The sequence below is a fragment of the Mauremys reevesii genome, linkage group 2, assembly GCF_016161935.1.
Source record: "Mauremys reevesii isolate NIE-2019 linkage group 2, ASM1616193v1, whole genome shotgun sequence".
In the NCBI taxonomy this organism is placed as follows: Eukaryota; Metazoa; Chordata; order Testudines; family Geoemydidae; genus Mauremys; species Mauremys reevesii.
In genome coordinates, this window is record NC_052624.1 from 251165768 (window position 1) to 251454125 (window position 288358).

Genomic DNA, 288358 nt, shown 5'->3' on the forward strand with positions numbered 1-288358 from the left:
GCTAAAACCATCCTCAGAGGAAACTAAATCTTCCCCCTTCATGCCTTTCTGACCGTGCAGCAGTGAAGATGCAGGGTCACACCCCCCGCCTCCCACCCCAGATTTCTGCCTTCCATTTAGCAACAGCTAAATGTTCTGAGGGGACCCACTCAGAGGGGCTGCTGCAGCCTGACCCACAGAGAAGTGGGGGTGAGCGAGGCCTCAGGCTGCCTCTGGCCAGGACACCCAGCACCAAGGAGGCAGCAGCTCCCCCTGGTGGCAGCATTCTCCATGTGTCTGTGCTGCACAGGGAGGGAGGCAGCAGCAGGGTAGCTGGCTACCCCCCAGCTACTTGGAGCTGCTCTCTTTCCCTACCGCTGGTGAGACAAATGCAGCGTGCCTGATCTCAGAGCAGAAGCCGCTCTCCCATTCCTACAGTAGGGGGTCTGCCTGGCGGAAACTGCTCTCCTCACACTGCAGTGGGGCATGCACTGCCTTCCCTTTAGCAATAGGTTCTATGGTGAGTCAGGAGGTGGAGATGCTGCTCCCTTCCCCACACAGGACTGGCCCGAGCCACTTGGCATTGCTGTTCCTCCCTCCATGAATGTTCTTCTGTGCCTTCCCCAGGGGGATCCGTCCCCCAGTTTGAAAATGTCTGTGCTAGAGCCAGATGCAATGAATGGGGTGGTCACATCCCCCCGCCCCCCGAACCTTTAAATTCACCCCACCCACACTATCAACAGTTACATATTGTCTCTGTGCTAGTGCAACAATCAAACTGGAACGTTCACCTTCAAAGGCAAACAACTTGCAACTACTGTGCCAGCCATACTGTAAGTGCTGAAACAATCACTTTCAGTGTTAGTTGTCTGCAGAAGATAAGATACTGAAGTGAGTCCCTGTTATAGCAAAAATAGTGCATCTTGCTTGGCCAAGTGGGGATTTTTAGTCCTGGCTCCAAAGCGTGAAAGGAGCTAGCCTGCTGCAGTGGAGATGTGAGATGACGGAAAACCTCTACCCACCCTGCCTGCTTGGCTTCCTCTGTCCAAACTCAAACTAAATCTTCTTAAGGGTCTGAAAACATCCCCTCCCACCCCACTTCAGGCCAGGACTAGAACAGAACACCATGTGAGAGGCTGTTTTTGTGCTACAATTGCCAGCTGTGGCTGAAAGGGAAGTGCCCAGGGATATTTGAGAAGGCTTTTCTCCTAAAATTTCCAGTCCAGTTTGTAGACTTCAGAGATTTGGATCATCAAGATCCACCGCTGATCTACTAGAATAGCCGTACAAACCCCAGCCATGTTCACCCAGCTCCACTGGTGAGAGCCCTTCCACAGCCATTTGCCATTTTCAGAGGATTATTGCTGCACATTTGGTATTGTCTAATATTTTGAATGTTATTTGTTAATCCATCAGTTTATTTAATCGCACCCTACAACAGGGACAGCTGGGAAAGTAATGGACTGGCTGATTGTTAAATTAGTCTGAAGGAATCATAATACCAGAAGAGCTTAAATGCTACTGAATCTCCATCTGCCCCCTTTCCTTTACACATTCACCAGTGTGATACCGTGGTGACACAGACCCTGCCTCTCTTTGGCCAATGACCTGGTCCCAACCACTATCCTTTGTGCAGAGGGGCCATCTTATAGGAACATTTCTTCCGAGCATGCTTTTTTTGAAGCTGGCCCTTTAAATATGACAGAGCCACATGGCTGCAACCCTAATGTGGCCATTTTGCACCTGGCAGCTGTTTGCTGTCTCTGTCTCTCCCAGCTGATAAGCACTCTCTGGTCCTTGTGTTTCCTCCTTCCTTTTCAGTTCCTGAGGAGATGGTACAAATACTCCTAGCGTTTCTTCTCTCTTTTACAAAACTGCTCTTTGGATGTTTCATCTAGTGCTGTGGCACAGGCAGGGACATTGGACCCAAAATGTTTCAAATAGTGCATCTGGGGCATGTGGGGAATAATTTCAGTCTAAAAATAGTCTTAAGGGGGACTTGGAGATGCACAGACTACACTAGCCCTATGCATTCAGATGAATTCCACCCTAAATGCATTATCAGGAAATCCCAATTCTAATGCCCCTTCCCTATATAGTATTTAAATTCTGGAACATCATAAAAACGTTACTTAAACTTAAGTTCCACTGAGTACAGATTGTGAAAAGAGCCACTCCATATCTCATTTCTCTATATACATGTCAGGCTTAAGAAAGGTATTGGATTAAGAAATAGTTCAACCTTGCTGCAAAGACCATTTTAATTAAGGTTATTTATTCTGTTTATCTGTGCAAACTCTATGCTTTTCCCAACAGGAAATTTCCAAGCCCAGTCATCCCAGCTGGGTCCAAATGTAGAGGCATAGTGTTTAATCCTCTTTGGAGGATGCTGGTTTCACAGCAGGACTGCAGGAGGCAGGCAGGTTTTAACTCTGCATCCTATATGTTGTAAAACCAATAGAGCCTGGAAATTCTTGTTCATTGCTTCCTCTCACATGTGTAGAAAGCTCTCAGCCTCTGAAATCACATATCCGTGACTAAGACCCAAATTGAGGGATACAACTGAAATGGGCCAGAAGGAAGCTTGCAACGATGCAGAGACATGTGTAGTTTCCTCTAGGCCCAGCTTCACAGATTGTCATTTCGGATGTCAATAACTCATAGTAACAAACAGAGAGGTGAAGTCAGTCTTGTGAGAGAGGGAGGTATGTTTGAATTTAAAATGACTAACATTTCATTTCTGTCAACCAGGTAAGGTGGGGGAGGGTAAGTTTTTGTGGCAGGGGATTTTTTTAAAACACTGATCATAGGTCACCTTATCATATTTCTTCCAGTTTGTCAGTAAGAAACAGTGCTGCCAATGGCAGTGCAATATTGATTCTGTACTTTGAACTAGTGCTAGTTCCAACTGGAATGGACAGGCACTTCTGAAAAGTGAAGACAGAGACAGTATTAGGAAAAGAATTCATAGTGAATCTGGGCACTGAGGTTTTTTCTCTAAGTCTTACGGCTAACTCGCTCAATTTTCTTCAGGAGCAATACAATAGCACTTCCCAGAAAACTAGCTGCAGCAGAATATTTATTAGTAGGCAGGAACATTTAGGGGTTTCAATAGGGAAATTTCTTTGTGAACCTTGGTATTCACCATACACAGATGTTCATAAAGATTGTTCAAGGTTACGTATTTATATAAGAAAAACAATTCAGAGTTCGGTGCACTCAGTAATTCCAGTATGAAAAAGCACCATGTCACAAAACAGTTTACAATACAAAATTCTTCAAAAATCTAACATTTAAAAAACAATATTTGTTCAACAGTAATAATACAGTAAAAAATTCTTATTTCCCTTCAAACAATACTGCTCATATGTTTGGCACTGAAAAAGAAACTGTCACAAATGTATCTTTTTTAACCACACAATGCTGTTTTATGTGTGTTTGTATAACAAGGAAAAAGAGTTGCTAAATTTATCATTTTGCCAGATGCATTTTAAACTGTTTTCTCATAAAAACATCCGTAAGATGCAGTGGCACAGTGTGCAAAATGGATCCATATTCCTCTCAGAAATTGTGTTAAATATTGGGATTGGCCGATCCCAAACTCCTGGATCTGAGCACCCCCCAAACTTTAAAGGAATGTGGATCTAAACTTCATAATTGGTCCCATCTGGGTAATAGGCTGAACCTAAACCCTAGCTCAATCCAAACACCCTGACTAGGATTCAGACCCAGAATTAGCAGTTCAGGCTCATTCGTATTTAAATGATACAGTTTTTAAGTCAGTTACCCACATCAGCATGAAAAAAGGACTACGCTAGGCTAAGCTAAGGTAGTAACCCATTGATTTTGTTTTGATGTAGCCAATAAAGTATGAGGGGAAAGTCATCGCAAAAGTGACTGATCAGTCTGTCCTGTGGGGGTAAAGGCCTGAGTGATCTAGTCATGACATTGTGCTTGAAAAATTGAGACAGTTGAGCACTCCTCACTGCTATTGCATCACCAGTGTCACATGGGGAGGGAGGCATAAATCTATGGGGAAGACTTCCGAGTCTTGCCCTCATGCAGACCTGGCCACAGGCATGTAGCACTGGGAGCAGCACAGAATGTGTGATCAAAAAAGCTTGAAGCTGAGAGATAAATACACAAAAATAGACTTTTCAGGAAAAGTCTGTGTGAGTTTTAAATTAACCCCTACTAAAAATAAGGATGCAGGTTTTGTACATGATGTAAACCAATTGCATCGTTATAATGACTGTCTGCAGCTGCACAAAGGAAAAGTGAACAGGAACATGCATTTCTTAGTTCTGTTTCTATGAACAACAACAAAAGTCAGTTTAAATAGTTTGTACATCTTACAACAAAGATGCCGTTTCTAAAACACATTACCACACATTAGTACAGTCTTTAAAAAAATGCAAACTAATGCTGCTAAGACTTCCATAAAACTGCATGTCATATATACAGAAGAAAATGTCTGACATACTGGAAAGGATAGTCAATAAAGAAATAAAACATAATGCAGGTACATTAGCAGAATAAGAAAAGTTTACTCCTTTCACATTAAAAATTCCAGAAATGTCTTAAACATTTATAAAATAGCAAACAGTGATCATGCTTAGAAACACAGACTATATACACTAGTGCCTATCAAACCTTTTAATTTAATTGGCTGTTTACCGATTTCATTTCAGAGGTTTCGTTTAACCACTGACCCTGAACATTTCTAATACACACCTATGAATAATACCCAGGGCCCATATCCAGAAGCCTTTCCACTGGCAAAGCTCCCACTAATGTCACTTTCATTGAGTTTTGTCTGTGTAAGAACTGAGTAAAGTCTCACAATGCAGCCAAATGAGTTTGCAGCAGAAACAAAAAAGGTGACCCACAACATTCTGATATGAATATACATAAGAGACCAATGATTTCAGACAGCTGTAATAAAACACTGCAGATTGCGCTAGTTTAATTAATATTTGTCCTTTCGGAATTTAATATTCCTTCCTTGGGTTACATCAATTAGTTTACAAAGGGTTAATTCAAGGGGTATTTCAATTTTCCAACCTATGGGATGAAGATGCAAGTGGTTGACTTGTGGAAAGCCAACTGACTCTGTGTGTGTGTGTGTGTGTGTGTGTGTGTGTGTGTGTGTGTGTGTGTGTGTGTGTGTGTGTGTGTGTGTGTAAAATATGTATAGTCTGAATACACAATTGGGCCATACATTTTTACCCTACATCAAGATGTAGACCTGTATGTTCATAACTGGTAATGTTATTAAACTGACCAGGCTCAAGTGTTTTTGCCAAAGTATAATATTGATCACCCCTTTAAAGTTACAGTTAAATAGAACTGAATCTGCAGAACCATAAAAGGGAAAACTGCAAAACCCAGAGAGTGAATGGAGGAATTAACAAGTGCCAATACAAGAAACAAGTCAAACCAATCACCAAGTTCAACCCTATGTAGCAAACATGGTGCAGAGAAAAACAAACAAACAAAAAAGCCAACAAGCCCCAAACAAAAACAATCCCTAGATCAATTTAAAACTCCATTTTTACCACACAGAACCCACTTCAGTTACTCAGGCAAAGCTACCACTGAGATCAATGGAAGTTTTGCTGGAGTAAGAACTAAAAATAAAAACAGCCAGACTGGATCCAGTAAAATGGATTTCACTGTTTCAAAATAGCTATGAGAAAAACACCACAATAAACAGAAATGTTAATAAAGAAATTAAATAATAAAATAAAAAGAACACAATCATCTCAAGCATTAAAATGGCCACCATGAGACGCAAAATAGTTCATCAGCCTCTTTAGATCTTTATCAGCTTGAACCTCTGTTGTTGTTTTTTTCCCTCCAAACGCTTTGCAAATCAGGGTTTGGCTGCAGTGGAAATGCTAATAGTTTAATTGCAGAGGATACATGAGAAAATAAAAAAATATACTCTCTCAACAAATGATTGTGTAGGGCTCCACTAATTGTCACACAGCAGGTATCCAAGTTGTAGGGCAAATACAGGTTTAGCAGTAAAGTGGATTTTTCTCAGACAGTTTTGCTAATCATCATCATCTGCTCCTTCAGTGTTCAAGGTGGCCATCAAGCCAATCAAGTGACCATGGCATGGCTCTTTGGGCAGATGGGATGAGAATTCTCTGAAGTGCACAACGTTGTCTAACTCTGCCCTTGTTGAAATAACTAGTAAAACTCCATCAACTTCAACAGGTACAGAGCTAGGCCAATGGAGAGTACTCTTGAAAATGCCATCCACACTCGTCACTTCAGTGTTCTTATCGGGGGAGAACAGCCAAGAAAAGCTCTTTAATATGTAGCGTTGAGATTGTGTCAGAGTATGTGTTAGCACTGAATCATTACTGAAGGCTCTGAAGGCCCAGTCACGATCAGAGCTCTCTAGTGCTAGATCCTGACACTAGAGCTATACAACTAACTGATTTTTTTTTTTTTGGGTTTGGTGTCTGAACTGAAAGAAAAAAAATTGGTTTGCGTCAAACAAGCTGTTTTGTTTTGGCTTTGAGGGTTTTTTTTTTTTTTTTTTTTTTAAAGATTAATGAAATTGTAGTGTCAAAACGAAAAGTCATTTTACACTGAAAAATCCAAATGTTTTGTTTTAAAAATGTCAAACAAAACATTTAGATTTTTTTCAGAATTTTGTTTGTGTTTTTTGACTGAAACAGTTTGGCACAAATCGATGAAATGTTTCAGTCAACCCAAATCTGCATTTTTCAGTGGGAAAAGTTTCTGATGAAAAATATTGTCTAGCTCTAGCTGACACGTAGGAAGACACTGTCGCTACCTTGAAGAAATCAATACTCTGTAAGCCATGGGGATGGCTAATAAAACTGATTAGCTTCAGTTTGCAGCAGATTAATAGAAATAAAATAATTTAACCCACAAATTGTCTCAAATGATTAGAGTTTTGTTCAATATTTAATAACAATAAATATTGTGGTTTGGTGAGCAGCACACAACAACACAAGCTCCCAAATCTGGGCCTGCCCAACAAAAGTCGACCCATAGAGATGCAGCAGTACCAGCACTTCCAGATGTCAAAGGCATAAGCTAGTGCCTCATATTCACGGATTGGGAGGGGAAGAGTTGTCAAATGGATAATGATAATTAAGTACTGTATGTAGGTGAGAACCCAAACCCAGTGACTTGACTCAGCCTAATATAGCCTAATACTCTGAGTGCCTGTGCTGAGGAAGCTTTTGTTGGGATTACATTGGGGTAGACAGGAAATATCCATTTACCTCACAGTTAATGAACACAACTAAAAGGTGGGCAAAATTTTACCTCAGAATATGGAACTAACCAACTGAATTGAAAAATTCTCCAATGTAAAGCTTTGTTGAGGGACACAGAATTCTCACTTTTTGATTTTCCTGGGTTTTTCAGTCTGTACCACGCAGGGAGAAATTCACCCTGGGGCAAATGCTAGACCTTAACTGGGACTGAAGTGATGCAAAGGTTCTGCATGGCCTTTAATCCAGGAGTGAATGTCACCTGTAGTGAATTCAAACCTTGATCTCTGGACAAAGGCACAATTAATATATGTTCATTTTTCTGATCTTTTCATAGTGTTACTATATATATATATATATATATATATATATATATATATATATATATATATATATATATATATATATATATATATATATATATATATATATGAGATCACATTTGTGTTGTTCATTGTGTATTAAACATTTTAGGAGGGATTTCTTAATCCCTACTGTACAATTAAATAATGCTACATTCTGGGGCAGGACTGAAGGAATTTAATATGTGCATTCCCAAAGAAATGCATCAAATCTATATGGATATTACTTTGCTTCATAGACTAACATAATTAAAGGTGGGCAGAGCAGGATCTGAAAAGTTTGTGCATCTTATACCTCTAAAATGTGGCACCAGCCTCAGCTCCAAAACGATCTCCACCTAAAACCATACAGATTCTTAGAAACCCACCACCACCAGCCAAAGTCACACTGACAGGAGAGATACAGTGAGATAGTCATATGTATTATAGTCAGATACAGTCTCATAGGGTGGGAGTGGTGGAAAGACATAGATCCACCTTTCAAAATGACCCGAATACATATATAACATCTCCTGCAGTGTTCTTTTGCAGGCCCTTCTTCACTTTTTTTCTTATGTTTTTAAAAACAGCTGTTTACTTAAAGTACAATATGTCTCTGAAAATTTTCTGTAAAATAGGCATCATGGGGTTCTATGCCTATTGCTTCATATGTATCAAATGTTATCAATTTACAAGTAAAGATTTTTTTCAAGGCCAGCTTGAAAACTAAAGCTGGTCTTCAAAAGTCAAGCTGAGTTCTTTCCTTCTTGTGTATCATGATGGCGAACAAAGTTCTGCAGGCCAAATTATGCCCTCAGTTACACCTGTGAAATGCCATTATCTTCCAGTTATGCCCTTAGTGACATCTGCTAATCTGGCTGGAGTTCTAGTTGGAGCACAGTAAACAATTCTGTTGATGATGCACATGAAGGCACAAAATCCACCTGCCTCTCCTCCTCAAGTGGATTCTGAGGCAAAAAGTATTAAAAACTTATTTATGTCACTGCAGTCAGTAGCTCTCACCAGACACGGGGAGCAGATCTGCTGAGTTAGAAGGTGCCATTTTTTACGTAGTAATATCTAGGGTTAGAAGGATTTGATTTAAAAATATATATATTTCTATTGATAAGGAAAATTTACAGATAGGCAAAGTAAGAAAAATGCTGCTTGAGACCTTATTAGAATTTGATTTAAGGATATGTACTTTGTCAACATCACATGTCAAAAATAGACAATTTGTGTTTTTAACAGTTATAAAGCTTTAACATTTTGACTGTCAACATCTGCTGTCATTAAATAATTATTGCCTGATCACCCATATTGTCTGATTCCACACACACCCTCCCCCCACCATTTCCCACAACTGTGAAAATTTCAAGAGATAAATAAACATAGGAAAAAAACCTTAAAAATAAGCACTGATCAGTAACAATTATATTAAAAAATTCAAAATTCTGCCAAGCCTAGTCGAATTTCAGTGCGAGACCACACTTTGGGCCTGATTCTCCACTGCTTTGCATCTTGGGTAGCCATTTACAGCTGTGCAAAGTGAATGGAGAACTATACAATTCTGATCTGGCAGCAGTGTACACTCAGTTTGCGCAGGTGTAAATGACAACACAATATTCAAGGCAGGGCCTTTTGTCTTTAAAACAGCTAGTAAACAACACAAAAATATACCAAAAATGTGCTAATGCACCATGGGGAAAATAATAGAGAAGCAGAACTAATTATCTCACTCTTCTCACAAGCACCTGCTGTGATCCTGTAGCTTGTTGGAAATATACTTGGTTTTGGTGGTAGAGACAATAAGGTTCCAACCTACTGTTCTACCTTTGTCCCTCCACCCTTGAGTGTTGTTTGTCCAGTGTTTGCAAAGCTTCTTTATGCTTTTAGAATTATATAGTGTCCTTAGCGTCTACAAAAACCAATTTCCCCTTCTTTAAATATGTTAAATAATGTATAAATGTACAGTAAAACACAGAGCAAAGAAAGATCCAGGATACTTAGGGTTAGAAGGGACCACAAAGGTCATCTAGTTTAATCCCCGACAAAGATACAGGATTTGTTGTGGCTAAACCATCCACAACAGGTGGCTACCCAGCCTGCTTTTGAAAACCTCCACTGAAGAAGCTTCCACAACCTCCTGAGATGTCTGTTCCATTGCCCTACTGTTCTTACACTTAGGAAGTTTTTCCTGAGATTTAATCTAAATCTGCTATTCTGTAGTTTGAAGCCCTACTTAGCAAACAATGGGTAAAATATTACTTCCAGCAGGTCTTGCACCTGTCACCTGATACTTCATCTTGCAGCCAAAAGACCAACCCACCACAGGTACCAACTGAATCAGCAGAGTTATGTAGAAAAGGTGGTTTGTAACAGTGATTCATTAGAAAAATGACCCTATCTTCAAGGTCATACTTCCAACAGCACAGGGTGTAACTACACCCTACTTTTGTGTTAGTACACCAGGCTGCAATATGAAACATCTAGCAATTATGACTGGCTGGTGGCCTCTGCTACTGATGTTTCCCTTACCTTGTCTGGGCTGCTCTGCTCATGTTGCTGTGCTTTTTCCTGAGTTCACAAAATAAGCATTGGTTTAGAAAAAGGGACACATCTCAGAGCTTATAAAGTTAGCTTTGAATGTTCAGGTTTACCTCATCGAGTCATAGACTTTAAAGGTCAGAAGGGCCCATTGTGATCATCTAGTGGGATGTCCTGCACATTGCAGGCCACAGAACTTCATCAAGTACCACATTAGCAAGTACAGATATACTGAGAAAGGTGTGGGGAACAGTTATATTTTTAGATCATCATAGTATAATTGTCTCCAGGTGCACATCTTATAGATTTCAAGGTGCACTTACACATCTTCCATTTAAAGTAGTTTTATACATAGTTTCCTGTTGTTCTAAAACAACGATAACGTTTAAGATATTTAAACATGAGAGAGTGTCGAGGTCAAATGGTATAACAGAAAACAACGAAACATGAGGCAACTCAACAATGATGGTGAGAAATGTTCAAAAGTCATAAGCTTAGTAGGAAGTATACTACAACTTTACCTGAAGGTCTCAGAGGACCTCCAAATCCTTTGGGTTCATGGGGATTCAGATGTTGGAAGAGGGTTGTGCTTCATTTCCCTCAAACCCAGAGTGCTCAAAAGAGCATGCTAGCTGGCTTTATAGGGGCTCTGTTTCAAGTTCCCAATTTCAGAGCTCAGTAAAGTGAATACTGAACGGCTTTACAGCTTGGCTGCTATAGCTTCTGTGCACCAGTTAGTCTACACAGATGACTGGTACTCTCCTTCAAGGGCAGGCCCCCAGCAAGGAACTAACATCACTTCTGTTCACTAGGAATTCCATGTAAATAGAGCTCTAATTTATGTACTTTTACAGTTGCCAGGTGTACATGCTAGACACAAAACACTATACATTTTTGGATGCCAGATCAGTCAAGTTTACCTAGCAAACATACACAAGTATTATTGAAAATATATCTACAAAGTTACCGTAAATGATATCAAGCAGCCTGTACTGTCTACAGTCTGAGATTCAGATATTTTAATTCATTCCCTTAAAAATGGCTACGCTGCTGTGACATTTTGTTTTGGTCATTCTTTTTTTGAGAGATCACTGAAGGTAATAATAACAATTAGCAAGACAATAAAAAAAATGATGCATACCAGTACTATGTTTGTTTTGTTAGCCAATAAACTGCAGATATTCATTTAACAAATTCAATTATCGATTATTTTAAAAATATCTGCAATTTTTACTTGCAGAGTAAGAAAGGAACAGTAAATATTTTGAAACAAAATAAATTGTGAAAGGCAGGCAGAAATAAGGAATAATCTTCATGCATTTTGTAAATGTTTATACAATAACCATATCTCCAGTTATTTATGTCCTCTGCAGCTGTGGGTTACATTCCTAGTCTTTCAGTGGAAAGAATTACAACTCCACTGGCCTGGGGTCATATCACAGGTTGCATTTTCAAGCACATAGTTTAAAGTACTAATACACAAATTGATTCTGTCAAAAAACAGCCAAACACCAAATTGAGGAACTAGGTTCTGGGCCAAAGGATTCTCATAATACAAAAAAAAAAGAGATGGAACGCAGCTGCTTAAAAAAGGCAAAATTTTAATAGTTTCAGTCACATGCAACTGCTTTCACTGTATTAGAAACAAAATTAATTGTAGGAGCTATCCACTTTGCATACTTTACTTCAGCTTTAATAAATGTCAGTTTTTCTAGCTTGTCTGCTTTTGATCCAAAAGCCTGCAATGATACCTGGAATTGGAATTTTTCAATGTGTATTCAGATTTCTAAGAAAATTTATATTCCAATTTATTTTTCTTACATAGTGGATGTGATGAAGTGACCCAAAGAAGGGCTTTGATACAGTGGCACTGTTTGCTTATATTTGATGAAGGAGCAGATCCTCAGTGGGTGTAAATCAGTGTAGACCCATTCACCTTAATGCAGCAATTTACAACAACCAAGGATCTAGCCATATTTGTCCAAATGAAAACTGACCCTCCAGGCAATAAGGAGAGAACTGACCTTTGACTCAGTATGAGGAGAGCTCTGCAGATTTCTTCTAGGGCCAAGGCCTCTCTGAGGTCTATTTCTGACAAACACAGAAAATTATCTTGAAGAGCACAAGTGCTTTAAAGGTTCTGTTTTGTGCATAGTATCTCCAATGGGGTGTGGATAAGACAGGGATGGGAAATAGGCAAAAACCATTTCAGCCAACCAGGAAATTTCACTGTAGTATTTCCAGTGACTATGCTAAAAGCTAAAAAAAAAAAGTTATGTATTGAACCTGCACTTGTGTGTGCCTCTGTCTGTCTGTCTCTCACACACAACTCTGTCTAGTCTTTTAGCTCATTTAGCAGGAGAATGACATCAATGGCATTTCTGTAACCACTTTAAATTGAAATTGATTCTGGATAAGCCCTTTAGGTCATCTGAGACAGAAATGGGCCCGATGACCTTTTATTCAGGATTGCTTTGCCACTTATAGCAAATTTGAAAGAACTTATTAACTATGTTAACTATAATTAATTTTCACTGTGCTCCATATGTTAAGCATGACAGAGAAAAATGGTATTGAAAATTAAGTCAAGGATCTTTTTCCTTCCTACATTACTGGATATATGTTCTCCTAGCTAGTGATCAGCAAAAACTTGTTAATATATTCTACTGCTTTTTCCTGATAGCTAATCAGCATTTAACTAGATTGCAGCAGCAGATCTAACCTACTTTATTCAGTTTATTTTAAATTAAGGCTAGTTGGGGTTTAGTGTCTACAAGGTCACTTAACTGAATATCACCCTTGCCCCCATACAATGATTATACTATAGCAGTCTCACAAGTTCCTGATATTGGGCAGTGACTGCAGTGATATATCACCTACCATATCACAAAGCAGACTCAACAAATGACAGGTTATCTCAAACTCAGTCAGCATAGTACCTCGCGTTGCTAAGCTTTTTTGCCAAAGCAGTGCTTGCAAATTCCTTACGAGATCCCAAACGTACACAGTGCTTGGAATATAGTGACCCTGACCAAATGAAATAATTTTGCAGCAGCAAGTTTCAGAAATCCTTTTGCATCCACGCGAAAAGATAAACATTCAACAGTTTTCTCTTACATCTAATTTTTTTAAAACATTTATATATTATTAAGCGTACCATGTCCTTGTTTCAGTACAGATCTTTCAACCCCACTAAAGTAAATGAAATATGAATTCTACAATTCTAGCTTTAAAACAGTTTGTGATAGTAGCTCTCCAACCTTTAGAAGCAGACACAGGAACCACATTATCTATGTGTCGAGAGAGAGAGAGAGAAAAAAAAAGTCCAGTCTATACAAGAACATTCATAACAGTGGACATGTCTCAGCGTCAGCTGCTTAAGGTTGCACAATGTTATTTCTTAGCTCAACTCCCAGTCTCCTGCGTAGAAACTACTTTATTACAAATCTGAAAATTTCTCATTCAACGCACATCTCCCTTAAATTTGTGTTCAATACTCAGTTTGTAATATACACAACTACACTTACTAATTCGAAATGGCAACAGGTGACATTCACCTGTTTTTTTGTTTTAATCAGGATTATAAATTGTGTTTGATTTCCAGATAAACCATGTTAAATCAATCAGCATAAGCCTGTTAAAAAACAGCTGATCATTTCCCCCTCTTCTCAATGCACCTTAAAAACTTTCACAGTATTGAAACAACGTGGCATTGTAGGGAGACTGAAGTAGGCTAGAACTTGCTAATTTATTGTATTAACACTTCTTACTCATCCTGTCTTGTAGTTTCACTTGTGCCTGCTGGATAAAAAAAGACTGTACAAATCAAATACTGCACCTGTTGTAACACTTTGCACTTCAACCACTATTGTGCTTCAGATGCTGTGAGTGAATTTTCAGCTATTAAAGCAGCATTCTAAACTCTGGCAATAATGTGTTGCTGAAGGTTTCTTCCTTCTTGTTTACTTTTGAGAACAGAAAATTGAACAAAATAAAATCTTCTAAACAAGTTAACACCACAATGTCCATTTAAAACAGTATTCTGTCTGTGTTCTGGACAAACTATTAAGAGCATTCAGCATTCTTATAATTAATCCACAACAAATGAAGCTAAAAGATGCCACAAAAGAAGGCATAATTGGTCATATAGAGGCAACACCACCATGAATGTTGTTTGGCAAAGAAACAAAACAAAAAGCAGATACACAATTCATCCAAAGAACTGTTTTAGAATTGCCCTGCACTGCTAGGATCACACTGAAGGAGACGGACTATGGATGGATCACTCTTGGCCCCTCGGATGAACTCTTCCAGAGAGAGTTTGCCTAATAAAAAAAAATCATAAATGTTTGTTTAGCATTATAAAATGCACTAATCAATCACAGCACATATGAAATGCTTTAACACTATGGATACATACGGAAATTTACAAATTAGCACTACAAGGAAAGCATGGGAAAACCGTTAGGCCTTGCAGCCTGCCTGAAAGTAGCAAAATCTAGGCTCTGGTGGATCAGTATTGTGGGGAGAGACTTTCAGATTTGAAGAACCCTCTCTGAGGGCAGGTCTACACTACAGAGTTACGTCAACTTAAGTTATGCAACTCCAGCTATGTGAATAACGTAGCTGGAGTCAACATAGCTTAGGTCGACTTATTGCAGTGTCTACACCACGCTGGGCTGATGGGAGAAACTCTCCCGTCGACTTACCTTAGGCTTCTAGTTCCGGTGGAGTACTAGAGTCAACAGGAGAGTGATCTGCTGTTGATTTAGTGGGTCTTCACTAGACCCTCTAAATCAACTTACAGTGGATCGATTGCCGCAGCGCTGATCCATGGTAAGTGTAGACATGCTTGGAGAATGCTCCCTCCATTTAAATGTGAGGGCTGGTGGCACAAGTGCTTTGGTTCCTTGCAATAGACCCAGAATCACAGGAGGAGACAGGCAGGCTCTAAAAGCTATGGACTTGCTCTGAGTACATACAAGTACCTTTTCCAAATGTATGTTTGAATTAAGGACCCATATCCATCTATTCACCTGGGGTTTCTTTAGAGTGCCCATTACAGTAGTATCTAGGTCCTGAACAGGCAATTTTTAACTGCAGGCTTTATCACTATAGGGCAACCTCTATCTGAGAAGCTTGTGTGCAAAAGACAGGATAGAAAAACTTCCACTGGAATGGAGGAGGGGTCGGCAACCTCTGGCACACGGCTCGCCAGGGTAAGCACATTCGCCGTCCCAGGCCAATGGGGGCTGCGGGAAGCGGTGCGGGCTACCACCCCCATTGGCCTGGGATGGTGAACCGCGGCCAGTGGGAGCCGCGATTGGCCGAACCTGTCGATGCGGCAGGTAAACAAACTGGCCCGGCCCGCCAGGGTGCTTACCCTGGTGAGCCACGTGCCAGAGGTTGCTGACCCCTGGAATGGAGAATTGGTCTGAATTCAACAAGATGAAATTCAGTAAAGACAAATACAAAGGGCTTCACTTAGGAAAGAAAAAATCAAATGCACACCTACAAAATGGGGAATAACTGGCTAGGTGATAGTACTGCTGAAAAGGATCTGGGGGTTATAGGGATCACAAATTGAATATGAGATATGTGACACAATTGCTAATAAGGCTGATATTCTGGAGGTGTATTAACAGGAGTGTCATATGTAAGACACATAATTGTCCTGCTCTTCTCAGCACTGCTGAGGCTTCAGCTGGAGTACTGTGTCCAATTCTGGGTGCCACTATTTGGGAAAGTTGTGGACAAACTGGAGAGAGTCCAGAGGAGAGCAACAAAAATGGTAAAAGGTTTAGAAAACCTTACTTATGAGGAAAGGTTAAGAAAACTAGGCATGGTTAATCTTGAGAAAAGGACACTTGAGAGGGGGACCTGATAAGTCTTCAAATACATTAAGGGCTGTTATAAAGAGGACGGTGATCAATTGTTCTCCATGTGTCTCCTCAAGGTAGGACAAGCAGTAATGGGCTTGATCTGCAGCAAGGGAGATTTAGGTTAGATATTAGGAAAAACTTTTTAACTATAAAGATAGTTATGCTCTGGAATAGGCTTCCAAGAGAGGTTGTGGAATCCCCATCATTGGAGGTTTTTAAGAACAGGTTGGAGAAACACCTGTCAAGAATGGTCTGGGTTTACTTTATCCAGCACAGGGGACTGGGCTTGATGACTACTTGACGTCCCTTCGAGCCCCACATTTGAATGATTCTATGACATTCTGGCCCCCCCAAAAATTAATCTGTTTCTGCAAAATCAAAATTTTCTATGGGAAAAATCTTGATTTTGCTGAAAATCTGACTTTCCATTGGGAAAAATTGAAATAAAATATTTCAGAGTGGGTCGAGTTGACCAGAATCAGATATTTCATTTTGTTGAACTGACCCAAAGTGGTTTGTTTTGTTCAATAAAACATTGCACTGCATTTCCCTCTCAGCACATTGCCTTATGGGATTTGTAGTTTGGTCCCCCATTCTCTCCTACTGTGTGAGCTCCCTGGAGAAATACCTCTCCCATAATACAATGTGGATTTGCCTCTCGCCTGAACTCCCATGAGGTAATATGCCACAATGGGAAATGCAATTTACTGCTGAACTGACTTCAAACAAAGCATTTCAATTGGGGAGTATCAAAAAGTTTCATTTGGACTGAAAATGTCAAAAAGAAACATTTCTACATTTCCAAATCAAAACATTTCAATATTTTTGTTCCCCCCACATTTTTTTTCTTCAAAATTTCAATTTCTTGCCTTGATTTGGGATGAAAACAAATGTTGAAATGTTGGAATTCCCTGTGGGACAAATATTCTCAATTTTGCTCAGCTCTAATTTGCATCTTCTCCAAAGGACATTGCCCACGCTGCTCTGCAAACCAGATGGGCCTCTACTCTCCCATGGCAGGGTATGAGTAACTCCCATTGCAGCCACAGAGTATTACTTGTATCCTACCACCAGAGTGCAGGGACCCAGGACAGCACTTGCTGAATGACTTGCCATATACCTTTGACATTGTGGTTCTACCTTGTTGCTGGGTTTCCCCCGTCTTCTCTAGAAAAGCCACAATCCTGCAAAGGTTTAGGCATGTGCTTAATAGAAGACCTTACTCATGGTGCACATAGATAAGCACATATCTGAGTCTTTGCTGGACTGGGCCTGTCACATTAGGTTCTTTGGGGCAGGCACTGTCTACTGCTATATGTTTGCACAGTGCCTAGCACAATGGGTCTCCAATCCCAACTGCTGCACTGAAGTGTGACCACAATACTAATAAATCATAATAAGTAATGAAGACCAAATTTATCTGCTCAACAGGGAGTACAGTAGAACCTCAGAGTTACAAACTGACTGGTCAACCACATACCGGAAGTACACAATCAGGCAGCAGCAGAGACCAAAAAAACCCCAAACCCCTCACCAGATACACTACAGTATTGTGCTAAATGCAAACTACTAAAAAAATAAAGGGAAAGTTTTAAAAAAAGATTTGTCAAGGTAAGGAAACTGTTTCTGTGACTTTTTCATTTTAATTCAAATGGTTAAAAGCAGCATTTTCCTTCTGCATAGGAAAGTTTCAAAGCTGTATTAAATTAATGTTCAGTTGTAAACTTTTGGGGAAAAAAACCATAACGTTTTGTTCAGAGTTATGAACAACCTCCATTCCCGAGGTGTTTGCAACTCTGAGGTTCTACTATACTACCATTTTCCCCAAAACAATGATATTCCTAACACACTTGATCAAAGCTCCTAATTCAACAGTCTTCCAGAGCCAGCTAGCCTGTTAGACAGGGAACTTTAAAGGAGACTAAAGGGAGATAGTGGCTTAGTTCCCACCAAACTTCCTTAGGCTCCTTTGAATACCCCAGCCCTAGTCTGTCTATTAGAGTGGCAAGGCGCAGTGGTCTAAGGAGCCAGGCACACCTGGGTTCTAAACCCATGTCTCACACTGAAAGTCTCCACAATGACAAGCACCTGTACAAAAGCCTACAATAGAGGGTCTCCCATCTGAAAAACAGTGACAATATTTACTCTAAATTAATCTGCTAACTTTACAAAGTTTTGTGGGGAGCCATATTCAGTGTCTGTAAAGTGCTGTGAAGATGAAAAAAGTAATACTGTCTAAGCCTGATGTACTTTTTTTTTTAAAGAACCACTTAAACTTAGCTGTTTAAGATCTAACACAAAGATTAAAAAAAAAAAACACAACCCACTTCAAATCCAACCACAGACCAAATGTACAGCACACCTCTCTCCATTAAATGTTGGGTACATGACTTCCCTTTTGCAAACACTTCTCCAAATTTAATTAAACGAAAAATCAGAACATAGGTTTCTAAGCAACAATTCTGCAGCATCAAGTCCCCTTTAAAAAGTCTGACCAATTTTAGAACTATTTCACTTCAGTTTAATGAGGTTACATTTCCATAGCTATGGTATTCTGTTAATTTCCTTTCTTTAAAACAAAACTAAACCCTGAAATTCTGAAATCTGAAACATAAGATAAGGCTGTCAGTTTTCACACAGCCTCTTGGTTAGCTGTATAATTAGTGGAGATGAATTAAATCTTTTTTCCCCCTCCTTGCAAGATGGATGTTGCAGAACTGCCTGAAAGCTGTAGATGTCTGCTAAGCAAGACTGTACAGAAGAAAGTAAACATTAGTATTATCTTTACAATAAGGCAATGACATGAGTTAAATAGAAAAGACTCTAGAAGAGACACTTTTCCAATAAGTAATGGCTTTTCATTCTTTATTGCTTTATAATGATTTTTTTTTACTCAGCTGCTAACAACATACAGAGGGTTATTTTAGCACAAAGGGACTGTGTATACTGATGTGAGAGAGATCCCCAAGAGATTTCATACCTTGGAGTCTTCACTTTCCTTCACCTTGTACAATTATTTACACCAATGCAGAGTGTGTGTTTTGCTGTGCTGGTTCTCCAGCATAACGAAGATGGTTTGAAGGCTGTTTCTATACTACTGTAGCTGCCAGTGGCTCAACAAGGCTCAGATGCAGCCTAGCCCTGCAGGCACCTAGGTTCTGCCTGGCAGGCACACACAAAGCTGCCCAAGTCCTGACACTGCCTCACAGCGCATACCAAAGCTCCAGCAGGATTCTCAAACTAGGTGTCTCCCCCACCTATTTTGCTTGTAGGACCTGATCCTGTTCTTACAGCATGCCTACCAGCTTGAGCCTTGGGTGAAAGATAGCTGGGGGTGAGCAGGCAGGGAATTGGTCATGTGTCCAGAACACCCAATAGCCCAGAGCACTCACCTGGGATGTGGGAAACCCTCTGCCTGACTTGAACTCACAGCACCCACATTCCAGGAGGGCTTGAAAGGAGCAGGCTCTTGGTACTCAGGGGCAGGGCCATCCCTAGCTATTTTGGGCCCCTACGCAGTCCCTCCACGGGGGGGAGGGGGAGGGCTGATTTGGGGGACAGGGGGAACCGCTCCCCAGCATTCACTGGCAGCGCAGCTGGGGCCGGGTCACTGCACTTCCCGCTACTGGTGAGTGCAGACCCAGCCCTGCTGCAGTCCTCAGGGGAGTGGGGGCAGGGCTGAGGAGGAGCAGGGCCGGGGCTTTGGGGAAGGGGTGGAGTGGGGGCGAGGCTGGGGAGAGAAGAGGTGGGGTGAGGGTGGAAAAGGGACAGGGCTTTGGGGAAGGGGTGGAGTGGGGGCGAGGCTGGGGAGAGAAGAGGTGGGGTGAGGGTGGAAAAGGGACAGGGCTTTGGGGAAGGGGTGGAATGGGGGCGGAGCAGGGGCGGGCAGAGACGGGGCTGGGGCTGGAGCAGTACGCAGCTGCGCAGGGTGCTCTATGCAGCGGTGTCCTTTGCGTATGGGTAGGGACGGCCCTGCTCAGGGGGATCGCTCTAACCCTCCTGGATTAAGTGTTCTACAAATAATTAAACATTGATTGGGCCAGAGAAAAAGATAGCAAGAGACTGACTCTATAGTCCAGTGGTTAGGGGCTCACCTGGGATGTGGGAGTGTCCTCTTCAAGTGCCTGCTCCACTGACTATTTAATTATTTATACCAAGCAAAACAGCTTCAACAAGAGAGACAGTGCAAGACCTGCCCTAGAATACCCCACAGCCTGGTGGTTAGGGCCCTCGCATGGAGACCTGAGTTCACGTCCCTGCTCCAAAGAGTCTGAGTCTCCCACATCCTAGGTGCATGCCCTGGCTAAGGGCTATAACTGAGTGGGTTTCTTTCTGTCTGTGTGTTTTCACAAGAAAGGGCTGACCTGGTTTAGGCATCTAACTCCAGGAGAGCTTTTTATGGCTGAGAATCCTGAGCAGAGATAGGCATCTTCCTCCAGCTCATCAGTCTGGTGCCTAGAGTGCCCGATCTTTGCCCAAAGCCCCACCCCTTTCTTCTGCATTTCACTCCTGGGTAGTTTAGGCAGCACCCTGCTCAGCTTGCTGGCTTCAGAAGATCCCTCTCTTATGTGCCTAACTTTCCCCATGTGCTATATGGGAGCCTGGGCACCTAATCTGAGGCTGAGGTTTCCACTAGGCAGCCTAGAAGTTAGGGGTTACAACATCTAAGTCCCTTTGTGATCTAGCCCTTCATGTTTTCATCTTCAAGGCATTTTATAAACATTAACTAATAAACCCTCCTCAAACCTTCTGTGAGTTAGGTAAATGGAGAAACTGTAGCAGACAGGTTAAAGGGCCAGTTCTGCTTTCAGTTGCACTGGTAGAATCCAGAGCACTGAAGTCAGCAGAGCTCGAGCATAATCAAGTCCTAAGTGACTTCCCCAAGGCCATAGAAGGAGTCACTGCTTTAAATTCTAGCCCACAAAAGCTTATGCGCAAATAAATTTGTTAGTCTCTAAGGTGCCACAAGGACTCCTTGTTGTTTTTGCTGATACAGACTAACACGGCTACCCCTCTGAAACTACTGACTGTCGACATCAGAGTGATCTCTCTCTACTTCCTCAATCAGTCTTGCTCTTCGATGGAAAGCCAGCTGTCAGTAACTGCAGAGTAGAGAGTGTTAAAGGGAAATGCCTAAGATTCCTACCATCTCGATTGGTGTCCATCTGACGGAAGATTTTCTCTGTCCTTTTCTCTGGTGTTGACTCATCTTCTGGCATCTTCATTACTGAAGAAACCATCTTATAGATTGCCTAAGTGAGGTGATAGAAGCAAAGTGTTGATAATAGATCTGATCTGAATAGAATGGGGCAATTATTAGATGCTGAGAACAACAAACATAGCATCACATAAACCTCAGCCTGGATTCTCACCACAGATTCCTAGTGAGAGTGACAATGCACAGATCTATACATACATTTGCTCTTTTACACTGGAGACTTTCTGATAAATAACCTTGTTTCCTTATCTAGTTGCTGTTCAATATAGTTCTGGCTTTGGATGGAGGTTGTATTTTTCCCTATTACAATATACTTCAGAACAATTTATCATACTTACAGCACATTACTACAAATCAAAATACATTAGATCAATAAACTAATGAATGGATGGTTCCAAATATAACATGATGCACACTGTGTCACTCAGGAAACTCTTTAATCTTTTTGCACATCCCTTCCCCAACCTCCCACTCCATTCCCATTCCCCATTATTTACTTTGCCCCAATTCTGCTTCCTTCCTCACTCTTTTGTAATTTTGTCTGTTTATACCGTAACTTTTCCAAGGGAGAGGGATCCATCTTATTGCATGCCTGTAAAGTGCATAGCATATTACAAAAAATAAGATATTTTACCGCACCAAGTTTTATATGTGCGTACACTGACTTAGATATAACAACCTTATCTGGGTCATTCCACAGAGAAGAAAAATCCTGGTGCCACATCAAAATTGTACTGTATCCAACATATTTTATGTATTTACTCTTCTATTTGTGATATATTATGTTCCTCTGCTATTCCTGCTATTAAGAGAGATAGATTAGAGAATTTTAATCTTGTGACAAAAAGAGCCATATTTTCTAAAATGGCTCCCTGAATTGTGCCTGCAAAATGTGGACACACCGAGTGTGCATGCAAACCCTGTATTTGCACATGCAAATTGGAATTTTTGCATGCAAAACAGGTAATTGTGCACCTAAGTCCCTATTTGCACATGCACAAATACATGTTTTCCAGATACCACAGGTGCACATGCAAAATTTGTAGCAGCCATTTTATAAATTGGCCCAAGTCATCAACACTTTGGTTATTTCCTCTCCCCCTCTGATTGTTTTTCATCCTGGGTGTAGGCCCAAGATCTCTTAATTTAATTCCACTTTCTAGCTTGCCATCTGCCCCTTCATGAAGGCCCTTTGCACTGGAGGTTTTAACCATCAAGTCAAAGCGGACTCAAGGGAACTGCTTCTGGAGCACAGCAACACAGCTTCATCACCTGGAGGATACTGTTAAGTAATGCAAGACACTTCCTTCTCTGAATGATGAACGTCCTGCTTGCCCAGCATTCACAACTACTTCCCTTTTGTCAACAAAACCTGCTCACCTTTCAGAGCTCATAAGTTCTAAATAACAAACAGAATTACACCTTGAGAAAGACATTTGTTTAATTAAATATTCATCTGTTTGATGAATGCGATAAAAAATCTGTCCCCTAGATTATGTCACTAACATTATGGCAACAGATTGTGCTGGGGGACCTCTAATAGTTCCTTGACTCAAGTTATAAAAATGATGGTAGGATCAGAAAAGGATGTTTCGATATTAATTGACAACTGAATAGGGAAAGTGATGAGCACCTGATTCATTCATTATTGCTTTGAGCAGGGGGTTGGACTGGATGACCTCCTGAGGTCCCTTCCAACCCTGATATTCTATGATTATCATCATGATGTATATTGAAAGTGCCCAGCGGCGCAAATGAGGATTGGAGTCTCACACTGCAGGATAATGTCTAAACAAAGGCCGGCACAGTGCCTATCCCAGAGAGGTTACAATGTAATAGACACAAGAACAGAGAATGAGGGGATAACACACAAGCAAATTAACATGGTGATGGCAGGAATGGGGAGTGAAGAAGAAAAGGAAGGAAGGACACTCAGAGCTTACACCTGCCTAGCTCCGGTTTGCAGAGATCACAGCAGCACTGATCCTTAGAAATCTGTCATTCATTAAATAGCTAAACTTTTATTTAGTGGAGAGGTTAGTGCATCCCAGCATGTTAGAGCACCATATAGCATAAAGAGAAAGTGTGGGGCAAAATTACATTAGCTGGGCTCGCAGTCACGGTTACACTCCTAGTAACCATAGTAAGAAAATGCAGATTTTTAGAACAAAATTGTTTAAAGATGTCCTCATCCTACAGGGTCCCTTTAACAGAAGAGTGTTAAAAGAATAATACATGAGATGTTCTAGGAGAGCCCGAGCATGATGGGAATAATAAAATGCTCCTTTCGTGCTGAAAATGATGTCTCTGCTCAAATCTTTATGGCCTTACTCAGTTGTTCAGTGGGAAGTTTCCCTATGTAATGGCCAAGTGAAAACTAGTTAAGAAACTCAGGATTTGCCCCTGTATTAACTGAGTGTAATTATACTGTCGTTTTAAATGAGAAAGCTCTCAAAAGGAAGCAGGTTTATGTAATAACGTGAAAACGTTCAGATAGTCCCTAATTTGGGACCAAATGCTGCTCAAACTTCTACATGGGCATGCAAGGGTGCAAGAGCCTTGTTCACTCCCTGTGCCTCCGGCATGGGACAGAGCATAACGGGAGTCCTTGGGCTCTTGGAACCATCACTGGTATTAATCACTGCTGATTGCTGACTATACACAACCTCCGACTGTGCAGACTGCCCCTCACAGGCGCACAGCACTGGTTAGGACAGCTAAAGTTGGCATAACCCTGGAGTAAAGAAAATCACGATGGGGACCAAACCGAGTCCTGCGAGAAGCAGGCGCAGCTCTCTCGGAGGCCCAGGGGACATAGACCAGGTATATATTTTATGACTTCAGACATTTTAAAAGCCAGAAGGGACCATCATAATCATCTAGTCTGACCTCCTACATAACACAGCCCACAGACCTTCCCCCAGTAATCCCTACCTCAGGCATGCGGGGGTGGTTTGTGTGGGAGGGGAGAGCCGGGGTGGGGGGAGGGGGAAGTACACCAGTTTTATCTTACTCTGCTGTTGGCTGGTTTTCCTGCTGAACTCTCTCTCCCTCAGCTTTCCACATTTGCTGAGTGACAAATGGGTGCAAATTTCACTGCTTTGCCACTTACCCACCTGTTTATGACCAATTGACACCCAGCATGTAACTGGCGCCATCCTTTATTCCACTGCTGAATTTGGCACAGTAACTTCCATGGGGGCTGCACCTGCTCCCTGCATTTGACAAAGTGTCTGAGAGCCAGTGATGGGGGTAGTGATGACAGCATGAATTTCTAGGGACTGGTTTTAACTGTACTAGAATCAAACAGAATGCTATTCTTTCTTTTTGACTTTCGTGCTGTTTTAGTACAGGGCATCTAATGAAGGGAACAAGGGCCTGATCCCCCACACACTGAAGTCCCATTGAGAGTTTTGCTACTGCCTTTAAAGTAGGGTGACCAGACATCCCGATAAAAACAGGATCATCCCGATATTTAAGTGTTTGTCCTGCATCCCGACCCAACCAATCTTTGGTCAGGACGCATTTTGCTCCGATATTTGCTTCGCCAGCAGCACTCGGCTTTTTTTTTTCCCCTCTCTCCTGCTCAGCCGGCACGAGCTGGCCTCCCCCGCCGGATCTGGAAGGGGTTACTACTGGATGCTCGGCCGGAAGTGACGCCGTGGCCGGTGGGGAGCCGCCGGTTCCCCCACCTCGCTCGTAGGACTTTGCCAAGAGCCTTGCACGCCATGGGGTGGGGGGGGGGGCGCAGGGCGGGGCCGTCTGGCCTCCAGCGGCTCCTGGACACGACGTGGGGCCATAGCAGAGCCCCACGGTAATGTCACCAGCTCCCGAGGGTGTGAGGCCGCGGCATAGCCCCGGGGCGGTGAATCGCGGGGAGCTCTGGGGGGCAGACCCCAGAGAAGCCCTGTGGTAACCACGTGTCCGCTTTGTGGCAGGGATGGCTCTGGACAGGCTGCCTGAGGGCCAGGCGCTGGGCTGAGCCGACGAAGGCAGAACAGAGAGAGGCCTTGGGCCAAGCTGCTAGGACAGATGCGGGGGAGGCCGAAGGAAACTAGACGTCCAGCCACTGCCTGTGACCCCGAAGAACCCCCAGCTGTGCAGCTCGGGGGGGGGGTTTGCTACTCCTGGGGTGGGACATTTGGCAGGGGAGGCAGAAGGCTCCGCTTGAGGGTACTCAGAAGAGACGTTTGAGATTTTTTTCTCTCCTGCTCCGCCGGCAGCACTCGCCTTTTTTTTTTTTTTTTTTTTTTGCGACCCTCCCACCATCCTGATATTTTCTTCCTCTCATCTGGTCACTCTACTTTACAGGAAGACACCTCCAGACCAGTTTCTCCCTGGCTTACAGATCAGTTAGCTCACTAAGGGCTTGTCTTCCCTGCCAGCTAAATCTGTGCTACTGCAATTGATGGTGTCGATTTAGTGGGTCTGGTGAAGACATGATAAGTCAATGGCAGAGTGCTCTCCCGTCAACTTCAGTACTCCCCCTCCCTGAGAGGTGGAAGCTATGTCAACAGGAGACGCTCTCCCATTGACATAGCGCAGTGTAGACACTGCAGTAATCCGATCTAAGCTACGTCAACTTAAGTTACATAACTTAAGGGAACAAAACTAATTAGATAAAACTAATTTATCTCAATAGTACAGACCAGGCTTAAGAGGGATGGCCAAAGCCACTTCTGTTTTTCTTGTGTGACAGCTGAAAGTGCTACACTTGTCCCTTGGATAAGTATTGGGAAGATGCCCTGGCAGCTCCACAGGATCAGGTTGCGTTGAAGTTTTACACTTATGGCAAAGTTTAAATCTCTTCACTTAAACCCTTAATTTTACTCAGGTCCTCACCAAACATGTACTATTTCAGCAAGGGGGCAGACTCAAACTCTTTAGCTGGATTTCAGCTGTAGCTTGAATGGAGTTGTTTGTACGGTGGGTGGACGTATGCTGGAAGTGAAAAGGAGTTTGTTATCCAGGCGAGGAGTCTGAGAGAGCATATGGCATTGCAACGTTTGGGTGGTAAAGCACTGTGACCCCGGAGGGAAACTGGGATGGAAGGAATCTTTCCACAAAGCTTTGTGGATGCTCCATGCCTGCTCCTGCGCCCAAGAGGCTACAGTAGCCAATAAATTTGCTGTGATCCTCCTCTAGTGTGGGCAAAAGTTACTCCAGCCATCAGCTCCTCCCCTCAACCCAGCCACAACATGCTGCCAACCTGCCATGCAGGGCCCCAGATGGGGTCTTCCAGATCATGCCACCACCTTGGGGGAAATTCAATCCAAAATTCCTTTGGGGATGTCAGCGACTGACAAAAGTCATGACACTCAAAATTAAGCATCAAACTCCATCCTTACAGCAAAAATGAATTGCTGCAGCTTAATCTGAGAGAGCTAAAGGACTGGAGTTCTCACTCCCCACACGTATAGATTAAAACACAGCATTTTCCAAATATACTTTAGAAATAATTGTCTGGTTTAATAACTCCATAGCTGTGGCTAGTTCCAGAGTCTCTCACAACAGGCCTTAATTGAGGCGCATGGAGGCTCTTTGTACAGGGGTGAATTTCACCCTGTGTGAGTCACTTGCTATGTGTTGCAGGCAGCATGCTATAAATAGGGTTCAACATGAGAAAAGAGCTTTGCCAGCCAACCCATCAGCCTGAAGGGTATATGGAGTTCTACAGGCTGACCTGCACTGTCAGTGGTGTTCACCCCTTGGTGGATGGCCTGCACAAAGGCTCCTCAAGGCATGGGAGCCCCACAGTGCCCCTAAAACAGGGCTGAATTGGAGTAACATGGGATTTCTGTGTCTAGTGGGAACCAAGATCGTGGTATCCACGGTGGCTCTGAATAGGCTGAAACATATGGAAACACTGGAGCACAGGCTTGGGGCAGGGCCATGAGATCCAGCAGCCAGGAACCTCCTCATGGGGTGGTGGAAGCGGCTTCTATTGCAGCACCTAGGCTAGAGTAGCTGCTGTGCAGGGGCTGCAGTAGTGATTTTATTCCCTCTCCAATCCTGCACAGCTCCCCACAGAGCCTGCTAAGTTAGGTATTTGCATGGCTGGGGAAAGGAAAATGTGACCCCAAGACAACTGGCAATTGGCTGGAGATGCTATTTCCAAAAGACTTAGGAATTTATCACATCCAGACATAGGCACTGACTCCATGGGTGGTCTGGGGCTGGAGCACCCACAGGAAAAAAATAGTGGGTGCTCAGCACCCACCAGTCCCCCGCCAATCAGCTGTTTGGTGGGCCACACTGATCAGCTCCTTCCCCTCTCTCCCAGCACCTCCCACCTGCTGATGATCAGCTGCTTGGCAGAGGAGCGGGGGGCCGGAAGAGGTGGGGTGGAGCCTTGGGGGAAGGGGCGGAGTGAGGGCGGGGCTTCGAGGACCAGCAGGGGTGCAGCACCCTCCGGGAAAGCTGAAAGTCGACGCCTGTGCAATTGAACACACACTGTAACTAAAATTATACCCTTTTCTTTCCCTGTGCACAGATCTGCCCAGTGTCTCTTCAGTTTCAGCTCTGCTGCTGCTATTGGTAAACGCCTTCTCACAGAGCGTGCGCAAGAGCAGGCACGTGAGCTTCCCTTCTCCCCACCCAAGCACTGCACTGTGACCGGACTGATGTCATACAATAATACCACCTGGCACTTTTCATCAGTACAGCACGTCACATTCCAGGCTATGATGCTATTTACACCCACACTAGCTCGAGGAGTGCTCGTGCGAGTATGTGTACATGGGCAGGGGGTCACACCCCCTTACCTTGTAGTGCACACGTTGCCTAGTAGCCAGGTGTTGCAGCAGCTAAGTCCCTCTGTGGATCTGTGCCCAAGTGCTCTAAAGCACACAAAGTCAGCAGACTGACAAAAAGAGAAACAAAATGTATTTCATCTCCTTGATTTCACTTAAAGGAATCCCTGGGGCTCCTGGTAAGAACGGGAGGCGGGGGGATTTCCAATTAAATGATTTTCACATTGATGGTGTCCTTTTATGCATTAGCGTGATGCGTTGTCCTATGCAGAAAATCAGCCTAAAATATAATAAATCCTACTGTATCAATATGCAAATGTATCATAGATCAGAGACTTGTAATAGGTTCCTGAGGGATATATCAACGATGCAAGCATAGCTCTTTTTTTCTTCTTCCAACAAAGAGAAGGATCTTGATGACTTATGTCCGAGTGGAACACATTTGATACAGTGTCCTCTATTCCCACAATTAAAAAACAACCAAACAGCCCCCCCCCCCCGCACACACAACCTTGTTGAATTACAGCTCAGATTGTTAAAGAACATTTCTTATCAACTCAACCACTAAAAATTAATCTCCAGTAAGACAACAAAACATCCACATCAATCTCAGTTTCACATGCCTTTGCCAGTCAAACACACTCACGGAGCCCTCCCCATCAAGCCTCAGCCCTCTGAAATATACAGATGAGAAGTGCTATAGAAGTATTATTATTAACGATGAGGTATGCAGCAAACTAGGGAAATGTGATCTAGATTAAATTACTATTAGGTGGGTGCACAGCGGTAGAAAGATCACACTCAAAGAGTAGTTATCAATGGTTTGCTTTCAGATTGGGAGGATGTATCTAGTGGGGTCCTGCAATGGGTTGTTCTAGGTCCGGTACTTTTAAACATTTTCATTAATGACTGGGATAATGGAGTGGAGAGCATACTGATAACATTTGCAGATGACAAATCTGGGAGGGCTTGCAAGCACTTTGGGGACAGGATTAGAATTCAAAAGAATTCGACAAATTGGAGAATTGGTCTGAAATCAACAAAATGAAATTTAGTAGAGACAGGTGCAAAGTACTTCACTTTGGAAAGAAAAATCAAATGTACAACTACAAAATGGGGAATAACTGGCTATGTAGCAGTAGTGCTGAAAAGGATCTGGGGGTTATGGTGGATTGGAAAATTAAATAATGTGATGCAGTTGCAAAAAAAGCTAATATCACTCTGGGGTGCATTAACAGGAGTGTCGTATGTAAGACACGGGAGATAAATGTCCTGCTCTATTCAGCACTGCTCTATCGAACTTGGGTGCAGGGGGCTGGACTAGATGACCTTTCAAGGTCCTTCAGCCCTACATTTCTATGGTTCTATGAATTGGGACGGACAGGGAGACACTTGCAGGCAAAGTTGCCTGACAAACAGAACTTATAGCTGCATTATGTAGCAGGCAGCTTCTCTATTTGGGAAGTTCCCTTTAGTCTGCAACAGGGGAGCAGTCGCTGAACAAAACTTACCAGGTTTCTTAGATTGAGATTCTCACTGACAAACCTTAGAAAGTCCCTCAACATTTTGGCAGGAGGGGGAGAGTTGGAAGCATAGAGACAGGTAGAATGAGGAGCTGTCAAGGTCTATGAGCAGGGGAACCAGAGCAGTATGGCAAGGGTGCCAATCAAGGTTGGTCCTAGACCAAATGGCACCCCAGGCGAGGAGCATCTTCAGCACCCACCCCACTCCATGTGTTAAGCTTTTGAATACCTACTTTTTTATTGCATGTATAACCCATTTCACAACTTTGATACATGATTTGCATATATGATTTATCCCTGTCATATAAGAAGATAAATTTGCATGCCAGAATATGCAAATCTATTTATTCATGCCGTATATAAGCAAATATGAAATACCTAAAACGTGTTATTTCTAACATTCTATTTTTCCTTTTGTTGCTGATAACAAAAACAGCACCCTGAACCTGGCATCCCCCAAGCCCAGCACCCCAGGCAGTCGTCTGGATCGCCTTCCCTATATCTGGCCCTGCTGCCAATACTGAATGGTTGTTGAATACATTAATTAATGGAATTTGTCCCTAAAAATCCAGTGCTTTGTTGGCCTACGTGATGAAAAACAACACAGGTGGAAGGAAGAGGTATCATATTTTTAATGCATTTAATTTTTTTCCTCCAGTGATGTGATGATGTGTCTTGCAGCAAAATGTGTTTTGTGAAATTTCAAGTCTGCGTGTTGCTATTATAGAAGGAGTCTGAAAAAAAAAAGAGAGGGAAAGAGGAGAGGAGTTTGGCTGTACACATTTCAAAAGAGGTCTGACACTGTATTCAATTCTCTCTGGTTTTAAAGCTAGGGCTGGTTGGAGTCTGACACTGATTCTTGAGTGGTCATCTTGAGCACCTTCTAACCTATTTGTCAGTTTTTATTTGATTTGCGGATTTTTGTGTTTTGTTATTTTGCCCTGAGAGCCACGTTTTTTTTTCAAATGCAGTACAGTGGCCCATGGGGGTTGGAGGGAGTGTGCAGTCTCAGGTATGCATCAAATAACTATTGTAGTACATGCTCCGCACACACGAGGTGGCAAACAACTAGCCCAATTCTCCATCTAGTAGTTAGTGCATCAGTTTTCTTTAATGAGCTGTACAGTCGTTCACACTGATATGAGTGAAGAGACACTCTCCATCCTTCCATTTTTGAAGTATAAATGGATAAAATCTGATTTCAGTTTCATCCCTTCAGTGCCCCTTGATTTCAGTGGGGTTTTATGGGTGTAAATGAGACCAGAATTTGGTGCTTACACGACTAGAGAGGAGCCAAAGTCAGTTAGTATCTAAGCAATCTGATTAGCAGATCTGTGGCAACTGAAAAAATAGTAGTTTCCTTCATAGGAAAACTACAAATGTTGTGAACTCCATTCTCCATATTTTTAAATCTATTTTAGGGTTTTATATTGCTGGCCATCACCAAAGTGTCTGCAATCCTTCCTTGTCTAATAGTTAGGCCCCGAGTGTGCTTTATGGTGGTTCATGAGCTTTTTCAATTTTCAGGGATAAAAAATCCATTTGGGTGAGGGACAATTTTTATTTGTTTTGACTTTTTTGTTTGTTTGTTTTGCAGGGGAAAATTTGTGAGGGGTGCAATATCTTCTCACTGGAATATTTCGTATAGTTTATTATGGCACACAGGCCAGGTTATGTGTGTGTCTCTGAAAGAAGAAAAGTGATTGCCTTGGCTAAGGAAAGCGTGTTTTATTGGCCCAATGAAGTGTAATGCCCCAGCCCACTTTCAAAATGATCTTAGCAGCTATAGAGTCAACTTCAGAAGAAGTGACACATTGGTCAGCTGGTGAAAATGACTATAAATGGGTGCCAATTCTATACTGAGGGGATGTAAAGAGAGGTGAAACCAGTCAATAATTCATAAGAAGCTGCAAAATAAAGCAGTGTCCCTGCATACACTTTTATACCCTCCTGTTATCTGCTTTTCCTGCTACAACCCTGTCTTTCTGTCCCCTCATCTGAATTTCTGCCATTATTCATATTTCTTCTGAATGTCCCCTGTAAGCAGATGCAACTTCACTGATGGTGTTGTTGTTGTACCATTTATACCAGTCTGAATTTGGCACACAGTTGTTAAAATATTCATTCATGCCCCTCAGAGTTAGCAACATGAAGTCCTGTTTAACTTTCAAACAAGCACACAAAATACAAAAAAAAAAAAAAGATGACGAAGGTGGCTGCAACTGAGTCAAGTATATGGTCTGATGTATATGGAATAGAACGAGTGCCATCACTGGTTACTGTTGGGAGGATGTTCAAAGACAGACTAATAAAAAGGAGCAGGATGGCATGCATTATAATGGTTCTACCATATGGAATTAGCCATCATAAATTGTAATTTGTATGCATTCCAGTCCCTCTATTTCTATCAGATCTTTAAATATGAATAGTATCGTATCTAGTTAGTACTTCAATATCTCCAGTGACGAGGAGGCAGGCGCTTCCCTAGCAGAGGTGGATTGCACAGATTAAAACTATGCAAGTGTACTATAACAAAGAAAAAAATGAAGCTTTCAATGAATTTGTTGTGCCCTCAAGGGGAAAGACACATTAGAGAAAGATGAAAATGGGGAAGAACTCATAAGTGCAACATTAGATAATATACCTGAAGCCATGCATGGAATCATAAGAGAGGGCTTGTCTACACTGGAAAATTATATTAACTAACACAATGTAAAGCTCTCAGGCCATGTCTGGACTAGGAAAAGAGCTTTCAAACATTTTAGCTATTTCTTCATACAATATGATTTTAAAGAGGACTTTGCTCTTAGACAGACAGGGCCAGTCCCGTTTAAAAATGCGTTAGCTGGTCTTGGTCATCCCAGGGCTCCGCACTAGGGTGACCCACTAGCAGCTGACATGATGATAAATATGACAGTCCTTGTCTACATGGAGTTCTTTGTAATATATATCATCATGTTAGTTATCGTGTTCAAACTCAAGGTAATTTCCCAGCATAGGGAAGCCCACAAAGAAGCCGCATGGTTACTCAGTAAAGCTTCAAGTAGCTATAAACATCTCCTTTTCTACTTCAATTGGTATTCCACCTTTGCCAAATTTAACAGTACCTTTTTATGTTCAAGCAAATATATAGTAGACTAAAAATGTGGGAGAAGATATCACAATAACCATTTGCGCACCCAACATTCACAGTACTGCCCCCACAATTTAATAAGAGTGAAAGAGAAAACGTAAAACCCTCCTGAACAGTACATACCTGCACTATCTCCAGCATTTCTGACTTACTGATGTATCCATTTCCATCCAGATCATACATGCTGAATGCCCACTTCAGCTTTTGCTCCAGTTTACCTCTAGATGTTACACTCAAGGCTATGATAAATTCTCTAAAGTCTATTGTTCCATCGCCGTTAGCATCGAAAGTGCGGAACACGTGTTCCGCAAATTTAGAAGCGTCCCCATAAGGAAAAAAGTTCCCATATATTTTCTTAAACTCCTCCATAGATAAATGTCCACTTGGACAGTCTCTCAAGAAGCCTTTGTACCACTCCTGGATCTCATGTTCTGTAAAGTCTGTACTTTCTAGCAAATCTTGCATGACCTCAGGACGTAGTTTGCTGTTCTGTTTTCCCATCTTGGTGTCAAAAATTTTTATCTGAGGAGGAAAAAAAAACAAATTAATTTTGTTTTTCATTGGGGGTGGGGGGAGGGAGACAGAAGAACAAGGATTTGAATTTTCTGACACTTGTTGACTTCAGTTCACTTACTCTAAACTTTTTGCCAATGTCAATAAATGTATTTTCGATACTCCTTTGTAGCCAGGAATAAGAGCTATCCGATAATTGTAAATTTATTTAGCTAGGGTCCTTTCAAAATCTTGTATGGGGAAAAAAGTGATCTGCTAACCACCTCATTTACAATATTTTAAAGTCATTTCCCTTACAATAATCATGAAGAAATATTCCTGAACACAACTCATATGTGCAGTTTTTCAATTAAATCACGGTTATATTTTGTTAAAGGCAAATTGCTATGTACTGTATTGTGCTATAGGTGCAGTAAGGATTAATGGCCTTTGGTTTTTAAATACCATTTCAGAGCCTGATCACGATACTCTAAAGGACAGTATCATTAATTTTACTGGTAGCTTAAAAAAGCACATCTCCACCTCATTTTCATGGTTAAAAGTGCTTCTCCTGATAATTGCTGTGCATTTATGTGCAGATTCCCCAGCTCTTACTAAGTTCCAGCCCGTGACTGAATTGTGGAAAGCCATTCTTTACAAACAAAAATTAACCCAAATGATCGGATTCATTATGCAAATGAAAGCCATGAAACATGATTTATGAAAATGTAACTTAAATGGGTCATGGCTGTTTGTGATTTAATCTGTAAAAGCCTTCAACATTGTTATGCCCGTGGTAGATTCACTATTTCATAGGGTAGAACTTGTGAAAAATATCTGTAATGGCTAATGAACTTCTAACAAAATATCTCTGCAGGTTCACGATACAAATTTCTTCTTCACTATTTAAAATGCATAACAATAGTCGGTGGGAAATGTAATGTTTGGGGGAATTTATATCCTGCCTCTCCCCCTTCTTCCCTGGAAAGAGGAGGTGAAAATCTAGGGCCTGTCCTCATTGGTGCTGAGCATTTCCTGTGTGCTGCTGAGCATCTGCAACTCCCATTGAAATCATCAGGAGATATTTTTCAGGATCGGGCCCTTAAAATCTAATGCTTATAGACCTGAACAACAAAACCAAACTGGCCTTTATAAGAGAAAATGTCTGTGAAGTACTTTGAAGTTGGAAAATACCATTTTAATGGTAAATATTGCTACCACCTTTTCCTCACTCACCCTTGTCAAGTGATGCATTATAAAGCCCTGACAGGATCCAAGGCCTGAATTCCTTGGAGATGGTGCAAAGGCTGTTGATTTATGGGCCAGATCTGATATTCATGAGGTCAGTGGAAGGACTCTCGGTGATTTCAAATGGACGTTGGATTGGGTTCATAATGAACAACCTGGGAGTTTTCAGAGTGAAGGGATTACATTAAAGCAACCAGACATTTTCAGGCTGGCAATCTTGGAGTTTAGACCAGGAAAAATGACACATGCAGGTTCTGGGAGCAGCATGGAAGATCAAACTGCCAGGTGAAATGATGTAGGTCACTATAAAGCAGCATTGCTTTAATTAAAAAACAAAACCCAAAACCCCTTTCTTGGTTTGGCACCGGGGCTTGCCATTATTACACAATTCTGTAGGTTGTGCTACTTTCAGGGCATAAAACTGGAGATGTAAGTGCTATTCTCATCTGAGCTATGAGGACACTATGCGAGAAAGCTGCAGGAAAGGATGTGTTAGCATTTATAACCATTATAATCCCTAGTTTGTGATGTTTAATATCCCAGCCATTTGACTGAAACTTGCAATGAACATTTTCAGTCCAAAAGCTTTATCAAATCAAATGTTAATAAATGGAGAGAGCGGCACCTCATTCTGGGGTTACAGAAGTGCAAACATTAGTCTTTTATAAATTTATATTAAGATGCATGTGAAATATACTTGCACCAGACAATAAAAACACAGCATAAAATAGCGCACACACACAAAAAGTTATAACCGTAATTACTGAGCATCATGATTAGAGCAACTAGCATTCTTCTGCAGGGCCGGATTTTGCAGTAGGCACAGTAGGCATGTGCCTAGGGACACCAGCATTCTAGGGGTGCCAAAAAATTCAAATTTTGCCATGCCTGGGTCCCAGCAGGAGGCGGGGCTTGCTGAGAGGGGAAGGGCCCCACGCAACCCTGCTGGAGGGCTCCTTGCTCAGCCTGGCGGACAGTCATCTCCAGCGGGGCTGGTGAGTGTGGCGGGTGGGGGAAGGGCAGAGCTTGGGAAAGTGGGTTTGTGGGGGGGGCTCTGGACAGTGAGGGGGTGGGGGGCACTGGGCAGTGGGGTTGGGGGAGGTCTGTATATGTTGGGGTGCGGGGTCAGTGTGGAGCACTTGGCTGTGCAGGGGGTGCTGGGCAGTGGGGTGTCTAAAAGTTAAAAGCGGCAGGGTACCCCCGCTGCCCATGGTGGTTCGGCGCTCCTGGCCATGGTGGGGGCACCTTGCAGCTCCTGGCTGTGGTGGGCGCAGGGGTTGGGGGGCTCTGAGCCCCTGCATCTAGGGGTGCCCAACATGTAAACCTGGCCCTGTTCTTCTGGCCTTCTGGGGGAGACATGCTAAGCAAATTTACTTGCTGAATGTTATTACAGAAGAGCTAATGGGATGAAATCCATAGCTGGTGTGAGAGAGAGGACAATGCTGTTGAACTCCATGAGGTTCCATCTGATTATGCTTGTAGTGCATGTGGACCAATATGTTCCTTGCGCCAAAAATGCTCCCCTAAATAGGCCACCCTCCAGAAATTAGTCATAGTGGGATGAATCATCCCTGTTTTATCCACAGGTGATACAAATCCCTTTGCAGTCTGAGTAGAGAATCCACACTTGGAGATCCTTACAATTACTTATCTATTGTTGCCTAGCTCTTCATAATGGCTATGTCTAGCTCAGCTTAGATTAAGGCTAGAGTCACTGAGCTAAAACAATTTTTACTACAAGCAGCAAAAACAAAAATGTGGACCTGGTTGTAAATATTTCTCCATCCCTTCCCCCAAGTGTAGGGACTGTAAAATCTTAGCTTTAAATAATAAAACATTGCAAGGAATTAATGAACTAAGATCACTGTGACATTTGTGGGAGCAAAGTAAAATAGCTCATATATTGAAAAATAAATGCCAAGAAGACATAAAAAAAGTTAAGAGTACTGAAAATTATTTTTCATAACATTTCTGCACCAATAGTAATTCCTTCATCAGATACAGTGGTGAATGGCATGGTATAAATAAAGAGTCTTTCGAATGGGACAGCATAATATACTTGTGATGATATCAACATACTATAAAAGTCTATGGAGATGATGTTGCAAGGTCTTGACGGGGTCCCCAGCATGCAACCTGGACTGTGAGACTGCTGAGCCCTGTCCCACCAACCTGGGCTGCCTCTCACACTGTGATGCTGTTGGCAAGCTACAAATCTCTGGCAGGAACTGCACTTACACAGCCATCCACAGGCAGGGACACACCCACCTGAGTTACATGAATGCTTCTCCCAGCCACTCATGAACCAACAAGAGAGAGGCTCCAGCCAATTCCTCCCCCGCAGCTCCCCAGAACTGTACCAGCTTGCCCGGGTCAGAAGCCTGAGCAGTGTAAGTTTATTACTCAGTCCGCCCCTCCCTTGATGTGGAGAGGACAAACACTAGCCTTTGTAAACTGAGCTGAGATTTCCTGTCAGTGCTCATGGGCCATTATAAGGATGTTCCTTCCCTCTGCACCCCATATTCTTCACAATGATATTATTAAGATATGATTATGACATAGTTATGATGTATTTTATGCAAAATAAGTCATGTGAGATGTCATTGGAAAGATTATGATTTGATGAATAAGATTATCATATTTGTATGCATGTAACATTTTTGTATCTGAAGTTATGAACATTAACTATTGTGATGGAGCAAGGGCAGGTGGCTATAGAAAAGTAGTGGGAGATAGATACATTAGCCCCAGGTTAAACAAATCCCTGGTACCAGGATAAGTAAATGGCAGCTGCTCCAGGTCAATTAAGACACCTGGGGCCAATTAAGAGCTTTCCAGAAGGCAGGGAAGATGCTATGTTGATTGGGACATCTGAAGCCAATCAGAGGCTGGCTGAAACTAGTTAAGCCTCCCAGTTAGTCAGGTGGGTGTGCATGTCAGGAGCTGTGATAAGTTGCGCTGTTGGAGAGACTGAGCTGTACACACACAGATCAGGCACAAGGAAGGAGACCCTGAGGTAAGGGTGAAGTGGAGCCTGAGGAAGTGGGGGCTGCTGTGGGGAAGTAGCCCAGGGAATTGTATGTGTGCTGTTCCTAAAAGGTCAGGTACCATAGCTGATACTATTAGGGTCCCTGGGCTGGAGCCTGGAGTAGAGGGTGGCCCTAGCCTCCCCTCCTTTGCCCCCCGATTAATCACTGAGCCTAGGAGACAACAGAGACTGTGCAAGGGAGGATAGATTCTCCTCACCTCCCTTGTTGACTTATGATGAAAATGGCTCAGTAGACTGTGACCCTTGTCTCTTGAGGGAGAAGGGTTAAGGGGAGGGTCACAGTGAGCCTCTGAGGCTAGCGAAATCCATCAGAAAATGCAGGACCCATGGAGACAAGGACAGAACTTTGTCACACTATGTATCTGTATTTCACACGTAGTTACACCTGGGAAACGCCCACTAAACAAGATGTTTTCATTCTAGACCAGAGGTGGGCAAACTACAGCCCGTGGGCTGGATCCAGCCTGCCAGTCATTTTAATTTGGACTTGAGCTCCAACTGGGGAGTGGGGTCTGGAGCTTGCTCCACTCTGGCGCTCCAGATGGGGAGCAGGGTCAGGGGCCACTCCTAGCAGCTCCTGAAAGCAGCGTCATGTCTCCCCTCCGGCTCCTATGCATAGAGGCAGCTAGGAGGCTCCGCTCCATCTGCTGCCCCTGCCCCAAGCGCCGCCTCCGCAGCTCCCATTGGCCAGGAATTTCGTGAACACTTATGACCTGCCATACAATTTCTATATCCAGATGTGGCCCTTGGACTGAAAAGTTTGCCCGTCCCTGGCTTACACTGTACAGTTCCCTGTGCAGAGCAAGATGATATAGTTTTGGATTTATACTCCAGAGAGGATGCATGCCTGAGAAGCTGGTAGTTGCCCTAGCTGTCGCCTTCTCATGCAGGGGCTGGTCAAAGTGCCTGCATGTAACTGCAGCTGGATGTGTCCCTAACTGTATGTATGCTGGTGAAAGTGCAGGCTGAAGCCTGGAGGGCTTTGCAGTTGGTCACAGCAGTACAGTGTAAGAGGGAGCCCAGGCCGGTAGGTCAGGTGGGCTCAGTGGTACTCCAGTTCCAGGCGGCACCCCAGGGGGAACCCGTCACACCTTCCTTTTTCTGCTGCTATCATTCTAATGAGTGCAGAGGAGAGCTATGACCTCCTTAATTTGGGAGAGGGTAGTTTAAAACTGGAGGAAAGGATAAGGTTGAAAGGAAGAGAAGGGAGAATATAATGATGGGTGGGCTGCTACAAGACTAAAGAGGAAAGATGGGGTGCAGGCAGAATGGAGACAGGCTCAGTGGGCACTCAGCACCTGACAAGGGAGACATAACTGCCTGCAAAGTTTGAAAGGCGTGAAGAGCCAGTTCTGAGACAGGAACTCCTCAGAGTGTTCAAAGTGGCAATAACAAGGCAAATCATGAGAAAATACAGACTTGATGATTAAGCACATATTTGGAACAGTGAGTACTATTAGATTGTGGAAAACCTTCCCAAGAGTTTGAGCCCCATTTCCCAAGCTATTTAAAACCAGAATTAACAAAACAATTAAGAATATACCTTAGGGAACAATCCTGCACTGACAGTGGGATGAACAAGAGAACCGAGTGGGGTTTTACAGCTTTAATTTCTACAATGCTATGAATACAGGATTTACATGTTGAGAGTTTCTGGTATATGAAGATGGAAAGTTTCAGCAACATGGTGCTAACTGTGAAGAATATTTCCCCACTGTATCCGAGCTGAAGGCATCTTATACAGAGGCCAGCAGAAATCATGGGATAGAACCACCTGAGCAAAACAACTTGACCTTGGTATCAGCTCAAAATCTTGTGGAAAATAATCATGAATCACTTCCCTCTTTATTATTGTTTGCCTTCAGAAACAGCTAACTCATGGTCTCTTAGGTACAGTCTGATCTGTGTCCAAGGAAAATCCACTAAGGGACAAGTTCTGTCTTTGGCTTATCCAAGTTATATAATTTGAGAGCCTCATTGAGAGAAGCAACTGGTAGGAATACTGCCATCTGCTAACCAATTGAATGAGGCCCTGACAATCCCTGAAATGGACCAAAGCTTAAGAGACAAAACAACATGTCATGCTGCAGCAACATAACCATTAAGGGAGGCTGCTATCTACCATCTCAAGCAAGCAGCATTCAAGTCAGTTTCCTAAACCCGTGTATATTGGCTTGTCTATAAACAGATTGTTTTATTCAATATACGTGGTTCTCCACTCATTTGCACCTCTACTCCCTTTCTCCACAGTAATTAGTGATGACTACAGAAGCCAAGAGTTACAACAATGGACACATGAAAAATGGAATCACATAAGAAATCTGTAACTCAGACTATCTGTGAAGTTGGATGTGGCTCTCTATTTCTCTCAAGTCTTGCAAGTGAGGAGACATTCATATAAATTAGTGAAAATCCTATGAAGCCACCTAATCCATCCTTCTGTCACTGCAGCATGGGACTCTGGTCTTTGCAATATAGTTTAGAATACTTGTTCTTCCCAAATTTCCCCCCCCCCCCCCTCATATATTGCTTCTGGTAATAGCCCCATTTATCGCCCTATATACTTCCTGTCCTTTGGATCTCGCTTCATAGAAGGAGGGTATTCGCTCAGTTCTGGCCTGACTCATCCCGACAGGATAGGGCTTGGCAACAGGGGGGCTCAGTGTGGGCAACCCTCCTCCCTCCCACACATGTGGAGAATGAGACGTGTCTGTGGCTTTCCCACCATCAGCTTCTTGTTTTTGGAAGAGAAGGCCTGTCTTAGGCCTGATGGGCCCCTGGCCTTATGTTTGACAGCTTCATGACACAGGTAGCAGCTGGTGCAGGAGAGAGAAGTGAAGATGTTTAGCCCCTTCGCTGTTTGACTGCCTTGTTTAGCTTGCCTACCCAGGTATAGTGGGGAAGCACAGCCTCCTTCTGGTATCACTTTCCAGTGATCCCATTGCCAGGCATGGCAGTAAGTGTGGGTGGAATTCTCTGACCCTACTCCAGGGGATTGGTTGGAACTGGGCATTCACGGCCCAGGTCTGTAAGAACAATGCACAGCAGGTTATGGCACTCTGCCTGGGCTCCATAGCCATGGAGCCACAGGGTCAGGCTTTGTCTCTTGCTGTCAATACCTTTCAGGTGTAGGTGTGTGTGTGTGTGTTACACCCATCTCTCCCCTCCCCCAACTGCTGTCATTGCTCAGTGAAATGCTACATATTTACTACCTCTACTCTTCCTTCATATAGCATGTCAGGTCTCCAGTCCCTGCTCCATCACATACATGCATATCTCTCTTCCTGTGTCCTGCAAGGGATTTTAGGAGGAATGGAAGGTGAATATTTACCTAAGCCAGCCTATTAATGTACACGCTCCTGTAAGGCATGTTTTCCTTGTGGCATCAGTTATTCCTTTAGACTTTCATATGTTTTGATGCTAGCCATGCTTTAGAATAATCAGCCGTCTCTCTTCAAAGAAGCATCTAGCTAACATAACACATTTTCTTCCCATCTGCGTATTTTGTTTCCCTCTGTACCCCCATCACTGATGGCTGGAAGATTGGTGTTGCCATGGCCAGATAATTAATGCAACTCCAACAGTAAATATGACAGTATGTGGGCAATGTGCTGTGTGTCAGCTTGTAAATCACACAAATGTGTCACATGAGGCACCAGTTGCCAAGATAAGAACCAGTGTTCAGTAATTACCGCAGTGCACAGTCACAGAAAGCTGTGTAAATATTCACTAGTATCTCCACAACAGGTTACTCCTGAGCATTTTTCTTCCTCAGCCTCTCTCAAATGTCTCCATTTTTTTTTCTTTGTCATTCACAACCTCATGACCTTTTCCAGCTGCCCTCTCCTCTTTCAGGTGTAGGTGAACTAAAGATATGTCTGCACTGCAATAAGACACCAGGGACTGGAAAATGTCAACTGATGGGTTCGCAGGGCTCAGGCTGTGGGGCTATAAAATTGCAGTGTAGACGTTGGGTCCAGGCTGGAGCCTGAACTCTGGGACTCCCAGAGCCCAGGCTCCAGCCCAAGCCCGAATACCCACACTGCAATTCTATAACCCCGCCAGCCGGAGTCACCTGACACAAGCCAGCTGCAGGTGTTTTCTTGCAGTCGTAGACTCACCATAAGTGAACAAACTGCAAGTGAATACCACACAAACTCCCAGCCTTGGTGGGCCAAACTATATTCTCAGTTCAAGGGATTTAACTTCTTCAATCAATTCATTGGCATCAATAGAATTACTCAGACTTTACCCCTGTACAATTAAGAGCAAAATCTGGTTGGGTCAAGCTTCTTCCGCACCCCCGTCCCCCGGTGCCACAGTTCAAATCTTGTGATTTGTTTCCTTACTACTATTTCTATTTTGCATTCATATTGTTTGTTTAACTATTGCAGCAGTACTCATAAGTGCTGGGCAACAGGCTGCTTTAAAAAAAAAATCAACATTTCTGCAGCATTTCTTCTGAAGGGAAAACCAACTTATTCAAAACTACCCAGGCTTTGCAAACAGCAGGGGGGAAAAAGATACAGAAATAAGATTTGGGCCTAGCCTCCCGGATTATAACCCTTTAAACTGTCAAACTGCAAACTCTGTAAAATTCATAGGAAGGATGCATTTAAAAACAAAAACCACATTCTTTTTGAGACTATGCACAAGTAATTTCAGCAAATAGAACTGTAATATAACAAAAGGAGTGCACCACATAAGAAGTATAATATGCAGAAATATGCTAGATAAAACTAAATTGTATAATGACCAGAAAGTAAAAACAGTGCATGAAGGAGGAGCAAAAAGAACAGAAGAAAAGGAAGGAGATCTGCAATCAGGAGCATTATTAAACACTTATACTTTATTTATTAACATAAGATACAGCCCTCATATACTATCAAATTGTTCATTGCTATTTAGTAATCTATTATAATTCCCTTTTACAAAGCTAGTTTAGTGAATACCCTTTGGTCTTTCATGGTAGCCTTGTAGTCTTAGCCAATGTCCTAATGTTTTTGTTGCTAAGGGTTTTATGCGATCATATTTACCATATTACACATAAGAATCCTTCCCAAATACAGGGTGCCCTCAATTGCTACTTAGACAACACGATGATATGCTCTTCCTTTATATCATATAAACCCCGCAAAAGCTAAAGACACAAATCCAAAATTTATAGCTATGTCCTGTGAGAGAGGTTGTGCAGCTGCTGGTCCTATTTGGGCTGCCCAAGTTAATGTGTTAGGAGCTTAGAGACTCTTATGGATATCAAACATCAAAAGCATAGTCAGTCCCTTTAGATTTATTCTGGCACAGAAGGGCTGCAACTGCAACCGTGTTGTCTCCTGTTTCTCTTTTTGTCATAATTCCTTTGTATTGTCTCAAAGATTGGGGGGGGGGGGAGTGGTATGGAGATGCAGTGCTCCTGTCAATAATTGATAATTTCAGGATAGTCTGCATCAATGGTTAAATGGATAACCACCTATTGTCTGTCATGTTATGAGCAGCTGTGCTCTTTGTTCCACTCTGGAATCTTTTAGAGACAGACAAATGGCAGTTATGTGTCAGGAGCTGGACTGCAATAGGAATGCCCTCACGCATTCCCCCTACTGTACTGGCTTCAGTTTAATCAGAGATGCCAGAATGACAGTCTCCTGATTCCATTGAGTTTCACGTAAGGCTGATGGTTTGCACCAGAAATATGACCAAGCATGAATATTTATAGCACTGAAAGGATGGGGACAAGTCCATATTATGTCAATTCATGCTTTGCAGAGCTGCGTGTTATACTGTGACTCCACTTAATTCATGGCCCATTCCAAATACCTGTATTTAGGAGGTCATAGCTTGGTCATAAAAACACTGCCCAGGTGATATTAGCATCTATCTATCGATCAACTGTTCGTTCATTAATCCCACCTTAGTATCAGACAGCATGCAAAACCTCAGATATTTAGGATGCAATCCAGCCAGGTACACATGGGGAGGGTGGATCCGATCCTGTCCCTCCAGTTATTTTGGCTTTTGGAGGTGTGCGGTTTTCACTCTATTAACATTTAAGAAAAACATGTTGGTTAAGCATTTATTACCCAGATCACTTACTCACTGCTGAGTGGGAAGAGCTTCAGAAACACAGCACAGCTCAGACATAATATTTTCCTCTCTTTGCCCTGCTCTACACTACGGGGGGAATAACGTAGCTGAAGTTGACGTACTTAGATTGACTTACCATGGTGTCTTCACTACAATGAGTCGACTGCTGCCGCTCTCCCGTCGACTCTACCTGCGCCTCTCACGACGCTGGAGTACAGGAGTCAATGGGAGAGTGCTCAGGGGTCGATTTATCACATCTAGACTAGACGCAATAAATTGATCCCCGCTAGATCGATCGCTGCCCGCCGATCCGGCGAGTAGTATAGAGATACCCTAAGATAAAATGAAAGCCAAAGGAAAATAAAAAAACATAGAAAGCCCATGTTGCTAAAATTGGAGGTTAATTCACAAAAAAGAGTCCAGCTGGTTTCCCTAGACCTACCACTTGGGCATGTTATTTCATATCATCTTTCCTTCTTTGTCAAGAGTATACTGAAGTCAAAATAATGCCAGTCTTCATACTGCTTTTTGTTCTTTAATTATTTCAGAACAACAACTCTAAAAAACAAGAATTTACCATAGGCTTTATTAATAAATGTAGTAAAATATTCATTTAACTTATCAGAACCATCCATGGCCTTTAAAGCAACTAACTCCTTGTCCCAGAAGGCTTCAGATGAGTCCTGTAGGAATGGAATATGTTTTTCTACCTTTTGTGGAGCTGCATTTTGGAAAACAGCAATTTTATAAAATATTTGCTGCTTCCTAATAATTATGGACCAAAATGGGAATAAAAAGTTTTTTCCAGCCTCTATTGCATTCAACTGTTTCACTGAGCATAGGGTATACCTAGTATTCATCAACACTGGTGTTAAGTTAACAGCCAGGGAGCTGGCAAAATCTCTCAGCTGGTTCCAGCTGGGGTGACTTTATCTAGCAGCATTCTTTCAGAAGGAGGCCATATATTAAGAAAATGACAGACATTTTCTGCAGTGAACCTGGCTTCTATTATGAGAGTAACTTGGGAGCCTGAAGTTTTTGTTCAAAAAACTCGGTGAGGGCCAGATTTTTCAAAAAGACAATAGGTGCCTAATTGGAGCCAAAGTAAGGGCCAGAGTTTAATGAGAAATCAGCACCCAACATGCGGCGATCCTCTGAAAATCTCACCATTTATTTTGGTGTCTAACTGGGAGCTGAGCATATTTCAAAGTCTGGCCCTAGCAGCATGTCTGTTTTGGTTTTGTTCTAATATTCAGACATCTAATGATATTAAAACTATTTCCCTTCTCCTGAAACAGCTCTTTTGTACAAGGAGCTCACTGATGGCAACAAAAACCACCCAAGTGCACAAAAACATTCCAGTCACTGGATGCATTTAGCAACAACTTGATCAGGCCTCTAATCTGGCCTGCATCTAGTTCAGTGCTCTTTGTAACCATATATGTAGTACACTTCTTGAATAGTGGTGGAGACTGAAACGGAATGTGCACCAGAAGCTGCCCGGCCCTAAGTAATATGAGAAGCCAATATTCCAGTGTGAATTCATGATCTTTCTTCTGTCTAAATAAACAGCATGTGACTCTCACAAAGAGCAACATTTGTGCTTAGATTATCCCTTAAAAAAATTGTTAACAGATGCTCTCTCATCCCATAGCTGTGAATTAGTGTTGAAAAGTTACAACAAAACCATGATGTTGTAAAAACTGGTGCAATGGATTCTGACAAGGGTCCAGGGTAATGTAAAATATTCAATAATAAAACAAGAATTTTAAAATTTTCATAAAGCAATGTTTATAAAATACAGAAATACTGCACATAACACATGCATAATGAAACACTATTTCCAAGAAGTCTTAGCATCTTGAACTTACAAGTTGAGGATGTCGTATCACTGGATCCTCAACAATCAAGCTGATTGAAAATTTTGGATGGATCCAGTTTCCAATCAGAAAAATCAAAACATTTTGCAGGGATGAGTCAATTTTGACAAAAGTTTTCCCAAATGTTGAAATGAATAATTTCAACTTTTATTTCACTCTGACAATGTCAAAATGTTTTGGTTTTGACTTTATCATTTCTATTTATTTTGTTTCAACTTTTATATCATCAAAACAAAACAGTTTCACATTATTGAAATGATTCAATGGTTCCAAATCAAATTTGGAGGGAATTTCTGTTCTGCAGGAGATTTTGAAAAAATTGACTTTGTGCTGTGATTCCAACTGAAGACAAATTTCAAAACATTAGAGAAACAAAATTCCAACAAAAATCCAGTTCCAGACCAGCTCTCTACTCAACAATAAAGCCTACTTCTTTCTATTATGAGTTAGTGTAATATTACATAACATATATATCATATCATCAATAAAGTAAAGTAATATCTAAAGTCTCTAGCCTCTTCTAGTAGAGTCAAAAGTCAAGTCCAGCCATTCTGATTGTACATACAGAACTGCCAGATCATGACACGGAATTCACATGTGAAATCCAAACTCTACTGAGAGTCTGTGGGAAAATATCCTTCCAGTAACTTGTGGCACAGCCTACAGCTTCTAATAATCTACTCTAGAAAGAGCAGCTGTTCAGCCATTCATATAAATATTGGAATCACCAAACTGTATTTGCAATTAGTGACCATTATCTATAATTTTACTCCACAAAAATATTAAAGTCAACCAATATTAAAAGAGAATATTTGTTATATCTCTACTACAAATTGTCACTTTTGTACAGTAACTGCTGAAATGGAAGATAAACCTATTTATAAAATTAAATTTTATACTACTGTCAAAATTAATTTACTCAAATGACATTCAGAATTGTGTATTTATCTTGATACCTCATTGTCATAATGGAATATATGGATAAAATGTGTGTGATATAATATAATAGAAATTGGTTTAACACAATATACTGTATGTCATATTCTGCCTGAATACTCTTGTCTTTTGAGATATATTCTATGTAAAGTTTACACAGAGCACATAATTCACACTATGAATTCTAGTACACATAGAAGACTTCAGAAGAACATCAGCCTTTATTGCCTTCTACATCAGATTTAACTGATTGAGACAATAGCTGATTTTTCCCCTGCTAGCTTGTTTCAGTAGGTCACAGCTTTCTAAGCGAGGTACAGTAATTAGTTTTCTTATAATGAAATAGAAGACTCATTCCTGAAAAATGCAAACACAAGATTTTTAAAAAGTAAAGTTTTTTAAAATTAAGTAGCAACATTTATCTATTAATTTTGAAAATAATGATTGCATCCTGTTCTGATTTCACATGCAAGGAGAGGCACAGACATGTCTTTTATCCAACTGCTAATATGTGCATGGGCACTAGGACCATACCCGATATGCAGTGATATTTACCTGTATGAACTGAGGTTTGGACAACATTCTGCGAGTCAATACACTGATTCTTGCAAAAGGAATTTAACTACATTTTTACAAATTACGTGCTGTGACACTCTCTCTCTCTCTGTATGCAGTGGCTTCTCTCTTTTTTACTTTTTATCATTAGATAATGTAACACTGACACACAACACAAGTATCGGCAGCAGGACCTCTTGTGCTTTAATGCATTAGCGTCTACTGCATGAGCTAAAAGACACATCTCTGTTATACAGGGCTGTAGTAGGCTCATCAATCTCTAGCTAGCCTAGCCACCACTAGAGGGGGATAGTGAGCCATTCCGAGCAAGCAGGGGTTAGGTGCAGAGGAGCACGTCCCCAAGCTTCAGTGACTTCTCAGTTGAATTGCCTGAAATCCCTGTACGGGAGACCACTTGTAACACTGACCCACATGGGGCATTGTCAGCGGGGACCAAACCTGGGACCTCTTGAGCTTAGAGATGCATCTTTTAGCTCATGTATTGTTAGCCAACACTGTAGCAGGCTCATCAACCACAAGCTGGCCTAACCACCACTAGAGGGGACACAGTGCCAGACCAAGCAAGCAGGGGTTACAATAAGGTACTAACAGAATTCACCATTCTAAGCAGAGGGACTAGCTGCTCACACAGATTAGTATTGTTTTACCTAACAGTATAAAGGTAAAAGGAAACTTTCTAACAGCATCCATTCATAATTTAGATTGTTATAAAACACATTAGGGGTGATGTTTCAGTCAAGAAACATTTACATAGTTCTAGCCAAGAGACAAGATAGATGAGATAATAGCTTTTATTGGACCAACTTCTGTTGATGAAAGGGACAAAACTTTCAGGCTACACGGAGCTCTTCAGGTTTGGGAAAGAAAAGCGGAATGTCTAAGCTAAGTACAAGTTGTGAGAGATTGTTAAGCATAGGGGGCAATGCCTGTTGTAGGAGGCCACTTAAAATCATCTTTCAATACTCGCCCAACACCTTCAAAAGGCAAGCGTGGGAACTTAAATTCATAACGCTGCTAGACACTAACAACTGTGGACTTAGCAGGGACACTGGTTTCACGGCTCATTATAATGATTTGTAACACATGCCTTCCTGCTAACCCTTAAGAGCCCACCTCAAACCCCTTGTCCATAACAGTCTGATCCTTACTGCCCATTCCATTTCAACTGGCCTCCTACAACATGTGACCCCTTCTGCTTAAGAATCTGTCGCAGCTTGTATTTACCTCGGACACTCTTCTTCCTTCCCCAGACCTGAAGAGCTCTGGGTAGCTCAAAAGTGTGTCCCTCCTACCAACAGAAGTTGGTCCAATAAAAGATATTACCTCACCCACCTTGTCTGTCTGTCATGTCCTGGGACCAGCACAACTACAGCAATACTGTAAACCATAGCCACAGCTGCTCAAATAGCATAGTGATGGCCACAGCTAAAAACCTAGATTGAGTATCTGATGTTTGCTCAGTCTTCACTGAATATTATTTCTTCCTCTTAACCTACCAGGATGCACTCATTTTCATTTGATGAGTTAACATCATTTCAGTGTTCATTATTACTGACCACTGAGGAAATGAACAGAAATGCATCAGATAACTGTTTTCAGACCAACCAGCCATTTTTTCTCATGTAAGTACAAACAATTTTTATTGGTGGTGAAAGTTTAAGCGGGAGAGCCAGAAAATGTTCTGACCCTTATTTCCAGGATTTAGGTTTAGAAATGCCAGGATGTATTCAACATGGCATAACAAAAGTCATGTTTCATAACTCCTTAGCAGTCCTAAATAAATAAAAATGCTACCTCTGGTTATATTTTCTGTGCCTGTTTACTTTTTGCCTCCTTCCTGTGCTCCATGTAGCAGCTTCCCTGAGATTTCAGTTTGCCATTCTCCCATTCTCCCCTATCTTTTCACTTCCCAGACACTTTATTTCATTCTGTACTTTTATTAAACTCAATACTGCAGTGCTAACCCTGTTATTTCTTTCATTCTTTAGTCTCTTGACTTCTGTTTTTGCTCTGTTTTCCCTCTCTTTCTTTCTCTAATCCTTTAGACCTAACCTCTTTTTCATATTATCTTTGGCCATGTCCCTTTTACTTTTTTCTTCTTCTCATTTTTGCTTTATTTTCTAACTCAGAATCTCAGTCTATGGTCTGTGAAGCACCATTTCTCTGTGGTGCCAGTTCTGGTCATGCAAACAATGAAATATTTGGAGATCCAAAGAACAGGATATTAGAAATATTGAAGGGGAGGTCTTCTGTGGTAGCATCTCTCTTTTATGAAATGGTCTGCAGAAGAAATTAGTGGGTGAACTCATGCTTGAGAAGTCTTCTCTTTCCTCCCAACCACCTCCCTCTCAGTAATTTCTCATCTCGCTTCTTCCCTGCTGCCTTTGTCTTGCTATTAGATGTACTGCTGCCTAGCTGGCAGCAGAAACAGTTCCCTATGCTGGCTTTCACAGCATTATCAGTAGGGTTGCATGAAAGAATCATCCATCAGTGATCTGGTCTGTTTGCACTGGAAACCACAAGCTGCAAAGCTGGAATATGGTTGGTGGGTGGGTGGGTGTGTGTGTGTTCATTTCATGAGTTACAGGCTGGTGAACACTTCAGATACATTCATCAAATGTACATAATCATAATCTGACCTCCACCTGACCTCACTTCCTCCCTCCTCCTTTCTTGCGCTCTGTGCTACTCACACTCCTCTTTCTTTACTGGTCTCAATCTTCTTGTACTTTCAACTCCGTGTCTTCAGCAATGTAGCCCCCTACATTTGGAACCATCTCTCATTCTTGCCAGATACCCCTTAAAAGCCTACTTTTTAAGCAACTCTTCCTTGTAATTCTCACTTTCTCCTTACTGTCCTCTACCTGAACATCTCTCACTGTGTCTGGTGTCTGTGCCTTACATTGTAAGATCTTTGGGCAGAAAATGTTTCTTAACCCATGGGCCTGGTTCTTCACTGTGTTACACCAATTGCCAATGTAACTATTGAAATCAGTGGAGTAACACCAGTGTGGAACTGGCATAACACACCGGAAAACTGGCCCAGTATTTGTAAAGTGCCATGTAAATTTACATCACTTTATAAATGACTTGCTGAATATTAAAAAATGATACAATAGAACTGTTCAACAGAACTCATCTGATGCTTTATGCCCTAACATTCTGATGACTTCCATGAAAAGTCACATAAATCAGCAAGAAACACAGGATTGCCAAAGGAATCCAGCAGGAGAGAGAAAGATATCCATAACAATTTCAAAAGAAAAGTGGACTTCTGGTTTTTTATGTGCTTTTTCTTTATTAAAAAGCATTATTAATCAGGAAGTTACTCATGAGACTAATCACTTCTAAAGAATGGGGTTCTAGGAAAAATACACAAGGCTTATTGTACCATACATTAAGAAGCAATATACCCTTTGCACATCAGTTATACACCACAGTCCATTATTTTGCTAGTTTAAAATGGGGAATGTATCTACACTTTTTCACACTGTTCCCTCACTATTAGTTTAGAGGATGTTCATTTTTCAACCCTTTACCTATAGGCATTCAATTTGATCTCTGTATAGGTTAAAGATTTGACCAATCTGCATCACCCCTCATCATATAACATGCACGATTTACACTCATGCGATGTTCAATCATTCATGCTCAGATGAAAAGTTGTTTCAATTAACTGCTAGTGATTTGTGAAATCAACTGTCACTAAATCTTGCTTGAGAAAGGTGAGTTAATGTGAAACTTTTGCTCTCCCCTCCTCATGGTCCAGTATTATGTGAAATCTTAAATGTTTATCCAAAAAAATAAGCCTCAACATAAACATCAGAATGGATGTTTGCAATTGTGTTTGATCATTGCTCCTATAAAAATATTGTACAAATTACAATGCCTTATTCAGAACAGCACTTGATACTACCATTTCCTATTTGTGTTAAAATTTCCCACCGAGTATTACAACCAAATTAGACTGTAACATCTATTCCTCATTCTATACCATCAGTCTGCATGAGGTATGTTCTGCTGCACTTTGTTTATGTGCAGGCTAAAATAATTAAACAACTCCACAGTTTTTAAACTTACTACGTATTAGCTATAAACAGCTGGCAGCTCCCAGAACCTTGTATGAATGAAGTCTCCTCCTCTGAAGGGCCCTGAGTGCAGGTGAAAGGATGGCATTGTGGCTAAGCACTGGATTGGGACTCAGGAGATGTGGATTCTTTTCCTGGATCTGCCACAGAAGTCCTGTGTGATCCTGGGCAAGCTACTTAATCTCTCTTGATTAAAGTTCCCCACCTACAAAGTGTGGATAATTCTTTTTCCTTCCATTCTTATTTAGATCCAGTTATTTAGACTGTAAGCTCTTCACGACAGGACAGGACTATGCACCCAGCACAATATGGTCACTATTTTGGTGGAGTCTCTGGGTACAATTATAATTCAAATAATAATCATGACAAAACACCGTATAATGATACAGAGTTATCACTAATGACTCATTCAGGCAGGAGGATTTTTGTTAGTGCCAGAAAGGATGAGACAGTAACTGCTACCAACAGTGCAACTGCACTAGTGCAAGCAATGATGTTAGTAGAGTGCCCTTGTGTTTACCATTTTTTCAACACAATGGGGAAAATGGCTGAGCCCTGCCCACACCCACTGGTGGATGCTGCTTACACAGAGGTACGTTTATAGGAAGTCAATGGGAGTTGTGGGTACTCAGTACCTCCCAAGATTTAGTGAAATAATTTAGGAAGATGTAGCTAATCAAGTGTGATCAGCTACCACAGAACTTATAGATGGAAGAGATTCATTAAGTCTGTGGCAGAGCAGAGTACAATGAAGGGGGAGGAGAGCAGAGAACTGCTGCATGTACTACTGTGGGAGCAAATCTGGGAGTTTCAACAGCCACTGAAGCTCATTCTGCAGCTAACTCAGCTCAGCTCACCACTCTCTGCAGGGCTTCACTTTTTGTTAAGTCTGAAGATGCTTCTTGAGTCCCCAGTGTTGCCAACACTCATCGTTTTACTGCACGTCTTGCAATAGATGGTGTTCTTCAACAAGCCCCAGCCGCTGTAGTCAGATTGTTAGCTGAGAATTTCAACCTTCATTTAAAAAAATTAAGTTTCTCGCTCTCATAGTTGCAAAAAATAGATTGAAAATGTTGCTTGTCAAGTCTAAAAAACCAGATGTATTATTTTTGAAAATGTTTAAGCCAATCATATGATTCTAAATGCTTGGAGCTGGCTATGCTGCTCACAACAGCTGGCAAACTTTTCCAGTACCTGAAATCAATATATTAAACTTTGGAAGAGAGCAGAGAACTTTGGTTGTAATTGCAGAGGGGCGTGGGAGGGAGCAGTAGGCCTTGCTTTTGGCAGCAAACTTTTCCACAGGCAGCTTCATCAAATGAGCATTCCCACTTTCCAAAAGAGACTCAAAAGTTCTGACTGTGACAGCTGCCTCTGTGCTGAAAGGAGTAGAGACATCGAGAATTGCTTGATTAATTATTCAGAAACTTCCAAAGAGGCAAATTATGGGCAAGTTATTTATAGGTCCCTCTGATGCTGCACTTGAAGCAGCTAAGGCCAAAGTTCAGCTAAAAGTAATGGACTTAAAATGATGCGATCCCCTCTAATCTGAGTTTTGTGCACCAAAGAAACCTAATGCACTTTGTAAATGCCTGCCAAATGACAGAGAACCTGAGTACATAAGAGGGTTGGATACATGTGTGAGCCTCTTGATATGTGCAGAAATTCGTAAACAGGCCTTTTTTATTAGTGATCCAAAAATTGTGCACCACAATTCAGTAGCACTGAGACAATTTTCAATACAGAAGGGACAATGTGACCATTGTCTCATACTACGTATGGCTTCTATACCCGCTTTCCAATTGTCTAATGTGTTCCGGAAGGAACCGGGAAGGAAGCCCATGGCTTCTATAATGGTTCTGAACTTGGACATCTAACTACTGAAGTTTGACTCAATTTGGAGGTGTCTTACTATTTCCAGCAGCTTGGCAGCTAAAAGGTTTGAGATGTTTCTTTACACACATATTTAAGTGAAAGATTCCTCCTCTACCTCACACGGGAGGCAGCCAGAATTTGGACACTTATGCTAGATGCCCCAAAGTTTGTGGGGCCATGGCTTTATGTTTCTTCCACACCAAATGGCAGGCCCAAAAGCAGAGCACCTAATGCATCTCAAAACAGTACGAGTTACTCCTCAGTATTAGAGGCATTTTTAAAATGTGTCAATTTCTCAGTATTTGACAGTCTTCACATTATCCAGTTTTATTACTACAGTGTGTCTATCTTCATTATCAAAATCCTTTGAAGCACAGACTTATGTTTGTCACTGGAAACAACTGGCGCTTCCACAGGGTTAAACAGCCCACAATTATTACAAATTAATTTGTTTCCCGGAAGACTGGTGGTATTCCAAGAGACAGAAGCCCCAATATTTGATAACTGGACTGGAGAAAGTACACCTCTACCCCGATATAACGTGACCCAATAGAACACAAATTCAGATATAACGCGGTAAAGCCGTGCTCGGGGGGGGGGGGGGCTGCACACTCCGGCAGATCAAAGCAAGTTCGATAATAACGTGGTTTCACCTATAACGCGGTAAGATTTTTTGGCTCCCGATGACAGCATTATATCAAGGTAGAGGTGTACAAAAAAAATACTATAGGGAAAAGTCCTACATTAGTAAGTGGCTGGACTAAATGACCCATTTGGGCTTTTCCATCTCTAATTTCTATGATTCACTCTATATGCACATACTACATTACTGACACACATTAATGACCATGGATTTTAAAAGATTAGGTTGTTTTAAATTTGTGTAATACCCTCCTTTATTACATGTACACATATACTTTACACAAGGCCATATGCAGACCAGTTTTTCCAACAGTGTTTCCAAATCTAATCTTCTGTTTTAAGCAAAGCAAAGAAACAAAACACAAAACAAAGCAAAACTAAAATAATCACGTTATGCAATATTTGCTTTGAAAATAAATCCATACAAAAGAAAAATACTTGTTCTTTTTTCCTCCAGAAGTATATCTCAATGGATTACGACTCCTGCTTCCAGAACATGATCAGAGTTGAACTCACATAGCTTTGAAAGATCTGAATCAGGAAGTCTTGCACATACAGTAGTCAGTCATTTAGGCTGCTGCAATACATTCCAAAATCATTTGCAAAATCAAAATCAGCTGATAACTCCCAAAATAAAAGCCGATTAAAATGACAGAAAAATATATGGAAAGTGTTAGTGCAAAATGAAGAGAGATGCTAAGGGCTAGATCCATAAAGTAATTTAGTCACCTAATTCCAAACTTTAAATCCTCAAAACCACAGCTCAGCTGCTGCCTAATCCTGCAGGTGCCTAAAGTTCCTTATCACCTATGTTATCACAAGTGAAGTCCTCTCAGCACCTAAACTTCTGCTGATGGGCATGCACAGAGCCACCTCAGGCCAGGTGCTGCCAAGCTGCTCAGTGACTAAGCCCCAGAGGGATCATCAAACTAGGTGTTGCTGTGCCAACCTCACTGGTGGGGCCCAATCCAGTAGACAGTCTCTGAGGCTGCCTAAGAGCACAGCTACCAGACAGGTACCACACAAAACAGAGCCGAGGAGGTAGTTCCCCCTCTTACCTAATATTCCAGGAGTTCAAGCATTCTGCAGGGATGTGGGAGACCCAGCTTCAAATCCCCACCTTGTCTGGATCTCAGCAGGAATTTAAACAGAGATCTCTCAGGGGAGCACCCTAATCCAGCTATTGGTAGCTCTCAATAGCTCCTTTTAAAACTGTTCTAAACTGTACTAAAATACTTAGTGGCAAATGCATCTTTTAACTCCAAGGAGCGAAGAGCACTGGAGGGACTGTCAGTTATAGAAAAGATTTTGCAAGTGTGTTTTGTGTGAGTATATTCTGTTCAAAGCAAGGTTAGGAACTCTACCTGTTTATAGTTACGCAATCTTTCACATTCTGAGGAGAAGATGACTGGTGATCTACTGAGGTGTGTAGCTTCAAAGAACAAGAATTACCGGTAAATAAGAATTTGTCTTCTCCCAAAAAGACCCATCTAATTGAGGTCCCACTCTTGGAAACTTACTAAAAAAGCTCAAGGGATAGGTCAAAAAGAAAGCAAAACTGAAAAACCGCCTGATGCTATAGAAGTAAAGAAAAAACAAGAAATGAAAGGCTAATAGAATTCAAAAAATGAAAGCAGAGAACCTTAGTTCTGGTACTTCCTAACTTTTGAGTGCATGACTCAAATCTTAATGTTAAATTCTTTAAAGTAATAACATGCATAGATAGCATCGAGTGTATGGGGAAGGTGGAGTACTTTCACGAGGTGAGAAAACAGCATCCTGAATAGAACAACATTCTGAAGTGCAAGAGACTTTGAATAGTGAGAAATAGGTTCTGGATTCCTGACTAGATGCCAAAACTAAGCAATAATGCTTTACATAGGTGTGAGGATAAATCCATGTGGCTTCTCTGCAAATCTCCTGACTAGGGGCAGATCTGAGGTTAGCAGCCAAAGCTGCTTTGAACAGAATTTACTGAGCTTTTACATGACCTTCAAGCTGCAGGCCTGTTGCAGTGAGAGGCAATCAGATATCCATTGAGGGTTATACTGTGACTTAACAATATGCCTGGAGTAACAGGCAGCACATGTTCTGTTCCATGGGCAGTGCAACTATTTCCTGGTTCTCTTCCTTGCCCCATGCAGACACGATCTGTTATTGGTCTATGCCAGTAGCAGATTATTTCCCCCTCTTCACTAGGTCTGCTGTGCAGGATGGCACTAAAGCAGGTAAAAAGTTGGCATTTCTATTCTGCGGGAACTGTTGAAATTCTGAAAAACATTTTGTTCCGAAACAGAACTAAAAGAAGCATTTCAAAATTTCACATGGAAGGAAAAAAAAATGTTGTTTAGAAAATCACCTTGTTTCATTTAAAAAATTGAAATGAATCTGACTCTGGGGGTATGTCTAACACTGCAATTAGAAACCCGCGGCTCGGCTGTGCCAACTGACTCGGGTTCATGGGGCTCGGGGTAAGGGGCTGTTTAATATGGTGTAGATGTTTGGGCTTGGGCTGGAGTCTGGGCTCTAGGACCCTGTGAGGTGGGAGGGTCCCAGAGCTCAGGCTGCAGCCTGAGACTGAATGTCTGCACGGCAATTAAACAGTCCCTTAGCCTGAGCCCAAGTCAGCTATCGTGGACCAGTCGTGGGTGTCTAATTGCAGTATAGACACACTTATAGCCAGCGGTGAGCTGGAGCGGGGTCGCACCGGTTGCGGGAACCGGTTATTAAATTTAGAAGTCCTTTTAGAACCGGTTGTCCTGCGCGGGACAACCAGTTCTAAAAGGGTTTCTAAAATTTAAAAACCGCAGCAGGTAACCCGGGGAGGGGGACACACAGGGGAACCGCTCCCTGCCCCAGCTCACCTCCGCTCCGCCTTCGCCTCCCTGGGCCTAGGCACGATGCCGCCGCTTGCTTCTCAGCCCTCCCAGGCTTCCTGCATGAACAGCTGATTTGCAGGAAGTGGGGGAGCTGCAAGCTCGGCCTGACCCACTGCTCCAGGCGCTGCGCGGCGGCGTGGCCTGGCTCCAGCCAAGCAGCACGGCTGTAGCGCCGCCAGCCACCTCCAGGCAGCACGGTAAGGGGGCAGGGAGCAGGGCGGGGGTTGGGGCGGTCAGAGAGCAGGGAACGGGGGGTTAAATGGGGGCAAGGGTCCCAGGGGAGCAGTCAGGAAGGAGAAGGGGGTTGGATGGGGTGGTGTGGGGCAGTCAGGGGCAGGGGTTCCAGGGGCGGTCAGGGGACAGGGAGAAGAGGTGGTTGGATGGGGCAGGGGTCCCGGGGGGCCATCAAGAACGAGGAGGGGTTGGATAGGGCAGTCAGCGGACAGGGAAGGGGGGTGCATGGGGCAGGAGTCCCGGAGGATGGGGGTGGGCCACGACCCCCTTGTGGGGTGAGGAGGGAACCGGTTGTTAAGATTATGGCAGCTCATCACTGCTTATAGCCCAAGTGGCAAGGCTTGCAGCTCAGCCAAAAACTGAATTTGGGTTAACTGAAACATTATGTGAATTCATGTCAAGTTCAAACAAACAGTTTTGGCCAAGGGGAAAAAAAATTCTGAAAAAACAGTGGCAATTTTTAAATAAAACTTTGATTTTTTTTATTTAAAAAAATCTTTTCGTTTAGAATTTTCCCTTAAAAAAAGGTAAAAACATCAAATGAGGTTTGATTTTTTAACTTTCAATTTGCTGAAAATAATTTAAAAAATAGTTTCCAGTTGACCCGAAACTCCCCCCCCAATTCGGCCACCAAACCAAGAGACCAGTTATTCACATATCCCCTCCCAAGAGTCCCCAGGGTTTCCCCACTCCTCAGCAAAAACCCTGGAAGCTCTGAGGTCCCTGGCCGTAGGGCAGGCCACAAGATGGAGCCATAGACTCTGGAAGTCTTGGGGTCCCCAGCAGCCCACCAGGTGAGCTGGCAAGAAACCAAGTTGTCAGAATGTTGTTGAACCAACTGGAATTTTCCAATGAAAACCATGCGCTAGCCCAGCCAACCAGCTCTGGGACCACAGTTTTGGGGCATGATTCTGTAGTATCATCGAATCAATATAAAACATAGAATAAAGTCACTAGAGCCTGAAGCTCACGCACTTCATGAGCTGAACATGCAGCCACTAGGAAAATGACCCTTCTAAGATGCTTCTGGATGAAATCAAGAGTGCGAAACTAGTGAACAGTTCTACTAATACAAGTAGATAGGGCCACACTGAGAGGAGGTTTCCCCTACATTACATAAAGGATACATACAAAAGAAGCCTTTGCAGTACCGATGTATTACAACTTCAAGAGCTAGATATTGTTATCAACCAAATAAGGAGAAAAAATATATCAGGTCATTGATTCTGTTATCATCCACAGAGACCTGAAGATTAAACCCATACATGATTAAATGAAGCAGATCCAAGCTAGCCACTTCCCTTCCCTCTATTGTTGTAAAGCTTGCTGTCTGCCTGGCTACTGCTCTTCCCACTCAGAGGTGGCTGCATTTCAGTGATGTTGTATGCACTATAAGAGTTTGCAAAATGCTTTAATCTGCAAGTTGATACATACAGAGCACAACGCTCGTCATGGAATTTGCCACAGAATCCAGCCTTTACCAGGGAGTTGTGTGTTAGAACAAAGCTTTAATTACTTAAAAAAACAAAAACATTTCTAGCCTTCATGTTTGTGAAGAGAAATCTTCCGGAGAGGAACTGAATGCAAACCAACACAGTGTTTCCAGATGTGTGACTTGCCTGATCTCAATGGGGTGTTATCTGTGAAGCCTACTGATAACAGTTACTGAGGAAGTAACTTCACTCCTGATTATTTCAGCAGACCTGAAAATTGTTGCCCAGACCTGAAGAAGAGCTCTGTGTAAGCTGGCAAGCTTGTCACTTTCACCAACAGAAGTTGGTCTAAGATATTACCTCACCCACCTAGTGTCTCTAATATCCTGGGACCAACGTATCTACACCACCACTGCATATTTCAGCAGAAACATTCAGCTAATCTGCTCATCCATCTGGCTGGCTGCAGTATCAGACAGTGGGGATGTGGCAGGCCGCTGGTTAGAGCAAGGATTGCTGAGACAGGGAAAAGGAAGTTCAAGCCCTCCACAACTACCATCATCTTCTCCCCTGCCCAAAAATGGGGAGAGCAAGAGTGCCAAAAAACAAAATCACTTCAACCTTGGGCAGTCCAAAACCCAAATCAGCTCCTATGCCTTGTCCCAGATGTTCTTGATTCAGCTGTCAAAACCTCTGGCTCCTCCCTTCTCTCTCAACAATCTCCAAATGCAACCACTATAAAAATATGTAATGCTTTGAACACTGAGAATATAGGGGTAATATGAGCTGTTTGGGGCAGGAGCGGGGCCTTCCCGTAAGTTTGTAAGATACCTAGTGAATTATAGGCACCACCAGAAATGCAAAATAGCGAACTATAACAATGGAATTACTCCAGATTTACAGTGGACTCGATTAATAGAATTTGCCACACTGCGTTTAATATAAGAATAAATAAACCAATGGTGGTGTTTGAGCAGGGAGTTAAAAGAAACAGCCCGAATTAAACAGAAGCTTCGAGATGTGTGAACCATTTACTGAAAAAGAATGATGCAACTTTACTAAGTAACTTTGTCCTTCTACTCTCTCCCCGCTCCCTTCCTTTTGTTTGGTTAGATGCCCCTCATTTGTCTAGTTCAGTCTGATGTTAGATTGTAAAGTCTCTGGTGTAAGGTCCATATCTCACCTTATTTCTATTAAGTGCCTAACCACTTATGGGTCCTCAAAAATAAATAACAATTAGTAATGTTCATTTTGAATTCAGTAAAACCCTCCGTTTGAGTGCATGTGAAGCTGCTGCAGGATTTTCAGTTTGCTACAGGGCTTCCTGCATAATACACAGGGCTATGGCTTATAATATGAAAACTCTCATTAGAGGAAACATGCCAGTTATCTGCAATGGGACGCTTTTCTCTCGTTTTGTCCTAAGGAGTTCCCAGATTATTTCTCCATTTGGCTCTCCCTTTCTGTCATTTTGAATTGTGTCTATGAGTAACTACTCTGTCAAAACAACCATCTGCTACATTTGATCATTTATGGGTTTTGTCTGGCTTGATCTTCGGGTCACTACCATCTGATTTTTGTAGCCTCAATGACCTGATTTATCTTTTTTTTTGGTTGGCTATTCTACTATTGCACTGAATGCTTTAATATGCTGGTATTGTAGAGTCTTTTTGAGTGCACATTCTTTATATAAGGCAGGTATCCTATTTTGCTTCTCTTGCTATGTGTGCACTTTCTCTATTCGTTCTTCAGTGTAATAATTGTATAGTGGTGGTGCAGAAGTTACATAATCTTTAAAAAGGGCAAAATAAATTATTTTTACCAAACCTTTCAGTAACACTTTTCAATAGGATTTCTTTACTCGGGAATCCATAGCCAATTAAGAACCTTTTGTGATTCCTTTTGGGGCGGGAAGGCACTGTTATTTACCCTATTCTATAAAATGTATACATTAATATTAATCACACCACCATAACCTGCTCTGTCAAACAGTCTAGCCACTATCATAAATTATATAGCATTTTAACACCAAAGGACTAGACCAGGCAACAGAACAATTAAACCATAAACAGACAAAGGGTACATCTACACTTCGAGCTGGAGTGGTAATTTCCACTAAACAGTAGAAGTGTAACTGCAGCAGCATGGGCGGCAGTACAGGCGATCTGCCCTAGAACCCCACCTGGGACCCTACTCAAGGCAACTAGCCCATCCTGTTGCTAGCCATGGTACTGTGGCTACGCTTCAGTTTTTAGCATGCTATCTTGATCAACGCTAACCCATGTTTGCCTGCCTGAACTGGAAATTACTCCTCACGCTCAAAGTGTAGATGTACTAAGAGAGAGCAACTGGCAGCCCAATGCCAAGGGAATAATGGGCTACTGGAGGAGAGTCGAGGAACACCAGACTGGAGTAACTGTCATTGGAAGAGAAAATGAGAGAGGCCTGAATCTGATCTCACTTCCATCAGTGCAATGGAAATGTCAATGGAAAAAACTTATTTATACAAGGGTCAGTGAGCTGAGAACCAGGCCCTTATGGCCTACTAGTCTGCTCCTTGTTTTCATAAGTCTAAATCTAGAATAACTCATGGACATGAGATTTAATTACGAGATTAAAATTTGAATTTGGTCATAAGACTTTAAATGGCATTTAAAATGACAAAAATTCATTCTCAGGACTTGTAACATTCACTTGACCACAGCAAGTCGGAATCTTTTTCTTTCCCCCTGGCAAGTGCCGTTAATGGCTGCAGAATCAAAACCAATGTAATGTCTAAGCTAAAACAAAATTTCTAGCCCTTATGATTGCAAAGAGAACCTCCCACATGTGACCCAAGTTAACACAGCACCATCTTCCCAGGTATGCCAGCAGACAGATCCAGTGCTCCTGCCGCCACAGCCAAATGAAAGCTCTTTTCACTTCTGCTGGGAACCCTGTGACAGCATCAAGAGAAATTTCCCAGTCAGAGGAGGTGAGCACAGGAGCTAGTCCCTCAGGAGGAGGGCACAAAAAAGCAAGAGAAAGGGAAATTAGCAGAGAACCCACCACCACTTTCTCAGTAGCTAGGTGGCTCTGGGTCAGAAAGAGAAAGGACACAGACAGTTACTAAAACGTTACATAGAAAGCTGACTGACAATGTGACAATTAAATATAGCACACGACTGGCTTATTTTATTGCATTGCAGGGAACAATGCAACATAGTTATTTTCATACTCACTCAGGAGTGGGCTTAGTCCTCAGGTTAGCAGGGTGGCAGGTAACATTTTCAAGACCGGTCCACATTGTAATAATAATAGCACTATTACTGCAATGTGTTTTCACAGTGCAGCACATATAGCTCCATTCCTCACTCCTCGTTGTGGCATAAAGTATTCTTATCTCTATTTTACCAACAGGATAATAAAGTTCGCTGTTGAAGTGGCTAAACCACAGCTACACAGTAAATCAGTGGCCGAGATGGGATTCTGATCTGAAATATAGCACTGTCAGTCTGGCGCAACTCCACTGAAGTCAGTGGAGTTATATTGGTGTAAAACTGGCTCTACTTTCTAACCCAAAGCTCAAATGCAGACAGTGCTGCCTATATATCTGCACATTCACCATGTTCAGTAGAAGCTAGTACACCAGTATTGCCCACCTTAAGAAAAAAAGGCTAAAAACTTCTACATTCACAGGATCCAGAACGTCAGCAAAATAGAGCACAATGTGAAAACAAATCCAGGCCACGCCAAAACTATCCAATCATGTTATACATAATCTATTTGTCTTTCCTCTCCCTTCCCAGAGAAACCTTTTAATCTCATTTTACCTACCCAAGATACTTATATGGGCTCCACCTCTCTGTAGTATCTGAGCACCTCACTCTCTTCAGTGTACTTATCCTCACGACACCTTGGTATGGCAGGGAAGTATTATCTGGGGAACTGAGGCAGAGGAGACTAAGTCACTTAACCAAGGTCACACTAGAAATCGGTGGCAGAATAGGGAATTGAACCCCGGTCTCCTGAAGGCTCAGAGTGTCTATATGGGGCTATAGGCAGCTAGCTGTGAGCTCCCCAAAACTAACTATGTTCTCTTGCGTAAGTGTACCTTGTATTGGGGGTGTTTCAATTAGGCAGTTATGTCCAGGAAAGCCAGGCAGATTAAGTACAAGAGTATTATAAACACACTTCATTTAAATAAGCTGCTCAAACAGTGGCACTCAGACTGCCTCTATAGGTTATTGCTTTCATAGCTCAGATGTTCATCCAAAGTAACACATTTATTCAAACAAAACAAATGCAACAAATAAAAAGCACTCACATGCTAAGTAAAATTAATGGGCTTTATGTTGTGCATTGAAGCTTGCCAAGCTCAGGTCTGGTAAGCCATCGAGGGAAGGGTGTTCCAAAGACAGCAGCTGCAACTGGAAAACCTCTGCCATAACCTTCAAATTTACTCTAGGAACTAAAAGACAGGGTATCTGAACTTCAACTGCGGTAATGGGTGATTTACCAATATTCTCATGCAAACTGTCTCAGTAGTAACCTCAGTGCCTGTCAGGCCAGACTCGTTGAATGTGCAGTTCTCCTGTCTCCTATGGATGTTGCATAGGAGCAGTGTTGCAATTCGTGCTGCTAAAATCTCAGCCAATGCCACTGACTATGCTCAGAAGTGATTTTTTTTCAAATCCATTTAAATTTTATTTTCAATTCTTCTCCCCCCACCTGAAATTTGCAACAAGTTTCCTCCTTATGGAGAACTAACAAAATGCCAAGTGTGGTATTCTTTGTTCAGCAATTTTTTTCTGTTATCTGTAAAGGGAAAAAATTGAGTGCTGTATCCTCAGAGGCTAGAAATTCTCCTAGCAACTCTGAAGTCTGACTCTGCTGAAGTCAATGGAGCTAAGCTGATTTACATTAGAGGAAAACCTGACTCTTCTTTTTCCAACTGAGAATGTCTCTCCACTCCAAAATGGCTGAATTTTTCTTAACCTTTCCAGAACTGTTTGCTTTCATGCTCAGGCCAAACATCAGCCCCAAAGAAGAATTTAGTTCTGGGCACGTGAAAAAGAAAAAAAAAAGAGTAGTAATAGTCTAAATGCAGCTTCCTCCAGTAAGAAAGCTCTAAAGCAGTCACTATGTATGCTGTGTAATACATGATGTAGTAACATTGTGTAAGTGAATAGCATCAGACCAAGGAAAAGGTAAGTAAGCAGGGTGTGTTATAATAGTCCTAGTGATGAAATAATCTCCTTGATTACTTCTTCTGTTCATACATCAAAAATATCACAACCCAGAGGAGAAGACATTGCATGCAAGGTCCCCAATTTTACAGATATTAAGATTTCCAATAGTTTATTAAACAATATTTTCTTTTTTGTTTCAACACTGGAATTACATCCATAAATGTGCTAAAGAGGAAAAAAGCTACTAGTAAAACTGTTCTTCCTCTCTTTTCTAAAATATAGAGCTATAGAGATATAGATAGAAAATTGCAGCATCATCTAGGAGCCTGTGTGCATTGCAGTTGGGAGCAAGCCTCTCAGGCCAGGAAGACAGACCTGTGCAAGTGGGGCTCAAGCTAGCATGCTAAAAATAGCAATGGGAAGGTTGCAGCTTGGGCTTTCAAGCCCACCTGACTAGGGTTGTCAACTCTATATTTCAAAAATAAGAGACTGTTTTCTTAGCACCTCGCCCCACCCCTCTTCCCGATGATATTATCAATCATCATCATCACTACTACTACTACTACTAAGAAGCAGTACTCATCTACACTCACCAGAGGTATTCCTTGCTGCTTTTTGCAGCACTCGGCAACTCCCAATCTTGTTGTACAGAGATGAAAAATTAAGAGACTGTTGGCAACCCTACACCTGACCCCCTTGGCTTGAGAGCCCGAAGCACTGTGTCCACACTTATTTTTTGGTGCACTAGCTTGAGCCTCACTAGCATGAGTCTTTTTACCCAGGGCATCACTCCCCGCTGCAAGGTAGCCATACCCTACAGGTCCTATCCAAGACTGGGGCCTCCTTGTGCCAGGCACGAAAGAAACACATAGTAAGAGACAGTCCCTGCTGTAAAGAGCTTCCCTCTGGGAGGGAAAACAGGGGCGTAAAGAGGTCTGATGATTTGCTCAAAGTCACGCAGCAGGTCAGAGATTGAGACTACAGCTAGAACTTACTCCTCTGACTGCCAGTCCCTGTATCCTATTTATTAGGCCATGCTACTGGTTCTCTTTTGATTACTTCTCTCAAAGGGTGTATAATTTTTCTTTGTGTTCCTCACCCCTACTTTCCTGTGTATGAATTCCTCTGTATCTGTTTGTCCTAAAAGAATTATCTTCCCTTATCTGTTGCTAAGAAAATGATAAACAGTAAAAAAAAAATTTTTAACTGAAAAGGTTTTAGAAGTGTCAACTGCAATTTGGTGGATTGAATAAGACTAGCATAATTATACATCCACTCTCTTACTCCTATTAATGAATGTAAAATAACTGGAATATTCTGAAGGCTATCGTCATGGTAACAGACATACTAGCCTGGCAAAAAAGGAAAAATCTGCAGTTATAATTCAAGGTAAAAATCTCATCTCTTTACCAGAGCTGGAAAATATCAAAGACTTAATGCATGCTCTTGTCCTTCTATTATAATCTCTTTTAAAACATATGATGCATGGTTATTGGGAGAAGGCAACATTTTCCACACAATGGTCTCTCTCAAAGGCTGCTCTAACTAAATGGCTAATTGTAGTCTTTCTGATATCATATTGTGGAAACTGTTGGTAAAGGCTGACTTTGAAAATAGTAATATTGTTTCAGTGACCAGATCCTCATCTGATGTAAAGTGGTGTAGCTTCCTTTAAGTCAATGGAGTTGTACAGTTTACACCAACTGAGGATCTAGTGCGATAGGCATAAAATTGCATTGCCAGACATATCAGCATAGTCTATATGCAGAATTCCTTACTCCAGCAGAGGGAGTACTAATGGAAATCCTTACTTTTCATGACACAATTGAGAAAATCGCTGGGAAACTTTCAGGCTTCTTCAAGAATGTAATAAATAGTGGAACGTCCCCCCCAACTATATCCCTCACCTCCAAGACATCTGCGCTGTCCCCCTTGGCTTGTGCTATACCATCCAAGATTACACATCAGATATTCTAATCCGAAGTGTAAATTGCCAGGCATTCAGCATGCCCATCACGCACAACTGGAGAGGAAAAGGATCATTAGTAAAATCAACGTTATCCGTTAGAATAAAAGTTGTAACAGAGAGGCAAGACGGACTTAAACACTGGCAGTAGGTGACTATACAAACCTAGTGCTCGCAAAACAATTGGGATCAGGACTCATGTAAGAGAAAAATACTTACAGACAAAAGATTGTTGAAATGGACTGCACTGAGGGAAAGCGCGTAGGCTAGCAATGAACCTCAGCCTGCTCAGTTATCGTACCAGACCTGTCTTATGCCATAGCCCATTAAGTATCAGGAGGTAGCCGTGTTTGTCTGTATGTACAAAAACAACAAGCAGTCCGGTGGCACCTTAAAGACTAACAGATTTATTTGGGCATAAACTTTTGTGGGTAAAAATCCCACTTCTTCAGATGCATAGAGTGAAAATTACAGATGCAGGCATTATTATACTGACACATGAAGAGAAGGGAGTTACCTCACATGTGGAGAACCAGTGTTGACAGGGCCAATACAATCATGGTGGATGTAGTTCATTCTCAATAGCTGATGAGGAGGTGTCAATTCCAGGAGAGGCAAAGTTGCTTTCTCTTTGAAGTCTGTTTCTGAAGTTTTTTTTGTTCAAGGATGGCTACTTTTAAATCTGTTATAGAATGTCCAGGGAGATTGAAGTGTTCTCCTACTGGCTTTTGTATGTTACCATTCCTGATGTCCGATTTGTGTCCATTTATTCTAAGAGAAACCACAGAACTAAAATTCATTTGCAAATTTAACACCATTAATTTGGGCTTGAATAGGGACTGGGAGTAGCTGGCTCACTACAAAAGCAGCTTTGCCTCTCCTGGAATTGACACCTCCTCATCAGTTATTGGGAGTGAACTACATCCACCCTGATTGTATTGGCCCTGTCAACACTGGTTCTCCAGTTGTAAGATAACTCCCTTCTCTTCATGTGACAGTATAATAATGCCTGCATCTATAATTTTCACTCCATGCATCTGAAGAAGTGGATTTTTTACCCATGAAAGCTTATGCCCAAATAAATCTGTTAGTCTTTAAGGTGCCACTGGACTCTCCTTGTTGTTTTTATAGTCATTAAGAAAGCTCTCTCCAATATTAACTGGCAAACACTGTGTATATAAATAATAATATCCATAGTTCCACTGAGAGACAAGGTTGAAAGTATGATTCCACAAAGTCCAGCTAATACCCAACCCCAATGTTATACTTTCTTTACCAAACATACCTTTTCAAATCCTAAATGGTAGAAGGTCTAGGAATAAACAGGTAAGGGGAGCCCAGGGGAGCTGGGGGCTTGTTACTTAAATATAAACCTCAGCCCATACTCCTGAACTTTTTGAGAACATAGTCTGAGGTTCGTATGTGCAACCCAGTAAAACCCCAGCCTACATCTGAGCAGGCGTGTCTCCATCGTAGGCTCAAGCAAACAGGTCAGATAACTTGCTAGAAAGGCAGGAATGACAGTCAGTAAGAGTGTGACATTTTGGGGTTCAACCCAGACCAATAGGGGCTGTATCACTGCCTGCCCTGCAACATTGCGTGCCTTAAATGACATACTTCTGTGGCTCACAGCCCTGACGCCAACAGCCAGCATCCAGGTCACACCCTGGCTTCCACCACAGAGTTACTTTTTGCAAAGTGAGGCCAGAACCCTCCAAGTCCCAAATTTCCCCAGAATCATCTGCCAATGTGACAATCTGCTGAGGTTCCCAGAATTGAGAATTATATTACCCCCTCAGCCTCAGCAAGTGAGAGTTTTATTACTGATAAGCTATGTGACAACACCTTGACACACCAGCTCGTCTGCCTTGCCAGCAAATTCTTCAGAATTTTGTCAGTCTAAACCTTGTTGTGCAGGCTACAAAACAGTGAACCCAACTCCCAAGTTCCCCAGAGATGTCTTCCTGCAGACAGTCACAGAAGTCATCAGGTTTGTTGTTCCTTTAAAGAGGACGCTCATTAATTTAACTAGGGTTTGACAAACACTGCTATTTTAATCACAGCACTGCACTGGTTTATAATAAAAGTAAAACAAGTTTATTAAACAAAAAGTCATAGATTTAAGTGATACCAAGTATGAGGACTAAAGATAGGAAGGCTTACAAAGCAAACAGAAGTAAAAATATGCTTCTAAAATAAACTTAATTTCAGCAAGTTACACTCTTTGCTTAAGCAGGTTTCTCACTTAAACTCAGTTCCCAGAGATTTCTACCCTCTTGGCTGAAGGACCCATTTTTTCCTCAGATGACAAGAGCTCTGGCTGTGTCCAGTGGTGGATAACTTAAATGTCTTTTTACCCCCCTTATCGCCCCAAAATTCACTCTCTCTGTTTCAGGAGGCAGGAAGGCTTCTTACTGTTCTTCCCTTTTTATGGACTTCTTATCTCCCTGCTGATTCATATGTAAATTGAGCTTCCATTGTTTTGATTTCACACTGCTTAATTTACACTGAGGACAGGTAGACAGCTGCTTTCCCTCCTGTCTGTGAGAAAACTGGTTTCTCCCTGTGTTTGGTCATAAGCTTTAAACCATAATATCCATAATGCCACACATAGTATTAATGTAAACATTTCACAGTGATGTTAATCACCAGTGTGTCACCAGCATTCATAAAAGACCTTTTTTTTAATACAGTAATATTGTATACAATCAGTTGATACAACTGCTTATCATTGAGGTTCAGACCCCCGTCTTTACAGTTAAGAGGCGCTTTCCCCCACTTGCTAGTTTGATGGCTTTGTTGACCTTTTATGTACATGTATCTTCATCGTCTCTGCCTGATGACCAGACTAGTCAGACAAGCAAATACACATTCTGTTGCCTAAGGCAGTGGGTGTCAAATGTATTTGATCACGCCCCCCTTCTCTGTGTCTGTACTACTTTACACCTCAACTCTTTGGGTGCCCAGCCAGCAGCTGCCACCACTCTCCAGCCACCCAGCTCTGAATGTGCACTGCAAGGATTTTTTTTCCCCTAAAGGTCCCCACTGAATACATTCTGCACCCCCCAGAGGGGTGTGCCCCTGGTTGAGAACCTGTGGTCTAAGGCAGACTGTGCTTGTCAAACACATTTGAAGAACATAATTCTAGCACATATTTATAACTCTTTGTACACACCCTCTACATACCTTATGCAAGAATATTAATGATCACTGAGTTGTTAGTTTTCCAATGCTATATTACATGCCACCTTTTGGGTATATATCATGACAACAGTGCATTAGGTGTAGTGAGTATGGCAGGCCTAACAATGGTTGCTGATGCAGAGTTGTTGCTAATGGGCCTTTGTATAACAAAAAGTTTTAAGCTTTAGATTTTCCCATGGATTGTGATGAGTTGTATATACTGTCTGAGGGTGCATAAGAGTAATTCATTGGGATTCTGGTGACAATTAAATCATGAGCTTTATTGGGGTGGGGTAGGGAGGTTCTTCTCTTGGAGTTTGTCATGTCAACAAGGCTCCAATAGGCACTTTTTAATGTTATATGTACAGTGGACATTTGATCTTGTATAAAGAAAGCACAAACCAACAAATCATCTCAAATATGGTGATTATAGTTCAGAACCAGTGTCAGAATAGTACCTACAAGGCACATTACTAAAGTCTACAACAGGGGTAGGCAACCTATGGCACACGTGCTGATTTTCAGTGGCACTCACACTGCCTGGGTCCTGGCCATTGGTCTGGGGGGCTCTGCATTTTTATTTAATTTTAAATGAAGCTTCTTAAACATTTTAAAAACCTTATTTACTTTACATACAACAATAATTTAGTTATATATTATAGACTTAGAGAAAGAGACCTAAAAACATTAAAATGTATCACTGGCACGCGAAACCTTAAATTAGAGTGAATAAATAAAGACTCAGCACACCACTTCTGAAAGGTTGCCGACCCCTGGTCTACAATATAAACATTACCTTTTAAAATGTAAAGCCGGTTGGAGGGAAGGGAAAGTTCCGTTTAGCCTGCAACCAACCCAAATGTGGCCAAAACAGATAGAACCACATGCATCAACTTCACCTGGAGGCCACGTCTGTGTTTTTTTATCAGAACTTCCCTAATAGCCTGGCCAGATAAAGAGTTTAATGCATTTGAAGTTACAAATGGAAAACCAAACTTATTTACCATACAAGACAGTCTAATCATAGGTGAAAATAAACCCGCTGTTAAGACCTGCAGATGTCTCTGTGAAAGAGCAACACAGGGGCCCAAGAAACTAGGAAGGAGGGAATTTTTTTAAGCCACAGAACATACATTAGATGGGTCGGAGTCTAAACTTACATACGCCACTCCCTTTCCACAACCATCCCATATACATCTAGCCACCTCCTTTTCCACCACAACATGTGTCACTGGTTCCATTCCCCCACACCTCTACTTGTGAGGCTCTGCTGAGGACAAGCAAGTTTGGCAGCCTCCCTGCTGAGCTCCCAGGCTGCTTCATCTCAGTTTGAAACTCCCAGCACATTGGGGCTTTCCTGTCAGTTGCACTCCAAGTGCAGAGCTGATCTCCCAAGCCCCAGAACAGAAAAGATTTAGATTTGCTCGTGTTGATTGCTCTGTAGCTTCAGAAGTATCCTTGATGTAGCCAATCAGAATTGGATCCCCACTGTGCCATGAACATTCAGGGGCAATCCCTGCCCCAGTGAGCTTACACACTAGAAAGACAAGGGACAGATTGGGAGGGAGGAAGGTGGACTGGGATACAATATAAAAGCAAAGTGTATATTGTATCCCAGTGTGACAACAGGCATGGGTAGTCTTGGTTAGGTCCAATAGCTGTTCCTTTTTACCCCCAAACAAGCAACATTCAGGGAGATTAGCCCCCGTCCCTGCTGTTCCCCCTCTCCCACAGCCTCAGCTCACTGCGCCGCCGGCACAATGCTCTGGGCAGCGCGCTCTTGCCAGGCAGCGCAGCTGCAGAGCCAGCCTGACCCAGTGCTCTGTGCTGCGTGGTGGCGTGGCTGGCTCCAGCTGGGCAGCACAGCTGCCTGTCCTGGTGCTCTGAGCGGCACGGCTATAGCGCTGCCAGCCACCGGTGCTCCAGGCAGTGCGGTAAGGGAGCAGGGTGGGTTGGATAGAGGGCAGGGGAGTTTGCGGTGGTGGTCAGGGGCGAGGGTGTGGATAGGGGGTGGGGAGTCAGAGGGCGGGGAACAGGGGGATTGAATGGGGGCAGGGGTCCCGGGGGGCAGTTAGGAAGGGGAGGGGGGTAGATGGGGCAGCAGGGAGCAGTCAGGGGCAGGCGTTCTGGGGGTAGTCAGGGGACAGGGAGAAGGGGTGGTTTGATGGGACAGGGGTGCTGGGGGGCAGTCAGGTGTGGGGGATCTGGAAGTGGTCAGGGGACAGGGAGCCGGGGGGGTGGGGGGGATGGATGGGGCAGGAGTCAGGGGTCGAGAAGCACAGGGGGGTTGGATAGGGGGCAGGGGTCGGGCCACGCCTGGCTCTTTGGGGAGGCACAGAGAGCACTCCATACAATTTTGGAAACCCAATGTGGCCCTCAGGCCAAAAAGTTTGCCCACCACTGATTTAGATCCATTAGTGCTGCAAATACACATTACAGATACACTTTTAATGTGCAACAAGTACATACAACTGCTCCTCAGCCTGGAATGCAAATGAAGTGAAATGGGGAATTCGTAGAGTACTGGGAGTGCTGTAATCAGGGATTGCTCAGGGGCTTTGCAAGATTTGTTGTGTTCTTTGGGTATTCAAACACACAAGAAAGGGGAGGTCAATGGGAGCTGGTGGTTGAACGTGTTAGAGGAAGGGGAAAGAAAAGGCAAATGGATGGAAAGGGCAGGAGTAGAGGTGACTTTTTCTGAACCTGAAACAATATTTCATTTTGGTTCAATGGGTGCACAAAGGTTTGGGATGATTTTTATTTTGCTCAAACCATTTCTCCCATCCCTACTTTGTATTTACTTTCACATTAGGGCTGTGAAAAGTTTGAACAGATGTTCAGATGCAGGCGGAGGGAAGTTTTAGTGCTGCTCTATTTACTTCCTCTTGCAAGATCTGCTTACATTTGCCTATGTTGTGAAGAGGAAAACATTCAAGCAGCTTAACAGCTACCTGGGGGAGATCTTAATTTACTGTTCGTCTGAAGCATTATGAATTAAGAAAGGAATGTATTGTGCCATGAAACCTCACTTAACTGGAGCTTTTATGTTTCTCAAAATTAGGTCAGCAAATGTATTGGTATGGTAGCTTAATCTCCTAGCACATTAACTATGCATGTGATGGACTGAAATCTGAACTCATTCTGTCAATAAAGTGACTTTTTGAATCTTGATTTTGCCAGATACAAAGCACATCAACACAAAGACCAAGTTCTAAGTAGTTCCACTCATGTCAAAACCCCAAAACTCTGGGCTTGATTCTTCCCTGTATCTGAGCTTTGCTCAGCACAAGGAAGGGAAAGAGGGATCTTCAAAAACTGGCTACAGCTCTGGTTCTGCATCAGCCCAGCCCCAATCTCAGTGGCATGGAGCTATAAAGAATAGGGGCTTCTCTAACTGATGCCACTGGTACAAAGTCCATTGGGGACCTCACATCAGTGGTGGAGAGAAGCTCCATTCCACAATGTCCACCAAGCTCCTTAGATCAGGAGTGGAGGGGTGGCTGGTGCAGGGGCAGCCCTCTCCGGATTTATGTTTGCAGAGAGTTCCCACCATGACGGGAATCCTGTAATTCATTTTACAGCCATAATCCAACCTCTTGTACTGCCTGAACAGTGCAACGGGACCAAGTATAGGAGAGGATATGCTGGCTCAGCCTAAAGCTGGAATCTGCAACATTACAAGGATTATACAGTCCAACACTCAATAGCTCCTCCTCCCTCTGTTTGTGACTGGACAAGACACAGCTCAGTTTTCAGGCTCTTGTGATCTATCCATGTCCTCCAAAGCCCTCCAACATAAAGAGGGAAAGAGGCCAGCTTTTTGTTGAGGGGGGGGGGTGTTGTTCCAATTTTAATGCAAGAAATTGCAGAAAAATCATTTTACTATTATGACCCATAGATCTCAAGTCCCTCCCCCACCCATAGGAGGAGCCATGCTCCAACCCTTTACCTAGCAGCCTGCTGACAACAGCTCACCTGAGACCCACAAAGCCCAGCCCCACAGAGAGGCTCCTCCCTTGAGGTATGATTGACAGAGTCCCATAGTGGCTGATTGGCCCACTGGCCCTACTTAAGCTAGCAGCAGGAACAGGAAGCTGTCTGAACCATTGGGTTCCATGGTCCTCTGGACTATGTGCCTTGTGTTACCTATTACCCACTCCTGCTTCCCTGGCTTGATTTTTCTGGCATCTGATCTGTGGTTCCGAACCTCCAGTTTGCCTCCTGCCTCTGACCCCCAGATATCCTGAACTGACCTGACTCTGGTTCCCAACTCGTGGTTCTGATTTACACTCCGTGTCCTGCTTCTGACCTCCAGGATTTCCTGCTGCTGCTGACTCTTGACTCCTGTCTTGTGACTATGGATTCTGGCTCTGACTACTAGGTCTGGCCACCCATGACCTGGCCATGACATTTAGGAATATACAGGATTAGTGAAGAACAACCACCAGGTTTTGTTTCTGCTTTGCAATTCAACAAGATCTCCACACCATAGTCCAGCGCATGAAAGAATTTTCACTTCTATATCTAAATTCTCAAAACATTGACCCTGAATAATGAGTTTAGTAATCTGAATCTAGAATTTAGCTTTAAACCACCCCTCTGACATAAGAACATATGCAGAACAAAATCCACATAATCTAACACCCAATTTATATCTCCACGGTTCACAAGTTTTGTTTAAGAGAGGTTCCACGTTGAAGTTGTAGAGATGTTGCTGGTCAGAAGTGAAGTGTCTTGGAAGAACTACCTGATATGGAAACCTCGATAGACCCTGCTTGTAATAAGCTTCAAATTAGTGCAGTGGCCCTTCACTTTATTAGCTATCATAAAAACATTTAGGTACATCAAATAAAACCAAAGTGTAAATTTAAAGTCAACAATTCCCATAGGGAGTGTAGGTTGGGAAGTGAGTTTGACAAATGCCTCCTTTCTGAAGTAGCACTTTCCAAAACAGCTGGTACCTTGCAAAAGAAGGAGCTATCCAAACTGTCCAGTGCTTACGGCAACCAGTGCAGAAAATGTTACCAATATTCACTCCAAAGCCAGTAATGTAAAGGGATTGTATTTATTGTATCTCAACCTTTATCTGCAGTAGATAACATTTGATCGTTACAAATCAATACTCCATTGCATCAAAAGTGTAAAACAAGTGTTGTGTAAGAGGATGATCACATACCATAACGAATTGGATAGGTAAAAAGAGTCAGTAAGCTATGTCAGTTCATGCATTAGAGAGCATTAGAAGCAACAATACAATTAGTGCAAAATTTAATTGAAATTACGATTTAAAGGTAATCTGAATAAAAAACAGAGCCAATAGAATTTAACCTTAAAACCAAGAGGCTTTGCTTAGTATGTTGTTCAAATCTGTTAAACAGTATGTTTTCTCTTTAAGTGAAATCATTTATCTAATTTTCCATTCTGTACCCACAGGACATATAGCATTAATTCAGGGGCAATTCATTCTTCATATAAAATCTGTCTTTGTAAAAATGTTTTATTTACCTGCAATATTTATTTATTTATTTATGGAATTCAGTAAGAATACTTTGTATTGATGCAACTTAGCACTTTTCATCTGAAGATCTCAGAGCACTCTATAGCAATTGGTAAGTGTTATCCCTGTTGCAGAGGTGAAGAAAATGAAACACAGAGATTAAGAATGGGGTTTTCAAAAAGCACCTAATCTTCAAAGTCAATGTAACCTGTGCTTCTAAATCATTTTGGCTCAGATTTTCAAAGGTGTTCATTCCCCAATAGGTGCAGATAAGCACCTAGAAAGATTTTCAGTCCGCACCATTAGGTGCCTAAAAAACACCATATGAAAGTGAGGTCTTTAGGCAATTCTGAAAATCTCATGTCGCGCCATCGCCCAAGGCCACAGCAAAGAGCGGTAGAGTCAAGCCTATAACCTGCATCTCCTTACTCCCCTGTCTTTGCTCTAACTAGAAGACCTAGCTCACTGTTTGTGGGCCAGATTCTGCTGTCACCAACCAGTGAATCCTCGCTTTCTTTAGATTTAGAAATAAAAATGATCCTCAAATAATTAATATTAAAAAGTGCTTTGTAGATGGTAGTAATAAATAAATAGCAGAACATTCCACGTGTAACACTTTAGTAGAGGAGCACACATTTTTACCTTTCCATGCGCATTCTCACTCCCAGTATCCCTCAATTAATGTGAACACTAATTTTAATCAGGAGAGGCACTGTTATAAATCGTTTAAATTCTTCAGATGCTGCAGCATACAGTATATGCATCCAGCTGAGCTCTATAGCAATCACGTGATTATTTACAAATAGTTAGAGGTTAACCTGTTTGAAGGGTTGCCATTGGTCAAAATAATGCAGGGCAGAACAAGGCTGGGAGGGAGTCATAACTCCAGGAAGCAACCTTGGATTGCACTTCTCGTTCTGCCCTCTGAAATTCCCTGTCCTGGATTTGAAACATCAGCACACCATGATGAGCTAGCAAGTGCTTCCAGTGTATCTCACTGTGTTTCTTTTAAGTGGAACACACTCCAAAAGTCTTCAAATGAAAACAGATTTTACCGAGACATGGGAGCAAAGCCTAATAAAATGAAACTGTCCTCTTCAAAATGACAGCGATAGATATATTACCCATCAGCTGAACTCACTGCCCACATTTTGGCTATATTATGAATATCTTCAGGGCAGAAAAAAAAAGTGTTGATTCTTATCTGTTCAATAAGAGCTGTTATCAGAAAACCTAAATGAAATAATCTGATGCCAGTTTCTCTCAGGGGAAGTGTAATTCGATTATCCAGTGTTCCCATTAGAAACTCTAAACCCAATTAGTTTACGTAAGCATGTTTTCTGGAGAAGGTCTATGTTGTTAAAACTTGTATAATAGATCTTGCTGTTGTCTACTTAAGAGTAAACTGATGAGCTTTGGATGTTAGATAGTGACTTAAAATGAAATGCAATAAAGGTTTCCACAGTGCATTGCATTTTTCTTAACAAATTTAACCAATTTAAGCTAGTCTTCTATTGACACTTTTTCCTTGCAGAGGGGGATTTTTTTTTAAAGAAATAATGTATTTTTACAGACATGACAAGCCATCCAATTACCCAGAGCTTGTCAAGGCTAATGCATTCAGGAATAAGCGTGTCACACAACTGTATCGTTTTGAATCCTTTTGTGCTAGACACCTGTGGAAATTCTAAGTATCTGCCTAAATGGCAGCTATTATTAAGCTTTCCAGAAAGCGGAGAAAAACTTTTCCCAATCGAATCTTCATAACAACAGAGAAAAGCATGTTATTATTTGTTTACATGAACAAATTTAGCTGCGCTTGTGAAGTCTTGAACAAAATTACCCATCAACAAAATCTGATAACCAACTCAATTAGTAAGGAATAGTGAATTATGTGCAGTTGAGCAATGGCAATTTGGAGAACATTGACAGCTTAATAGAACAATCTTAGCAAAATGCAAAGGCTAAAGAACAATCAGTACAAACACTGATGAAATATTAGGCCAGTTTGAATAGTGTTTATTACCAAATTTATCAGCTGTCTTATTGTGCAGTACAGGAGCACATTTTGTTTCCAGAATTTCCCTTGTTCCCATGGAGCTACTCCAAAGAACTACAGTAGATTAGGGCCAGAGGCTGTACTGTTAATGGGAATGTAAATCTTCAGAAAAAATGTTTAGATTTCAAAGCACTTACCTGATACTGCCTTCTTTTGCTACTTTGTGGAGGAAAAGCTTGTGTTCAGTTGTTTATTTAATAAAAAACAACTATTACACATTGTCCAGTTTCCTTGGATTTCACTCAGACACATCAACCCTTCACCACAGAGAGCAGTTTGTGTGGTGTGAAAGACAATATTTAATCACTGTGGAAAAATGACAGTCTTACTTCCAAGAAGTCCCCTAAATTAGTCAGAGGAATGCAGAACACTGCAGTTTCTGTTTTCAGGTGGAGGTTTTGAACCTTTCCATTTTCATGGGTTCATGCCCCTGGTTTTAGTTTCAACAAACCCAAAGACTCTCAAACTGTAGCTCAACCAAAATCCCTGACTTTCACAAGACTTTGATGTAAGACCAGGAATAAAACCAAACAGCACTGATACAGGGCTTTCCATGCAACAAAACTGAAAGCACTTGATAAAAGTCATCTTCACTTCACTGTAAAGGCTATAAAGGTTAATTCACTAGCCTAAGGTCAAAAAGCAAGTCAGGGGAAGAGCTTGGACCAGAACCCAAACCTGAAGACACCTAGTCTAGCATCCTAGCCACCAACCCACAATACCTCTCCTGAATGCGCCCTCTTCATGCACCTTAACAAACCTTTAAATGACTCTAATCCAAATTTCTAGTCTTCAACAAAGCCTAAAACCAGGCAGGTTTTGTGACTTGTAGGATTAGTGACATGCCCTTTGTAAAGGAGGCTGCCACACCTTTAGGGGAGGAGGGGCACATCATTGGAGGAGGGTTGATTTTACTGGGAAATTTGAGGGAAGGAGAAAATGGACCATCTCAGTTCTATGTCAAACATGGAATATAATAATGGAATCAAGCAGTCTTAAAAAGAGTTCTGCAAGGAACAGCAATAGGTAAGTGCTCCCCACACAAGACTCTCCTTAGAACTACATTCAAGTTACATCCCTATTCTGAAAACATAAGGGTTGAGTTTAATAAACCAGGAGCAATGAGTGTAAATTGCAGCCAGAACTCTTTTCTTTTTCCTCAGTCAATGCCATAAGAGAGCATCTTGACATTATCTCATGGCATCCCTCCCTGGGCTGAAATACAAACACTGCAAAGCATTGCAAAGACACAGCCATTATCATGTGCTGCACTGTGTCAAGCTGTTGTCTAAGGGTATGGCTACACTTGAAAGTTGCAGCGCTGGGAGTTACAGCGCTGGTCATGCAGCTGTGTAGGGCCAGCGCTGGAGTGTGGCCACACTGACAGCTACCAGTGCTGCAGTGTGGCCACACTTGCAGCACTTTCCAGCGCTGTATTGAGAGGTGCACTGTGGGCAGCTATCCCACAGAGCACCTCGTCCCATTTTGGCGCTGAGTATTGTGGGAAGGGGAAGGAAGTGTGCGGGTCATTCCGCTTCCTGTGTGCCAACGCCCCGTGGTGCATCGCTTCACATCCCAGCATTCACTCTTTCCGGCAACGTTTGGCGCCATTGTGAGTGTCTTTCTGTTTTACTCTCTGTGTGAATCGTGATTTCTGTGGCAAATGGAGCCCGAGCTGCTGAGGACTGTGCTGATGAGTGTCACCAGCACAACACGTTTGGCAGTCGAGCTATTCCTTCAGCTCCAAAGTGACAGTGAGGAGTCTGACGATGATATCGATATCGATTCTCCTGCCGCGTGTGACACTAAAGTGCTTGTGGCATTCACGGAAATGCTCAGCATCGTTGAACGCCGCTTTTGGGCTCGGGAAACAAGCATCGTCTGAAAGTCTGGGATGACGAGCAGTGGCTGCAGAACTTTCGTATGAGAAAAGCCACTTTCATGGGACTGTGTGCTGAGCTCGCCCCCACTCTGCGGCGCAAGGACACAAGATTGAGAGCTGCCCTGACGGTGGAAAAGCGGGTGGCTATTGCAATCTGGAAGCTGGCAACTCCAGACAGCTACCGGTCGGTCGGGAACCAGTTTGGAGTGGGAAAGTCGACCGTTGGAATCGTTTTGATGCAAGTTTGCAAGGCAATTAATCGCATCCTGCTAAGAAAGACCGTGACTCTGGGGAGCGTGCAGGACATTGTGGATGGCTTTGCACAAATGGGTTTCCCTAACTGTGGAGGCGATAGATGGGACGCATATTCCTATTCTGCCCCCACCTGGCATCAGAGCACGTTAATCGTAAGGGGTATTTCTCTATGGTTCTCCAGGCGCTTGTGGATCACCGGGCGTTTCATTGACATTTACACAGGCTGGCCTGGAAAGGTGCATGATGCACGCATCTTTCGAACAGTGGCCTGTTCAGGAAGATGCAGGCAGGGACTTTTTCCCAGACAGGAAGATCACAGTAGGGGACGTCGAAATGCCCATTGTGATCCTTGGAGACCCCGCTTACCCGTTACTGCCTTGGCTCATGAAACCGTATACAGGGAAGCTTGACAGGAGCAAGGACCGGTTCAACTACAGGCTGAGCCGGTGCCGAATGACTGTGGAGTGTGCTTTTGGCCGTTTAAAAGCACGCTGGCGTTCCTTGTATGGGAGGCTAGACTTGGGGGAAAGCAGCATCCCCGCGGTTATATGCGCTTGCTGTACCCTCCATAATATTTGTGAAGGGAAGGGTGAAACATTCAGTCAGGCATGGACCACCGAGGTTCAAGTCCTGGAGGCTGAATATGCACAGCCAGAGAGCAGGGCTAATAGAGAGGCCCAGCACAGGGCTTCAAGGATTAGGGATGCCTTGAGGGAACAATTTGAGGCTGAAAGCCAACAGTAATGTTTGCTGCCTTGCATGGGAGTGAATTGCACTGCTTACACTGTTATTCTATTATCCCTAAAATGATTTGCAGTGCCTCTTTCTTTACTGGGCTAAGGTATCTTTCACTATCTGCTATAATAAAGACTGTTTTCAAAGCCAAGAATTGTTTTATTGAAAAAAAAAAAAAACTTCCTTGACAGACAGACAGACACACAACATTTCATGAACACAAGAGGGCAGGGGTGTGGGTTGGTGAACTGTACAGTCACAAGTTTGCATATGTCCTGTCTGGAGTGCTGTTTAATGAATCCTGCACTTCAGGGTGCATATACTGCATGGTGATGGGGGTTGAGTGCAGAGGGTAAGGGTGGTAGGTATCAGGGCTGGTTGGTGAACGTACAGGTGTTGGAGGCAGCTGGTGGTGGTAAGAACCTGGATGCTGGGGAAAGGGGGTTTGAGCTGACATTGGGGCACAAGGCAAAAAGCTTTGGGACGGGGGGGGGGCTGTGGGGCAGCACGGGACTGCTCTGCCTGCATGGCTACGATAGCCTGGAGAGAGTCCGCTTGGCGCGACAGGATCTCTAGCAGCTGGTTTGTGCTTTTCCTCTTTGCCACAGCGTTTCTACGCCAATGTCTCTGGCGGATCATGCTTTCCTTTTCTCTCCACTCCTGCAAGGTTTTACTCTCTCTAGCAGAGTGATGAAGAACAGTTTTCAACATGTCCTCCTTGCTCTTTCGGGGATTTTTCCTCAAATTGTGCAGTCTCTGTGCTGTGGTACATCTGCTCAGTCCAGCAGTCAAGGTCACTGTAGAAAGCCAGAAATGACAACATTTAACAGGGCAGCATTGTATTCACTATCTCCAGACATTAATTGATACACTGAGGGAGTTCTTAGTCCTCACTTTAGCATTCTTTTACCACACACATAACACAACAGAAGCCACGAAATGGTGAGTGAGGGGTGCTTATAGAGGGAGAAGTGGGGCTTGAGTGATAGAGGGGTGCAGGTTGCTTCGGGTAATCTGGAGTGATAGAGGGGTTGAGTGAAGATGCAGCTGCAGGGGTGATCTTCACTATCTCCCTATCTCTATCACTATCTTCACTAAAGAGTCTCCCAACATTTTTCACAGGAGTTAATCCTGGAAGATATCTCCCTGCTGCGAGTCACTAGGGAACAGCGGGAGGCTCTTCTACAGCAATGTGGATTCCGCCCTGGACCCTATGCGGGTTGTCTGTGTTCAGCAATGGTCCCCCCACCCCTCGCGGCACAGTGGCGCGGACGCGTCAGCGTGACTGGGACAAGGAACACAGTGGCTCTCCCTATAAACCTGCGCAGGCATATTGCCCACACTCTGGCTGAAACTTTTGCTGAGATCACTGCAGCCGATTACCGCGACGTGACAGACCACATCAATGGGCTATTCCACATCTAGGCTGGCATGCATGCAGCCCTAAACCCCCTTCCTCTCCAGAAACATTTCCACCCAGAAAATAAAAGCCGCTTACCGGTAACCCGCTCCTCTGCTTGTCCTTCTGCAACTGCTGACTGCTGCGATTGGGTACTTTCCTCCTGGCTTGAGAAGAGCTCCTGGCTGCATGCCCATTCTGGGGTGTCTTCACTCGCGTTTTCCTCCCCCCCCGCCGCCGCCGCCGCCTCCTCCTCCTCCTCCTCCTGTCCCCCAGCCTGCTCAGAAGTGTCCATCGTTGTCCTGGGATTGGCAGTGGGGTCACCCCCCAAGTATCGCGTCCATCTCCCTGTAAAAACGGCAGGTCGTGGGGGCAGCTCCGGATCGGCGATTCCCCTCGCGGGCTTTGTAATAGGCACTCCGCAGCTCTTTAACTTTCACCCTGCATTGTAGTGCGTCCCGATCATGGCCCCTATCCAGCATGGACCTTGATACCTGCTCAAAGATATCGTAATTCCTACGGCTGGAGCGCAGCTGGGACTGCACAGCTTCCTCCCCCCAAACACTAATGAGGTCCTGCAATTCGCCAGTGCTCCATGCTGGGGCTCGTTTGCCGCGTGGAGGCATGGTCACCTGTAAAGATTAACTGATTGCACTCCACACCTGGCTGCAGCAAACAGGAAGGAGATTTTTAAAATTCCCGGGGCATTTAAAGGGCGGGTCACCTGAGGCAAGAGCAGTAGAGTGCAAACTGATGAGCAGAGTGGCTGAACAGGAATTCTGGGATAACTCCTTATTCCCTGGAGGACAATTAAAGCGCTGGTGAGTGTCCACACCTGCTGAGCAGCACTGGATCACCAGCGCTGCACTCCTTATACCCCAACCGGGATGGGTTTTCAGCCAGCGCTGCAACCAGAGAGTTGCAGTGCTGGTTGTGCCCTGCAAGTGTGGACGGGGTGTAATTGCAGCACTGGAAAGCCTCCACCAGCGCTGCAACTTGTAAGTGTAGCCAAGCCCTAAGACATTAAGCCAATTTTTCATGTGATACAGTACAGATCCTGTTGACCCACAGCAGGAAGATGTCAAAAGTGGGTCCTTTCACTGTCTTAACAATTCTTTTGGGGAAAAAAAATGGTGTCATGTCAATCTATAATTGAGAGGATTAATATGGACAAAAGCTACACACTCATTCTAGAGAGATTCCAAAAAAACAAAATAAAATGAAAGTTTTTTACACCTGTCTGCACATTTTCAGATATTTATAAACTATTAAAATGGATACCTGATAAACAAGAAAACCCTAAAAAAGTGAAACCTGTATATCAAATTATCATCAAAGTGGATAAACCTATTCTGCACAAGCTTAGGTCAATGCAAACATGATACTATCCTTCTACAAATATACCTGCCGAGACCACTGTCAATCATGCTGACCAATATTGTCTCATTGTTTTCTTGAATTCCCTCATCTGTCTTTATCCATCTGATGTCTCTTGTTTTATACTTCAAGTGTAAGCTTTCATCTTTTTGCTCTGTCTTTGTACAGTGCCCACCACAAGGAGGTCCTGGTCTATGACTAGCTTAAGGCTCCTAGATGCTATGATAATACAAATTACAAACAATAATGAGAGCCAACTCATTTACAGAATAACTATCCTGAAATATCTGTGTCTAGTCATTCCGGGGTTTGTTGCTATTTTTCCTAATCATGTTATATTCATCACATCGTTCACTTAATCCACATTTTAAAAGGTTCATCACTATATTTTGGTGACTTGAACTGCCTCTCTTCCAGGCTTGGCTTAGCTACTCAAGTAGGAGGAAGTGGCAGATTTGCTGTGTGGTAGCCACCGGAAGGGACTGGACCCGCCTGACTGCTGAGTTTCAGAAAGACTTTTAGTTTCGCTGAGGTTTCCCATTTTGCTGGAAGAAAGGCCCTCGAGTCTGGGGAGAATCGTCTTAGGAGCAGTCAGGTAGTCTTTCAAGTGGACAAACAAGAAGAGGCCCATATTATCAAACCCAAGATATAGAGGATCATGACTTTGGTGAGGAAGCTTTATCCTCCACTATTTTAACTCTGTATCAGGGTGGATATGGTGTCCTATTATTAACTGTACTTTTGATGCCTAAAGTCATTTTAGCTGGTGTGATTTTAGAGAAGGCTCACATTCTGTTCCTGTTGTGAATAGTGGTGGTACCGGTGGTGGTGTTTTGTAGTGCTCTGAAGTTACCAGTAATCAGGACTGAAAAAATCCTAGGGCTAAATTCCCTTCTCCCCTTTAGCCAGCTGGCAAAAAAACCCAGCAGCAAAATGCATGAAAAGAGTTGAAGTTGGCAGGGGGCGGGGGGAATGGCCACAATTTCTTTTCTTCAGGGAGGAGGGAATGCCATGGGGCCTGTACAACCCAACCCCGGCTGGTGCTGGGCAGAAAAGAGGCATGGCTAAGGGATGTGCAGATTCAACACATCACATCGGCCTCTAACTGGCAGAGGTCCTCACCAGAGCCTTCATCAAGAATCTCTCTGACAGAAGCACTGAGAGAGAGTAGGCTAGGGGTACCACTCCCTATCCTTCCACTCAGTGAATCCTCCCCTCCAGGGCAGGGGGCAATGCTGTTACACAGGGGTGTCAGTTATACCTCTTTTTGCCGGCTGCAGTGAATATGAGCCCAAACCTGGGCTTTGTTTGCCAGTAGTATGGGTGATTCCACAGTGGCATATGAGGGTGGGGGTGGGGGGAAAAGGAGCAAGCGAGTGATGGTGATGAGTTGGCCTATCTGATCTACCAAAGCATCACGTTCAGCAGGAATCTGTTGTTGTTTTTAATCCAAGGGTACATCTATGTTGCAGAGGTGTGACTGTGGTACCGTAAACACACCTGAGCTTTGATCAGGCTAACTTGAAGAACAATAGCAGTGAAGTGGCTGCAACATGGCCTATACAAGGGTCCTGAGTATGCACTGGAGTGGCTAGCCTGTGGCTTGATTGCTATTGTTATTTGAGCTAGCTGGATCAAAGCTAGCTCATGCTGCAGGAACCCTTTTGACTGTTGCGTAGACATACCCTAAGTGATCAGGGAATCAACACTTCCATGACAGCAAGGCAGTAACAAAGGGAGATCCTTTATACATGGGGATGGGAAGCCATCACTATGGTATTAGTTTTTTCATCTTTGGATCATCTCTGGATTTCCTTGCCCTCCCTCCAGTATAGCTAGCTAGCTAGCAAGGACTGCACAGTGTAATATGGCTGTGTCTCCTCCTGTCCATGACACACCCACCCACTCTAGGGGCTAATGGATCGGTGGCATATCCTGGCTCTATGCCATCTCACCATTTTCCTTTATAATGGGAAATCCCAGCTGCCCTCTTGGGTCAGTTTTAAGAGGTATAAAAAGGAGATACAGTGAGAACTAAAGATCTGTTTCAGTAAGATTAACTCAGCAAGGGCTACCTGCCTGGCTCCATGGTTATGTTTCTTTGTCATCTTTTCTCCACACAGAAAACCCTTTCTGTCCCTAATTGTTGCATGCCATCAAGAAGCAATGGTTCTAGTCAACTGCAAACACAAAGGTGCCCTACAGGAGATCTACATGATCCCGCACCGCAGCCTTGCACTATGTACAGTAATCACATCTTTTTTGTAGCTAGAAACCATTCACACATGTTAATGGTTCCATTTTTTAGAAAGTTACTTACATCTATATATTACATCATTTTATGGAGCTGGAGCAATTGTAGCTGTGCATGCAAAATATCAATATAGCCATGGAAACCCAACTGTAGACTCAGTGAATGAGAACTATCAAGTTTATTCTGGGGATATGAAAGTTATTATATTACCCAAAATACTGAGAATGGCCAGTTGTTTTATCATCTCCAATTAAAACTAAAATGACAGTGCAGAATTTACCCTCACACTGACACACCAGACATGCAGCTGTCCAATTTGGCTACGTGTTCCCCTCTTCAAGTTCAAGCAATCCCTTCTGTTAAAAACGTTATTTCGGGCAAGAAACGAGTAATGGGAAAATACTGTAAAAGCACAGGAGAACTAAGTGAACAAAAGGAATAAATGCCAGTCTGGAAAATGCTATAACCCTTTACAATGTTAACAATAAATCTTTTTACCATTTTGCTGCTGCTCCTCCTCTCCAGCGACTGTGCAACGAACACACTGCTCAAATTTGCAAAGTTTCTACTAAAATCAGAATGCAGCATTGTGCTGAAAAGTGTACCAAGAACAATGTGCATTTTACCTTATGTACCTGGCATGTTAGAAGCTGTAATGTGACAATTAATTACACACTAAAATTTGCCTTTCATTGAGATCTTTAGAATAACGTAAAGCAGAGTTCTCCACAAAGACTCCAACATTTAATGAAGGGCTGAGCAAACAGCCACACACACCAGTAACTTTTCTATCACCTTCCTTTAAAAATAACTTTGTTTTTTAATTAACATGGTTTGTGCAAATATTCACATACATTAAGTGGGCATGTTGAGAGGTGGACAACACCACTACACGCCAACTCACAGTCATTGGACTAGACTGGACTGCAAAGGAACGTTTTCTTTTCTGTGTACAGATGGCACTTAGTCCAGCAAAAACCGCAGAATTCACATAACTGCCTGGCATCCTGAACTTTTATTAATAAATTCAATAAAATCTCCTAGCCCCCTAGACCACACGTGTACCAGGTTCACTGCAGTTCCTTTAACTCTCACCTGCATTTACCACCAGTATTCCCAAGCATTTTGCAAGCTTTTTCTTTTTAATACACACACAACACTGGTAAATTTTTGAGAAGTAGCAACTTCCTCAGAATTCTAATATACATGGGAATTTTTACCAAAGGAAAGTACAGATGACCTTTGGGGATACCTTCGCAGCCAACACAGCAGGCCATCCTGCCAGAGAGGAAAGGCCCCAGCAAAGCAAAAAGAAAGAAAGTACCATGTTGTGGAGTAGCTCTAGGGATGCTGGTGGAGGAAGAACTTATGTATTGAGGTGCTGCAGTTTCTCATCCTGAATCTGACCCACTCCACCCCCAACCCCAGTTGGGGCTGCATACATTGGAACTGTCCCAAGCATTACAATATAATGAACAACATTGTCAGGGAATGGGGCATGAAGAGATGCCAGGAATGCTGTGAGTTGTGAGGTGAGGAATCCTCCATCTCGGGTGAGTTATGGGAGCTCCTTCCCGATTGCTAGAGGCTGGGGGTAGCGGGAGAGGGAGAGTCTTCCTCAATCCAGATAGGAGACACCTCATTCCTTCCTTATCATTGTTTGGATGGAGGGAAAAAACCTTTAGCATAGAAGAAGTTGTAATCCAGGAGAGATCCTCCCCCTCGCCCCATGTCGGGGACAAGACATCAGGGGCACACATCATGCTCACTATCCATTCCAATAGTAGCTAAGAAGGATGTTAAACAGTAGCTCCTAAAGTTGGACACTTTTAAAATCAGCAGGTCTGAGTAACTTGCATCCAAGAATTTTTTTAAAAACTGGCTGAGTTGCTCACTAGACTATTAATGCTAATTTTCAATAACTCTTGGAACACTGGAAGAAAGCTAATGCTGTGTCAATATTTAAAAAGGATAAATCAGGACAACCTAGTTAATTATAGGCTCATCTACCTGACACTGATCCTGGGCAAAATAATGGAGCAGCTGACATGGGACTCAAAGAATTGTAAGAGTGTAATATAATTCATGCCAATCAACATGGGTTTATGGAAACCAGATCTGGTCAAAATAAACTGATTTATATATATATATATAATGATATTACAAATTGATTGATAAAGGTAATAGTCTTGATGTAATATATTTAAACCTCTATAAGGCATTTGACTTGGTACCACACAATATTATGATTTAAAAAAATGAGAACAGTACAAAATCAACACGGCACACGTATGGATTAAAAACGGGCTAGCTGACAGGTCTTAAAATGTACCTGTAAATAGGGGAATCATCTTCAAGCAGGTGTGTATCTAATGGGATCCTGCCAAGATAAATTCTTGGCCATGCGCTATGGAACATTTTTTATCAATGACCTGGCAGAAAACAAAATCACTAATAAAGTTTGTAGATGACATAAAAATTGGGGGAGTGGTAAATAATGAAGGGGCCAGGTCACTGACACAGAGCTAGCTGAATCATTTGGTAAGCTGGATACAAACAAATGTGTTTTAATACAGCTAACGATAAATCTACACATCGAGAACAAACAACGTAGGCCAGACTTGCAGTACAGACGACTCTATACTAGGAAGCAGTGACTCTGAAAAAGATTTGGGGGCTCCTGGTGGATAATCAGCTTTTGACATTGTTCTGCTGCAATGACTTTCTGCAGAACAATTCACTACTCAGGTAATTCCTGGATAATCCAAATAATTGAACAACCCTATCAATGCGTCAGAATTAGAGAGGATGTAACATATAATGTGTCACGAAACACTACTCATTCTGCCACATATTTCTGGATTTTCAGATACGAAAGCCCTCCAGCACACCAGAATGAAACAGCAAGTTTTCATAATATTGTGACATTCTTAGCACTTAGCTGAGGGCAGTGAGCATTGAAGGTTCTCAGCACCTCTTAAGATCAGACCTACATGATGACAAACAAGCAATGAGTAGACCAAAGACAGGTTCAAGATTCATCCCAAGCCAGCTATAATTTCGTATTCTGCTCTCATGCACCGCAGCTCATATACACATGGGAAAGTTCCACGAGGATGAAAATGAACCCTTCAATACATTAGCAGGGTCAGTGTGAGTTTATATATAAACTCACACATAAAACAGTTGTGATTAGAAAACTTGACAGATATATACAGAAGACAGCAGATATCTCTGCTGAATTATAATTGCTTTAATTGGACCAGTGCTTACTAAAATGGCAAAGCTAGAGAGAATTCCTCAATCATGCTACCATTCTACACAAAAGAATAATGCTGTGAAAACAGGCATAAATGAGTTGTAGAAATAAACAGCTTCATGTTCACTCCCTCCCACCCACCCTCAACATCTTGGAATTGGCCATCAGGAATATTCATACAACATAAACTCAAGCAGAATATTTCTTTTGGAATGAAACATTTTCAGGATTGTGTCACAGTTTCAATGACTATGAGTGTGCCATTTAAGTTAGACACTTCAAGTGAGACACGACCACTATGTTTTAGCAACTTTGGAAGAGCTACAAATGAGGTCTCAATTAACTAGGAAAAGTGCTTCATTCTACTGCCTTCAGTGATTGAGAGAATCCTGTGAAAGAAGAATCTAGCTGAGATTTATTTTGAAATGTTTCTGCTTTAAAATTCTTTGGAATGCAAGTGCTAGCACTTAAATTATCTTATATGCTTGTCTAACAAAACCTCACGGATACTTAATCTTGTGGTTTTTCAAACGTCACTCTTTTATGAGAGCCTCCTTGAAGCCCTTAAGAACAAATTCTTGATTCTTCAGCAGCACCTGCTTGCGTGTTTCTTCACCCCCAGAAAAACTGCTAGCGTTTCTATTTTACATATCTTCCAAACGACAAACCAATTTTTTTTTAGCTATTTTTAAAGGACAGCAAAGGTTACAAATGTTTACTAGTTTCAGAAGCCTTTTGTCTTCCTGTATTTTTCAAACACCTTTGTTCTCCACATGGGGTTCAGCAGGCCCATAGCACACCCTAGTAAACACAGTGGGTACAGGTTTCAAAAATGGCCAAGCCCCACTAAAATTTTACCCAGTGTAACTATGCTGTGATTTAAAAAAAAATTAAACAGCAGTTACGGACATTTAAAAGCACATACCAAGTAGGCCTAATGACTGTGTCAAAGGTTTTTAACCATAGTCTGAATCTGGTTTAGGGTTGCCAACCCTCCAGGATTGTCCTGAGTCTCCAGGAATTAAAGATTAATCTTTAATTAAAGATGGCATATGATTAAACCTCCAGGAATACGTCCAATTAAAACTGGCAACCCTGTAATTCCATGCATATTAAAGTGAACTTCTCCATGGGCTGGAATAGTGACAGCTGCTCCTGTTGCATCCCCTATCCAAATCCACATAAATTCAGGCCCAATGAGCGCTCCTTTCTATGCCAGACTAACAGAGTAGACAAAAAAGGGGCTGTGCAATCTGCATGCATTCCCAATCCCCTCTGTGCACCACTACCATGAAACCTCGACAGCAGGATGGGTCATTTACCTGTAATGAAAACACTTTTCCGGTATACGCTATGGTGTATGCTGTGATTACTTATGAAATATAACAAAATAGATCCAGATGATGGCACATGCATTGCTCTAAACAGTAACTATGATGCAAATTCTCTCCCCTGTGCCAAGCAGAAGTACATGGACTGGACACAGTCGGGGTGGAAAGATGTCCCATGGCTGTCACAGGAGCAGAATCCTATTCCTCAGAACACTAGTGACACTTCTGCAGCTATAGAATCACCGGGCTCAACATACGCACATGTAACAAGTTTGCTCATTATCTGCACTGTCACAGATCCACAGGAACCTTTTCTATTCTTCTGTCCCACCCCTGCCCCATTTTTAAAGCTCCCTCTGGTGGAGGACAAGAAGTTTCTGTGAAGCACAGGTGAGTGGTGTGTGTAGAGTGTCTGTGCACTGAATGGGTTCCCCTTTTCCTGGACCCCACCCTCTACAGAGTGAGACTGCTCTGGTTCTGCCATATACCTAAAGTGGCGGGCAGGATTTGTTCCTTGAAGCACACTCCAAAGGGTGAGCTGAGTAAACTCATGTTCATCTATCAACATGAATCCAGATCTAAAGATACTTTGGACCTTTAGTATTTCAAAGATGCATGTTTTCATTTCCAGTTAATACCAGGGCAATCTTAACAACAACAAGAAGTTGTTTCAATAACTTCAGGGATTGAAATCAATAAGACTCAGGCAATTACATTGTGAATATGTACTAAGTCTTAAACTTCCAGAAGCAAACAACTACTGTGTAAAGCCTGGAACTTCATCCTTTACTCATCCCACTGAGACTAGATGTTGTTGGGGATTCCTGACATTGGGTCATTTTATGGCATTGCCACTGGGGCAGATTAAAGGCAACGTTTTAGTCCAAGCGACAAGCTTCCTGGCTTTTCTGGGTGTAAGTCAGATTCTTAACATCATCTCAATGTTATTTTGTGGTTCAAAAATATTCAGTAACTCATAGCAATGTCAGGCTGAAATCCTACAGAACAGGGACTTTTGCATTAAACGATTAAATGTTTTTGTGGAAGTGAATCTCACGAAAAATGAAGTTCAGCAGAAAGTCAAAAGGAGAGTTGAGACCACAGAAATGAAAGGAACTCTGCAACTATATGTTCATATTTTCCAAATATAGGATTTCACCATCAGCTACAGTTTTAACAAGAGCAGCTTCTCTTCTGTGCTCCCTTTGGGAAAACATTGCACTCAGTGATTTGAGCTGCAGTTTCTAATTATATTTTCATACTGTAATGCTGACTGAAATGCAAATTTGATGACAGAACAATTCGATCCATGTAAAATAATCACAAAATTACTGTTTCTCAAACCTCAACTCTTACTCCCTGCTATTTAAGAAGATAAATTTAACAGCAGTAAGAGTGGAGCCAAAACACACTATTTTTAACTGTTATCTGACTATGGTTGTCTGCACAGATTTCAGCTTGTTGTAAATGGTCCCTTTTGAAATGTGAATACCAAAAACATTCCGGAGTTTGGCTTTTGTACTTGAACTTGGTACAAATCATAGAGTAATTCATTTACTTTGCCTTCCCAATATCATATGCATGGCATCTGGGTTTAGTTTAAAAAAGCAACTGTTGATTAAAAGGCTAAATCTCCACTGTTACTCAGTTGTCACTTTAACTGTTTGTTGCTAATGTGGGACATTATCACGATTTAGTTACTTTTTAACAGGATTGAAACTAACTTCTGCAAAAAATGTGATTTAAGGGCCTGGTGCTCCACTGGTTTTCCTCTGGTGCGATTCCACTGACTACAATGCAGTTACACTGGTTTCATGGTGCTGAAACAGAGTGAAACACTGAGCCCTTAAAATGCCAGCAGAATTGGCACTCTGGAAAGGTTTTCAAATCCATGTAAGATTCAGAGTATTGTAAGTAGGAAGCTTTTATTAAAAAGGTGGCTTAGATTGTATTGGCAAGAATTGGCTTTTAACTTTTTAGCCAATATTTGGATTGTCATTGTCCATCAACTCACGCAGATCAAGGTACAATACACTAAAACAAAGTTATTTCTAGAGCAAATGTATCAACAATTTGAGCATGGTTTTTAATTTTACTAGTTGAATCCAGTTTTGCAATGAGCTTTATATTCCATTTTTAGCCAAGATCTCCCTTAAGGTGAAGTACTCTGATTCTACAGTAATTACCAATCAGTTCACTCTTCTTTATGGATAAAGAGACAAGACTATACAAAGGGATAGTCTCCTGATGTGTGCAAGGGATTGGCATGTGTAACTCTTATTAAGACTAATGGGAGTTACACGTGTCAATCCCCATACAACCAGATGAGGCTGTAATGTCACCTAAGGTGGGGGTAAGCAATTCACTGAAGTAAGATTTGTGGGTTTCAAGTATGAGTAAGTTTACATTTTAAAGTCTCTGTCTCCACAAATATCGCATGGGAGAGAATATGGAGAAGTGATCTAAATTGTGGGTTCTCAACCACCCTCCTATACAGGAAGGGAAAACCTGATTTCCCCCCCCACCCCCGTTGGTGTGGTAACATGGAGTCATCCTAGGGAAAAGGTTGAGAAATCAAATTCTAAACTATCTTGTGAATATCACAAACACAGAAGAAGATAAATCAAGTGTTAGTCAGAAAAATGCTTCATAACGTACAGGATTAACCAGACTTAATATACGCTGTCCCTGGGAGCTGTGTATAGCATTAGGGACCTTTATCACTAGCCACCTTCCTCATTTCACACGAAGCAAGGATGTGTGCATTTGCCACAGTTTCTGCATTCGGAACGCAAGGTCGGCCTATCAAACATCCAACTTCCACACTGCTGGATTCTTAATAGTAGATAAAAAACAAGGCATTCTTCTGATATTCATATAGGGCCCAATGCTGAGAGAGACTGAGTGTCTTTATATCCCACTGAAGTCGATGAGAAAAAATAGCTCTCATCACCTTGCAGAGTTGGACAACACTTGGTTCACTCAGTTTAATCAATACTCTTGTACTTCACACCTTTTGCAATAATATTGCTAGAACCATTTTGGTCAAATGGGGAACTGTTTGTCTTCCTTCCACAGATCAATCTAATCCTTTTATTAAGATTTGGTTATTATTGCTAAAGCAAAACATATCTTTAAAAGATGGAACTGATGGATCTCTTAAAATTATTTTTAATTAATGGCACATGGGCAACCACTACATGAATTATTTTTCACCCAGCAGGCATTTCTAAGGATATTAAGCACAATGTAATCGATGGGAAATTTTATTTATGCTATAAATTAATGTGATTGTGCGTCAGCATTCATTGTATGGCACCAGTGAAACAATAAACAAAGCTTGGTAGATAATGGTTTACATACATGGGACAGATCCTGAAAATGTGAATACAAATAATTTGTTGTCCTACTCAATGCAAGTAAGTAATTGACTGGTGTACATAATTGCTTTCAGATTCTGGCCTGGTCACTATAAATGAGTGAACATATGTACCTTTAAACATTTAGGGTTAGATTCTGCCACTACTTGTTGTCAATGAGTACGTTTCCTTGATTTCAGTGAGCCAGATTTTTGTAATCTCTTTTCATATATGGATATATGGTGAGCAGTTACACATGGCTCACCTGTGTACGGGCTTCACAGTCTAATACAACAGGCAGAGTAACTATGCAGTGTGAATAAGAGCGGTATTAGAAAGTCTTGTTCACTTGAAGGAGGAACAAACTTTCATGTAAGATTTTAAATGACCGTGAAGTTAATAAGAATATATTAACCATATAGTATTTCAGAGTAGTTGCAACATTATATATCTTAATTAAATTTGCCTAAATAAAAAAGTAGAGCATACATAAAATCTGATGCTTTACCATTAGGTGATTTTTTTTTAAATGAAGTTTAAAAATATAGAATTTTTTTGACAGAAGATTTAAACTCCAAAGTATAGATTTAATACCAAGTACAACTGTTTTAAGATTTTAGATGCATTTATTTCTGGTGTTCTGTTTAAGCACATTTATTCTAGACTAGTCTTTTTCAGAGATGCTTTCAGTCTTACTATCTATTGGTTCACTTTTAAAAACAATTATTAATGCCACCATACTTGGATATGTATCTGTTTCTATATAGTTATCTTTCTTACTGCACTGCATTTTAAATTGTTGCACAGCTCCTTGAGTGCTTCAGCAGAGGGGCAGGTTTAAAAAAGATTATCAAAGTTTAAAGGTTTTATTGTTAGCTCAGGAACAGGGAATGGTGGCACATAGACATGCTAGAATTATCAAATATATTATTTTTTTTCCAGGAAAGAAAACACACTGCTTCATCTGTGATCTATTCTTAGAATTAATATATATGTACCCACACTCTAATGTAGCCAAAGATTTACAACTTTAAGAAGTGATGATTTCTGCTCTTGGTGACAACTTCCTTTCAAGAAATGTAATTTTTAAAAAAAACCTTAAGAATTTTTTTGCCAACATAGCATTTTACTTTTCAATTAGTACTGCATTGTTCATGCTGTAATTCTTTTTTTTTAAGCTAATCTAACCACTCTTTACCCCACAAAGAGAAACAGAAAAGAAAAGCTCTGTGCGCGCATGTGTAGGGCAGAAAAGGGGTAGGAGCATACATTACAGTTATCTTGGTATCTTGGCATATTTCAGATTATTTTTCAGGAAGCTGTTGACCCTTTCCTCCATAAACATAATACAGTCAATCAATCACATGCCCTAAGCCTCTGATAAAAGGCTTTAACATTGTATGATTGCAGTGTGTGCTGGGAGCATGCACGAACACAGATAATTTAACAGAGAACTCAAACTTTTGGAGTCTAGTAGCATAATGTTCCTATCCATGTCTATTGTTGGCTTGTTAAACACATCGGGAATTAAAAAAAGAAAATTGATTCTCAGTTTAATCTGAACAAGACAGCAATTTTTAAAAGTTCCAACAATACACCAAGCTATACTGATGCCTAAACCAACAAAATTCCTAACAAAATTATTTGTGTGTACACCAAGAAGGAATATTTTGTTGATGTTCCTCTATATTGCTACGTAGTGGTTTAAAGTATCAAGCAAGAACTACTTACTATATTTTATTTTCCCTTCATGGACCATTAATCCAAATTTAACTTTGCTTTGCTGTCTGCACACACAATTAGTAACTGGAAGCTGCTTTGCAGTTGTCTGTAGTTGCTCATCAAGGCAAACTTGCAGCCAAAACAAACCAGCAAAAAGAAAACAACCACAACACGCTTAAAAACATATACACATATAATACCTGATTAGAGCATAAAGCAAACCGGTAGCCTCCCACGGTAGCAATGCAAGGCGTTAGTAGCCCATGCCTCGGCAGCCCCTGGGAAACAGCAGCAGCAAGGGAGATAAGTCCAGCATCCACCAGATTCTCACAAGCCTTTGGCTGTGTGGACTAAACCACAGACTCTGCCTCCAGCTGACGTCAAAGTCACTGTCACATGGCCAGATGAAAGCCAAGAGAGCATTGGTTGTCGTAGCAACCACAGCACGGCTCTGAAATTATTTCAATAGGTCATCTGTCATACTGTGTGCACATTTGAACCATCACGGGCTCCCTGACAACCCAAACACCGCGAGCTCATTTCAGTTTCGCTAGGAGGAGGAGTCGGGGCCACCTTTGCTCGGGGGTGTTTTTACTCATGTCCCTTTAGGAAAAGGCACTTTACTAAAAAATAAAAATAAAACGCTCCTCTCCAAACCTCGCTTTGATGCCTGGCATCAGCTGGATGAAAAAAGCATCTCTCCCCCCACCCCACTAAATCAGCAGCCGCCCTCAAAGCACGTGCAGACTCTGTCTCTGCGGTTAGTTTGCAGGCGGCTCTGCACAGTCACCGGCCTCGGCAACGCCCAGAAGGGGGTTTGCACAACGTGGCGGGTGAAATTAACATATGGGAAAGTACAGCCGGCTGAGCGGTTATTGACAGGCGCGGGAACCTCCGGGTGTCAGCCTCTCTGGCCGGGAGCTGTCTAGGGAAGCCCGGCTCGGCTCCGCGGTGAAGCGTAGCGCTCGCTGCAAGCGGCTCCCCGCGCCGAGGCAAACTACGCATGGCAGCGTAGCTAATCCACACTGCGCGAGTCTGAATGAGAACAGCTGCCGGACCCCAGCTACGCTCCCTGCTAACATCCGAATGACTTGGGGGACCCCCCCCCCCGCATCCTACTCCTACTCCAAGCACATTGTGCAGAGAAAAGAGATGCAGTACTTTTCCTGCTGCTCTGCATAGAGATGTCGTGGGAAGAAAAACAAATTAAAGCCTCACAAACACTTTACCCACCGTCTAGAGCCCTAGATACAGCACCAGACTCCGATTTTCTTGAAACTTTAGAGCAGCTGAAAGCAGCTCTTTTACTCAAATTGCCACTTTCCTTCTGCCTCTGTATTACCCCACATCCAGAGCTTTGTAGCTGCTGCAGAAGAGGGCAGGGTGGGAGAATTTCGCCTTTCATAAGAGGCAAGGAATAAGAAGGGTTGTAACTAGAAATTATTTTTATGCTCATCTGAAGGAAGGAAGATGACGGTCAGTGCACAAGAGCAGATTAAGACAAACAAACAGAACCCCACATACATACACATAGGATGCATTATCAAAAATGGTACATACAGAAAGGTGACAGCAAATCAAACAACGGAAGTCTCTCTGAAGTTAGTTTTAGCCACCTCACGTTAAGAAAGCTAGAGCAGAAATGGAAGAGACCTAGGCAAGGATAACAAAGAGCATTAGCGGAAAGTCTTTCATCCATGTATGGGAGAGACGACAAAAGGTTTAGTATGGGAAAGAGGAGAGCTAGAGGGGAGATGACTGAAGTAAACAGAGTTATGAAGGGACTGTTGAAAACTGACCAGCCCTCCTTTTCACTCTGTTACAGAACAAGACACTTGATGAAATTAAAGGACACTAATCTTTAGAACATTTAAAAAATAAACAAAAACTATTTTATGCAATTTGTAGGGAACATATTAATTTCTCTTCTGGAAGAGGTTATCAGCCATTCAAATACAGTGGTTAGATTTAAAATACACACAAATAATTTTGCTACCAGAAATATTTGTGCAGTAGTGATTGAAGCTGAGATAATAGTGAGTAATCAAATTTCATGCTTCAGGGCATACAATCATTGCCTGCAGCGGCCAGGGAAGACTCTCTTGCCAAGAACAACAGTATGGTACAACTGCTAGGTGCCTTCTCAAGGAGATGTTGCCTTCCTCTTCAGCAGTTACCATTAGTCACTACCAGCACCAGGAGATGAGTCTGATCTAGTATGGAGGTGCTTCTTACTGCTCAGGGGATCAAAGTTCAGAGGTTTTTTTCCATCTACCAGTTCTTTTCCTACATGGTCTTAGGCAAGTAATTTAGTCTCTCTCTCCCTCAGTTCCTCATCTGTAAAATGAGATAAGAGCACTTCCCTATCTCATGGTGGTGTTGTGAAGATAAATACAAAAAAGATAGGTGCTCAAATGTAAAATTTTCTGTAAAAACAAATGTTAAAATTATATAATACACAGGTTAAGGAAAGAGTGTCTGTACATCTGGGTGTAGTGCCTAGATTATCCCAAAGTACAAAATCTGGTTTAAAAGTCCTAAAATACATATAGTAGATAATCTCCAATAACCCAAATTTAGGTGAATAAATTTAATGATACAGTTTAGGTATTAGAATCTGAATACACAGGTACATCACTCTTGAAAAGTTATACAGAGAGTTAGTTAAAGGTAATAATTGGAGATATACCAATCTCCTAGAACTGGAAGGGACCTTGAAAGGTCATTGAGTCCAGCCCCCTGCCTTCACTAGCAGGACCAATTTTTGCCCCAGATCCCTAAGTGGCCTCCTCAAGGATTGAACTCAACCCTGGGTTTAGCAGGCCAATGCTCAAACCACTGAACCACTCCTCCCCAAATTACTGTAGAAAGCAAATATAGGAATGAGTACAGATTGTCTCTCAGTAATTGAGCATTTAGGATAGGTTGTCCCTTAGTAGATATAATCCATCAGAGAAGTATTTCAGTTACTTTCTGATTTCCTTTCTCATCAGCACTCCAGCGCATCTCTCCTGGTATTGCTGATATCCAGTGATGTGTTCTAGACAGATGTCCATGCCTGACCACCTGATGGCATCTGACACCATGAGTTGCCACATCAGCCGAGTGTAGCATTGACCGATTCCACATTCTCTCAACACTTGCTCGTTACTGGGGGCCCATTCGCCCAGGGTGCCAACTATCAGCGCGTGAGTTTGAACCTCTTGCCCCTAACTCTCAGCGTGGCAGCCAGAGGGGCATATTTTTCCAGCTTTCAAGATCGGGCATCATGGAAGGCCAGGGTCCTGTTTTCAAAGGGAACTGTGACGTCCACCATGATGATCTTCTTCCGTTCCTCGCTGGTGATGACGATGTCTGGTCGCAGTTGGCTGTTCGTTCCGGGGATCTTGGAGTTCACTGCCACCTTTCCCATGGGTGGCAGGATAGCTCTGACTAGGTGATCTTCGGTAGCATTGTGGCACAGCTGCTAGGCTCTGGAATGGAGCTTGCAGATACACAGGATGTGGGGTAGTATCTCATTGGCATAGCCGCACTTCCTGCATTGCTTGTCCCAATTCCCGTGGCAGACAGCTCTGTTCAGTGGGACGCAGTTGAGCTGGGGCCTGTGGATGAATCTCCAGTCAGCAAATTGGGTGAAGCTGCCCCTGGGCAGGAAGTGATTGCTGGCATCCCACTTGTACGTCATCTCGAAGGCCTTGCTCTAGTCTGGCTTCTGTTTCAGGTTTTCCACGTACTGGCAGCAGATGGCATCCTTCAGTGTCCTCTCCAGCATGATTCTAGCTCTTGGAGTGATGATTCTGTGCTCTGTGTTCTTCACCTGTGGCACTAGGACTCCCAGCTCTTGGCGTTTCTCGCACCACGTCCAGTGGCAGCCGATACACTTCTCCAATCGTTGCATGGCATTGTCATCTGAGACATGTGGAAGATAGAAGTTGTTCTTTAATTCTATCAGCAAAAGCCCTGAATAGTCTCAGCATGTTCCTATATGATTTTGTTGTCTTGACATAAAAAGGAAGTGCCCTCACTGCACCTAGTGTTGGAAGTTTAGCTTCCCCTGGGGTTGAATAAGGTTTGGGAAAGACAATTGGGAAGTGATGGATTGACTGATATGGAACTGAGACAACCTTGGGCAGAAACTACGGGGGGGGGGGGGGGGGGGAGGCCAAAGAGTGACTCTGTCCTTATGAAACAGTTATAAATGGGCTAGGAAGGGTTAGATTTTTATCAATAAACATCAGTAAACATCAATTTCACTGTACACACAAATCCATGAAAAAATATTTCCATTGATAGCAATCAAAATTTACAAATAGGCAAGGTAAGAAAAATTCTGCATAAGAACTTAGAGTTAAAATCTAGTGATTTGGACTTCTGAATTAGGCTTATTAAAAATGGACTAGCAAATGAATAGTAAAAGTAGGTATGATTTGTTGATCTGATTTAAGGATATTTACTTGTGTATTATATATTTTGTATTCATTTACTTTTTATAGGTGATACTGACCATTTGTGTTTTAACAGTTTATTAAACTTTAATTGTTTGAATCTCAATGTCTGTCATTAAATGTCTGACTTCTACCACCATAATTTCCTGCAACTGTGAAAATTTTAAAATATATAATAATCTAAAAAAATGCTTAAAACAAACATCGATTATATGCATTGAAATTATAAAAAAAATAAAAATTTAATTCTGCCATGTCTAATTATAAGGAGGATCTGTCATGAAGGCCTGAATCTCACCTACCCTTTGAGCTGATGTAATGGCTACCAGAAAGGCAGTCTTCACTGATGGGTGGTACAATGAATAGGGTGCTAAGGGCTCAAAGTGGGGTCCCATTACCCTGAAAATATGATATTGAGGTCCCAAGCAGGAAGGGACTCCCAAACTAAGGCAAAAATATGTATGAGACCCTTAAGGAATCTTTCCACTATAGGCTCCTAGATAGGCGGGTGATGCTAGATGGAGCTGATGGAAAGCCCAGAATGTTTCAGGGCTAGCAAATAGTCCAATATTGCTGAAACTGGTGATGTCACAGAAAAAAGCTGGTGCAGAGATGCCCAACTGGAAAACTTCTTCCATTTAGCTTTGTAAGTAACTCTGGTTGAAGGTTTTCTGCTTTGGAGCAGAATGCTCTGAACCTCTGCTGAACAGCTTCTTTTGGATCATTCAGCCAAGATCCAGGCTGTCAGCTGTAATGAAGCTGGGTCTGAGTGTAGGATCTGACTGTTGTTTTGTGAGACTTCATAGGGTACAGCCAAAAGGGTGATGGGGGGTCTGTATTGCAAGGGTAATCAGATCTGAGTATCCAAACTGCCTAGCTCTTGCTGGGGCTATCAGAATCATCAGTCCTCCATGTTGCTTCAGTGGCCTTGGTATCATGAGAGTCAGTGGAAAGGCATACATCAGTCCTGGTGTCCAGGGGATCAGAAAGTCATCTGTCAAGGAGCCTGGACTGGAGGCCCCTCTTGAACAAAACATCTGATATTTGTTGTTCTGGTCTGCGGCAAACAAGTCTATTTCTGGGAATCCCCATTTGTGAAAGCTGTTCTGTAGGACTGAGTTGGAGAACTGCCTGCTAAATTGATCTGACAAGTTGTTCTGAAGGCTGGGAAGGTGCAGAACCACCAGTGTGAATTGGTTTGGAATGAATCAGTTCCACAGGCGCATAGTTTCTAATCCTGACAGAATGGGGATAATTTTGCTTCCCCCCTTGCTTGCTGACATAATGCATAGCTGTGGTATTGTCTGTCAGGCTTTTATATTGTGGATCCCTAAAGTGGAGGAATGTTGGCATGCCAGGTGGATGACTTCAAGTTCTAAGACATTTTTATGGAGGTGAACTTCTTGAGGGGATCATGGGTCCTGAATTTGAAGGTAATCTAAATGAGCCCCCATGCCAGAGTGGAGGGGTCTATCACCAAAGTCTGGATATATAGAGGTATACAGAAGGGTACTTGGTTGCACACCTGCAGTGGTTCTGTCCCAGTTTAATGAGGAGAGGACTTTGTGAGGGACTGTGACCATCATGTCCTTTTAGTGTCTAATGGGTAGTTACACTGATTTCAACCATCTTTGCATGCAGTGTAGATGAAATCTGGCATGCTGGGTGAAAAGTGCAGGAGGCCATGTGACCTAGAAGTCTGAGACATGTTCTCGCTGATGTTTTTAGGTAAGCTTGAAAATGGTTGATGAGAACTACTCTTGTTTGGAATCGCTCCTGTGGAAGGTAAGCTCTCACTGGCCTGGGGCTAGATTCACAAAGGGACTTAGGTACCTACCTGCCACTTCAGAACCTAAATCCAACATTTAGGCACTACTGGCATTCAACTAACCTAATCCTGGAAGTGCCTAAGGTCCCTAAGTGTTAAATTTTCCGCTGTTAAAGTCCCCAAGGTGCCTAAATTCCAGCAGCTAAGCATGAGCATGGTTGCCTCAGTCCTGACCAGCAGCTCGGAACCTATCTCATACCTAAGATCCAGCAGGATCCTCAGAGTAAGCAATTCCCCTGCCCATTTTGCCTGCAGGGCCCAATCCAGTAGGTGTTCTCAGAGCACATCTAAATCCACACAAAATGTCTGAGGAGTGGCAACTGCTACTCTTATAATCTTTGGCCCAGTGGTGAGGGCACTCACCTGGGATGTGGGAAACCCTAGTTCAATCCCCCTACTACCTGGTGTAGAGCACCTCAGAGTGGGCTCCACAAAAGCTAGAACACTAGGCAGGGAGCTGCCTACGTTAGCCCATAGGTGATGCTGACAAAAGGGATGTGTCTTACGCCCTCCCCATCAGGGAACTAGGCACTTAAGTCCCAGCTGGAAGGAAGTAATTATTTCTGCTTGGGATCCAGAGCTGGGAATTCTCTCCTCCCAGGTGCCTAAGCAGTTTCTTGATAGAACAGTGGCAGTGTCCTACCAGATCCACACAAAATAGCCATAAGAGGCAGATTTCCCCCTCTAGCTCAGTGGTGAGGTCATTCACCCACGATGTAGGAGTTTTCAGTTCAGTTCCCCCCTCTACCTAATGAGAAGTCAGGATTTTAATACTGATCTCCCACCTCTAAGGTGAATGCCCTAACCACCAGACTGGAATATTCTGCTGTGGTTCTCTCTCAGTCTCTTCTCTTAAAGCTGTTCAGCTGTGTGTGAAATAATTAAATGTGCATTCTGCCAGAGAGGATGTTGGAATGACTATAGCCCAGTGGTTAGGGCACTCACTGGGAGGATACTGTCAACCTCAGTCTCTCAAGGAAAGGTGACTCCGGTCCCAATCCCACCGATAAGTCACTCAGCATTGTGTACAGTTAGGAGCTGAGATAGTCAGTGCCAATGTAGTGAGTATCATAAAGTAGCCAGTACCACATGGAAGGTACTGGGCCTCTGATTATAGAGGCACTTGGTGCTTGGGTTAGTGCAAAGAGAGTGGTACCCAGGGCAGCACTGTGCACCGATTACTTGGAGGTAACTAGGCTTATAGCCCTTCGACAGATGAGTCAGGAGTCTGATGACTGTTGTGTGTTCGTTCGCCAGGTGCTGGGGACAACGACCTGTACCTTGGCTCATTGTTGGAGCAGTGCTCCTTTCTGCCCATCAGAAGACATCAGCACCAACAGAGTTGTGGATGAACGTGGCTTCTGAGTAGTTGCGGCTCATGAGCTCAGCATGGAATTTCAGCTCACCAGAATACTAACAGACAGAGACTGACCAGGTGGCTTCCTCTCGGTGTTTAAGGAAAGTTGCACCAATCTCTTGTGCAAGAGCAGTTTCAAGTGGGCTTCCTTTACTCTGAGTGCACTTGGAGAAAGAGCATCAGACAGAACATTGCTCAGGGATGCGCCCTTCTCTAAGGCTATGTCTACGCTAGAGACCTTACAGTGGCACAGCTGTATCGATGCGCTATAAGGTATCCCATGTAGCCAGTCTATGCTGACGGGAAAGCTCTCCCATCGGCATAGTTAAGCCACCCGCAATGAGCAGCTGTAGCTACGTTGGTGGGAGATGCTCTCCCACCGACATCGCACTGTCCACACCAGCGCTTCTGTCAGTGTAACTTACGGTGGCCAGGGGTGTGTTTTTTTCACACCCCTGAGGAACATAAGTTTTACCGACAAAAGTGCTAGTGTAGACATAGCCTAAGATACAGTGAGCACCAGGAGTGCCTGTCATTAATGGGCATTGAAGCATTATTTGCACAGTGATTCCAACCTAAAAACACAAAATGGGTTTAACAAATGTTTGATTAGATGAAAGTAGATCGTGATGTTTAAACAAGCTCTTATCTTTGAAAAATTCCATTGCAGACGCCTCATTTTATTGGAATCATATCGACTCTTTTTGTTTGGTCCACTACAATTTAATCTACAGCACCAAGCAACACAGGTCTTTATAGTAACTGCACTACAGCCACTGCCTTAAGGTGAAATTCACCTGTGTGCAGAAGGCCAGCACAAGGCCTAGACTGCATTTAAGTTCCACTTAAGCTCTGTTTTTCTGTCTCCTTCCCAACAGATGTGTCTCCACCATATCTTGCTCTTCTAATGTAAAATGAACCCTCTCCACCCATTCCCACTCCTTTTTAAAATGCATTCCTTCTGCAGATATTCAGAAACGGGGAACGGCAGCCTGAAGCAAAGTTCTTTAAATATGGATATTGTTTATTAGGATATGCTAATTATATGTATGTGAATATTATAATTATTTTTCAGTCAGCTCAAAGATACATAAATGTGTGAGGGGTGCTGGGGATGGGGACATTCTGCCACAGAAAATAACAGAAGCCTAAAAGTCAACCTTTCTGTTTTACAGGGCTCAGCTGAAATCCTGTCAGGCCTGCCTCCAAAAATGATTGGAAAAGAGCTTCTCCACAGAATAATGTGACTGAAAGCTTCACTTCTCCCCAGTGCTTTAATGTAATTCAAAACCGTTTTCCAGCAGCACTAACAAGCTTTAAATCAGTAAAACACACAGAAAAGGAAAAGCAACAGCATTCACCCTTTGGAGGGCACAGAGCATATCTACTTGCAAATACTGGTAGAAAAGTTGTCATTCCCCTGACTTACTATTTTAACTTTTACATGGTAAAATCCCCAATTCCAAATTAGTTTTGCTCATAAGGTCAGCATAGCAGCAGCTGGGTGCTACGCAGCAAGAGATACACCAAGAGGAGAAAAATGAAAAAAAAAATTGAAAACCAAATGTCTTTTAAAAACAGCTTCATTTATCCTGGCACCACAAACACTACGATGCCTTAATCATAAGCATATCCTTATTGCTGGGTGTCATTACAGGGCAGAAGGTTGTTTGGATGCTTTACTTGTGCATTTCCATACCTTAACATGTTTGGCTTCCTTTTAAATGTAACCTTAACTCTAAATTTCCTGAACGTGGTTTTGGGATAATTACAAGAGCCTTGTAATGGTTTTTACCCTTATGTTATTGATCTAGCCTTAATTCCACCATAACGTCCTTTTCCTGCTTGGAATTTAGAGTGGGCTATTAACTGTAGAATCTAGGTGCAAATGAAAGAAAGTTGTAGTGACTGGTGTCATGACAAGAAAGAAGAGGTTAGGGCTTTGGGGATGTTAAAAGGGAATAAAGGAATTAGCCAGGGCTTAAGGTGGCCTCCAGAAATGCCAGGTGATCAGAAACTATAGGGATAGACACTACCGTAAGAAGCTAGACAGTCCCTGCAATATAAGTTGATTAGCTCACAACAAAATCTTAGGGTTTAAATAATTTGCTGAAATGTAAATGCCATCCCAAAAGCAACCAATCCTTCTGAGAGCTAACTCAGAGCTCTCCCTCTATTGTTCAGGCCAGGTCTGCAATGCTATGCAACTCAACCCACTGGAACCCTTGGAAGGAAATAACTATATGCACATTTGTTCTGTGCTAGCAGCTCTTGCTGCCTTATATTCCAGCTCTTTCATGTAAAATGCTTGGAAAGGCGGAGACTCTCAGTCAGAGGCTTCCAGACTCCACAACCCCAAGTGCTACTGCAAGACTCAAGCTCCACCTCCCCACACATTCAGTGTGACTGCAGAGCAATTCCTTGGACTCCCAACCTGTCCAGCTCCCTGGGGAAATGTCCATGACTCTGCCCAGTCTGATTGTCATATGTAACAATTCGCTCCCTGGGAATATCACCTCCCTGACCTCCCAGCAGGAGTGGATGCAGGATTCTGATGACAGCTGGGGAGAATGCAAGAACAGGGATGAAGCTAGCATGTTGAGGTGAAGAAATCTAGCCTTCCACAATTAGGAGGAAGGGAAGGAAGACCCAACCATCTCAAAACCAAATTAGAGACCTTGGTGTTCTCTCTCCTCTTTGCTGGAATAGTAGTACAGAGTCTGTTGCATCAGCAGATTCCTGCACCATAAGTGAACAAGGAGAGATGACACCAGGATCAGTAGTGTACAGTTGCTCAGTTCTGGGAGGGGATTTTGGGATTGTAGATCTCCTACTTACTGGAGGCGTGATGCAAAAAGAATGGCTAGATCAATTCATGAAGGATAGGTCCATCAATGGCTATTAGCTGGGATGGTGTCGCTAGCCTGTTTGCCAGAAGCTGAGAATGGACGACAGGAGATGGATCACTTGATGATTACCTTTTCTGTTCATTCTCTCTGGGGCACCTGGCATTGGCCACTGTTGGAAGACAGGATACTGGGCTAGATGGACCTTTGGTCTGACCCAGTATGGCCGTTCTTATGTAATGGTTACAATTCATCTCCTCTCACAGCCATAGATTCCAAGGCCAGAAGGGACCACTGTGATCATCTAGTCTGACCTACTGTGTAACACAGGCCATAGAACTTCCCCAAAATAATTCCTAGAGCAGATCTTTTAGAAAAAATCCAATAATCCATTGTTCCTTGATTTGTGATGAACTGAATATACAAACTGGTCCTGCCGTATCATCAGCCAGGAATCATTAATGCAAGCTAGATCAGCCATCTCGTGCCTGATAAGATCCTGGGTGTTAGAGAGGTCTTATCTATGCTTTGAATTCCAAGAGCAGAAGATCAGAGCATCACTAGAAAGTCTCTGCTTGCTTCTATCACCAAATATCCTGGCTGAACACAGTGCAGAGACTCCATTTCAAACATCCTCCGCTTGCAACTACATTAATTAATTTTGTAACTTCTGGTGCTGTAAACTCACCTTGTGATCTATGTTCTTTCACCTTGTATATCATCACGACCAGTAATAAGATTCTGCAACGAGTGCTTAGCTGATTGTTGATGGTACAGGAGGAGGAATAGAATCCAGTTCATTCTCCCATCGCTGTACTGGCTTTGCAGTGCTAACAATAGATCCATTTTACTTCGGCCATAAGCTAAGTAGAATACATACAGGGTGCAGGTATGCTGCACAAGATGATATTTGTACATACAGAAGACCAGTGTAAACCAACATAGCAACTTTTTACAACAATTTACACCAGATGAGGATCTGACGACCCTCTCCCTTTTTTCTACTATAACTTCATCTGAAAATTGTCATGGAAGTTCTTACACATTTACAGTCCTTTTTAAAATATCCACAATTCTGTTGCTTTAAAAAAGCAAATCAAAACAAAAAAAAGTAACAAACCAAAACCAACACGTTTAGCTTTGTATTTAAAAAAGCTGTTTATGTGCCTGTTGGCACCAACAAAGTAGATACAGAAAGAGAGACTGAGACAGAGATCAGCAAATGTAGTCATGTTAACTTCTGCTCTTTGACAAATAGGATGGACAAAACCCATGGGAAAAGACATTTTATGTTTCAAACAGCTAAGAGGCATTACAAGCAGCGGAGGTTTTGAAATGAAAACCATAAAACAAAAGTGGTTCACTACTTCCCATGCACGAATGATGGGCTAGTGAAAGAATTATTGTTCAAGTCAAATCAGGTGGAAGATGGTTTCTCATGAATGCAGCATTATAAGAAAATCCCAAGCTCTCCATTTTTGTTATAGCCGTTAGCACCAGTAATTTCTGTTCTCAAGGAGCAATAATGATTCAGTTCTCAAGAACCAACAATTTGTACTCTTAATTATGGAATGGTCAGATAATTTTGATTACAGCTTTTGGGTTTTTTTTTAATGGAGCTGTCTTTTCAAACAGCGAGAAGACTCAGCAATATAAGGTTTATAGTATGAGCAATAGCACCTAGTATTAATTCCCAAGATAAAGTTATCTAATATGTGTTATAGGGGAATTGTAGAGACCTCCAGAAACTCCAGCAGACCTATAAACTGTTTTGACGTAAAGTCTCACAGAAGACATTATTTGATTAACAAGAATAATTCTAGCATTTTGTCATCACCTACCTTTAGGGCTATTGATTTATGTGAACAGACTGGGACAAATTGGGATCTGCACAATAGCCAAAATATGTGCAGGTTTTGTCTTGCACCTGGCTGTGGTTCTGTAAGCACAGTTCAAAAGTTAGTGTATTTGTATGGCACAATTCAGCGTCTATGCTCTGAAGCAGGGAACGCAAAGTTAAAACACAGTGAGTTTTCTCTCTGAATCATGCAGAACAGATCATAGCGCACACTCAAATGTAAGTGATATTTACTGCTTTGCTATTTCCCTCTTTCAGCCTAATAGTCTTGGTGTACATTATCCTTCATTCTTTATGCTTCGGTGTATTAGGTTTATTTGTTTTGGTGAATTTAGCTTACAGATTGCAGTATAGTTACAGGGATGAATCTGGTTCCTTATATTTAAATAGCAAGATTTTTTTTGATAGATGAATTATGTTCCTCAGTTATGTTTTAAAAATATCCCAGCAATAATTTTAATTTTAATTCCAGCCCTGCAGCTGAGACCCGTACTGGGATATGAAAATACAAACTCCACCAGCTTACCACTAAGTACCAAATCATGCCCCCACGTCTATGCATGGAAATGATGCAGTTACACTGCAGAAACTGGGGAGAAGGAATAGGTTTTGGGGGCCTCCACCCATGATGCTCTGCTCCACAGTGGTCTCTGCCCCACCAGTGTACACATTTTTTTGAAGAGGGGAGGGACAGTAGGTCTGTGGCTTTGCAAATACTCTATGCAAATACAAGCTGCCCAGCTTCTACAGCTCTGAAGCTGCAGTGACATCTTAGAAGAGGCTCTGCTATTGCTCAGAAGCCAGGGGAGTGAGAATTCTTTCCTCCCCAGTCCTGCCCCCCAGAGTAGTTCATTGCAGAGCCCTGTCGCTAGGTATTGGCCCTGGAGCAGTAGCAGCTGTGCTGAACTCGAAAGCACTCTTGCATGAATTCCACACTGCTGTCACTGTAATACCAGGACACACTGTTAATAGTTACAACAGATGAAAAACCTTAGTGTTAATTGCTGGATAAAAGCCATAATTTATTAAACCCATCAGTAAATCCTATAGCATTATCCAAAATGCTTAATGCATTTTTGAATTTGGATATCCTTAGGGGTAATATATACAAGGGACATAGCTAGTTAATTACGTATATTGTATTACAAGTAGTTTCAGGTACTGCACTTGTCCCTGAGTCCTCCTGCCAATATTTTTGTGGTTTTACAATCATATTTTCCAATTTTCTAAATATTTTTCTCTCCTTTTACTGTGTGGAAGACCCACATAAACAGCAGGGAAAACTGGGACCTTGACCCTGCAATCATCTAAGCACATGAATAACCTTATTCCCATTGGGACTTCTCACATGAGTAAACAGGTACACTTAAGTGTTTGCAGGATCAGAGCTTTACTGACTGACAACCACAGTGGAAACCGACTATACACAAAGTGCCATCAAGTACACCAAAGAAAGAAAGAAACAAAATAGGTATTTTTCTTTCAAATTTCCTTCAGTTACAATGATCTCAGGTGCTGCTTGTAACAAGAGCTCATTGAAAAATGAAAAAAAAATCAGAATATTTTAGTTCCAAAGTTTTGAACAGGAACAACTTTTGTTTATTCAAAGTTTTTCATAATTTTTTTTAAAAGCACAATTTCTGGGTTGCAAGCATTTTTATTACTGAAAATTTTTGTTTTTCCTTCCATCCATTCCCCCAAGCCTGCATTTTTCTTCTTTATTTCTATTCCCTCTTTTTCCTTTTTCCATTTTGCCACTGAAAAAGGGTGGGGAAAAAAGGAGAGGGGCGGGGGGAAATAAGAAACCCTCAAACAAAAAAACAGACCAAAACAAAAAAAAACGCAAGACCCAAACACTCTAAACTAAAAAAGAATCTCCAGTGACCGAATGTATTGCGGTTTTCACACCCTACACACTATTGTAATAATCTTTGTACAAAATATGCCTTGCAAGGTATCATTTGAAAACTAATAACTCACTGGTCAATAATATCATGGTGAAATGTGTGTAAGCAACATAATGAACATAAGGTGAAATTATGACTGAAATGTGTTTACCAGACAGGTCTGGGGAGGGGGTGAATTTCTTTCTCAAAAACAAAGAACAAGCCGCTGCCTCTAGCCAGCTGTCATCAAAGCTGATTGGCAGTCAAGTGAGCATTCTTCGGCAGCAAAGGGGGGCAGGAACAGATCGATCTGCATTTTAACAATCAACAACATGGAACCTCTTTCACCATGAGAGACGCAAGGTTACACAGAGTTTTTCTCTCTGAATCATGCAGAACAGATCATAGCGCACACTCAAATGTAAGTGATATTTACTGCTTTGCTATTTCCCTCTTTCCCTCTTTCAGCCTAATAGTCCGACCTCACAACTGAAAGGAACTTTCTCAAGGGGTAACCCTCAGGACAATGCATTTCAAAGGGTGTCTGGACTATAAAAGGGTGGGGCAAAATACCCCAGATATTCTCTCTTTCTTTCACCCCCATCTCTCTCACCTAAGACAACAAAGGAATCAGACTTTGGGGGGAGTTCTGAGGTGAGAATTTTGTTAGCCCTGTTGCTAGGAACATGTGGTAAGGATTTTACCTTGAACAGAGTCTAATTTGTTAAGTTTTAGTTACTAGAAAGTGTTTTCTCTCTATTTTTATTGTAACCATTTCTGACTTTAATAGCTTGTACTTGTGCTCACGCAAAATCTCTCTCTTTGTAGTTAAATAAACTTGTTTTATTCTTTAATCAAAACTGATCCAGTGTTTGGGTAACTCCAGTTAAAAAGCAAATGGTTGAATACTGATTGACCCCTTACAAGGCCAATGAACCTCTAACATCTGGAGAGCGCAGAACACACATTTTGGGGAAAATTCAGGACTGGGAGTGTGTTGGGGTCACCCTGCAAGTGGTAACCCAGGCTGGTGGAAGCCAGAGTGTGACTGGAGTGTTGCTGGCATGCTGCAGCTACACACGGACATGTTGTTTGGATGTTTGTGAGGGGCCCAGGTTGGGAGCTACAGCAGCAAAGCATTGTGAAGGGCCCCCAGTTGCAGGGCCCTTACTAGTCTGGGTTGCACCCCAGAATGTGACACCCCCTCCCAAATAGATATTAGGGTCAAAATATCACACAGGAGCTTGATTTTAAGGTGGATGACAACACTTAAATAATCCTCAGCTCAAAACTTGCTCACTGCAAGACTCCACTTATAAAAAAGGGTATATGGAACAGAGCTGGAAGTTTTCTGAGGCTGCTGTTGTCTACTCTTGTACAGCTTCTCTTATTCAAATAACTGCTGTTAGTTAATATTATAGTAGCTAATTAATACTAGGGGTTTTTCCTCTTTTGTTTTTTTAGAGAGTTTTTTTTGCCAGCATTGAGATCTCTCATATAAGCAACACTCAATGTCATTGTTACATGAACTGGCTCATGATGAGTAGCCTGTTTTATTTTTGAAAAATGAGTTGACAGCATATTTGACATTATGTTTCATCGTCCACAATCAGAAACCAGTCTGTTGCATTGTTTTTTTCCCCTCTTGGAATCTTCTTGATTCTGGCACAATTCTTTCCATTACACTGAAGCACTTAAAGGCAGATTAGCTTTTGGCAATGGGAAAATATTTTCCTTTGTAAATGACGGTAGTATTTTGCAACCCGTTCATGGGTGGCCAATTGCAGCATATTTCTACACCCTTAACTGGTGAAAATAAGATACAGAAACTAACTCAGAGAGACAAGCCCCTACTGATCATACAAAGCATGACAAGCTAGTCACAGGATTCACAGTTTGTTTTAAAATGTCACCTCATTTCATTGCCTTGGTAAATATAAGAACTGTAGAGCTGTTAGTAAGGGTGCATTCTCATACAAACAGAAATGTCTCCAAGACAAATATTGAGCATGCCTGACCCAAACTTCCTTGTACAGTCAGTGATGTGGCTGCTCCGTGTGACAGAGGAAATTGTTCACAGTTGGCATTCTGGATACTCTTTATCAATGCTTCATTTCTACATGTAACATTGGGCCCCACTGTTTGAAACTCCTATGCCAAGCCTGTTGGACTAGTACATGGCCAATCATCTCTAGGTGGTTCTATGCTTTTTAGAGTTACCATTACAGAACTATATAGTGTGTGAACATCTGGGAGGCCTCCAGAATGGGGAAATGGGCTAATCGTCCACACGCTGTTGACTGTCACTCCCCCTTCATTCCCCACTCTCAATGCTTCTCCTAAGGCATTATCTAGCTGAGGAAAAAATATCATCTGTATTGAAGTTGGACACAATAAACAACTGAGTCTATTTCCTTTCCCTGCTGGCACTGAACATGACATCTCTGCACCTCTTGCCTTTAAATCATTGTCCAACTCACCAGCAGCAGCTAATTTGTGCCTCAAATGGTTGGATGGATAAACTGTAATTGTCAGATTAAATTGCCAGAGTTAGTTGCTTGCCTTCCCTTTTATTACAGGACAAGCACAATTCAGACCAGAATAAAAAGAATGGCTCATCAGAGAGGGTGCTTCATAGTTTCACTCTTGGCATGCAAATGTGCTGTTCTAGTACGTATTTCTGGCAGATGCTTCATTAACTTTTTCCTCAAGAGATAATAGAGAAAGGTCTCATAGTGTTAGTCTTCGCAGAAGAGACAGTAGGAAAGAACTTCTGGCATCTGTTTTCTGGCTTAGACCAGACATCTTTCCCCATTCTATGGTAATAAGCTCTTTTCACCTTTCTCTCCCTCCAATACTCAAAAGTTGCTAAATTAGAGTGAAAGGTTTTTTTTAAAATGCACTGTAGGAGTAATTTCTATGGGTTTAGCCATCATGGGGCTGATCCTGCTGGCTTGACACAGATAAAATTTCTATTGACTTCAATAGGAGGTAAGGACCACAGGATCTGGTCATATATGAAAACAGGTAAAAAAACCCACTTTCTTTGACAAGTAAGTTTCTATTATTACCTTTTTATAAATCTGCAGAAGCTGAACTGTTACAGTCTTTATCGATAACAGCCTCAATCGCCATAGACCAAAGCAGCCTTAACTTGTTCTCTAAACTTGCATATCCATCTTTTCACATGCTTCGAAACACTGATGTTTGGACGTCTACACCATGAATGTGTTTTACCTGCATAAATCCAAGCACAAAGGCTGCTTTCATAGTAGAAGCCTACACATCTTGCATTGCCTTGATACTGAGACATACATTAGTCACTGCTACAATATTAGCAACTACACCTATACCCCAATATAACGCAACCCGATATAACATGAACTCGGATATAACGCAGTAAAGCAGTGCTCTGGGGGGGTGGGGCTGCATGCTCCAGCGGATCAAAGCAAGTTTGATATAACGCGGTTTCACCTATAACACGGTAAGATTTTTTTGGCTCCTGAGGACAGCGTTATATGGGGGTAGAGGTGTACTACATCCCCATGCATTTGCAGCATAACAAACAGCATTGCCCCACAGAGAAAGAAAACAAAAAAAATTGCCTCTTTGCCTTTCCCTACCTCACCCCTGAAAAAGGTTTAGCTGACAATAGGGACTATCATGATCCCCTCTCACACTTTGCCAAACTCTTAATCTGGATTGTATAAATACACAGATCTGCATGAAAGCTCTCAAGGGGTGATATTTTGTACCACTTTTTATCACTAGTCCCCTAAAAAAATAAATAGAATTACGATTTGTTTGCCTCAGGTGGCAAAGCATAGAAAGATATACACAATACAACTCTCCAGTTCCGCAAACACTTATGCACATGCTTAACTTTACTCTGTGAATAGTTCAATAGAATTCAACGCCTAAATGACGCTAAGTGCCCATTGTTACACCCAGAGAAGTCAACAGGAGTGTTTCTATTAATGTCTGTGGGCCTTGGAGCTCGCCAAAAGTAAATGAAAGACAGCTGGCAGCAGCCAGTGGATTTGCACTGACTTTGTAATATTTAACAGATAAATAATTTATATACAAGAGATATTTATTTCTCTTTTACCTGAATATAACTGGGAACTGAAAACTATTCCATACACGGAATGAAAGGAGGCCTGATTGCGTCAAGTGCTTTTGTATCCTTTGTCACAATAATACTATTCAGTCAATCACAACAGAGATCCTTCATCTCCCAACTGCAAGTGAAAACTACAGATGATTCCTCCACATTCTCCACCAGTAGAAAAATGCACCTCACAGAGCAGTAGTAGGCCATGGCAACAGAACGGTGCAACACTAAAGCATAGAACAAATGATTAGTTGTCATTGTAACTTGGGTAGGCATCACCACATGGAGATGCTATGATCCAGGTGACTGGGCAGGGAAGCAGGAGACCAGAGCTCTATTTCCAGTGCTTACACTGACTTTCTTTGTGACACTGGGCAAGTCACTTAGAACAAAATGGTCCATGTTGGAAGCCTGAAGTTCAGCCTTTGTTGTCCCTCTGCACAGGGGGGAATTTCATCCCTGGTGGCTAAGGACTGTGTAATGGTAACACCAACAGTGGCATTTAACACCACTAAAGGATGCGGAGAGAAGACAAATAAGGGCAAAGCTGCGTCCCTGCCCTCCCTCAACATTGGGCAGTGGGGCTGAATCATGCCGCACCCTTTCATGGTATGTACCGGGGCGCGCTGCCCATATCTTGCTGGTGCTCTAGAGGCAATTTATCTGCCTCACACACAATGCCCCAGAGACATCATCGGGGGTGGTGCAGTTCCGCACATACCCTATGGCTGGGCTGTGGCCTTACACCCACAATCTGCCTTTATTCTATGTAAACTGTGAAATTTTGCTTTTAATAATGTGTCATTTCAGCCTTTAAGAATGAGCACTGATTCCTTGGATCTATGGCAGGGGTGGACAAACTACAGTCCGCGGGCTGGATCTGGCCCATCAGCCTTTTTAATTTGGCCCTCAAACTCCTGCTAGGGAGCAGGGTCTGGGGCTTGCCCCACTCCAGCACTCTAGCCAGGGAGCAGGGTTGGAGGCCGCTCTGTGTGGCTTCCAGAAGCAGCGGCATGGCCTCCCTCTGGTGCTCTGCCTCCTATGCATAGGGGCAGCCAGAGGACTCCGCTTTGTATGCTGCCCCCACCCCTAGCGCCACCCTGAAGATCCCATTGGCTGGGAACTGTGGCCAATGGGAGTTGCAGGGGCAGTGCCTGTGGATGGGGCAGTGTGGAGAGCCGCCTGGCCGCACCTCTGCATAGGAGCCGGAGAAGGGACATGTTGCTGCTTCCAGGAGCCGCTTGAGGTAAGCTCCACCTGGAGCCTGCACCCAAGCCTCCCCCTGCGCCCCAACCCCCTGCCCAAGCCCTGATCCCCCTCCTGTCTCCAAACCTCTTGATCCAAGCCCAGAGCATCCTTCTGCACCCCAAAACTCTCATCCACAGCCCGCACCCTCAGCTGGAGCCCTCACTCCTCCCACTCCCTGCCTGATCCCCCTCCCGCCCTGCAAACCCCTCGATCCCAACCCAGAGCACCCTCCTACACCCCAAACTCCTCATCCCCAGCCAGATCCCTCACCCGCCCTGAACCCCACCCTCCCACCCCAGCTCGGAGCCCCCTCCTGCACCCTGAACTCCTCATTTGTGGCCCCACCCCGGAGCCTGCACCCCAACCAGAACCCTCATCCCCTCCCACACCGCAACTCCAATTTTGTGAGCATTCATGGGCTGCCATACAATTTCTATTCTCAGAAGTGGCCCTCGGGCCAAAACGTTTGCCCACCCCTCATCTATGGTTTACCATAAATTCATTCAAAAGAGAATATAACTTTTCTTACGTACATACCGCCTGCTGTATGCTGCTTCTTGACTAGTTCCTCTTTTGTTTACCGTACTCTACTTCTGTCCTGGAAAAGGCAGGAAAACACAAATTTATAAAAGGCAAGGTAGGTAAATTGCACTCTTTAATATTCTGCAGGGCAACATATAACTAGGCAATGCAACAACACAGCACTATAAAATGAGACTGGATTCACCCACTGGAAAGTCCATGCTGGAAAAAGAATCCAATGAGAGAGAGAGAGTGTTTCATGTTGCTAAGAGGAAAAATTATTGGGATATTTGGATGATTAGCAACAATAAATATGGAACAAGACCACATGAAATAGGCAGGCTGAAAGTATACAGTAAACAGTATCCAAATAGCCCATAGAGCAAAAATGAGTCAGTGTCACCCCGGACACTGCAAAGCGAGCAGGAAATCTTACACAGCTATTTATAGTATGGGATGCAGCCTCATAGGAAAGAATAAAGACAATGTTCATATTTATGCATTATTTAACTGCTTCTCTGTTTATGCCCAGCTAAACAGAGATCCACACCGAAAACATACTAAGGGAACACTGTCTAAACCAGTCTTTAGGATCAATGAGGATTGTCACAGTGTCTATCTGGGTGTCAAAGCAAACTCACCATCACCTGATTAAAGAAAAACTACTGCACAAAAAAGTGTGTTCTTTGGCATCTGCCATTAAGTGTGTCCAATAACATTGAAACACTGTGTGGCAAACCCAGGACAAATGGCTACAAAGGGAGAGGTAGGAATTAGTTGCAAGGGGGTTAAAAGGCCTCTCCCTAGCCATTGAGGAGAGATAGCCATGGAGAAATTAGGTTCAGCTGGAACAGGGGTTACCAGGGAACTAATTAGGTTCAGCTGGCCCCAATTGCTGGAGACCTTTTTAAACCCTCCCTGGCAGGGAAACAGGGGAGGGGTGAGAGAAGCAGAGAAGCTGCCAACAAGTAGGTGCAGCAAGACTCTGACCTCTTCCAGGAAGGAAGACTGCACTCTGTCCCCAGAAGGGGAGAAAAACAGCAAGGGACTGACGGAGAAATGGATCAGCCAGACCCTGCGTGACTGGGAAGGACTTTGCTTTGCCCAAGCCTGTGTCTCCAAGGCTAAAAGGGACTGAGCCAGCCGAGAGAAGCAGGTACTTTGCCACACGTGGTGTCAGAAGTGGGATGTCATAGTGAGTGAGGCTCTGTGGCAAGCCATCTCAGGGGAAGGTAAATCACAAAGGAAAAAAAAAAAGAAAATGGAGGACGTAGTGAAGGCGTTGATACAGGCCACTGCGGCCCAACAAGAGGCTACCAGAGTACAGGTGGCGGCCCAGCAAGAATCAGTACATGTCCAACAGGAGACAAACCAGCTGCTGATGAACCAGGTGGCCCAAGATTGAGCCACTCTGAATGAAGTAGTGAACCAGTTGAAAGCCCTGGCCACGCTGACGCGCGGGGCCCAGGGGACCCGGCTGCTATGGGCGAGCAACTATTTACAGAAGATGACAACAGACGACGATATAGAGGCATATCTCCTCGCATTCGAGAGGACGGCACTGCGGGAGGCCTGGCCCCAAGACCAGTGGGCAGGCCTCCTGGCCCCATTCCTGTGTGGGGAGGCCCAGAAGGCCTACTTTGACTTGACCACAGAAGCAGCTATGGATTACCCTCAGCTGAAGGCGGAAATCCTGGCGAGGACAGGCGTGACGCCAGCCATAAGGGCCCAGCGCTTCCATGAGTGGAAGTACCGGGATGACAAAGCACCAAGGTCCCAGCTATTTGACTTGATACACCTTGCCCGGAAGTGGCTCCGCCCCGAGACCCATGGGCCGGAGAAGGTAGTGGAAATCCTGGTATTGGACAGGTACATGAGGGGGTTGCCGCCAGACATACGAAGGTGGGTCCGCCAAAATGATCCCTCCTCTTACGATGAACTAGTTGCTCTCGTAGAGAGACACTTAGCAGCCCAAAAACTTTCTCGGACCACCGAGGAAGGGAGGCGCCAGAATCGGAGACCAGTCTCTGCGACGAGGCCCCGGTTTGCCCTAGCACCAGGCCGGACAATGGACGGGAGGAAAGAGGTGGAAGAGCAGCCGGCAGTCCTGGAGAGACTGGAGGACTGGGGGAGAAAGACTCGGGGGATAAATCCCAGCAGCCCGAAAAATAGGGGGCTGCCCCGAGCAGGGTACCGAGGCTATGCCTGTGGCGAACTGGGGCATATTGCTGCCCAATGCCCAAATCTAGGAGAGCTTATGCAATGTGAACTGGGAGATATAGGGGGACCATGTGATCTAATAAGTCTGGTCGGGGTTGTGATGGTCCCTCATAGATACACTAGGCCTGTTAAGATGAATGGTATAGAGACCACAGCATTAATTGACTCGGGAAGTGCAATCACATTAGTCTCGGGGAAGCTGGTCAGGCAGGACCAACTATCCCGGGCCAAATGCTCGGGAATATCCTGTGTGCATGGGGATGTCAACCATTATCCAACCATCCCCATAAGCATAGAAGTTCTTGGAAACCCCACTAAGTTGACGGTGGGAGTAGTTCCGAAATTCCCTTACCCTGTCCTTATCAGACGAGACTTCCTGGGATTTGATGGCCTACTCCCCGGGGACGAGGTAGAAGAAAATAATGACCCTGGGACCCAAGGTGTAGCCCAGATAGATGACCTTCCCCCAGCCTTCCATGAGTTTACTCAGAATTTGTTCTCCCCACCGGGGAAGCCCAGGAAGACTCGGAGGGAACGGAGGGCGGATAAAAGGAGGGGGACGAGGATCCTGACCCAGTACCAGAAGTCTACGCTGGCAGGGGAAAGAAGGGGCTCAGCTGACAGCGGGACTGGGTCGGCCATCAACAACCCTATCGTTGGACCTGGTTCCCCAGGGGCTTTCCCCGAGGGGGAGACAGAGGTAGACCCCCCCAGAATTTGGACAAATGGGGACCGCACGCGGGAATTTTGGTCAGGATCAGGCCAATGATCCCATATACCACAATATTCATAAGGAAGTAGTTGAGGTAAATGGGGTCCCAGTGGAGGGGAGAGTTAAGGGCCCAGGGCCATATTATATGATTAAGAAAGATCTGCTATATAGAGTAGTCCGGGTCCAAGAGCAAGTTATAGAACAACGCTTGGTCCCCCGGAAGCATCAGAGGGCGGTAGTGGATCTGGCCCACAGTCATCTGTTCGGGGCCCATCTAGGGGTAGATAAGACCCTTGATCGGATTCTACAGAGGTTTTTTTGGCCTGGCATTTATGCGGCAGTCCGGTGATATTGTACCTCCTGTCCGGAATGCCAAATACATGGGTCCCGATCATACTTAAGGGCCCCTCTGGTACCTCTGCCAATTATCGAGGTTCCATTTGAGCGAATAGCTATGGACATAGTAGGGCCATTAAAGAAGTCAGCCCGGGGCCATCAGTACATTCTGGTAGTGCTAGATTATGCCACCGGGTACCCCGAGGCCATACCCCTACGGAATACCATGTCCAAGACCATAGCCAAAGAATTAGTCCAGATTTTTTCCAGAGTAGGAATACCTAAGGAGACCCTGATGGACCAAGGGACCCCCTTTGTGTCTAAACTGATGAAGGACCTATGTACCATGCTCCACATACGGACCCTTAGAACATCGGTCTACCCTCCCCAGACCGATGGCCTTGTCGAACGTTTTAATAGGACATTGAAAAACATGTTACGGAAAGTGATTAGTCATGACGGGAAAGACCGGGACGCCTTATGTACTGTTTGCCATACGGGAGGTTCCTCAGGCTTCCACTGGATTCTCCCCCTTCGAGCTGTTATATGGTCGCCACCCCAGGAGCATACTGGACCTGGCTAAAGAAGACTGGGAAGAACAGCCGAACCCGGGGAGAAACATTGTGGAACATGTGCTGCAGATAAAAGACAGAATAGCCTGAGTCGCTCCCCTTGTGCGCAAACACATGGAGAAGGCCCAAAGGGCACAACGGACATACTACAATCGTCGAGCAATGACCCGGAAGTTCCAGGTAGGGGACCGGGTGATGGTGCTCATACCCACAGCGGAAAGCAAGCTCCTGGCCAGGTGGCAGGGGCCATATGAGATAATAGAAGCTATAGGAGAAGTCGACTATAAGGTCCAGCAGCCAGGTCACCGGAAGCTGGAGCATATCTACCATATAAATCTATAGAGAAGCTCCAGTGGTTGTGCTGGAGGCACCATCCCCTAAAAGCAACCAGCCCGACCTGGTGGGAATATCCTCCGAGTTGACTCCGGAACAACGATCAGAAGTGATCAGCCTGATCAAACGCAACCAGGATGTGTTCTCGGAAAAGCCAGGCAGGACGACTGAGGTTCACCATCACATCTTCACAGAGCTTGGAGTGAAGGTGAACGTCAAGCTATACCGGATCCCGGAGGCTAAGAGAGAAGAGATTAGGAGAGAGGTCAGGAAGATGCTGGCCTTAGGAGTCATCGAAGAATCTCATAGTCAATGGTCCAGTCCCGTGGTTTTAGTGCCTAAGCCGGACGGCAGTATGAGGTTCTGCAATGACTTCCACAAGCTGAATGAGGTGTCCCAATTTGATGCATACCCTATACCCAGGATAGATGAGCTGATTGACCGATTGGGAAAGGCACGGTTTATGTCTACCCTTGACCTTCCCAAGGGCTATTGGCAGATCCCCCTGGCCAAGGCCAACAAGGACAAGACGGCCTTTGCAACTCCAGAAGGACTATATCAGTACACTGTCCTCCCCTTTGGGTTGCATGGGGCCCCCGCTACTTTCCAATGGCTAATGGACAAACTGTTACGGCCCCATGGAAAGTACGCGGCAGCCTATCTCGACGACGTCATCATATATAGCTCCGACTGGGAGACGCACATGCAGAAGGTAGAAGCAGTCCTGGACACCCTGAGGAAGGCAGGACTGACTGCAAATCCCTCCAAATGTTCGATCGGGTTAGCTGAGGCCAAGTACCTTGGGTATATAGTGGGGAGGGGCGTGGTGAAGCCCCAACTCAACAAGTTAGAAGCTATACAGAAGTGGCCCCGACCACTCCAGAAAAAACAGGTCAGAGCATTCCTGGGACTAGTGGGGTACTATAGATGGTTCATTCCCCACTTCGCCACCAGGGCATGCCCATTAACGGACCTAACCAAAGCTCGGGGCCCAGACATAGTAAAATGGTCTGCTACAGCCGAAGCCGCTTTTGCAGATCTGAGGATGGCCCTCTGCACAAACCCGGACTAGTAGCCCCGGACTGGGGGAAGGAGTTTATCCTACAAACGGACACCTCTGAAGTAGGGCTGGAGGCGGTGCTTTCACAAATGGTCGGAGATGACGAACACCCCATCCTCTTCCTCAGTAGGAAGCTCCTACCTAGGGAACGGAAATATGCCATAGTGGAGAAGGAATGCCTGGCAGTAAAATGGGCCATAGAAAGCCTCCGCTACTATCTGCTTGGGCGGAGGTTTATCCTGGTCACGGACCATGCCCCTTTGCAGTGGATGCACCAAAACAAAGACAAAAATGTGAGAGTAACAAAATGGTTTCTGTCGCTTCAACCCTTCCACTTCAAAGTACGACATAGGTCTGGAACCCAACATGGCAATGCAGATGGCCTGTCAAGGGTGCACTGCTTTCCAACCCAAGTAGCCCAACCCCGTAGTGTTGAGCTAGTGGGGGGGATATGTGGCAAACCCAGGACAAATGGCTACAAAAGGAGGGGTAGGAATTAGTCCCAAGGGGGTTAAAAGGCCTCTCCCTATCCAATGAGGAGAGATAGCCATGGAGAAATTAGGTTCAGCTGGAACAGGGGTTACCAGGGAACTAATTAGGTTCAGCTGGCCCCAATTGCTGGAGACCTTTTTAACCCCTCCCTGGCAGGGAAACATGGGGGGAGTGAGAGAAGCAGAGAAGCTGCCAACGAGTAGGTGCAGCAAGACTCTGACCTCTTCCAGGAAGGAAGACTGCACTCTGTCCCCAGAAGGGGAGAAAAACAGCAAGGGACTGACGGAAAAAAGGATCAGCCAGACCCTGCGTGACCGGGAACGACTTTGCTTTGCCCAAGCCTGTGTCTCCAAGGCTAAAAGGGACTGAGCCAGCCGAGGAGAAGCAGGTACTTTGCCACAACTGTGAAATGTTAACCTAGCCAGCTATTTACAAAGGCAAGAGTTTGGCCATACAATTTGCCAGCTACAAGAAACTGGAGTTTAAAAATGAGCTATTCCTTTAGAACCTCAGCCTGTTAGCCAATGTGGCCAAATGCCTAGAGGACTAACTTGTGTTAATGGCAGCAAAATTCTATTTAAAATTCATTTGCAAACAAATTGAAATGATTTAAGAAATACAGTTCAACCTCATTTGAGGATAATTCAATCAAATTAGCCCATTCAAACTTTTTTTTAAAAATTATATACTGCAGACCCAGCAGCAAAACTTTAAAATAGCGAGATGGCAAGAAAACACAAGCAGAATAGACGCAGTTTGTCATTTAAATCAAATACACGTTTGCAGAGGGAATAATGTTCACTGCAACTATTTAAAAGCTAAACACAAACAGCTAATATTAAACTGATATAAAACCCCACTTACAATAGAGAATTTTGATGATATTTTCTAACACATACTGCTCCGTCAGCTCCCTTATTCTCACATGTATTATTTTGTCCTTCCATGAAATGTGTAGTATCTTCTTCTGCTATCTGTGATGGGCAGCCTCCAATAATTTTTTTTTTTGTTAGCCATTGTCATCAGTTAAGTCTATGTTCCATACAGTAGTGGGGTCAGTCCAATCACATAGTATAATCTGACCCTTAGTTTGGTGTGGTTTGACCAGATATTGTTCATACTTCCAGATGTGGTGTTTGATTTTCCTAATTTCATATGAATATCTTTATCACAGCCACCATCAAATGTCATCACGCTCCACAGGCAGCAGAACTCTTCTACCTGTTCAATTTCTTTTCCATCCATGTACAGCTTTGCAGCTTATGTCCAGTTTCCTACCTTCATAATCTTGGTTTTCTCTGCATTTACTTGCAGTCCAATTTTCACTGCTTCTGGTTCTACCTCTGATGTATGGGCAATCTTTCTGTTCTGTGTCATTCTTAGTAAAGCAAAGTTAAAAACAGAAGATGGACTGATAACACTCAATGAAATTAGAGCAGCCATCAAAGGCCTCTGTGATGGGGTATATAAAACCTACACTGGGACAGAAGGGGTTAAGGAGCAGTTCTGCCCCAGGTGACTACGCTCCACTGTGCCTGCAGAGCCTGGTTCTCCTGGAGAAGAAGCTTGAAAGGGAGCCAAGACCACTCAAAATGGGGGGGGGGGGGCAGACAGAATAGGAGGATAGACCTAACTTGAGAATTCCTGAGTAAGGGCACAGCAGAAGTCCTTACTGCATGGGAGGGCTCTGCAAGCGGCAGCTATCCCAGGCCCTAGAGGAGGGGCCAGGGAAGAGACCCAGGGGAGAGGTAGCTGGGAGCTTTCTTTCTTGGGCTGAGAGGCTGAGCCCTGAGCTGGGAGCCTGACTGGAGACAGGGGGCTACCAGGAGCCTGCTCAAAACCCTGGGGAGAGGGAGAGCCTGCCAGCTTTGGGCATGGGAGGGAAACCCAGGAACCTGGGCCAGTTTGAAGCTGGGGCAAACCTGCAAAGTAGGTTACCAGCTGAGCCCCAAATGGGCAGAAGATTCGGTTGTTTTTGCTATTTTCTGTTGGACTTTAAGGAAAGGACTTTGAGGCCTTGTGGGGAAGCAAGTGGTAGGAAGTGGCCCAGAAAGGCAGCTCCGAAACACTCCAGGGTGTTTGCAATCACTACCTCCCATTGGGCCCTGGGCTAGAGCCCAATAGAGAGGGAGGGCCCAGGTTCCCTTACCAACCTCCCTCTTGTGGAAGGGGCATAAAACTCTTCCTCCTACATCTCCCCAGTGAGGACGAGACGATAGAGGCATTGTAAGTCCTGAGCCAAGCGTGTGCCATCCCCCTGGGACCGGAGGGGGGGCTGAAGACTCTTTCTTTTGTGGGACTGTTGGGCTGCATATATTTTGTTGGACTCAAAGAAAAGGGAAGGGGGCTAACTCAGCTGGACATCTGGCCAGAGGGCTGAGTTGCTACTAGTAAGCAGTGGACTGCCATAGCATTGGAGTGATTACTGGGAAGGGACTCTGGAGACGGGAAGAGCTGGGACCCATTGACCTACCCTTAGGCCGCAATACAATGGGGCTGCAAAAGCTCCCTGTGCTGCTGCAGGGCTGGTGATGCCACATCCTTGCAGGCATGAGGTGAGCGGGGGAGGCTGTGGTCCTGGAGGGGCAGAGCAGAGACCTTGGCCAGGACTCTGCTCTCCCCAACCAGGACTGCAGCCTTTCCTGCACTTTGCACCTTCAGGAATCAGGAGTCACCGGCCCCACTGTCATGGCTCCGCTCACTCACATGACAGTGGGTCTGCAGAGACCCCCCTCCTGGCTGCAGAAGCCATTCAGTACCAAGGTGGCCTCCTCCACAGCTCGGGGCTCCTCCTCTCCCTCACAGTCTTGGCCAGTGATCTCTGTTCTATTATCCAAACATCCACATTATCTGAATCCCTTCCTCATCCTCCAGCAGGAGATACATGGGAGACAAGGAAGAGAGTCCGATAAGATGGAGCTCTGGAGAGCAAGGTTTCAGATAAACAGGAGTATACTGTAATTACTCTTTGATAGATCATCGAAAAAGTGACTGTGTGGCAAAAACCCATCTTAATCAACTTTCAGAAAGCATTCAATAGTGTCCACCCAGAGAACCCAGGGACTACTGCTAGAAGGGATACCAGATACCAGACAAGCTGACCAGCATAAGGAGTTTACATGCTGGAAGTAGATGTGCAGTGAGATCGGATACAAGCCTGGGTGAGAGGTTTGATACTGTGGCTGAAGTTAGACAAGGGGGTGAGTCATCACCAATCCTCTTTGCTTTAGCAGTAGACTGGGTGATGAAGTGGGCAACATAAGGCATAGTGGATGGTGTAAAATGGGTTAGCAGAGAGTTCTGTGACCGTGACTTGCCGACGACAATAAGGATGCCACAATACCCTTAACACTGCCCCAGCGTGTGTGACTATTCCAGCTAGTGTCTACTTAGAACATCAACTATTCAGGGCAGGGACAGCCTCTTCCTATGAGCCTAGCACAATTTGGCCATCAGTGTAATAACAATTGCACAAGTTGGGATGTTTAGAACAACAACACTATTCCACTTCTCAGAGTATTTTATAGACTGAAATGCTATAATACGAGTGATGTCCAGGCCAGATTCGCTCCTGTATATACATAGGGTACCATTTTTCACTGTTTCTGTGCCCATTAGGCCAGCTGTGCAGATGCGGGGGATTGAGCCCCAGAGGAGATTATAGACAATATAGCCACCTCCTGCACTCTTGAGAGTTCTGCTACACAAAGGTACAGCTCTCTAGGAGCCTCACCCCTAGCAAAGGCTGCCCAGGGGTGGCACTGAATCCAGTCATGTATTTGTCTTGGAGAAATATTCTCTTTTGTATTGGACATAGCAGCATTCAGACCTCATGCTGCAAGGTATGGGGCCCTTCTACGGAAGCCAGTGGGAGTTTAGACTCCTCAGCATCTCGCAGGAATGGGTCCTTTAATCTTATGGGACTCTGAAAGAGCAAAACGTGTTGTAAATAAGACTATATTGTTGTGGGTTGGGCTAAATGAGTATTTGACTGTTCTTACAGCAACTTTTTTTAACCACATCCATTTTGTGGGTGTTTTGGCCTCAGACTTTGTCATTTCTTTTGAGGGGGGCTTGTTACTTTCACTTCTACATGGAAGTGAGGTTTGCATTATATTGCATTGCATTGCATTGCCAGAACAACTATCGGAAGGTAAAACTTTATCAACCAAAGAAGCAGTTCCTGCAACTGCCATTCTAATGAAAGGCCGTGCCAGAAAATAAAACCAGGTCACAGTTATAACAGAACTCCAGGCCTGCAGACTCTGAAAGATTGATGCTGGAGCGCTTCTTTTGTGTTCATTACAAACCCTGCCTGCAGCTGCAATAGCTTTAAACTGACATACATCATGCCCAGTTAGCAGCCTGTTTTAAAAACATTAACAGAGAAAGTGCTTTGATCTAGCTCAGAGGGTATTCTCGTTTGTTGCATTGGTTAGAAGATTAGCTCCCATTATTTCTGTGCTAAACAACATGTTTAATTTCACATCTGAAGTTACAGCTTTTATCCTACCTGGTGTATTAGGAAGACTGGAAAGAGCTAAGGATCCTTATATATAACCACTGTGTTTTATTTTTTGCATCATAGCCATTCGACTTCTAAAAATACACATACACTATTTAGAGCCTGATTCTGATCTCACTTACATTACTTCCAATCCGGAGTAACTCAACAAAAATCAGTATTTCACTGGTGTGTAAAACGTGTAAGCAGGATCAGAAACAGGCCATTAAAGAATTCAGAGTGTATTACACCTCACAGATTCTGAGCAGGAAATAAAATGGTTCAGAGTTTGGGGATGCTAAACTTCCTACTCCATTGCCAGTTGTGCTGCTTGTTATAATGCAAATGACTTTTATAGTAGTACTGGAGAGACTATGGTTTAGTATTAAATTGTGTAGTTACTTTGATTGGTGATACCACCAGAGACCCTATTACATGAATATAGAAGAATGTAATGTTGCTCTAACACTGTCACTATGTCTGAAGTATCTTCAACATGCACAGTTAATTCCTTCACTTATTAAGTTTCCCTGAACAATGCAGCTTGTCCAGCTGTAATCAATAATTCATTGAGAGAATTATGGGACAGAGCCAAGACTGTTCTAAAGAATCGAACAACCCTTCCTTATGGACAACAAAAATAATTGATTTTAGAGGTTAGTAGTGAAGGACCAGAGTTATTTATGAGAGACCTCTTCATGTGGTCAGTGTTTATGAGCAGATTTTTAACAATTGGAAATTACCTGCTTTCCACAAATACGTACTACAAAGCTCACCAAAGCTAGGGACAGATGTTGGACTGGGGGAATAGGGAGAAGGGATAAGTACTTAGTCAAATTAGTCAGTACCAATTTCATGGCATTCATACCTATTATTTACCCATGTCCCCTGGCAATATAGCAATATGCTGTTATATTATTTTACTATGTCCCACATTTACTATACCTTCTAGACATTATTTGCCACATTCTGCTATCCTTATTCATGCTGACTATCTTATGCTTCAAACAATTCCATTGAAACCACTTGGGAAATTTATGGATTAAGTTACCACTCAGCATATGTAAGGGTGGCAAAATCTGGAGCACAGGAATTGTCATACTGGATCAGACTCATGGGCCTATCATTCCAGCAGCAGATATTCAAAAGGAAGTACAAGAACCCCTGCAGTAAGCAGATGTGGCATAGTCTGCCTCCCAGGCAACCCCTAAGAAGCCCCAAACCCCTAAAAAGTCCCTTACCCCTCAGTTCTTGTCTACACTACAAATGCTTTGCAGGTATTCAGATACAGCTATTCCACACAAGTCCCCTAGTGTAGAGGCAGTCTATGCCAACAGAAAAAGTTTTCCTGCTAGTACAATAGCACCACCTCCATGAATGACATTAGCTATGACAACAGAACCTCTCTTCTTTTGGCATAGCTGCATCAACACTGGGGGTTTTGCTGGCATAGCTGTGGGTTTTTTTTACTCCATCCTTCACTGACATCGCTATTTTGACAAAACGTTGTAGTGTAGATATGGCCTAATAGTCAGAGATTGCATAAGCCTTGAAGCATGAGGTTTTATATCCCTTCCTAACCTTTGAAAAATATTTACTATTTTAACTTTGGCTATTCTTTTCTTAGTCATAAAAATGTCCAATCCCTCTTTGAATCTTGCTAAATTCTTGACCCTGTGGTTGTATCATTGCTTTAAGTTCTGAAACATCACATCTGTTCCCTTACAGTTATTTCTTATATTGCTACGTGTGGAAGGTTCTTAAACAAAGGGTTTACTTTTTTCGGACGCTGTCCATGAAACATTCTCCCTCACCAGAAAGGTCATTGCCTTGGAGAAATCCCAAACCCTGAGGCTCCATCAAACATTGAAATCCTCCTACTGCCTCCATTAAAAAGTAATCACTGAAAAGTTTTACTGGAAAATTGTTTTTCACTTTTGGAGACTAAGCCATGAAGAATGCTTGATACAGCGATGTATTATCACGATGTGTTCTTATCCTTTAGGAGGGCTGTCTCCTTCTCCATCCTTGAAGAATCCTGTTGATGAAGGGGACTATTACCCACCGCAATGAACCTCTTATTCTTGCTGAGATGGCTAATTTTTCAAATCACTGTTATTAGATCTTATTAGTGTTAGTGCAGGCAAGACAGTACAGGACCTGAGCCTTTGCCCAAAATCTAACCAGCCCAAAGGCAACTGAACCAATTAAGGGCCAGAAAATGAGAGTTTTTTTAAAGTTTTAAAATGTGATCACTATTCATTTTTGCCACCTTTGGCACAACCTGATTCTACATTGACCAAAAGCACCAAAATGCTTGTAAGGCCTGGTCTACTGGGGGTGGGAGGTGGGGAATCGTTCTAAGATACACAACTTCAGCTACAGGAATAGCATAGCTGAAGTCGACGTATCTTAAATCGAATTAAAATTACTTACTTCTCATCCTCGCGGCGCTGGATCGATGGCCACGGCTCCCCCGTTGACTTTGCTTCCGCCTCTCGCACTGATGGAGTTCAGCAGTCGACGGGAGAGCTATCAGGGATCGATTTATCACATCTACACTACATGCGATAAATCGATCCTCGATAGATCGAGCGCTACCCTCCGATCCGGCGGGTAGTGTAGACGTACCCTAAGAGAACGCTCTTGTTGGATTCCCAGGCCAAATGGAAACAGGATATATTTGAATGACAACTCCAAAACCTGCTTTCATGAGAATTTATGGCCAATTTTGTAGATGTAGGCACGCATCCTGCAAATACTTATGCACATGCTCAACTTTAAGAACAAAATGTGTATTGAATTCAATTTAACCACTAACGTGCTTAAAGTTAAACCATATATAAAAGTTTTTGTGGAATGAGAGATCTAAAAGATTTACATATAAGGTTTAGGTTAGAATCTGAACTTCACTGTGTAAAGGTATTATTTTTATTATTGTTAATTACCGGTATATTCTTATTATTTTGGATGCTAAACTGAACCTACAGTCCCTTTTAAGGAGAGACTATCATAGAGTAGCAAACAGTAGAAGTGCCACAAGTAAGCAGCACACCATTAGTGTGTACACCAGAATGGGAGATGGACAGCAGTAACATACCTGGACTCAGCACAGAAGATGGATCACAGTTTTATCACTATAATGTAGGAACTGGAAGTGGTGACTGTCTGGAAAAAAATGGGGAGATTGCTAGCTCATACGCCTACATCTTTGTGTGGCAAACTGGTACAGTTACTCAAAAAGGTAACAGCCAGTGCCCTGGCATCAGATGCATGTGCAACACACTCTAGTTTTATCACTGGGATCTTCTGAAGATGGTAAAACAACAAACTGACCTTTATACTCCATAAAATGTAAAAGGTTTTTGCATTAGAGTCATCAAGTTGTGATGCAGAACAATGTGCTCTCTATTTTACTTTTTAATGCAAGATGTAATGTTTCCGCCAAATTACAGGAAATCTTAGAAAACAGTCACAGCTTAAGAAAAATTAAGAAAAATTCAAGCAAAACCAAGTCTAGTCTAGCACTAGGACTGTGATAAAATATAATTATTTAAAGCCAGTAACAGAGGAGCTACACTTTCACACATTTCCTGCTCTTCAGGAAAGACTTGACAATGTCCTTTTAGATCCTATATTAGGCATTTGCTAGCTCATGGTTCTGCCTATACACTGTCAACTGCTGCTCAAGGCACTTGTCTCCAGTAAACGTCTTTGATCTACTTAATCACTGACTTACATGGATGTTTTTGAGGTGCATAACAGAATCTTTTACTAAAGTTTTAGTGGGACTGCCAACTGGACTGTAAAATTGTCTGTGCTTCATATTTGTTATTTTTATTTTGGTAGTCATGGATGAGAAACTATCATTATGGAAGAATCAACTAACTAAGAATGGGACCAAGCCAGTGTAATATTAATCAGAGCAGTTTTTTAAAAAATATATCATGCAACTCATACAAAATGTTATGATATTTTAGGGCTTCAGTGAACTCCCACTGAAGTCAATGCCAGTCTTTCTACTGACGTTATCAGGAGTTGATTCAGGTCCTGAGGGACTAACAAGTACAATATTTGAAATAGAGGTGTGGAAAATATTTCTAAGAAAATGAAAAACTACTGAAAATGTTTGTTTTTTAATTAACTCAAAAAATGTGTCCAATTTCAGAGAAAGTTTTGCTAACATACTGAATTTGAAAATGTTGAACAACATTTTGCCTGTTTCTGAGTGAAACAATAGCTCATCTGACCTAAGAGGAAATGAATTTGCTAAAGTTTTAGATGACAAAAATCATCAATTGGTCAAAAATGTAAATAAAGACAGAAACTGGAAAGAGTTCAAAGCTATGAAAAATGAAAAAAATATTTCATGTGAATTTCCATAAACTAAAAATTGTAAATTTGGCACTGCTCTAGTTTGGAAACAGCTTGGTTGAGATTATTTAAGGATGTTCACGGTTTGCCAGATTGTAGTTCACCGCTAATGTACCCAAATAGATTTTAAACACTTGAAAAGTAGAAATACTACTTTGTGCTTCATAACTGACATTAAATGTACTCCAGTGGTGTCATAAACAGATAGTTAAGGGTTAAAGTCTGTTTTACCTGTAAAGGGTTAACATGCAGTACCTGGTGACCACCTGACCAGAGGACCAATCAGAGACGAGATAATTTCAAATCTCTGTGGAGGGAAGCCTTTGTCTGTGTTCTTTGTTAGTTCTCTTTTTGGATCTAAAAGAGACCAGTCATGTCTCCAAGTTCTCCTGGAGTAGTTCCTACTAATTAATAGTGAGTATTAATTAGAAAGGCGAATTAGTCTCATGATTTGATTTCTATATTTGCAATTGTGGTTTGCTAAGGGAAATGCTTTATTCCTGTTTGCTGATATTGCTTTTACTGAGAAAAGGGGAGGGGGATTCTCTCCAGAGATTGATAAGGTTATACCCTATGAGTGTCCAGCTTGGGCTCATAGAGATTCTGTATTTCTTTTATTCTTTAATAAATTCTTTCTTTTCTTTGGACTGGTAATTCCTTCTCTTGTGGAATTCAGGGAAGGAGGGGAAGAGACAGTTCCTCCTGGGTTTGATTCAAGCAGTTTGAATCAGGTATCTCTTTCCAGGACTAGGGAAGGGGAGGGGGGAAGTGAGTCCCTCTTTGTGTTGCATCAAGGATTTGACTCGGTGTATATCTCTCCAAAGTGGCTAGGAGAGAGAGAGGGGGGAAGTGGGCTGCTTCCCTGTGTGTAGAGATTCAAGGGGTTTGAATCTGGGTTCCCCAGGGGAAGCTTGGGGGACAGGCAGTGTGTCAGACACTTTAACCTGACTGGTGGCAGCGAAGGAGACCTACCCTAGGATTTTAGGGTGGGGGAATACATGCGGGTCCCCATCTTTGAACCCACAAGCTTAAAGTGGGGGTGAGACCCTAGGACAAGTGGATTTTAACATTTTGCTTGAACTGAGCATAGTATAATAATGTATAAACTGCTGTCTGGTTTCAGTGTCTCCATTCTCTTGCCTCATTTTAAAGGTCCTGGCCATCAGTTTGCTATTGAGAGGCAAAAAGTGAAGGAGATGAGGGGGCCACATAGGAGACTTAGTTCAGGGCAAAAAGAAGACTCTGTTCCAAATCACTTGAACTCCAGAGGATTTCAGAAGTAAGATGCATAGTCTCCTAGGAGAAGCAGAAGGAAAGGGGAGGGGCAGCGAAAGTCCATCTAATGGCAGCTGTCTTATAGATGACAGGTGGATGAGGAGACTACAGGGGAAATACTGGTTGGTTGTTTAAAACCCAAGGGTTTTTGAACAAGGAATAAATTGGTCAGGCTAGATATGGCAGGAGGCAGCCCACAGTCAGATGCCAAGAAGCTTCATCACAAAATAATTACGCTACTACTAATACAAGGGTGTCCACACTATGGGACAGCAGGACTAGTGGCCAGGAGCTTGGGCCCACAACTAATCTGAATATATATTTACATATTATAAAAACTTTATCTTTCTTGGCTTTCCAGATTTGATAGGAAATCATTATTTTCAAATCAAATATAAATGCTTCCAACTATAACATGTGGTTGTACATTTACCTGTCCCTTACAGAAATTGCTTTGTTGGCTTCACCAGCACTAATACACCTGCAGTGAATCCACTTTGTCTTCATTCTGAAGTTATAGGGTAAGGACAGCTGGAGGCTAATTTTTAGGACTCTATAACCTATACTTTGGGCACCTGTGCAATAGCAGGCCCTCATTTCAAAGTAGTCAACAAGACCTATGAACTCTTCACAAAAATAAGGCATCAAATGAATATAATAATGGACACAATATTATATAAACACATCTTGCTCCTCTCCTGTAGATAAGGCTACTAAAAACGGATGCCTTATCTTTATTTTCTGACCTACTGTATAATTTTCAAACATTGGCCTTGCTACCCACATATTTGTTAGACACTAGCTTCACTGTTATTTAATTTATCTAAGCTGACAAGGATGGGGTGGGAGGTAGATGAATGCAAATTTGGAAAGCTCTGCTCCTGTTTTCTTCATGAGCAGAATAGCAATATCGAGTTAAAGAGTTTTAAGGTGCCCTGTCAACAAAAATGGTTCACAATATGCCAGATTCTTAGGATTTTGATAGAATAGGTATAATATAGACAATCTCTGGGTTGATCACATTTTTACAGTTTAGTAAAAGCAATAAGTGGGATTTGTTGTTTTTTGTCATACAGTAATATTGTCATTTCTGTTTATCAGAGCACACTGTAAGGAGAGAAGTAACAAGACAATTCAGAACTGCTGCCAGAACACACAAAGGTATCTGAAAGGTTGAATGTCAATAACACAATCATCACTGTGCTGACATATGACATTTCAGAGTCATACTTCAAACCCTGGGAGGGTTCTAATTAGGGCTGTCAAACAATTAAAAAAAAAGAATCGCAATTATTTGCGCGATTAAAAAAATTGCAATTAATCGCACAATTAATCACACTGTTAAACCATAACAGAATACCATTTATTTAAATATTTTTGGATGTTTTCTACATTTTCAAATATATTGATTTCAATTACAACATAGAATATGAAGTGTACCGTGCTCACTTCCTATTTATTTTTAATATAAATATTTGCACTGTAAAAAACAAAAGAAATAGTATATTTCAATTCACCTAATACAAGTACTGTAGTGCAATCTCTTTATCATAAAAGTTGAACTTACAAAATTTGAATTATGTACAAAAAACTGCATTCAAAAATAAAACAATGTAAAATTGTAGCGCCAACAAGTCCACTCAGTCCTGTTTCAGCCAATCATTCAGACAAACAAGATTCATTATATTTGCAGGAGATAATGGTGCCCGCTTCTTGTTTACAATGTCACCTGGAAGTGAGAACAGGCATTCGCATGGCACTGTTGTAACTGGCGTTGCAAGATATTTACATGCCAGATGTGTTAAAAATTCATATGTCCACCCTTCCAGAGGAAATGCATCCATTCTGATGACGGGTTCTCCTCAATAACTATCCAAAGCAGAGTGGACCGATGCATGTTCATTTTTATCATCCGAGTCAGATGCCACCAGCAGAAGGTTGATTTTTTTTTTTTGGTGGTTCGGGTTCTGTAGTTTCCACATCAGAGTGTTGCTCTTTTAAGACTTCTGAAAGCATGCTCCACTCCCCATCCCCTCTCAGATTTTGGAAGGCACTTCAGATTCTTAAACCTTCAGTCAAGTGCTGTAGCTATTTTTAGAAATCTCACATTGGTACCTTCTTTGCATTTTGTCCAATCTGCAGTGACAGTGTTTGTAAATCAAACAACATGTGCTGGGTCATCATCCAAGACTGCTACAACATGAAATATATGGTAGAATGCAGGTAAAACAGAGCAGGGGACATAAAATTCTACCACAAGGAGTTCAGTCACAATTTTAATGAATGCACTCCTTTTTTTAAATGAACGTCATCAGCATGGAAGCATGTCCTCTGGAATGGTGGCTGAAGCATGAAGGAGCATACAAATGTTTAGCATATCTGCCACGTAAATACCTGGCAATGTCAGCTACAAAAGTGCCATGCAAATGCCTGTTCTCACTTTCAGTTGACATTGTAAATAAGAATCAGGCAGCATTATCTCCCGTAAATGTAAACAAACTTGTTTCTCTTAGCAATTGGCTGAACAAGAAGTAGGACTGAGTGGACTTGTAGGTGCTAAAGTTTTACATTTTGTTTTTGAGTGCAGTTATATAACAAAAAAAATCTACATTTGTAAATTAAACTTTCACATAGAGATTGCACTACAGTACTTGTATGACGTGAATTGAAAAATACTATTTCTTTTGTTTATCATTTTACTGTGCAAATATTTGTAATAAAAATAATATAAAGTGAGCACTGTACACTTTGTATTTTGTGTTGTAATAGAAATCAATATATTTGAAAATGTAGAAAAACATCCAAAAATATTTAATAAATTTCAATACGTATTCTATTGTTTAACAGTGCAATTAATCGCAATCAATCTTTTAAATCACAATTAATTTTTTTGAGTTGTGTGAGTTAACTGCAATTAATCAACAGCCCTAGTTCTAATCCCAGTTCTATTGCCAACTTGGAGTGTGACTTTGAGCAAGTCACTTAGACTCTCTGGACAAAATTCAGCCCCAGAGTAAGTACGCACAATGCAAGTGAAGTCAATAGGAGTTGTGCCATTTTGCCCTGGGGCAGAAATTGGCAGTCTATGCATCAGTTTCCACATATGTATAATGTGGTGCTATGAGTATAGGCTAACTCTTTCATTACTGAACAAAATTATATCAGTACTGCCTAAGTACCAGCATCATCAAACCTAATCCCAGTAGATATGCAAACTTGTACAAGTTTGCATGAATGAGCATAAAATTGCATAAATATACTTATATAAACCCAGAAGGGGTGATAGAGCAAGGTAGGGAGACAGAGTAAGATACCAGCATTTAATTGTTCCCTCCTGCATTTTTTCCCCCAGCACTCACTCACCTCCTCTGGCTTTTCTTTTCTGTTTACTCTTCAAGCACCACCAACCCAACAGCCCCTCAAGGAGTTCACAGCTCACATGCAGATATCTTTCCCAGGCATTTCATTTTTAGCACAGCCTCCCTCCACAGTGTCTCCATAATGTGTGTGTATCTCTCTCTCACACACGCGCTCCCCTAGACATTTAGGTTTTACCAACCCACCTCACTTTTAGAAGTCCAGCCAGAGAGGAGGAGGAAGCAGGAGGATCAGATCCTTCCCAGGCCAGGGTGGAGGCAGCAGCAGTGCAGGATCCTCATCCCTTTTCCAAGTGTCAAAGGTGGGGCAAGAACACACAGAGTCACGGTCTACACCTAAAACTTAGGTCAACTTAGCCACATTGAAATATTCACACCCCTGAGAGACTGAGTTAAGCCAGCGTAGGTCCCCATGTAGACACTGCTAAGTCGATGGAGGAATTCTTCTGTCGAACTAACTACTGCCTCTCACGGGGATGGATTACTACAGTGATGAAAAAAACCTCCTTTCATTGCTGTAGGAAGTGTCTACACTACAGTGGCGTAGCTGTGCCACTGTAGCACTTGTTGTGTAGACATCCCCCAAGAGGGGGCCAGAGATTGCTGCAGAGCCAACAGGAGATGCTGCTCCCCAGCCAGCACTGGATGCACAGGTATACTCCAGCCCCGTGCTGGAGGGAGGGAGAAAAGGAAGAAGAGGGGGCAGGAGCTCTTCCAACTGCAACTCTGATTGGCTGCCTTTCCCAGGATGCCAGACAATGGGTATGACAGCCAATCAGTGGGGATTCTTCTGTTGATTGATGAGTTTTCTCTGTAGGCCCAAAGGGTCTTTGGAGGAAACCCATAGTTTTGGCAGCCATAATACTGGAGTAAGGAATGTGGTGGAGGAAAGAAGGGGTTGGACAGAGCAAGTGGAAGCAGAGAGGTACTGGCGGAGGCTCACAGGTGCCAGTTGTTAAAACTCCACCAGAAAGAAGCGTGAGGCCAAGAGCAGAACACCATGCTGCTCTGGTCTCCCACCACTCACAGTTGCTGCTGCCTCCTTCCTATAGCTAGCAGCTCCTTCACCTCTACCACTGCTCTCTCTCTGCCAACAAGAATGCTGTAGCCCTTTGTACTAAGAGGGTTCTGTTTATACCATATAAGTGCTCAGTGCTGTTGTTGTTATGCTTAGTTTTCATCATCATATCCTGACTGGTCAGGATGCAAATATCACAGTGCAATTCCTGAGCGTCACACCAGTTTATTCTGAAGCACTCTGTGCTACCCACTGATGACCAATGGACTCTCCAGCTGTTAAGGATTCAGTGCCTTAGATATAAGAAGTTTTAAAAAGCAGAGTACATTTTAAAATGAAAAGGAATCTTAACCTCACATGCGAGATAAAATGTAAAGTGTAGAGCACACAGTGGACAAGGAACCAAGGAGGAAAAAGATTTCAAGGATGAAAATGCATAGCAACCTCGCAACAGTTTATATTAAATTAAGGTGTATGCCATTTACAATTTAATAACTGCGTATAGCCAGAGACAGGTGTCAGACAGAGAGAGCGAGAGCTCAAAGAGCTCATCCAAAACACAAAGCTAAATGAATATTCATTTCCCGTTGCCTGGAAAAATGTCACATGCATGTTCTTGGGGGGAGACATCTTGGTAGGAGACTTGTTGCAAGCCAAAATACAACTGATGTGTAGCATGAGAAGATCATTCTACTTACTAACAGGCAGAAATGGAGCAACATATTGTGGAACATTCAGCTGGCTCTTCTCTCTTGTGGAGACAAATAAGTCCCATCTATCTAACTTTCTAGGCAAGACCTAAAAGTATCCTAATTAACTACTTTTCCACCAACTCAGCATGAAATACAGAAAAAGCCTATTCAGGGTTTATGCCCTCACAGCCCAAATATCATGGGAGACTCCCAGATGACCTCAGGTCACCATACAAGACATACCAGAAGAAGGCAAAAGAAAGGCCTTCTGAGAGAGAGCAGTTCAAATGTTCTAAATGTGAAGGATATAACATCTGCTCCTCTCTGGCATAAATGACAGGCGATAGACAGGGGGACAAATATCAGAGGTGTTTTGAAAGATTGTTTCAGCCACTATTTAGATAGAAACATTCTCCAGTGTGAAAGGACATTGCTTGAATAAAAGGAACAAGAGCTGGCCAGCGTTGACCTGGACTGAAACCAAAAAGGAGCATTTGGAATTGTTAAAGCAAAAAGTATGTGTCAGTAGAAGTGAAGGCATTAGGGAAGGGGTGAGGGAGGGGTAGGAGAAATGCATCAGTCCCAGCAAAGCAAATATCACCATATGTGTATTTCATAGTAAGAGACAAATGCAAACATAGCTCTTTCCAAAATAAATACCTGAACAAAATAAACACATGTCTATATATTAAACATAAATAATGAGTGAGGTACAATGGAAAGTCTCAATAGCCAGTCACAAGTTCGAGGTAATTATGCAAAAATAAATTATTTTTCCTCTTGAAAGTGCAGCCTCAATAAACAATAACGCTTTGCACTTCCAGAGCAGTGATTTTCAACCTTTTTTCACTTGCGGACCCCTAAAAAGTTTTGAATGGCGGTGCGGACCCCTTTGGAAATCTTAGTGTATAGATCCCCAGGGGTCTGCAGACCACAGGTTGAAAACCACTGTTCTATGCAAGAACCTTTCATAGACCCCTTAGACATAGTCTGTGAACTCCCAGGGGTCTGTGGACCACAGGTTGAAAACCGCTGTTTTAAAGGATCTTACAGTGCTTTTAAAAACAATGAATTCATTAATTAAGGCCCACAACCTCCCTGTGAGGCAGTTAAAGGATATGAGATGCACTAGTTCAGCCATCAGTAAGATACACAGCCACCTCTCGGGAAGAGCATGACAGCTGTTTATGCACCCAATTCTGAGCCGTGCTGAGCACTCACATTTCCCTGGTGCTAATGGCACAGTAACAATACACAACAACTTTAGCACAAGCAGTGAAGTATCCAACTTAAACTGCAAGGTGGATTTAGGTAGAGAAAATATAATCAACCAAATCAGAATTTGGCCAGGACATCAAGATTAAACATTCTAGCTTGCAGAAAAAAGTTCTTCAATGGCCACGAATGTTCAGGGCCTCATCTTTACATATCTTCCAAAAAAACAGCATCTCCAGCAGTACGGTACCCACTAAAAGCACATTCGGACTCATTCCATACTTACTCACAGGGAAGTATGACATCTTACTGTGTTGCCATCACCTTTTTCTGCAGTACCTAAATGTTTCTTGGCATACATCTGCACAACAAAGAAAAACCTGAGGTTGGCCCCTGCCAGCCAGCTCAGGCTTGGGCTGCAGGGCTGTTTCATTGCTGTGTAGACTTCCACGCTTAGTTAGCATGGTGCCTGGTCTCAAGGACCCTGCGAGGCGGGAGGGTCCCAAAACTTGGGCTCCAGCCCAAGCCTGGTGTGATACTCTATACCTCGGGGGAGCACCCTGTAACCCCCATATTCCTTATCTATATATAATTGTGATATTGCATATAAAGCAGGCCATGTGAAGTATCAGGGGAAAGGTTATGATCTGCTGAAACCCATGGTTTCATTTCAATATGTACATCATTACTGCATATGAAGTTATGAGAATTGTGTTGTATGATTGTCACTAAAATTTGCAGTGGATATAGGAAGCACCCAGATACTAACTCTTCAGAGACAACGACAAGGGAGGTAACCAACACCCGGATGGGTGCTGAACAGACATCACCAGCCATTGTCCAGCAGAGGAGTTATAATGCAATGATTCACTCACAGGAGACACATCGGGAGTATTGCTTCAAATTGTGACTCGGCAATGCCCACCAGACATGCCTGGCTCCAAGCACGTAGACTCAGGGTATAAAACAGAACACAGTGGCCCCATGCTTTGCCTTTTCTCCTGCTCCCATGTATGCTGCAAGCAACAAGGATGCTCAGAAGACTGAAGACTCCAACAGAGGAGACTGGTCCAGGTTTCAAGGGTAAAACCTCTGTATTATGAACTGTAACATCTAGTGGGGTAAGAAAACTGCTTGATCTAAATACTGCCTAGTGTCTTACAGGTTTAAGATTCAGATTGTGTGCTTATTTTGTTTTCTTTGGTAACTAAATCTGACTTTTTGCCTATCACTTATAATCATTTAAAATCTATCTTTTGTAATCAATAAACGTGTTTGACTGTTTATCTTTACCAGTGAGTTTGCCTGAAATCCTTGGTAAATCTGCTCAGGTTTGCAAAGGCTGGTATATATCCACTTTCCATTGATGAAGTAGTGAACCAATTAATAAACTTTCATTGCTCAAGAAAGGGTCTTGAGCAATGCAAGGCAGTATATTCCTGAAGTACAAGGCTGGGAGGGATTTGGCTGGTGCTTTTCTCTGTGACTGATGAGTGGTTCTGGGAGCATTCATGCAATCTAGCTGGGTGGGGGGCTTCTCATGCGGTTGTGCTGAGTGATAAAAGCAGCCAGAGGGGTTTGCTGCTTATCACTAGCAAAGCATTGTGAGAGACAGCCCAGGCTGGAGAGTTAAGGGGGCACAGCAGTCCCACAGTTCCAGGCTGCACCCCGGGGATCCCATCACACCTGGAAGTCTACACAGCAATGAAACACCCCTGCAGCCCAAGTCGGACGGCATGGGCCAGCCGCAGGTTTTTCTTTGCTGTGTACACATACCCTGGGAGGTCCTCCATCCAGCATAATCCTGTTTAACTTGTGAAAGTTAATGGGATCACAGCATATAGTGGTACGGCAACAGGCCTAAGGAAATGTGAGTGAAATCACTCTTCTTCTCTTGTTTCCTTTTAAATGTGAGATTTAAACTTCATGAATTCAGAATCCAGCAATCAAAACAAAATGTCATATATTCTCAGGTTTAAATCTCTTGCAGTCCCAAGTAGCAATTTCACTCCCATTGCAACAAGGATATTTGCTAATGAGTTGTATTTCTGTAAACATATCTGGGCAGTAAAGGTTTTCTCATGTACAGCAGACCAACAATTCATTACGGGAGCAGCAAACACGGTTATATCCACTTACCGCTGGCAAAAGTTAGATATGGAAGGAAAGCAGATCTTGTTTGACAACTTCTCTGCAACCTGTCAGAATCTGCCAACATTATTTGACCCACTCAGATGAATATTTTTAAATGAAGAAGTGAGCTGTGGTAGGGCTCACTTTAACAAAGATTATTTCCTCAAAGCAAAATCTGAGCAAAAGTTCAGAGGCTTTTCTGCTACTTCCTCCATGAGGGGGCTTGTGAGCCATACACACATACATTGCCTGACCACAGGAGCAACAAGAGCAGCCCCTTTGGAAGCAACTTAGCTGACAGCTTCCGTTGTTGAGTTGTAGAAGAGTCCTGTGTTCTCATTTACTATTTTTTTTCTCCCACAGTGCAATATAGATCCTATTCTGCGGGGTTCTCCCCAGACACAGCAATGATCCAAGCAAGACTCTTTGCCTCCTTTCAAGGTCTTTTTTTAAAAGTACATTTTAAAGAGCATGTCGTGCTGTGCTGGAGATTGAAGGTTTCTGTTCATTCAAAGGGCAGGCACAAATACAGGCAGCAGCACATCCTAGAACAACCCGTCTCAACCCTGACCTGGAGAACTACTTCAGGAATTGGAGTACATCAGGCTCCGTTCCCATTCTCCCCCTAAGAACCTTCTTCACTAGGTTTATGAGCCATGAGTCAATATAAAATACACTTGATCACACAGGTTAGTGAAGCTTGTGTTTAGAAGGTACAAGTCTGTAGAATGTGGAGAATTTGCTACAGCAATTCTAAGCTGAGGGGACATGTCTCAATATTCACTTTATCCCTTTCATGTTAACTTGATACCATGGCTCAAAGGTCATGCAATGAATGGAGATTCCAGATCTGTCCACCTCAGGGTTTTCCATAGTGCCCACCAACATGGTATCAAAGTCCCCAGCAGGAAATCCAAGCCTGCAAGCTTTATTTTTATGGGCTGCCTTTACCCCCAGTTGTTCTACCACCTCTCTCCACTAGCAAGGTTACCTTTGCAACAAGCAACTTCCATTTGCCTGTTTGCATCATCTGCAAAGGCCATTGGAGATCCTGCTCTACAAACCAGCTAGGGGCCTTGGGACTGTCTCTTCCTCTGTGTTTGGACAGTCCTCAACACGAGGGCTCAATCCTGACTGGAGCTTTTGTCTGTGTTATGGTCACTTTCAATACATTTGACTTGCTCTCTGGTGCAGCAGGGTAGCTAATAAGAGGCAGGATAGTTCAAGTTTTGAGCACGGGTAGGAACTTCTCCTAAGTTAGATACCCAGACAGTCTGTTTTTTGCTTTCCATAAAATTGGCTGAAGAATTAAAGCATCATGAACATTTTTTCTGGGGCTGATCTCAGGCTGCAGTGAATAGTTTATGAAGAGACTGATTCTTTGCCTTTAGTGTTTGACAAGATACATGATGGTTTATACAGTATTATAGTCAATTGGATTACTCCTGGGACTACGCAAGGATTCAGGGTTGGGAGCTTTCCCTGTAAATGGCATTTAGAAAAGCTAACGCCCCATATCGTGTTTGCCAAGTTAGCTAATGAAATGGGTTAGTTTATTACTTCATTTAAAAACAATCCTTCCTACAGCAAATGCCATTAAAAGGAAGAATTGATTTTATCATGGTATTAACAAATCACAATAAGTCAGAATATTTTTCTTATTTCCTTATTTTCATATCATGGTGAGCTATTTATACTGTAATCCAATAAGAGAGAGGTTTCCTTTTCATTGCCACCCCTTTTAACTCCCTTTTTACTGAGCACAGAGAGCCATCAAAATCGTAAGAGTCTGCCAGCATACTCTCCTGACACAAGATGGTTAACTATAGTAACTTATGTAACAGAGGTTGTATCTTCTCTACTTCCATTCAAAAGCAATTCAAAGTGAAGAATGCTTCTCTCAGATGTGTCCCTCATATCTCTGAGTACACAAGACCAGACTCAAAGCTCATTTCACCAAACAGACTAGCGGAAAAAGATGGCTTTATCACCATCTTTACAGTTTTCATTTTTGAATGTATTGTCTACCTTTGTCCACATGTTCCATATAAAACAAAATATCATCTACTATTAGTTGAAGTAAATAAATAAAAGAATCTAGAAACACAAAAATAACAGCAGCAGGTGATGTCTAGGTTTGACCACTGTGTGTGTCCAATCAGGAGTTTAATTTGGCATCCTCTGATTAAAAATACTACTTAAAGCCACAGATGTGTCAACGTGGGACCTCCTGAAATAAACTTCAAACAGGGATTTTTTAAAAGAAGTACAAACAGTGAATACATTAGGAGGGAAGCCCAGTTTTTATTTTTAAAAAGCCATACTGTACTTTTTGATCTCTGCACACAAAAGTAGTCTTTAAAGGGAATGGCTTAGTAGTTAGACTGCATTAGAATAAAAATCACTTTTATACTCACTGAAATGCAATACTGAAGAAAAAAGTATCACTTTTTAAACTCTTTGTAGTAGGTGCTGATCAAAGAGTCTGAGCCGTCAATGTCATCCTTATTCAGAAGGAGATGTTCTTTGTGACTCTGAGCCAGATAAAGCATTATTATGTTCTCAAGGTATGGGGTGAATTTTGCAAAAATGTGATCAAACCCCCTAACATGGTCCATCCCCTTTTCAATTTTCAGAACAAGGATTTATATACCTGGAAACAAATGTCAAACTATCCTTGCTGAGCTAGACAGATGGCAATGTTGACATTAACATGGTTGAATAAACGTAGTGTAATTAAAAACAACCTTCTCCCCTGTCTACACTGTACACTGCTTGATGTATTATGTAAAAATCACACCATCTAATTAACGACAGAAAAGTGTAATACAAAAGTATCTTCAACCTTCCTGCAATCAAGCAGGAATGAATTTCTATTTTTGAAATAAATGTTATATAGCATCTGTCTGTTCCAGGCACTATTGTGTTTACTGGATCTACAGTAATCAATTCTTCCAAGGTTACCATCACCATAGTATCTTGAGCATTTCACATATATTAATGAATTTAGCCTCAGTACACTCATATGAGATAAGGAATTATTATTCTTCCCATTGCCACAGAGTGTATGCATGGATCCTAGTGTGCCCATTCCAGCCCTTGCAAGAATATCCTGGGAAAGGTAGTTATGGGAGGGATGGATGGGAGATGAAGTCTCAGAAGGGTCATATGACTGTACTAGGACCATATAATGAACAACCTGGGCTCAAAAGAGAGAGATCTGCAGGGAGCAGGAAGTATGGGGAGGTTCTCTAGCTGCAGGATTCTGGAGTTTGACTGTAGCAGTCTGGGGAAAGCTCCCAGGTGTTAGGTGGTTTTCTGACAGAGCGAGTGAGGTGCTCAACAGAGGAAGCCTGAAGAGGATGGAGGAGGAGTCAGGGTGCATAGGAAATGTCCCAGAGAGGAGCAGAGTAGGTTAAGCAAAAGGGACACATCACAACAGCACTTTAATGTCTCTGGGTTGGAGTCTGAAGTTGAGGGAGGAACCAGGCTCCCCTACACAACAGCTGTGCTGGCAGAAGGGTGAGAGGACACCCCTGCCATGCAGGGCAAAGGCTACGGAGCCCAGAGAGGGCAGCGACACACTACTTGTGATTTGGTACCAGGGGCGGCTCTAGGCACCAGCAAACCAAGCTGTTGCCTAGGGCGGCCAAATCTAGGGGGCGGCAGGCTGGGCCGGTGGACCTGCCGCAGTCATGCCTGCGGGAGGTCCACCGGAGCCGCGGACGACCGTACCTGCCGCAGGCATGACTGCGGAGGGGGCGCTCGTCCCGCGGCTCGGCTGGACCTCCCGCAGGCATGACTGCGGCAGCTCAAGCGGAGCCGCCGGACCCGCGAACCGTCCGCAGCCGTGCCCGCGGGAGGTCCGCTGTTCCCGCGGTTCCGGTGGAGCTCCCGCAGTCATGCCTGCGGCAGGTCCGTTCGTCCCGCGGGAGCTCAACCGGAGCCGCGGGACCGAGGAAGGGCGGCGCAGCACACCGCGCTGCCTGGGGCAGCCTATTTTCTAGAGCCGCCCCTGTTTGGTACTTCATTTTGTTAATCCCCAAAAGAGGTGGTCTTAAAAGGAGGATTGGCTGGAGGGCTAACTGCTCAAACTCTGAATTGCCCATCCACGAGGGGAAGATGGTGGCCCACCAGCCCAAAGAGGTGGGGGAAGCTGAGGTACAATTATGTACCTTTATGGGGAGGTGCAGGAACTCCACAACACACAATTTACAGTTGGGAAACCACAGGACCAAGAGATTAATTGACTGGTGCCCAACATCACAGGTGAAATCTCTGGCTGAATCAGGAAAAGACCCTCAACTCTTGAGTCTTTGTCATCTTTCCTCATACTCACATAGCATCCAGAAAGATTTTGCAATGAATAGAAAAAAATATTCTACAGGACAAATCCTGCCCCTTCCTCATCTGTGGAGGACCTTAGCTGTAGAGCTGCCACAGTGGTTCCACTGTGCATGGGGGGAACAAGATTTGAGAGGGCAGCATAGACTGATACAAAACCATCACCAAGTATGGTGGGCTCCTCTGAGCAATGAATAAAAAGGTGAATAAAATAATGACTGGGACAGAGAATGCAAATCAAGTGCTCTCCCATAATACATGAACAAGGAAATTGACAATTAAATTGAAAGGCCCAAAGGAAATACATTTTTTTTTTAAACACAACACATATCTAACCTGTGAAACTCACTTTCACAAGATATCACTGAGTCTAAGAGCTTAGCAGGACTCCAAGGATTGGATGTTTATATATAACTATGAATGTTCTCATTATCCATTAGATAGGACTTAAACAAATACAGAATATAAGCCCTTATGCTTATGGGCCTAAGCCAGCTTCCTATAGTTAGGGATATATTTCATTTATGAGCAGGTTATTCTATAATTGTCCCTTACTAGGACACTAGGGCCTTCTGGGAACATCTGGAAATTGTCACTGTTGAGGACAGGATCCTGGACTAGATTTATCACTGCTCTGAAGCTGTATTGCAATCCCTACATTCGTAATATTGTGCATATTTTACACACTACAGCATCGTTGGAAAAACAGTGGGAAAAGGGTTCCCTGGCACCTGAATTTAGAATCTTTTGCATTTGTGGGTTGTTGTTGCAGCCTTATTGTTATTGTAATGGAGAATTTCTGCTTTTAATTTCCTTGGGGGTTTTGAACAGTAGTATGATATAATATGGCATCTGTTTACTGGAATAGGAACCAAATGTAAATATTGAGAAATGGAATAAACAATACTTTAAATTTAGAGCTCCACAAAAAGGCATTAGAAACCAAGTCCAAAAGCAGTTTACAAAGCTCCTTTAACGAGGCCCGGTGGGCCAAACTCACCCTGACGTAACTCTACAAAAATCACTAAAGTTACATCTGCGATGAATCTGGTCCAAGGACTTTAAACAGGGGCAGTGGAGGGAGGAGAACAAAAACTACTTTTGCATCTGGGTTTACATCTTTAATATTCTGCTAAGCCAACACAAAACATCCACCTGAACATAAATGAACTGCTGTAGAAGAGTCTTGCACTGTTTGAATTCTTATCGTGCCCTTTGCCCTGATGTATTTGGGTTGTTTGTGTGTGTGACTGTAATGGGATAAAAATGTTGGTGAAAGCTTCTGAAGAAGACTTTCCTTAAAGCTGTTTTCCTATCAGCTACCACCTGAATTTGCTTAGGGCTTGTCTACATGGGGAAATTGCCTGGCACAGCTACATACCAATATCATTATTCTGCTATAGCTATATCAGTGTAAGTGCCCCAGTGGACACACTTGTTCTGGAATCAGAGTGCTTTTTTATGGTTAGCTTATGTTGCTTTGAAAGTGGCGTAAAGTAAACTGGGAAAAGGCACTCATTCTGGGATAAGCATGTCTACAGGGGGATATATGCTGGTATTGTTCTTTACGTACAGTTATAGTTAGGCCAGTACATTTTTCCATGTAGACAAGCCTTGTCTCCTTTTGTTCTGCCTATACATGGAGATTAATGGGAGTCCTGAAAGCAAATTAAGGGAAGAAGGAGTTTAGGGTCAGGGCACATTTTGCTACTGTTTTCACAGTGTATATTGATGTTGATACTCAAAGCCCAAAGTGATTTTTTTCTAGCTGTTCCTAACAAGAGATTGGGACCTTTGCTTTTGGATGAGCCTCTCCCCATAGCTATTTATCCTTTTGTCACCTTCAGAATGGATTGCTGCAGTAAACTCTTTCTAGGCTGAATCTTACCCATGAAAACCTCATCCCAGGGTGAGGATGCCTCCTTGCCTTGTGGTCTTCTCCTTGAGAGTGTATGTGTGACGTTATTCTGATTAAAATATGACCATATAGATCATGGTTGCAACCACTGTTCTATATCTCCAACAAATCTTGTACAAAACATGACGTGTAAGATGTCTATGGAAAGGTTCTGATTTGCTGAATATGATTATGCTATTTGTATGCATATATCATTTTTGTATCTGAAGTTATGAGTATTGGCTCTATACCTGTATTTCAAATGTTTGCTCCTGGGGTAACGTCCACAAGGTATTTAGCCTGCACATCTTGAAGGAACTATTCAAGTAGAATGGGCCATTAAAGGACACTTAACTTACAATGGAAGATGCCTATCTAGTTTTAATGGACTTTCCTGCTGTAAGTGGGTGAAATCATGCATGGACATGTGACTTGTCCGTGAGACTCCAGACACCATCTTGTTAGGGCTTGTCTACACTGGCAATTTACAACGCTGCAACTTTCTCACTCAGGGATGTGAAAAAGTGCCAGTGTAGACAGTGCCCCAGCGCCGGGAGCCACGCTCGCAGCGTTGGTAACTATGCCCCTCGTCTAGCTCTTCTATAGTACCTTTCATTCACCGATCTCACAGTTCTATATAAAGAGGGATAATTGTCATTATACCCATTTTACACACAGGGAAATTGAGGCACCAAGAGATTAAGGATTTGTCTGCAGTGAGGATTTTTTCACTGGTGTAGCCACACTGATGTAGCTGCAGCACTGCAAACTCTTCACTGGGAAAAATGGTGCATCCTCATCTTGCATTAGCTAACAAGAGGTAAAATCCTAGTGACAATTAAGCAGCTTGTAGTTCTCACACAGGTCGATGTAAAAATTATGAGAAAGCTAGGCTTTACCTTGCTTGACCTGCTAACACATGTTTTGTCTTTACACACTGAAAAACTGCATCGTCTTGACTAGCATTTTACCTTATGGTAGCTAATATGTGTTAGCTAACACAAAGGGAGAACACACCTGTTTTCCTAGTGAAGGGGCACCCTTTGTGCAGACATGCTGCACTGGGGCAGGCTGCTTTTTACACTTGTGCAGATGCATTGTAGTCAGCGTTTATATAGTATGGTTACACACCTGATATAGACAAGCTCAAAAGGGACTTGCCTAAGGCCACAAAGGGAATCATGGGCAGAGCAAGGGACTGACCCCAGATAACCTGAGGCCCAGTCCAGCTGCTGAACCACAGAACTGCCCTTCACGAGAGATGCCAGTGGTACGCACTCACTGCTGATCGACCAGGTCGTTCATGGAAGTGGAGCTGAACTGCAGTTGGAAATGGTGTGAAGTTTTTTACAGAATGTCCCAATCAGAGGGCAGAATTCAGTGTGGACATGGCTTTAGGGATTACTTTTAACAATAGCAGGAACCAAGTGTTCATATGGAAACCTGAGTTCAAGAGGAGAGGGCCACCTTTAATTACACTTAAGCCAAAGGGGTCACCAAATGAAATTAATATGCAGCAGGTTTAAAACAAACAAAAGGAAGTATTTTTTCATACAACGCCAAGACTATAACAGGGTTAAAAAAAGAACTAGATAAGTTAATGGAGGATAGGTCCATCAATGACTATTAGCCAGGATGGGCAGAGATGGTGTCCCTACCCTCTCTTTGCTGCAAATGAGTGGCAGGGGATGGATCACTTGATGATTACCTGTTCTGTTCATTCCCTCTGGGGGAACCTGGCATTGGCCATTGTTGGAAGATAGGATACTGGGCTAGCTGGACCTTTGATCTGATCCAGTATGGCTGTTCTTATGTTATGTTCTTATGAAAAAAAAATTCCATTTGGGGATTTATTGGATGATCCCAGAAGGGCTGAAGAACTGTAGGTGAGTCAGGAGGCAGAAAAGAGGAATTAATGGGAATTGGGGAAGGGAAAGGGCGTCCCTTACTCAAACCTTAAAATGGTAAGTTTGAATTAGAGAGATGGAAGCATATTTGGGCTGGTTCTTATTTTTCCTAAATGAATGTGTCTGCCCTACCTCGTGGTCATTGACAAGATGAAATTATAACGCAGCCTTGTGCACTTCCAAAGGGTTCTGCAAGAGCCCAGTATAGAGTGCAAGGTAACACCAGTGGGAGGGTTATAACATTATGGTGCTTCTATTATTGGAGCTGTACCTTTCTGTTTGGGATCAACAGGCTTAAAAGTGTTAACATTTAACATGGCCAAGCCAGCCTTTGAAGTTAGCACTCTCTTAACATTAGTGGGGGAAAGTTCACACCTCTCTTCTGCTTGGCTGGCTTCACAGCAAACAAGAGAGTAGCGCAGTGAGCAGCAATACAAAAGTCACCTTCACAACCAGATTAGTGAGAAACTGTTTACACAGGGCTTGGGAAATTTATCTGACACCTACAAATTCAAGGACTAAATCCATTAACTGGGGGAAAGATGCCTGTGCCACTATACGGAGAGATTCCAATCACTATCAGAGCCTCACAATGCTAGACATTTTACAATACTGTAGATGCTGTCCCTGCCCCAAACAGCATACAGTCTAGGGCTTGTCTCAGTGGGGAACTGACCAGAATAGTGTTGAGGAACAGCTCCCCACGTAAGCACCGTATTCCAGAATAAAAGTCCACATGGGCAGCTATTCCAGAAAAGTGACAACAAAATAGCTAAGTACATTATATCTATTCTGGTCAGTTTCCCCATGCTTGACTAGCCTTTAAAAACTGAACAACATACAAAGATGGAGAAGAGGTGAACACCCAAACACAAATACAGCTTTTTCCCTCTCCCCTTCCCTTCTGCGCCAAGCCCAGATGTCCCTTGTTGGCAGACTTCTTTGTCAATATCACTGCTATTTACAAGGCTACCAGTGGCATGACTGAATGCCGACTAGTCTGTGGACAGTTTTCATGCTGTTGCAGTTCAGGAAAACTAGAGCAGTGGCAGAGGCAATTAATCTGTGTCCATTTGCAGACTCAGGCAAAAAGTCGTATGTTGGGTCAGGTTTGGAAAGTTCTCTCCTCAGACAAACTGTCTAAGCTTTCATTAAAAAAAAAAAAAAAAACCTAGACAGTGCAGTGGTTAATACAATTGCCAGGGGAAAATTCCTACTGCTCCAGTCAAGCAATTTTTTCAAGTCCTGTGTTTACCTATAAATGCTTAGGTCCTGCAAAATGTAGATAGTAAATCTTCAAGTAGGGAATGTGTCTCCACATATGTCTGCACAGCACCTCGCACTATGGGGTCCTTATCCTGACTGAGGTCTTTTGGCACTGCTGCAAACTAAATGTGACATAATAGGACAGCAACTCCACCATGTCCTGCTATGCTGTGTGCTTGTCTTTGCTGAACGCTCTCCAGTTTATCAACATCCTTCTTGAATTGTGAGCACCAGAACTGGACACAGTATTCCAGCAGCGGTCCCACCAGTGTTAAATACAGAAGCAAAACAAACTCTGAACTACTCAGGATTCCCTGTTTATGCATCCCAGAATTGTATCAGCTCTTTTGGTCACAGCGTCACATTGGGAGCTCACATTCAGCTGATTGTGTGCCACAACCCCCACTGCTTCCCATGCTAGAGTCCCTCATTCTGTCAGTATGGCCTACATTCTTTGTTCCTATACACACACACACACATATTTACATTTAGTTGTATTAAAAAAACCAACACGCCTATTGTTTGTTTGACCCAGTTTATCAAGCAATCCAGATCACTCTGAATTAGTGACCTGTCCTCTTCATTATTTACCACTCCCACCACTTTTGGCTCATCTGCAAATTTTATCAGTGATGACTTTGTTTTCTTTCAGGTAATTGATAAAAATGTTAAACAGCATAGAGCCAACAACTGACCCCCATGGGATGCCACTGGAAACACACCTGCTCTATGACAATTACATTTTGAGATGGTCGGTCAGCTGGTTTTGAATCCATTGACATTAAAAGTCAAACACGTTACAGAAGGCTTTTCTGTCAACACTCTTACCTTTATCAACCAAACTTGTAAACTCATAAAAAAATATCAAGTTAGTTTGACAGGATCTATTGTCCACACACTCATGTAGTATTTGCATTACTTACATTGGATTAAATTGCCCTCCTTTAATTCTTTATTAATCAAGTTCCATATCAGTCGCTCCATTATCTTGTCTGAGACTGATGTCAGGCTAACTGGCCTATAATTATCCAGACCATCCCATATACCCTTTTTAAATATTGGCCCAACATTAGCTTTCTTCCAGTTTTCTGGAACTTCCCCAGTGCTCCAAGCCTTTTTGAAAAAAATCAACATTATCCATCCAGTGAGCTCCTCAGCCAGCTCTTTAAAACTCTTGGATCCCAGTTATTTGGACCTGCTGATTTTAAAATGTCTAACTTTAATAGCTTCTGTTTAACATCCTCCAGAGATACTAATGGAATGGAAAGAGATATCACCATAATATGACTATATATCATCTGTTTTTCCCCAAATATAGAACAGAAATATTTATTGAACACTTCTGCCTTTTCTACATTATTACTGATAATTCCATTATGTCCATTTAGTAATGGACCAATACCATTGTCAGGATTCTTTATGTTCCTAATATATTTTTTTTAAAAAATTTATTGCTGATTTATATTCATTACTATCAACTTCCCCTTTCTTCCATTAGTTTTTTTTTTTTTTACAACTGCCTTCACTTCCTCACTAAACCAGGTTGTTTTTTTAAAAACCAGCACAGCCTTATTCCTCAATTGTGGCTTTCTGAGAACTTAGTAAGGTGTTCTTAAATTATTCCCAATTATCATTCACGTTTTTCTGATTAAATTCTTCCTTCCAACTGACTTGGCTCAATTGTTTTCAGGTTTGTTAATTGGCCCTATTACAGCACCATATATATATATATATATAAACTGATCTAGCCTTTATTCTGCTTCCACTTTATAACTGTGATCAAGTCATGATCACTTGTACCTGTCCATGTAGACAAGCCCTGTGTCTCCTTTATCATGCCCAGTTTCTCTTCCTTTTGCTTTTTTTTTCTTTCCTGTGTATTTGCCTTTCACATTTGCATTTCTTTAGAGCACTTTTGTATGTTTTTGTTGGCTTTGCCCCTTCTGCCTGTTCTCCCCATATTCCATCTCAGTAGCTCACCAAAGGCTCCAGCTGGGGGTTGCGGGCATTGGTTTCCCCCTAAACTAAGCTGGCCACAGGAGCAGAGATGATAAGCTTGGGCTTGTGGACAGCTGAGTGTGCTTGCAGCCCGATGCATGTAAGGTGCCAGCAGCCTCGGGATCCACAATGGAAGCAGTGAGGGGAAGGATAGGTGACTTTCACTTTACCTGGAAACGTGGTGGTGGCATGTTTGCGTTGGATCAGGGGTCCTGCTGATTCCATGGCTGCAGCACTTCTCTCAATGCCCTAGCCCACTCCACGGTCGCAGCACGCTGAATTATGGTCTTCTCTCCCATAGAATTTCATCCGGTGTCATTACAACCAGTCCCCTTGGTGTGAGAGGCTTCGCTTTTATATACCATCCCTTTCTTCACTGCATAGTGTTTATTCTGTTCCCCTACTAATCTATTACATCGATCCTCACCCTCTTAATTACCCTTCTGTTACTAAGGCAACAGCCACCCAAGCAGTTGTCTTGCTGTTTTCCTTCCATTACTTTTTTTCTGTCTTTTCTGGCATCTTTCTGCTTTGGATGCTCTCTCTTATTTAAGTCAGTGTAGAGCTATTTTCCAAAACATTTAATTAACAGAAGTGCACAAGACATAAGGGTTGAGATTTAGCCAAACATTATGGCTGGTTCTCATTTCATCAGAACCATTTCTTGCACAAACACCAAAAGAAGCATTCACCTGCAGTTCCTGGCCACGTCCAGCTACTAATTAGTCACAAAAGGCTGGATTAGGCTCTGTAGGCACCTAAAGATGCAGATGTGCCTAGTGCGATTTTCAAAAGCACCTAACTACATTAGGTGTCAATTTTTAGGTGTCAACTCATGGGAGTTAGGTGCCTCAATCCCACTAGATGTCTCTCTCACTTATATTTAAACATCTAAAGATGTGGCTATTTGAAAATCTGGCCTTATGGCCCTGCCTAGACTAGGAAAGAGAATCATGTTTGTTTAAAAACATGCCAGCTGATATGTTTTAATTGAAGCTAGGTTTTACTAAAAGGGTAGGTCAACCCAGCTACACCACACCCACGAGCGACAGAGTTATACTGACCTAACCCCCGGTGTAGCAAGTGCTAGGTTACATAAGAATGGCCATACTGGGCAGACCAAAGGTCCAGCTGGCCCAGTATCCTGTCTTCTGACAGTGGTCAGACAAGGTGCCCTAGAGAGAATGAACAGATCAGGTAATCATCAAGTGATCCATCCCCTGTCGCCCATTCCCAGCTTCTGGCAAACAGAGGCTAGGGACACCATCCCTGCCCATCCTGGCTAATAGCCATTCATAGACCTATCCTCCATGAATTTATCTAGTTCTTTTTTGAACCCTGTCCTAGTCTGATGGAAGAATTTGTCCATCTACCTAGCTCCCCCACCTGGGGAGGTGGATTAACTACAGAGATGGGAGAATCCCTCCTGTCGCTGCAGCGAAGCACTACAGCAGTGCAGCTGCAGCTGTGCCACTGTAGCGGTTTAAGTGTAGACACAGCCTTGGGGGGTGTTCGCACCTAGCACACACGTGCCCTTAAAACCATGTTATTGCCTGGCCTTGTTTGTTGTGTTAGTTGACACAATTTTAAATGCCATTTAGAACCTAGTATAGATGATCTGCACCACAATAACTAACTCAATGTAACTTACATCTTTTTGTCATTTTTTGATAAGGAATTGGGGTATGTGCTAAATCAAAATAAGGCTTGTATGCTGAAGCACCAAACTCAGAATACCCTCACACCAACAGGCCCTGCAAGAACAGCAGGTGTGAATTACAACTGATTTCGTTCTTTTGGTGCAAGTTTCTGTGTAGACACGCTTACAAGTCCAACACCTTCAGAATTATGTTAACTGGCTATGTTGTGGCCCACTCCTTGTCCTAGGGTTAAACATTAGCTGCTAATATATTTTTAAAATAGACCAACAAAGCATATAACGCACATCTCCTCTGTTTGTCACCATGACCCTATGTAGACAACTGAACTATCATCATTATGCAATGCTTCCCATATGCTCCTACGAAGTGACAGAATGGAAGTTTCCCATATACCTAAAAGTACTTGCAATTTGTCTTTAGTCACACTTGTGAATTGTGTGTCTTCTGCTTCTTGGGCCTGAAACTTGCTGGTTGTGTTCCTTCCTTTGACATGGAAGTTGTCCTTCATTGTCTTCAGTGCTGCCACCTCCCTCATAATAAACACTTGGGGAGAAGCATGGCAGAGCAATTTATTTGGCTGACTGAAGCAAAGAGGTGTGAGTGTTCCTTACTTTTACTCCAGTGTTCTCCATTTGAATCTCATCGGGGAGGGGCTCAACCAAAAGTTCAACTTTCATTAAGTGAGTAGTTCTTTCCCCAGAAGGTACTTAGAACAAAGAGAAATGTGCACTGTCTAAAAAATCCCCACTGCGGTCAGGACTTTCCATTTTTATCAGAAGCACTAACATTTCAAATAAATGAGATGTTGTCAGGTTTGACACTATTCTACTGAGTTGTCATTAATTATAGATCTGGTAATACAATGTATGTTCTTGAACAATGACAAATGTTCTATGGAAATCAGACAGGATACTGAGGGTGAGAAATGTGGAGAAAAAAAATCCTGATTTTCGTTTGTTTGATCTCTTTAGCACAGTGAGGTTTTTTTCATCAGCTATGGAGTTTATGCAAATCTGAAGCCAGTTGCAAGCTAAAAGATTTAATCAAAATGAATAAATTGCATAATTTTGTCCTAACTCTAGAAAAAGTATCAAATATATGTTTAAATGTCATTCTCAAGCCATTAATTATCTCCACTGAGTGATCCCTTCAGAATAAGCATTATAATGAAATGTCACTCATCTAACCTACATCATCTATGTATCTCATAGGAAAAGAGGTACAAGCAGATACTTAAAGTAACTTTGTGTAGATTTTTTAAAAATAATTAAAAATACATAACAAAATAATTGTTGACATGCCTTCCTGAGTGTTTCCTTTAAAGACTTCCTTGCACATGTTAATAGATAAACAAAATGAGTGAAATGTAGATGTAACCCTTCAGTACATAGGGGTGCCATTTCAACAATACAATGCAAAACCAGCTCAAGCCCTCACCCAGTGACCTGGGAAAATTAAACGCACACCCCTGGGCACCTCAAAGAAGCAATACTTCCCCTCTCGCAAGCACAGAGTCTTGGTGTAGCAAAAATCTTTAATAACATGAGGTAAACAACTCAGCATTAAATTGAGAAAACACCACAACTAGGGTTCATAAACAAACCATGAACTAGAAGGCCCACCCCTAAGCAGATTGGGCCGTGTCCTCTCCCTTTGGTTCTTGAGTCCAGCAACCCAACAGTCACCCCTCCCACAGTTTCTGTCCCTGGTCACTGCAGCCCCAGAGTGGTTCTTGAGTCCAGCAACCCAAAGTCACCCCTTCCACAGCATCTGTCCTTAGTCAGTGCAGCCCCCACCAGAGTTCAGAAGTTCCTCTGCAGAGTTTACTTCCCAGTCCGGGCAGAACGGAATGGGGGGAAGGTATGCGGGCATCTTACGTGCTCCGCTGCTCGTGTTGAAGGCCAATTGCCATGCCTCTCCATGGGGTTCTGATGCAGTCTTCACCATGAGCTGCTCCTCCCCACCAGCCGTCCTGCTAGCCACTCCTTCCCACCAGCCGTCCTGCTAGCCGCTCACCACCCCACTAACCGTCCCACTAGCCACTCCTCTCTGCTAGTCATCCTGCTAGCTGCTCACCAATATGCCTTCAGCCACCTCCCCACACACACACTTAAGACAGCTCTCAGTGATTCCAGCTCTTAGTAACTTCAGCTCTTTAGTGATTTCAGCTGGTAGTAGGGGAGCCTCAGTGCTGGTGCATTACTAGCCCAAAGTAGGTCTCTTAGAACTAGGTATCAGTGATGTCAGCTCTGCAGCATGTAACAAGACTCCTAATGGAGTCAAAATTATCTCTGTTATTACACAGTGGCAAAAGGAAAAGTCAAAGTGGCTCTCACAGGTTTTGTTCATGGAGATACCCACAAAGGTAGCTACAGTGTCTAGGACAGTTGGCTGATATGGCCAGTTTGGGATTCCCCTTGCACAGAGGAATTCCTGGGAGGCATAAAGCCAGCTGTACATCACCCACTCTTGGCCCCCTGGCAAGAGGGTATCCTGAAGATGTGCCAGAGCAGTAAGGAGCATGGCTAGAACGTGCTGAATAATGCCAGTACTGGGCCAGCAGAACAGCCCAAAGGAAACCATTATTGTCAGCACAAGTTATAGGGGTGCCGAGGAAGATCTATTTAGGACTGGAGATCAAAACAATCCCAGCTGCCCCCAGCACCAGAGGAATGGAAAGGTTGCAAAAAGGTACCTTTATACCCTGTCCTCTGGTGAGATTCTGGTTTTATGTGTTTAAAATATTCATGGGTGGGAGATAAAATTATTGAGTGAGTCTTGAGCAGAAAAAAGATTCCTTTAATCTCAATGCCTAAAGTATGCATTGAAGCTGATTGGGAATGGAGGAGAACTCCACTGGATACAGGTCTGCATGTACCTATTTGAAAATAAATTAACCTAACACCAAGGAGGCTGTCCAGTTAATATTACCCTTCCGTCATGCTCATCTAACTGATTTGCTACACTTCAGAACTGAATCTCTTCTTGGTCTTGAAACAGAGTTTTTAATAACTTTCAAACAGCTGTGAAATATTAGTTCAAGATCGAGTTAACCTAGTGAATGTGCCTTTGCTATATACTGCAGTATAACAGAAAAGCTTTTTCTGAAGATCAAGCCATGCCTTCCCTTAAAAGTTATTTTAAAATATGTCTTTGAGCATTGCAGAGGCTTAGAGAATGCATTCTTCCTTTTGTCAGAAAACTTTGATTCCACCAGCACATTTAGAGAATATCAATGGAAAATAAAAATGCAATTGTTTGCAATGAAATTGCAAGCACCATCCCCCAAAGACCACAGTAGTTATATTTCTCTCTGTATCCCATTAGGCCAGAATTGATGTCATTACATGTATCCCATTTAAGTATTTATGGGTCCTCAAAATTGTATTACATTTTGTAGTCAACTAAATTAGAGCCTTCTGTTCAACGAAAGAGATCTGACTCTTACCCATTGCAAAAAAAAAGTGTTTATTAAACAGATGGGTGGGATTTAATTTTCTTGATCTGAGCAAATAGAAGAATTAAATTATCAGTATTCAACATATACTACAATCACCAGTCTCTGGAGGTGGACCTCTACTCCCGAGTGAGTATAGAGATAGCATATCCAGCAGTTTAATAAAGAGATAACAACAAAATCTGTGGGCTAGATCCTCAGCTGATGTGAATCAGTGTAGATCAATCAAATAGCCAGTTTGGGAATCCCTTTGAAGTCAATGGAGCTACATTGATTTACACTAGTTTTGGATCTGGCCATATCTTGTTTTCCAGTACAAGTACCTACACAAAATACAGACCTACCATCACCACATATGACATAATTTAGGTAAAATATCTACCATAAGTATAGTAGATATTTTACCTTTGAAAGTCTGGGGCTTGGGGGAAGGGGAGGAGAAAATCACTTAAGGCCACATTATGGATCTGATCCTGCATCACTGAAAATCAATGGAAGTTTTATCATTGAAATCAATGGGAGCAAGACCTGGGGCCTTGTGAAATGCTAAATAATTTGTAAGACCCATACAAATACCTCCCCCCATGCTCTCAGCTTCTTAACACCTAGAACAATCCTTCTCTTTACAAAATACTATAACTAAACAGCAGAAATCCCAAGAATCTTTCCAAAGGAAAGATCACACTGAAAATAAAGTATTTAAGGCACTGAAATGATTTGATAGTTTTGAAATTCTGTTACATTTATCTAAAACTCCTAGTCAGTACTTATTTGAAAATGTCCTTTCTCCAAGAGGTCCACAGATCCATTACAATAGTACATTATCTTGCTTGCAGGTTGGATACAGAACTAGACTTGTTAGTGGCAGCAGAGAAATGCCTTGCCTCCATAAAGTTCCCTCCAGTTGAGATAACTTTCACATCCCGATTAATTAAATTCTACTTTCCAAATTAGAGATTGTGTTCAATATATTTTGAGTGGAAAGCACAACAATTTCTCCTAGGACAGAGCATGAGGAATTCCCCGTAATGAAAAACTCAAATCTCTGGAGGTCAATGTCCATCTCTCTTGTGGATGTTCCATTTCTCTCCACCATGGGCCAGATTTATGGACCTTATTATTCAAAGAAAGAAATTTTTCAGGAAACCAGAGAATTTTTCTTTTCTTCATCGAGCTAAGGTCCACAGATCTGTTACAATGGGACATTCATAGAGGTGTGCCTCCACGATGGGAAGCAGGATCACCTTTGAAATATGGACATCCAAAATGAGATATATTATTTTTATATATCCTCCTCCTTCCCCTGGGCACTAAGATATGGAGAAGATTTTTCCCAAAATGGCATTGCTAATAATTGGATGACTAATTGGTAGAATTTGATGAATTTATGTATTGAGGGCCATGTGGCCACCTAGGAGCTCTCAGTAGAGGAGACATGACTACTCTTCCCTGAGATTGTCACTGTTCCTAAGGACTGGACTTTGACATGTAACTGAAGGAAGAATGCTTCTTGAATTTACTGTAGGAAAGACTGCTATGATAGGAGTGAGGATTGTTTGTCTGAATTTAAAGTACAATACTGGGTCTGAGAGAAAGCTGTCAACTTCCAAAACTCATCTGATTGGAGAGAGGAGCTATCAGGAGGTATACTTTAATGAATACATAGTAGAATGCCACCTCCACAGTTTGTACTCTATGATCTTGTGGGGCTCCCTTAAGGAAGACTTTAATGTTAGATTTGTACTAAACTTCCTTTTCTGGAACATGTTAATAACATTACACTCTAGAGACCTGACATTTTTGCTTGAACCCTCTTGTAAGCCCACTTTAAGGCCCTCCTGGAGGAACTCAAGGCTATTGCATTTGTTTGACATGCACCAGACAATAGATGTTTAGTGGCTAGAGAGCATGTTATGATTTTGTTTCATGTATAACCTTTTGTTTCCATTACCTCTGCTCACTGTTTCTTGAACCCTGAATCTTTGGTAACAAGCTTAACCTTGTTTTCACTATAAATACACTTCAGCACTGTGATGTTAAGCCAGGTGCTGATCCTGAGTTGAATCATACAAGCTGGAGTGTACACTGTTCCCTAGGGGGAAAGCAGAGCTGGTATTTCTGTGAGTGTTCAATGGATAATGAGTTGGACTCTACAGGGGAATGCTGCAAAGGGACACGGGGACAGGGGTATAGCCATTATTAACCTGCAAGGCAAAATAAGGGCTGGCATAGCCTAGAGGAGAGGGCTTGGGTGGCTAACAGACTGGCGGTTTCCCTCATGCTGGAGACAGGGGGTAACAAGGTGAATCACAGTCCAGGGTACCGTGAGAATGGTCACAGAGGTAGCAGGGAGGGCGTGGAGGGAAATATTAATAGCGCTGTTTTAGCCAGATGGAGCTTCAGCTGACAGACACTCACAAGGAAACGTCAGAGAGACAGGCTGAGATTTCGGTAGTGGCACAGTTGCTCTGCTAGCTAGAGCATTTACTGCGGAGACATGCCTCTGCACTGCCCATGTGTGGGACTCGGGCTAGATGCCTCCATTTATTCCAATTAATAAGCGTTCATGTCACATTCAGCGTTCATGTCGCATTCCCCATCAGTACCCAGGCCGGGTTGGAGAAGCTAATGATCCAACCAGCGGCCCAAATTCAGTGATGAATCCTGGTCATAGGCCACCTGAGGCACACTGTGCATACACTAAGAAGATTCCAATTAATACAGAAAAATAGCACATGCACGTGAACAATGTCCCTTTCATCTTCCCTAGTATGCACCTTAGGGCAAGCCATGGAAGCATAAAGAGGTTGAGAGAACTGAAAATAATTGGGAAAGTGCAGTTCTTTTGAATATCATTCCTAAGAGCTACTACAAAGGGCATTGGAGCTAAGTTTCTTCCCAAAACAGACACATTGGCTGCATACTTCAAGTTATATTTGCTTCCGACTCCATAAAAAATCTTGCAAACTTAACTTATGTAGTGAATGGTCTCCTTTGCTTCTAAATTAAATCATCCAACTTTTGGTACACACAAATGTTAAAATATTGTTAGTACCACATCTTAATCTTGAATTTAGTTTAGAAATCACAGCTGCCCAATTATGATACTAAATTATTAAGGTTAAGAAAGGTTATGCTACAGGGGATATATAAACGAATGGAAATATGTATTGAATACTATTTCAACAGGGTGCCAGATTCCAAGACCCACTCATGTCAGAACAGGTGGGCATGGGCAGCAGATAACACAAGCTGAGGGAGGCTGTGCCTCCCTAAACAGCCAGGCATGGCCCCGCCTATGCTCCACCCCCAGGGTCCTCCTGCTTCCAACTCTGTGGCTGGAGTCCAGTGTCCCTGTGGGGTGGCCCTGGCTCGGGCCACGCTGCCCGCCCAGCCTCATGGTGCTCCAGGATTAGGGGGACTGCGGCTGCGCTGCCTGCTCTCCCTTCACTCTAGGACTGGTGGGGAGCTAACCTGGGGTGGGAGGCAGTGGCTGGTGTTGGGGAGGGACCCTGCTCTCCGGTTGGGGGCGTGGAAGGGGAGGGGCCTCAGGCAGAAGGTGTGGGGCTGGGAGCTAGCCTCCCCCAGCCGGCAGTTCTCACGCCGCCCATGCAGGTGGATATTATTAGCTCTAACCCAGGTGTATAGAAGGGTTTGGGTGTCTCTTTGGCAGAAAGAACAGAGAATTCTGCAGGGAATATCATCAGTAAGGCTACATTTTAGTCAGGGGTAATTTTAGTAAAAGTCATGGACATCTCACAGGCAATAAACAAAACTTCACAGCCCGTGACCTGTCCATGGACTGTATTATATACCCCTGGCTAAACCTTGGATGAGAGGAGGAGGCATGGGGCCGCCACAGGTGCTGGGAGGAAGTGGCCCAGGGGCACAACCCCCACTGGTGCTGTGGGGTGGGCAGTTGGCAGGGCTAGCAGGCTCCCTACCTGGCTCTGTGCCTCCCCAGAAGCGGTGACATCCCCATCCCTGAGCTTCTCTAGGCCAAGGTATGGCCAGGTAGTTCTGCGTGCTGCCTCCACGCTGGGCGCCGGCTTCACAGCTCCCATTGGCCAGGAACCACGGCCAGTGGGAGCTGCTGGGGTGGTGCCTACAGGCAGAGGCAGCACTGGCCACACCTCGGCCTAGGAGCTGATGGATGTTACCGCTTCCAGGGAGCCCCCGCGAGGTAAGCACTCCTGCAGAAATCACGGAGATCCCAGAAAGTCACAGAATCCTTGACTTCCATGACCTCTGTGAAAAACTTGCAGCCATACCTATGAACAACAAAGCTCAGGAGAATGCTTAGGCTGAGGTTTATGGTTTTGCTATTATTTAAGATCATGATAAAGGCAAACCATGGGATAGTGGATAGTTGGGACAAGATCAAATGTGTGTGTACTTGGCTTGGTCTACACTCAAAAGTTATATCAGTATAGCCACATCAGTCAGGGGTGTGAAAAAACACACCCTGACCAACAATAGCTATGTTGACACTCCCTCCTTCCCCCATAGACGCAGCTATGCTGACGGAAGAGTGTTTCTGTCGATGTTGCTAATGTCATTCAGGGAGATGATGTTCCTACAATGACAGAAAAACTCCTTCTGTTTGTGTAGGGTGCCTCTTCACTGGAGGGCTATACCAACATAGGCTCCATAGTGTAGACCAGTGGTCTCCAACACAAGATCACTTTCTGAATTTAAGATCAACCCAGGATCTACCCCACCCCCTCCCTGAGGCCCCGTCCCGCTCACTCCATTCCCCCTCCCTCTGTTGCTCATTCTCCCCCACCCTCACTCACTTTCACCGAGCTGAGACAGGGGGTTGGGGTGCAGAAGTGAGGGGTACAAGCTCTGGGAGGGAGTTTGAGTGCAGGGGCCATATGGTCACACTGCACCTAATCTCATAGAATCCATTGGACATTTCATGAGTTTTACTTTTTATTAGTGTCATTTGTGGTTTATAGATCCAAAAACCTTCAGGGATTGTCACAAATTAGTGTAACATTCTCAGCTGTGGGGTGTGCATTGGCTGAGCCTGGGGCAGGGGGTTGGGGTGCAGGAGTGAGGGTTGAAAGCTCTGGGACCGATTTTGGTTGCAGGAGTAGGCTCCAGGGTACAGGAGGGAGTGAGAGGTACAGGCTCTGGGAGGGAGTTTGGGTGCAGGAGTAGGCTCCGGGGTGCAGGAGGGAGTGAGGGGTACAGGCTCTGGGAGGGAGTTTGGGTGCAGGGGTAGGCTCCGGGGTGCAGGAGGGAGTGAGGGGTACAGGCTCTGGGAGAGAGTTTGGGTGCAGGGGTAGGCTCCGGGGTGCAGGAGGGAGTGAGGGGTACAGGCTCTGGGAGGGAGTTTGGGTGCAGGAGGGGGCTCTGGGCTAGGGCAGAGGGTTGGGGTGCAGGAGGGGTAAGGGGTGCAGGCTCTGGAAGGGATTTTGGGTGCAGAAGGAGGCTCCGGGCTGAGGCAGGGGGTTGAGGTTCAGGCGGGGGTGTGAGGTGCAGGCTCCGGCCGGGAGGCACTTACCACAGGTGGCTCCCGGTCGGCGGCGCAGCAGGGCTCAGGCAGGCTGCCTGCTTGCCCTGGCCTCACGCCACCCCTGGAAGTGGCTGGCTGCTGGCACCTCGCTGTGTCCCCTGGGGGAGGGCAGCAGGTCTCTGTGCACTGCCCACACGCGCCACCCCTGCTGCTCCCATTGGCCGGTGGGGACGGTGCTGGGGGCGGGGGCAGCGTGCAGAGCTTCCTTCCCCCTCCTCCCCCGAGAGATGTGCAGCAGCTGGCCGCTTCTCGGAGCAGCATGAGGTCAGGGCAGGCAGGCAGCCTGCCTGAGCTCTGCTGTGTTGCCAGACTTTTAGTGGCCAGAGATTGCTTGACCGGCAGAGGCTCTAGGATCAACTAGTCGATTGCGATCGACCGGTTGGTGACCACTGGTGTAAACACAACCTGTATGAAGAACAGGGTGAGAACTCCTCTTGCTTACAATCACCTAAACCACTAGTCATCTAAACTGCCAATGGACATCAATTTACCAAATAAACTGAGACAGGTGACAATCCTCACACCTGTAACACAACATGCTAGCCCAGCTTGTGTTTATACCATCAGTTCATATACACTGACATTGTTCCTTCTGCAACTTCCTGTTCTGAATGCTTCCTATGTCTTCCAGTGCTGCCCATGCAGTCAAAATAAAGCAACTTAGCTGTGTTCCTTTAGGCAACCTTAGCGCTTATCTACACTAACAGTGCTGCAGTGGCATAGCGGTACCGGTGCTGCTGCACTGCTGTAGCACTTAGTGAAGACACTACCTACACTGACAGGAGAGCTTCTCCCATCAGCGGAGGAACTCCACCTCCCCAGGAGGCGGTAGCTGTATCAACAGGAGAAGTCCTCCCGTCGACATAGCGCTGTCCACAGTAGGGAGTTAGTTTGGTATAACTGTGTCGTTCAAGGGTGTGGATTTTCCCAGATCCTGAGAGATGTAGTTATACTGATATAATTTTGTAGTGTAGACCAGGGCTCAGGCACAACCCAAATGGCTAACCCTAATGAGCTGCTTCATGTCCACTAGCACACCATCGGTGCCTGGAGAATTTGCACAGGTAATTCCTACTAATATGTTATGCATGTAAATACCACTTACAACAAGAGAGCTAAACTACAAGATCTATAAAATCACAACAGCTGCTAAGAGCATCTGCTTATGCTGACATTTAAACTTGACCCAAACATATTTTATGGCAAAATTATATGTATATACTATACGAACGAAAACATTTTGTTTTGTTACTTTGCCATTGTTCCTGAAACTGTAAGTACAGCATGTAGTATGGCCAAGTAGAAAGAAAAAGATACTGTTTCTTGCATTCTATGGCCCTCGGTAATATTCAGTACTCATTAGTAAATCACATTGAAATTGCCACAATGCAAAAATCAAAAAACCCAAACAAGCGGGTCTTTCTTGCAGACATTATGCAAGAGGAGTCAAAAGGAGTTTGCTTGAGTGAGGCAGAGTAAAAATTGACTAAGGACCTTGGAATTTGGCCCAGAGTGTGTGTTTAATTCATGGGAAAACAGTTCAAAGAAACTAACATTCTTTATTCTGTATAATGTGATATTCTTTATCTTAACAAGTTGCTTTTGACTTCACTCATTTTTTATGATGATAATGATGCTCCTGTCTTAATTGGGAATCTAGTTTTGATTATGCTAATATACTAATTATACAGCCATGGAATTTCAAAAGGCTAAATTTTAAGAAAAACTATAAAGGTAGGGCCAGATTCCAAAACAAATATTTTTTTTTAAATCTACAGCTAGGTTTTATATGTCAAGTGAGGAAAATGTTGATTGTGATTAAGAAAATTTATTGCTTGCTTTCAGGAAGCAGCCAGCTAGTTTCAAGGATCATTTCAAAATCTCTTAAGTCTTTGCTGTATGTCATAGGAAGCCAAATAAAACTTCTCCCTAAGTGGCGTCTCTGCAGGAAGATCACCTTGGAATGGGAATTAAAAATAAGAAAGCTATCAAGCTGGTTGGGGGACGGGCTGGCTCCCTTCCCTCCCCAAACTATGGATTGACAGTCAATTAGTCCCTTGCCCAGTGCTCTGAAAATGAAGACAGTTCCTAGCCACTAAAAATAGAAAAAGAAAATCACAGAAACAGCACTAAGCAGCAATCTATTTATATTGTAAACAGCTAGTTTTCTTTCTCTGGTTTACTTATTAAGAAGTAATATCCTTCAGACTATAAAAGTTCACTCACAGATCCAGCTGGAGATCCTGAATCTTTCCAAGAAATCAGATGGTATCTTGTCACAAGAACCAGTGCAGCAATAGCCACCCTGTAAATGAGATCGGTCAAAAGTGAATATTTAACTTTACGATGGGTAGATTAATGAGACATTAGTAAACATGTTTTAAATACCATGCAGTTCTTTTGCAAGTATGGACAGATGAACAACTTAGTACTAATTATTAGCATATAAACATCACATAGAATGGGTTTTACACTGTCCAGGCATTCTTTAGAAATGGCTGCTAAACCATCAGTTTAAGAGCTATGCACAGAATGATATTTATATTTTTGGTCCAAATTTTGATGATAGGAAAATTAATGTCAGTGTGAAATTTCATCTAAGAAACACACACAGGCTAAGCGAAATACCAATAAGACTTTTGGACAGAGGATCCGAGTGAAATAGAAAAGATAAAGAAGACTACTGTAATTTTCATGAACGACATTCTCCTCTCATTCACTTGAAGCTCACATGGATCCTTGAATTTTAGGTCACAGAGGAAAAAAAATTAGTACTTGTCTCAGAGGAAACTGGCTTGATTACCACTCTCCCCCTTCCCTCCCCGTTTGTCATCAACTTTCTCCCAGACAGCTGCTGGGCCAGCCCAGTGGACACTACAGAACAGATCTGGAGGCAAGGCAGGAACCTGTGGCTCAAGAAGGCACATGGGGCCAGATTTTTAAAAGGTATCTAAGCACCTGAAGATGCAGAGAGGCACCCTTCAGGATTTTCAGAAGTTCCTAGGCACTTAACTCCCAGGCGCTTGCATGATTTTGAAAATCCCACTAGGTGCCTCTCTGCATGTTTAGGTGCCTAAATACCTTTTAAAGTTAGTTCCATGGCCTCTATGACAGAGTTTAATTATTTTATGTCATTTTGTTTGTCCCAAGTCTACTGAGCCACCAGTAATTGGACCAGTTAGGACACAGGACACCAGACTTCCTGCTTCCTCTGAAATTTAGTTTTGCCTGGGAAATTGACAGGTCCAGGCCTAAAGTCCTGGGAGAAGAAAACCAAATGTTCTGGAAAAAGCCAACAGAGTTCAGGTTGATTCATATTGGACAAGAATGCTAGGCCCATTATACAGTTATTAGCCCATGAATAAGAAGCACTCTCAATTTATCACCCCTTTAGAATTCTAATTAGTCAAACCATTTATGATTTAATATTTACATGGAACATACGGTGTTGCTGCTCTAAGCAGTAGAGGGATGGGGAAACCAATTTGCAGTTAAATAAGAACTAGCCTGAACCTGAGCCCCCATATTGAATATTTTTGAAGGATCCAATTGCCTTGGACAGAAACCTAAATATAAGGATAAGCTGAAGCAGGAAAAGAGGACAGATAGCAGTGTTACTGAGCCTGAGTCGGATTTCTATTTACATGGGTATTTCACCATTGTAACTCCACTGATTTCCACAGATCTACTCCCTACTTACAGGATCAGAATCAGGCCCAGTCGGTCTAGCTCAGAAGAATTAGCCAGAATGGTGATTTGTACTCAGATGGGTTGAAGGGACTGAGCAAGGTCAGGAATGAGTTATTTGAGAAAGGAGAGAAGGACATAATTGGAGCATTGCATGCAGAAAAGGAGCAGAACAAACTTCAGAGATCCAACTGGATTTGGGTAAGTAACCAAACTTTAAGAGAGCTTTTCCAAAGTTAACCTCTGAACATTTTGAGGGTTAGTCATCATTATTAAACAGGGCACTTCTCAGTATAATTGAAAGGTGCTTGAATCTAAGTTCAGAGTTACATAGATACCTCTAAATATTGCTATGTAATACCATGTTTTAATAAGCACACAGCACCTACTGGTTATCACGTTAGGGCGTTCAGACTATTTATGTAACCAACTCTTCAGTGAGGCCTGAAAGTTTGTATTACAATATCATCTAGAGGCCACAATGAGGGATCAGGGCCCCAATATAAAGACACTGTACAAGCATGTAGTAAAACAGCCCTACCTGAGAGAGCTTACAGTTTTAGTGCCAAGATACAACAAACAGGTGGAGAGAAAAGGATGAGGTAACAGAAATAGAAGCATATTTTGCAGACTAGCTGTGGATATAAATATAACATGTTACCTGCCTAGCCATTATCAATAAGCTGAAATGGAACTGCCAAAGGTGCCATGTAGTTGGCAGGATTTGATCCTGATCAAGGATAACCCAATGGATTCCTAGTCTATGCCTTCACCATTTGGCCTACAATACCTGTTTAGCTTAAACAATTCCTTGTTTGTAACTCAAGCTTCTTGTTGTGTGTTTGTTCTGTTAAGCTGCATAGTGCTAAATTGGGAGAAAGGAAACAAAAAAATGAAACAAAAATATCACTTAAGATTTTACAAAAACCTAAGAAACTTACCACTGTTTTATTTAAAAGCATTTTGAGTAGTTTTGTACAGAAAGGGCAACAATGTCAGTGGCGTTTCTAGCTAATCTAGATTTGCGGTCTAGGATATTCTCCCCCCACCCTCCGCCACATACTCCACTATTAGCTTATCTTCTTCCTTCCCCTCTTAAATCAGAGATTCATCCAGTGCTTCCCCATTGCTCAATCAGCTGCTTTGGCTTAATTTTACACTGAAAAATTCAAACAAGAGCTAACAGCTTCTGACTGACTATTTCCTTTCTAATAGAAACTGAACAGCTGATCTAGAGGAAAGAAGTAGGAAGGAGAGAGATGGGGTATCTGCTGGTAGAGAACAGGGATGGAGGTGTTAAAAAGTACCAATAATAAAAATCTTGTTTTTATTTTTCATTGTGGCCTAGAGGCTTTTGATTTTCTTGGCTATTCTTTGTGAGTCTGCTCTGAAACTTGCATGATGATTTATAGCTCAAAGCAAACAAACAACATAAACCTGTCCATGTTCTCTGTGAGCCCAGAGCAGAGATTTTTATCTTGCACCGTACATCTTTTCTGGCAAATTAGCTCAGTGATTCCACAATCAGTAGAGATCTCTAACAGACTAGAGAGAGAAGACAAAGATAACGGCTTTGGCTGTTTTTCAAATTAAGCACATTGGGCCTGAAATTCAATTTTCATTGCTGCTGTTCTGATGATTATCTCGGGGGTGCTGGCCACCAAGAGAATGAGGACCAAGAGAATAGCAACATCTATGAGTGAGAAAATCAGCCATATGCACTAGTCAGTGGCGCCCAGGATTGCACTAGCATTCTATCCCTGCCTCCTCTTCCTCCCCCACTAAACTATTAAAAGACTAAGACAAGCTGTTGTAGAGATAGCAAGTGCTAAAGAGCTTGTAGTCTTAAAAGGTTGGGGGAAAGTGAGAGCAGTAGCTCTGGCTCAGGAACTGAGCCTGTTATGAAAGAGGATTACTATTATTAGTGTGAATTTACCACTCCCTCACGGTTTGAGAAACCATCGCAGGCAATATCCCCTCACCAAACCAGAAGGGGACTAAATGCAAGAGTTAGCCAGAGGAAGCTTGATGGTTACTTAGTTGTGTGGGATATTTCAGGCTAGCCTGATCTCTGATTCAGTGACTTTTGTGCCAAAATATCAGGTACTGTTACCATAGCCCCAGACATTCCTTCCTTCAGTTCTTCCTGCATCTGTGCACAATTCCAACCTTGTGCATGTGGGGAGCAGCATCAGATGGAAATATCCCAGCCCAACTCAGGAGTGATATAAATGGTGAGGTAAGTTAAAGCATAGGCCCAAGTCAGCTCTCAGCTGTACCAGCATGAGGGAACGAGTGCAGAAGCAGGCCCCTGAAATTATTCAAATGTGTTCAATATATTGCTGGGGTAACATGATTCTTCACCATAGCCTTTCCCAGAAAAAAGTAAGTCTTCAAAAATGTTACTGTGCTTTGGGTCCCCATCCTAGCCCCCATTTTTCTTTTGCTGTAGACTATATTTGGAGATATCTGACGCTGTCTTAAAAATGAGTCATTTTAAAAAAACAGCGTTGTGTTATTTAAAGGCAGTTTTTACATCGGCTTGTATTGAGTTCTCTTACCCCGATACATATGTTGGCCTCTAACATAAATGGGGACAAACAGAATAGGAATATATGTAATATAGGTATCAATATAGTCACACTATCCTAAGTGCCTGTTTACTTTACAAGATGCCAAAAGAAAAAATCTAGGTTCAAGTTGTATTGCCCTCAAAGTAGGAAAGATTAAAATAACAAATCTATTTTTTAAAGCATACCAACAAGGAAGTTGAATGTCCTCAGTTACAGGATGAAACATTTAAAGATTTGTTTTGTGACTAATTTTACAATGTAGCAAAATGTGTATTGATCAGAGCACTAAGAGAGACTATTCTATTGTCAGTCACAGCACCAAACAAAATCCCTATACATGTACGTCAATGTGGATTAATATTTTAGACCAAACTATACATCCTGTGCTGCCTTCATAAATTCTATTGTCTCAAGAACTGTTTCTTTTCAAGAACCCTTTCTTTATATATCCTTGTTATATTTTTAGACTAAAACATCCAGAATGAAATGCCTCTAAATGCAGTCAGTACTTCAATGGTTACTGAATTTAAACTTAAAAGAATGGTTTTATAGCATGCCTTCCAAAGCCAACTGCTAAATTATCAATACTTTTATACATTCTACTATTTCAACATTGTCCAAAAGTTATTTTTCTATAGTCATGACAGAAAGTGATACTTAGATCTCAGCAACCATAATTGTAACATTACATCTAATAGATAGGAAAATTACAAAAATGAAGGGCCTTTGTAGTCTTTGGTTTTTTAAGCTTTCCTTTCATCCTGTTTTTCTTTTTCTTTGATCTGCTTTTAAGGACTATCACACTTTCTAGATTATTTCTGAAGCCATACAGGTGTGCTTCTTGCTGCATAGTTGCATAAGTAATTGTCCTGGCCCAGAGAAGCTAACAGTCTTGGGCCCTGTCTACACACACAGTTGTACAGATTTAACTAAAATCAGTGTTTAAATAGGTTTAGTTAAACTGGTTCAAACTTGTGCATGGAATCTCTTCTATAGATTTAAACCTGGCTTATATTGATCTACCTTATGAATCCGTTCACATTTTGTGCAAAGACAAGCTCTAAGGCCCCAGTCCTGATCACTTGACTCAAGTTAAGTCAGTGAGATGACTAGTGAGAACAGGATGAGCAAGAGTTGACTCTAAATTAAGACTAAATCAAGGTGAACAAAGAAGAAAAATGTGTGCATCTTGTTAGTTGGGATTTCGTTTTCTTTTTCAATGCAAGGTATTTTAGGAGTAGTGCATTAGGTCATGCATGAGATCATAGGCATACAACACAGGACAGGAGTTTAGCTGATAGATTGTCTTGTGGTTAAGACACAGTATGTTCCTGTATGGCTTTGGGTGAATCACATAAACCTGTCTGTGCCACAGTTCCCCATCTGTAAAATGGGACTACAATACTTCCCTACCTCACAGGCATGTTGTCAGGACAGATTTATCAATATGCATGAGGTGCTCAAATACTATGGAGAGAAGCTGTGTAGAACAGTTTGTAAATAAAATGGATGACTGACCTATTTGGCAACTTTCTCAGACTATCTTGTTGGGTGCTCAGCTTGGGCCTTCCAGGCAGTAGCACATCAAGATAATGGGTGTTATAAATGGTCTTGTGGTAGATGTAAAATTATACAGTAATATTCCAGTTTCAATTTAACTTATTAAAAGTCATATTACAAGAAAATAACATTTTTAAAAGTTTTAGAAACAAACATTTAAGACTAGTAATGTGTTCTTAAACAATATTTTTATTGTGTTCTATGCTTTGTTATTTTAGTAAGATTTTATATGCACTAAAACATGTAGTTTTTGGACAGATAAAGTTCTTCAGGAAACATTTTTAATTTCTTCTCATAGCTAGAAGGGCCAGTTCATCTTTGCTCATCCTTTTCTCCTATGGACAATTTACCCTGATATTAGCACTGGTATAGATGTCCCGCTCTGTAGCAGCTTTTTATAGTCACTTTTTTTATTTAAAAAATAAAACAAATTTGGGACATGTTTGGTTTCTGAGATTTTAGGTTTTTTAAAATAACCGTGAAAATTGTCAAAACAGTTTGCCTTCTGAGTTCCAGTAGCACCAGGACCCAACGCATCATGGGAGGTTAAGGAAACCTATTAAGCACGGGAGGAGGAGGAATATATGTTATGGCTGTAACCAGCCAAAAATATCCAAGGATTTCTGAGCCAAGGATGTTGGTAGCACAGCAGGCCAGATGATTCAGGGGAAAGGTCAAACTGATGCTCAGTGCCAGAAAGGGGGGGGAAAAAAAAGGAGGGAATTACAAAGCAGCTTGAGGGAAGGGAATGCATGGGGATCTCTCTTATGCCTCCTATTTATTATTATTACTGTAGTACCTAGGAGTCAGTCATGGGTCAGGATCCATTGTGCTAGGTGCTGTACAAACACAGAAAAAGATGGTGCCTGCTCCAAAAAGCTTATAATCTATGAATAAGACAAGAGACAACCGATGGATACAGACAGACCAGAGAACAAGCAAACAATGAGACAATATTGGTCAGCATGATAGGCTGGGTATCAGCACACCAGCAACCTAGCTGTTGTCAAATGTTTTGTACGACTCACAGCAAAGGAGAGTTTTAACGAGGATTTTGATGGAGAATGATATTTGAGTTTTGTGAATGTTTCCGAGGCACTCCTCCCATGTGTGACAAATAGCTTGGTAGAAAGCACCAAGGTGCTTGTTTAAAACTTTAACAAGTAGGCAATAGAGGCTGGCATCATGGGCTGATCTGAGACAAGAATCGACTACTCAGTAGGGAATAAGCGATAGCGTAGGGTGGGGATAGGCTGCAAAGAGTCATGAAAGCGAAGACAAGAAGCTTATGTTTGATGTAGTAAAGAAGAAGGAGCCAGTGAAAGGATGCAAAGATGGGAATCGCATAGTCAAAGCAAAGGACTATGAAAATTCTCTTTGAGCAGCATTCGGATATGAGCAAGGCAATAAAAAAGGATATTGCAGTAATCAAGATGTGAGATGATGAGAGCCTGAATGAGAGTTTTAGCTATGTGGCTGGATAAGAAAACCATAGCCCAGAGATGTCATGCCGAAAGAGCAAGATTTAGACATGGATCTCTCTCCAGGTCCTCATATCCAGCCTGAGTCAAAGATGACACCCAGGGTACAAGCCTGAGTGACAGGCAGCATGGTGGTGTTGTCCACAGCGAGTAAGGAGGTGGCAGAAAGGTTTGGAGTGGATGATTAAGTACTCTGAGATAGGCATGTTGAGCTTGAGCTGACAGCTCGACAGCCATGAGATGTCAGAGACAGACTAAGATTTTAGTTTGGACAAAAGTAAGTCTATGAGTCATCAGCATAGTAATGGGAGTTTAAACTGGAGAAGTACAGTTGTTTAGCTAGTAAGATTGCAGGAATGAAAGAAAGAACAAGGTTCTAGTGGAGGAAGTCAGCCTGGTCATAGGATTTCTGCCAGAGATGGTCCTCACCTGGAGAACCAGAGTGGAGAAAGTAGATGTTGATGGTCAGCCAGGGATGAAGGTTGGCAAAGCCAACCTTGCGATGAGAGAGGGGGAAAGAGTCAAGGGTGGAGAAGAGAAGTGTGGAGAGAATCAACAACCATATCAATGCAAGAAATGGAAGAGAGAGTGGGGAGGAGAGGGCTGAGAGCAGACAAGAAGTGTGTCTGGAAGGTACAGAAAGGCAGGGTGACATGGCATTTGTGGAGGGTGACAATGGAGGATGCTGAGAGGCACTAGGAGATGGCTGAAGAGGGGGAACTCAGTAACAGAGAGATGAAACATAGCAGTGCTTGGTGAAGACCAAGTCAAGGGAACAGCCCTTTTGGTGAGTGGGAGAGCTGAACCAGGGCTGCAGGTTGAATGAAGAGATGAATGAGGAAACATGCAGCTAAAAGTGGGTCATCAACATGGAAGCTGAGGTTACTGAGGGTGAGTGCAGAAGATTGGAAAGAGAGGAAGAGGGAAGGCTGATGGGGAGGACTTTGGCAGACTGTAGATGCCAAATGGGGCGGGGGGAGAGGAGAGAAGGAGTCAGGTGCAGTGCTGTTCAAAGAGCAAGGATAAGAAGGAAAGAGTTGAAAATGGTAAGAACAGGAGAGAAGCCCATCCCTGCCTCCAAAAGTCTGATTCAGGGCAGAGAATGAGAGAGGAGGAGTGATCTCTCAAAGAGGGCAGAAGCAGAGTCAAATGAAGGGATCCCAGATTCAGAGAGACAGAAGTATTACAATTCCCTCCACTGGATATTGTGTCTACATTTCTCCTAGCCCTTGTGCTAGAGTAATCCCTTCTATACCCTTCGGTTTAAGAGGCACCCAGCTAAGGTGACTCTTTAATTTGAAAGAAAATTTTATTTCGAGTAGGGGGGCTTTCAGCATCACTCCACAGAGAAGGCAGCTTTGAGAGCTCCTGCTTCAAACAACTGATGAGGTTGAGGGTTCATCTGCGCATTACTTCTGTGGGAGGCTCTCCCCTCAGTCTTCAGAACCATTTGGTGGTGTTAGGAAATCATCACCCAATGGACCTCTTTGTTATCCATGGTGGAGCCCCATTTCCAAGAGAAACCCAGAGAATCTTTCTACATGGGCCTTATGGCTCCATGAAATTTATTCCTAGGACAGACTGGGTCAGCCAAGGAAAAATCTTGCCCCCCATCCACACATTAGGCGATGTCCCTCAGCAATAGAGTTTATGATTCTGCTCTTGGGAAGGGAATCAATTGGAGCCATGTCACGCCAAGTGTAGGGATTACATGAACACTAACAAGCAGGAAGTACTTTTTCTAAATAGGATAATGGCTCCACTAATGCGTACACAGGAAAACCCGCATATTTATGGCCAGATCCTGTGCCTTTCTTTTCCCAAAGGAGCAACAGAATTCATATGGTTGTGCTATGTAGGTAGGGGCAGGATGCAGACAACCCACACAAAGGAAAAGCCTACCTCCTGTAGGCAATGGGACTGTGATCCACAGGGCTCCATCAGCAACAAGCGTTTTGAAGACAGAACAGGGACAGATGCACAGAAAGGATTCAATGTATGTGGATCCTCACACCTCAGTCTGGTTGGATGGAAAGGACTCCATACAGCCGTCCCCCAGAAGTCTGACGCACAGTTCATTTGTTCACATTGTGAGCTGGGATCAGAATCTGGCCCCAATGTCAATGCATGAAGACTATGATACAAACTGTGTGGTAAATATCAGGTTAGTTATTATCAGTACAGTTAGCATACATTACAGGTTGCACTGGTGCTATGGAAAAGCAACCGGAGTTGTTCACAGCAATTATGCATTTCTAGAGCTTCATGCAGTCATGGATCCCAAGGCACTTTAGAAAAATTAACTCATTAAGCCTAACAGCCCTGCAGTGCTCTCATCAAGATTCTCTAAGACCTACTTTTAGTGCGCATGAGTAAACCACAAGATTAAAGAGTTTGGGCAAGAAAACTACAGAATAGGGCTTTTTACACTCTGGTGGGCACAATCTGTCATTTATTATTTGTATTCCAGTAGTGCCAACAATATGCTTTCCTCACACACTTTACCCTCTGTCAGTTTCCAAGTTAAGATTTTCCCCACTGGATTGAATAACACTCTGATGTAGAAATAGCCCTGGGACGGGAGCAGTTAGAGTGGCCAGAAAACTGCAAGGTGAGCCTCACTGAATTTCATTCAGATTGTCCTGTTGGGGGGAGGAGTGTGGGTACAGTCAGGAGGAGAGAGACCTCTCAACCCTGTTAATCTGGGCTTTGCAAAGGAGGGAAATTCCAGTCCTATGGAGGGAGGGGCCTTTCCCTCACACTGCTCCTCGGGCCTCTCTTTCCTCCCAAAGCCATGTCATGGGCCTAGCAATTCCCTGTCCCACTCCATGAGGAGGGTACAAGCACAGAGGCTGAGGGAGCCCGTATTACAAGGAGAGACCCTCCCCTCCACTCTCCCAAACACACAAGTGCCCAGCCAGACCCAACAAATCTAAATCCATTCATGAATACCAACGAGATGATATGGCCCTTGAATTAATAAATAGCCTAAACCAGTTTTAGATATGAACAAGGCATAGTAAGTCTGATATAGATAACAGAAAGCCAATCCTCTGTGTGTAACCTGCTTTAAAACACATAAAAACATTGCATTCCTCCACATTATTTGCATCTATTCACATATTTTACTTGTTTCCTAAAATAAACTTCCTTCCCTTCCTCTTGAGCAGCTATGTGATTATTTATATTTTGAAGGAGAAAAATAGTATGTGCTATAAACAGGTACAGAGTACTGTACTCTTGGCATTTTTTTGCATGTGTTCTGTTGTAAATGTTTGAACAACGAATGCCTAACTCGCCATTTGGGTGTTGGAGCATGCAAAATTGGCCTCTATGTGCTGCTATTTCCAGTCTAGCCATGAGCTAGACAAACAGGACATGGTGGTACATGTAACCTTCAGGGATTAGCAACATTCCTCGCTTACAAGATTAAGAAAGCAGGAAGCCTTAAATCACTGAAATGGTGGGAGCAATCCAGGCAATGCAATGAATATGAGGTTACTTTTATATACCTTAACTTAATCATATCTGTGACGAGCCAAATCTAGCTTGCCTTCTTCTTACAGATAGTCCCCTTCAAGTCAATGGGAGTTAGGATTCAAGCCAAAAGAGATATGAACCTATTACACAAACTTAAAAAAAAACCAAAAACAACTCTCTAAAAAAATCTGAAAAACATAGATTCCAAAAGTTTTGCTAGGCAAAGTATACTGCACCTACACAACAGCTGCCTGATGTGATATTCCAAAGTTTTAATTACATTTGGATGTGGTGAGCTGATCTTTCCTAAAACAACACAACATGTAGTAAGATATACAGAAACAAGAAATTCAATTACAAGAATAAAATGCTCTAAAACTCCAACTGATGTTTATCTGGTCTTATACGGAGACAGAATTTACAGCAGTCCCTTTCACACTCCTTTAATGAAATGCATGTCTGGGCATTTCAGTATTTATCATCTGCTCATCCTTAGCCTGGGCAGCTTAGTAAGTGAGCTTGATGTGTAGAGAAAATTTTTAGACATTCATTAATGCCAAATGGTGACAGTTGTCTTCACGGGAATGCTGTACTGGAGAAACTGTCATAATAAATGTTTGGTATAGCACTGACAGTACCATATATTTCTGTGATTGTTTCCTGAATGAATGCTGTATTTCAAAGAGTTCAGTATTCTCACCTTATTCCTGTCAACCAGGCCTGACAATTTATCGTGGAAAAAAATCAAAGTGATAATGGAGAACCCTCTGCCGAAGTACAGAAGATACGGGTTTTGGAAAAAATCAATGTCTTTTTATTGCATCTTTTCCAGGCCAGATAACAGTCCTGCTTCTCTTGCAGTCACCTCCATTATCTGTACTTCACAAACTTTGCCAGTTACATCTATTCTACACCTTTAACGTTCTTTACCAAACTAAACTATTCTTCCCCTCGTCTCTCAGTTTATTTTGAAAGATGCTCACTTGCAAAGTCCAGTATTTTATCTGCAGGTCTGTAAGCTTGGCTCAGTAAATTTGAGGAAGTGTCAGGGTAACAATGTCACAACTCACTCAAGTCATGACAAAAATTATTCATATTACTCAGTTAAAAACTCTTCACATAACTATCCCAGCCTGGAAGTCCACACCCTATTTCCCTTTTTCCAGCACTCAGTGGTATTGTTAGTTTCCAGCCCATCAATACTGTTATCCACATTTTGAAATGTGCTTGTATCTATGTTTTTATATTTATTATGGAGGCTTTGGTTGCAAGTCAATAATTAGATTGAGTTTTCAACTTTAAGTAGGCATTTAGCTCTTTGTTATGTATTAGTAGTATAACATATCCTCTCCTAATGTACAGCACTTACACTGAGTACAGAATGAATATACGGAATATGTGTATACACACCTACACATTTTATACAGCTACATTCTCCGAGGATGCTGCTGGATTTACTTTCCTTTTTAAACGTTACATTTTTGGATTTTGCAAAGAGGTTGATGCTTTCCTTTTAAGACATACAATATTGGTTTTCATTGACATTTAACTCATTATCACCTCAAGAACATTTTAACGTTTTGTACAAGTTTAAGTAGCTGTAATCGAAAAGATTTTGGCAGGATGTCACCTACATTAACAGGGTTTTCTTCGCTTTAATTTCTGAGACACTGAAAAATTCGAAGAATCAACTTCATCCCTAATGCAACTCTACTCATTTCATTGGAGTCTCATAAGGGGTGAATTTGGCCCAATATTTTTATTATTAGACAATAAAATTATTGAATACCTGCAAAAAATGCAAAGTTGAAATGTTTTCATTACACAAAATATTAAGCATATAATCCAAAACTCGTTGAAATCAATGGAAACATTCCCATGAGCTCTGGATCACGTCCAAAGAGTTGAGGAACAAATGTGGTGAACAGGGTGAATGTGGGGCTTAGAGGATAGCAAAGAACAAGTATGTGACAATCAAAATCCATTTTTGTTGATAGAACATTGAAGTAACCACTTGAATATACAGTACAATGGCATAAGATACAAATCTGAACATTCTAATGGCCACGACTCCATCTTACTTGCATTTAAACAAAACTATTGTATATTGCAGCTCAGTTTCATTCAAACCAAAACTCCTTCAGACAGGGAAAGACTTTCACTCATGTTGAAGCAATAGTAGGAGTCAAAAAATAAGAGGGCTGAAGAACAGAGATTCAAAATTGTCAGGCAGTTTTTTTCTTAAACCTGAGCCTTTCATGACAGGAAAGTGGTAAAACAAAAGGAGAAAGAATGACTCTTGCCATTGTACTGAAAACTAATCATGTAAGCTAAGGTCCATCACACAAAAGCATTTGGGGTGAAATCCACCCTCCTCTCCCCCCACTGGAGTCAATGAAAGCTTTGCTATAGACTTCAGTGGGGGCCAAGATTTCACCCCTGATCTCCAGGGTCAGGTGGTGAAAGTCATCCCATCATACTGGCAAAGGTAATGCTCTTACCTAGCATTCAAAAGACATTGTAGCCTAGTGGATGGCACACTGGCCTAGGGAGCAGAACTGGGTTCCATTTCTGGTTTTGCCACCAGACTTCTAGGGCCTCGACTACACTCTAAAATTATGTAAACTTAATTTATGTCAGCATACAGGTGCCGCAGTAATTAAATCACTTTTGCATATTCACACTATGCTTTTTGTGTGAGCAGTGCATGTCCTCACTAGCAGCGCTTGCATTGATGCAGAGAGCAGTGCACCGTGGGAAGCTATCCCACTGTGCAACTCACCACTAACTAGCGCAGGGTGTTTTGGGAACATTTTGCAATGCCTGATGGAGCTGAAACAAGTCGCGCTGGGGTGACTGGGAACATGAATTCAATGTCCCATAATGCAGTGTTCTTCATCCAATAATTTCATCTTTTCAAAATTCCTCATAAACCCACACATCCCTTCTCGCTGGCTGCCATCTTTGTCAGAAGCCTGGATCCTGCACAGCTGTGCACTATTGTGATGAGCGATGTCTGCATGGATGGCCTGATCCTGCAGTATTTGCAGAGTTGCCAGAGGAGCTGCAGGGAACATGATGATTCTTGCTGTGGGACAAAGAAAGAAATAATTCAAAGTTGTAGGCAGCATTCCCAGAGCAGCTGCAGATGGTGAAGCGCCAGTTCTGGGCCCAAGAAACAAGCTCTGACTGGTGGGATTGCATAGTCATGCAGGTTTGGGATGACAAGCAGTGGCTGCAGAACTTTCAGATGCACAAGACCTTATTCCTGGATCTGTGTGCAGAGCACACCCCAGCCCTCCAGCGCAGTTACATCAAAGTGAGATCCGCACTGACAGTGGAGAATGAATGGTGATTGCTTTGTGGAAATTTGCAACACCCGATAGCTACTGATCAGTCAGGAATCAATTTGAAGTTGAGAAAACCACTGTGGAAGTTGTTCTGATGCAAGTGTCCAGGGCCATTAATCACCTCCTGCTATGACGAACTGGGCAATGTGCAGGACACAGTAGATGGTTTTGCAGCAATAGGGTTACCAAACTGTGGTGGGATGATAGACCACACGCATATCCTCATTTTGGCACCAGACCACCTTGCCACAGAGTACATCAACAGAAAGGGCTATTTTCTATGGTATTGCAAGTGCTGGTGGATCACCAGGGACACTTTACCAACATCAGTGTAGACTAGTCAGAGAAGGTGCATGATGCATGCATCTTTAAGAACACAGGGCTGTTCAGAAAGCTGCAAGTAGGGACTTTCTTTCCAGATGAGTGAATTACAATTTGGGAGACCCAGCCTATCCCTTACTCCCACGGCTCATGAAGCCATACATCCGCCACACTGACAGCACCAAGGAGCACTTCAACAACAGGCTAAACAGCTGTAGAATGACAGTTGAATGGACCTTTGGTCATTTGAAAGGTCGCTGGTGCTTTCTACTCATGAGACTAGACCTCAGTGAAAAAAACATCCCAATGGCTATAACTGCCTGCTGTGTCCTGCATAGTATCTGTGAAGCAAAAGAGCAAACGTTTCCACCAGGGTGGAAGTGGAATGGCTGTCTGCTGATTTTTAGCAGCTGGATACCAGGGCTATAAGACGAGCTCAACACAGAGCTATTCGGCTCAGGAAGGCTTTGAAAGACCATTTGAAATTGAGCCACAGTAATGTGTATTGCTGTGGTGTGCTCCAGCTGGTTTTGCTCTTTTCCACCCCAGTATGAACCTTGTAATGAGTGCTGTGTGTGTAGTAATATAAAATTGCAAACGCATCTATTATGATTATCTGTGAATGATGTCAGCCCCAGTCAGCATATGCTGTGAACTAATAACAATGGATTAAGTTTCCAAAAATAGACTGATTCCATACCCAGGCAAACAGACACATTTATAAGTGAATAAAACAAAGGGGAAAGAATTTTTGAAGGGGAAACAACAGTCATTTCCATTTCACAAACACATACACCAACTGTGTCTTTCACCAGCCAGTGTATGTGCAGCTGTGATTGCCTCTACTCTCCTCCGGAGTGGAATGCAGAGAGGGGAGGTGGGGAAGAGGAATGCAGTTCTCTAGGGGCTGCAAAGGGAGGTGAGCATGGAATTGTTGAACCTGAAGGTCAGAATAGTCTGCAGCATATCTGTTTGCTGCTTGAGAAGCACTAGCATCTCCAGCTGCATATCCGTCTCCTTTTCCTGTGCATTTCTCGTCTCCATTCTGCTCTATCCCTGGCCATACTGTCTGCAAGTGTCATCCTCTAATCACTGTGCTCAGTATCCAAAGCAGTAGAGGAATGCAGGATTTATTTGAGCATGTCATCCCATGTCCTCTTCCTTCTCTCCTTATCTGGCTGAGCCACTCCACTGGTGTGCCAGCTGCAAAAGATACAATACACAGAAGTACTATTGTGAGTGTATTCACAAGATAAATGGAAATCTGGTATACTAAACTCACTCCCCTTGATCCACACAAGTTGCAAGCACTACATTCTCACTTCTCCTAGGGATTCATAGAGCACAGTGACAGTCCCAGCCATGGTGAATGCAGCCCAGGGGATTGAGGGGGCAAGTTGGAAAAATAAGTGGGGGGGAGATAGCTCACAGGTATGAATATATGTGTATAGGGCAATTGAACTGAATACAGTTTTCCACAGGTGGTGGTGATTTTAGCTGATCTCTCATCCTAAGGGTAACAGAGGCTGAAACAGAACAGCTCCTGCAGGTGTCCAACTGCAGACCAGTGCTGTATGCTGCTTGCCTGTGTGTTGCAATGGTGTCCGCTGAACTAAATCACTCAGTGGCATGGGAAAGTGTCCTACCGTGGCAGAAGAAGTAAGGCAGCCCTCCCCAGAAACCTTCAGCAGAGGATTGCAAACTGCCTCCAGGAAAGTTTCCTCAGGATCTCTACAAAGGATTCACGGGACATCTTGGGGCACCTAAACAAACTGTTCTGTGCCTAACTCTAGAGGGGAGTGAGAAGCAGATAGCAACTCTACCTCTGTTGGCTGTTTCTCTACCTCTTCCAGCATACGTTAAAAAAAAAAAAATTAAATCAACAGATGTGTCCTGCTACTTTGAGGGTTCCATCCCTGCAATTTCAAAGCAAACTGCGTATTTACCAGAGGTTCTTTCTACTGTATCAGGCTCACCCGTGCGGGACTGGCTGGAGTGCCCAGGACTCAAAAACAAGTCCTGGCTAGCTGCACCACTGGATCCCCCATACTCCTCTTCCACCTCCTCCTCTTCGCTGTTCATGGCGGGGCCTGTGACTTGTGCTCCCCCCGAAGTATCCACAAGGCTCTTGGGAGGGGATGGGTCTCCGCCGAGGAAGGCATGCAGTTCTTTTTTTAAGAGCAGCAGATCGGCAGCTTTGCACCAGAGTGATTGTTAGACTTCTTTGCCTTCTGGTATGCCTGCTGCAGCTCCTTGGCCTTCAAGCGGCACTGCTGCTAGTCCCTCTTGTGGCCCTTCTCCATGCCCCAAGTAATCTGCTCATAGATGTTAATGTTTCTACAGCTGGATTGGAGCTGTGCCTGCAGACAGACCCAGGACATCCATCACCTCCTGTATGCTCCAGGCAGGAAAGCATCTGCAGCATGTAGCCGGCATGGTCAACTGGGCAGTTACTAGGTACGCTCAAGAGCTGCTAGGTGAGCGATCCAAGCCAGGCAACCAGGAAACGAAATTTCAAAAATTCACAGGGCTTTAAAGGGGAAGAGCGTGTACCTGTGTACCTAGCCACATGGCAGTGGAATTCAAAATGGTGACCAGAGATCAGTCAAGGTGGGGCATTGTGAGACACCTCCTGGAGGCCACTAACATCAAAGTAAGTAATTAACTACATTAACCTAAACTCTATGACTCTCATGGAGGTGGAGTTATTCATTCGGCATAGTGGGTAAGTTATGTTGGTAGGAGCAAAATTTTAGTGTAGACGTAAGCTGCCTTGTGTGGACCTAACTCTGTGGCATAGACTAGGCCTAAGTGACCTTAAGCAAGTCACTTATCTCTCTATGCCTCAATTTTCCCATCTCTAAAATAGGGATACTGATACTGCCATCTTTTGTAAAGTGCTTTGAGATCTGATGAAAAAGTGCTATACAAGAGCTAGTTATTACTATTATTCATAAAAATAACAAAATTCATACACTACTACATACAATGCAATGTTCTGAAATAAACTGCATTTAATTTTATATTTACAAGAATCTCTAGTGAGATCATTATTGGCTTAATCTTAATGGATATCTAGTTACAGCATGCCACGTTCCTCTTGATAAATAGGCTGAAACCATTGTAATGGACAACAGCTAGGCTGCTGGTGTGCTAAGACCACTGCCAATCTTTGACCAACTTTGTCTCGTTAGAACATACAAATGGCCATACTGGGTGACACCAATGGTCCATCTAGCCCAGTATCCTGTCTTCCAACAGCTGCCAGTGTCAGATGATTCAGAGGGAATAGACAGAACAGGGCAATTTATCAGGTGATCCATCCCGTCATCCAGTCCCAGCTTCTGGCAGTTGGAAGTTCAGGAACCCAGAGCATGTTGTGTGTTCTTTATCATCTTAGGCAAAAGCCATTGATGGACCTATACTCCATGAACTTCATTCATTTTTTAACCCAGTTATACTTTTGGCCTTCACAGCATCCCCTGGCAACCAGTGACTAGGGTGACCAGAAAGCAAATGTGAAAAATCGGGACAGGGTGTCAGGGGTAGCTTTGGACTTAATGATCTTGAGTATTTTGTATCATTTACAAATTTTGCCACCTCACTGCTCACCCCTTTTTTCAGATCATTTATGAATATGTTGAACAGGACTGGTCCCAGTATAAATCATTGGGAGACACCACTATTTACCTCTCCATTGTCGGAACTGACCATTTATTCCTGTCCTTTGTTTTCTGTCTTTTAACCAGTGACTGATCCATGAGAAAACCTTCCCTCTTATCCTATGATGGCTTACTTTGCTTAAAAGCCTTTGGTGAGGGACCTTGTCAAAGGCGGTCTGAAAGTCCAAGTGCACTATATCCACTGATCACTCGTATCCACATGCTTGTTGACTCTCTCAAAGAATTCTAATAGATTGGTGAGGCATGATTTCCCTTTACAAAAGCCATCTCGACTTTTTCATAATATATCATGTTAAGCTAAGTGTCTGATAATTCTGTTCTTTACTATAGTTTTAGCCAATTTGTCTGGTACTGAAGGCAGGCTTGCCAGCCTGTAATTGCCAAGATCACCTCTGGAGCCCTTTTTAAAAGTCAGCATTGTATTAGCTCTCCTCCAGTCATCTGGCCAGAGGATGATTTAAGCAATAGGTTATAGATCACAGTTAGCAGTTCTGCAATTTCATTTGAGTTCCTTCAGAAGTCTTGGGTGAAGACCATCTAGTCCTGGTGACTCATTACTGTTTAATTGATCAATATGTTCCAAAACCTTCTCTACTGATACCTTAATCTTGGACAGTTCCTCAGATTTGTCACCTAAAAAGAATGGCTAAGGTGTAGAAATCTTCTTCACATCCTCTGCAGCGAAGACAGATGCATACATGTTGCCAATTCTCATAATTTTAAATCGCAACTGTCATAATACTTGATGGGTTTCTTACAGCTGGAGTCACGTGAATGTGAGACTCTTAGCTTTCATTTGTAACAAATAAATTAAAAAAAAAGAAGTTTCTAGCCCTTGTGATTGCAAAGAAAACTCTACAAATGTGACCCTAGTGCACGCTAAAGGTTCAAAAATCATCAGGTAAATAAAGAAATCCAAAATGCACTTTTAAAAACCTCATGATTTTTAAACCAATATCATGATTTTCGGGACTTACTCATGATTTTTTTTTAAATGCTTGGGATGGCAGTACTGACCCCTCTTTAATTTGCTGTCTGTTATTACCCATAAGTGTCATTACTTCTTCCCAGATCTATCCTTTCTATTGATTGGCATCTGATTTTGGATTATTTTGTCCAAGATGTGTTAGCTCACATTTTTCCAAGTTGAATTCCATTTTGTTTTCTATTCTCTCTAGTTCTCTTCATATTTTTTCTCTGTCCTCACTAGAATTCGCAACTCCTCCCAATTTAGTATTATGTGTGAATTTAATTATTGTGCTGTTTACTCTTTATATCAGGTGTGACGTTATCTGATTAAAATATGAACATAAAGATCATTGTTGCAACCACTGTTATATATTTGCAACATATCTTGTACAAAGTTTGTCAAGTGAGGTGTCTATGAAAAGGTTATGATTTGTTAGTTATGATTATGCTATCAGTATGCATGTATCATTTTTGTATTTGAAGTTATAGGTATAGAGCCAATACTCATATTTCAAATGTTTGTTCCTGGGGTAATGCCCACAAGGTAGTTAGCCAGCACATCTTGGAGGAACTATTTAAACTGAGTGACCCATCAAAAGAACATTTAACTGACAATGAACCATGAGAGATGCCTAGTACACTTAATGGAATTTCCTGTTGTGACGAGGGGAAATGCATGGACATGTGACTTGTCTATGTGACTCCAACCACCATCTTGTTACTGTACTTTTCCACAGTAAGAACAATGGGAGTCCCTCCACATGGCAGAAGATATAAAAGGCCCTGGAAATTCCTCCATTTTGCCTCTTTCCTGCCCAAACCTCTGGACTATACTAATGGGAGCATTCTAACCAATGGACTGAGGTCCTTCCAATGATTTGGAAGCAGCCAGAGACTTGACTTAAGCCTGCAGTTTATTCCATCGCTGCTACAAGCCTGAACCAAGAACTTGGCATTTATTATATGTATTTGATTCCTTTAACCAATTTTAACTCTCACTTTTCTTTCTTTTTATAAATAAACCTTTAGATTTTAGATACTAAAGGATTGGCATCTGAGTGATTTTTGGGTAATAGCTGAGTTATATATTGACCTGGGTATGTGGCTGGTCCTTTGGGATCAGAAGAACCTTTTATTTGAGAAGATTGGTTTTAAAGAACCATTTATCTCTGAACTCGATGTTTTTGGTCGTGATATAAGAATGGGAATGCCTGAGGAAACTGATCTTATGACTTCTTGTTACCCAGTATGGTAAAACAGAAGCTTACTTTTGTTGTTGGTTTGGTATATCCTATGGGGGATTAGCCACTAGTCTTGAGGTGTATCTGCCTTACTTCTCAGCAGTTTCTCCTGAATTTGGCATCCTCAGTTGTGATTCACTGAGGCACGATTACACCAGGTCATTCATGAAGAGTTGGAAAAAAAATTGATCTTAACATCAATTTTTCATAGAATTATAGGATGGAAGGGATCTCAAGAGTTAAACTAGTGCAGTTCCCTGAACTCAAGGCAGGACTAAGTATTATCTAGACCATCCCTGACAAGTGTTTGTCCAACCTGCTCTTAAAAATCTCCAATGATGGAGACTCCACAACCTCCCTTGTCAATTTATTCCAGTGCTTAACCACCCTGAGAGTTAGGAAGTTTTTTCTTAACATCCTAAACTGCTCTTGCTGCCATTTAAGCCCATTGCCTCTTGTCCTGTCCTCAGAGGTTAACAGGAACACTTTTTCTCCTTCCTCCTTGTAACAACCTTTTATGTACTTGAAAACCTATGTCCCGTTCTCCCCCTGCCCAAGTCTTCTCTTACCCACACTAAACAAACCCAATTTTTTCAATCTTCCTTCATAGGTCATGTTTTCTAGACCTTTAATCATTTTTGTTGCTCTTTTCTGGACTTTCTTCAGTTTGTCCACATCTGTCCTGAAATGTGGTACCCAGAACTGGACACAATACTCCATTCTGATTAGGCCTCAACTGTAGTACAGTGGAAGAATTACTTCTCCTGTCTTGCTTATAGCACTCCTGCGAATACATCCCAGAATGATGTTTGCTTTTTTTGCAACAGCGTTACACTGTTGACTCCTATTTAGCCTGTGATCCTCTATGACCCCCAGATCCCTTTCTGCAGTCCTCCTTCCTAGGCAGTCATTTCCATGTATGCGTGTAACTGATTGTTCCCTCCTAAGTGGAGTACTTCGCTTTGGTCCTTATTGAATTTCATCCTATTTACTTCAGACTGCAATAGAAAGAGAACCTGAACCATGCTATGTCAACAATAAACCTGGCTGGGAGCCTTCACTACTCAATAGAGTCTAGGGTCCTTTTGGGCAGTTCAACTGGAGCCTGCTATACAGGCTATCTGGCCAGAGCCAGTGCAGCATGCAGAGAGCACAGACACATACAGCAACAACTGCCGACAGACCATTCCTCCAGTTTGTCCAGATCATTTTGAATTATAATCCTATCCTCCAAAGCATTCACAAACCCTCCCAACTTGGTATCGTCTGCACACCTTATAAGTGTACTCTCTATGCCATTATCTAAATAATCGATGAAGATATTGAACAGAATCAGACCCAGCACTGATCTCTGCAGGATCCCACTTGATATGCCCTTCCATCTTGACTGTGAACCACTGATAACTACTCTCTGGGAACAGTTTTCCAACCAGTTTATGCACCCAACTTATAGTAGCTCCATCTCGTTCCCTACTTTGTTTTTTAAAGGGTCATGCAAGACAGAAAGAATAGCAAATATGGCAGGTGACCAGCTTGGCTTAACAGAGAAATCTTTGGTGAGCTTAAACACAAAAAGGAAGCTTACAAGAAGTGGAAACTTGGACAGATGACTAGGGAGGATTCCTGCATTTAGGATGGAAGAATCCCATGCACTGCTACAAGCTGGGGACTGACTGGCTAAGCGACAATTCTGCAGAAAAGGACTTCAAGATTACGGTGGATGAGAAGTTGGATAGGAGTCAACAGTGTGCCTTTGTTGCCAAGAAGGCTAACGGCATATCGGGCTGCATTAGTAGGAGCATTGCCAGCAGATCGAGGGAAGTGATTATTCCCTTCTATTCAGCATTGGTGAGGCCACATCTGGAGTACTGTATCCAGTTTTGGGGCCCCCACTACAGAAAGGATGTGGACAAATTGGAGAGAGTCCAGCGGAGGGCAACAAAAATGATTAGAGATCTGCGGCACATGACTTATGAGGAGAGGCTGAGGGAACTTGATTTATTTACTCTGCAGAAGAGAAGGGGGGGGGGGATTTGATAGCAGCCTTCAACTACCTGAAGATGGGGTCCAAAGAGGATGGAGCTAGGCTGTTCTAAATGGTGGCAGATGACAGAAAAAGAAGCAATGGTCTCAAGTTGCAGTGGGAGAGGTCTAAGTTGGATATTAGGAAAACCTATTTCACTAGGAGGGTGGTGAAGCATTGGAATGGGTTACCTAGGGAGGTGGCGGAATCTCCATCCTTAGAGGTTTGTAAGGCCCACTTGACAAAGCCCTGCCTGGGATGATTTAGTTGGCGTTGGTCCTGGTTTGAGCAAGGGTTTGGATTAGGTGACCTCCTGAGGTCTCTTCCAACCCTAATCTTCTATGATTGTATCAAAAGACTTACTAAAGTCAAGATATACCACATATACCACTTCCCTCCTATCCACAAGGCTTGTTACTCTGTCAAAGAAAGCTACTAGGTTGGCTTGACATGATTCATTCTTGACAAATCCATGCTGATGGTTACTTATCATCTTATTATCTTCTAGGTGTTTGCAAATAAAATGCTTAATTATTTGCTCCATTACTTTTCCAGATACTGAAGTTAAGCTGACTGGTCTGTAATTCCCCGGGTTGTCCTTATTTCCTTTTTTATAGATTGGCACTATATTTACTCTTTTCCATTATGGTTGCTCTTTTGGTGATATCCCAGAGGGTATCCCCCTCAATTCAATATATTCCCATCATTCTCTTTTGTTTATGGTTTACAGTCAGTTTTCATTCCATGTGGCAATCCACATCTACTAAATTACATGCAAAGGATTTCACCGGTCTTTCAGCGATGTTTGGAAAAATCCTATTAACCCACATTCAGTGGCAAGAACTATATTGTTGGTGGGGAAACGTGAAATTTAATCATTTTTCACCACTCAAGTTGTTACTCTGGACCTGAGTTTAACTGGCCAGAACATCTGATCTGAGGATGGAAGACCTGCTCACCTGCCTTGTAAATGCTACCAAATGCCCACGGGATGGGGGAACAAAACAAAAACAAAGAAAAAAAAAACCCTGATGATTTGTCCATCTGGCCCACTACTTTGCTAGATTCCTTCCTTGGCTCTGCTCAGCCATGCATGGCTGATTTAATACATGCGCTCCATAAAGAGACACATGAGACGCAACTGACTTTGTTTACAAGGAAACAGAACCAAAAGATAAGTGACAATGACTGATAATCCAGCAATGAAATCATAGCTCCATAAATATAAATATCAATCAACATTAGTTTAAAGACATTCAAACACCGAATTGTTACACCCATATTTTGTCAGGCTTCTGAGATTTGAGCCCCATCCTGAAATTTGATAATAGTCAGACCAAAGAGATTGCGGAATTAGAGCTTTAGACTGTAGCCCTTGGATAAGTCACTTAAAAAAAAACAGTTCCTCTATGGTTGTGTGCATTTCTACATTTAATAGACGTGATTCCTGCTCTACTGATTTTTTAAACTCACGTGCACTGGCAAAGCTGTTTTGTTCATTTTGGGGGGGGGGAGGGAGGAGAAGAGAGGTTAAGAAAGGGGAACTGAGGGACAATAAATATCAATCATTGGATAGGCATTCTTCAGGCCTGATCATGCATACAGGTCCACCAATAATTGTAGCTCCATGTGCATGAGGACTTTTTTTTATGTTTGAAAAGGCAAAATATGTTTCTTTCTTCTCTAGCAGCAATGCTCCTGAGACGCTCAAACTCTGCATTTTTAATAACCAAGGCTAAGACCTAATGCTAGTGAGCCTGTAACTAGGTTAATGGAGCATGCAGTTCTAAAACATGATCATTACTCCATGCTTTGAACTGATAAGTCCACATGGATATTTCTGAAGCTTAAAGAACTTCAGATGTTTGAAAAGTTAGATCCGAGGTTTCTTTCTCAACCACGATTTGCGTGCTGGAAAAGAAGCAATGACCACTTCAGAAGGTAGCCTTATGGACTTCATCTTCCTTCAAATATCATTTCAAAACTGTGACCAAATCTTTAAAAAGAAGAGCTGCAATAGACTTTGGGATACTTCTAGTACTATCACTCAGTACAAGAACACCAAAAAAAAAAAGAGTGACAGAACAGTGTTCCAGCACGATTCAAACCCTCATTCAAAACAGGAAGAAGGGATCATTTTAAAAATACTTGTACTGTTAAGCAAGGTACATGCTCAACAGTAACATCAAGCAGCAATGTGACACCCCCACCCCCAGGCTCTTGTCATTATCTTCCTGTTCACCTCACAGAACTTCCCCAAAATAATTGCTAGAGCTATCTTTTAGGCTATGTCTACATTGGCATTTGAATGACAAAACGTTTGCCTTTCAAAAGTGTTAACCCTCACCCCTCCATAACACAAAAGTTTTTCCATTACAAGCGCCAGTGTGAACAGCGCGTTAGCAGCAGCAGTGCTCTCCTGCCGACAACACAAATGCTGCTCGTTGAGGGTGGAAGTTTTTTGTCAGCAGGAGAGACAACAAATAGCAGCTACACTGCATGACTTTTAGCTGCACAGCTGTAGGAACACAGCTATGTCGCTAAAAGCGGTATAGTGTAGACATAGCCTTACAAAAACATCCAATCTTGATTTCAAAGTTGTCAGCAATGGAGACTCCACCAGCATCCTTGGTAAATTGTTCCAATCATTAATTACTTTCATAGTTAAAAAGTTACACTTTATTTCAAGTCTGACTTTGTCTAAGCTTCAACTTCCAGCCATTGGATTGTATTATACCTTGTTCTGCTAGATTGAAGTGCCCAGTATTAAATGTTTGTTCCTCCTGTATATACTTACAGACTAATTAAATACCCCCTAATTGGCTCTTTGTTAAGCTAAATAGATTGCGTTCCTTGAGTCTATCACTATAAGGCATGTTTTCTAATCCGTTAATCATTCTCATGGCTCTTCTCTGAACCCTCTTCAAATGTTTAACATCCCTCTTGAATTGTGGGCACCAGTACTGGACTCAGTGGACACCAGTAGTCACACCAGTGCCAAATACAGAGGCAAAATAACCCCCTCTGCTCAAGAGTCTCTATTTATGCATCCCAGGATCATACTAGCTGTTTTGGCCACAGCATTACACTGGGAGCTTATGCTCAGTTGATTATACACCACAATGCCTAAATTTCTTTCAGACTCACTGCTTTCCAGGATAGAGTTCCCCATCCTGTAAGCATGGCCTACATACTTTGTTTTGAGAGGTATACATTTACATTTAACCTTATTTAAATGCATATAGTTTCCTTGCACCCAGTTTACCAAGTGATCCAGATCACTCTGAATCAGTGACCTGTCCTTTACATTATTTACCACTCTGCCATCTGCAAACTTTCAGTGATGACTATGTTTTCTTCCAGGTCATTGATACATATGTTAAATAGCATAGGGCCAAGAATGGATCCCCATTCCATGCTATAGAGGGAAGTGCTCTTGTGGGCAAAGACTCTTCTGCCTATTCCACCCTCAAGCTTGACCCCTTCTGAGCAGTCCCCTCCAACCTGTCCCAGTCCTGTGTCTTCCTCACCCCAGCTCCTTGTCCCAGCCCCATTCTCCTGGTCTAACCTGGTCTCTGTTCCCCAGGCTTCTCATGCCAGTCCCAGGGTCCTTGCACAGCCATCTAGTCTCTCCCTCCCTCCCGAGTTTCCTTGACCAGGTAGTCCCAGTTCCCTCCTCCTGGCTCCTCACTGATACAGTCTTTCTCCCCCATCTCTTATATATCTGATGTCTGGTTAAATAGATGATTTCAGTCTCCAGGTCTGTCAAGCCACAACAACCTGAAGTATATTCACTTTAAACAAATGGAAAAAATTCAATTTTCCTTGGATATTCTCTCATGGGCCAGATTCTGTCATATATACCTTCACACAGGTTGAGTAATCCCTTAGTCTGTGACTCATATCATGGCTCCAGTGGGACTACTTGTAGAGTAAGTGGTTTTAAAATGAGCAGTTAGGCCCCCAAGGTCTACTTGTGCCAGGCTACTGGAGTCTATGGGTGAGATTCTCTATATTCCTTATCTTTCTGACAGTATCTGACCAACTAAATTTCCCCCCTCCCCCAGAGTGAAGGAAGTGTTAGCTAGTGGGGGGAGGGATAGCTCAGTGGTTTGAGCATTGGCCTGCTAAACCCAGAGTTGTGAGCTCAATCCTTGAGGGGGCCATTTAGGGAACTGAGGTCAACAAACAAACAACTGTCTGGGGATTTGTCTTGCTGTGAGCAGGGGGTTGGACTAGATGACCTTTGGAGGTCCCTTCCAACCATGATATTCTATGATTCTAGTGCAGAAGAAGCATAGCTGGCCTGTCCATCATTATTCACTCAGCTGTAATTGGGAATGATATTGCAGCATGTGGCTGTGCTCTGGTCATGCTCAGCTGGCATAAATTAGACCAGCTCTCAGACTGAACTACCTGTGCCAGGGCACACAGTTCTGCATCCCCACCCTGAAAACCAGTAAACTAATCAGTTCCCTGATGGCCCTTCCATCTGAAGAGTAGAAAAACCTCCCTCCAAATTCAACAACAACAACAATTAACAGAATAAAACAAATTGGGTGCTTGCAGGCCAAGCTGTTCTGGAAATCTAACAAGCCCAAAAAACAATAAGGGAAATTTTCCAAAAGTGAAACCCAGCTCATTCTTTCAAGCTTCATATCTTCCAACCAACTTGTCCAATTTGATCCAAAAGCTCCAGAAAAGTTTACCTTTTGCTCATGTGAAATTTCAGGTGGATTGGTCTGGTTTTGGTGAAGTTACAGTTGAAGGAAGGGGAAAAGCCTTTCAAAATTAACTTTATAATGGGAAACTAATTTCAACCTTAATAAGATCATATATTAAAATGCCTACTGTACAAAGTTATAGTGATCTAGGAATTCACTCTTGTTACTGGGTTGGTGAAATCTAATTATAAAACACACAACCAGTTTGGGGTGTGTGCCCTCTTTCTTGACTGTCAGCCCTGAGCTTTTTAATAAAGGTATTATTAGATTCATGCTGGAGATTAAAATGTGTTAATGACATCCAGTGTTACCCTCTAAGATTACCATTGTGCACCAGGAAAAACAGCACTTTAATTTAAAAAAAAAAATACATTGTAGCTAGATACTCTGACTGAGAAAAAACACAGTCTACAGCTGTTCCTTGGCTTTAAACCTCCAATATTTAAGCATAATTCTGGGTTATTCTGAAAATACAGACAAATCAAATTCATTGGCAGTGTAACTCCACTGAAGTAGGATAATTGGCCCAACTTCTTTTAGTAAGAGCACCACAGAATTTTTCAAATATTCAGTTGAGAGAGAGAGAATGAATATCAAGATTTGAATTTCATGCTTAGTATGGAAACAATAGAAAAATGCAAATACAAAGCACAACAATGCACTGAGGAGGACTTACTGCTCAAGACTTGGGTACATAAAAGGACCTGTCAAGTCTTGAGAACTAGCAAGACAAACTTAATGAAAACTCCTATGTAAACACCATATGTACAACTGGGTTTGTGAAATCTTGGGGACAGCTCTCTCAATAAAAAGTGCCAGGCCAAGAGATAATTCAAAACCAGAATCTGACAAGCCTGAGTAATAGACAAAGGATAGCACAGTTGTTCCTACAGCAATACATCACACTACATAGAACAAACTGCAAGGAACTTCACTGGTCAGCTGATGAAGCCAAAATGCAGACAAAAGATAAACTAAGCCCTAAAAAATAGCACACTGTGGACAGTAGGTTTTCTATGTCCTAAAGAGTAGCACATTTGAAACGGTCAAATCTTATTGATAAATGACAAACAAGGACCCCAACATACACTAGACAACAGAATTTAACCTTTTGAAGATAACCCTAAAATAGAATATTTCACAATGTAAACAGTCAAAAGAGTATTTAAATACACAGAAAGTGGGCATATATTGTACTACTCTGAATGCATCTTACTTGCACACTAAACAAAGATATTGCAGCCTCCTCCTCAATCCCCCATCTTGTCCATGTCAGCTTTAGACACTCCTAGGATTCACTAGGAGAGTGTTAAATAACTGGAGAAACCAAATCCCTGTAAAAGCTTTTCCATACTTAAAGTGTCACAGTTTAAGTCCAGTATCTCCTGGTCTTGTAGGGCTAGAAATGGTATAAACCATTGGGCAGGGATAATTCCAAGCCTCCCAGTGAACCTAATACTCACTTCACTTATAGCCTTGGAAGGGCCAGAGGAAGTGGACTTCTGTGATTTCTAGGTACAAACAAAAGCTATTTTAGGTCATGTTTAGAGATTTTTATGACTCCCAGTTGATCTCATGATGACTAGGACAATTGTATTACACAGAGGATAAGAAAAATAGTCTCAATAACTTGTTTTAAAACTCTACAGGCGTCTGAAAATAGTCTTGTGTAATGTATGATGCATATATAGAATCCATGAAAAGGTGGTGTGGCATAGAGGCACATTGGCAGAACCTGCATGATTCATTCAAGGCTTCAGAATTTATAAGCTCCTTTGGTTTTGCTAACTGTGTTTGTGGAGTTCCTTGGTCTGGAGCTTACAGGCTTTGCCAGCATAGCTTCTAAGTCCTTAGTATCACTGCACTTCATTGTAGCTTAGAAGCTCTGCAGGAGCAAGGATGTGGTCCTTCAGAGCTTCAGAACTCCAGAGCTTTTTGAACTATTCAATGCCTTCTGAACTCTGGTATTCTTAAGAGCTTTCAGGCCTTCAACTTCAGGCTCCACCAAAAAGACCTTAAATCACTAAACTCTTAAAGTGGCTGATAGAGTTATGGCTGCATACTGGGATCCTTAAGTGCAGAGCAGCTTTTAAGAGCCAAAGATCATAGGCAATTAAGAGCATGTCATAATTAAAGGGATTCCACTTGTGCTCACTCTGCTAACCCACTTTAACGCCCCCCCTCCCAAAATGAACAGAAGTGTTCAAACATGAAAGCTCTAAAATGCCAGTTTTATAAATTCAGCTTTGAAACTTGAACTAGTTTTCCTACAAACATATCTCAAATGTCAAAAAGCAAGCTAATTTTGAGCTCTGTCTCTGCTTGTCTCACACACAGGTATTTTTCATAGTCATATAAAACTCACATAGCTCAGATGATTTTACTGAAAAATATCAAAATATTCAGATGGGATGAGAGCAAGCAAAAATTATAACAAATTGGGTGAAATTCCTTATTTTAAGATTTGTCCTGCCACCCTGGGAATGATTTTCAGTCCAAAAATCCTGAGATTGTAATATCATCATTCTTGGGATTTCAGGACACGGTCCTGAGGTTACACAAAGAAACTGAAAGAGTGGGAAGAACTAAGAGTGAGGGAAGTGCATGCACTCGAAAATGAAATCCTAGATTCATTTTTCATTTTTCATTGTCTGTTCCATGAGTCAAGCTCATACTAAGCAATAGTATGAACTCTTAGTTCTCCCCATTTGCAAGAGCTGCACCTTTTTACCCACGTTTTTGAATTTGGCCTTCATTTTTAAAAAGTTTGCTCTGTAAGAAGTATGGCCAGTCTGAAACACCTTTTACACCTCACCTGATACACATGAAACTCTTAAACAGAGAAGTTTCCCTACCATGCCAAAATGACCAAATTCAATGCAAATACATTTGGACTACAGCAGGAAAGTGCATTACTTCAAAATTCAGCAGCTATTGCAAGAGAGAAAGAAAATATTCCACTTATCTTTTGATGGCTGCATATCAGCAAAGAGCAGCCAGTATCTGAACATTAATATGTACAGTCCCGAGCAGCATTTATGAAGTTTAAATCTAGTGTTTGTTCATGCTGGTGTTACAGTAGTGCAAGAAAAGTTACACAATATGGCTTGGCACTGAAAAAAATATGACACTGAGCTAAATTCTGCTCTTTTACACCAGCATAATTCTGGAGTAGTTACAAAGTTCAATAGAATTACTCTGGATTTATCCTGATGCAACTGAGAGCAGAATTTGGCCGCCTATTTTTTATCACTGCAGATGGTGTCAGTGCCATGACAAAAGTTGGTAAACCAATTCCTGCTGGGCTGCAGTTTGGATTTGTCAATTGAAAACAGTTAGGTGGGTTTGCTGTAGGGCACTCTGACTCCCTCTACGGGTACCTAGAATTGTGAGGCACCTCACTACTGCCTTTCCTTAATGTAAAGCAATTTTGTCTGTACCTGCTGTGGATCAGCTCCCTGAAACCACCAGCCTCTGGCAGCACAAGCCTCACTCTTTATACAGGTAGTGAAAACATACACCACCACCAAGTCCTCAGAGCATTTCGTGCAGTGTCCAGCCCCTTCTCCAATGAACGCTGTCAGAATGACCAGGCCTGCTATTCCCAAAAGGAAATAGTGTACAAGAGCTTGTAAGATTCAATGCCAGATCATCCCTTTGCTTAACACCACAGCATTTAGATGTATTCTTGTTTTCAATACAGATCTCTTTATCATTAAAGGCTCAAGATTCAAGTGACAGTGAGTAAGAATATTGGAAACAAAGGATTACACGTAAAACAAAATCACAACATACTTTCTAGAGACTAAACTTAACGAGCAGGTTGACCGCCTCTCTAGAGGAGCTTATCTCACCCAAAGTCCACTCCTGCATTTTCCAACCAGGCCTTGCTGAGACCCTTTTTTCTCATGGAACAAAATTGCTGTCTTTTTACTACCTCAGTGAAGGGTGTGTAGGCAGCTCCTTTGCCACCCCCACCCCCAAAATATATTCAAGCAAACCTTTGATGTGCACATCAAGTAATGGTTCTCTCCCCAACTGTTATTTTCTTCCTGAAGTCCCCAAAATCCTTCAACAACATTCAGTTCAGACAGGTGATAGGAAACCCATTGTGAATAAGACAGTGTTTAATTTACATGTAAACAGATAGATGGATAAACCTCTCGTCTGAAAGAAAACCCATTTGTCACCTCACCAGTCCCTAAACACAGACGCTAATACAGTAACTCCGCACTTAACATTGTAGTTATAGTCCTGAAAAATGCGACTTTAAGTGAAACAATGTTAAACAAATCCAATTTCCCCTTAAGAATGAATGTAAATGGGGGGGTTAGGTTCCAGGGAAAAATTTTGTTTCCCATACAGTACAGTACTATAGTTGAGAGGTGCCCCCGCCTTACCCCACACAGGCACAGCCCACTGGCACTGGAGACAATGAGGCAGGCAAGGAGGCTGAAGGTGATGTAGGCTAGGAGAAGCACATTGCATAGTAGCAGCGATAGCTTCTCCTACTCTGCAAGCACTAGGGGCGGGAGGGTCAAGCCTCAGCCCACCCACTCCACCCCTTCCCCCAAGCTCCCACCCTTAACCTGCCCCTTCTTCCCCTCCTCCCCTTTTACTCCACACGCCGCGTCTTCACTCCTCTCTCCCCCGTATCCTGCCTCCTGCCTGTGGCAATCAGCTGGCTTGTGACGTTCAGGGGGCAGGAGGGAGGGGAGCAGGAGTGAGGACTCGGTGCTCAGGCTCCCCCCCTCCCCTGCCTCCTGCCCGCAGCAATCAGCTGGTTTGCGATGTTCAGGAGGTTGAGGGAGCCTGCATGCAGAGTCCTTGCTCCTCCTCACTCCCTCCTGAATGCCGCAAGCCAGCTGATTGCCGTGGGCAGGAGGAGGAGGGAGAAGGCACTGATCCGTGGGGTCAGTCAGTGGGTGGGAGGCGCTGTGGGGGGCATAGGGGAGCTGATAGGGGGCTGCCAGCTGTGGACAAAGCAGGCAGCCAAACAATGTTGTAGTGAAGCATTGCACAACTTTAAATGAAGCATGTTCTGTAATTGAGCAGGGATGTAAGATCGAAACAACGTTAAGTGAGAGGACATTAAATGGGGAGTTACTGTATCAGTATACACACACACACACACACACACACACTCACACTCTACTCCTTACATATATTTCACAATGATATTGATGACCAGAGTGACACAGGCATTTATTCAAGACTTCATATGACACTTTTGGTGAGCAAGAATTTAAATACCAGAGTCAGGAGATTCCTGTAACCCTTATGCATCCCCCTCTGTTCCCCTTGCAAGGTGGCAGTAAAAGATTCTTGGGTCAGACAGATACACAGTGAGCCTTCTGCTGCTATGTGTAAGGATGCAAGCTAGGTCTGCAAAGCCTAGGACAGCTGATGTTCCCACAATGCCACCAGAAGGCAATGCCACAGCCAGGGAACACTGTGGAGAATAAGTGCTGCAGGAAGTACTGCCCAAGGGACCCAAAGTGACAAGTACCCTGTGGCCCTCCAATGGGCCAACCACCCTATTTAACCCTGGAGGGTGACCCAGGAAGTAGTCTGGGCAACATCAGACTTCAGGCCTGCTGCAACACCAGACCTCACCTCATCTTTGATCTCTAGTCTCCCATCCGAGCCTGACCCTGACTCTTGACTACAGATTCTAGCCTGTACTACCTCTAATTTTCAATCTCTGACTTTGGACTGAGATTCGGACCCTGATTCCTGCCTCTCAACTCCCCAGCCTGGTACTACTTCTGGTTTCGGTCTCTGACTCTGGCCCGACTCTGATCCTGACTCTTACTTATTGAGCTCAGCTCTAGCAATTCCTCCAACCCCAGATCACCAACTACTGTGCCTGACATGTGGACTCCTGCACCCAGCTGTGATTGCTAGACCAACTGCCTAGGCCCTGTTCCCTTACAACATGGAAAAGATTAAGAATAGAGAATTTCTGCAAAGTATTAAAATTCAAAGTGATCAGACAGTAATGAAGAAGCATAAAGTTTTTATAACAGCTTTTGACTCTACAAAAGCTTATAAATCATTACTGGCTCCTGAGCTGTCATACTATGAACCTTTTGACTAAAAGACTGAGAGAGGCTTTGGTCTTTTCAGATGCTTCACAACCAAAATGCTATTTTTCAAAAATGTGAGCTCCAGAAATTGAGAAGAATTTGCTTTGTTTATGGATTCTGAAACACACTTTATCCCAACATTGGAAAGGTTCCTTATTTTAAGGATCTGGGTCTGAAAAATCACTTATTGAATTAAAATCCTCAATCACATTCTTTCAGGCAGGGTTAAATTTAATACCATAGTACTGCTACATAAATCCATGAGTGACCATAACTGCATGCAGTATTCAAGGTGTGGACATACCATCTCAAAAAAAAAAAAGATATATTAGGATTGGAAAAGGCACAGAGAAGGGCAAAACAATGATTAAAGGTAAGATAAATTTACAGGTACAAAAAATTGTCCTGTTCTCATCACACAGGGAATCCATCAGTTCAGAGAGAAGACTTCTGCGAATTAGCAAGCAATCGAGAAATGAAGAAGGGAGAGAAATTGGTAAGATAGATAAGGAAGGATGGCAGAAAGCAGAATCCAATAACCTAAAGCAGTATCTGCTGACAATGAGCGAGACACTTTCTTGGGGTACCCAGGACTGAGTCACCATGTTACTTCCCTGCCTCAGAGAGAGAGAGAGAGAGAGAGAGACTGACTGACTTGCTAAACTAGGTGTCAGCTTCGTGACACTCACCAGTCTGACAGACAAACTCCTCAGGATCACTGACAACCCTTACTTTGCCTTGCAGGTTAACACTTGGTGTATCCCAGTCTCTGAGCTCCTCTGAAGAGTCCAGCCTGTCACTGGACACTCACTGTAATTACCAGATTCTCTCTTCCCAAGGGAACAGTATACACACAATTTGACTGGTACAATTCAGGATCAGGTCCTTTATAACAATCACAGCACTGAGATACATTTATAGTGAAAACAATCCTAAATTTATCATCAAAGGCTCAGATTTAAGATATAATGAATCAGGATAATGGAAAAAAATGGTTACACATTAAACAAAAGTATAACATGCTTCTTAGAGTTAACAGGCTAAAAGTCTTGTATAAACCAGTTTCTCACCTAAAGCTCTCTGGCAGTGTTTCCAACCCAAATGGCTGGGATCACTATGCATGGATACAAAAAGCACTGTCCTTTTTACTCCCTCAGTGATGGACAACAGGGTGCTGTCCCTGGTCCCCCAGTTAAAGTCTAATAAACCTTGGAATTGCACCTCTACACAAAGCTAGTCTCCTCCTGTTCTTCTTTTCCTGTTGGCTTGTATGTTAATGGGGCTTCCATTGTTTTTGATTTATAATGCTTAATCTACATATAAGAGAGAAATACAGCTTATCTCCTGTCTGGAAAAAAATTGTTTGTCACCTCTGCCTGGGACACAATTTCTAACATATTTAAGGAGTTGTGTGTATGTACTGAAAGTATCAGCTGCACATACATCTCAAAATGATTACAAAAATCAGCATGATAAGCTTTTTAGATACCTTAACATGATATTCTTTATCCCTAAAGAATATGAAAGTGGTGTGTGAGGGGTAGCAAGTTCATCTGGCTTGTTAGGAGTTGCTGACAGAGTAAAGAAGCCTTTGCCAACGAGCATCAGTGAGTCTCTGCATCACAGGGATCCAATCCAATTTGTCTTGTTAAGGACTGGATAGATGTCTGGGTCATTGCTTTGCAGATCTCCTCATACACGAGTGATTTTTCTCTGTGCACAAAATAAAATTTGATATTGCTAGTGAGCTTTTTCTCTGAAGGAGGAGTTTTGCCTGATCCCTCATCTGCTTAACATTTTGAATAGCTGCTTGAACCCACCTGGATATGGTGGCCTTAAGAAGTTCAGATATATTTTTCCTGCATACATGACAAATAAGGTATTGGTTATTCTGAGTGGCTTTGTTTTGATGAAATAATGTTTAGTCATTCATCTCATGTAAAAGACAATACATATTGACTTCCCTTATGGTGAGATGGTTTTGCACATAAAGATGGTAAAAAGTTGCCTTGACTAATATCAAATGTGATCTCTTTAGAGAAAAATTCTGAGCAATCCAAGTTACCATTTTAGAAGAAAAACTTGTACCAATGATCTTGTATTAGACAACACGTTAAGTTCAATTACTCTTCTAGACAATGCAATTGCCACCTTTATATATAAAGATGATAATAAAATGGTAGACTTCGGCTCAAAATAATAGCTTCATTATATGACCCAGTACCAAGTCTGAATCCCAGCTTGAAAATGGGACTTTAATCAATCAGTGTAGTTTGGCCACTGTTTCAGTGACCCTCAATGTAGAAGTGTGATACCTTCCCTCTAGAAAGCCTAAGATCCCCAAGGGGGCAAAAACACTGGGCCTGTTATACAAATTTCTTCATTCTGAAAGGCAAGGCAGAGGGAAATCACCAAAAGTTTCCAGCATAGCTTCCTACCTCCATAACTGCTGGCAGGCATGGTTACCTTCAAAGACTCGTCTCTAAACTGACAAGTTCTATTTGTGAGAACAAGCCATTGACTTCTACACCACTGAGACTGCAGAACACAAAAAGATAGCAAAAAAGCAACAGTAAGTCCTGCCCCCCAACGCACAAACACTTTACTCAATAAAATATAGCAATAACTCAGACATTGTCAACCTGCAACTTTTAAAGTTCTTTACTTCTATGTCTTATACTGAATTTTGTTTAAACAATTTTTAAAAATTAATTTTTTGCAGTGTACACTGTTATTTCACTCCGCTTAGATGTTGGTCAGTTTTGCTTTCTGGTTCCTATGCACTAGCATAATGCTGTTTGGGCTTTGCAAATTTACGAGGGGAACATTTAAATAAACTGGTTTTGACTGGAGTTTAAATATTCACAAATCTTTCAAATTCTTTTATGTATAGAAAAGTCTCTTTAAAAATGAAGAATCTTAGTATTTGAACCTGTAATTAGTTGACAATGGCCAAGATTTTCAAAAGCAACTAGTTATTTTGTGTAGCCAACTTGAGACACCTGATTTTCAGAACTGCTGAGCAACATCTCTGACAAGTAGATCTCATTAAGGTGTTGCCGGTTGGGCACCCACTGTCACTAATCACTTCTGAAAATCTTGGCCAGTATTCCTAAAATTGCTCATTAGAAAGGTAGAGGATCACCTGTGCTTTACCTGCATCTAATACAGACCTAGAATACTTCTATTATACCTACTAGGTGGAGTCAAAAGGGGCTTCCGGTGCAGTTAGCAGCTTGTGAGTGTTCTGAAAACAAGAGGATGAGTTATTGGGTTGTTTCCTTCATGCATTTTATCAGAGATCACCAACTCAGACATTCGAGAGCTGATGAAGGACTGACTCCATGTAAATAACAGAAGTATAATAGAAAAGTTTAAGTCACTGAACTGGTATAAAATATAAATTAAAAAGCAATATTTTACAGTGCGTTTCCCCCTCCCCTTGAGGTGTTTTAGTTTTCTGTGATAATTTGACAGATAAAAATCTTGCTGCTTAACTTATTTAAGGTCTAATTCCCTATTTTTATCTCTGCTATTATCTTGTTTTCAATAGCATTGGTTATGTAACTGACAAGAATGGTTGAAGTACCCAAGGTGAAAAGATAAGTCAGTCTAATGATTGAAGCAGATGGGAGGCACTCCCCATAAAAATCTACATAGCTAATATATTACCTTTCATCAGATTCTTCCTTGAAACTCACACCCATGAGAATGATTACAGAACAGTCAACAATATCTAGACAGACCATGTGCCACAACTGCTACTTGTTGCACCAAATACAATTATTTCTGTACCATATCCTTCTATCCTCATTTCGTCTGACTGGTCCACTGTTCTGTGGTTAAGTGTGCCTATGGTTCCCAGCACAGTAAGTCACTGATATGTGATGTTTGCACCTCAAACGGTAATGAAGTGCAGGTGATCCTGAAATCACAGGATGGCAGAATTGCTCAGAGATTGCATTACCTTTTGCTATCCAGTGTTTAGCTAATACACATTTTTACATGCTAATTTCTCTCTCTCCAGCCATCAGCTCATAACTTACGCCATCTTTCTTGTCATGCATCCCCACTTATTAACAGAAAAGACAACATGGAACCAACAAAACTTTAGCCCAAATATCTTAGCTGGATGACCTGGTTATTGTTATCCATTTGTCACCCATTTGAGTTCAGTATTTGCCTCTATCGAGCTTCTCCTCCAGGGCTTCTCTCCATTCTCGCCCCTGGTGTCAGGCCTCTACCAAAGTAAGGTCCTTCTCTGGAGTCAGTCTTCCTGGGAGGTCCATCCACTGTGACTCTTCTCCAAGGACAGCAAGTGACCCTTGCCAGGCCAGGCTTCCGGCCTGTGTCTGGGAGACCATCGGGCTGACATCAGGCTCTCTTGGATGCCTGATAACTGCAGCACTATCTAAGTGCTCCTAAAAAGGGAGCTTCCTCTTAGGTGTTCCCCATTTTGGGGGGTTCCCTGGAGAGCTCATCCTTCAGACTCCCAGCTCAGTCCTCTCCTGGAATTTCTCTTCACAAGAGCTTCTGGTCTCCTTTGGGCTTTCTCCACTAACTGAGCTTGGGTAAGAAAGTTAGTTACTTAACTTACAGTAACTGGCAGTTTTGACATGTGTGGTCCCTATCTGTATTCCACTGTGGATACACATGTACTCTGTGTGCCCAGACTCAGAGAATTATTGAAAGCAGGGTCTGCTGGTCCATGCATGAGCCCTCACTCTCCTCCTGCCTCCAACCAAGGAAATAAAGCATGAAGCAGACTGCCTGCTTCTTCAGTTCCTTCTCTACTGTGAATCCAAGAATGAGCCAAAGCAGAAGGGGAGGGGCGGAGTAGTAAAATACAGACAGGGACCCACACATCTCAAAAGAACGTCCAGTTATTAAAAAGGTAAGTAACTTTCTTCTTTGAGTGCTGGTCCCCGTGTTTATTCCACTATGGATGACTGACAAGCAGCACTCACGGAGGATGCAAGACTGCAGACAGCAGAGCCACTTGAAGGAGTGCTGTCCCCAAGGATGAGTCAGCGGAGGAGCCTGTACTAGAGCGTAATGCCTCTCAAACACGTGAATGGAACTCCATGTAGAAGCTTTGGAAGTGTGAAGTAGAGTCAGTGCCACTGACATCACTTATGGTCATCATGTGTGAGGGAGAGGAATATGTGACAGCTGGTTAAGGTAAAAAAATAAGAAACTTATTAACTACAGAAAGATAGACGTTAAGTGATGATGCATAGATGTCAAGATTGGTTACAAAATAAAATAAGAGTAATATGCAAGCTAATACCTAACTTAAGCAAAGTGAACTTAAAAACAAAGGTTTTGTCTCACCATACGCTGCAGTAAATTTCACAGATTGAATATCCTTTCAGCCTGGAACCACTCCCCCTTAGTTCAGTTCTTTGAGAGTCATGAGCAGAGAGTTGGGAGGAGAAGTCAAGTGATTTCCTTGCTCTTTATAATTCAATTTCTTGTGCTAGAAACATCCTTGCTGAGTCATGGTGACATGCAGTCCACTGTGGACATAAGGTTTGACTCGTTCCTGTGATTAAATGTACATTTCTTGTTTACACCTTCCCCCCTGCTGGAGGATGGACGCTTAAGGCAGCGATGGCCCTTTAACATCTGTCTGGGGTACTAGTGTGTCTCTCTGAAAACTGGTTTGTAGGTGTTACTCAGATTTACAATGCATTTCAGCAACAATCATACAGTAAAATCTTATCTTTGCATATAGTGTCGCTACACATTTTAACAGGATAATGATATGCAGCAGATTAGGACTTTTTAAATGATACCTCACAGGCCAAACTTTGTACAAAAATTTATCACAGTTGTTAAAGTGGTGAGCATAATAGTATAGACTGTCACACCATCCATACTTGATGGGGATTCTTCCACCACAGTAGAGATGTTACTGTGATAGGAACTGTTATTATGGCGTTCATGGACTGTTTGTTTGGTGAGTACACTGTTTGAAGCCATGCCTGCAGGCAACAAAGGAGGAGTCTAGTGAACAGTGTGCCATAAGTGCATGAAAGCCATATGCCCCAGAAGAGAGAGACAAATTCTAATTGATGCTTGTGGTTCATGATCTGATCTATAAGGTCATTCATCACTTGAAACCTGTCCATTGGCGGATAAGCCCTTGTCATTATTGCATTTAGGGATGCTCTGATGAAGCCTAGAGTCCATGTTGAAGTGAGGACAGATTTGAGTTTACAGTGACCCTCAGGGAACACAGAAGCTGAAGCACTGACAAAGTTGACTCATAGGCGTCTTGATCTGTTTTGTCAATGAGAACCTAGTCATTGAGCTAGGGGAAGATGGTGAAACCGAAATGCCTGATATGGGCTACTGCTACCACCACTGAGAAGACCTTGAGGATGGTAGCCAGGCTGAATGGGAGCACTCTATCGAAAATGGTCAGGGCCCACTATGAACCTGAGAAAACACCTGTGAGCAGGGTGCAGTCCATGTGAGAGTACACGTCCTTCATACTGAGAGCTGTAAACCATATGCCCTTTTCCAGAGATGGGATTATAGGTGCCCAGGTGACATTTCAGTTTGTAAATAAAGCAGTTGAGATGACGGAGATCAAGGCTGGGCCTCCAACCGTACTTCTTCTTGGGTACTAGGAAGTATGTTGACTAAAAACCTTCTGTGGCGCTGATGAGGTATGACTGTAGGAGGGATTCTACTTCTTGTTTGAGTATCTCCTCATGAGGATGGCTGCTGAAAAAGAGGCAGGGGTGGAGGTTTGGGAGTGGACAAGGAGATAAATTCAATTGTATAGCCAGAATGGATGATGCATAACACCCACCTGTCCATTTTTACTGCACTCCAGGGGTGGAAATAGAATGCTAGATGACCCCCTCTGCCTCTCTCCCCCACGACATGTCTGGGAATTGGCAGATGGTGGCATCACTGGTTTGCAGCTCTAACTTCCATCAAAGATATTGTTTTGACAGGGCTGGAATGTTGCTATTGCCAAGGATGGTGCAGGGAAACAGGTGCTTTACCTCTTACAGGGAGGCGCATAAGGCTGCTGGTGGTAAAATTAAGCCATCATATAGGTTTATAGGATTTCTGTGGAATTCTCTTCAGGGCAGGTGTATATATTTGCAGGGTGGGAGGGTGGCCCTGGAGTCCTTTAGAGTATGTAAGGACTCATCTGTCGTTTGGTTAAAAAAAGACAAGTTTCACTGAAGGGCAGGTCTTCTCTGGTGTTCTGGGCTCCCTGGGAAACCTCGAAGTGTAAAGCCACGATTTATGGTGCATCACAAAAGCAGTTACCATTGATCTTGAAAATGCAACTGCTGCATCTGCCACTGACTGGAGAGCGGTTCTAGCAACCTACTTGCCCTCCTCCATGAGAGCCTGAAATTGAGCTCTATCTGGTTGCAGAAGCTTATCAAGGACGTCCATGAATTTGGAATAATTCAGGTAATCAGACTTAGCCAACAGTGCTTAGTAACTGGCTATTCTGTACTGAAAGCTAGTAGAAGTGATGACCTTCCTTCTCAATAAGTCTAGCATTTACCCTCTATCATCCAGAATAGACCTAGGATGTTGCTGTCTAGATCGCCCCATGGCAGCCTGAACAACCGAAGAGTATGAGAAAGAACTCTGCCCTTTGGCTGGAACAAAACAGCATTTTTCTGCCCCCTTAGGGATGGGGGCATAAGTGGCTGGGGTATGCTAGACTGCCTTAGCTGGTTCCAGAATGGCTTCATTAACAGTAAGCACCATCCAGCTGGATCCAAAAGGACTGTAGGATGTCCAGGAGTTTGTTGGAGGATCCCAAACTTCCTCACGGGAAATCTGTAACTCCTCTGCAACCCTATGTAACAGTTCCTGGAACTGCTTATGATCACAGGGGGGAAAGGGCGGGGTCAGGGGAGGGAAGTGGGGATATTGGAGTGACTATTTCATCTGAAGATGAGGACAGTCTCGTTGGTACCAGCAGATGCGCCAAATCAGGCTTGTAATCTTCCTGTTCCGTGGGGTCAGGAGGAAGCTCTGTGTCTTCTCACAGGGGAGGTGTACTGACTCCCTGGCAGATTGTGTTGACTGTGGGGTGGTATGGGTTCCACAGTCCCTCCAAGAAAAGAACTAGATAAATTCATGGAGGATAGGTCCATCAATGGCTATTAGCCAGGATGGGCAGGGATGGTGTCCCTACCCTCTGTTTGCCAGAAGCTGGGAATGGGTGATAGGGGATGGATCACTTGATTATTACCTGTTCTTTTCATTCCCTCTTGGGCACCTGGCATTGGCTACTGGCAAAAGACAGGATACTGGGCTAGATGGACCTTTGGTCTGACCCAGTATGGCCGTTCTTATGTTCAGTATGACCATTAAGAGAGGTAAAAAAGTGGTTGTGGAGGTTGCCATGGCATAGGATGCCAACAGTTCCAAGATAGGTGTGAAGGTTGAAGTTGATTCATGACAAGTCCAGGTCCCTTGTCCAGGAAGGTATGCCTCTGAAGAGGACACATCAGTTGCTAGGGTGATCCAGAGTGTCCTGAAAAAAAATATTGTCTCCTCCCATATCTTGCATCTCCTGGTGGAGCCAGGACCTGCCTCGTGAGGAAAGGACCTGATGGAAATGGGAGTTCATGAAGAGGAACAATGTTGGCAGGTGAAGTGTAAGACTCTGCTGTCCCTGGAGTGGGACGGGGGCCTGGCCACCCAAGTTGACTGAGCTGGAGTAGTTACAGTCATAGTCAGGAGAGTACTGTCGGTGGCAGAAGTGCCCAATATTTGCTTTTCGTCAATGCTGTCAGTTCCCAGGGTTTAAGTTTAATTAGGACCAGAGGTACTGCTGCTGCCGCCAGAGCATGGTCTGGTACTGATAGAGACCTGGATTTTTGGGCTTTCTTGTCACGTCCCTAAGACTCAGAAGGTCCTCAGGCCTCATGGGTTGCGCAGAAAAACTTACTCAACATAGGCAGGGTGTCATCAGACTTCTTTGAAGTGGACTTAGAGCAGGAGGCACACTCCTTGCTGAGTCAGGCCAATGTTCCCCAACCTCAGTTCAACTGCAGCCTCACAAATTTCTCCGTTAAAGTGCTTTTTATGGAAAGTTCCTGTCTCCCATGTGAGCAGTACAGGCAGTGTTGATGGTCACAGCTGACCAAGAAGCAGCATGTGAAAGGAGCAGATTTTGAAGCCTAGAGTCCAGGGCATAGTCCAGTACCTGTAATAGGTATTGGGGGGGGGGGAAGGGGAAAGGGAATTCCCCAGGATGGGGAATCTAATTAAGAAATTTATCTAAAAAGCTATGGAGTACAATCTGTAAATAGTTTAGAGTTGAAGAACAAAGGAAGAAAAGCTCCAGCTACTGGAGGTTCTGACCTAGTCCATGCCGTGATAAGAACTGGAGACAGTCAGTCCATTCCACCCTTTATCTCTTTGGTTGGAGGCATGAGGACAATGAGGGCGTATACGTGGACCAATGGACACTGCTTTCAAGAATCCTCCAACTCCAGGCACATGGAGCACGTGTATCCACAGTGGAATATACATAGGGACCTTTACTAGGTCCAAGTTCTCATTTACTAATCACAGTCACTCATCCCCAGGTAGGGCCTTCAAAGTGCAGTCTAGGCAGACTAAGCCCTAACTTCTGGAAAAAGGGCAGCTTCCCCATAACAGTAATCAATCAGAAGCTTGAAGACTTTAATTTACTTTTGTTGGCTTCCCAGTCCATGCCACAGTGAAAAAATTATGTCCACGTTAAGTTTAAGCTCTCAAACTTGAACATTTTTGAGGGAGCAATGCTCAAAAGAATGGCAAATTTTTGGAGAAGAGGAAATGGGCAATTCTGAAACCCGGCCCCAGTTTAAAAATGGCCAAAGGGCTTCCTGGAAAAAAAATCTGCTTTGGCAAAGATCAAGAATGCTGCAGATATTTATTCCAGAGGATGACTATTTTGTAAGGTTTTGGTGAATTTGGCAGTAAGTAGGAGCTGAGGATGCACAGCACCTCATAAGAAGCAGTCAACACCTTGTATGATCTTGCCTTAGATGATTTACAAAGAAAGATTTGATCTAATTTTATCACTTCCACCTCATTCATCTACTACATCCTAGAACACATTCTAGAGCTCTGCTAGAATGACAATTTTATTTTATTCAGTAAGTTCTCTTTCCTCTACATGTCTCACCACAGCAGGAAAACCTACTATGGCTCAGACTAGGTCAGCTCCATGCTCTTATGCAAAGTGAAACAAGGATCGAAACAAACATTTGGGTATCAAGATCACCCCTTTAACTTCTCCCCCTTTTGGCTTGCAGTAGGACACTCCCCACCCCCTTATTACACATGCATACAGTTAAGAGAAGTCTAAAATGGCAGGTTTGATGCCATTAGATTTAGAGAGGTTCTCCTTAGAAAAGTATTACAAATAGCATCCTGAGGTTCTATGTGTACTGTCTCTCAAGGATTCCATTGCAAATGCGTTCAGTTTGAAAGGCATACTTTTTTTCTAATTGCCACCCTTGAAAGTTCAATCTGGAATTGAAAGTCAAGCTAGGCTCTTTCCTTTTGGTGCATCACCACCAGCAATCAAGGTTTGGCAGGCCAAATTAAGCCCTCAGCTACACACCTCTCCAACTTCACAGTCTTATATGGGTGGCACCTTACCATTGAATTGTCCCCACATTTCAAATTATGTCACTCATTTTAGACCAAAACATCCCTTCATTACACACAAATTTGATGTCCTCACTTTTATTGTGGAGAATTATTGACATCAGAAATCACGAGTCTGAGGTTATAGGAAGTATTATTTACATGAAAGGAAGATGTCTCAGAGCATTTTTAATTTCTTGCATTCACTATTTTGTTTGCAGTTCATTTTGACACCATCACACGTGGTGTTCAATAGAATATCCCTTCGCAGGTTGAAAGGTGTGAGTTTCACAGGTGTAACTGATTAGCTCTGCCCCTAAAACTGATGAGCTAACAATTTTGTTGCTAATGCATGAGAATGTCAGCTTTGATGCTGGCATGTTCAGAAGAAAAAACAGTATGCACTAGTGAATATATACATTAGCTAAAAGGCACTTTCCTCTGTGATTTTTTTAAAAGCAATGTGTAATGAACTAGTTAGTGAGCACTTTAAACATTGTTGCCCCTCCTTACCCAAGTGGTTATCCAGTAATCAGGGCCTTGCTGAGTTGTTTCTGTTAGGAACAGAAATTGATGACAGGAGTCAGGTATTTCTTTGGTGCAATCCTATTTACCCCCACCCCCCAAAAAAAAGTAAATCTAGAGTCCTGTTTCCATGAACACAGTAGAAACAAACAGCGGGAGACTTTTTTTTTTTAAGAAATCCAGATCATTTCTAGTAATTACTGTGCTCAAAAGAAGCTCTTCTGTCTTTTGGCTTCCACCCGGGGCTATGCTCATCACTGCTTCTCCTGGCCTTTTGCCTCACACATAGCTACTACTAATGAATCCTTCAACCCTTGCATTAGCAGTCAGTCCTCAAGGAAACCCCTCCACCCACATGCCTTAACTTCTTATGAGCCTGGCCATATGGGTAGTGGCTTACTATTATTTCAGCTATCACTAATGAAGGCCATTTAATTGCTCCTTCCAGTTAGCTTAAATATAAAATGTTTAGAACATCCATCAATTTTTACCAGCTCTGTGATTGATCTATAGCTCAAATGCACTTGATAGTAGCCATTAACACCTTACAGGATAACAATATGGTACAATCTACAGGGAGAGACTCAAACCATATATATAAAACTTAAAATGGATTCTACTTTGAAAAGTAACTATGTAAGAATTGACAAGGCGGGTAAGGTAATATCTTATTGGAGCAACTTCTGTTGGTGAAAGACAAGTTTTCAAGTTACACAGAGCTCTTCTTCAGATAAGAATAGATCTGTTCCCTCTGTATTCAGAATCAGAACTACTAAACATTAATGACTAAAAAAGTATTACTTTTTATTCTGCTTAGCTGAATTTGCAATGCAGTACTATGGAAGAGTGAGGTGAATAGTGTTTTTATTTTGGTTGTTTAACAGTCAGAAGCAAATTAGTACTTTCAGACAAACTTGGGCTATGTCTACACTTACCATTTAAAGCACAAAAACTCCTCTTTTTGTGCTAAAACCGTGGTAGCGTCTACACTTGTTAATGACTTTTTGCAGTGAAACTCAGAAGTTTCACCGCAAAAAGAAAACCACCTTCACGAGAGGCATACAGTTCTTTCCGCTGTTCTGCACTGTTGTGAAAGTGAAGACACATTCTACCTGTGTAAACACCTTTTGGCCTCTGAAGGACATCCCACAGTTCCAAAAGTGACCACTCTGGCCAGCATCTCCGCTGCTCTGATGCCCGATAAATGGACGTCTGCCCCTCCCCCTGTAAGCCCCGGGAAGTTTGAAGCTCTCTTTGCTTGTAGATGTGGTGGGGAAAGCAGCCAGACAGCAAGGGAGTGTTAAAAAAATGCCATGAAAGAAACAAGGAAGTAATGCGGCTCCTGAGACATGAAGCAGTGCAGCACGGGGCACTGAGCAGGGACCCAGAATGCCTTCCGTTCACCTCCCGCTCCTTCCAACAAGACCTATGGAGAGAGATGCACTGTGGGATAGCTGCCCTACAGTGCTGCTCTCATTGGCGATGGAAGTGCTCATAGTGTAAACACTCTGACTCCTGAGGAATTAAGTGAGTACACACACCAGTGCTTTTCTTTCACCAGTGATAGGGAACCAGTGAAACTTACAGCACAAAAACTCTGCAAATGTAGACATACCCCAAGTCTAATAACCTAAACATTTCTGTCATTAAAAACCATTGCTGTTTTAACTAGATATGGAATTCATCAATTCCTGACCATATCCATGAGATAGTGTAAAACAACTGCCATGTTCCGCCCCAGAAGTGTCTGCATTTCACTGGTGGGTGAAGTGACTTCCTTAGAAACTGCTTGGGATCTTCTTAAATGAAAGTGGAAGATTTATACAGGTTTGAGTATCCATTATGCTTCACCTGAAAGGAAAGTTAAACACATTTACCTTCTAAATAGCTGAAATTTTAATATCTGTATGTAAAAAATGTATAGAACAAAAATACAGCAGAAGAGAAGGGGCTCTAGACATAGCTTGGAAAGAGGACACTGCCTGTGAACAAAATGAATTATGGAATGTGACTACTAACAAAGAAACCATAACCGGTAAAAGAAAAATGGGCTACCAGAAAAACAATTTTAAGATGCCTGGTAAAAGGAAACCATAATGTTTTTACAGATGAGAGGTTTATAATTTAACTGTTGTCATGGTTACAGAGTTAGCTGCACCTCTGACCCCTTTTTTTAGTCTTTCAGTGCACTCTCCTCATGTCTCAGATTTTAGGCCTTCAGCTTTCTCAGTGTGGAAACCTGCAATTTTCCCACTCAGATGGGACCCAAGATTACAGCACCCGTGTATCAACCCTGCTTACCCAGTAGGTCCAACTGGACCCCATATCTGACCAAACCAGCCTTCTTGAACCAAAATATTGTTCCAGAAGGAACATGGCACAAGAGAACAAGGATCTTAAAAACAGATGGTCTACATGCATGTCTTACCCAGAGCCCTACCACCCTGTAACGGGATCTTAAGAAGGTCTAGCTTCCTCAGACATCCCAGTAGGTGCCAGTCTGTTTCCCCTAAAGAGCCCCCCTGAGAACAGCATCTCCCTGCTGCTTGAGGAAATCCTTAAAAATTGCCATAATCTTTGTTCTCCTCAGCTTCCCAGGCTTGGACCCTCTGCCCAAGATGAGTTTGGTGAGCTCCACAGGAGGTTAAGCCAAACCCCTCCAAACCAGCTGTTCTCCTATTGTCTCATTACAATCCCCCCAGGGTTTGCTCATCTTGAGTCACAGTCTTATTTCCAACAAGCTGCTACTAAACTAAACTGCTATAAACATACACTAACTCCCCCAGTAACTGTGGCATTTACAGCATTCATACATTATTACAGAGCAGGCCCACAGCCTTCACAGCCTGGATAGGGTCTATGAAAAGTTTAAAATACTGTGGCACGGCAGTTAAATGAAAAATGCCTTGGTTAGTGTTATGTCCTCCAGCTGCTATACACCATTGGTTTTAATAGGCAGTTTGCAGTAATCAACACACAGATGCTACCCTAGCCTTGAGGCAGAAACAATTAGCATAGTAAGATCTGTAAGGTAGAATCTGGTGAATATGCCGAGCCAAATTCCACTCTGTTATATCAGTCCAAATTTAAAGTAATGCCCTGCGATCCTCTCCATTGATTTCAATAGAGTTACTAGACCTACAATGGGGTTTAACACTGCACAGGTTGGGGGTTGCAGTTTTCCCCACTACTACAGTGGAAAGTGAGGAGAGATTGCTGGAAAGCAGGGCTTTTTATTTGTTATTGGCCATATTGTACCATAATTTTTTAACTGGGAGCCCCAGTGAAACTAATTAAGAGTTCTGCCTAACAATTACTAGCACAATGTGACCCTCCAGTAGCACCAGGTACTCATTAGATTCTCTGTCTAAGCAAGGATTTTTTAGCCCCACATTGGAAATAGTGTTTCCAATCCCAACCAATGAAAGCAATCAAGTGAGTCTATGCTCATGGTACTATTTCACTAGCACCAGATTTTGCTATATTTAATTCCACTCTGCTTTCTTTAGAGCAGACTACATTCCTTCTGACTCCTAATTTGTTTTATGTCTTAAAATTTGTTATGGAACATCAAGTGGTTTTCGAGGAACATGAAATGCGCAATGTACTTTCTCCCCAATTAAATCTGACTATCAAACTGTAACCAATGCAGTTCAGCAAAGATATAATGATGTGATAAACAAAACAAAAAACGCATTTCAAAATCCGAAAGACCAATTTAGCCAGAGGATTGAGCAAACTGTAAAAGAAAGAAGAGAAGGGAAAAGAGCAAAATGATGCAAGTTACATTTCTAATTTAATGTAACAGCAGAAAAATAGTGAAAGGAAAGATTGTTTCTCAGAACAATGGAAGGAAATGAAGTTATTAAAAACATAACACTAAATACTATCAGTTTACAAAAGAACACACAAGCCCCAGGGATGGAGGTCATCTAAAATCAGGAATCCGATTACTATAGATAGCAGATGACCAAAGACCATCATAAGAGAATTACTGAAAACAACTAAACACTATATTTTGATAATATACAGGTTCACTGAAGGCTGCTGAGGATTTCACTGATGCTACAGGCAATGTTCTGTAACAAAGCATAATGATTTCCTGCAGCAATAGGCAGCATCACAGTCTTCCTTGTATGTGCAATTGTGTAAAAAATAAGTTGAAGGGGAAACGTGAATGGAAATTTGTTACAAAAGAGTTCTAGAGAGACCTCAGATTATATAACTGTTTGGTTAAAGCAAAATAAAAAGGCATAATGAACAAGAGACAGGTCAAGGAGGCGATGCTCTGATCTGGGTTAGGTTTAGAGTAGGAATCAAGATATGGGTTTAAGGTTGAATCCGGGCTAGGGTTTGGATTCAGCCACACTGAAATATCACAAGATTTCAATTCAAAATAGCAGAAGCCTCACAAACTGTTCATACAAGATTTCCTCCATCTTTCATGGAAGGAATTGTGCAAGCTTAACTGCTAAACACTTTTCACCTGTAGGATTTAAAGTGCTTTACAAAAAGCACTATTTCGCCAATTTTATCTGTGGGGAAACTGAGTCATGGACCAGTGCCATCAAATAGCAAATAAGTGGCAGGGTAGGGAATAATCCATGGCCCTGATGCACACTCCTGTCTGCTAGGAGCACACAAGTGTTTTGATACCTTGGGACAAATCTCAAGACTAGTTATTTTTATGAAGTTTGGCAAAACCAGAAAGTCAGTCCTTTCTAATTCCGAATTCAACATCAAAACTATAGCACAGTATCAGAGCGGAGGATTGAAATCAGCCCCTTAAAAAAAAACCAGAAGGTATACAGATTCTATGTTCCTGTTCTGGGTAATTTCTAGAATAAAAAAAAAGAATCAGTCAATGAGGTCTGGTGTTGGACTAATCCGTTATTTTAAAGGATGAGAAGTAGCACGGCTCTGACACAGCCAGACAGTTCCAGGAAGGAAAGTTCAGGCCTGACTAATTTACTAAAACTTTACAGTAGAATTGCTGCCATGTTAGACAAAAAGAATGTAGTCACATTATATACAGTGCTAACATTTTCAAGATCAGTTGACAGAAGTTCACTACATAGCTTATGTTCCAAAGTCAAAGAAATAGCAGGAAATTGAAAAATCTAGATTTGAAAACAAGGAGATTAACTAATTTATCATAAATTAGTTAAGCAGGAAGGTACCCTTGAGAGCCCCAGGGATTCAATATTGTTACCTGAGGGTGCAGCTTGCTCTGATTTGTGTAGGTGATTTTTATTATACAATATTGAAGAAGCAAATTCTTTAGTTCTGCATATATTCTAAACTGAGATTAAAAAAAACCCAACTGCAATGCAAGGGCCCTGCATGGATAACTCTAGCAAAATTGTTTTTTTTAAATTCTTCATTAAGTATTAATATTGATCATATCAAGTGAGGGACCCTGGTGATAGAATATTGTGAGCTTTGCCTAGCAAATTGAAGGGATATTGTCAAAAAATTGATCTGTGGGGAAATTTCTCTAGATTCTAAATATATTTTAAAAACTAAAACAAATACCATGCATCCACTTAAGAACATAAACATAAGAAAGGCCGTACCGGGTCAGACCAAAGGTCCATCTAGCCCAGTATCTGTCTACCGACAGTGGCCAATGCCAGGTGCCCCTGAGGGAGTGAACCTAACAGGCAATGATCAAGTGATCTCTCTCCTGCCATCCATCTCCATCCTCTGATGAACAGAGGCTAGGGACACCATTCTTACCCATCCTGGCTAATAGCCATTTATGGACTTAGCCACCATGAATTTATCCAGTCCCCTTTTAAACATTGTTATAGTCCTAGCCTTCACAACCTCCTCAGGTAAGGAGTTCCACAAGTTGACTGTGCGCTGCGTGAAGAAAGACTTGTCTGTCATCTAGAATTTTTAAAAAGTAATGGCCCCTACCTGCTATATAGAACCTATGTAATAGTTTGTGTTCTTTTGTATCCTCTGAAATAGAAGTTAACTAGCAAACCCTGTACTTAAAACATGCAGGAACTGAAGAATACAGGTAGGAACTGAAGAGAAACAGTCAAATGAAGAGTCCCCATTTAATTATGTCACATAATGGCAAGCAGCTAAAAAGTGACGAATTTGATAAGTGCTTGTATACAGATGTTAAAAGTCTAAATACTAAGATGGGTGAACCTGAGTGTCTGGTATTAAAATAGGATATTGATATAATAGGCATCACAGAAAGTTTGTGGAATAATGATCATCAGTGGGACATGGTAATGCCAGGGTACAAAATATATAGGAATGACAAAGCTGATGGATGAATGGCACTATGTGTGAAAGAAAGCAGAGTCAAATATAATAAACATCTTAAATGACTAACTGTACCACAGAAACTCTACAGAAGAAATTCCATGCTTGAATAATAAGTATTTATCAGTAGGAATCTATTGCCAACCACCTGACCAGGATGGTGATTGTGAAATGCTCTGGGAGATTAGAGAGGCTATAAAAACCAGAAGACTCAATAATAATGGGACATTTCAACTATCCTCGTATTGACTGGGTACGTGTCACCTCAGGATGAGATACAGACATGATGTTTCTAGACACCATAAATGACTGCTTCTTGAAGCAGCTATTCCTGGAACCCAGAAGGAGAGAGGCAATTCTTGATTTAGGCTTAAGTGGAACACAGGATCTGGTCCAAGCGGTGAATATAGCTGAGCCACTTGATACTAGCGACCACAAATATAATTAAATTTAAACATATTTGGGAGAGAGGGGGAAAAGCCAAAGTCCACCACAGTAACATTTAACTTCAGAAAGGGGAGCTACACAAAAATGAGGAAGCTAATTAAATGAAAATTAAAAGACAGTCACAAAAGTTAAATGCCTGCAAGTTGCATGCAAACTTTTAAAAATACCATAAAAAGATGCAAATTAAATGAAGACCCCAAATTAAAAAACGTAGTAAGAGGACCAAACAAGCATCACCATGGCTAAACAAAGTAAAAGAAGCAGAGGCAAAATGGCATCCTTTAAAAATTGGAAGTCAAATCCTACTGAGGAACATAGAAAGGAGCATATACTCTTACACTTGACTTACCAGGCAGCGACACACCGAACTGAGTTACATGAATGATCTCCCAGCCACTCATGAACCATCAATAGAGAGACTCCTTCCAATTCCCCCCAGCTCCAGCCTTGCACCCCAGAACTGTACCATCTTACACTCAGGGGCGGCGCGAGGCATTTTGCCGCCCCAAGCATGGCAGGCAGGCTGCCTTCAGCGGCTTGCCTGCGGGAGGTCCCCAGTCCTGCGAATTAGGCGACAACCTGCGGGAGGTACGCCAAAGCCGCGGGACCAGAGGACCCTCCGCAGGCATGCCGCCGAAGGCAGCCTGCCTGCCACCCTCGTGGCGACTGGCAGAGCACCCCCTGCAGCTTGCTGCCCCAAGCACGCGCTTGGCGTGCTGGTGCCTGGAGCCGCCCCTGCTTATACTGCTCATGGCTCCTTTGGGCAGTGCAAGTTCATTAAGCAGTGTGGAATGGACACACACTAGCCTTTGTAATCTGAGCTGAGATTTCCCAAGCACTTCAACCAAACCACTCTGTTTTAGGTAAAATAGAAAACAGATTTATAACTACAGAAAGAGATTTTAAATGATTAGAAGTAGCAGGCACAGAGATCAAAGTTAGTTACCTAAGAAACAAAATTAAATTCAGTCTAAATTCTAACAAACAGACTAAGAAGGATTTGAATCAAGCAGTCTCGTTCTAACATATGATACAAGCAGCTTACAGTTCCTCAATACATAGCCTGGGACCAAACTCCCTCAGTTTGAAAGTTCGAAGTCTTTTCCTTCCAGATGTTCTTCCAGGTGTTGAGATGGGGGGTGGGGAAGAAAGGCCAAGTGATGTCACTGTTCCTCTTTTATAGTTTCTTCCAGCTTTCTGGAAAGATCCTTGCTGTGACATGGGTTAGTCTGCACCCATGGCATACATGCCTTCTCCAAGAAGTCTCTGGGATAGTGGATTGGGTGTTGATGAGCTATTAACACCCGGCTGGCAGGTGATGGCTGTTACTTTGTTGCAACCAAAAGGCTGTCCATGAGCATTCCTAACCTCACAACATATTTCAGTAAGACATATAGCAATACTTAATAACTGCACATACAATGAGAGTACATACAGTCCAGTCCAACAGAATATTAATATTCAACAGATCAAGACTTAAAATGAGACTTCACAAGACATGCATTTGTACCAAATATATCATAGTCATATGGGGGTTCCAGGATGCTGCTTTGAGGTACAGAGTGTCAGACCCTTCTGGGCTAAATTCCCTCTGCAACTGGATCAGCAGGTTCCCTCTAAACGCCTGCCACTGATCATGGCCAGCAATGGGCTCGGGCTCTAGTTTAGGAAGCACCCCCTTCTTTGGCTCCAGCAAGGAACCGACTTGCTGACAGCAGGTAACTCCTTTTATTTCAGTCTGCTGGACCTTGATTGGCTGTTGCTGGTCCCGAGCTCTTCTAGCTGCTGGAAGACTAGAGCTCACTGGTTTCCAAAATGGCAGCTACCAGGATGCCTTTCTAGGCAGCTTGGGAGGTCTAATATTCACCATTCTTTTCTTCTCAAAGAATGGCGGCATGCTACCGGCAGTGGGGCCCCCAGGAGGGGGCCATGAAGGCCTGGTACATACAATGAGTCATACTACTGAAAATCCAATACTTGAAGGCGGCAGCTATAAGCAAATACAGTCTTGTATGTTCCCGGTTTGTCATGTCTTCTTTTGTTGAAAACCTATTAAAGAGTATTGAAAAATCTCTCTACCAGTCTAGGTTTTATAAAGTACCCATCACCATGATATCTGAGCAACTGTTTCTGGGCACTGTAAAAACAGTACCACACATGTAATATTCCCTTTGTAAGATTTTGCTCCCTGCAAGTATATACTGCCTTCACTATGGAAATATACCAGGTTTGCTAATGGATGTCAGACACATCTCCAAGTGAGCACTCCCTCAATTGGAGGTGAGCAAGGCCGACTCATTGATGTGGACAGGTTCAACCAAGTTTTATATTGGAATAGCAAAGCAAGGTGAGCGTTTACCATATTTTCCTGCCATGGGTTTTGACTTCCACTGACTCCATTCACACCAGTAAGACAATCATACTCCCACTACAGGAGTACTGATGGGGAAGCTGTATTGGAGAGCCATTAGTAAGACATGGTAGGAGAGGTAATATCTTTTATTGGACAAACTTCTGTTGGTAAAGGACAAGCTTTCATGCTACACAAGCTCCTCTTCATATCACTTAAGATCTTGTCTCTTAATATCCTGGGATCAAAATGGCTACAAACACTGCAAACAACTTTGAGAGCAATTGTCAAACAGCTTATTTTCAAAGAGCACACAAAGCCTATAGGAGACCAGCAGCCAACTTCTGCTTTCTTTTAAAGAAACTGACAAAAGAAACCAAAATCTTCTTTCCCCTTTAGAGAGACCAGCAGCAGACTTCCTGTTAGCACCTTTTCTGTGATTCAGAGTCTGGGAACCATTCCAGGGATTCACAGAATGGTACGGGGCTATCGTTAGGAATATGGCCTTTACCATGTACTGTATAACATGACCTGCGAGCCCTTTGGTAAAAGTTAGACTGTCCAGTAAACGATATTGTTTCATTAAAGCAGAGCAGGGGATTGGAAGTCAAGACTCCAGATTTATTTTCCCGGATCAACCAAAACAAAAACACAACACACTTCCCATACTTGCTTTCCACTTGAAAGTTCATTAAAAATAAACAAACAAAAAATACCTAAATCACACATGAGAGTTCAGAGAGACGGAATAAAATTCATTGGACAAACAAACATTTCCAATTTTGAAATAGTTTAGCCAGGACTGGATTCTCTCATGACAAGAATTGATATACAGAGGGAAGGGGAATTTTGTGTTTTAAAATGTTTTGTTTATTTTTAATATTATGCTTTTATTACCTTTGTAGCTCTTCTAAACAGTTTTCCAAAAAGCTAACCACACTTGTTTTTCAATAGGGCTACTGCAAGTCAAAAATGACTGATGTTTGAACACTGAGACTTGGCATGTTCTTAATGAGTCGTGCCTTTGCTAGTTTTAAAATAGTTATTAGGCCCCTTTCAAGACTGCATAATGAGCACTCACGGAACACAATTTCACTGATGTGGGCATTATGGGAGAGGTGTACTTGGCAGGGAAGCGCCAACCTTTGATGCTAGGTGTGGAGAGGTGGGAAATATTTGTTTTTTAGAACAGTCATATATCCCTCAGTCTATCTGTGTGATATTATCCTGCCTGAATACACAGTTAGATCAAAAAGGCTTGTCAGAAGAAATCAGGCAGGAATGGCCTAGATAAAGTGCAGTTCCTTACACAACAGCCAGGTTTATAGCTGTGAAGGATTCCTCAGCCTTAACACTGGCAACAGGCCATTGGGCCAAAGCTAAGAAAACAGGTCAAAAGACACTGGTCTGTTAAATTGTGCCCCGGCAGAAAGGGATTCCTAGCCACATGGCTCCCAACAGTCTTTCGTTAAAAGGGGCGCCCCTCATTTTTTCCATCTCTGTACAACAAAAATCGGGAGTGGCTGAGTGCTGCAAAAAGGAGCAGGAAATACCCCTGGTGAAGGTGTGTAATTACTGCTTATTATTAACGATAATAAATGGGAGGAGGAGGAGGAGGAGAGATAGGGTGGGGTGCTAAGAAAACAGTCCCTTCTTTTTGAAATACAATTTTGGCAATCCTGTATGCAGCACACACTCACACAGAATGGTTGGGAGTCTGAGACTTTCAGCAGGCAAGTTGTAACTTGGTGCCCAGGCTAAGTTATGTCTCCCTAGCCCATGCCGCTTCCCGCAGCTCCCATTGGCCGGGAACAGTGAACCATGGCCACTGGGAGCTACTGGGGGCTGTGACTGCAGACAGTCAATGTAAATAAAGTGTCTCTCAGCCCACCAGTGGATTACCCTGATGGGCCATGTGCTGAAGGTTGCTGACCCCTGCCCTAGGGGCTCAAGAGGAATGCTCATCTCATTGTCATCTGTGCCACTGCATACTCTGATTGACCTAAGTAGGCCACTTATCCAGTATTAAACCAGACAGTTCTGTTTTTCTAGGGTTTGTCCCCTATCCAGTATTCAGACAAGGCCGGACGTGGCTGTGTGTGACATTGGATGGGGGAGACCATGTTTAAGAATACGCCGCTCCACTCCCACCGGTGTGGCCTCACACACACACAAGGTCACACCAGCAGGGTTGGAAAGTGGCACCACCTGTGTGGCATGACTTTGCACATAAGATGTATGCAAGGTCACGCTGCACGGGAGGCACCATTTTGAAGAGCATCCCACCCCCATGCAGCCTGACCTTGCATGCACCATGTGTCTGAGGTCACACTGACAGGGGCAAGGTCCTGGCATTCCCAGAAGTACCAGAGTGTCTGGTATTCCAGAAGCATGTAAGTGACCATCCTCTACTGACCACAGGCTCCTGGAGGAAAATGCTTGCAGGTGCCAAGTCTATCAGGCTGGCTAAGCAGTGTGACTGCACACCGGGGTGGGGGGAAATGGGACAGGGGGGAAATGTAGCCCAATCCAGAATGGGTGGGCCATGAGGCCCCATCCCCAGAAGTAGTAGCGGCCAGAACCTGCCACTCTGGAGTTTAGGAAAAGAGTGAGTCTTAGCCAACCCAGGAAGTGTGAAAATGAGGACCAAGATAGCAGTTCAGCTGGACTAACAGGATTTTAAAAATTTGGCCTTAGATTCTTTTCAAAATAACTTCAGTGGGAGTTAGGTGCCTAGGCTCTTCTGAAGACCCAACTAGGCACCTATTTGCATGTTTAGAGTCCTACATACTTTAAAAATCTGGCTCTGTCAGACAGATTCATACACAGGAACCTCCATTTTTACTTTCTATGAACCAGTAAGTGCAAAGTGAAATATCTGGTCATTCGCCCTTGGTTTGTAATTCTTCTCACCCAACAAAAGCTGAATGCAGTCTCATGACAACCTAATATTTACCACCACACAATATCATAGGAACGTATACATTTAAGCATCTCATATGAAAGTGCAAGAATATTTCAGGCTTGCAACATTGATAATTCCACAATTTGTATTGCAGTAGTGCCCAGGGCCCCCATCAGGACTGGGGCTCCATTGCCCTGGGAGAATGTAATGCCTGCCCCACAGGGACTTCTACAGTCTTGTATGGTTTCTGTGTGCTGCACAATTAAGCAGGTATCTTCTATACAAAATTACCCTCTTTTTTTCCTGCCTGTATTTCAGCAAGGGCTTGATCCTGCTCCCACTGAAACCAGTGTCAGAACTCCTACTGGCTTCAGTGGAGGAGGATCAAGCTCAAAGACATTCCAACAGGCATCCATTTTGCCAATGCTGGAAACCAGTGTGATAGAGCTTTCTACGTTTACCCACAAGCCTCTCCTTCCTCACTGAGGGATCCGTTGCATTAATTTACTGTAAGATTCAGCTTCCTTTCTGATTCATTTAGTTTACCTCTGATAAAACACTGAGTTCAGGGTCATAGGTGCAGAACAATGGAAAATATTCATATACAATCTAAGTCAATATTAAAGGCTGAAGCAGGGAAGCTACACTCATCATCCATTTACCTTATTCCAGTGTGTATGGACAGCAGTATACAACAGCCCAGTAAGGAACATGGGTTATAAGCCTGCAGGATTTTAACATTTAATTTACCTTGATTTCTCCATTTCTCATCCTAGTTCTCTGTATATCCTGGTTATTCAATGGTCTACAGAAGTAAGCCTATACATAAGCTTGGCAAAGTTCTATTTTTTTAATAATTTTGATGGATAATGTCCATGTTTAAGCAATTTTTAAAATTTATATCTATTTAAATCTATTTTAACAGCTGTGCAAAATTATGGGCCGGCATTAAAGAATTGTTTAATGACAGTAGCTGTAGAGATTCAAAAAGTTGGAGCTTTATCACAGTTAAAACACAAATTGTCAACATCACATGTCAAAACATACAAAGTAAATATCATTAAATTAAACTAAGCTCTCAAGCAGGATTTTTTTTTTTTTTACTTTGCCTGTCTGTAATTTTTGATCATCAATGGAATTCCCCCATCGCCTTCAGTGTGTACAGTGAAATCAAGGTTAACCAACATTTACTGATAAGTCTAATCCTTCCTAGCCTATATGCAGAACATATACTTATTTAATTTCCTGTACCTGGAATGGCCTTAGTAAGGGTTCAGAAAATTATTTTTAGAGCCATTTCCCAAAGTCTCTTGAAGGCCATGCTGATTATTACCTACCATGTAAGCCAGGCACCATGTAATTATTGCAAATGTCACCTGGAGAAAAATCACTTCTAGTCAATCATCTCACCCAGAAGTCAACTACTCTGCAGCAAGTTAAACAAAAGGGATGAGGGGGCTAGAGCCTTTCCCTTCAGTACTGCACTTTCTTCCAAACATTATAATCTCATTTCCAGCCTGTTAAATTACAGAGGCTTGTCCCAAGATACTCTATTTATACAGTATTTGCATATTGCTGTGCAATACAGTATATTAGTCCCACCCTGTGTAGTCTTCATATTGGGCAAATCATTTTTTTAAGTCAAAGTACTTTAATACCAGTCATGGGGATTAGCAGCACTGTGGTCTATTCTTCACTTATTGATTTTAATAAGTGCCAAAGAATAGCCAGATACAGTTCCTCCAGACAACCACAGAACAGGCACCTCAGTGAGGATACTCAGAATTAACTTCTGACACAAGGGTAAAGTAGCAGAACTATCTTGAAACAGCTCTTGTACTACACCAACCCTTCTGTTGCCCTGGAAATCTACTTGCACATCCTATACAGAAGTGACTCCCAAACTTTTTACCTCATGCCCCCCTTACCCTGGTCCATGTCCCCCCTGGAGCCGGGGCCCCAGGCACAGGGCCAGCAGCTGGGAGCAGAACTGGATGGCAGTCCCCACCATGGGGGCTGGCCCAGGCCCCAGCCATGCCCCCTGAATGTTCCTCCATGCCCCTAGTTTGGGGACCTCTGCTGTACAGGATCATGATGATACTCATATGGCTATGCTGTGTACTTCGTGGCTATGCTGTATACATTTTGGCATTCCAGCAAACTTGCTCTAGACTTGGTTCATTACTCTCAATAGAAGTCAATGGAGTTGCAATGATATACAACCAAATATGATTTCAGACTCTGTGTATAACAAATGGAGCTGACCAGCCGAGTTGAAATGCAAAGACTCATGGACCCTGCATGCAAAGCATACTTGCAATTATCATAAATCCCAATGATCAGAAAGTTTCTGGTGTCCCCAATGAAACAGACAAAATATATGTGAAGCACCTATAAACATAAAGTAGCACTAAAGACTGCTTATAGTTGAGGTTGCAAGATTGTTTCCATTGTAAAACTCTGTTTTCATTCATTCATAACTGACAAACTTGCACCCATTTGAGCTGAATTTTTCCACATCTGGTCAGTGCCTGAAGGTGAATTTTTTTTAATAAAGCATTAAACAAAAATGGCTCAGCCACTTGTCACAGATATGACAGTTCCCTGCAATATCCTTGGAGGACCTTATTACACTAAGATTACATATTATTGTGGGCCAGGATTGTATATAACCTTTCTAGGGGAAAGATGAAATAGATGAGACACCTGGGAGTTCAAAAGATTATACTGAAAATATTCCAGGAAAGTATGGACTTTTGGGACAATAAGTGTTAAGCGGATTTCCTGGAGAATTCCTAGGGAGAGGTTAATGCAAATTCCCCACCTCTGGTTATGCAAAAACTCAGTCTTTTGAAACTATGCTCTGAGGAGAGGGTCACTGTCTACTGATTTCCTGTTACAGAAGGCCAAGATCAAAGGCCTAAGCTGTATAAAGAAACATCTGACCAGCCCAGTCTCTGTTCTGGATGTAAGATGGATGAACTTGTAACCACAGGGGAAACCCATTTGTGGGTTCTGGAGGAGTAAAACCTACCAGAGCCCTAGACTGGAGTTGGGGGTAACCTTTTGTAAGCTTTTTATCATTGTAAAAAGTTCTGTGATGCTTTCACTTGAATAATAAATGTGATTGTTCAGAAGGAGCTGTGTGGTAACTTGTAACTGCAGGTAATACATTGGTCATAGTCCTTGAAGAGAAAGCAAAGTGCACATGCAGGCCTTTTAGGCAGTCTGGCTTGCTGGGAAGATCACAGTATATGGCAGGGTACTGTAGAGACTTAAAATCCAAAGTTATGAGATGAGGATCATAAGAACAACCTTACTAGGTCAGACCAAAGGTCTATCTAGACCAGTATCCTGTCTTCTGACAGTGGCCAATGCCAGATGCTTCAGAGGTAATGATCAGAACAGGTAATCACCAAGTGATCCATCCCGTCACCCATTCCGAGCTTGGCACCCAAGAAGTGATGGCTGGAAGCCGAAACCTTTAAGTGGGTGTCCTTGAGGGACCACAGAAGAGGAAATACAGATACTGTTATCTTGAAACTTGATACCACTTTTGACTGCAATTGACATAGGGGTGAGGGGGAAGAGAACCCACACACTTTTCCCATTATAAAATTTTTCTAGTGACTTGTTCTGAACAGCCTCATAACATAAGCAGCTGGAGGGTAAGCATTAAAATAGACCTTGTTGAGAAGCAGTGCCCAGTAATCAGATACTATGGAGATGGGCACCAATAGAAGAACCTGGTTAGGTAGATAACCTATTTCCTCTAGAACAAGGCTTTGATTTGACCAGTATATGGGGTTTTGAAATATCAAGTTTTTTACATGTTTCCTTTCCCCCACCCCTGGTAACGAAGCAAAGATGCACTGCAGATGTGCATGGAGCTAATTTAGTTGGTCAGAAATGTCTGGTCAAAAAAAATATTACTGCAAATTGATAGGAGGCTCTTGGCTGCAGAAAAGGGCTCCTGCCAACCTTTTAAGGAGTGAAGGGACTGAGGAAAGCCTCTTGCAGCTTTTGAAAGGTGTATAAGGGATCAGCCAAGGGGCTAAAAACATTTGAGAAGCAGTAGGCAGCCATATAAATAAAGGCTGTATGCCTTCTCGTGCAGCTGCATTATGAAGAGTTAAGATTGCAGATACAACCTTAACTTTTGCATTCCCTGGTGTGTGATTTCTTATTTGTGCACTGTTCTGTGGAACAATACCAAAGCCCCATCTGACAATGCGTGGATTGAAGCTGACACAAGAAAGCAACATCCCTACAGAGTAAGGGGGAAAATATTTCTTTAACAGGTTTTCCCTCAGTAAATTTACATGATACGTAAGTGAGACTATTGAAAGTGTCACAGAAAATATTCAAAGATATTGGGAAAATACATTCCCCAAAATCAAACTCACAGCACCATAATACCAGAAATAAATACTAACGCACATGTAATTCACAGGCAGAATGATGCTATTTGTAATTATATAAACCTATATCATTTTTACAGCAATTCACAAACAGCACTATGCATGTTAAATGAGAAAAGCCACCCACAAGACGCTTGGATGGCCATGGAAATCTCTTTGCATGAACATAACAGCATATAATGAGATTCAATGAAGTACTTCATATACAGAAAAAATTAGAGCTTCCAGATCAGCTGCTGTGAATTTACAGTATGCAATAGGATTTAATTACATCCATGTTACTTGTTTTAGTGATAAAACAGCATTTAACGTGACCCTAGCAATCCCAGCAGATCTTTCATAAACTGTTATGACAACGAACAGGAATTGCTAAGGAAGTTTTGACATTTCCTGTGTTGCAAAGATAAAATCAGTAGATCAGGCTTTCAATACACTTAGATCTAGACAATCGTACAGTTCTCTTTTTCCACTCAAACAGATCAATGTTTACATTGCATGCCAAATGCCAACAGGTTTCTCATGCTGGGTTTCTAACTGCAAAAGTCTGAACTAACACAGTAGGAGACCTTGCTCCAACACCTGTATTAGACACACATGAAAATGTGTGTTTTGTAATGTGTGTCATTGGCAATTCACATTCCATTTTATACAGCATAAGAATCAAAAGAAAGCTTCCTGTACGAACCCGGTGACCTGCTGAGAGTGTTTATATAGGGGAAATGAGTTTGCAGTCTTGTTTAGACCCTATATACTACAGTGATGGTGCTTTAGAAATTCCCAAGACAGTCTCTTTCTGATTCAGGGTCATTATGGTCCGCAGTTGTTCACATCAGAAAAACACCACACAGTCTCTGCTTCTGTTCCATCATCAGGCCTGTTTTGAGGAATTACAGTTAGCTATGCAAACCCTGAGGGATATGCAATATGCCCAAGGACCCAAGCAAATTTGGAAAACTAGTTTAGTTCATTTGTGACCCAAACCACATTTGAACTGAGGTCTCTAAGTTCTCCCCATGGGAGAGAAGCTATGTCGCAAGATCCTCTACCCTGCAATTAAAACCCACAGCTGGCCCATGCCAGCTGACGTGGGCTCCCAGGTCTCAGGCTAAGGGGCAGTTTAACTGTGGTGTAGATGTTTGAGCTTGGGCTGCAACCTGGGCTCTGGGACCCTCTCACCTCACAGAGTCCCAAGCCCAAATGTCTACACTACAGTTAAAACAGCCCTTGCCATGAGCCTGAGTTAGCTGGCACAGGCCAACTGCATGTGTCTAATTGCAGTGTAGACATACTCTACGTTCCCTTCATACCCCCTGGCCCTCTCCACTGTGTGGAAACTTGTCTACTCAGTGATTAGGGCCCCACATTGGTACTAGCGATGTGGTTTGCCTCAGAGAACAACTAGCTTGTGAAGATCTGTACTGTTTCTTTAAATCTATAAGCCGCACAGGACAGGGCTGAGGTCAGTTCTAAGTTGCTCCATAGCGAAGCCAGAGAGAAAAGTTTTAGCTATAATACTGTTTTCCTTATTCTGAAAAGAGCCACTGGGATGGGCAGCCAACCAGAAGGCTAAAATTCACTAGAAGGCTGGAGCACATCATTGAGACTGGCTTCAGCCCCAGCCAAAATCATGTCACTCCTGGAAAAAAAATCATGAGTTGGCAATACTGTCCTGATGCAGGCCACAGAAACATATAGTGAGCAGTAGGGCTTTCTGCACCTCAAAAACGAAGAGCTCTTCACTGCCTTGACAACTCACAAGATTCTTCTGGGATTCAAGGATGCCATACTTGTAAAATGTTGCAATCGGTCTTTTGTTTTATTTGGCTAAGTCAACTGACCAGCATTGTCAAGCCCTGCATCACAGCAGAGAAGAAATTAAGGTAATAAATTCTACCTACATTTTGTAAGACAACAGAAAACTTCAGAGTATGGTATGTGTAACTTCCATAATTTATGGGCATCATGCAGTTGCCTTAAACAAAGGATTCCTGCCATAGGACACTTAAAGGAAAAAAGCATGCTACTAAAAGAAGAACTTCAAATGAGGGGAGCTCCATTCTGCCTCCTTCATCAGCACCACATGAAACCTATCCTTAAAGCAGCAAGAGGAACACTTGTGCAAAGACTATTATCGGAGGGCAGGACTAAACTGCAGCCTTCTTAGGCTTGAAGCAACTCTGCTGTTGCTGCTGCCTGGCCCCAGCCAGAAGAGAAGTAAGGGTTCTGTTTATTACCATGGCGGGGGGCCGGGAGAGGCGCACATCACTGCCCTCCCTAGGTCTGAGGAGAGGAGAGGAAAACATAAATTCCACACCTCTGCCCTCCTCAGGCCAAGGGGGAGGGAGTTGGGGTGCCACAGATCTCTGCTACCCCCCCCCCCACCACGCCATTCCTAGGGGAGTTTAAATTCCACACTCACAGGGGTAAGGAACTACAATGATGGTCCCAGATAGAGTCAGATTCCCCCAACCATGGCAGGGGAGAGTGCTCTAAAGATCCCCATGGCTCTCTGTTCTGGGTTGTGGAGAAAAGAGGAGAGAAGCTATGTCATAAGATCCTCTTCACTCCTCCGCTGTTTACTAGGAAATGCTGGGGCAAGGGAGTGTTTTAAATCAACGTGATGGGCATAGGTGCAGACCCTCCCGCCAGCCGTGAACAGCTCTTTCATGGCATGCAGGAGGCTGGGCGGGACGGGTGAGGAGCAAGGATGCAGCACACTTGGGGGAGGGGGCAGAACTGGGCGGGAAGAGGGGGGGCAGAAAGAGGTGTGGTGGGGGCAAGGCCCTGGGAGAAGGGGTGGAGTGGGGACAGGGCCTGGGACAGAGCCAGGGGTCGAGCACCTCCTGGGGCTTTGGAAAGTCGGTGCCTGTGGTGATGGCGGAAGGTGTTTTGTACTGATCAGTAAGAACTTGTGAAGGAAGTTCTTCTACTATGTGGCCCTGACTACACTAGCCCAATCAAACTGTGTTAAAACTCCATCACACTTCAATAAGCCTGGGTAGAAGAGGCCATAGAATTGAAGGTACTTAGTTTGACACCCCCACCATCCTCTGTATGTTTTATACCTTATAAACTATCATGTTCTAAATGGTTTAGTGTAAGAAATGCCCTTGAAGAATTCAGCTTTTTGCTGAAAAACAAAACAAACAAACATTTGTTGCCGTAAGGGAATTTTATCATATCTCAGTGCACCTAGGGTATATGTCTCAGGCCCACTTACGTTTAAGGCAGCACTTTATATTTAACCAGACCAACCACCTATATTTACAAATCTCTGCTTAAAGTGAAGAGTATATTATTTGCTTTCCTTTAGAATACAGTTTTTTCAAAATGAGATTCTGAGACAAATCTTTCTTTTATATTTTAGATTATTTCTCTGAGCAAAGTAAAAGTAAAATAAAGCAAAGTAAATTTTGTTTCAATCAGGTAGAATTTCATTTGTGTCTGTTAACAATCAAATTATGTACTATTTAAAAGAAATATTCCATTAAAGGCCATAGATGTAAAATCTCAGGGGATCTACTGTACATTGTATTCTGGCAGATGCATTAATCTCTCTTATGTGCTTCGGAGTTCTAAAATACTTTACAGATGGCCACTGGCCAGCTACCAGCTTCTACTGCACATAGTCTCTTCTCCCATTAAAGGGACAGACCTATTGTAAAGGTTCAGGGCCTGATTTTCAGCTCAGCTTTTACCAGGCTTCCTTTCCTGCTCACAAATGACTGCACCTGCAAGTTTTAAAAATCTGGCCCTACATTTATTTTGCTTGGGATATTGCGCAATGACCAATTTTTCCAGTACATTTCCGATTTGGTTTAAGCTCAGCAATTTGTTCTTGGATTGCAGGTATAAAATTACCTCACTGCCTTGGTTGGTAGCCAACTAGTCAAGGACAACAGTATTCTGCTTTTTCAGTGTCTATGTGCAAAGACCAGTAATCAGCCAGTAAGCTGCAAAGAGAAGGTACTGACCACAGGCAAGTTAATGGGCTAGGAAAACAAAAGGCCACCTTTCCTTTACTTTTATTTATACAGCATATCATAGGTTACACTGCTTTTACATTTGTCTTGAAACTTTTTGTATACTAGTATTGGAGGGGAGGGTGGGGAGAAAAAACAATTCCCCTCCTCCCTTTGCTGTTAGGGAGTTAACTTGGGCTGATCTCTCTCTACAGAGCAGAAAGAGGCAAAGTTGAATTGTGAAATAGTGACTAAGTAATATTTAAAAAAAAAATCCTCACAGACATTTGTCTCATCCTTTTCCACCCCTGTTTAAAGGGGTCCTTTTCTATGCCTTTCCAAGGATGGAAGATCTCAACTATCTAGTCATATTGTGGTTTTAATTGTTTTTAGAAAGAAAATTGTAATGTATTAGATCATCCAGACCATCATTGCTCTCTGCAGTACTTTTTTTTTTAAATGCTTTGCTCAGTTCAGTATGTCCCAAGCTATGGGACTTGCATCCTGGGACACTATTCCACACCGTCTCTTCACCAGTGAGAAGGTAAGAATTATGTAATATGCACAACAGCGTTGAGAGAAAGGCTCAGTTGTGTCACAGATAAGTTTTAGGGTCCATCTGTTAGTGGTGGAATGGGTCCAGGACCTGAGGAAAAATTGCAGCTTTCCAGTAAAATTTGCTGGGGCCCAGTGAGAGGCCCTGTGATTTGTTGGTACTGCTGTGGACAGACAAGATGGTTTAGTTTTAGACTTCTCAAGGGATAATTGTAGTAGCCCTTTGCCTTTAACGGTGCAGTAGGAATAAAAAGGGATTCCACAGCTTTGACTAGAGGTCTCCCTAGATGTCCTGAACTAGGGAATCAGTGGCAGAAGAATTTTTCTTCTGTTGTTAGTGGCCGCTTCCTTACAGGCTGTGTAAAAGGTCTACCTAAAGCAGTGGTTCTCAAGCCATGGGGCAGGCCTTCCAGGAAAGGTGCAGGAATAGCTCAAGGGAGGCACAAGCTGTGTGGTTTTGTGTTTTTGTTTTGTGAATTAAGAGCTCTGTCAGCCCCAGGTGGCTGGGGCTCGTGCAGAAGGGCCATGCGTATCCAGAAGGCAGGAATAAAGGGGACAGCTGGAGACCCACCACCCTGGTGCTGACAGCCCAGGCCCCACCCCCTGCCCCAATCGCTCAGGGGGAAGCAGCCTGGCTCTTCCCTCCCACCAAATCCCTCACCAGGAGGCTGGGGGCTCTGGCTGTCAGCTCTGGGGTGGCAGCAGCAGCACAGAAGTAAGGGTCGCAATGGGGCACTAAGCCTGCTGTGAAAAGTGATATTGACAAATATCACTTTTCACATTGCCACCCTTACTTCTGTGCTGTGCTGGTGTGGCACTGCCTTCAGAGTTGGGTGCCCAACCAGGAGCCGCTGCTCTCTGGTCTGCCCTCACAGCAATATATGTACTGGGGTGGGGCAGTAAATGACTACAAACACAAAAAAGGGGGCCTGATCAAATAAGTGTTTGTTGCTGTTAAAAGCAGCATAAATAAAAAATACTTTGCATCTCATGGCTGTAGCCAGATGCTGCATCCCTCCATTCCGGAGCAAAATAATCAGTCTCCTCAGTCTCTCCTCTGTCCCCTCTAATATGTTAATCTCTGGCATACAGTATTTATCACAGGCTAAAGGCAGGGGGAGAGCATCTTTGTGGGACCCCCTGTTAAAATACAGCACTGCCTTTGTTTAGGTATGATGAGGATTTCTCGACTGACTGGAAGATAGGCAGCCTCGTTTTCCTGCCTAGCAAACTCCTCCACATGTTCTGGGTGTACCCCCAAAGCTAGAGGACAAAAGGTTGACAGTAGGCATGTAGGGAAGCTGCTGAAAGAGGGGTCTGATGGAACTGGAAGTGAGCACTGAGCCAGAGCCATAGAGGAATCCCCACCAACTGTGGAAGACAGCCAGCTGGAGGCAAAAGAATGGAGGATAGAGACTGGGAGCTCGAAGGCCTGCTTAAGGGAGAACTGCAGTCATTGTATTTACCATTCTGCTTTGGGGCTGCAGCCTCCCCCCCTTTTTTTCCCCCACCACTCTAAGGAGGTGGTTGTAGAGAGGTACATCAATCCAACCACAGACACACAGTTAGGTATTTGGTTTGGGAATTTAGTGCCTGAGAACCCAAAAGTGAAATTTTATAGAAACTGATTAAAAATAAAAGCTTATCTGAAAAGTTCAATTTCAGAATCCAAGTTGTAAGAAATGCAAGACAAACAATAGCATAAATAGTAGGAAAAAACACATTTGGAAGATGATCTCAGTGTTAACAATCTATAGGTGCTGTTAAGTAACAGGTAAGGAACACAAGGTCCCCGTCTCCCCCCCACACACTTTTTCATGTTCTCTGTATATAGATATATATCTTCTTACCATATGTTCCATTCCGTACATCTGATGAAGTGGACTGTAGCCCATGAAAGCTTATGTTCAAATAAATTTGTTAGTCTCTAAGGTGCCACAAGTACTCCTGTTCTTTTTGCCTACCTCTGTAGTCTTTTCCTGCTTCTCCCTCTTTGGTGGACTGGTTTGTCTGGCAGCTTCTCCCTAGTCTGCTGGAAAAGTCCTCTCTCCACAATCCCTCTGACAGCCAACCCACCCACCTACTTACAGCCCTTTTATCCTCACAGCTGCTGTGGCGCTGCCAATCAGCACTGGCTGAGCAGGCAGACAGTTGCTTTGTTAACTCTCTGGCTGCCAAACCAGCATGGGGTATATAGATCCCATGATATTATCCTTATAGTTAGGAAAACTTTCTAATAATTAACCTAAGTGTCCCTTGCTGCAGACTAAACCTATTACTCTTTGTCCTCTTTATAACAGCGCTTAACATATTTGAAGACATTTATCAGGTCCCTCCCAGTCTGCTTTTCTCAACACTAAACATGCCCAGTTTCTTAACCTTTCTTCATAGGTCAGGTTTTCTAAACCTTTTATCATTTTTGTTACTCTCCTCTGGACTCTCTCCAATTTGTCCACATCTTTCCTAAAGCGCAGTGCCCAGAATTGGACAGGGTACTCCAGCTAGGCCTCACCAGTGCCGAGTAGAGCAGCACAGTTATCTCCTATGTACTGCATACAACACTCTTGTTAATACACCCCAGATTGGTATTAGCCTTTTTTGCAGCTGCATCACTGTGATGTATTGGACCTCAAAATAGCACCCTGTAATCCCCATAATCATCATTTGTATATGGCTGTGGTCTCATACAAAGCATGCCATGTAGGATACCATATGAAAGGTCATGATCGGCTGAAACACATTGTTCTGTCAAAATGTGTACATCATTAGTGTGCACGAAGTTATGAGATTTTGCTGTATGGTTGCTATTGAAATATGCTGTGAGTTTGGGAGATGCTGACAGCTAGCTCTCCAGTGGCAACAAAAGAGGTGGCCCACAACCATTGTTCACTTACATTCAATTTGTGATCCAGGATAATTGCCACATCCTTTTCAGCAATACCGCTGCCTCCCCATTTTGTAATTGTGAATTTGATTTTTCCTTCCTAAGTGAAGTACTTTGCACTTTAATGACTTTCATCTTGTTAAATTCAGACCAATTCTCCAAATTGTCAAGGTACTTTTGAATTCTAATCCTGTCCTCCAAATATAATCCCCACCTCACTTGATGTTATTTGCAAAATGTATCAGCATGTTTTCCATCCCATTATCCAAGTCATTAATGAAAATATTGACTAGTACCAGAACCAGGACTGACCCCTGGGGAACCCCACAAGATATGCCCTTCCAGTTTGACATTGAACCATTGATAATTACTCTGACTACGATCTTTCAACCAGTTTTATACCCACCTTACAGTAATTTCATCTAGACCACATTTCCTTAGTTTGCTTATGAAAATGTCATATGGGACTACATCAGATGCCTTACTAAAAATCAAGATACATCATGTCCGCTGTTTCCCCCTTATCCACTAGGCCAGTAACCCTGTCAAAGAGCAAAATTGGGTTGGTTTGTCACAATTAGTTCTTGACAAATCCATGCTGGCTATTCCTTATAATCCTATTATCCTCTAGGTGCTTAGAAAATGATTTGTAATAAGTTGTTCCAATATCATTCCAGATATCAAAGTTAGGCTGACTGGTCTATAATTTCCCACATCAGCACCAACTCTGTGGATGCTCCAGGGCTGGAGCACCCACCAGCAGCCCTGCGGATCAGCTCCTCCCCAGCTCTCCTGCCCACTGGTGGGTCCTGCCAATCAGCTCCTCCTCCCCGCCCCACCATGTTCAGTGGCATGCAGGAGGTGCTGGTGGGGTGGGGAGGAGTGAGAGCAGGAGGTGCTTGGGGGCAGGGGGCAGAATGGGGCAGGAAGAAGCAGGGCAGGAGCAAGGGCTTGGGGCGGGGCCTGGGGTGGAGCAGGGTGGGCAGGGGAGGTCGAGTACCCCCCGTGAACTTGGTAAGATAGCACCTCTGATTCTCCGGGTCCTCTGTGTTTCCCTTTTGAAAAATTGGTACTATGTTTTCCCTTCGCGGGTCCTCTGAGACTTTACCTGACCTCCAGCAGCTCATGGAGATAGTTGCCAATGTTCCAAGATTGCTTCGGCTAGGATTAATTTCATCAGGCCCTGCAGACTTGAATACATCTAAATATTCTTTAACCTGTTCTTCCTTTATTTTGGCTTTTGTTCCTTCTCTCTTTTTATTAATTGCATTGAGTATCATTACCTTTAATGAAGACCGCTGCCATTTTAATACATTACAGCAGATCCTGGGGCCCAGCCTAAGTGCAACCAGTGTAGATTGTAGGTCAGTGGTCGTGGTGGGGGCAGAGGGGAGTCTGCCTTTGCATTGCTGATCTTTGGGCTGCTGTGTGCAGGCTGAGGTGCTGGTCCCCTGGGCAAAGGATACAGCAGTTTTATCTGCTGACTGGTGGTAGAAGTTGTTGGAGCCACAGCTGGGGAGCAGCAGGATAGAGAGGATGTCCTCAGGAACACCCATGTGCCAGTATCAGGGAGAGGTAGTGGCATGGAGTCTCTACAGCAGATCTGTGTCACTAGAGGATCCTTCTTGCACCGGTATGCTCATGGGACTAGATGCTCCAGCTCTATGAATCAGTCTGCTGGCATTGCAGCACAAAGTGGCAGGATTGCACCAGAAAAATCTGCTGTCACTTAAGAAAAAAACATAAGATGTGTTGACCAAAACATGAATAAGGCACTGTGATGGGGTGAGACTCACCATGCTAGCACCTCCTGCTGGTCATCTTGTGGATCAGCTCCACAGTCAGTATGCCTCAGTACGCCAACTCTCGGTGGTGTCTCACCCACTGTCACTTCTGCTCCTGGACTCGTGTCACTCCAAGGACCATGGCATCCTCTTCAGGGCACAGCACTCTGGCTGTGCCATACTCTGTGCTCCCCCTTCCAGGGGACAGTACTGCAATTCAATGGCCCAGCCACTTCCTCAGTGGTAATGGAGGGGGACCTGGGCCCACCCATTATGCCAGGTCCTGGCCCAGGAACCCTGTAGATGGCAGTCACATACTGCATCCCCTCCAACCTCTCAGTCTACTTCCCTGGGCCACTTCCCCACAGCCCCAACACCTTCTCCGCTCTTATCTCAGGGCCTCAGCATGCTAGTCTTTGTCAGCCAGGAGCTTGCTCTCACTCCCCATGATCCTGCCCAGCACTGCTCTGTCCAGGTGCTAGCTTTCTTCCTTCTGCAAGGCAGCCAGTTCTCCCTCCTCAAGTGCCAAGAAGTAACTGAAGCTGCTGTGCCCTGCAGCCCTTCTTATATGGGCCTGCCTGGCCCTGATTGGCTGCTCCTTGTAGCCCCTCTCTAATTGGCTTCCTACTTTGCAGCCTCCCTAGGGCTCTATTACCCATTATAGACCAGTGTGGGGCAGATGCTCCATCACAGGCACCTACAAATTCAGCTTACTAACAGGAATAGAAACAAGTTAGAAGAGAGCAAGCAATTCAATCAAGAGAAAAATTTAAAGAAATATATTTTTCTGGACCCTGGCCCTGTTTTCTTCAGTGATATGTGCTTTCCAGCAGGATTTACATGAACAAAATTCTCTCCTCTCCCACCCCTTCCACTGCATATCTTACTTTAAAATATATTATTCTGGAGGATGTTGCAAAGGATATTCTGCATAAGAGAACCTGGCACCACTTCTTGGCTTTTAAACACCCCCCCATTCCCATCTAGTATTTCTTGATTTCATTGTTCTCCTCTTAATCATAGAAGCAAGTACAGGGAGCTCCCATTCTGTACTGGACAGAAGGGGTACAGCATCTCTCCACTTTCAGTAATACAATAATTCAATAAATTAGTTATGTATGAATGAGCCAAGCTCCTGATAGTGCTGTATATAAAACTGACAAGTGATCAAGAAGAAACAAATAGAAAGGCAAGAATGGAAATAACACGCACAGTGTTGAGAATGAGCCTCAGGGCATTCTAATTATCTGTCTTTCTGGCACCAATGACCTATTTTTCCTACTGGGTTTAACAAAGCATTGAACATCCTTCTACCGAATAGATGATATACTGTAGCAGAAACTGGAAAGGGAGCAATAAATAGCTCATTCAGGGCTGTGTTGTGGCCACTTGGAGAAACGAGATCAGGAAGTCACTTTCTGAACACTTCACTTTTGCAGCATCCATTGTAGCAGTCAGTTCATTTCCTATACTCTATAGGTGGGCTCACCTCTGCGATAACCAGTCACATGCTCTGGTCAGTTTTCTATTTCCTCACTGGACAAGTGCACATAAATTGTAAACTGAAGTCTTCCAAAGGTTGACAAAAAATGTCTGTGCTTCCAAGTGCTAATTTGTGTTGAGCAGAAATAGTGTATTTACTGTAAGATATATTCACAAAGGACTATGGATAGTGACGTGGTCACTGAAAATAGTTAATGTAGCTTAATTCTAAACCACTATGCATGCTGGAATATTTTCCACTATTGCTCAATATTGTTATATTAGATACAGTATATTGTCCAGGCACTGTGTACTCTATACTTTTCAAACATCTCTTTCATGGACTCTGTGATGGGCTGGATCACAGAAACCCCCTTGGGAACTGCCAACTGATGTGCCAAGACTACTTCTGCTCCTGCTTTCCTGCCCTGGCAGCTTAGGACTCTAGCATCCTGTCTTGTTGAACCAGACACACCCGTCTGCTCCAACACAGACCCAGGGTCTGAACCACGTGCCCCAAAGCTGCAGTCTGAACTGAAAGCAACTTACAGAAATGTTCTTGTCTTTAACACTCAGATGCCCAACTCCCAATGGGGTCTAAACCCCAAATAAATCCGTTTTACTCATAAATTGTTTGCCCTCTATACCACTGTTAGAGAGATATGCACAGCTGTTTGCCCCCTCCCAGATATCAATACATACTCTAGGTTAATTAATAAGTAAAAAGTGATTTTATTAAAAACAGAGAGTGGGATTTAAGTGGTTCCAAGTAGTAACAGACAGGACAAACTGAATTACCAAGTAAATTAAAATAAAACATTCAAATCTAAGTCCAATACAGTAATAAAACTGAATACAGATAAAATCTCACCCTCAGAGATGTTTCAATAAGTTTTTTTCATTGACTGGATGCCTTCCTAGTCTGGGCACAATCCTTTCCCCTGGTACAGCCCTTGTTCCAGCTCATGTGGTAGCTAGGGGATTTCCCATGATGGCTGCCCTTTGTTCTGTTCCACCCACTTATATCTCTTTTGCATAAGGTGGAACTCCTTTGTCCCTCTGGGTTCTCACCCCTTCTCAATGGAAAAGCACCAGGTTAAAGATGGAATCCAATTCAGGTGACCTGATCACATGTCACTGTAAGACTTCATTACCCACTTGCACACACATACACAGGAAGACTTACAAATAAACAGAGCCATCTACAGGCAATTGTCCTGCTTAATTCGAGTCATCAAGATTCCAAACCACCATTAATGGCCCACACTTTGCATAATTACAATAGGCCCTCAGAGTTATATTTCATATTTCTAGTTTCAGATACAAGAGTGATACATTTATACAAGTAGGATGACCGCACTCAGTAAATTATAAGCTTTGTAATGATGCCTTACAAGAGACCTTTTGCATGAAGCAATTCTAGTTACATTATATTCATACTCAGCATACTTTCATAAAATCAGATAGTCTGTGACATTGCACTCTATCTAGCATAGAAGGAGTAGAACACAGCACTGCTATATCTTAGTACACATGCTATCTAAGCATACTATACTTTTTTCTAAGTATGAGTGGCATGATCATCTAGTTAATCAGTGTCATAATGCATACCGGAGGAAGAGTGAAGATTGCAGTATATTACCAGATTTGAGTGCTTAACCATACCACCATAACGTTACGTGAATGTAGTTATTGGATTTATTTCTATAGTGCCAACAACAGACAGGTAAATAGGAAGACAAGGTCCTGATGTGAAGAGCTTAAGGGCTATATTGTGGCGTTTTGCCACTGACCTGTGCTATGAGCAGTGCTGGGCCACACTGCCCAAGCAGGAATAACAGGAGGCACTGTGCCTCGGCAGCACATATCGGGTGAACAGTCTGGAAGGTACCTTCTGCTTCCTTCTAGGAGAGAGTATAGCAAATGCTCCCTTGTACTGGCCATCGCTTCTCCTGGCTAACGTGAAGGAGGCAGGTGTGGGAGGGGACATTGTACTCACCTGCTAGGATTTATATGGTTCCATGCCTGACAAGCATATAATATGCACTGAAACAGGTGAGGAAGAGAAAGTAGTGACACCAGCAGCTTTAAAGCACCATGTACTGAAGCATAAACAAATTCTAGATGAAATGGGGAAAGACTGAGATTATAAAAGGATTAGATACAAGAGAACGGGGAAAACCAAGTCAATACAGCACAGCAGATTTGAGAACAACCAGCGATTTACTGGGAAAACAATTTAATGTCTAAAAATTCAACAGATCATTGCACTGAGTGCTACTTGCAACATTAGGCATGCCAACATTTAGAAGTCCATAAGCATCTGGGGCAGGGAGCAGTTTTCATTTTATAAGAAATGGTAAAGGGGAGTCTTCCCAGTAAGTGGCCACCCATGGCTGCGAGTCTCAGAGCCTGGGTCAACAGATTTGGGCGGTGGGCCTTGCACTACATAATTAAAAATAGCGTTGTAGACATCTGGGCTCAGGCTCTGAAGCCTAGGGCGGGGGTTGGCTTCAGACCCCAAGCTTCAGCTCAAGCCTGAACACCTACACAGCTATTTTTAAGGACATGATGCAAGGTCTGCAAGCCCAAGTCTGTAGACCCAGACGCTGAAACTTGCGGTCATGGACTGATGCTTGCAGTGTAGACATAATCAAAGACATCAAAAGGTGAGGTGCCATCTTCTTTTGGCCAGAAAGCATCAGGTGGCACAATCTACTCTTGTGATTCAGATAGCTATATCAGATGTGTCCTAGAGCAAATTAATTCTAATACTGCTTAAACTAAAATATCTATAGCCATTATAATGGATGCTAAACTGGTTAAGTTAACTGCATAAGTCAACAACTTAGATAAAACTAGGTAGGAACATAAAAAATGGAATGGAGATAAAATCTGATAGCCAAACCTAGAGGTTCTCAAACTGTGGTCTGTGGACAACCAGTGGTCTGCGAGCTCCATTCAGGTGGTCCGTGTGCAGTTCCCTCTAAAGTGTGCACCTGGGTGGCCGCACACAAGAGAATGAAGGGTCACCCACCTAATTAATGGACCCCAAGGGGTGGGAGCAATTTGGGATGTGCAGGGCTGCGGCAGCCAGAGAAAGAGGCGACTTTCCCCAGCTCCAGAGCTGCGGCTGCCAGGGAGAGATGGCCCTCCTTCCCAGCCCCAGCTCAGGGGCTGATGTGGCGGGGGAGAGAGGGCACATTAGAAAGGTAAGACTATTAAAATATGAGTTGTGTGCTTTTATTCATAGAACAAAAAAGATTATTATTAAGGTTTTTTATATTGTGCTTTTATCCAAAGGGCTTTACAATACTTAGCTAAGGGTACAAACAACATTTGGAAAGATCATTAAGTGGTCCGCCGAGACCCTCAGCAATTTTCAAATGGTCCGCGAAAAAAAAAGTTTGAGAACAACCGCCCTAAACTGCAAGAGGGAACCAAACAATGGGATACTGCACAGGAATATCAGAAAGACAATGGTGTCATTGTAAAAACATCAATCAATATTCCAGATGGAGCAATATTTGGAGACCTGATAAGTTCCTGAGTAACTGAATACCAGTGACCCTGCAGCTGGACTTGGAAGACAACCACACCTCCACTGAAAGGAGCTTGAGGATCCCAGCCAGAAACACTGGTAAAAGCTCTGCTGATATAAGCACAAAACCCCCTCTGCTTCTCATGCCTGAGGGATCAGGACAGTATGTTAGCTTTCGCTGGAAAACACTTTTTTTTTTTTAAAAACACACAATAGAATTACTAGATTTTATTCTTACCAGACATATACCTTAAAACTGAAGCCAAGAGAAGGATTTCCTCCTTATCAAAAAAGAGACTTCCGACCACGAAATAGAAACAGTCAATCTACACTTTAGATCAATCCAGGGCCACCCGGCGGCGGGGGGGGGGATGCCAAGTGGGGCAATTTACCCCAGGCCCTGCAGGGGCCCCCATGAGCCCTGGCCCAGCGGCAGTCTGAGTCTTCGACTGCATTTCGGTGGCGGGGGCCCTTCAGTGCTGCCGAAGACACGGAGCGACTGAAGGGCCCCACCACCACCGAAATGCCACCGAAGGCCTGGACTGCTGCCGGGTGAGTACAAGCGCCGCAGCTCCCCCGCTTTGCCCCAGGCCCCCTGAATCCTCTGGGCGGCCCTGGATCAAACTTTAGATCAAGCAAGTTTGCAAAGAATACCTCCTTTGAGACATTGCATCTTCAAAAGCAACTGTTAAGCAGGATGAGAGCTGCTTCCACAATGAACCAATGTTGGGTCAGACTGAATAGTAAACCAGCTATATCTATTGTTTTACTTTACTATTCTTGCAAACTAAGGGCCCAGTTCTGCAATCTTCACACATAGTGAGGTGCACCACACTTTGCAAGTGGTCCTACTGAAATGTATGGAATAAACAACAAAATAATGGTGGCAGTCTTAAATGGTCTCATTAAGAGAATGCCAAGCTAAGTCCTTAGGAGGAACTCTCTGTGTGTGTGTGTGTACACACAGATTTCAGTAATTCACACAAAAAACTACATTAAAAGAACATTTACGTTGCAAAAAAATCAAGCTCTCAGAAGTTAGGGAAACGTTAAAATTAAGGTTGCCTGTGCAACTTTAATTCAGTCCTCTTGTGTATGAGCATTATGGTACAGTAAAGTCTTTAACTACATAATCACATACTATTTTTGGGGGGGATCCCTGCATTATTCAGTGCACAGGATGGATACTGCTCATTTTGTGAGCAGCTATTCAATATTGTGTTTTATCCTCATTGTTCTACATTTAGCCCCAGCCTTATTTACTGCACATTAGCTCTGAAGACAAAACAATTAATTTCCTCATGGTCTTTTCTATGGCTAAAAAAAAAATCTACAGGATCTGAGTGCTTCACATACATCAATTAATTTATCTTCACAATACTCTGGTGATGTGAGAAGATGGTATACCCCTGTTTTACAGATGGGGAACTGATGCACAGAGAAATTAAGTAAAAATATGCGCTAATTTTGGGTGCCCAATTTGAGATAACTAGAACCTGGTTTTTCAGAGTACTTAGCATTATGTAATGCTTATGTTCAAAGCACAGCTCCCATTCACTTCAGCTGCAGCTGTGAGTGCTCAGCACTTCCACCAATCAGACCCCATGTTATCAAGCTGGGCACCCAGAAAATGAGAAACATAAAACTAGTGACCACCTTTGAAAAGTCTGGTTTAAGTGACTAGCATCATGCAGGTTCTCAGGGGCAGAGGCAGGGATAGAGTCCAACTCTCCAGGATAGTATTCAATTGCCTTAACCATTAGATCATTCTTTCTCTCCCTGCAATTCACTGCCTCCTTCAATGCACTTCTTCCAGCTTCTGCAACAAACGAAGCAGGGACCCTACAGACAACAGCCTCCTTCATGACACAGCATTGACTGATTCCCAGAGTACCACCCATCCTATGCACTGAATGAGTCTTGAGTCTGTGATCAAAATAATAAGTGATCATGTAATTACAGACTGTTTCATCATTCACATGCACAAGAGGGCCAAATTAAGGTTGCACAGGCAACTTTATTTGTAGCATTTCCTAGTTTCAGTGCTTGACTCTTTAACATGGGCAAAACGTATTTTCTCTATCCTCATTCTTGGAAATAGATGAACCACTTTGGCTGAAATTCTCCAAAATAATTCAGTCTGAGGCTGACACTCAGACTAGCAAATTTTAGCCCAAATGATTGTTTGGCAACTTAAAAACAGGATCTTAAAATGGGAGGTATTGTGCATCCTTAATAATAGGCAGTGTGAACAGCCCCATCTATAATTTATTTTGGTAGTGATTTTACATTCCTCCAAGTGAGCTATTTACCATTTATTTGTGCTCCTAAATGTCTACATCGGTCAACCCGATAAACCTGTCAGTTTTGCCTTACACAGGTAACTCATTTATTTATGTATTTGCAGTATTACTTAAAGTTCTCTGGACACAATAAGAATACCCAGAACACTACAGTTACTGAGATAACTAATAACTAAATTATTTTCTGTCAATGGTTTTGTCTTGTTCAGTATAGGGTGCCCTTTGACCCATGTTTTGTGCTTCCTGACAACTCTATACATAAAGTCTGAATAGTTACTTAAAATGCGGCTTGAACAACATATCTACACTCCTGTAAATTATGACTGGTCTAATGTGGGAGTTCCATGTAATAGTCGCTTTGGAAAAAATGCTTTTATAGAGCAGAAGTGGCAATATAGGCAATACAGAAATATATGTGTTTTTATAAATGCTTCAAGCACTGTGGTTACCAGGATCACTTGGGATGGTTCTGGAAGACTTAATGGGACAGATCCTCATCTGGTGTAAATGGGCACACCAATGAAGGTACACCAGTATAAAACCAGTATACTGGTTTGAAATCAGAAGCAGGCCCCACATCCTTTCATTCATCATTACAAACTTCTGAAGCGAGTGAGCACGTGGTGTGGTTATTATTTATACTCTACAAACCACGCTGCACAACACGCAAAGTAAGGAGCCTTTAGTAACAAAGGGGTTTTGTTCTGTACCCAATAGGCGTGTCAGCTTTTACTGTGTATGCAAGTCTGGTAAGATAAAACCTCCCCTAGCCTACACTCTGACTTATGGTGGCAAGGACCGCAGTTAACGTTTGAGGGAATGAGAGTCACAGGAGCAACTTTACGTAAAGTTGGGGGGCGAGGAGGAAAGGAACTTTCATTACTACCTGCACAAAGAGATAGTACAAACAGTTCCCTGTGGTTAAACATCCACTTGACTTTCCACTCATGTCAGCTTTCAACCTCAACTAATGAAAATTAAAAGTAACTAACGTTTATTGAAAGGATTCTAGAGGAGAGTTATCAATAACTGGTGTTTATTTAAATATCAGCTATGTGGGTAACAAAAATAGACAGATTCTTGTCTACCAGAATCCACAGGACAGATGAAGCAAACTTTAAAATAAGTTAGATACATCCAGTCCATATCAAAACGAGCTACCCAGCCCAAAATAAGCAAGCATAGAGTATTTCCCCAAAGTGCTTAGCTTTCGTTCCAGCTAACACCCAGTAGAGTAAGCTATGCAGCAGAATAGATCATGCTTCTTCCAGGAAGTAAAAAACATCCCATTATGAAGTATAAAAAAAATCATTTCTTAAGAATTTATTCATCCCTTGGTGGGAGAATTTAACTGGGAATCTCGAAGTTACCATTTTAGACTAGCCTGTAGAGTACTGAACCCTGCCAGTGAAGCACTGAACACCTTCATGCCCCAGTGAAGACTGTGGGGGGTCAGGGCATTTGGAACAATGCAGGACTGGGCCCTGAAATGGGGCTTCCCTCCCCCCACCCCAAAACAAAACCAGAACTTGCTCTGCACAACTCTGTAGGGATAACAACTGGTTAAAAAGCACTCCTGTTGAAGCAGATGTGTGTGTGCTTCCCATCTATGGAGTGCTTTACCTGACTGATTAGGTTTCTTTCATGTATTTAAAAAACCCTCAAACAGAGAGGATAATATTTACCAGCACTCAATCCGAGAACATTTTTGAAGAATCCAACAAAGAAAGCAGCTTTAGCGCCTACAAAATGTGTGAACATTGCAAAGTTCTTTTTAAAAAAATAAATCTCAATTATGTATAAGAGTGAGGGGGGAAGGTTGAGTTTCTTCAGATATTTCCAGTTTATTGAACCCTTCCAATATATTTTAATGAAACTCCAGGTTACAAAGTTGTCCCAACTATTGCCTTGGGGATACAAATAATTGTGTAAAGCCCTCTTTCAATTTATCACAAAAATTGAGACTAAATGGAGATTTCAGAGGACCAAATGCAAACAAATCCTGTACTGCAATATGAAGGAATATTAGTACCCAGTCACTGCCAATATTTCTTTTCCTACATAAGAATTGGTGGACTGATAATATCTGGAAAGGAAATAAAGTGAGCTGATACAAGTTAAGCCTTACAGGAAACCTACCATCATATCTACATTTGCTGTCTAGACTGAGCACAATTTTTTAACCTTTTAAGGACCTGGTAATAAGTGGTGAAAGGGTCATATCTTAATATGGAAAATACTACATTATACTATTTGTTGCTACTGTTGCTGACTTATAAAATATCCACTCACCAAAAACATTGAGTACACTTACAGTTTTAAAATATCAAAACCAAAACTGACATCTCCTCTGCACCTGAAGAGGAGGTGGTGAGCCTGAACCTAAGGGTTCAACCCTTAGAAAGGAAGGCTGGTCTTCTGGCTGACACTTGGTTAGGATTCAAGACACCTGTATTCAACTCCCAGCTCTACCACAAACTGTCTGTGACCCTGGGCAAGTCATTTAATATCTGTGTTTCCATTCCCCATCTGTAAAATGGAGATGACACCATATTTACTATTTCCCCCTTTTTGTGTCTGTCTTTAGACTGCAGGTTCTTCAGGGCAGGGACTGCTCTTACTATACGTATAGCACAATGAGGGCCTGATCTTATTTGGGGCCTCTAGGTTCTATCATAACACAAACAATAATCCTACTAGGTTCTGGGACTCCTCAGGTCCATTTACCTTCAGCACTTTCAAGAAGGAAACAAGAGGATGGGTCTCAGATACCTTCCACCCTGCATGAAAACCCTCCTGCCTAATTAAATGGCACTACCGAAGATATTCTGATGCCCTAGCAATACTCATTCTTGCTTCCACAAATGAGGATGCTAGGCCAGGTGGTCCAGAAAAGAGTGTGCCCCGCTCTTACACAGACTTATGCCTATAAGCATTCCTATCGTAGTCAGTGGGATTACTGCGGGTGTTGTCATGGGGTGGCACCCATCTCTCATGAGTACCCCTTGGCCAAGTGATGTGTCTGTACACTCTAATTGCAGTAGGTCTTCTGTGACTCAGCCCTCCAGCCAAGTCTCACAGTCTGAATGTGAAATACAACCCCCTTCCAGGGTAAATAGTCCAAAAGGGGCCTATCCCAGTACTCCTCAGTTGGCCTTTTCCTGTAGCCCTCCCTAGGCTCAGGCTTTAAGCAGTCCCAGTCTTTAAACATCCCAGCCCTGGTATCAAGCCATGCCTCCAGGGCTCTCTCTCTGTAGGCAAGGTCTTCACCCCCTCTGTGTCTTTCTGGTCCAGCTCTCCAGCTGGGCCACTAAACAGTTCAGGTCCCCACCCAGAGGTGTATCAGAGTCAGGACCGGCTCCAGGCACCAGCAAAACAAGCAGATGCTGGGGAGGGGGGGCACATTTCTAGGGGCCGCAGTCTGGCGCCAGCCATCATAGGTGCCAACTCCGGGGCATGGGGAAAAAGTGCCCCCACCGCCCCAGCTCCGCTCCACCTCTGCCTGCTCCCCTGAGTGCGCCGCTGCCACTCTGCTTATCCCCCTCTCTCCCAGGCTTGCTGCGTGTGAAACAGCTGTTTCACGCAGCAAGGCTGGGAGGGAGGAGAAGCCGAGTGGTGGGCGCTCGAGGGAGGTGGTGGTGGTGGAGTGGAGGTGAGCTGGAGCAGGGAGCGGTTCCTCTACCCCCCATTACTTCCTGTGCCCCACCACCCTAGCTCACCTCTGCTCTGCCTGCTCCCCTGAACATGCCGCTGCTCCCTTGCCTGAGAAGGAGGGGGAAGAAGCGGAGTGGCGGTGCACCCGGGGGAGAAGGCGGAGCGGAGGTGAGCTAGGGCAGGAGGTCACAGAGGGCCCCCAGGAAGCAATGGGGGGAGGGAAATGTGGAAGGGGGGCATGAAAAAAGGGGGGCGGCCAAAAATTTTTTTGCTTGGGGTGGCAAAAGTCCTAGAGCCAGCCCTGATCAGAGTTCACTATTCAGGCCACTTCCCCAGTAGCAAATGCGGGGGGGGTGGGGGGAGAGGAATCCAGGCCCACCCACTACTCTAGGTCCCAGACCAAGGACCTTAAGAATAGCAGCCACCTGCTGTATCCCTTTAACTAAACTGTGTGACTGCTATGATTCCCTGGCCACTTCCCCGTGGCCCCGGCACCTTCACGAACACTTCACCCTTCCCATAAGGCTGAAGTCTTTAACCTTCTCTACTCTCCTGGCCCCTGCCAGCAAACTCCAGGCAACAACTACTCTCTGGGATGCACTGCAGCTCCTTTTATATGGGCCTGCTGGGCCAGGACTGGCTGCTCCATGCAGCCTCTCTCCGATTGGTAGGCCTTGGCCCATAGTAAATAATCACATTTTAAAACAAAAGCTCTGGAGTTCCCCATGCTTACAATGTAACTCTCTTTAAGTAAGTCTTCACTTTGTAAAAGCTGCTTTCTGAAGTCATGATCGGCCAGTGGCATGTCCAATAGCAGCCTTCCAGGGAGGGCTCAGCACACGTGGGAGTGCGGATGCATTGCCTACTGAACATCTAACAGTACTGCACTTTCACTAACCAATTACTAGTTCAGGATCACAAATAGTAACCAACTTTGTAAGCTCCAACCTATGTAAAAGAGAATTTGTACTCAGTCTTAAGAAACTGATTGCACTGGTACTGTCACTTAGTAGTAACAGATCTCACTAGTTGCAGCAAGTATTATTATGCAATAAGATGTCCATTACTTGGATCCATGGTGATACAAATAGCAGGATGACATTGCATTCCTATACTTAAAGTATTCAGCTCAATGTGATAGAGCCCTGGAGAATGCAATTTTCCAGTTTCTTTCCTGTTTCTAACCACAAGTACTAGTGCACTAGGGAAATGTTTTAAAATCAGATGAATACCTCTCTAGGGCTTACCAGTTAGCAGTGTAAGGAAGCAGACAGTTCTGACTGGCAGTTTGATAAAAGCTTCCAAGCAAGTGTGTGGATTGAGATTTCTAGCAAGACACAACCACACACAGTGTAACAAAATTATAGTTGGATTGACTTGTTGATGCTTAAACTGAGCTGAGAGTGATCACGGAAGGGCCAACTACCTTCAGGCTGCCAGTTTTCTGGACAAAATAATATGTCTGCCCTATATTACAAGGCAATGAATCAGGGTATTGATTCTTCTTGTTAAGGAATATCTAAGCTGGAAATTACAATATTTTTATTTCAAATTGCTTTTAATCCCTCTGAACAGAATCATTTATTGTTAAATCTACAACAATTTAATGCAATCTATTACTTTTGCAAGATTTTTGGCAAACAGATTAACAGAAGCTACAGACAAGTCACTATCTTCATCAGTCTAAAATGGCTTTTTGTAACCTATAGGTCCACTAGATTAAACACAAACAAATGTTAATAACAATTGGAGCTATTCTATCTCCTAGAACTGACCCTGAAAGGTCATGGAGTCCAGCCCCCTGCCCTTACTAGCAGGACCAAGCACTGATTTTGCCCCAGATCCCAAGGTGGCCCCTTCAGGAATTGAACTCACAACCCTGAGTTTAGCAGGCTAATGCACAAACCACTGAGCTCTCCCTTATATCTTAATTTTGGTTACAATTATCTACAGTCTTTGCAAATTTATAATATTTAACAAAATATACCTTTACAACCAAACAAACAAAACCACTGAGATGTTTCATCAGTGATTTGAAATTAGGCAGGCCATTCATCCTGTTTTAAGACAGACAGTCCTCTTTTTCTATGGTATCCTGCTCAGCTCCCAGCAGCCAGGCCCGTCCCTCTCAACATCCAGAGAGAGACACTCTCTTAGCTCCAGCCTAGCAGCCCTGATTGGGGCGTGGCCCAGCTGCGGCTACTTCCCCAGTCAGCCCAGGCTTACTGGTTCCCCACCACAGCACTCTCACAGGGCTGTTTTAAGCCCTTCGGGGCAGGAGTGGGGTTACCGTCCTGCTATAAGGTATTTTAGAGGCTTCTTTGACTTCCAGCTGTTCCTCTCCACCAGTGGATTCTACACCATATAGAGCTCTGCAAGCCTGAAGATCTAGCCACCTGCATCCAGGTTTCAGTCCTCTGTCTCTAGGCTCCCTAATCAAACACTGTCAAACAGCCTGATTAGGCTACACTACACCCTGGCAGAGGTAGGAAGTGAACCTGGACCTTCTACCTTCCAAGTCTCAAATACACATTTTTGGCCATGTCTTTCAGAGAATTTCTTACCACTGACTATGATCATTCTGACAAGCCCTCTTGACTGCTCGCTCAAGATGTTTCTTTTCATGTGTTGTCCATTTCTTTCTCTCTTCACTTACTCGATTCTGACTTTCCAGTGTATCTATCTTGCACTGCACCTCTTTTTTTTCTCTCCCATAACTTGATGGTGTCATCTGTAATCGAGTGTTGCTTTTTCAGTCTCCTTAGTCCAAGTTCTCCAGCAATCTATGTGACAGAATCCTACAATAAGTCCACTCTTCCTTCATGGTAGACAGCTGGTCATCCAATATAGAATACTTGTTGGAAATTGCAATCACATAACCATTAGCACTCCTTTCATTATGAAGCTTATCAACACTGAGGAGTAGGAGGAAACTGACCAGAACCCTTACTTAGATCCAGAGTGGGCATGGAGTTGAGTGGCTAAAGAAGCGAGTTATACTCTGTAGACAGAGTTAATAAACCAGCCCCCTTGAATGTGGGTATATGTTTGAAGTAATCTGGTCTGCACTCCTGTTTTTTTTTTGCGGATACAGACTAACACGGCTGCTACTCTGAAACCTGAAAGAATTGAGGCAGTGTGCAGCAGAGCCACGGCTGTCACAAAGGGCATGCAGCGACTGCCCCCACCTTTACAGCCAGGCCAGATGTAGGAATGGATCTGACAGGAAACTAGTTGATGAGATTTTAAGTCTCTAGTGGGAACCTAGTATGAGTAAGTGGGAATTTCTGGACTTTGCTGTTTAAGAAAAGTAGGATTTCAAGGCCGTATAGAAATCCAAGCAGTGCCAGAAGATTCCCTTCTGTGCCTTGGGAAGTTGAGGAAGGAGAGGAGTCTCCTGATCAAGGTGAAAAGAGGTGGCAAATTTAGCAAGGGAGCTATGACAAGTGCAAAGCACTGTTTTTCCTTATGAAAAGTGAGGCACAGGGGAGCACAGGCCACCACCATTAGCCTACCTGGGCTGTGATGCTACTGACAGCACTGTTCAAGGGAAGCATGTTGAGGGACTCTGTGGCAGGGTATATTATTGCACAGGTTTTGTTCCCAGTTCTCCTGCTTCCTTAACCACAAGCCTATTCTTCCTTATAAGTGATACACCTGAGTAACACTAATACAGGTGTGGGTATGTTCATATTGTGTGTACATAGCAACTAATGTACAGAAAGCCATATGCATTTTGTGAAGCCTATCTCCATTAAAGCATAACCTACACAAAGTGGTACTGGTTTAATAGAAGTGTGATGTTAAAGTGATTTTGTTAAAGCAACACAACTTTGTATGTGGACACTCTTGCATTTTCTTTTTTAATCTGCCTTATAAAAAGTGTTCACACAAAGTCAACCTGGCTTAACTAAAATCACTTTAACATCACACTTCAATTCAGCTGGTGTAATTTCTGAATTTAAACACATAATGTCACCTGCTGAGTTACCAGGAGTAGCATTAATGTGAGCAACCACAGTTTGTATTGACTTTGCCACTCCTGTAAAGTATTGAAATTCACTGCACATCTCACATCAATGAGAAAAGAAAACAATTTTGCATCTCTATGGTAACCTCCAATGAACAGCATATTAACTGTCTCTGAAGAGATATGCAATTGCATTATTCTTGCATTACACTGATTGACAGTAATATCAACTTACAGATTGCTTACAATTTGGAGCATTGGAGCTCGAAGCCACTGAACTTAAAACCAAATATTTAACACAGTAAACATTAGCTTTTTATTCTATAATCCTTATTTGCATAATACTACTGTAATGTCACTGCTTGCCAACACCAACATTTCTGCGCACAGTTCCCACTGAATGGAACAAAATCAACATCCCTTCAAACGTTGAGGATTTTTGATGAAAGCATGAGAACAAAGCCAGTTGCTTCTCCTTCCTTTCCCTTCTCCCCTTTATCTTTGGTCTGCTAAATGGCTCACCTCTCCTGCATTGTGACAACACTGAAATATCGCATTGGATGTTCCTATTCCTTTCTCTGAATTTAGATCATCAGGAAAAGAGAGATGTACTTTTATAAGCATGCAAGTTTACATACTAAGTTGAAAATCAGACTTCTGAAATAAATGTTGTGGCGGGTGGACAAGCTGAGAAGATCAAATGTGGAAAAAAGATTGCTTTCTCTACAGAAACATAGCATGCATGTGAAAGAAAGCATTGATAAATCAGAAAATAATACCATAGAAAAAAAGATACAGATTTCACAGCAACAGAAATCAGAAGAGGTTCCAAAAGTTTCACTGTACACCACCAGTGAAGAACTGATTTGTTGATTAGAAACATTTTTCAAGATACCTGGAATCCTTGGCTTGATACAATGATATAAAACAGAGTACTCCTTTTATTGTGCTCTCTATATGTTTGTAAAATCTCAGCCCAGCGAGATATAGTAAGATTCTCTGAGGTTCCCTGTATACCTAATTCAATAAACCTTCATGATTTTAGGGCATAAATCAGCCTCTAGTGGTGATTATGTAGAAACATTCTCTGTGAGCAGGTTATTCCATAACTGCCTCTCGCATGATTTGTGTGCCTTCCTCAAAAGCTTGTGGTAGGAGCCGCTGTTAAAGACAGGATATGGACAAGATAGCCCGCTGGTCCAAATGTATGGCCATTCCTATGTTCTTAAAGAAATGCTTTTTAAAAAGAGGTATGATTTGAGGGTAGTGTATTTGAAGAGTCTGTTGTGATGAACTATCTTCATGTTGTGACCTATCCAAGACATTCCATACACATGAGAAGAAACCTCTCAATTTCCATGAGTGTTATCTCCTGCATCTACAGCCATCTTGTATTCATTGATAATAAGGACGTGGTGAAGAACTATTGCCAGTAGTATGTTTTCAGCTACCTTTCACAGAGTTGGAGGACAGCAGCAGCTGAGAAGTGATCCTTGTGGGTTTCTCCATTTTATTTAAATTGGTAGAAGCATTTTTAAAATTTTCCTTTTTAAATCTATGTTTGAGACCATGTGTTGGAACTCCCCCTTCCCCATCCTCCCTGTTTGTCTGCAGGAATAGTAAGTGTTCTCTGGCTCTGTTTAGAATGAATAATTGATGTAGAATGCCTTTCTGCATATTTAAAACACAACCCGCTATATTTTCTATTTAGTTCCAGCAAAAAATTTATGGACTAAGTAAAAAAATGGCCACACTAAAAAACCCTATCACACTTGTACATTAGGCAGTGATGAAACAACCTTAACACAAAATATAATCATGTGCCTTCAAACTAGAATCAATGATACTTCCTCTACAATCGCTTTCAGTTAGATTATTATGTTAATTAGCTGCTTAGAGACTGCACCTAGTAAACGGAGCTATACATAGCTCATAGCAAACCAGCACTTTAATAGCACCACTTCAGTACAAATTAATGGAAAAGCAATTCATTTTTAAATCCAATAAGACTTCTGCTCTAAAGCAATTTGATTTGATAGACAATTTAACTTGTTTAATTTATATTCATCCATTGCTCAATGGCTGAATTTCATAGTCTGAACACTCAGAATAGCAGACAACCCACTTTGAAATATTGTTATTACTGGTTTAGGCAGAATGTTTCACAGGTGGGTGTGTGGGCGGGGGGAAGGACTGATTGTATGCTTGTATAACATATACATTTGGAAACAAATCATTTTCAGTCTGATGATGGAGGACTAAAATATTTTAAGATCTGGTAACTTCAATTCCAAACAAACAATTAAATTTGTTTATCACACACACTGGACTTCCATAGAGTCATCACAGGAAACAAAAAATATAAACAGCCTCTGGTCCCCTTGCTCCCCAAAGCCAAGGACTTTTGGGTGCACTGAAGGTCCTCGTTGTGGCCATTTCCTCCTGGTGCAGACCCAGCTGTGTTCCAGGCCCTTACCACCCGATGGCTAGATCACTGCAGCATGCACATGTGAGGTTACACTTTAAACGAACATAGAAAAGTAAATGGATGCAGCAGCCTGTTTGTTAAGCAATGATTCTTGGTTTCTAAATAGAGTTTGAGTGGTTGGTTTTGCCTTGGTTTAGGAACTTCTTACCGGAGAGACCAGCAGTGACCCCATGCCATGCTGCTGTCACAGACAGAGATCACTGAGGTGGGTCGGGGCACTGGGGAGAGGAGGGAATATCAGAGGTACATGTGGAAATAGTGCACATGGGATGTTCAAGGGATCAGAGGCACATGGGAGGTTTTGGAGGTTAGATACACATGGGGCATCAGAGGCACATAGGGGCACTGGAAGGATCAGAGGTATATGTGAGGGGACGATCAGAGTTGGGTGGTCCCCCAGCAGCAGTCTGCTGGGAGGTATGTTGAAGACTCCGGGGACCTATTTGTGATGGCATGTGTGCACAGAATGAATGAGTGTGAAGTGTAGGAGCAGCGTGCACGTGCAGAACGACTGGGTAGAAAATGAATGGGTGTGTGGAGCGGGCATGGGTGCATGTAGAATGGATGGGCATGGAGCATGAGGATGAGGGTACAGAATGAGTGCACTCAGTGTGTTTGTAGGCTGCATGAATGGTGGGGTGAATGAAGAATGAATGGGATAGGTACTGGATTAAGCTGTGTCTGGGAAGTACATGCATAATGAGGGTGTGGTAAAACAGGTTGGAGTGAAAGTGGACATGGAATGAAAGCTAGTGGAAATGAATGCAAGGAATGGGTATAAACAGGACAAATAGGCAACGTGTCTGCAAATGTTTGCAAAGTAGAAAGAATGATTTCTTACCTTATAGTAACTGGGATTTTCCAAGATGGTCTGTGCATATGGATCCCACTCCTGGTGCACTTGTACCCTGCACAAGACTATGTAAAACTTCTCTAAAAGCATCCATTAGGGGTTGCGCATACACCCTACAACCTCTCATTCTTCCCCCTTCTGACAGCATGAGGGGCCAGGTGACCCCAACCACCAATAAGTTCCTTTGCCTCATGGATAAGACTTGGATCTGTGGGGAAGGAGACCAAGTCATGGGATCCACAAGTAACCCTTCTTTCTTCGAGCTCCTGTGCTTGTGGATCCTCACTCATGATGACTAACAAGCAGTTTGACTCTTCAGGAGACAGACACTAGGAGTTTAGCTGAACACTCTCCCAACTTGAGCATCTATCCTCCAGGAATAACGTCTAGTAAATGTGTGAATTGATGACGGTAGCTGTTCTACAAACATCAATGGGAACCTGCTAAGACATGCTGTTGAGGAAGCCAATTCAATTGATATTCTTGGATGGAGATTATCCGGGCCCTCCAATTTAGTCCCATTAAGCTGTTTGAGTTTGACTTCCACCTTGACTGTAGTAATTTCTACTTCCATATCCTTGTTGCCATTAGCCACTCTGCCACTACCCCTAAGCTCTTAATTAGTCTTATTAAAAACTGAGGCAAAGTATTTGTTTAGGTGTTGGGCCATGCCTAGATTATCTTTAAACTCCATCCCATCCTCAGTGTTTAGCAGTCCCACTTCTTTCCTTGTTTTCTTTTTACTTATTGGCTATAGAGCCTTTTACTATTGGCTTTAATTCCCGTTGCAAGATCCAACTCTGCTTTGCTTTTGGCAGTTCTCACTTTATCCCTACATTTTCTGACCTCCAAGAGGTAGCATTCCTTGCTGATCCATCCCATCTTCTATTCCTTGTAGGCTTTCTGTTGTCTCCTAATCACCGATTTGAGATGCTTGTTCATCCAGTTTGGTCTGCAACCAAATTTTTATCCCTTGCTTGGGATGCAGGTTTCAGATAGTTTCTGCAACTTTGACTTGAAATAATTCCAAGCCTCCTTCCCATTCAGATCCTTGCGTTCTTCAATCCAGTCCATTTCCCTAATTCCCTGAAATCTGCCCTTTTGAAACCAAGGACCCTAGTTTCAGATCACTTGATTTCACACTACAAGATCACCTCCAGTTCACCTAGCCACAAAGTGGGCACCTGATCCATAGGGTTGAGAAGCCCCTTCACACCCTAGTGTCGCATCAGCTATGGAAACTGGCACACCAAACTGCATCAATCTGATGAGCCATCTATGCCTCAGGGCAAACTTTGACTATTATTCTCCAGGTGCTTACAAACTGATTGTTTAAAACCTCTCCTGAGGAAGAAAAGCTCTTGGTGTTTTGGAGTCCAGAACAATTCCAGTGAATTCAATTGACTGGGATGGCAAGACTTTGATTTCTTTTTAAAGTTGACAATTAGCCCCAGCTTCAAGAAAAGAATTAACTCTAACGTGATGTGCCTAAGTCCCTGAATTAACCAGTTATAGAGATAAACATGTATGCCCTAACAATAAAGATAGGCAGCAATGAAAGACAGATGCTTTGTTAGAACTTAAAGGTGTGGTTGATAGACCAAACAAGAGAACTTTGAACTTATGATGTTTGTCTAGTGCCACAAAAAGAAACTTTCTGGATGCTCAGTGAATCTGTAATTGAAAAGTAAGCATCTTCTAAGTCAATGGTACTGAACCCAGTCCATGTGATCTAGAGAGGGCATAACAGAAGTGACAGTTACTGTGCACAATTTCATACGACACAGATAAGCACTGAGTAGCCTGAGGTCCAGAATTGGCCTCCAATCCCCCTTCTTTTACAGAATCAGGAAGTATAGAGAATAAAATCCTCTCCATACAAATTCAGGAGAAGCTACCTCTATCACACCCTGTTGTGTCAGAGTCTCTCTCTCGCTTCATGAGAGCCTCTTCTCCTTGAAAAGGAAATGGGAGGGAGGGAAGCTGGGGAGGAGGAATGGTCTGGAATTGTATGGTGTAACCTTTGTGAATGACCTGAAGGACCCATTGGCCTGTAGTTATTCCAACCCAAGCCTCCTTGAAAAAGAGGCAGGAACCAAAAAGGTTGGGAGGAAGGGTATAGATCTATGAACACTGAATCCATATCCTTGACCATGGTTTCAAAATTGCTTCTTTTGAGCATGACCAGACTGAGGTGAGATATTGGAAGAATTGGACAATTTCCTCTTCTAGAATCTAGGCCTCTGTCTACTCTGATAAAAAAGGTCTCTGATGAAAAAAAACAGTTAGAAGTAGGTTTAGACCTCTGTTTGGAAGCTACTTGAGGTCTATACTGTTCTCTCTCAAAAGACCCAGTGTAGGGACCCAACAATCTTCATATGATTCTTGAATCCTTTAGAGAAGGCAATATGTCACTTGTCTTGACACTAAAAAGATCCTGAACATTATAAAGGTGAGTTCTGTACTGCAGTCTGGACCCCTCCAGGCAGGCCCAATGCAGAGAGTCAAGAATCTCTTCAAATGACAGTAGAAGTTACCAGTGAGTATGCTCCTGCATCCACTGAATCTAATGCTGCTTTCAGAGATATTTTTGAAGCTAACATACCTTTAGAATAGATGGACATAAATTTGTCTCTTAATTCTGCAGGAGTTTATCTTGAAAACAGCAACTTCAAAATCAGAGGGGTAGCCATGTTAGTCTGGATCTGTAAAAGCAGCAAAGAGTCCTGTGGCACCTTATAGACTAACAGACATATTGGAGCATGAGCTTTCGTGGGTGAATACCCACTTCGTCGGATGCATGTGGGTGGGTGAATACCCACTTTGTCATGCATCCGACGAAGTGGGTATTCACCCACGAAAGCTCATGCTCCAATACGTCTGTTAGTCTATAAGGTGTCACAGGACTCTTTGCTGCTTTTACAACTTCAAAATGAGCAGATTGGAAATATCAAGTCCCCCCAAGGGTTCTGAGTATCCTGTTGTATGTAGTTATACTGAGCAAGCATTGCCTGATAGTTAGAAATTGTAACCTGAAGGGAAGCAAAGGATTCCAAAAAAAATACAATTGTTTGTGGTTCTCTCTCTTTCTCTCAGGATAGATCTCAAAGCCTGCTTAGATTTTCCATTAACAGCAGTGACTACTAGCAATGAAGGAGCTAGGTCAGTATAAAAATACTCAGAGCCCTTGGGGGAACTTGATATTTCCAATCTGCTCATTTTGAAGTTGCCGTTATATAAGCTAGTGTTGCCCACAATTCTTTAGCTGGCTTGAGAACACCTTCGTTAATGGGTAGGGTGATCCTATTTTGAGTATAAGGCTGCAGAATATCAAACAGTTTAGTATACTTTTCCTGCACCAGTTCCTGGGGAATTTCTAATGTCTCTGCCATTCTCTTTAAAAGATTCTGAAAATCCTTAAAAATCACTGTGACCCTAAGAACCCCTCAATGTCAACTGGCAAAGGGTTCAGTGTTCTGTAACAGCAACTCCTATCAGGCCTGACAAACTTAACGACATCTAACACACTGCTTTTATAGTATTTATTCAAAAAGTGTCAGGTGAGGTGTCTAGTGAAAGCTTATGTCATACTGATCCTCATAATCATTATGAGATGTATATATGCAAATATATTTGAGCGTCTGTAACCAGGCAGGATTGACAAACAGGTTGTACCAGAAAAGGATGTCTGCCTAGGTTCATGTGTAGATTATGCATTGTAAATCAAGACAATGGAAGCCCTTTTTGCATATGGAATTAACACAACTTAATTGTTGTAAAGACAACTTGGAGCCAGAACACCAGGAAAGGAACCCCTCCGGGGGAGTAGGGAGGGAGTCATCCTGACTCTGGGGACAAAACAATGAAATTTGGGAATATAAGAAGGTGGTAACAGGACACATCTTTATCCATCACTAAGGGAGTAAAAAGGACAGCACTTTTTGGATTCATGCAAGGTAGGATTCCAGTCATGTTGGCTGGTGATGCTGGGAAATTGCTTTAGGTGAGAAACTAATTTAGACAAGGATTTTAGCCTGTTAAAGTTGAGTTTAGACTCGAAGTGTGTTACACTTTTTGTTTTATATGTAACCATTTCTGTTTGCATTCTCCTTATTCACTAATCTCTTAAATCTGAGCCTTTGATAATAAATTTATTGTTTTCACAATAAATGGATCTCACTGCTGTGATGTTACAAAGGACCTGATCCTGAGCTGTACCAGTCAAGCTGTGTGTATACTTTTCCCTTGGAAACAGCAAACCTGGTCATTTCTGTCAGTGTCCAGCGACAGAGGCTGTATATTACAGGGAGATACTTCAGAAGGACTCAGGGGCTGGGGTACACTTACTGTTAACCTGCAAGGCACAGTAAAGCCTCGAAGAGGCTTGAGGAGATTGTTTGAGAGACTAACAGATTGGATGTCAGTTCCCCGATACCACCAATTAAGCACAAGCAAATCTTCCTCTTGCTGGAAGCGAGGATAACAAGGAGACTCACAGTCCTGGGCACCCCAGGAAGCACTGTAGCCCCCTACTGTCAGAGGAGCAGAAGACACTATGGTTTCTTCAGGAGAAGAAAACTTGCTGGAGAAGGCTCATCCCGGGTCTGCTCGATCTACCTCCTCCTCAGACAGAGGTTGCTATGTTTCCAAAACTGTAGATTTTGGGAAAGAATGGGCAAGTAGAGGGAAATCTCGCCATGGGAATCTGGCTCCTGAAGTGCAGAGAGGAGGAAATTGTTGACTTGGATTATACCAAGGTGGCCAATAGGGCCACAACTGACATCTGTACAGGCAAGGCATAGAATTCCAAGGTACTGGCATCCACAGAAGTGAGTGAGTATCACTTGGTGGACTCCTAACTGGACTAAACCATGAAGAAAGAACTAAACATCACAAAAACCTATTGGTAGGGATTGATGAAGGTTTTTACCAGACTCAGCTGACTAGGAGGATGAAGAAAAGTTCTCTAGTGGAGGGGCAATAATCTGATTTGGAATGGAAAGTTCCTCAACCTCAGTAGCAGCAGATTGTAAAACTATTTTCATGACTGGTACCATAGGTTCTTGCTGCAAAGAAGATCTTGGAGAAACTGAAGCAGGAGAGGCCTGTAATATAGAAGATTCTGGCTCTGGACTAACCCTAATCTCCTCCGGGGTTATAAATTATGATCCAGTTGGTACTGTCGGTACCAAGGTAGAATCCAAAGTGTTCAGAGGTGACCTCTTGGGCACTGAATCCCCCAATCCAGAGCACTTTGATGAGAGAGGTGTTTCTGATGCTCTGTACCAAAGTGGGCAGGGCCAATCATGAGGCATTCAAAGTTGCTTGTGTCAATGGCAGGGATGTGCTGTGCACTGGTACTGGCACCAAAGCTGATGTCACTGAATGTGTGCATGGGAAACAGAGTGTCTCAGTGCCATCACAGACTCCTTTGGCACCAGTTTCTGTCTTTTTCTTCATGGATGGCAGATGAACAAGATGGTGGGGGCGGCTAGCCCCCAGCCCCTCCCCCTGTGCCCAAGGTCCTGCCCATCCCCTTCCGTGCCCACTCTCCCGCCGGACCCCAGAGCACACACACCCCCCACAGCCCTCTTCCCCGCTGCCCCAGTCCCGGAGTGCTGGGCAGGCAGCACAGCGGAAGCGCCCCCAACCCTGGAGGGCCCCCAACCTCAGTGCCAGGTGGGCAGCGCAGCATGGCCCAAGCCCCATAGCCCCCAAGCCCCAGGCCTTGTGAGCACTGGCCCCAATCTGCCTGCCCCAGCCTCTCAGCCACAGAAGAGTGGGAATGGAACTGGAAGCAGGCAGGAGAGAGTCTGGGGGCAGAGTGTGGGTGGGGCCCCCTGGCCTCTGCTACCAGCCAGCCATGTTTTTTTTTACGTAGTGCCAGGGATTCAGTTCAGTAACAGGACAGCTCCTTGGAGCCATGGTCCTTTCTCTTGTGGGCAGCAGAGGTTTCTGACTGCTCCAGCAGTGTGTTTGCCTGCTGTGGCAAGCTCTTATTAGATTTGTGAGGTTTCTCTTGAACCTCTAAGTCTCAGCATGATTTCTCATCTCTGGCAAATTCAAAGTGTGAGCACAGCAGAAGTGGGCTTCTTTCCCATGGCCTTTCGAAGTCTGATTCAGCAGCTGCTGCCATGGATTTCTCCAATCAGGAAAATCTTGAGCCTTTACTCACTAGACTTAGAATCATAGAATCTCAGGGTTGGAAGGGACCTCAGGAGGTCATCTAGTCCAACCCCCTGCTCAAAGCAGGACCAAACCCAACTAAATCATCCCAGCCAGGGCTTTGTCAAGCCTGACCTTAAAAACCTCTAAGGAAGGAGATTCCACTACCTCCCTAGGTAACCCATTCCAGTTCTTCACCACCCTACTAGTGAAAAAGTTTTTCCTAATGTCCAACCTAAACCTCCCCCTCTGCAACTTGAGACCATTACTCCTTGTTCTGTCATCTTCTACCACTGAGAACAGTCTAGATCCATCCTCTTTGGAACCCCCTTTCAGGTAGTTGAAAGCAGCTATCAAATCCCCCCTCATTCTTCTCTTCTGCAGACTTCTGTGTGCGTTTCTTGAATGCCTTACAAATCGCACACTTAGAAGTTATGTGGCCTTCCCCAAGGCACTGTAAGTATACGTTGTGTCAGTCTTCCCATGGAATCATTCTTCTGCATGATGGACAAGATTTAAAACCCAGTGAGCATGACTGAGGCTTAACGGCTGCAGTCCGGCATCAGCAATTAAATACTTACAAAACAAAACCCTACCAACAGCCAATTGTTTTTTAAGCCTATGGGGATAAAATAACAGGCCTATGAAAATGATCTGACCAAGAAGGAGGGAAACAGAGCAGTTCTAATTCTCTATCAGAGCAGTAAGAAGGAGCTGACTAGCAGTTGGGACTGCCCTGCCCCTTATGCTCTCGGGAGAAAGAACATGAGAGATGCATCTACAACCCCTAGTGGACACTGCTGGAGATGTTTTTTGAACTCCTGTGCAGGGCACAAGTGCACCAGGAATGGGATCCCTATGCACAGGAGTTTGAGGAAGAATGTCCTATTTGTGTTTGCAAATGTTGGCAGGTATATAGTTTCACTGACTCTTCTAGCTAAATTAGAAAAACTTCCATTTCTTCCAACCTAAGAGGGATTTCTAACCATAACAATGACTCCACAAGCCTCTGATGAAAGAGGTTGGGTTAAACTTTGTTGAAGCTGGTGGGTGCATCAGTCATCCTTCATTCTGGATACATGTAAGTAGTTATGCTTCCTTTTGGAGTAAGCTAGCTGAAACCACCACTTTGAGCCACTGCTCAAAACACAGGCCATGTCCAAGGCTGGTCAGAGACCAAGCTATTTGGGCAAAGGGGTTTTGCTTGACAGAGTTGTCTGTCTGGGAGCGGAAGCAGCCAGAGAACAGGCAAAGAGAAGCAGCCAAAAAGCCAACCGGACAGCAAGAGAAGGACTAGGAAATGTGGCGTGGAGAGAAAAAGCTCTGGCTGGAAAGCGGCTTGGAACTGTGAGCAAAGAAACTGTCTCCTGTTTTATTCCTACTATGTTTAGGGAAGCAAGAATTTATGTACATTCTTTGTAAATAAACAGGATTGCATCAAAGATTGCACCTGATTGTCACAATTTCTCCTCCTAATGAAACAACAAGACCCCAAATACTGGTGATCACTTGGGCCAAAAGTGGTAACAAGCCATTCTTCACTCTCTTGAGGCATCAAGATATAGCCTCTTGATGCAGGGGAGGGAACTACTATCCTGGAACCCCTAAACAAAAAGGCAAGGGCCGATCTCAGGCCTCAAACCTCCACTGCTTCTTTTGCCCCAGGCAGCTTCCTTTGCCCACCTCCGAGCACAAGTCCAAACCTACACCCCAGGGTGCTGGTCTTTTCACAAATATACAACTTATTCCACTTCATGGACCATATTCTCCTGCATGCCTCTACACACCTTCCCTCTGCGCATTCTCAGGCTCCTTTCCACAGCTCCTCCCAGGGTGCACTCTGCAGAGGAGCATGCCCTCCAGATCCCTTGTCCTTGTGAAAAGGGAGCTTATTTAAGCCCCTCACCCTATCCTAGCCTGTATTGCTGCCTAGCCTACAACTCCCATGGCCCCACTGGAACTACAACCCCAGAATTCCTCACAGCTTGAGAAGGTTTGTGTCAAGCTGTAACCCCGCTTTCAAGGGCTTAGCTTTCCCTGTTACAAAAGGATTAGCTGCTCGTTTCAGCCACCCTTTTTTTGTAATTTATATCAGATGCACTTAGAGTGCTAGATAGGTATTTTTGCATACTTTTATAAACAAGAATAATCAATTATAACAACAGCTGCTGAAAATCAGTCTGCTTAATTTGGTACCTAAATATGGATTTAAGCACCTAACTTTAGGCACACTAGTTTGAAATGCTGGCCTTAATTTTTTTTGATTCTGCTAGAGGAAAGGATTGAAGAAGTGATGGGCAAAGGACTGGGAATTAGGAATTTCTAAATCTAATCCTTGCTTGACATCAACTCCCTCTCAGGCCTCAGACAAGTCAGTTAGCTCCCAATCCTGTAAAGCAATAAGCATGTTCTTTAAGCACATGAATAGTCCACTGGTGACTCAGTTTCCCCATGGGTAAAATGTGGATGATAATAATGATAACTGCCTCTCAAGCTCGTTGTGAAAGTTCTTTGAACAGGGCAAGTGCAAATTACTATTACCAGAGAGATGCACATGCATTTTGTAGCTGGGAGAGGAAGCATTTTTTTGCATAAGTTTATTTAATGTTTGTGTCAGTTATTTCAGCTATCTACAGAAGAAGTCAAATGAAATTCTTGCTGAAGTGCTGTGAGAGAGAATGCCTCTGGCAGGAAAAAGGCTAAATGGCCATTAGTCTGCCTGTCATTCACCAAGCAGGTGGAAAGCCCATCATTCCATATTGTTGGGTATGATGAACAGAAGTGGGGGGAGAAGCGGGGGTGGAGGGGAAGAGAGATGTGAGGAGGTCTGTGTTTTACAATTCAACTAAATTTCACAATAATCAGGCCCAAGACACCAGGGTTGAATATAGTCCAATGACAGTCATTTACAATCCATTTACACAGAATCCCACAGGAGACACCACTGCTGCTGACTGATTAGAATGATCCTTGCTTAACCTCAAACAGTAGTTTCTTAAAATTATAACCACCTTTGTAAAATTAAAGAAACAGAAAGACAGACATGGCACATGCTTGATATACAAAGAAAATGACAACATCCCATACACCTCCTCATAAACATGTCATCAAGAGTCAGTTTCAATTCTAAATTTAGTGGAGGGCCTTCTGAGTCCATAACTCAATGCATCTTGCTGGAGAACTACACCTGAAGAAAAGAGAGGATGACATTTTAACAAGAGCTCTAATTACAAGGAAGCCATTTGGCTTGAGTTTTGTAAAGGCATAAGAGCAGATGTTTGTTATTTATCATCCTGCAATGAACTCATATCTGTTGCTCGGAACTGGAATAAAAGACTGAGAAGAATTAGATTAACATCAAAGAAGCAGAGCCAAGCCATACTCTTCATCAAAGAAAGAAAGCAGACCTGTAACTGTATGTTCAAAATGAGTTCGGTATCTGGTACTCCCTCACAATGCTGCTGTGCCTAGATCAGGAGCTCTAACGCACCTAGCATAGCATGAACTGAACTAAAGGTTTCTTGGCAAAAGCCTTTCTTATTTCCATATTTCAGAAAAGAGCCTTCTAAAGTCTGCACAATCATTTGCTGCCTGCCTTCCTCACTGCTCCTTGTCAGCAGAAGTAATTAACTTGAACGATTAGCTTGAATGCTGAAAGGCCCCATGTGCCTATAAAGGGACAATACTATGTATCCTAGCATACAGCAACTCATTAACATGAATTTCTGATACAGTGTGGATTCAAACAGCATATGGCCTTGCCATACAGTTTTCCCCAACAGATAGCAAAATCCAATAATAATCCTTCTGATTATTTTCTGTCTACAATTTTGATTAGAGTGGTTACAAAACATTAACAAACTGCATATTGTGCATCTGCCTTTCAGGTATTAAAGAGAAAATTCAATCACTTCAGTGTAATTGTTTTATTTACATCAGATTAACTAAAAAAAAGGTTACTTTTTTCAACAGAGTAAGAAATTATGCAATTCACAGCAGGAGACTAATCAGCAGTGAAAATTAATATTTTAGTGAAGAGGCTGGAAACTGGTGAGTGCCTCTGGGATGGGCAGGAAGCCAAATATTAAAATAACCTTGAACGATTCCATTTAAAATTTAAACCTGACAACAGTGCTTACCATGAAGTAATATTTTATTCATTCTTTGCTTCCATACATCAACCTTTCAGATGAATAAAGGCCAGGTGATCAGCCTCTGTTCTGAGACCAAGCAGTAGAAATAGAATTTATTTTCCTCTGAATCAGCACTTGACCCATCACAGAGATGTCTTGTGGACGTGCTTCTTCTCTTACTCAGTGTTTAAAGCACCAACATTTCCAAATGAGCTTGACAGGAATGAACTCAAATATCAACCATATCTGCTATAAATGTAATATTATATGACAAGGGGTTAACTGGACACCACATAATGTCATTTCTTTTAATTAAGCTGCTCACAAGGAAAGACTAGCTATAGCAGTACTGTCAGAACCATAATAAAGAAAAACAATTAGCTGTCAGTTCAATAATTCTTTTCTGTATTGCTTGCAGGCTGAGCACAGGGGACTTATCACACTTTTCAAATTAGCTTAAAAACAGTTGCCAAAAGACAGGTGTCTTACCAGTAACTGCAATTCTTAAAGTGTATTGCCTGAATCTTCTAGAAAACCCATGACCATTGGGACCACGAGTGCCCCCTGATGGCATGGAACATTCAGAGCTACATTCACAAGAGGCTGTGCTGGCCTCAGCAGCCTCAATTCTTCCTATTATACCCCAGAGTTATTCACAGTAAAACCTGCAGGAGGAATGGAAAGTGGACAGTTAGTAGGAATATGCAGAGGCAAAATTATGACCCACACTTACTAGTAACTAAACTTACTTTCTTCTTCAAGGTGGCTTTTGTATATTCCCTGTGAAGTTGGGCTCACGAGTTCTAGTTCAACAAGGATTGTAGAATTGCTCTCCCAAAGTGAGCATAAGAACTAATACCAATTCATGGAAGTAGTGTCGTCTAAATGTGTACACAGAAATCCAGGGACCAGTCCTACGATTTTTGTATGATGCAAATATTACAGAGGCAGACTACCAAGGCTGCCTTAGCCATAGAAGAGTAAGCACTAAGACTTGGATCTGTGGAGAAGTTTCTTCTCTCTTCTGCGATGGTACCAAGTCTCCACAACAGGTGATGGTCTCTGAGTTCTTTCCTCTTAACCTTTCCATGGGCAAAGAAGCATAACACCAAAGCCTCCACAAACGTTGGGCTTGTCTGAGACCCTGGTTTCAATGAAGTTAACTACTGCGCACTTACTGATTGAACTAGCATGCTAAAAATAGAATGTAGCCATGGAGGCGCAAACAGCAGGAGGGGCTAGCTACTCTGAGTACATAACCATCCATGATGATTATCAGGTAATTGGGACAGCTAACCCCTTCCGCCACTCAGGACATTGCAGCTCCATTCTATTTCTAGCATGCTAGCTTGATGAGAACTAGTGCAAGTATGTCTGCTCAAGCTGGGAATTACATCTCCAGCTCAAAAGAGTAGATAATACCCTAAGAATCTGCCTCAGTGCCAAACAGGTGCCAGCACTGAGGAAACTGACAGCTTTAATGGCTGGCACCAGTCTAGAGGAAGCACCAATGAAGTCTCCAGCACCAAGAATACCCTAGTACCAACACTTAAACAATAGTGCAAGTCTCACTGAAGCTGAAGCAGCCCTGGAGACAAATGCCAGAGTTGCACGGAACTTGGAGCAAGATGAAAGTTCTGGTCTTGTACTCCCACTTTAGAGGGCTTCAAAACTGATGCAGGCGTACACAAGAACCAGGCCCTGGGCAGAGGATGGATCGAAAGTCTAGCTTGTAGGGCTTTCTTTATGAGTAAGGCCTGGAGCAAAATATCTTTATAAAGGCCCAGTACACCAAACAACAACTCAGGAGATGGCCTTCCCCTGGCACCTCAGACAGCTTGTATGTGCATTCAACTTAAGGAACATGGAAGCATACAGACTACTCCTTGAAAAGTTGGTCTTTTTTCCTCATTCTTAGGAATGTCTGGATCAGACATAACACCTCAGAATAGAGCCACAGACAGGAAATGAAACTGTATAATGGCACAGAAACTACATTAAATTACCAGTCTAAAACCTTTTTAACAATCACAGAATTATACACGTGCAGGACTGGAGGACCACAATAGGTCATCTAATCCAGTCCCCTGCACTCAAGGACTGCGTAACAACTAGGCCTTTCCGGACATGTGTTTATCTAACCTGTTCCTAAAAACCTCCAATGATGGCGATTCCACAACCTCGCTAGGCAATTTGTTTCAGTGCTTAACCACCCTGACAGTTAGCAAGCTTTTCCTAATGTCCAACCTACACCTCCTTTGCTGCAATTTAAGCCCATTGGTTCTTGTCCTATCCTCAGAGGACAACCAGAACAATTTTTCATCTTTCTCCTTGTAACAACCTTTTTATGTACTTGAAAACTGCTATGACCCTCTCATTCTTTTCTTCTCCAGACAACAAACCCAATCTTTTCAAATTTTCTTCATGTTTTCTAGACCTTTAATCATTTTGCTGCTCTCCTCTGGGCTTTCTCCAATTTGTTCACATCTTTCCTGAAACATGGAGCCAAGAACTGGACACAATACTCCAGCTGACGCCTTATTGGCACCTCTGTATCTGAAATACAACAGCAAGAGATTCCTTGTGATGAAGACAAGGAAAAAAATTCTCTATACCTGCAGCATTTTCCTCAGGGGCTAGTAGCTGCATTTTGCCATCTGGGATCACTAGGTGCTTCACTGTTGAGCTTGCTGAGTGGAATGTGCTGGATTTCTGCAGTACTAGGACCCTCCGCTAGTCTTCATAGGACCTTGGCCTGTGCTGGCAGAAGCTGAGACACACTCTGGGGAAAAGCTTGCCCACTCTATTTTCAAATAGGCAGAACTGGCTGTAGCATGTTGGGATGTGCCTGTGTCCCTCTTCTCCTGCCTCTCACCAAAAAAAAAAAAAAAAAAAACCAACAACCAGATCATATCTACCATGATCACAACGCATTGCAAAAGGCCAGTCTCAGGACTTTGGGGGAGAAGTCAGTAAGATGATTGTCCAGGCTACAAGCAATCTTCTCTACTGGAGCACAAGGAGAGTCCAGGCTTGGCTCTGTGCATAGCTGCCAACATTTGAAAAAGTTTTTCAAGGGAAAATTATTCAAATAAGTTAGTGATCTGGAGTCATGACTCCCCCACTATGTGTGTTTTATCCTCTGTCTCTAATTAGCCAGCCATAGATCCCAGAGTAGCCAGCAATAATGTTAAGGTAACATGAGTTCAAAATAGCCGAACTGTCATGTTCCTGAAAACATACGAGGCATGTGCCAGAGAAGTACAGTAAAATTAGAGAAAATAAATTATATTACATTCATTAATCTAGACATTGCATGTCTTTTATTGCCATTTCTATTCTCCTGTTTCTCTATCATCTTTCTCTCCTTCCATGTCCAACTCATTCTTTTCTCTCTTCTTTCTTTGAAAGGTATCTTCTCCTTTTCTCTCCTACTTCCTCTTTCATATTCCCCGCATCCTGTTGGCCGTTCTTTGTCCTCTCACATGGAAAGTTGTTGCTTTCCTGTGGCTCACCTTTCTCTGCTCTACCTGTCTCTCACCTCTATTCCAGCACACCTCCACAGCCCTTTCTGTCTCTCATTATTATATACAGCAGTTTACTAATATTACTACCCATCAGAATGCCCACATGGAGGTTCAAAAGTAAGTGTTTTCATCACAACGTTACAGCTAGGGGGCACTAAGGCCGAAAGGTTCAGTAACTGACTAAGGCGACAGAGGTCATGGCTGAGATTAGAATATAGGAGTGAGTCCCTGACCTCAGTTCCAAACCTAGTCCACTAGACCACACTGCCTCATGTGCTACTGAGCTGTTGTGTCACCATCTGCATGATCACAGGCCACAATGGGTGTTCCCCAAATGAGCCAGCTCATCAGCAGACAGTCAGGAACAGCCTGGGAGCTTGTGGGTGGCTCCAACATCATTAGCAGCAGCCCAACTGGCAAATCTCCTCCTCAATAGCTGCCAATTGGTCTGACTTTTACTACCCCTCCAAAATCAGGGACCCACGGCTGTGGGTTTCACAAGCCCCAGAGACAGCCTGTTGGCTGTGCGAGGAACTGTGAATAACTCCTAATTTTTAGCAAAAGTCACTCTGACAGGCAGCCCTAGTGACTGGTTGACATTGTCAAGGGTATCTTTCCCATGAAAATGGCTAAGAAATTACTTGTTTTAAAATGAAATCTGAGATTAGCTTTAACAATTACAGATTCACCCAAATCAGAGAGGAATCACAGGATTCATGGGCCTCTAAACGTTGGCTATGACTGCAGGAGCAGAAATTGGCTCTACAGGTACAGAATATGTTTAATTAAATAAACAAGATGCCACAGACCTGTTCTATACTCTTTAGACAAGTCACTTGGAATGGATCCAAGAAGGTATTTAGTCCCCTAATCCTCAAATTTAAGCACTTAAATCTTGGGTTCAGGAGCCTAAATCCCAGTTTTGGCTCCACTGTGATCCACAAAACTCCTGCTGAACCCTATAGGTGCCTACGTTTTCAGAGTAAAAGTTCCCTAGGTGCCTATGTCTCTGCCTCCAGTCTCTGCACTGCTGCTCCACTCTAGGCAGCCAGACACCTAAGCTCCAGAGCAATTCGTGAACCAGTGAAAGACAGGCGTTTGGCCACCTAAGCCACATGTGGGGACTGATCCAATCGGGGTGCTCAGAGGCCACCTACAAGATCAGATCCCATTCCAAATCTGCCATTGCCGGATGCAGATCATCCACAGTGGAATCAGACATTTGGAGGTTGTGAAGGGGGGAGAAGGAAGAGAAAGAATGCTAGAGAATGACTCTGTAGTCCTGTGGTTTGGGTACCCACCTCAGAGGTGGGAGACCCAGGGTCCAGTCCCCCTGCCCCAATTGCGCTGTCATTATTTGTCCACTGTGGAAAAGCTTCAACAGGAAAGACTGAGGGAGCCCCATAATCAGAATATTCCATAGCTCAGTGATTAGAGCACTCTCCTGCAAGGTGGGAGACCCCTCTTCAAATCCCTTCTCCTCTGGCAGAAATAGGGTGACCAGACAGCAAATGTGAAAAATTGGGATGGGGGTGGGGAGTAATAGGAGCCTATATAAGAAAAAGACCCAAAAATCAGGACGGTCCCTATAAAATCAGGACATCTGGTCACCCTAGGCAGAAAGTAGGGCACTGAACCTGGGTTCAGTCAGTGCTCTATCCACTAGGCTGAAAGTTATAAGGTGGATGATGGTGAGAGCAGCACCACCTCCTCCCCTGCCTATTCTGTGTGGTGCAAGGCAGCACTCATGGCTTAGACACCAAGGCCATGTAACTCTAGGCATCTGGTTCCCATTCATGGGTCACTAAGCAGATAGGCTCCTAAATCCAGGCTGCAGGGAGAAGTCTATCTCCGAAAGAGGAGCAGGCTTAGCAGACACCCCTCTGGTTGGCATCTCCCATTGGCTAGCTTAGTTGCGGAGCCACCTAGCATGCTGGCGTTTGTGGATATTAGCCTTAGGTGCCCATCTCTCCCCATTCATTGTATAAGAGCCTAGGCACCTAACTCAGGCTTTGTGAAATGCAGTGTGTTCCTGATTCTCTGGGTGCCTAAAAATTAAGTGCTGTGACACTCAGCACTGCAACCCCTGTCTGTCTCTTTGTGGATTCCATCTCTGTGCCTTATTTCCCCATCTTTAAAACGGGAATAGCAATGCATACCTAAGATAATTCACAAAGGCACCGAGACATCCTTAGATAGAAGGTTCTATAGTAGTGACCAATATAATTAGAAAGTGTAATTTGTACTTCCAAAACTACCTAAATGGCTTCGGAAATGCTTTAACCAAAAGGCTTTTGCAAAGACTCAGGGATAGCATCAATAATGAAAATGCCAGTGATACATTGTACATTTTTGCTATTCTACTGTGCTCCTACACTTGCCATGTTATGTGTTCAATTTGTTTTACTCTCAGGCAAAATAAGCTAATCACTGCAGCTGCAGGGGAAAAAAAGCTTTGCTAATTGAAAGATAAGCACACTCCAGAGGAGCCTCCTCCAGAAAGCAGCTGACAACTCAGAAAATAGCTGGTGAGAAGTCACTCAGTGCTTAGCTAATAAAGATAAATTATTTTGTTAACAATTTAAAAACTCAAGCTGAGCTACACACATTTTTTAAATTATTATGATATTTACTGTCTTATTATCTATCCCTTTCCTCATGGTTCTTAACACTGTTAGCTTTTTTGACTGCCATTTTACATTGAGCAGATGTTTTCAGAGGACTTCACACCCTGACTCCAAGATCTCTTTCTTGAGTGGTAACAGCTAATTTAGACCCCATCATTTTATATGTATAGTTGGGAATACGTTTTTCCAATGTGCAGTACTTTGCATTTATAAACACTGACTTTCATCAGCCATTTCATTGCCCAATCACCCAGTATGTGAGATCCCTTTGTAACTCTTCACAGTCTGTTTTAGACTATCTGGAGTAATTTTGAATCTGCAAACTTTGCCACCTCACTGTTTACCCCTTTTTCAAGATCATTTGTGAATATGTTGAACAGTACTGGTCTCAATACAGATTCCTAGAGAGACACCATTATTTATCTCTCATCACTGTGAAAACAGATCATTTATTCCCACCCTTTGTTTCCTATCTTTTAACCAGTTACTGATCCATGGAAGGACCTTTCCTCTTATTCCATGACTGCCTACTTTGCATAAGAGCCTTTAGTGAGGGACCTTGTCAAAGGCTGTCTGAAAGTCCAAGTATACTATATCCACTGGCTCACCCTTGTCCACATGTTTGCTGACACCCTCAAATAATTCTAATAGATTGGTCAGGGATGATTTCCCTTTACAAAAGGGGTGTGGAGTCTTCCCCCAGCAAATCATGTTTATATATGTGTCCTGATAATTCTGTTTGTTACTATAGTTTCCACCAATTTGCCTGGTACTGAAGTTAGGCTTCCAAGCCTGTAATTGTCAGGATTGCCTCTGGAACCCTTTTTAAAAATTACCTATCCTCAAGTCATCTGGTACAGAAGCGTATTGAAGTGATAGCTTACATACCATAGTTAGTAGTTCTGAAATTTCGTATTTGAGTTCCTTCAGAATTCTTGGATGAATACCATCTGGTCCTGGTGACTAATTACTATTTAATTTATCAATTTGTTCGAAAACCTCCTCTACTAAAAAGAATGACTCAGGTATGGGAATCTCCCTCCCATCCTCTGCAGTGAAGACCGATGCAAACAATTCATTTAGCTTCTCGGCAATGGCCTTGTCTTCCTTGAGTGCTCCTTTAGCACCTCAATCATTAAGTGGCCCCACTGATGGTTTGGCAGGCTTCCTGCTTCTGAAGTACTTAATTTCTTTTGCTGTTGGTTTGAGTCTTTTGCTAGCTGCTCTTCAAATACTTTTTTGGACTGCCTGGCTATACTTTTACGCTTGACTTGCCAGGCTATACTTTTACGCTTGACTTTATATTTTCCTCAGTAGGATTAGACTTCCAATTTTTAAAGGATGCCTTTTTGCCTCTAACAGCTTCTTTTATTCTGTTTAGCCATGGTGGCAATTTTTTTGGTCCTCTTACTTTTGTTTAATGTGGGCTATACATTTAATTTGAGCCTCTATAGTGATGTTTTTAAAAAGTTTCCATGCAGCCTGCAGGTATTTCACGTTTATATATTCATACTGCTTCTGTCTCCACCTGCGCCTTTAGCCAGACAGAGCGCCTGAGCATGGATGCTTCTACCCAGATCCTGGTGTGGTTTTGCAGGGACTGTAACTTGCAATTCCCACTTACTGATATCCAGGCTGGGTGGACCATTCAATGTGAAAGGTGCCTGCTGGTGGAATCTCTCAGGCATCAGGTGGGAGAGCTACAGGAGGAGGTGGCTAGGTTGAGGAGCATCTGAATCCACGAGCAATTCCTGGACGGTGTCCATGTGGAGACAGCTGAGGTAGCTGTCCCAGAACACAGGACTGCTGACACACCACTGGTGGAGGAGGAGATGGCTCAGATGCCAGGTGAACACTGGCAGCTGGTTACTTCTAGCAGCAGGCAGTGCTCCACCCCTGCTCCGAACCCTCCCGCCGTGGTAATAGGAAACCGTTATGCTCTTCTTGATACAGGAGAGAAGGAATCACTCCCTACAGCAGAGAAGGAGAAGCCTTGTACCCTAAGGCTGGGAGGTCTGCTGCCACCACTGCAAATAGGAAACGTAGGGTAGTGGTGGTCAGAGATTCTCTGCTGATGGGGATGGAGGTGCCCATCTATCACCCTGACATTTCATAGAATATCAGGATTGGAAGGGACCTCAGGAGGTCATCTAGTCAACCCCCTGCTCAAAGCAGGACCAATGCCCAACTAAGTCATCCCAGCCAGAGCTTTGTCAAGACTGACCTTAAAAACCTCTAAGGAAGGAGATTCCACCACCTCCCTAGGTAACCCATTCCAGTGCTTCACCACCCTCCTAGTGAAAAAGTTTTTCCTAATATCCAACCTATGTCTCCCCCACTGCAACTTGAGACCATTACTCCTTGTTCTGTCATCTGGTACCACTGAGAACAGTCTAGATCCATCCTGTTTGGAACCCCCTTTCAGGTAGCGGAAAGCAGCGATCAAATCCCCCCTCATTCTTCTCTTCTGCAGACTAAACAACCCCAGTTCCCTCAGCCTCTCCTCATAAGTCATATGCTCCAGCTCCCTAATCATTTTTGTTGCCCTCTGCTGGATTCTTTCCAATTTTTCCACATCCTTCTTGTAGTGTGGGGCCCAAAACCGGACACAATACTCCAGATGAGGCCTCACCAATGTCGAATAGAGGGGAATGATCACATCCCTCAATCTGCTGGCAATGCCCTACTTATACAGCCCAAAATGCCGTTAGCCTTCTTGGCAACAAGGGCACACTGTTCACTCATATCCAGCTTCTCGTGCACTGTAACCCCTAGGTCCTTTTCTGCAGAACTGCTTCCTAGCCATTCGGTCCCTACTCTGTAACAGTGAATGGGATTCTTCTGTCCTAAGTGCAGGACTCTGCACTTGTCCTTGTTGAACCTCATCAGGTTTCTTTTGGCACAATCCTCTAATTTGTCTAGGTCCCTCTGTATCCTAACCCTACCCTCCAGCATATCTACCACTCCTCCGAGTTTAGTGTCATCTGCAAACTTGCTGAGAGTCGCAGTCCACACCATCCTCCAGATCATTAATGAAGATATTGAACAAAACCGGCCCAAGGACCAACCCTTGGGGCACTTGGCTTGACACCGGCTGCCAACTAGACATGGAGCCATTGATCACTACCCATTGAGCCTGACGATCTAGCCAACTTTCTATCCACCTTATAGTCCATTCATCCAGCCCATACTTCTTTAACTTGTTGGCAAGAATACTGTGGGAGACCGTATCAAAAGCTTTGCTAAAGTCAAGGAATAACACATCCACTGCTTTCCCCTCATCCACAGAGCCAGTTATCTCATCATAGAAGGCAATTAGGTTAGTCAGTCATGACTTGCCCTTGCTGAATCCATGCTGATTGTTCCTGATCACTTTCCTGTCCTCTAAGTGCTTCAGAATTGATTCCTTGAGGACCTGCTCCATGATTTTTCCAGGGACTGAGGTGAGGCTGATTGGCCTGTAGTTCCCCGGATCCTCCTCCTTCCCTTTTTTTAAAGATGGGGAATACATTAGCCTTTTTCCAGTCATCCGGGACCTCCCCTGATTGCCATGAGTTTTCAAAGATAATGGCCAATGACTCTACAATCACATCCACCAACTCCTTTAGCACTGTCAGATGCAGCGCATCCAGTCCCATGGACTTGTGCTCATCCAGCTTTTCTGAATAGTCCTGAACCACTTCTTTCTCCACAGAGGGCTCGTCACCTCCTTCCCATGTTGTGCTGCCCAGTGCAGCAGTCTGGGAGCTGACCTTGTTTGCGAAGACAGAGGCAAAAAAAGCATTGAGTACATTAGCTTTTTCCACGTCGTCTGTCACTAGGTTGCCTCCCTCATTCAGTAAGGGGCCCACACTTTCCTTGACTTTCTTGTTGCTAACATACCTGAAGAAACCCTTCTTGTTACTCTTAACATCCCTTACTAGCTGCAACTCCAAGTGTGATTTGGCCTTCCTGATTTCACTCCTGCATGCCTGAGCAATATTTTTATACTCCTCCCCAGTCATTTGTCCAATCTTCCACTTCTTGTAAGCTTCTTTTTTGCATTAAGATCAGCAAGGATTTCACTGTTAAGCCAAGCTGGTCGCCTGCCATATTTACTATACATATTCTTTCTATACATCGGGATGTTTTTTTCCTGCAACCTCAATAAAGATTTTTTAAAATACAGCCAAATCTCCTGGACTCCTTTCCCCCCTCATGTTATTTCATCTTGGGAGGTATGCTGCCTGCCGGGGGCCCATATCCGAGACATTACAGAGGCATTGTCGAGGATTATCCAGCCCTCTGACTACTACCCTATGCTACTCATCCATGTGGGCACAAATTATACTGCGAGGTGTGACACTGAGCGGATCAAGAGTGAGTACAGGGATCTGGGAGTACGGGTGAAGGAGTTTGGAGCGCAGGTGGTATGCTCTTCGATCCTTCCTGTCAAAGGTAGGGGCCCAGGCAGAGACAGGTGCATCATGGAGGTGAATGCCTGGCTGCGAAGATGGTGTCACCAGGAGGGCTTTAGCTTCCTCGATCACGGGATGCTATTCCAGGAAGGACTGCTAGGCAGAGATGGTGTTCACCTTTCGAGGGGGGGAAAGACCCTATTTGGACGCAAACTGGCTAACCTAGTGAGGAGGGCTTTAAACTAGGTTCGATGGGGACAGATGAGCAAAGCCCACAGGTAAGTGGAGAACATGGAGACCTGGGAGATGGGTCGGAAATAGGAGGGAATGTGGGCTATAATGGCAGAGAGAAAGGAGGGTCAGGGCAAAACTGGGAGGCAAGATCAAATCAATATCTTAGATGCCTATATACAAAATGCGAGAAGTATGAGTAATAAGCAGGAAGAACTGGAAGTGCTAATAAATAAATACAACTATGACATTGTTGGCATCACCAAAACTTGGTGGGATAATACATGATTGGAATGTTGGTATGGATAGGTACAGCTTGCTCAGGAAGGATAGATGGGGAAAAAGGGAGGAAGTGTTGCCTTATATATTAATAATGTACACACTTGGACTGAGGTGGAGATGGACATAGGAGACGGAAGTGTTGAGAGTCTCTGGGTTAAGCTAACAGGGGTAAAAAACAAGGGTGATGTCATGCTAGGAGTCTACTACAGGCCACCTAACTAGGTGGAAGAGGTGGATGAGGCTTTTTTTAAACAACTAACAAAATCATCCAATGCCCAAGATTTGGTGGTGATGGGAGACTTTAACTATCCAGATATATGTTGGGAAAATAACCCAGTCAAGCACAGACTATCCAGTAAGTTCTTGGACTGCATTGCAGACAACTTTTTAAAGCTGTTCTAGATTTGATTTTTAACAAATAGGGAGGAACTCCTTGAGAATTTGAAAGTGGAAGGCAGCTTGGGTGAAAGTGATCATGAAATCATAGAGTTCACAATTCTAAGGAAGGGTAGAAGGGAGTACAGCAAAATAGAGACAATGGATTTCAGGAAGGCGGATTTTGGTATGCTCAGACAGCTGATAGGTAAGGTCCCATGGGAATCAAGACTGAGGGGAAAAACAACTGAGGAGAGTTCGCAGTATTTCAAAGGGACACTATTAAGGGTCCAAAAGAAAGCTATTCTGCTGGGTAGGTGTCAAACAGATAAGAGTTAAGGTCTCTTTTACCTGTAAAGGGTTAACAAGCTCAGTAACCTGATGAACACCTGACCAGAGGACCAATCAAGGGACAGGATAATTTCAAATATCTGTGGAGGGAAGTCGTTGTTTGTGTCCTTTGTTTGGATTGCCGTTCTCTCTTTGGATTTAAGAGAGGCCAGACATATTCTTCAAGTTCTCCAAGGTTTCCTGAAGTATTTTCTTCTATTCAGTATAGTGAGTATTAGAAGGCGGTTTAGTCTTATAATTGATTTCTACATTTGCAATTGTGTGTTTTCTGAAGAAATATCTTTATTTCTGTTTGCTGTTACTTTGATTATTCTGAGAAAGGAAGGGAGGGGGGAAGCCTCTCCAGGTTTATAAGTTAGACCCTGTATTTTTGCATCCTGGTAATACAGAGATAGTGTACTTTCTTTCTTTCTTTAATAAAATATTTTCTTTTAGAACCTGAATGATTTCTTCCCTTGTTTGGATTTTCAGGGGAAGGGGAGGGGGAAAAGTGAATCCCTCTTTGTTTGATTCAAGGAGTTTGAATCAAGGTATCTCTCCCAAGGACAAGGGGAGGGGGAAGAAGGTGGGGGGAATGGATTATTTCCCTTTGTGTTAAGATCCAAGGAAGTTGGGATCTGTGTTCCCCAGGGAAAGTTTGGGGGAACAGGGAGTGTACTAGACACTGGAATTTCTAGTTGGTGGCAGCTTTACCAGATCTAAACTAGGATTTAAGTTTAGAGGAGTCCATGCAGGTCCCCATCTTGTGGACGCTAAAGTTCAAAGTGGGAAATAAACCTATGACAGTAGGAAAGATAGAAAATGTGGCAAAAGACCAGCTTGGCTTAACCATGAAATCTTGCATGATCTAAAAATAAAAAGGAGTCATAAAAAAATGGAAACTAGGACAAATTACAAAAGACGAATATAGGCAAACACAGGAATGCAGGGGCAAGATTAGAAAGGCAAAGGCACAAAATGAGCTCAAACTAGCTACAGGAATAAAGGGAAACAAGAAGACTTTTTTATCAATACATTAGAAGCAAGAGGAAGACCAAGGACAGGGTAGGCCCACTGCTCAGTGAGGAGGGAGAAACAGTAACAGGAAACTTGGAAATGGCAGAGATGCTCAATGACTTCTTTGTTTCGGTCTTCACCGAGAAATCTGAAGGAATGCCTAACATAGGGAAGGGGGTAGGTTTGGAAGATAAAATAAAAAAAGAACAAGTTAAAAATCACTTAGAAAAGGTAGATGTCTGCAAATCACTAAGGCCTGATAAAATGCATCCTAGAATACTCAAGGAGCTAATAGAGGAGGTATCTGAGCCTCTAACTATTATCTTTGGAAAATCATGGGAGACAGGAGAGATTCCAGAAGACTGGAAAAGGGCAAATATAGTGCCCACCTATAAAAAGGGAAATAGAAACAATCCAGGAAACTACAGACCAGTTAGTTTAACTTCTGTGCCAGGGAAGTATCAGAGGGGTAGCCATGTTAGTCTGGATCTGTAAAAGCAGCAAAGAATCCTGTGGTACCTTATAGACTAACAGACGTTTTGGAGCATGAGCTTTCATGGGTGAATACCCACTTCGTCGGATGCAAGACGACGAAGTGGGTATTCACCCACGAAAGCTCATGCTCCAAAACATCTGTTAGTCTATAAGGTGCCACAGGATTCTCTGCTGCTTGTGCCAGGGAAGATAATGGAGCAAGTAATTAAGGAAATCATCTGCAAACACTTGGAAGGTGGTAAGGTGATAGGGAAAAAGATCTTGGCGTCATTGTGGATAGTTCTCTGAAGATGTCCACGCAGTGTGCAGAGGCGGTCAAAAAAGCAAACAGGATGTTAGGAATCATTAAAAAGGGGATAGAGAATAAGACTGAGAATATATTATTGCCCTTATATAAATCCATGGTACGCCCACATCTCGAATACTGTGTACAGATGTGGTCTCCTCACCTCAAAAAAGATATTCTAGCACTAGAAAAGGTTCAGAAAAGGGCAACTAAAATGATTAGGGGTTTAGAGAGGGTCCCATACGAGGAAAGATTAAAGAGGCTAGGACTCTTCAGCTTGGAAAAGAGAAGACTAAGGGGGGACATGATAGAGGTATATAAAATCATGAGTGATGTTGAGAAAGTGGATAAAGAAAAGTTATTTACTTATTCCCATAATACAAGAACTAGGGGTCACCAAATGAAATTAATAGGCAGCAGGTTTAAAACAAATAAAAGGAAGTTCTTCTTCACGCAGCGCACAGTCAACTTGTGGAACTCCTTACCTGAGGAGGTTGTGAAGGCTAGGACTATAACAATGTTTAAAAGGGGACTGGATAAATTCATGGTGGCTAAGTCCATAAATGGCTATTAGCCAGAATGGGTAAGAATGGTGTCCCTAGCCTCTGTTCGTCAGAGGATGGAGATGGATGGCAGGAGAGAGATCACTTGATCATTGCCTGTTAGATTCACTCCCTCTGGGGCACCTGGCATTGGCCACTGTCGGTAGACAGATACTGGGCTAGATGGACCTTTGGTCTGACCCGGTACGGCCTCTCTTATGTTCTTAATAGCCAGCATGGATTTGTAAAGAACAAATCATGTCAAACCAATCCGACAGCTTTCTTTGATAGGATAACGAGTCTTGTGGATAAGGGAGAAGCAGTGGATGTGGTATACCTAGACTTTAGTAAGGCATTTGATATGGTCTCGCATGATACTCTTATCAATAAAATAGGCAAATACAACTTATATGGGGCTACTATAAGGTGGGTGCATAACTGGCTGGATAACCATACTCAGAGAGTAGTTATTAATGGTTCCCAATCCTGCTGGAAAGGTATAACAAATGGGGTTCTGCAGGGGTCTGGTTTGGGACCAGCTCTGTTCAATATCTTCATCAATGACTTAGATATTGGCATATCTAAGAAAGTACGTTTATTAAGTTTGCAGACGATACCAAACTGGGAGGGATTGCAACTGCTTTGGAGGATAGTGTCATAATTCAAAATGATCTGGACAAATTGGAGAAATGGTCTGAGGTAAACAGGATGAAGTTTAATAAAGACAAATGCAAAGTGCTCCACTTAGGAAGGAACAATAAGTTTCACACATACAGAATGGGAAGAGACTGTCTAGGAAGGAGTACGGCAGAAAGGGATCTAGGGGTTATAATGGACCACAAGCTAAATATGAGTCAACAGTGTGATGCTGTTGCAAAAAAAGCAAACATGATTCTGGGTTGCATTAACAGGTGTGTTGTGAGCAAGACATGAGAAGTCATTCTTCCGCTCTACTCTGTGCTGGTTAGGCCTCAACTGCAATATTGTGTCCAGTTCTGGGCACTGTATTTCAAGAAAGATGTGGAGAAATTGGAGAAGGTCCAGAGAAGAGCAACAAGAATGATTAAAGGTCTAGCGAACATGACCTATGAAGGAAGGCTGAAAGAATTGGGTGTGTTATTTTTGGAAAAGAGAAGACTGAGAGGGGACATGAGAGCAGTTTTCAGGTTTCTAAAAGGGTGTCATAAGAAGGAGGGAGAAAACTTGTTCATTTTAGCCTCTAAGGATAGACCAAGAAGCAATGGGCTTAAACTGCAGCAAAGGAGGTTTAGGTTGGACATTAGGAAAAAGTTCCTAACTGTCAGGGTGGTTAAACACTGGAATAAATTGCCTAGGGAGGTTGTGGAATCTCCATCTCTGGAGATATTTAAGAGTAGGTTAGATAAATGTCTATCAGGGATGGTCTAGACAGTATTTGGTCCTACCATGAGGGCAGGGGACTGGACTCGATAACCATCTAAAGCACGAGATTTTAGGAACATAAGACACATACTGGAAGGGACCCCTAGGCCTGTCAAGTTCTGCCTCCCACTATCACAAGCAATCCCACCATACAATCTCACTCTTAAATGTGTCCCACTCTCTCTTCAAATTAATTAAGTTGCTTGCCCCCACAACTCCTACTGGGGGGTTGTTCCAGAACCCTACTCCTCTAAGAGTTAGAAAACTTCTTCAAATGTAATGAACAGTGAATACCCATTTTTTCCTGTTTAAAATGATTTGTTTAAAAATTACTTCATCTTCCTAGGTGTTCATTAAAGTAATTTCTTGTTTCATGAAATACAAGTGAAACCAAGTCCCTAACAACAAAAACCCAATCCCAAAATATCAGTGATGTTCTGGCAGTAAGAAAATTAACAAACAGTGTAACAAGAAAACCAACTCCCTAAAAACTCTAACCAATCTTCAGAGTGAAACAAAAATAAGGTGTAGAACCTGCTTGAATTTATGGTCTGGACTAGTCCACTAAGTTACGAGAGGTATATTTTATGAGAGGAACTAAGACATACAGATTGGTAAAATTCTTCAATCCTCTAGATTGCCAAAGGAATGCCCAGTTCTATTCTGTGCTGTAAAGGTGAGTAAGGGAAAGAGGGTACTGTGCTGATAAACACATGCATCACTACTTTCCACAGAAACAGATAAAAATTTGTCTAGCATTATAGGGGAAACACTTATTTTATTCTTCTAACATTTGAACACATGGCTCTCATTGTGTACAGCTTGTATAGGAAGCACAGACCTGGATACAAATTAAAACTGTATTACATTTTAAAGGAAATGTTTGGTGCCACAATGCCTACAAAGTCAATTCAATTTAACCATTATAGTCTATAATAATAATTACTGGGAACTCCAGGAAACCACACAACACTTGCGAAAAGACTTACAAGAATATAAATTACACTTTTTTCCCCTGCAACAAGGAACAAATAACCCTTACCAAGATCATTCATTCCCTATCACAGAACACTCAGAGTGCTCAAATAAAATAGACCAAAAAAACTGAACAATGGAGACTTAAGAAAGAATAAATTACAAGAAAATGTCACAAGCCTTTCCAAGGGTGTTTTTATCCAACCTTGTGGTTGGTTCTATTATGTGTGCTAGGTCAAGAGCAACTAGTCTTGACAATTATTTCAGCTCAGACATCTACAAAGGTTCCATGTTGCCAGAAAATCTGATAGTCTATAAGTAAAACTTGTAACATTAAATCTTTGGGCCTGTCGGGTTGTGTGGAATGAAAGTAGTGTGTGAACATTGTATATGTGGAGACAAACGCAGACAATCAAAAGCAGAGATGAGAAAAGCCTTCCTTGGCAATTTACAGTCCTGTAACTGCATTTTGAAACAGCACAGGCCACACAATGTATTTTAATAAAACTCATTTGTTCCCCCAAACAAAAGCATGGACATCAGTCACATAATTAACATTAATCACACTTTTCTTCTAAACATTTAGTTATAGATACTTACCATGGTACATATAGCACAACCTCAGAAAAAAATATTAAACTGCCAATTATTTCAACCAAACATAAAATAGTTATGCAATCATGTTTGGTATCTCTATCCAAGACTAACTACTAGACTGAATCAGTGTACTATACAGGAACAAGACATTTTGTCTGGACTATTAATACCAAATCTTTCGGGAAAAGGTGGACTATTTTGTCAGAGTAAACTCATTTCCAGTCAACTATAGTCCAAAAGGAAGTAAGAGATCTGGATGCCAAATACAAAACAAGGAACAATTGTAAACAGTCAGTACATATTTTCATTCTTTGGAGGGTGTACCTGGATTCTTTAAAGTGTGTGTGTGTGTGTGTGTGTGTGTGTGTGTGTGTGTGTGTGTGTGTGTGTGTGTGTGTGTGTGTGTGTGTGTGCGCGCACACACATATAATGGCAGTCCATTCAAACTTAAAACAAAAGTAATGTAACTGTTTTGAAAAAGTTCCTCACTTAACAATAGACCAGGCTCAATGACAGCCTTCCTGCTCCATTTGTTTCTTGGTTCCTGCTCCCCAAATTCAGTGTTCCTGTGTGTGTGTGTGTGTACATACACATAGCATGGGTGCATGCAGTTACTTGGGACCTGCTGCTACATACCTGCCCTTTGGACTATGATTATGTTTTATTCAGACTGTTGCTGACTTAACTGGTGATTACATGTTTTGATTGATGAGCCTACCTGCAGGTCTTGCTTCAATTTCCTTGTGTTTTAGGATTGCAGCTCTGGGGAACATCAGAGCGTAACACAAGGGGTTACGTGTTTTTACCAGCAAAATGAATCAGTCTGTAATCATTCATAAGCACAGAAGCCAGTCCTGCTTCCACAGAAGAGAGAGTGGGAGTTTAGTCATTGACTTAAATGGAAGCAGGATTATGCCCCCTTATTGTATTGCTCTAATAGAGTTCTTGCTCCACACACAGAAGGATGATATCAGCATATCAGCTCAGATCACCACTACAGTGCTCTATGCCTCAAATAGGACTCCTCAATAACAAACATGAGGAAAGGGTTTTTCCATAAAGGGTGTGGGATTGGAGGGTGTATTGGAAAAAAAAATATCTTTCATTTCAGATAGACCCACCTCCAGTAGCTGAGGGCCTACCTGGAAAATTGTTTAACACATTTTAAAGGCGTTAAAAATCTTTAAACCACTTTTGGCCTTTAAGGGTACATAGACACTGCAATAAAAGAACTGCGACATGGCCGCAGCTGGCCTAGGTCAGCTGACTCATGTTTGCAAGGCTAAATACTGCAGTGTAGACATTTGGGTTCAAGGTGAAGCCTGGGCTCTGGAACCCTGCAAGGGGGTTGGACCTCAGAGTCCATGCTCCAGCCTGAGCCCAAATGTCTACACGTATGGTTGCCATACTTCAGGTTCCCAAAGAGAGGACATTGCTGGAGGGGAGACCTGGGGGGCTCTGGAGGGTTGTGTACTGGCAGCGGTACCTGAGGGGTGCTGGAGGGGTGTTTGGGGGTTGCAGGAGGGGTGTGTGTACTGGGAGGGGTATTTGGGGGATGCTGGAGTGGGTACTGCAGCGGGGAGTACTCATTGGAGGAGGGGCAGTATCATTCCCTGTGATGATGGCAAGGTGGCTGGCACAAGCCCAGAATGCAGCAACGGCTGTCCATCAGCACCTCCCTACAGGACCCCTTCCCCAGGGCTGGAAGCCAGGGCCTGGTTGGGCAGGATCTGGCAGCTGTGGCTGCAGGGGAATAGACCAATCAGCTGTGGATGCAGGGAGGGACCAATTGGAAAGCAGACCATTCGGGGCTCTTTCTGAACTGCAACATCTGCTCCGCAAAAATCCTGGACATTGCCTGTTATTTGAAAAATCCACCCAGACAGAAAATGGAGGATCAAAAGAGAGGCAATGTCCAGGAAAACACAGACATATGATAACCTTATGTACACTGCAATTTTTAGCCCCACAAGCCTGGATCAGCTGACCTGGGCTCTGAGATTCAGTGCCATGGATCTTCTATTGCAGTGTAACAGTAGTTTTTAGAGCTGGCTGTTATCTGGCTAAATCTGAGCTGAATATATTGTGTCTCTGTATTCAGTGGTGACAACAATGGGTGGTGCAGCCTTGCAAAGTTCTACTTATTCACCTCACCTGGAGTATGTAATTTTTTTTAAATGGGGAAGTAAAGTATCATTCTTCTCTTTTACGATCATGGTAAACATAGCAGGCAGTAGACTGTGTTCCTGAATTTTATGACAACTGTGCAAGGCTGCAGTAGTGTCAGCATGCATTACTGTCTATACTCCCTGTGCACTGGATGATTGTACAGGGTGAGAGAGAAATAGCATTGGAAATTTGGTGCACTGATTACATAACAAAAGGAAGAGAGTTTTTGCTGTTTTTAAAAAGAAGCACAGATTTCCTTTTCCAACAACATCACTAATAGTTAAATCACATATACTTATCACAAAATAAAAAAGGAAAAAATAAGTTCATGTTGTTTGAAAGTTTTGTATATTCTCAATATACATCCTTTCACTTTAAAAGTGAGGGCCACCCATAGTGCAAGCAACCTTCACTCACAATGACAGAAATGATGGTATAGCTAGAATTGATGAGGTAAGTAAGCAAAGGGAGAGATGTTATGATTCTGTTTTCTGTGTGCTGCATCTTTAAATTCCCACCTACAAAAAAAAATCTTAGTTAACTGAGTTAAAGTTGCTCTAAAGCATTTTCTGTGAACAGTCACAAAAATTCAAGTAACATCTATACCAACCTTAATCTACATCCCTTACCACTTATATATCATAATACCCAAACACCCTTTCCTCCGCAACATGCTTTCCTTCATGTCCAGTATAAAACTACCCACAGTACATACATCCATTTCCTCTAAATCGCACTAAAATGCACCACCTTAAAGATAACATCAAGAAGAAGATATCTTATAAACATACTTTTTCTTACTTCCAATATCTACTATTATTCACAAACTGGAGACTAAACACTTTTTGGTGGGGAGGCTGAGTACTGTATGTCACTTCAGAATGGAGGATCTTACAGGTTGAAAGAAAAAACTACACTGTGCCCTTTCTCCTGGAGAGATTGGTTATTTTTTTGTTATTGTTTTCATGAATCTGAAAGAACAAGTACTCCAGATGAAAGGTACATGTTATGTTCTTTGTGTATGGAAAACATAACAAGTGCCTCTTTTGTTTTAAATGAGCTAAGATACTGTAATACAGTCACGATCTCATGCTGCAGCTCATACATATTTTAGTTTCCTCACCAAATGGAAATACAACATGACTAACAATAAGCCATGGTAATAAGCCTTTTATGCTTGTGAAGTCACATGAATATTTATACCAGTGGTGGGCAACCTGCAGCCCACAGGCTGCATGCGGCCTGTCAGGGTGACCTGCTGGTGGGATGCGAGACAGTTTGTTTACATTGACTGTCTGCAGGCACGGCTGCCTGCAGTTTCCAGTGGCCGTGGTTTACCATTCCCGGCCAATGGGAGCTGCAGGCGGCTGTGCCTGCAGACAGTCAGTCAGTCAGTGTAAACAAACTGTCTTGCGGCCCGCCAGTGGATTACCCTGATGGGCCTCGTGGGCCCTATGGCCACAGGTTGCCCACCACTGATTTATACTGTCTCCAGGCTGCAACCAATATAGGGTGACAGTGTCACACATAGTGAGCAGCTCTGCCATTCTGTTCAATATGAGCTATAGTGCAGAATCACATTGTGAAAGGACAAGTAGCTACACAAACATACCATATTACATACAGAGTATGCACTAGTTCTTATAAAGGACAAATTTCTAAAACAGTAGCAGCAAGTCCATCAGTTGGTACACACTCCTAATGCTGATTCTTGTATTTTAAATTTGGCCTCTGTTCAAACAGGATTCACACACACACACACACACACACACACACACACACACACACCCTCTAAAAGCATTCATTGAGGACCTTCTGATGCCACCATTTTAAAAAGAGTTGGGTTGACAGGTCACACCAAAGCTATGCATAGGCCAGACCTGTCAAATGACAGCATTGCACAGTGCACAAAATAGATCTCACCACTACATGTTCTTATTTTATTTTTGTGCAGCACAAAAGGGAGCCACAGTCCTCACCTTGGTCTCTGAATGCTACTGTAATAACATTAATAATGCATCACAAACTACAGCAATTGTAAAGGAAAAAAGCATGTGTTACAAGGTATTTGTATATTCTCGTAATGAGGGAAGTTGTGGAAGTTTCCATTTAGCAATTAAAACCGATAGTTGGTCTGCTGGGTTCTCAGTACAGGTCTGCAGGCTCCAATGAAGGAGATTACATAGAAGAAAATCTTACCAAGAAGAGAACAAGATCACAAGAGAGAAAGTTGGCTACAAACACTTGTGAGACTGCTTCTACTCTGTGTTAAGTTCATCTCATGAAACTGAACATCTCTATGGAACATCCAGGAACACACTAGAGACATATGAAATAACACCACACACATTGATGTCTTCATCTTCATAACACCATACACATTTGACATCATCATCTGGACCCATGGGAAGGAGACTCTGGAAGAATTCCACCACGATTTCAACAGCTTCCACCCCACCATCAACCTCTGCCTGGACCAATCTACATGGGAGGTCCACTTCCTAGACACCATGGTACAAATAAGTGACGGTCACGTTAACACCACCCTATACTGAAAACCCGCTGACCGCTATGCCTACCTCCATGCCTCCAGCTTCCATCACGGACACAACACACGATCCATCGTCTACAGCCAAGCACTGAGGTATAACCACATTTGCCCCAACCCCTCAGACAGAGACCAACACCTACAAGATCTTCACCAAGCATTCTCAAAACTACGATACCCGCATGAGGAAATAAGGACACAAATCAACAGACCCAGACGTGTACCTGGAAGCCTCCTGCTACAAGACATGCCCAAGAAAGAAACCAACAGAACTCCACTGGCCATCACCTACAGTCCTCAGCTAAAACCTCTCCAACGCATCATCAGTGATCTACAACCCATCCTGGACAACAATCCCTCACTTTCACAGGCCTTGGGAGGCAGGCCCGTCCTCGCCCACAGACAACCCGCCAACCTTAAGCATATTCTCACCAGCAACCACACACCGCACCATAGTATCTCTAACTCAGGAACCAATCCATGCAACAAACCTCGATGCCAACTCTGCCCACATATTTACACCAGCGACACCATCACAGGACCTAACCAGATCAGCCACATCACTGGTTCATTCACCTGCACATCCACCAATGTTATATATGCCATCATGTGCCAGCAATGCCCCTCTGCTACGTACATCGGCCAAACTGGACAATCCCTACATAAAAGGATAAATGGACACAAGTCAGATATTCAGAATGGCAATATACAAAGACCTGTAGGAGAACACTTCAACCTTGTTGGACACACAATAGCAGATTTAAAGGTAGCCATCCTGCAGCAAAAAAACTTCAGGACCAGACTCCAAAGAGAAACTGCTGAACTTCAGTTCATTTGCAAATTTGACACCATAAGCTCAGGATTAAACAAAGACTGAATGGTCAGCCAACTACAAAAGCAGTTTCTCCTCTTTTGGTGTTCACACCTCAACTGCTAGAAGAGGGCCTCATCCTCCCTGATTGAACTAACCTCCTTATCTCTAGACTGATTCTTGCCTGCATATTTATACCTGCCTCTGGAAATTTCCACCACTTGCGCCCGATAAAGTGGGTATTCACCCACAAAAGCTTATGCTCCAATACATCTGTTAGTCTATAAGGTGCCACAGGACTCTTTGTCACTTACCACACACATTGACACAGCCAGTAAAAAGTGACAGTATTTCTGTGTCATTTCTCCACTGCTTCTGCCATTCTGGGGCAAAGGGGAGACCTCAGATTTTCTTTCAGAACCCGAAGTGTAAGTGTTTCCACCACCACCCTTTCCTAGTAATGATGTCAGGAAGAATACCAGCACCAGGAGCCTGCACCACTACCCCAGTTTATACCAGTGCAGACCCCTGGAGTGAATCTGGACCCATCACCAGAAGCGATCATCAGAGAGCAATGTAGGGCACATTCCCCATTCCAAACAAGAGAGTCAGACTAGATTAAATCATCTGCAAGATTCACAGTTCAAACTATAGACAGTGTTGACCTTTTCATATTGAGGACTGGGTAACCCAAACCAGGCAAACTCAATGAGCCTCCCTGTCAGTGGAAGTTACAGTGGCAGACATATGGTAGGAAAGACTGATGGTGGAAGCAGAAAGCAGGCTGCAGCCACCTGCAGCAAAGATGCCAATTGCTACCTGCTCACATGCCAGAGTATTCTCTCAGCATAAAGCCAGTGCTGGCTTTGTAACAAACCAAAGTAACCTGTTTAACCAAGTTAATGTTGAGCACGTCACTTTAGTACCTTTGGTGTTCTACTGATATACTTACACATATTCTACACATATAGCATACATCCAAGACACTACAGATGGAGAATGAGCAGAAGCCCACAAATATATACACCCTATCACCAGCAGATTTCACAGCAGTTCTAATGAACAAGTGGAATTTCCCGCTGATAGAACTGTAAACCATTGTTTCCAGCCCACTAGCACTTGTAGGCTTTGAAACATGAATATTCTTAAGCCCTTGCTGTATTTACCAAGTGCTTCTCATTAGGTGACTATCTCTTTATCAAACAAAAGCTCTACCCATATGATAGACAATCATAATATTTAGTGAGATAAAAGAATGGAATTAGTTACTAACAAAGCTTCATTCATAAGAGACTGTACAATTGAATTGTTTAATTTGTTCTGAAAGTCAATTCACAGTGTTAAAGCTCATTCTTTATAGTGTTAAAGCTCAGGGTTTATGTAACAGCACTAACTGGAACTCCCTCTTTCTAATTACACTGTGTTATTTGTACTGTAAATTATACAGTGTTGCTGTAAAAATGTGACAGTGTTTGTAAATCAGCTCTGTGTCAGAGCCATGTTAAAGCCGATAATCTCCAAATACCATTCCAACCTTTTCTTAAGCCTTCTTGAGTTTGGATGTTTCCTGTGTATAAAACAAGCATCACATACATTTTGCAGTGCTTTACAATCTATGTGTGTGTGTATTTTATACACACATAGCAGGAGCGTATATACACACACACACACACACTCTGAATGCAGACAGCCTCCATCTCTTCTGATGCCTTGCCCAGGGGCAGGCACATCCAGAAACAGCAGCAGAGGGCCTTCACAGTTCAGCCACTCCCTCTTAGGACACCACCATTTGATACATGTTAAACTTCTGTGTATGTTGCCATAGTAATTGCAACCTACAGCTTGAACACTTACTGCCCAGCCAGTCTCCCACAGCCCTGACTCACCAACTGATCCAGCTCATGCCACCCGGCCGCTCCTCCGTGGCTCTGACTCTCACCAACTGATCCAGCTCTCTCCCACTTGACTGCCATCTTTCCCACTTCCTCTCATTTTCCCTTTTCCTTCTACCACCAGCTCCACCTCCTTTCTCCCTCTCCCCATTCTCTGACCCAACAAACCTAGCCCAGCTCCAGATCTTCTTTTGCCATTTCCTTGCATCTGGTGACATTTCCCACAACCCTGGACCTCCATCTGTCCTCGCCCTCTTCTCTCCTCATCGCCTTCACACAGTGGACCCTGTCTCTCAATCCTGTTGGGTTGGTTGGGTGGACCTAGTGATAGTAGAGAGCAAAGGAGCTGAGGGTATTGAGTGGGAAGAGATTCAGCAAATGAGTGATGGAGGAGAGGGAAGAGAGGGCTGGGAGGAGGGCAGGAAATGGGGTATTTCAAATCAGCAGCAGCACAGTATTATCACCTACACAATCGATTAATCAAAAAGATGCTGGCAAGCTGCCACTATTGATAATTCATGGGATATTAAACTAAGGCCTACACTGAAGGGTCAGTATCAACTCACAACTCAACAGTAAAACTGTATTGGAGGGAAAGTAAAATGAGTGCAAACTTGCAATAGTAAAATTCCTATATGAGTAAAACTAAAATAGGAATTACCTTCCCACACACTCCCACCACCCCTTCTCCATCAATAATTCCACCACCCTCCCCTTTACCCAGGCTCATTACCTCATTGTCTGTCTCCTTGACGCAATATCCAACACCTATCCACTGCATAGTTTTCACATTGCCACTTAGGTCACATCTGAATCTGGCTATAGGGTGCATACAGGGTGCCGAACTTAGAAAACGTGGGCTCGGGGTGCTGGTTTTGTTGTTAGCCACAAAAGGGAAAATAGAATGTTTGGTTTGGTAGAGCTTGGGAAATACGATGATGTCATGCGTTAGCACCTACATCGAGTAGTTCATAAAGAAGCTATGGACCATTACTGAAGCAAAACAATTTAAAACAAATTGATTGACCTTATGACAAGGAAGATGCTTGATAACATATTTCACTTTGCTGAGAAGATCAGTATTACGCTGCAATAATGGACTGCACTCCCAACTTTAGTCACACTGAAAAGATGTCATTTACAGTAAGAGTTGTTGATGACGAGGATGGCTGTTTCCAAGTACAGGAACACTTGATCTGTTTCCAGTCTATGGAAAAGGCCAAACAGAATTGTTTGAGTGTTTTGAATGAGAATAAAATAAAGCTTCAGGACTGCCTCGGCCACGGCTGGTGCAAAAATGAAGGGAAGAAACAGTGGCGTCCAACATGGGTGACGGGTGAACCCACCCTTCAGGGAAGCTAGCCCCCTGGCCTTGCCCCTTCTGCCTGAGGCCCTGTCCTCTGCCCACCGGAGCCTGTGCCTCCCACCCCTGCGGCCAGAGCCCTGAGCCAGAGGAGCCCTGGCCAGCCTGCCCCAGCCGCACCGGCCTAGCCTGAGCACTGTCCCGACCCTGGGGCCAGCCCAAGCTGCCCTGGGCCACCGGCCCAACTTCCAGGCTGGCCCGAGCCACCCCGGGCTGCCCAAGTCCTTGGTCATTGGCCTGAGCCCCAAGCTCCAGGCTGACGGCTGGAGCTGAGCCCCTGGTGGATTCAGGGGAGAGGGGAAGTGAGGGCAGGACCTCAAGGTGGAGTGTGGGTGGGACCACGACCTGTGTTAGGGCAGTCTTAGGCAATCACAGTCGTGAGTGATGAGCACAACTTTTTGAAGCTCATTAAAACATATCTTCAACTGATGACTGATGACAGACTGACATCACTTGCTATTTTATAACTTGAAAATGTCACTGGCCAGCCTTTGGATCTCTGAAACTATGCTTCAGTTTGTGAGGGTGAAGGCAAGAAAGCAACTTTTTGAACAAAAGGACTAGGGTTCTCACCTACCGTAACACTATTTAATACTTGTCCACCCCATGTTAGTGCATAGCTCAATTTCTTGATGTGAGTACATTTCAGTTATTATTAAAATTAAAAGGTTTATAAAAGATTTGAGGGAAAGAATTTGTATTTGCTTATATATGGCATGAATAAATACAGATTTACAGATCCTAGAGTGCAAATTTATCATCTTATATGACAGTGATGAATCATGCATGCAAGTTGTGCATCAAAGTCATTAAATGGTCTAAAAATGCAATAAAAATAAGGGATTCAAAAGTTTAACAAATGGAGGGTGGACATCAAAAATGCTTCTTGCCTGGGGTGCCATTTGGTCTAGGACCAGCCCTGGTGTCTCATACTGCACTATGTTTAATGAAACCTAATGGGTTTTGGTTGGGAGCCATGTTTTCCTTGAGAAGGTATGTGCAGCATAAGACATACTGATGGCATTCAATAAACAGGAAAATTAATTCCCTTTTCTGAGCTATTGACACCATTCAATGCAAATTCTGAACAGTAAATGTTTGATTACTGAAAGCCTCTTCACAAGAGCCCATTTTGATTCTATTCAAAAACGTTACCACCAACTTTCTCTCAAAACATAGGAAGTTTATTCTTATAAACCACTCAAAATAATGTAGGCTGACACAGAAAGGACACTTGCTCTTCGCTCTTGGAATTGTTATTTAGGACTGAGGTAGGTTCTCTCCTTTTTGCTTCCATGGTCACTTGAATACCCAGGAAGAGGACACCTTCTGTGTCTCAAACATAATTTTTCTCTTCATTTTAATAGCTCTTAGAATCAAGCCTTTAACTCTGAAATAAGGGACTCAAAGTCAGTAAGCAAGTTGCAGCGCTGTTATGCACTAGTGTAAACAGTGAGGTGGTTTTTTTAGAGCACTGGGAGAGCTGTCTCCCGGCACTGCGCCGTGACCACAGTGTAGACTAGCCCTTTAGTTCCTTCATTCAGCTTCCAAGTCCACATGACAAGCTTCCTTGCAGATAGCATTTTCAAGGTGAGATAGGGCCATTAACCAATCCTTTGTGTTGTGATGCTTCTTGATGGCCTATCTGATTTTGATCATCCTTCTGCATGGGTGGGAGGGATGATTCCTGTGCCTGAGTTCACAAGTTCAGAGCAAACATATTCAAAGTTATACACCAAAACTTGCATATTTTCTTATAGCCTAGAATGCAGACATTACAAGTGAGATTAATGCATGCAGCCACTCTCAAGCATTTCATAGAGTCTAAACACATTCTTATAGGACTCATACCTATTTTGAGCAAAACTAACATACTAGGTGAACTAGTCTGGTCTCTAACTATGACTTTGTCAGTTCTTAGCTAACGCATGCAGTCTTGGCAAGAGCTGGCACTTGGTTTGCCAGCATCACACCCATTTCATTTTGTCTGCCATATT

The 288358-nt window shown here is 42.8% G+C and overlaps 1 protein-coding gene and 1 long non-coding RNA gene across 10 annotated transcripts; one reads left to right on the forward strand and one right to left on the reverse strand.

The window, feature by feature from the left end:
• Nucleotides 1-14240: 14240 nt before the first annotated feature.
• On the reverse strand, nt 14241-162272 carry NCALD (neurocalcin delta). 8 transcript variants are annotated; one of them, XM_039526194.1, is made up of 5 exons: nt 162197-162272; nt 113619-113679; nt 32761-33159; nt 21158-21263; nt 14241-14454 (listed from the first exon to the last, which is right to left on the reverse strand). In XM_039526194.1, exons 3-5 carry the CDS (start codon nt 33136-33138, stop codon nt 14357-14359), a joined length of 582 nt encoding a protein of 193 aa, XP_039382128.1. In that variant the 5' UTR covers nt 33139-33159; nt 113619-113679; nt 162197-162272; the 3' UTR covers nt 14241-14356. The 8 variants fall into 8 exon arrangements, with proteins under 8 accessions (XP_039382128.1, XP_039382125.1, XP_039382126.1 ...); XM_039526191.1 differs by lacking the exons at nt 113619-113679; nt 162197-162272 and adding an exon at nt 93700-93895; XM_039526192.1 differs by lacking the exons at nt 113619-113679; nt 162197-162272 and adding an exon at nt 36823-36908.
• Nucleotides 105994-164994, forward strand: LOC120398638. Of its 2 annotated transcripts, none has more exons than XR_005594591.1 (3): nt 105994-106052; nt 163654-163858; nt 164873-164994. It is a non-coding gene; the product is annotated as an uncharacterized LOC120398638 (long non-coding RNA). The 2 variants fall into 2 exon arrangements; XR_005594590.1 differs by lacking the exon at nt 105994-106052 and adding an exon at nt 108099-108140.
• The last annotated feature ends 123364 nt before the right edge of the window (nt 164995-288358 follow it).

What these genes read in the sequence shown, in the direction of transcription:
- NCALD (XM_039526188.1), bottom strand. An exon ending in AAATGCTGGAGATAGTGCAG is followed by an intron (nt 21,264 to 32,760) that starts GTATGTACTGTT and finishes CACCTCACTTAG; the next exon opens with GCAATCTATAAGATGGTTTC. An exon ending in GATGGACACCAATCGAGATG is followed by an intron (nt 14,455 to 21,157) that starts GTAGGAATCTTA and finishes TTTTTTTATTAG; the next exon opens with GCAAACTCTCTCTGGAAGAG.